Source organism: Megascapheus bottae, chromosome 14 (genome assembly GCF_031878675.1).
Source record: "Megascapheus bottae isolate mThoBot1 chromosome 14, mThoBot2.hap1, whole genome shotgun sequence".
In the NCBI taxonomy this organism is placed as follows: Eukaryota; Metazoa; Chordata; class Mammalia; order Rodentia; family Geomyidae; genus Megascapheus; species Megascapheus bottae.
The window spans coordinates 14,084,027-14,318,077 of record NC_143522.1 but is presented as its reverse complement, the minus strand read 5'-3'; the positions used below and the strand labels follow the sequence as shown (position 1 = coordinate 14,318,077).

Sequence of the window (234,051 nt, the reverse complement as noted above, 5' to 3'; positions counted from 1 at the left end):
AGGTATCAATCTCTTCTAGAGATTATCCAGAGTAAAGTGTGTCCAGAGCATTCACCTGGAGATGCTCCGAGAACCACACTTCCAACTGCTGTCATCGACAGGTAAGTTTATTCATCAGAGTCTCAATGGCAGTCTAAAATTAATCTAGAATAATAAAGGGTCAGAGAAGGCAGGAATCTCAGGTCATCAGATGAGCCAAGATTAGTCCTTGATTTTTTTGTCTAGAGCTCAGTATTAACAGGTGCCAGGTATGGTGGTATACAACTAATGCTAGCACTTAAGGTGGAAGCTTCCTGAATAGCTGGGATACAGCTACTGGCACCCAGCTTGCACACTGAGATAGGGTCTCACTTCTTGCAGGGTCTATGCTTGAATCATGATTTTCCCATTTTTCTGCTTCGGATGACAGGTGTGAGCGTCCTCTGTTGAGATGACATCCCCTAGGTTCTTCGGCCCAGGCTGCCCCGGAATTGTCCTCTGAATCTCTACGTCCCACCTAACTAGGATAACAGGTATGTACCATCATGCTCGGCTTCTGTGCTTTTATTAGTACTACTCTCCTTCTTAGGCTCAGATGGGTAAAAGTCATGTTAATGAGAACTGAATAGCCGTCCATACTGCAGAGGGAGCTGTTACTACTACATGGCAGGCACTCAGCCCAATACTCTGATTTTTACTAAGATGTTATACTAGGGCTCCTTTTACTTTTTGTCAGTCCTGTCCTTGGGCTTTCTCAAGGCTAGCACTCCACCACTCGAGCCACAGCACTACTTCTGACTTTTTCTATGTATGTGGTACCGAGGAGTAGAACCTGGGTCTTTGTGCATGCTAGGCAAGCACTCTACCATTAGGCCAAACTCCTGCTCAGTGCTCCTTTTCAAACCACAGATGCGATTGGGACTCTAGATCCACAAATAGATATTTTGCCTTACCTATAAAATTTCAGCTAAGTTATGTGAAGGTAAGTCTGCGGCCTGTCTGCTGTATAATAACAGGCAAACATGTGGGGCTACAGGAAGCAGTGACAGGGCACTGATACTGGGTACAGGGCAGGCTTATATGCTCAGGTAGTCACTTCCTGTTATGTGGATCTGAACCCCGTAAGAATGTGCCCCCAGCACTTGGCACAGTCAGACATCAGCAAATCTTACTTAACTGTACCAGGCATTTAAAAGGAACAAGGACAGCAACTTCCTTTTTGGGTGGACGGCAAGGAAATGCAGTAAATTTTCTCCTAACAGAGGACTGGCTACCTAATATGCTAGAAACTGCAGCTGCTTCTAATGCTGATGAACCCAGTGTTTAGACTTGAGCACAGGAACAATGCCTGTGGTCCTTGTTCCAAATCCCAATTCTACTCACTACCAGTTAGATCTGGGTTGTTTTAAGAAATCAAAGGCGTACCTACCAATGGAAAATATGTAAGGTATACGTAAAGTAAGAAGCTCAAGGATTTAATTTTTGTGAAGTTAACACATCTCCTACTTCACACGGTTTTCCAAGGATTCAGTATGCTAACGTGAAGAAACTGCTTTGTGTAGTGGTAGCAGCAACTGCTCTCAACAGAAGCTGCCACAGTCAGCAGCCTTCAGGTTCCTATACTTCAGCCCAGGGCCCGGTGGTCACCACTCTGCAAGAGGCTAAGATATGGTGAGTAGACAGCCGAGGCTGCCACCTCCCTTAGCAGGGGGCAGGCACACGTGACACCACGGCGTCTCCTGGAACACCAGGCTGCCTCGTCCTGGTGAAAGGCAGCAGGTTCAAGTCTACAATATGAGGAGACTCACCAGAGTTCTGAAGATGAGAAGCAAGTTCTCTTTGGGCCTGGTACCTACACTTCCAAAAATGTACCTGGAGACTATAAACTCCTAATTTGAAAAATTTAAAGCCTTTAAAAGGAGTTCAATCAACAGTTTGTAGAAATGTATGTTTTTGAAATTTGTGTTTATGTAGCATATGTACACATAAAAGAGAATCACCCTCTGATCCCACCCAGCAGAAAACATGCACAAACCCAAGGTATATGTGGAGGGGAGGGGCCCCAGCCCCAAGTTAGCCGTTGGGATGGTGCAATCCTGTGAGCCACAGCCCTGGTCAGGAACAGGCTGGACAGAGGTACTGAGCAGGCTGGAGCCCCCGTTGCTGGCCCTAAAACAAGCGTGCGCCATAGCCAAAGGTCTGTTTGATGCCCTCAAAGTAGTACCGCTGCCAGCCCTGCCGCGTCCGTTCCTCCTCAGGGGCAGGGATGCCCCGGCCTTCCATACACAGCTCAGTCTCGCCATTCTTGTCAGTGAAGGTCAGGGTGATGGTGGCAAAGTGCCCTGTGAGAGAGGAGAGGTGGTTTTCAGACCCAGCATTTCTATGAGGGTTTAAACTACTAAGTAGAAAATAGCAACAAATATGCTACTCACCATCCGGCCAAGTCTTAAACCTCCACTTCATCGCGATATGCTTCTCAGGTACCTAAAGTAAGTATAGACTGTGATATTCCTGATATTATCTAGGGTTAACCACCTGTATGATGCCTATCATTTGTGCAATCATAAAACTTGAACGAGAATTCAAATTAAGACATTCTTTTTGAAGAGAAAACATTGTTTTATTAACTGAAGAGAATTAACGGAAGTCAAATTTTATAGAGCTGAGAAGTCACTATTCTGATAAGACAGCAGGTACTCACCAGGTCAGTAAATTCCCCAGACACGTTCCCATCTACCATGTGGAACTTCCCGCCTTTGTCTGCTTCTAACATTGCAGGAGCATGAGTAAAGGCCTGAACCAGCTATAGCGGGGAAAAAGGCAGAGAGATGTACAGCTTTTAAGGGGACCCACAGCCAGATGCCAGTTGAATCCTACACGCTTTCACTTTCATTTCCAAAGATTCCTCTTTGCCAATGAGCAGGTCCTGGTCTCCCCTCTGTTCTGCTCCACTAGACCAGGCTTTCTGAATCCATGGTGCCATTACTTTGGATCCATTCCCTTTTCTAACAAGAATCCAGATTCCACTTACATGACTCCAAAGGAGAGGGAGAAAATTCCCTTCACCGAGTCATTTGTATTAGTCCTAGTGACTGGTATTGCCCTGCAAGCTGGAATGGCAGAGGCATGGGTCCACAGACAAGCTCATACTCACCTCCTGTGTGGTAAACACTCGATAGAGCTCTTCTGGTGACGTCAGGAAGGTTTCTCTAAGGGTGATCTTACAAGTAGGGATTTTGACACCAACAGGTTTGGCTTGGGATTTTGAAGGAGCAGGCTTAATCTGTGACATGACAATAAAATGTATCAATTTAAATTCAAAACGAAAACTCAACCAATATAACAGCTTTAGGGATAGATTATTTATGATAAGTCTGAGCCTCTTAGCTCCAGTTAACTACCAAAAGGCCTGAAGTAAAGCTGTGGTTCAAGTGGTAGAGCCAAAAAGCTCAAGGACAGTGCCCAGATCCTGAGTTCATGCACCACGACTGGCACAAAACCAAAACAAGGAGCAGGCAGCTCTGGCCTTGAGATTAGGAGAGAGGACAAGAACTGATGCAGAATGAGGAGGAGCAGTCTCACTTCCTTATGCAGACAGCCACCCTTACCTCCCTGTCCCATGCAAAAAGCTTTACCTTGCGTTCCTCAGTTTTCAGGGCTGGCTGCCCCACTGGGTCTACCGTCTCTCCATTCATTGTGGGCAAGATCATGCCCTGGGTGAACTCTGAAAAGACAAAAACACCAGCTCTGGGAGCTGTTTCTTAGCAGCTGACACAGGAAGTTTAGTAAAGTCAGCCACCCTAACCCAGAATGAGAAACAATCAGAAAAGTATTTTTACATCTTTACCTTTAGAATACACTAGACAGCTACATGAGTACGCTAAAAGCATCGTATGTTCGCTAAGTATTACAACTTGTCAAATGTTTATAAGGTATACTTTTGAAGCTAGCCAGTAAATGGAGCAGCACTTCAGTGACTTCAAAAGAGGGTACTTGGGCTGGGAATGGGGCTTGGTGGTAGAGTGTACTTTCTTTGCATGCATGAAACCCTGGGTTCAAGTCCTCAGTATCACATAAACAGAAAAAGAAGTGGCACTGTGGTTTAAGTGGCAGTCCTAGCCCTGAGCTAAAGCTCAGGACACTGCCCAAGCCCTGAGTTCAAGCCCTAGGACCGGGAGGGTGTGTGTGGGGGGAGAGTGGGTAGTAGGTACTCTACTGGGCAACTGTGGATGCATGTCCAGTCCCTTTCCTGACTTTGCCCTACCCCTAGAAAATAGCTACAACTAGATACAGCACTGGAGTACAGCACTGTAGTACTAGTTTCCACTTAAAAGCCATCCGTTCCCTAGAATGGTCGCTGTGTATAATACACCACTACAATCAGAACAAAATGCAGAACTGGAACTCCAGGGAGCTGAGTGTACCTCCACATCCCCAGTAAAAGAACATCAAAGATGGTGCAAGGGTATATTCAAGTAGTCTTTAGATTAGTGCTAGTCAACAGAAGCATCAAATATCACTTATAAGTTCCTAGTAGTCACATTAAAAAGTTAAATGTAGCAGATAAAAATGTTACTAATAGGGGCCGGAAGTTTGGCCTAGTGGTAGAGTGCTTGCCTAGCATGCACGAAGACCTGGGTTCAAGTCCTTGGCACCACATACATAGAAAAAAGCCGGAAGTGGCGCTGAGGCTTAAGTGGTAGAGCTCTAGCCTTGAGACTTGGACTCAAGGACAGTGCTCAGGCCCTGAGCTCAAGCCCAGGACTGGCAAAAAAAAAAAGAAAAAAAGTTACTAATACTTAATCTGATATATCTGAACCATTACATTAAAAGTTTTAAAAGATTAACTGAAGCCAGGCACCAGTGGCTCAGGTCTGTAATGCTTTCTACTCAGGAAGTGGAGACCTGAGATCTGAGAATCACAGTTCAAAGCCAACCTGGGCAGAAAGTCTGTGAGATTCTTATCTCCAATTAACCATTAACAGCCAGAAGTGGAGCTGTGCTCAAGTGGTAGAGTGTTTGCCTTGAGCACAAAAGCGCAGGGAAGCGCCCAGGCACTGAGTTCAAGCCCCAGGACTTGCAAAAAAGAAAAAAGATATAACTAAGTTGTTTTACACTGCTTCTTGGGGCTCCCAAGTCTTCCAAATCCATTATGCACATTTCAAGAGTTACTACTTAACTAGCAATGTGGCTCTAAATCTTTCCCTTATTCATAAACCAGCTTAGAGCAACTCTGAGATGAAATAAATCCTTTCCCCTCAAATATTTATCCATCTGCTAAAGAAACAGTCTAGCCCCTCAGGCAGCATCTGGCAGATGGAAGGCTGCCTCCGGAGGTACATCATCACTCAAGGGATACCTGTTTTGAGGGTGCTGATGTAAATTCCCATAGCTTCTCTTAGAAGTTTCACCCCTTCTTCTTTCATTAAGGCCACGAGATTTGTGTCAGGCTCATCTTTGGCAAGGCTCACACTAATCTGAGTGAGAGATCAGAGGTAGGCAGTAAATAACTCAAGGACTCATCATGGAATGCGGCTCCAAGCAATCAGTTAACGGCTAATGCTTCCAAAGGCAAGGTGTAGAGATGGTGTATTGATCCAATCTTGTTATTGTTCCTTCTCAAATCCTCTTCTGGGGCAAAGGTGGCTTATGTTTGAAGCTAAAGCAAAGAAACTGAGTACATGTAAGTTACTCTGAAGTTTCCAATGGTACCCTATAGCTAGAAGTTAATCTGCAGACTTGGTTCTGAATGCCTAAACCAGGTCTGGGCTATTAATTTTAGAAAATATGTCATTTTCATCATCTGAGACAAAGAGGATAGGGAGGGCTCAGATGAAGAGTTAGGACTCACAAACCTCAACTTCATCCACGCTGTTTTCATCAGACAAATTAGGAATCTCCACATGTCCCTTGTATTGTACTCCTGACTTAGAGGTACCTGTCAAAAGCAATGAAATGTTGTTAGCCTCTTTTGCAGCAGAAGGTCTCTGGTTCAAAGGACCTACCAACCAGAGCACTATACCACAGGCTTCTTTTGGCCCTCCTTATTCTGAACTGACATCTAGTTTGACAGAATGCCACATGCCAGATATAATTCAACAACCCTCCCGATCTTTCCTCACTCCTTTGCTCAAAAAGAGCAACTAAAAGCTCCGACTGTGGAACTGACTAAACATACCTCAAAACATCTGTGGTTAATTGGAGATTAGAGTCTCACACTTTCTTGCCCAGCTTGGCTTTCAACTGTGATCCTCATATTTCCACCTCCTGCGTAGCTGGGATTACAGACCTGAGCCACTGGTGCCTGGTCATTAGCAGATGCTTTGAGCTGTTTAACTCACTCCTACACAGCTAAATTCACTACGCCTTATGGGGGTATAGGCTGTTTCTTCTGACAAAGATGACCTCCTTGCAAAGTTAAGCTGCAACCCTGATGTCTACTATCACAAGAAAATTTCAGGCCTTTATCACGGCAAAACACCATTATCTAATGTGTTTCTAACCATTCAATATGAATATGGGAAATTTTTGGCACTGTATCCCTAATGCCATTTTCCCTACGAACCATAGTTTTCATTGAATGTTTTCTTTTCTTTTTCTTTTTTTTGCATAGTTTGGCTGGCACTTTTTAGTAACACATTTGTTGGATTATGAGAACTCTCATTTCAAAATTAATCACATTTGCCTTCACCTCTCTAGGCTTCAGTTTCTCAATATATAATAAGAAGACTGGGCAAGATAAAGTTTATCCCAGGCTACAATGCTTTAGGTATACTTCAGCACAAGGCTAATATGCTACAACTTAAGCCACAGCACCAGTTCTGGTTTTCTGGTGGTTAATTGGAGATAAGTCTCATGGACTTTTGTGGCCGGGTTTGCTTTGAACCGTGACCCTCAGATCTCAGCCTCCTGAGTAGCCAGGATTACAGGCATTAGCCACCAGCACCTGGCTCATGTTCTTATTGATATTACATAGTACTAACCAAGCACATATTTAATCATGTTTTACCCCCCACACAGACAGTAACTATTTTACACTCCAGAAGCTTTCTGCCTGGTTAACTACAGCACCTAAATTGTGAGAACATTGTAGGGGCATGTATGGTTCCAATTGTTTCCTAACATCATCACAGATGGGCCATTACATTAAGGATGTATAGGAGAGTCCCAATTTTGTCACACCAGATTCACTTGTACAGTGGTCTAATCTGTTAAGAGTCACAGTTTAGATTCACGTTTTCTAACAAAGTTAGAACATGATTACAACTGTAAACTAAGGACATATCATCTTATGTACCTTGCTGCCAAGGTCAAAAGACACAGTGCCTAGTCAGTTTGTTGGTGGGAACTTATGAGACCCAGAAAGAAAATCCATTTAGTGCTGCATCGTGGCAGAGAAATTTTAGCATCTAATGCTGCTTTCCTCCCATTCTCCCTCCAACAACTCATTACTCCTCAAAAACAAAACAAAACAAAAAAACAAAAAACCTGTTTTCTCTAGCTCTTTAACAGGCCAAAAGAAATTGAGTTAGCCTCTTCCCTGACAGCCCAGCAAGTGCGTACCTGTCCAGTTTAGTTTGACATTCCATTCATAAAAGAAGATAAGTTTTCCTTTTCGATTATTAATAGATGCTTCTCCATCAAGCTTATTCACTTCTGTCACCTCACACTTGCCCTCCTCATTCTGCACCCGAACAGCCAGAAACAGAGTTTTCAGCTTTTCTGTGGACCAGTTTGAAGCATCCCTCTCTGTCCTGAAAAAGAAGCTATAGATCAGCAAAGAAAGGACACATTCTGCTGCCTGTAAGAAGACGAGTTTAAAGAAGGCTGGACAGACAGTTGAAAAAGAACACAAAACTTCACTCCCGGATGTCCGCAAACACCACTGTTAGATAAGGGACTGCATTACTGCCAACAAAGGCAAAGCGATACAGAATAGTACAAATGGGAAAAGTTATGCGGCACATTATGATACTTGACGTTTGAAAAGGGCACCCCCATTTGGCCAAATGTGCAACTGCACACACTGCAGAGGAGAGCACAGATGTGCAGAGAACTGCATTTGGCTCAAAGGACCAGCCAGGTCCTCATTCATTAGCACAAATGCTCTCAGCCTCTAAGATTCTGATCGCTTTAAAGGTCCCTACGCATTCTATGTCCTCCGGGGTACCAAAAAACAAGTCCACACTTCAAAACTAACCACAGTAAAAAAAAAAAAACAAGGCCAACCACTGTGAGAGAGGAGGTGGAAAAGATCACTCTGCCTTCCCACTTATTAACTACTAAATAACAATAAAGGACTGCAACCAAGTTGCACTACGAACAGAAGTTCAGTGGAGTTTAAAATAAGTAAGCACTGCTTATGGAAGATTCCATGAAGGAGGGCGAGCGCTGAAGGACAGCGTAATTATAAAATACAGAAACCTACGACGGCCCGGCTACCTGGAGCCCCAAACACAAACCCACTGAATAGTTCTGGGTGTGAGGCTGCAGCGTCTTGAGCAGCCCGGCGCTTGGCTGATCCTTTTCCAGCCTTCTCCAGGGCACCTGTGCCTTAGGGCTGACTTTTCATTTTTTCTTTACTGTAAACCACAAAGCAGAGATCATGGGACCTGGGGCTAGAGACTTCACCAGCAGGTTCCCGACGCAGTGGAAAGGCCGGCCTTTGGGTCTCGCCGACTCCTCCGGCCACGTGTAGGAAGCACCTTCCTGCTCCGGGCTGGATGCAGCAACTGGGGCGTTCTGTTGTCTTATCTGAAGCTGCTCCCCGGGACGAAGCCTGCCCCGCCGACCCCTCTCGACCCCCCCCCCCTCCCCGCCACACGAAGAAGCCACCCTTGCCCTAATCGCAGGCCAGGCCTGCCTGGGCCCCGGCTCGGTCTGCGCCAAGGTGCCGGAGTCCCCAAGCCCAAGCCTGCCTGGTGCCGGCGCTCCTGCGGCCTTGCCTTGCGGGCCCTCACCAGTGCCAGTTGTTGACGTTAGTGGCGTCCGCCCGCTCCTCCACGATCCAGCGTGGGTCGCCCTCACCCCACTTGGCCATCGGCTCTCCTAGCGCGCCGCCACCAGCTCCCAAGCAGCCGCAGTCACAGCCTCAGGACCGCTCGGTCCCAGCCGCCCGGCAGCGCCTGGAAACTACTAGAAGCGGCCGCAGCACCTCCTGGCTTGCTTTTCCCTCCACCCCCACCCCCTCCCCGCCTCAACTTCCGGCTCCTCCCCACTCCTACCGGCTACTTCCGTTCCAGCTCGCCTCAACTGTACGTTCCGCCTGTTCCCCAGTCCTCATAAATACCCTCAAGGTTATCTCCAAAGGGGCCCCAAACCCAACCCCTCACACTACCATTCCTTACCTGTAGGTACGCAAAGGACATGGTCTCTTTGTTTCCTTGGGCTCGAAATCGGCCTTGCTGAGCCTTCTGGGAGTTGTAGTTCTGTTACGTGACCCTCTGTGTAACCACGGAAGGTCGCGCTGAAACTAAAGGAAATGATCTCGCACGGAGCGCTAGGGTTTCTGGGGGATGTAGTCAAGAAGTCTCGCGGTTCTATCGCGACAGCCCTTGGCGGCCGAGAGAAAAGAACTACAAGTCCCATGATGCTATGCGAACGCTCTCTTTACTAGGACTCTCTCCTCTGCCCCAGAGAGTGTCCTCTTCCTCCTCTTCCCTATGCAGCCTAGACTGATTAGAAAGGCTGGTTGGGCGGCGGAGACTGGCGCTGTCCTGAGAGGGAGGGCTCGGTGTGGAAGAGGTGAGGGTGTCCCAGGCCCTCGGGCCGCGCATCTGGCTCGAGTCATCTCTCCTTCATCCCAATCCTCTTCCTCTTCGCGGAGACGTCCCTCTGCCTCTTGTCTCCGGCCCGACTCTCTTTTCGGGGCCCGCCTTGCGAGCCCGGCTTACGCTCGGAGTGAGCCCCAAGATTTTAGTTCAGAACCAGCAAAACCCAGGGATCCGCCGGGCTCTGGTGAGTGCGGTCGATCCGTGGCTTCCTGAGCGCTGGCCCGCGGTTACCCTCGGTTTTCACCCGCATTGTCTGGCCTCGGTTCACAAAGCCTACTTTGAAACGGAGTCTGACGTTTTCAGAAGCTGGTTTCTAGAGTCCCCTGAAGGAGGTGGCGTGAGTGTGTGTGTGGTTTTCCTTATCCTCCTCCTGGGCCTTGCTCTTCTTGTCGCCTCTGTCACCCTTTCCTGGGGCTCTCCGGATACAGGTTAGGCCCCTGAAATATATTTAACATCATGTCGGTCGAAGCACCTTTCTTCGGCACTATTAAAATTGTACCTCCGGTTTTGTAACTTTTTGGAGCTATTAATCCATTGTCACTTTCCTTGCTGAGTAAATCTAGCTTCTCACATGAACTGCCATTGTATGGCTGAAGAAAACCTTCCAAAAATTCTCCAGGGCGGTATTGAATTTCTTGGACATGTCCTGTTATCTCTGTATACTTACCATAGATCTGCCCTGATTCTTCCCGGAATGAAAAAATAGATGGAACATGTAAGACAGTGGGAATAGTCCAGGAACCAGAAAACCTTGATTATAATTTGGAAAAGAGGTGATCAAAGTTTCTGTGATGTTTAATCCTTTTCATGCCTCCCTTTCCTCATCAGTAAGATGGAAAAAGGTAGCAATACTACCTACCATACAGGATTATTCTGAGAACTAAATACATGACAAAAATGCTTTATGAAATAATGAAGCTGTACACGTGCCAGAGACATTTATATATTCTGTACACACTTTAATGTGTGGCCACTTGCAGAATTTAAAGAAATCTTTAGGAAGCTTTTTCCAACATAACATGATGATTAATTAGTGAAAGTTAATTATAGGCATTAGCTTTCTGTCAGGCGTGAAGCACTGTAAATACATGTGCAGTTTATCCTTATAAAAATCTTTGGTTTAGTCTGAAGTGACTGCTTAATGTTCCTATTACAGAGATGATGACAAACAGATGTTGCTAAGTAAACCAATACTAAAAGGAGCTACCAGTATTTGCTTTCTGGTGGGCACTTTAGGTTTTCTGAGTATTTGTTCTTCACCGTAATTTTATATATCTTATAATCTATGATACCACTTTCTACAAGGCTTAGAAGACACTTAATCTGTTTTTCTTGGAGTTAGAAAAGCCAACATTTGAAGTCAAGGCTGTTTAGCTGCAGTGCCTATACGTGTACCACCACAAGTAATGATTTTATTATGTCTATTAAGCTTTTCTACAGGGGTCTGAATCCTAAAATTAAATGTAGAATGGAATCTTTAAACCACTGCTGGGCTCAGTAGCAGTTAGTGACGGCTGCATGGAAAGAGATCCATTAGCAGAAAGTTTCCACCATACCTTTGCCATCTTTATATCTATCCCTCAATTGAAAGCAGAAAGGTAGAGTTGTTAATTGTCATCAAAAGCCTCAACAGAGCTCCCATGAATGTTTCTAACGCTTGTATTTAGAAAGGTGCTGTTGGAATATAAGAAAAAGACATGATCATTTAAAATTAGGCACTGTGCCCTGTGGAGTTACTTTTGGTGTTACGAAAATTGTAGCATTTAGCTAGGCCAGGTAGCTCATGCCTGTAATCCTAGCTACTCAGGAGGCTAAGATCTGAGGGTCAAGGTTCAAAGCCAGCCCAGGCACTGAAGTTGAGGAGATTCTTACCTCCAATTAACCACTAGAAAACAGGAAGTGGCACTGTGGCTCTAGGGGTAGGGGAATGGCCTTGAACTGAAGAGCTCAGGGACAGAGTTCAAGCCCCATGACTGAAAAAAAAATTGTAGTATTTATTCTTGGCCTATCAGGAGTCAGAAACTCTTTGTGTACCATGGAGTACTTAGAAATTACAACATTATAACATTATTTGTGGGTCATACAAAATTATCAATACAGGCTTATTATATAGTAATATATAATTATATAATTATCAGACAGGCTTAGCTGAGAAGCATCAAAAAGCATACATGTCTGTCTTGTCATGTACCAAATGATTTTGTGGTCCCATATAGTGTTCCTTAACCCTGGAACCATAGTTTTCACTCAGATCCAGTTGACATTGGTAGTTTAGTTTGTAAGGGAAAGTTTTTCCAAAGTGAAATCAAATTTAGAGAAGTTATAAAAGGGACTAGTGGCGTGTTGACTCTGTATTTTCTTCTCATGCTCATGCTATCATTTCCCTTTTTTTTTTTTTCTAATGGGGTCCAATATTAGGTTTGAACTCAGGATCTTATACTGTCTCATCTAGTATTCCTACGAATTGAACCACACATCCAGCCCAACTTTTTGGTAATTATTTTGGAGATGGAGTTTTTTGTTTTGTTTTGTTTTTGAGCTCAGGGCCTGAGCACTGTCCTTGGACTTTCTCAAAGCTAGAGCCCTACCACTTCAACCTCAGCACCACTTCTGGCTTTTTTCTATGTATGTGGTACTGAGGAATTGAAACCGGGTCTTTGTGCAGGCTAGGCAAGCACTTTACCACTAGGCCAAACTCCCGGCCCCTGGAGTTTTGAAGACTTTTCTTTCAGGTTCGCTTTGAATTGCCATCCTCCAAGTCTAAGCTACCTGAGTAGATAGGATTACAAGTTCTTGTCACTGATGTCTGGTTCTTTTTCCAAGTTTCGACCAAGTTGTTGATAAAATAATTATGACTTGAAAATACAGGCAAGATAATTCTGCTTCATTTAATTGCTTTTCTTTCAGGCATTTTAAAAAGCATACGCAAGCTAGGTATAAATGGTGCACACTTGTAATGCTTGCTACTCAGGAGGCCAAGATCTGAGAATCAAAGCCATCCCAGGCAGACAAATCTACAAAGGTTTTATCTCTAATTAACTACCTCCTCCTCCGCAAAAAAAAAAAAAAAAAAAAAAAAAAAGACCAGGAAATGTTGCTCACGTGGTAGAGCCTTGAGTGAAAAAGCTAAGGGACAGTGATCAGTACCTGAGTTCAAGCCCCAATATTGGCATACAAAAACTCCAAAAAGGGAATACGAGAATGAGCTACTTATCAGTTTTGTTCACTGTTGTATTCCCAGATTCTAGAATAGTTCTTTAGAAATGTTGAATACATGCATGCAATTACTCCACGGTTTTTTTGTGTGCTCTGACTGATCTTCGTGGTATTTTTGTTTTTGTTTTTTTTTTGTTTGGTTGGTTTTTTGCCAGTCCTGGGGCTTGAACTCAGGGCCAGGGCACTGTCTTTGGAAATTTTTTGCTCAAGGCTAATGCTCTGCCACTTGAGCCACAGTGCCACTTCTGGGTTTTCCCATGTATGTGGTACTGAGGAATCGAACCCAGTGCTTTGTGCATGCTAGTTGAGTACTCTACCACTAGGCTACACTCCCCGCCCTTAAGTTTGTGAATTCTTTCCTGACACACACTAATATCCATGTTTTGAATACTCTGGCTCTGTTGTAGGTCCTTCAGGAAAAGGACTGTCTCATGCACTTTATTTATTTTATTTATTTTTCTGATTCAGAGGCTTGAACTCAGGGCCTGGGTACTGTCTCTAATTTTTTGTGTGCTCAAGGCTAGTGTTCTACCTCTTAAGGCACAGCTCCACTGCTGGCTTTGTTGTGGTTCATTGGAGATAAGAGTCTCATGGATTTTCTTGCTTGGGCTGGTTTCAAACTGTGACCCTCAGATTTTGGCCTCCTGAGTAGATAGGATAGGCATGTGCACCAGTATGTGGTAATGTACTTTTAATATCCCTTAAACAACTCAAAGAGTGTCTTGAATAAAATAGAGGTTCTAGTAATTAATGACTATTTCTGTGTAACTAACAGGTCAAAAGTATGAGCTCATCAGTTGAAAAACCTAAGGATCTTTTATATTCCATGTTTAATATTTGTTTTACCAGATTCTTTCTTCATACCTATTTTCTGGGATCAGTTAGTGGTAAAAATTCTAAAGCTTTTGGTGCTCTTTAGGGAGAGACCTAGAAAGGGACATATAATTCTCTCTTTCTTTCACTACAGATGAATCGGACAAAAGGTGATGAGGAGGAATACTGGAACAGCTCTAAGTTCAAGGCTTTCACTTTTGATGATGAAGATGATGAACTCTCACAGGTAGGTTTCTACAGACAGCCGCTGATGGTCTTATCCTCTAGGATACTACTCTAAAATTAGTTCCCTTTATATCCCACTTAACCTAACTCTATTAAGCTCAGAAGTGTGTGTGTGAGTCAGGTTTTCATTAAAAGCTTTGGTTTAACTTTCTACTGCAATAATGGAAAGCCTGAGAAAACCAAGGGGTACAGGGAAGAGGTTTATTTTGCTCACAGCCTCCAAGGCTCCAGACCACTGTTAGTTGGCTCTCTTGCTTTGGACCTGTGAGAAGCATATCATAGTGTGAGCATATGGAAAAGCAAAACTGCCTACTTGATGGCCAGGAAACAAAAGAGGAATGGGAGGATTCTACAGTCCTCTTTTTAAGGGCACTCCCCACAGTGACTTAAGGACCTCTCAATAAGTCCTATTATTCAGATTTTACCACCTCCCAATATTGCTACCCATTACAAAGCCTTTAATATATCAGTCTTTGCGGGTCCATGTATAATCTAAACTGAAACAACATTCATGGAGAACAGCCTTCAAAAAACTAGAGAGATTGTAAAAAAGCAATTCTTTGCTCATCATGTTTCAGTGTTTGTTTTTTCCCCCCTAGGACCCCAAATCCTTAATTCATTTATATTCATTTATTTGTTGTTTTTATTGTTGAGGTCTTTTTTTTTTTTTGCCAGTCCTGGGCCTTGAACTCAAGGCCTGAGCACTGTCCTTAGGCTTTCTCAAGGCTAGAGCTCTACCACTTGAGCCACAGTACCACTACCACTTGAGCCACAGCACCACTTCTGGCTTTTTTCCATGTACGCGGTACAGAGAAGTCAAACCTGGGTCTTCATGCATGCTAGGCAAGCACTCTACCACTAGGCCAAACTCCCAGCCCCTGAGATGAGGCCTTGTTATACTTTCCAAGCTGGTCTTAAATTCGTGGGCCCAAGCAGTTCGTCTGCCTGAGTCTCCTTGAGCAAATGCTACTCTATCTATTTTTGAAAGGTGATCCAGACCGAAGATTTATTTTTGTTTGTGTTTATTTGACAAAAGAGGAAATGGCCATTTTTGGATAGGTAAATACATTTACTAAAAAGTTTGCATAGCAAGTCATTGCCAGGACTATGAAAAGTAGTTTTTGATTCCTCTACCTCCATTGCCATTGTAGTATTGGCTAAAACGCGGTTTCTCGGCAAGATATCAGGTAAGCTAGCCTTTTGATAATAAGGGTGACGTTATTGACTGTTCACGACCCGGTTGCTCAGCATTGATTATCAAAGAGAGAGATAGGAAGGAATGATTGCCTTCTGTCCCTGTGCAGTTGAAGGAATCCAAGCGAGCAGTGAATAGCCTTCGAGACTTTGTGGACGATGATGATGATGATGACCTGGAACGAGTCAGCTGGAGTGGGGAGCCAGTGGGAAGTAAGTAGAGAGGTCCTGGAAGTTATTCACACTCAAGGTTCTCATCACTAACACACAGTCCACTGGTTTGTCTTCTTAGTGCTAAAAAGAGATGAGACTCTTACTAGATAAGCACACATTGGAAAGATGAACCCCAAGAGATATTTGGGTACTTGAAGTGACTCTAATATGTATTCATATTTGAGAACTGGTAAGTACTCATAACTACTTAGCAAAACTTGCTTGGACACCAAGTCTTATTGCCTGAGCCATTATATAATAAGACTTCATAAGGGGCCGGGAGTTTGGCCTTGTGGTTAAAGTGCTTGCCTAGCATGCATGAAGACCCGGGTTCGATTCCTTGGTACCACATACATAGAAAAAGCCGGAAGTGGTGCTGAGGCTCAAGTGGTAGAGCTCTAGCCTTGAGAAAATCCAAGGACAGGGCTCAGGGCCTGAGCTCAAGCCCTAGGACTGGCAAAAAAAAAAAAAAAAAATAAGACTTCATAGTAAACCTTTACAGTCAGACTTTACACACATATATAGACAGACAGACAGACAGACAGACACGCACACACACATACACATGCATGCATATGTTTAAAATTATTTGGAGCTATTTGGGTTTGAATTTAGGGTTTTACAGTTGAGCTACCTTCCTTAGTCCTTTTTTTTTTTTGCTTTAGTTAGTTTTCAGATAAAGTCTCGTGCTTTTGGCTGTGACTCTTTTCTCCTATATGACCTACTGTATAACTAGGATCACAAATGTGTATTACCGCACTCAACTTTAGTTTGTCTCACTGTCTTTTTGGCTGAGCTTTCTCAAATCATAATCCTTCTGATGTCTGCTTCCTAAGTAAGATGAGATTATAGGCATAACATCATACCAGGCAAGAAATATTTGTTTGTTTAGAGCTGGTACAATGACTTGAACTCAGGGCCTAGGAGTGTCCCTTGGCTGTTTGGCTCAAGACTAGTGTTTTCCCATTTGAGCCACAGTTCTGTTTCCGTATTTTTGGTGGTTAATTGGGGATAAGAGTCTCATGGACTTTCCCACCCTAGCCTCCTGACCAGCTAAGATTACAGGCATGAATCACCAGTGCCCAACTATGAAATGTTTAAAATTAAAATGAATAAATAGGAGATACCCTATAATATGATTAAAAATCATAAATATTACAAGGTGTATATTGACAAATTTTCCTTGTATACTGTTACAGTCATCTCAGTTCTTAGTCCCTGCCCTCTCCTGCAAAAGCCTTCACTGTTGCTTACTATTTGTATAACCATCTGATTAATTTACATTTAGAGATTTTTTTTTTTTTTTGCCAGTCCTGGGGCTGAAACTCAGGGCCAGAGCATTGTCCTTGGGCTTTCTCAAGGCTAGCGCACTACAACTTGAGCCTCAGCATCACTTCCAACTTTTTCTATGTATGTGCTACTGAGGAATCAAACCCGGGTCTTTGTGCATGCTAGGCAAGCTATCTACCACTAGGCCAAACTCCAGGCCTGTGTCTAACCTTTTGATATTTCTGTTTCTATCAGTAATCTTGTATTCTGACCATGAGAAAAATGAAAGACCAATTCTCCTGTGTTGAATTATAGGCATTAGCATTTGTCAGTATTGAATAGTTATTACCAAATTACAGGGCTCATGCCAGTTTGTATTTTCTGCCAGCAATATAGAAAGGTTCCTGTTTCCCACCGCCTTTCCACTACTGTATATGATCAAGTTTTATTATTTTTGCTGATCTTATGGAGATCAATAATACTTTCTTTTCTTTTTTTTTGCCAGTCCTGGGCTTGAGCTCAGGGCCTGGGTACTGTCCTTGGACTTTCTCAAGGCTAGAGAGCTCTACTACTTAAACTTCAGCACCACTTCCTGCTTTTTTTTCTATGTATGTTGTTCTGAGGAATCGAACCCAGGTCTTTGTGAATGCTAGGCAAGGATTCTACCACTAGGCCAAACACTTGACCCCTCAATAATATTTTCAATATATGAAACTGTTGCTTAGAACATCTAGGCAGGTGCTGGTGGCACCTACCTATAATCCTAGCTACTCAGGCAGCTGAGCTCTAAGGATCACAGTTCAAAGCCAGCTCATACAGTATAGTCTATAAGACTCTAATCTCTAATTAACCACCAAAAAGCTGGAACATGGAGCTGTGGTTTAAATGATAGAGTGCTAGCCTTGACCTAAAAAACGTGGTTAATTGGAGATAAGAATCTCCTAGAGGGGCTGGGAGTTTGGCTTAATGGTAAGAATACTTGCCTAGCATGCACGAAGACCTAGGTTTGATTCCTCAGTACCACATAGCCAGAAGTGGTGCTGTGGCCTTAAGAAAAACCCAAGAACAGTCCTCAATCCTTGAGTCTATGCCCAGGATTGGCTTAAAAATAAATAAATAAATAAATAAAAGAGTCTCCCAGACTTTAGTGCCTAGGCTGGCTTTGAGCCGTGATCCTCAGATCTCAGCCTCCTCAATAATTAGAATTATAGGCATGAGCCACCACGCCTGGCCATATTTCCTTTTTTATGATGCATTTATTCATGTCCTTTGTCCTGTTGGATTGTTGATAAATCTGTTTGATTTTGACTTTTCTCTTGTTTCATGAAAAGCTTTGAGTTCATTAAATGTTAGATGTCTGTTGTATGACTTACTGATTTAGTTCTTAATGGTCCTACAGGTATCTCATGGTCCATCAAAGAGACTGCTGGCAATAGTGGGTCACCTCACGATGGGCGTGAACAGATAAAGGGCCGAAACAGCTTCTCCTATGCACAACTACCCAAACCAACTTCTACATACTCCTTGAGTAGCTTCTTTAAAGGTAAAAAGTGTTGGTTAAAGGAACAGCAAGGTCTTCTTTTGTTTTGAAAAAATGCTCAGCCTATAATTTTCATTTACTTGGAAGGAAAAAGATTATTGAAAGATAATGAATTATCATTGGTGTTGGCGGCTAGTAAAGGGAAAGTGAGAGAAATTCATAAGCTTTGGAATAGATCTTTCGGACATGATGAATAAAGTTGGCGTTATCTCTGTGACAGGCATTATCCTTGAAGAAGTTTGTCTAGATCAAAATTCCTTCTTAACTCTTATGCGGTGCTTCTGGGAACTCCTGTGTATTCCTGGTGGGAATGCAAAATTTTGAGGTCATGAAGGCAATTTCTCTAATTAAACATAAACCTACCATATGACCCAGTGGTTTCATTTTTACATATGCACCAAAAAGAACTGAGAGCCAAGACTTCAACGGTATTTGTATACTATTTATAGCAGCATCAGTCACAATAGCCAAAGATGGAAATGGCCCATTTTGTCCACTCAGGAATGAATAGAAGAGCAAAATGGGGGAATATATATGCAGTTCAGTTACAAAAGATGTGAAATTCTGATACATGCTTTGATATAGAACCTTGAGATAATTAGTATAAACAGAATCATTGAGGACACGGTGTCCTTAACCCAGTTTGATGGCTTTGACTTGTGCTATCTTGACTTCTTCTCTCATTATTTATTGTTAGGTAGAACTAGACCTGGAAGTTTCCAATCTCTTTCTGATGGTAAGTATTGTTCCTTTTCTCTTGATTGTTGTAGGGGATGTGATAGAGTCTGGAGAATTTCAAGACATGTTACTAGATGATTAGATGAATTTTTTTCTGGTCTAGCATTAGAGGGAAAAGTTGTTTGTTTGTTTTTTTTTAACAGTGCTGGGGATTGAACTCAGGGTCTTGAGCTTGCTAGGGGCAGGCTATCTACTACTTGGGCCATGCTTCCAGTCCATTTTTGCATAGCTATTTTCAAGATAGAGTCTCCCTTTATAGTTGGGCCATCCTGGGCTGTGACCCTACTATTTGTGCTTTCCTGCATATGCTGCAGTGTTCAGCCCCTGTGTTTCCCCCATAGCTGGGATAATGGGCACACCCCCTCATGGTCTGCCATTGGTTGTGATGTCGTCTTGTGAACTTTTCTGCACTGGCCAGCCTGAACTACCATGCCCATCTCTAAAGAAATTTTTGATGGTAGAGTAGAAACCATGTCAGGTGCTGGTGGCTCATGCCTGCAATCCTAGCTACTCAGGAGGCTGAGATCTGAGGATTGTGGTTCAAAGCCAGCCTGAGTCAGAAAGTCTGTGAGACTCCAATAAAACTACTCAGAAAAAGGTAGAAGCTGCGCTATGGCTCAAGTGGCAAAGTGCTAGCTTTGCGCAAAAAAGCTCAAGGACAGCACCCAGGCCTTGAGTTCAAGCTGTAAGACCAGCACAAACAACAACAACAAAACACTGTGAGAATGAGGCAATAGAGGAAAATGACAAGAAACAGTACTTTACGGTGTCTTTCTGAACCAGTTGTCTTGTTTTTTTAATGTTTGTTTGTTTTGTTTTTTCCCAGCTCTGTCAGATACACCTGCAAAAAGTTATGCTCCAGAGCTGGGACGGCCCAAGGGGGAGTATAGGGTGAGTTATATCTTAATACTGGGATGATGCTTTACACAGTAGAAAGGACTTTGACATATACTACGTTCATTTCTGCAGCTCTTCAAGCAGCCTTAAAGTCATGTGTCATTTAACTCCAGGGACACACTATGAGAAATGCATTGTTTAAGTGATTTTATTGTTGTACAACTATTATAGGGTATAGTTTACGAGATAGTCAAGCCTGTCAGCTGATTTATCTCAGCATGACCCATCTCTTCCTGGTTGTGTTACCCTGCTGTAGTTCCTTCAGAAACTAAAAACAAAACCATTGCAGTTCTTCATTTATTCTCAGTTCCCTCTCAAAAATATTTCTGAAATTGTGCTGGTGCATATAATTCTGAGTTTGATGTGTTGCTGATATTACAGGATTACAGTAATGACTGGAGCCCTAGTGATACAGTACGACGCCTTAGGAAGGGCAAGGTAAGTTCATTGGAGAGCAGATTTTTGTGGATTTCCGTCAGCCGTATCACCTATTCCCACTGGGTGGATTTCTTGCCCATTTGCTAAATGAAATAGAAACATTCATTAAGGTTGAAAATTAGGGCTGGGAATGTGGCTTAGTGGTAGAGTGCTTATCTAGCATTCATGAAGTCCTGGGTTCAATTTCTAAGTACCATAAAAATAGAAAAAGCCAGAAATGGTGCTGTGGCACAGTGGTAGAGTGCTAACCTTGAACAAAAGAAGTTCAGGGATAGTGTCCAGGCTCTGAGTTCAAGCCCCAGGATTGGCAAAAAAAGAAAAGGAAAAAAGGAAAGAAAAGAAAATTAACTGGGTTAGGGACCTGGAATTTGGCGTAGTGGTAGAGTGCTCGCCTAGCATGCACAAAGCCCTGGGCTTGATTCCTCAGTACCACATACACAGAAAAAGCCAGAAGTGGTGCTGTGGCTCAAGTGGTAGATCACTGGCCTTGAGAAAGTCCAAGGATAGTTCCCTTAGTTCAATCCTGAGTCCAGGATTGGCAAAAATAAATAAATAACTGGGTTAAATGTTACTTTAAGAGGTGCAAAATAATGGTGGGAAAAGAGTGAAAATACACTTAAGAGAGTCAGCCAGATGGCAGTAGCTTGTGCCTGTAATCCTAGCTATCCTCAGGTGGCTGAGATCTGAGCATCACAGTTCAAAGACCATCTGGGCAAGAGAATCTGTGAGACTCCATTTAACCACCAGAAAACCAGAGGTGGCGCTGTGGCTCAAAGTGGTGAGCACTAGCTTTTGGGCACAATAGCCCAGGGACAGTGCTTAGGCCCACAGTTCAAACCCCATGATGGACCAAAAAAACTTTTTTTATTTGCTTTATTGTTATTATAAAGGTGATGTACAGAGGAATTACATTTTTTTATTGTAATTAATAGAGGGGTTACAGTTATATTCACCAGATAGAGGGAGTATTACTTTACACACATTGATACCTCTTCTCATGTTTTTATCCCCATTTCCCTCCCCCCAAGGCATTACACTTACAGGTAAAGTAATGAGAACATTTCATACAGTGACTTTTCCCTTTCTTTCCTTTCTCCTTGTACAGCTTTATGTTTATTCAATTCTTTTTTTCTTTTCTTTTTTTTTTTTTTTTTTTGTGGGTCATGGGGCTTGAACTTGGCCTGGGTGCTGTCCCTGAGCTCTTCAGCTCAAGGCTGCCACCCTACCCCTGGGCCTGGGTGCTGTCCCTGAGCTCTTCAGTCCAAGGCTACTACCCTACCTTTGAGTCAAGCCCCATTTCCTTTTTCTAGAGGTTAATTGGAGATAAGAGTCTCAGATCCTTTTGTGCCTGGGCTGGCTTTGAACCTTGATCCTCAGATTTCAGCCTCCTGAGTAGCTAGGATTACAGGGGTCAGCCATTTGGCTTATGTTTATTAAATTCTAAGGAAGACAAAATTATAGTGGCTAAAAGCAGATAAGGATGGAAGGAGGCCATTAGTATAGATGGACAAAGGGACTACTTTCAGGTGATGAAAACATTCTGGATATTTACTGTGGTAGTGATTACATCAATGTATATGCTTTACAAAACTGATTGAACAATAAATGTAGTTTATTATACTTTAAAAGAAAAGCAGGAGCGGGGGGAGGGGGGAGGGAAATGGGGACCATGACATGAGAAAGGGTATCAATATTTGTGAAGTAATATACCTTCTATCTGTTGAATATAATGTAACCCTTCTATTAATTACAATAAAAATATATGAAAACAAACAAAAAAAAAAGAAAAGTAGGGCAGGGAGTGTAGCCTACTGGTAGAGTGCTTGCCTAGCATGCACGAGGACCTGGCTTCGAGTCCTTGGTACCACATACACAGAAAAAGCCAGAAGTGGTGCTGTGGCTCAAGTGGTAGAGGACTAGCCTTGAGGAATGCCCAAGGACAGTGCTTAGGCCCTGAGTCCAAGCCCTAGGAATGGCACAAAAAAGAAAAAGAAAGGAAAAGAAAGGCAGGCAGGCAGGCAACAGGGATCTCTATTGGTTGTTGTCTAGACTTCAGGACACAAGCATTTTGTAAGGCTTTAGATTGAACTAGACCAGGTGTGGGACTTGCTGTCCACACAGTACTGAGGAGGATCGCCGTGTGAACAAAAAGAGGTATTCCCTGGGGGCATTTTTTTTCACTATTGCTCAGTTCAGTGATAAAAGAGTGTAGAAAATTCTCTTCTTTACTCCTGTGCCTTTATTCTGCCAGGTCTGCTCGCTGGAAAGATTCCGCTCCTTACAGGACAAGCTACAACTCCTAGAAGAGGCAGTTAGCATGCATGATGGAAATGTTATTACCGCAGTAAGTTGTGGGGTTTGGTTGTCATTTATCTATTGTTTTCATTGGTTTCTAAAAATCCAATTAAGGCTGGGCACGGTGGCTCACACCTGTAATCCTAGTTATGCAGGAAGCTGAGATCAGAGGATCACAGTTCAAAGCCAGCCTGGGCACCGAGAGAGTCCTGTCTCCAGTTAACCACTAGAAAACCTGAAGTGGCGCTGTGGCTGTAGGGGTAGGGGTAGGGAAGTAGTCTTGAGCTGAAGAACTCAGGGACAATGCTTAGGCCCAGAGCCCAATTAAAATTGACCTTGAGCATTTTGTGTTCAATGTCAAGTAAAGACAAGGGCTTTCCTCTCAAGGTATAGGACTGACAGCATTCCATGCTACAGGGATCAGATAATGGGGCATAAATTTTATGTGGAGCTTTATAACCAGAAAACAGAGGTTTTCTGTTCTACATTATTAAAAATATAATCTGAGGTGGGAGAAATATGAGAACACTCCCTCTGCGAGTTATCTCCCAATCAGTAGGGTCAGGGACATGTGAACTTCAAGACACAGTTCTGTCCCAGATGTTTGTCATCTTTTGCTTCTTCTGCTGAGTGATCTGTCACCTTTTGCTCCTTCTGCTGAGTGATCTGTCACGTACCTGCATGATTCCAAATGAGTTCCTGGACTCAGTAAACATCAGCTGAGCAGGGCAGGGTTTTCTGTTTGGAAAACTACATCTTGGTTCTCTTTTCCTCTAGGTTCTGATCTTCTTGAAGAGGACACTGAGCAAAGGTGAGCATGATTTTAAGAAAATCTTCATTCAGTGAGGTCCCTGTCACATTTGAAGGGAGAATGGCATGTGGCTTCCATATCAGAAGTCACCATTATTAAGTCTGGCCCAGAGATAGCTGGAATAGTGGCACTTCAGAGCATACATCATACCTCTGAGTGCATCCTTCAGGGTGATACCCTGTTATCCACTATAGTAACTGCCTCTGTTTATTGGGCCAACAGATGGCTGTGTTTGTTTGTAGAAATGAGGATCTATGTTAAGTATCTGTTGTGTTGGTCAGAACTGAAAAGCCATTTCAATGGCTGAGTTGCTGTGGATTAGAAAAGATGATAGTAGTAGGTTGAGACAGAAGGAAATCATTCTTAGCTTCTGTTGGGCTTTGAGCAGATAATGTTTGAGTAGGAAGGCCAATTTCATACTTGAATAATAAGCTTTACTCTTTTCTCCATTTACCTCTTCTCACCTGCCAGAGATCCTCTTCCGAGAGCTGGAGGTGAGACAAGTTGCCCTAAGACACTTCATTCACTTCCTTAAGGAAATAGGTGATCAAAAGCTGCTTCTAGACCTTTTCAGGTAAGAACTGATCCTTTTTTCTGTAAAGCTTGTTAAGGATTCTTCAAAGTACTCTGAGAGATACAGAGAAATAGAAGATACTGTCCTTTTTCTGAAACTACAGTCTTTACTAAGGTAATAGTACTAGAGGGTAGTTAAGAACCAGGTTCTAGACTCAAACACATCTAGATTAATTGAGTGTTACCACTTTGTTGACCTAACAATGACCTTGTTCAAACTTCTTGATGCCTTAGTTTTCTCATCTGTAAAATGAGTGATTGTGAAGACTGAAAGTTTCAGATTAGTATGACAACCAGCACTTAGCATAATGCCTACTCTGGCATGTTAATCTGGCTTTTTTTCCCCCCAGGACTTGAACTCAGGGCCTGGGCACTGTCCCTGAGCTTCTCTGGCTCAAGGCTAATACTCTACCACTTGGGCCACAGATCAACTTGCAGATTTTTCCGTTTATGTGGTACTGAGGAATTGAACTCAGGGCTTCATGAATGCTAGGCAAGCATTCTACCACTGTTCTTGAGGTTTTTTTTGTTCAAGACTAGTGTTCTACCACTTGAGCCACAGGTCACTTTCGGCATTTTTGGTATTTTATTGGGTACTTAAACACTTACCATAACCATTGGGGAAGATCAAATATATTGTATGCTATACACAAAAAGAATAAGCATCAATACAGAATAACTATTTTCTAGGATTGTTTTGACTAAGCAGAGTGGTTTTAGCTTATATATATATATTTTTTGCTGGTGCTGGGGCATGAACTCAGGTCCTAGGCACTATCCCTGAGCATCTTTGTGCTCAAGGCTAGTGCTCTACCACTTGAGCCACAGCTCTACTTCTGATTTTCTGGTGGGTAATTATAGATAAGTTTCATGGACTTTGCTGCCTGGGCTGGCTTATTTAATAAATAATCAAGTTTTACTGTGGTTTGGAGTAGGTTTTGTTGAAGCTCTTAGTGCATGGTGTTGCTTCCTTGTCCATTTTTGTTCAGCTAGTAAGAACAAATGCATGAATAATCAGGTGTTTCAAAAGCATTGCTGGTGGTAGTTTAAGAGTAGGGCTTATGGATGGAAGGAAAAAAGTTTGAACTGTGTTTCTCCTAGAGCTGCATTTTATTTAGTGAGGTAAAATGTCACACATTAATACATGAAAATGTTCTGCTCCCTCTTTTTCTTCCCAGGTTCCTAGATAGAACAGAAGAGCTGGCGGTAAGTGTGGCCTTTGTTTCAGTTGGGGTTGTGTTAAACAGACATCTAAACCCAGCTTCCATGATATCAGACAAGTCAATACAAATGCTATATTGTTTTTTTTAATTAATTAATTAATTTTACCAGTCCTAGGGCTTAACCTCAGGGTCTAAGTGCTGTCCTTGGGATTTCTCAAGACTAGAGCTCTACCTCTTGAGCCACAGTAACATTTCTGGCTTTTTCCTATGTATGTGGTACCAAGGATCAAACCCTAGTCTTTGTGCTTGCTAGGCAGGCACTCACCACTAGACCAAACTCCTGGCCTCTGTTTTATTTATTTTTTACATGCCCATTTGGCTGGGTATATGTGTAAGTTTTATTTATTTACTTATTTTTGTTCGTCACGGGGCTTGAACTCTGGGCCTGGGCGCTGTCCCTTAGCTCTTCATTTCAAGGCTACCACCCTACCTCTGAGTTCTTTAGTTCAAAGCTACCACCTTAACCCTTGAGCCACAGCATTACTGTTTTCTAGTGGGTAATTGGAGGTAAGAGACTTTAGTGCCCATGCTGGCTTTGAACTGAGATCCTTAGATAGCCTCCTGAGTAGCTAGGATTACAGGCATGAGCCACCACTTAGGGCCTGGGCACTGTCCTTGGACATTTTTTGCTCAAGGCTAGGACTCTGCCACTTGAGCCACAGTGCCACTTCTGGCCTTTTCTGTGTATGTAGTTCAAGGGAATCAAACCCAGGGCTTCATGCATACCAGGAAAGCATGCTACCACTAGGCCATGGTCCTGGTCCCGAAACTGAATGAAAATTAGCTTGATCAATTTGTGTTTCAGTTTTTAAGAATTGTTTCAAAAAGCTGGTGCTGGGGCCAGGAGTTTGGCCTAGTGGTTAAAATGCTTGCCTAGCATGCATGAAGACCCGGGTTCGATTCCTTGGTACCACATACATAGAAAAAAGCCAGAAGTGGTGCTGAGGCTCAAGTGGTAGAGCTCTAGCCTTGAGAAAGTCCAAGGACAGTGCTCAGGCCCTTAGCTCAAACCCAGGACTGGCAAAAAAAAAAAAAAAAAGAAGCTGGTGCTGGTGGCTCAAGCCTGTAATCCTAGCTACTCAGTAGGCTGAGATCTGAGGATCATGGTTCAAAGCTAGGCTGGGCATGAAAGTCTGTGAGACTCTTATCTCCAGTTAATCACCAGAAAAGCAGATGTGGCCTGTGGCTCAAAGTGATAGAACACTAGCTTTGAGCTGAAGAGCTCAGGGTCAGCACTTAGGGCCCAGAGTTCAAGCCCAGGACTGAAAAAAAAAATTGTCTTCAAATCTGGGTTTGAACAAACTTTGGGGTTTTGGCTAAAAACACCAACCAAAATGTTGAAAGCTAAGAGAGTAAGTAAGAACTTAGACCTAGGTTAAGGAGAAAGATAAATTAAGCCTGTGGTATACTCAGTAAACAGTTGGTTAAGACCTCAGTAGCCAAATATGAAAGTAGATTTTTGACAAATTTTTGTCTTAGACCCAATTGGAATAGAAGAATAAATCTGAAATTTTACCAAAAACTTAATTGCATTATTAAAACTTTAGTGAACCATTTTTAATTCTTAATTTTTTAGTTGGTCATGGGGCTTGAACTCTGGGCGTGGACTCTGTCCCTGAGCTCTTCACCTCCAGGCTAGCACTCAACAGCAGTTCAGCACCACTTCCCATTTTCTGGTGGTTAGTTGGAGATAAGGGTCTCACAGACTTTTCTGCCTGGCTAGCTAATAACCACGATCCTCAGATCTCAGCCTCTTGATAGCTAGAATTATAGTATGAGCCACTGGCACCCGGCCCATTTTTTTAATTTATTTATTTTTTGCCAGTCCTGGTGCTTGAACTCTGGGCCTGAGCACTGTCCTTGGGCTTTCTCTAGGCTAGAGCTCTACCATGTGAGCCACGGCACCACTTCCAGCTTTTTCTATGCATGTGGTACAGAGGAATCAAACTGGTCTTTGTGCGTGCTAGGCAAGTACTCTACCACTAGACCAAACTCCGGCCCCCATTTTTAATTTCTTTATTATTATTTTATCTTTTAGTAGTTGTACAAGGCATTTTAATTCAACTTGTCAATTTCCGAATATGGTGCATCTTGATCGGTATCACCCTTCCATTTCCCTGTCATCTATCCTATCCCCTCAAATTATCCGGTTCCATGGTAGTGAATTACATTACAGTGCAGGGAGAATTTGAGTATTGCTGGTCCTTTAGCACTGTACCACGTTTGTGATAGTACATTTAATAGTTTTTTTTTAGCCTTTACAGAGTCGAATATGATACAGGAAAATGTATTTTTGGAACATTTTTTTGAGGGGTGGTGATAGTATTGACTGCAAGGCCTGGTGCATGCATGTCAGGTGTTCTATCACTTGAGCCACACCTCTGTCTCATTGCTTGTGTTCTATGCTTCATAAAACTTATAGTCCGTAAGTTCAAAATCATAAGGAATTTTTTCATAGAGCATTCTTTCTTGAAAAGTTTGTTGTTTTGAAGTTTGATTCGTGAGAATAAATGTGTTTTGGGTAACTTGTTTTTTATCCAAAAATGTATTTTCTTATATTCGTTATGTTTGAAGATGACTTTTGCATTTGGTATATAAATTTAGAGTTTTCCAGCTATGTACACTTTAGAAATAGCAGAGCTGATCATATATCCTCCTAGAATATGAAGATTTCCCAAGTAGGGTTTCTTCAATGGCTTGGGCCAAAATGAGATTCATTAAAGAATTAATCATAGATCTTTTTATTTTCCATATTGAGAATCAAACCCAGGGTCTCTCACCTCACCTCTCACATGTCAGGCAAGCATTATGCTACCAAGCTAATATCTCCAGCCCTAACTATAGATCTTAATGGCTACTTTCTTTAATATTAGAAATTATTATATACCAAATTATTTGATAAAATTTGTATTATATGTTATTTCTGTTATTCTAAAGCTACTTGATTTTCTTAATAGTCACATCAATGTGTTTATTTCTGTTTATCTAGTTTGAATTTTTTTCTTTTTTTTTTGCCAGTCCTAGGGCTTGAACTCAGGGCCTGGGTACTGTCCCTAGACACCCTTAGACACTTTTTGCTTAAGCCTAGTGCTCTGCCACCTGAGCCATAGCACCACTTCTGGCTTTTTTTGTGTATTTGGTACTAAGGAATCGAACTCAGGGCTTCATGCATGCTAAGCGAGCACTCTACCACTAGGCCACACTTCCAGCTTGGCTATCAGTGATTTTAAATCACACTTTGCCCTGTTTCTGTCTCAATACACACATAACCAAGTACTCTCAGAAGGAATCATAGAATGAGGAGTCTGGTTGTTTAACTAAAATAAATATGTAATTCACTTTTTTTTGCCAGTCCTGGGCTTGAGCTCAGGGCCTGTGCGTACTATCTTTGGATTTTCTCAAGGCTAGAGCTCTACCACTTGAGCCTCAGAATCACTTCCGGCTTTTTTTTCTATGTATGTGGTACCAAGGAATTGAAGCCAGGTCTTCGTTCATGCTAGGCAAGCACTCTACCACTAGGCCAAACTCCCAGCCCATATAATTCACTTTTTCATGTGTTTCTCTTTCTCTATGTCTCTTATTTGTGGTACTAGAGATTGAACCATGATAGTTTAAGGGTCTACTACAAAGTTATATCTTTAGCTTCCTCATTCTCCTAGGGAGACAAGGTAGCTTACTAAAACTCTTCTTTTAAAACAAATTTTTATAGTTATCCCACTATCAAGAGCATTTGAACATCCAGGACCCTGAGAAACGAAAAGAATTTCTGAAGACCTGCGTTGGGTATGTATAGGAGAAAATTGATTTTAAGTGTAAATACCTTATGCAGAGAGAATGAAGAAAATAAGAGGGTGAAATGGTTAGAGAAGGAAGGGAAAGGCTGACAGTGAATCAGACAGGTATCACTGAAGATTGTTTCATTGATGACTTACAAATACTGGTTCCCAACAAAGTTTTCAGTTATTGGTGGAAAACAAAAATAAATGTAGCATAGAGAGTAGAAAGCATTTTCCTGAGAGCCAGATTTATTTAAATAAAAAGGCAGCCAAGTGCTGGTGGCTTCTACCTGTAATCCTAGCTACTCAGGAAGGTGAAATCTGAGGATCTAGGTTCAAAGCCAGCCCAGGCTCAAAGAATCTCATCAAAGTCCGGTGAGATTTTTTTTTTTTTTGCCAGTCCTAGGCTTGAGCTCAGGGAATGAGCACTGTCCTTGGGATTTCTCAAGGCTAGAGCTCTACCACTTGAGCCTCAGCACCACTTCCGGCTTTTTTTTTTTTTCTATGTATGTGGTACCGAGGAATCAAACTTGAGTCTTCGTGCATGCTAGGCAAGCACTTTAACCACTAGGCCAAACTCTTGCCCCAAGATTCTTATCTCTACTTAACCACCAAAACCCAGAAGTGACATCGTGGCTCAAGTAATAGAGTGACAGCCTTGAGCTGAAGAGCTCAGAGCCAGCACCCAGGCCCAGTGTTCAAACTGCATGACAGATGGGGGAAAAAAAAAAAGGCTAACAAATGTAAGTGTTAATCAGTGACATTAACCACAAAACTTCTCAGATGTAGATGATGGATGGTTGATTGAGTTTGCTTGCTAGCTCTGTGACTCCTTTAGCAACAATCAACTATAGGTTACTGTGAATGTGAGTTCAGATCAGACCTGTGAAAAACTGTGAGCCCCTGTGGTTACAATGATGATTTGGTTTAGTTGGGTTTGTTTTCCTTTTTGCATAGAGAAAGAGGTACTAACCTTGTGGCCCTCTACCAGTTTGCCATTTTCAGCAGAAGATATTGCACACATACAGGATCATTACACCCTCCTGGAACGTCAGATTATTATTGAGGTTAGACTCTTCATCTTTTAAGTTTTCTACTTCACTGTCCATGCTCAATTCCGGTGAGCTTCTAGGGGACTTCTTTACTCTGTATATTATGTTATAGTCTCTAAAGTCCTTCATTTCCCCTGTACACTACAGCCCACTGCCTCACTTGTTCCTTTTCTTCTTACCTGCTATTAACCTAGAAATACTTCTTCATCCCGAATTTCTCTTGCATCACCACTTCTGGATTCTCTCTTTTTGTTTTTTTTTTTTTTTTTTTTTTTTTTTTTGCCAGTCCTGGGGCTTGAACTCAGGGCCTGAGCACTGTCCTTGGGCTTTCTCAAGCCTAGCACTCTACCACTTGAGTCACAGCACCACTTCTGGCTTTTTCTGTGTACCAAGGAATTGAACACAGGGCTTCGTTCATGCTAGGCGAACACTCTACCACCAGGCCATGTTCTAGGCCTGAGATCTCTTAATCTATCTTAGATCTATAATCATTTTATGTTTTGTTGTTGTTTTGTGTGTATGCATACGTGTGTGTGCGTGTGTGTGGGGGTGGGGAGGGTTGGTTGCTTGGTACTGTACATCTCAACCCTCCTACCCCTAGGGTATCCCAGGCAATTTCTTTCTGTTTTTTTGCTTCATCTCTAGAGTGGGAAAAACTACTCCTACTCCTATATTATTAAAAGTCTCTCCTTCCTTTGCTCCTGATACTTATTTTTAAAACTTCGCTTAATCCACCACAGGCAAATGATCGACATTTAGAGGCAGCAGGGCAGACTGAGATCTTCCGAAAGCATCCTCGAAAAGCTTCCATCCTCAATATGCCACTAGTGACAACACTTTTCTACTCCTGCTTCTATCACTACACGGAGGCTGAGGTATAAGAAGAATACAAAAGAAAGACCCACAAGAAGAACATAGTTCCAGTCCAGTATCTTTTATTTATTATCTTAATTTTTATTATTTAGGAAATTGTACAAAGGAGCTGCCATTTAACAAAGCAGTTTATGGATACAGTATATCATTCTCAATATTCCGTACCCACCTCCCTTCCTTCACTCTTCTTAGATTTGTGGGATATACATCCTTGTCATCATTTCCCTCCTCTTCATTCATCTACTCCTTCCCTCTTGACTCAGTCCAAAGTCTTGATGTACTCTGTTAACAATGAGTGTGTAGCATCTTCAGAAATCTACCTGGAAGCTGGGCCTGTAATTATAGCTACTCTGGAGGCTGAGATCTGAGAATCATGGTTCAAAGCCAGACTGGGCACAAAATTCATGGGATTTTTATCTCCAATAAACTACTTTAAAAAATTAGCACTGTGGCTCAATTGGTAGAACACTAGCCTTGAGCACAAAGAGGCTCAAGGATAGTGCCCAAGCCCTGAATTCAAGCCCCCACACCAGCAAAAAGAAAAAAAGAAAGAAAGAAATCTTGGAAGCTTTCTTGGCCTCAGCAAGAGTGTGCTCAGAGGGAAACAGGATTATAAGAGTTTGCATGGCTGGTTTCAATGGGCTGGCATTGCAACAAAGTATATCATGTATATTTCTTCTGCTAGCTCTATAGTAGGTTCTGTAGCAGGTTTTGTTCAAAGATCCATAGTGTCTAGTGGCTTGCTGTGGGATCGAGTGGCATATCAGGTAGCTATGGATCCTTTTTTTTTTTTTAAGTTTGGATTCACTGATCACAAGTGGACATTTTCCCCTTATTTTTATTACCAGAAAATTGGGAAAATTATCTTATTTATTTATCTAATTCCTGATCAACTAGATTTTGTTGATATCTCTCTAGACTCATGGAATTTTTCTCGTAAACTAATTTCTCATTTAAAAATGGTTAGAATGCGATGTAGACAGTTCATGTTGTAGAAAAGAACATGGAAGATTGAGTGCCCTCACTGAAATTCCTTCTCTTGCATCCTAGGGGACATTCAGCAGTCCCATCAACCTGAAGAAGACATTTAAGGTAAATCTACATTGATCAGTATTTTGTAAAACTAGAATAACTACATGGAGAAGATGCTAACTTTGTGGGAAGTGAGATAAGACTTTAACTGAATATTATGTAGCAGGGGTGGGTACAGAAGTGAAGAGGTTCATGATGACCTCAGAAGTTATTTTTATTATTTTTTTAATTTAATTATTTTTTTGTCTGTCATGGGGCTTGAACTCTGGGCCTAGGCGCTGTCCCTGAACTCTTCAGCTCCAGGGTAGCCCTTTACCACTTGAGCCACATCCAGTTTTCTGGTGGTTAATTGGAGATAAGAGTCTCACACTTTCATGCCTGCGCTGTTTTTGAACCATGATCCTCAGATCACAACCTCCTGAGTAGCTAGGATAGGATTACAGGCATGAGCCACTACTGCCTGGCAAGTTTATTAATTTTTAAGGTGCAGAATTAACCAGACACCTCTGTGGAACATATCTACTTTCTCTTAGTTTTTTCTGCTGTTTTCTAGATCCCAGACAAGCAGTATGTGCTGACAGCTCTGGCTGCTCGTGCCAAGCTCCGAGCCTGGCATGATGTTGATACTCTCTTTACCACAAAGGTGGGTGCCCTGGAACTAATTTGTGTTGCTGAGCTTGGGAGAGAGAAGGGTCATTCTGTTATCTTCTAAATTCAACTTACTAACATTCTTTTCCTTCAACTTTTAAATTTCCCAAATTTTAACCCCAAAGAAAACTTGAAAGAAGATTATAGTAATGGCCTTTACCTACCTCACAAATTAACTAACATTTCTGCCATAATATTTAGCTTTCTATTTTTAGATATGCATGCATTTTTTTTCCTGAACAATTGGAATTAACAGAAAATCTGATGTTTTATAATCATTCATCTTTTTTTATCATTCATCTTCTTCTTAAGCACATTACTCTTAATATTATTGGTTCCGTATTATCATTTGTGTCTGCCAAATATGTATTACTAAAATACAGTTTATAGGGCTGGGAGTTTGGCCTAGTGGTAGAGTGCTTGCCTAGTATGCATGAAGACCCGGGTTCGATTCCTCGGTACCACATACATAGCAAAAAGCTGGAAGTGGTGCTGAGGCTCAAGTGGTAGAGTGCTAGCCTTGAGAAAGTCCAAGGACAGTGCTCAGGCCCTGAGCCCAAGCCCAGGACTGGCAAAAAAAAAAAAAAACAACAACAAAATACAGTTTATATTTAAATTTGTTCTTGATAATTGTTTTTGGTTTATTTTTGTTTTTCTGTGCTATTGGGATCCAGTCAAAGATCTTACATTGTATTTGGTTTACTGTTTTTAGATAATCATTAGATACATTTTTAGGTGTACAATGCTTTGATATATGTAGTGAAATAATTACAGACAAGCCAATAAATGTTCATTTCACATTGTTACCTGTTTTGTGTGTGTGTGTGTTAATAGCTCTCCAGTATACAATACAAAAATCATTGTAGTCCTCAAACTATACATTCAATCATTAGATGATCCTACCTAACTGAACTGTATAGTTCTTATCCTACATCTTTCTGCCCCTGGAGAGGTAGAATGGTGATTCTCTATTTCCATGTACTTCTCTTTTTTTTTGCGTGGGGACTGAACTCAGGGCCTAAGCACTGTTCTTGGGCTTTTTTCAAGGCTAGTACTCTACTACTTGAGCCACAGCAACACTTGTGCCTTTTCTATGTATGTGGTATTGAGTAATCGAACCCAGGTCTTTGTGCATACTAGGCAAGCACTCTACCACTAAGCCAAACTCCTGGCCCCTCCATGTACTTCTTTTTTCTTTACTTTTTTTTTTTTTTAAAGATCTCACATAAAAGTAAGCTTATGTATTATTTTTCTTTCTGTCTAGTTTATTTCACTTAGCAGAGTCCTTCCTCTGGGTGCATCCATGCTATCACAAAGAGCTCGATACTATTCCATTGTGTAAAACACTGGTTTCTTTATCCATTTATCCAGTGATAGACAATTAGGTTTTTCAGATGCAGATTTTTTTTCCAGTAGTGGGCCTTGAACTCAGGGCCTGAGCACTGTCCTTGGGCTTTCTCAAGGCTAGAGCTCTACTACTTGTGCCAGAGAACCACTCCCAGCTTTTTCTTCTATGTATGTGGTACCAAGGAATTGAACCTGGGTCTTCATGCGTGCTAGGCAAGCACTCTACTACTAGGCCAAACTCCTGCCCCTCAGATGCAAATCTTTAATGAGGTCGTGGTTTTATTTCATTTGGCCCATACCCCAAAGAGAGATTATTGGATCACATGGTAGTTCCATTTTTAAACCTGTGCTTTAGGAATTTTCATATTGTTTCCCATAATATCTACACAATTCTATATTCCCATTATTGTACAGTGGTCCCCTTTTCTCCACACACTTGCCAATTCGTTATTGCTTCTCTTTAACAGTAGCCATCCTAATAAATGTGAGATGATAACTCACGGTGATGATTTGTGTTTCCTGATGACTAGTGATGGTAATCATTCTTAAGTTGTTGATGCTATAATTCAAGAATTTACAAATGAATATGTATACATATGTAGCAACATAGATATTAGGATTTTTCAACGTCAAGAAATTCCTACTACAAATATTGCTTATTGTTTTGGAGGGGTAAAGAACAGTGCTAGAGATTGAAACCAGGGCTTCAAACTTTCCACCCTTCAGCTATGCGCCTGGCCTTTTATTCTGGGGACAGGATCTTATTGTTACTTCTACCTGGCTGACCTTAAACTCAAAATCTTCTTGTCTCCACCTCCTCAGTAGCGAGGATTACATGTGTCCACCAGCGTTAAATCATTTGTTCTGTTTGTTGTTATTTCTTTGTTTATTCCTGCATTTATGTCTGTAGAATCAAGAAGTTGTTTTATGTTCATAACTCTCTTCTATAGTCTAAAATCCTTTAACTTTTCTGAAAAAAAAAATTGCCTCTTACCATTTCTTTGTGTGTGTGTGTATGTTGGTCATAGGGCTTGAACTTGGCAAGGCCACAGTCCTTGAGCTCTTCAGCTCTAGGCTACTGCCCTACCCCCTCTTCCCGCTTTCTTGAGGTTAATTGGAGATAAAAGTCTCAGGTCCTTTTATGCCCGGACTGGCTTTGAACCTGATCCTCCGATCTCAGCCTCCTGAGTAGTTAGGATTACAGGCATGAACTACCACGCTGGACGGCTTCTTACAGTTTCTTGCTCTGCTTACCACCATGCTTTTCTGCATAAGCACAGGGAAATAAGCTCAGAGTATGTTGACAGTGTTTAACTATTTATTGCTGCTCTGTCTTTTTGCAGAACTGGCTTGGTTACACCAAAAAGAGGGCACCCATTGGCTTCCATCGAGTTGTGGAAATTTTACACAAGAACAGTGCTCCTGTTCAGGTATGATTCTGAGAGTTAGGTACCTGAAACCCTTAGGAGACCTTTTAGCTTCTTTTTGTTCAGTGATATAGACTTGACCTGTTCTTGTTTTTCCTAATGACAGTACAATGGTCATGCTGGACCTTGAGACAGGAGTGACCAGGATGGAATACTCTCTTTCCTTTAGAAGTAATTCCAGAATGTCATCTCTGAGGAGTCATATGGAGATTGATGTATTATTTCAAGTGATTCACAAAGGGAGGGTTTGGGGGCCAGAGCATAGCCTCGTAATAGAGTGCTTGCCTAGCATGCATGAAGCCCTGGGTTCGATTCCTCGGTACCACATACTCACAAAAAGCCAGAAGGGGCCCTGTGGCTCAAGTGGCAGCACACTAGCCTTGAGCAAAAAGTGTCCAAGGACAGTACCCAGGCCCTGAGTTCAAGCCCCAGAAAAAAAAAAGTGGGGGGGAAGTTTGGAGGTTTGGCTCAGTTGGTAGAGTCCCAGCCAGTGAGTGAAAGTGTCAGGTCCCAAGTTCAAATTGCAATCTTGGGCAATAAAGAGAGAGCTTTCTGGTCAAGAACATCCAGTCACAGTGAGCATGTGTTGGTCCTGGCCTAGAGCATTTCCTTTCTGTCACATGTATCTATTCTCCCCCTTTTTTTCCCACTGCAAAAAAATTACTTCTATGCTTGATGATGGGAGTTACAGACATGGGATATTGAACTCTTCTGCTTTATTTAGGACTTTTTTCTACCTGAAATGCGCTGTGCTTTTATGGGCCCAGAAATCACCTATCAAAATGACTTCTTTCTACAGATATTGCAGGAGTATGTCAATCTGGTGGAAGATGTGGACACAAAATTGAATTTAGCCACTAAGTTCAAGTGCCATGATGTTGTTATTGATGTGAGTCCTCAAGAAATGGAAAACCTGGGTTAGGTCCTTGGTAGAAAGTGGGGGATTATAATGTTCATCCTAGATCCTGAGATGGTTTCATTGGTTTTAACTGACAAACAAAATAGACAAAAGCCTGATTGGAGACAAGCCTATGTTATTTTTCTAGTCCTATGTCTCATTTCTCTGGGCGATTTTAAGTTGTTAACATTTGGAGAAATCAGAATGAAATCAAGTTATATAGGAGGGCTTCTCTCTAACAGGACTTCTTAAACCTATTGTAGACTCTTGGCCTTTCCTTAAGCCTTTGATTAAGAAGGTTTAAATAATAAAGAATGCCTCATAGAGAAAACTGAGTGAGTTCGATTTTTTTTTTTTTTGGGGTGTACAGACCTGCAAAGACCTGAAGGACCGTCAGCAGTTGGTTGCATACAGAAGCAAGGTAGACAAAGGATCTGCAGAGGAGGAGAAAATTGATGCCATTCTCAGCAGCTCGGTGAGCACTACATTTGCCCCTACCATGGTCCTAGGAGACAGTTAACAAAGTGGCATCAAATATATATTTTGAAGGGGCTGGGAGTTTGGCCAAGTGGTAGACTGCTTGCCTAGCATGCACGAAGACCCGGGTTTGATTCCTCGGTACCACATACACAGAAAAAAGCCGGAAGTGGTGCTGAGGCTCAAGTGGTAGAGCTCTAACCTTGAGAAAGTTCAAGGACAGTACTCAGACCATAAGCTGAAGCCCAGGATTGGCAAAAAAAAAAAAAATATATATATATATACACATATTTATATATATATGTAAATGTTGTGAAGACCTGGGTGGTATACAGTTAACTGAGCCATTTGGAGGAAAGGCTCAAATCAAATGCAAAATGCCAAATGTACTGCTTTGAACACCAGAAATTATTCAAATCAACTGTGATGCTTTGATCATTGTTAAGCCAAGCAGATAGTAAAAACTACTGGATCTTGGGGCTGGGATTTTGTTGCTTCTCTCTGGGGCAGCAACTCAGGAACGGGGAGGGACACACAGGGCCAGCCTGTAGTCCCCCGGGAGCCGAGCGAGATGGTAAGTATCGATGACCCAGAAAAAAGCCGAAAGTGGTGCTGAGGCTCAAGTGGTAGAGCTTTAACCTTGAGAAAATCCAAGGACAGTGCTCAGGCCCTGAGCTCAAGCCCATGACTGGCAAAAACAAACAAACAAATCTACTGGATCTATAAAACAAATAGTACAGATTTAGAATATTTATACTTCATTGCCTTATCTTCAGGAGATGGATGTGACTTGCTGTTGGAAATAAGTAGATGGCAAAAGCAAAATAAATGGCCTAAATCAGGCATTCTGTAAAATATAGAGTAGGTATTTTATCCATCTCAAAGTAAATCAACTCCCCCATATAATAAAAATAAATAAATAATCAGGCTAGTCATAGTGACACATGCCTATAAAAATAGTGGGAAGATTTGGAGAATCATAGTTCAAGGCCAGCATGGAGAAAAACTTAATAGGGACCCTAACTCAATCAGCAAACAAGCCAGGGTATATGTCCCTGGCATCCATCTCAGCTGTGTGAGAGGATTAAGTAAGAAGAGAGTAGTCCAAGGCTAGCCCCAAGCAAAAGTTTAAGACCCTACCCAAGAAAGCAAAAGACCAAAAAAAAGTCTGGTGTAACCCTTCTATTAATTACAATAAAAAATATATGGGGAAAAAAAAGGGTGGTGTATCCAGGAACTGGTTGGCTCATGCCTATAATCCTAGCTATTTAGGAAGCTGAGATCTGAGAATCACAGCTGGGCAGGAAAGTCAGTGAGACTCTTATCTCCAATTAACCACAAGAAAACTAGAAGTGGAACTGTGGCTGAAAGTGGCAGGGTGCTATCCTTGAGCTAAAAAAGCACCTAGGATCTGAGTCCAATACACAAGACAGACAGAAAAAAAAATGTCTGTGTGGGGGTCAAGTAGTAGGGCCTCTGCCTAGCAAGACTGACACCTTGAATTAAAACCCCAATACTGCCAAGAAATAAAAAGGAAAAGGAGGGCCGGGAGTTTGGCCTAGTAGTAGAGTGCTTGCCTAGCATGCATAAAGACCGGGTTCAATTCCTCAGTACCACATACATAGAAAAAAGCTGGAAGTGGTGCTGTGGCTCAAGTGGTAGAGCACTAGCCTTGAGGAAAACCCAAGGACAATGCTTAGGCCCTGAGCTCAAGCCTAGGACTGGCAAAAAAAAAAAAAAAAAGGAAAGGAAGGAAGAAACATAGGAGGGAGGGAGGGAGGCCGGGGGGGGGGGGGAGCGGGGAAAGAAATTGTTAGTCCTTCCCCAGTTTGATCTTTTATTTTCCTTTTTATCATATTAGTAGCTATGAGCCTTGATTTATTGCTTTGCTGCTACCTCTGCAAGGAAAGTGAAAACTCACACCTTCACTGTTTGTTCTTCCCATAGCAAATTCGATGGAAGAATTAACTGACCTTGGCTTCACTGAACCGGCTTCAGTTCTTCCTGTCCAGCCTGTGAAAGTACAAGGAACTCTTCTCTGAGAGACTACAACATTATACCTACTTGGGCTCTTCATCAACAGGCAGTATTTGCTTCTCCTGAGACAGAAACCAGCACCTGGGCACAGGTAGCTTCAGACTGATCTCTCCAAGGACATCATATGAGAGCCAGTTCCAACACTTTGACCCATGATAAAAAAAACTTTCCACCAGGTGCTCTTGTGAAGGTGGGAGGCAATAGTGGTTAAGGTCTTTGTTGGTCTGAGAAAAGTGACTGCTCTAGAAAGGATGTCTCATAGACTTTAGAGGTACAAAAGGGGTCACAGGGTGGCCACTCCATTCCTCTCAGCTAATTATGATCCAGGACTTGGTGTTGGACATTGGCAGTTATGCCAGGAAGTCAGAACAGAACCAAAACAACCATCTTCTGACGGCCTCAGGAAGGCATGCTCAGCTCTGCTGGAGATAGATCCAAACCAGACTGCCGAGAGCCCTGTGCGTGATGAGGGGCACTGCCCAGATATTGTGTTTCCTCAGCCAACATCTGTCAACTGTTCCAGTCAATTTTGTTCAAAAAGTTAAGAGTACCCCTTTTCACCTGCACACTGAGATGAGCTGTTTGGGTAATGAGATAGCCCCCCTATCTTTCCCTCTACTCCTATCCCCAGACCCATAATCTTCTATAGAGCTCAGGTTCAGCAGTGCTGGAGTGCTCTTCATTTAGGCAAAAACCTCATTTACCTTAAGCATTCAGAAGTTTCTCCTGAACTAAAATTGGTGGCACTTCCATTAGGATGTTTACATACCTGACTGAAAAAGATATTCTGTATTGCCATTCTGCCCCGTATCCCCATCTAGCCTATCTTCTGTAACTGCACAGAGTTTTTCTGACATGCCTACACTCCTAATAAAGCTGTTCTATCCTTGGTGCCTTCTCTTCCCCACTTGGTTGTATTGTGCAGAATGGTGCAGCAGTTGCTCAGTATCGTCTTCATCTGTGACTGCTTCCATTGGCCTGTCAGCTGAGATCAGGAAAATTGCAGTTTGAAGCTATCCCAAGCAGAAAGGTTCACAGGACTCTTTTCCACCTATAACTAGATGCATGCACCTGACATCCCAAGCCACAAAGGAGGCTGAGATTGGGAGGATTACAATCCCAGACAACCCAGACAGAAAGCTTAAAGCAGCCAGAACCCTGATGACATATATGCCACATATGTGGTAAACAACACCCTGTCTCAAAGTTGCTCCTAAAACAGCAACTTTCTTCAGGCCTGCTAAACAATTTCACTCTGCAACATTACATTCCTTTGCCATTTGTCTAATGGAATCATGAAATGAGGGCAGATGTCTATTTGTAAAATTTAACATTGATTTTTTTCCCTTTTTGTATATATATTCAGACATAATTATGATAGTCTTCAAAACATATAGAAAATACAGTAGAGTGACAAGCCTCTAAACTAAATAATTATCCAGTGAAAAAAGGACTTGAGGTATTGCTCAGTAGTACCTGGCTTAAGTGGCAAGAGGACCTGCTTAGCAAACATGAGGCCTTGAATTCACACATACAAAACCACACATACAAAAAAGGTTGATTGTTGACTTCTTTTTTTTGTTGGTCATGGGGCTTGAACTCTGGGCCTGGGTGCTGTTTCTGAGCTCTTCAACCCAAGGCTAGTGCTCTACCGTTTGAGCCACAACACCACCAACATAAGAGTCTCACTGCCTTTCATGCCTGGACTGGCTTTGAACCATGGTCCTCACATCTCAGCCTCCTGAGTAGCTAGGATTACAGGTGTGAGCCACCAGCACCCTGCTGATAGTTGACTTCTTGACCACCAAATGAAGGGATTGGGAAAAATTAAGTAGTGCTAGGGACTAGGGGTAGAGTTCATTGTAGTAGAGTATTTGCTAAAGCTCTGTATTCAATTCTTAGCACTATATACATAAACACAGAAAAAACAACCAGCTTTTGATGGTACTAGCATTTGAACTCAGTCTCACGATTGCTAGGCAGGTCCTCTTGCCACTTAAGCCATACTACCAGCAAAAATACAATTTTTATTTGCCAGGCATGATGGCACCCACCTAGCATTCTACCCATTGGGAAGACTGAACCAGAAGGATCTTAAGTCCACCCTGGTCAATTTAGTGAGACATCAAAAAATAAAACAGGGCTGAGGATTATCTCAGTGGTAGTGTACTTGCCCAGTATGCACCAAGTCCTGGTTAATTATTAGTACCATTCACACACAAAAGAAAAAAGAATTAAAACTGTATGATAGTCTAGATAGCAGAACAAGTATAAGTCTAGCATCCTTCTGTTGGGAAGATACTGGTTTGTTAGAGTATAATAGTGAACAGAACTTATATCCTCATATTCAAGTCATAAAAATTGTAGGCGGGGCTGGCCCCTTTAAGACTCCAAGACTGAAGTGATCTGGTAGCTAATGAGTCATAATGACAACAGTTGAGTAATTGTTAGAAATGTAGTTCTTACTCGCCTGGACCAGATATACTAAGGAGCACAGACCCTCAGTTTGGTTGGTGACATTATAGAGGGGTTTATATACCTTAAAATCTAGATGTTCCTGCTGTAGATAAGGGACTAGTGATGTTTATTTTGGAATCTTCTGACTTGTGGGGAGAACAGGAAGGGGACAATTTTACTGAAATGTTTAATGTATTCAGGGGATTATTTTATTGAAATGAGGCTTTATGTATCCAGCCTATTTCTAAATTTTAGAGAATGGAAGGGAGAAGATGCTGGCCCAATAACATCTTTGAAACTGTAGTTAGTATAAATTCAACTGCTGAAAACAGTGCCTAGGGCTGGGAAGTTGGCCTGGTGGTAGAGTGCTTGCCTAGCATGCATGAAGACCCAGCTGGGTTCCATTCCTCACTCCCACATACATAGAAAAATGCTGGAAATGGTGCTGAGACTCAAATGGTAGAGCCCTAGCCTTGTGAAATTCCAAAGACAGTGCTCAGTCCCTGAGCTCAAGCCCAGGACTGGTACACACACACAAAAAAGAAAACAATGCCTATAGTCTATATGGAGACATTACTTTGGATCTGTGCTCAGGTTTTTCATGAATCCAGGATTCCTGGGCAGTCAGTGGTGTGAACCTGAGATGCAACAGACATGAACTTGAAAATCTGGAAGCAGAGTGGTAGTGAAGCCCACCAGTATGTGGGCTGGGCACACACTGCATCGTACATAAGCCCTTCTGCATAGACGATTGTTCTTGGAAGGAAAGGAGCCAAACTGATCGGTGTCTGTCACTGCAGGAGATGCTGGTTTGGAAATGGATATACTAGAGGACCTTGAAACCCTAAAGTTTGAGCATGGGATTCCAGAGGAAGATCGTTTCTGGCTGTATTTGCAGAGCCGTTCTCGGGGACTAACAATTAAGGCCTGTGCTCATGCAGTCTTCCTCTGCAAAGTGTTACGTCATTTGAGGTAAGCTAGGCTTTCAAGTTCAGGGAGACAGGCAAGAATCTCATTGCTGAGGCCCTAAGTGACAGACTTTTTATAGTGGAGATTTGCCAGGAGAATTGTCTTCCTATCTTTCCAACCCACAGTGAATGCTCCTGGACAAAAAGACCAGCAAAATACATAGATTAGTAATGATTTTAAGTAGATAGACTGATAAAAGAATTGTTTGATTAGTTATTGATACACTAGGACCACTAGATTGTCTAATGACCATCCATCCTTTGTCTATTGGGTCAGTTTCTACCAGACATTGATGGCCTGTAATCAAAGCTACTCAGGAGTCTTGATGTCTGACATCATGGTTCAAAGCCAGCCCAGTCAGGAGAGTCTATGAGATTCTATTCTTCATTTAAACACTAAAAACCCAGAAGTGGAAGTGTGGTTCAAGTGGTAGAGAACCAGCCTTAGGCAAAAAAGCTTAAGGCGCCAGGCATGGTGTCTTATGCTTGTAATCCTAGCTACTTAGGAGGCTGAGATCTAAGGATGGAGGTTGCAAGCCAGCCCAGGCACTGAAGTCTATAATTAACCATTAGAAAACCAGAGGTGGTGCTGTGGCTCAAGAGGTAGGGCAGTAGCCTTTAGCTGAAGAGCTCAGGGACAACACCTAGGCCCAAGGGTAGGGCAGTAACCTTGAGCTGAAGAGCTGAGGGACAGTGCCCAGGCCCAGAGTTCAAGCCCCACAACCAACCAAAAAAAAAACAAACCCCAAAACAAAAAAGCTTAAGGACAGCACCCATGCCCTGAGTTTAAGCCCCAGGATTGGCACACAAAAAAATTAGTTTTCTTCTCTTCCATATCACTTACACAAACACAAACATGCATACATGTACATGCACACAGAATCAGTTTCTTTTAGGCTAACCTAACAGTGGTCTGCTCCATCAGAATAAAATTCATCTGGAACATTAATCCAGGGACTAGGAATACTTATTTACAGATAGGTTCTTGGTCTAACCCTGGTATCTTCTGTTATACTACGATATAGTTTCAACACTTAAATCAGTGTGTATGATCTATATACCTTGAATTAAGCTTATGGATTTGTATCCTGGAATATATCATATCCTCATTCAGTTTACTTTTCCCTGAAATTAGATTAATTCTTAGATTGTGGGACAGGGGGGCCGGGAGTTTGGCCTAGCATGCATGAAGACCTGGATTCGATTCTTCATTGCTACATATACATAAAAAAAGCCAGAAATGGTGCTGTGGCTCAAGTGGTAGAGCTCTAGCCTTGAGAAAGCTCAAGGACAGAACTCAGACCCTGAGTTCAAGCCCCATGACTTGGGAAAAAAAAAAAAAAGATTGTGGGACCAGAAATGGATCATATTTATAGATATACCTATACCCAAGAAGGCAGTCTACTCAATAGTTTGCTGATTTATTTACTGATTATGGTGCATAAATATTTGTAGTAGCCAAAGCAACCAATGAGAAAGAAACCCTCATGAAACTTCTAGGAGGCATTTTATATTTAGAAGGATTAAGCACTAAAGAAAGTGTTTTCTTTATTTTTTCTTTCTAGTCTGGGCTTGAACTCTGGGCATTGTCCCTTCTTTTTGCTTAAGAATAGCACTCTACCATGGGGCCAGGAACTTGGCCTAGTGGTTAAAGTGCTTGCCTAGCAAGCACGAAGACCCAGGTTCGATTCCTTGGTACCACATATATAGAAAAAGCTGGATGTGGTGCTGAGGCTCAAGTGGTAGAGTTCTAGCCTTGAGAAACTCCAAGGATAGTGCTCAGGCCCTGAGCTCAAGCCCAGGACTGGCAAAAAAAAAAAAAAAAAAGAATAGCACTCTACCACTTGAGCCACAGTACCACTTCTAGCCTTTTCTGTTTATGTTAGTATATACTGAGGATTTGAAGTAGGGCTTCATGCATGTTAGGCAAGTGCTTTACCACTAAGACACATCCCAGCCCGAACTAGCTTGGGGAGGAAAGCCTGTGGGATACTTACCTGCAGTTACCACCAAAAGAGCCACCAAAAGCTGTGGCTCAAGTGGTAGAGCACTATCCTTTAGCAACAATGCTTAGGGACAGCTCTCAGACCCAGAGTTCAAGCTAAAGCAGGTATATACACAAGCACAAATTGAAAAAATGCTAGATAACAGTGAAAATATGCAAAATGTAAATATCTGGTGATAGATTCATATGTAAAACAACAGTGGAGAATGAATAATTTTAAATTATATTTTAAAAGATAAATAACTATAAAACTATCAATAGGCATGAAATACAGAAATATGTAATATATGACATCAGTAATAAAAAGGGGTGGAGATGTAAAGGAATCGAGTTTTTCTGTAAAGCTATAAATAAGTAAAATTTAAAATAGGTAACTATAAGCCAGGCACCGGTGGCTAATGCCTATAATTCTAGCTACTTAGGAAGCTGAGATGTGAGGATCAAGGTTCCAAGCCAGCCTGGGCATGAAAGTCCAAGAGACTTATATCCAATTAACCAGCAGAAAATTGGAAGTGGCACTATGGCTCAAACAGGTAAATCTCTAACCTTCAGCTGAAGAGCTCAGGGACAGCACCCAAGCTCCATGACTGACCCAAAAAAACAAATCAATCAAAAAAGTAACTAAAGCCATAAGATTTTTTTAGTATTCACTATGATAGCCACAAAGAAAATGATTATAGAGAAAAATACTAGTAAAAATATAAAGGGAGGCTGGGAGTTTGGTCTAGTGATAGAATGCTTGTCTGGTATGCACCAAGACCCAGGTTTGATTCCTTGGTACTACTCAGATAGAAAAAAGCCAGAAGTGGTGCTGTGGCTCAACTGGTAGAGCTCTAGCCTTGAGAAAACCCAAGGACAATGCTCAGGCCCTGAGCCCAAGCCTAGGACTGGCAAAAAAAATTATATATATATATATATATATATATATATATATATGGAGGCCAGGTAATGGTAGAGTGTTTGTCTAGCATGCATGAAGCCCTGGATTCAATTCCTTAGTACCACATACACAGGAAAAGCCAGAAATGAAGCTGTTGGCTCAAGTGGTAGAGTGCTAGCCTTGAGAAAGCTCAAGGACAATTCCTGAAGTCCAGGACTGGCAAAAACAAATTTGTGTGTGTGTGTGTGTGTGTGTGTGTGTGTGTGTGTGTGTCACTACTTAGGAGGCTGAGATCTGAGGAGTAGAGTTCAAAGCTAGCCTTGGCAGGAAAGTGTATAAGACTCATTTCCAGTTAATCACCAGAAAGCTGGGGGTGGCACTATGGCTCAAAGTTGTAGAGCACTATCCTTGAGCAAAAAAGCTCAGGGTCAGTGCTCCATCTATATCTATATCTATATCTATATATAGAGAGATAGCTCTTTTGCTATCTATATATGGATAAATAGATACACAGATACATAGATACATAAATCAAACTTCACTAAACAACACCAACACATGAAGATAGCAAGAAAACAAAAGAAATATAACCACAAGACATACAGAAAGCAATAAACAAATTGGCAACAGTAACTCCTTCCTGATTAATAATTACTTTGTTAAAAATCATTTATTTGGCTGGGTACCAGTTACTCACACTTGTAATCCTAGCTACTCAAGATGCTGAGAGCTTAGGATCATGGTTCAAGGCCAGTCCCAGCAGAAAAGTCCAATAAGACTCTTACCTCCGATAAACTGCCAGCAAACCTGAAGAGGTGTGTTGGCTGAAATGGTAGAGCACTAGCCATGAGCACATAGAGGCTCAGGGATAATGCTTAGGCCCTGACTTCAAGCCTCACAACTAACAAAAAAATTATTTGGTGCGAGTGCTTGGGGCTTGAACTCAGGGCCTCACACACTTTTTTTTTTTTTTTTGCCAGTCCTGGGGCTTGAACTCAGTGCCTGAGCACTGTCCTTGGGCTTTCTTAAGACCTACCACTTGAGCCACAGCACCACTTCTAGCTTTTTCTGTATATGTGGTATTGAGGAATTGAACCCAAGTCTTCAAGTATTCTAGGCAAGCACTCTTACCATTAGGCCAAATTCCCAGTCCCTCACATACTTTCTTAGTTTTTTTCACTTAAAGATGGTACAGCCTCCTAAGTAGCAGGATTATAGGCATGAGCCAAGAGTGTTGGCTAATCATTATATAAAATGCAGATGGGTTGGGCACCCGCTGGCTCACATCTGTTTTCTTGGCTACTCAGGAGGCTGGATCTGAGGATCATAGTTCAAGGCCAGCATGGGCAGAAGAGTCTATGAGACCTTATCCCCAATTAAACTATTTAGAAAAATCCAGAAGTGGCACTGTGGCTCAAGTGGTAGAATACTAGCCCTGAGTACAAAGAAGCTCAGGTATAGTGCCCAGGCTCTGCCAGGACCAGAAAAACAATACAAAATGCAAATAATTAAACTCAATCAAAACACAGAACAGATGACTGGAATAAAAAAAATCCAATTATAGGGGCTGGGAGTTTGGCCTAGTGGTAGAATGCTTGCCTAGCATGCATGAAGGCCTGGGTTCGATTCTTTGGTACCACATACATAGAAAAAAAAACCGGAAGTGGTGCTGAGGCTCAAGTGGTAGAGCTCTAGCCTTGAGAAAGTCCAAGGACAGTGATTAGGCCCTGAGTTCAAGCCCAGAACTGGCAAACAAAAAATTAATTATATAATGTCTACTAGAGATTCAATAAAGCTAAGGACAGGATTTTAAAAAGGATAGAAAAAAGTTGGGCGCCATGGCCTGTAATCTTAGCTACTCAGGAGGCTGAGATCTGAGGCTCAAGGTTCAAAGCCAGTCCGGGCACAAAACGACCTGAGACTCTTATCTCCAATTAACCTCTAGAAAATGGGAAGTGGGGCTTGGCTCAAGGGTATGGTGGTAGCTATGAGCTGAAGAGCTCAGGGACACACATTTGAAATTCCTTCTCTCTTTTTTTTTTGTTAGTCCTGGGACTTGAACTCAGATACTGAGCACTGTCCTTGGGCTTTTCTCAAGGCTAGTGCCCTGCCACTTGAGCCACAGCACCACTTCTGTTTTTTTCTATGTATATGGTACCAAGGAATCAAACCCGGGTCTTTGTGCATGCTAGGCAAGCCCTCTACCACTAGGCCAAACTCCCAGCACTGGAAATGACTTATCTCTTAAATAGCATTAAGGTGCTGCGAGGCTTTCTTTTGTAAAACTGCCTAGAATCTGTCAAAAGGAGCTACAGTTTGTTCCCACACTTATTTTGGGGTCTGTTCGTTCTCCAGAGTATTGTTAACTTTGACACAGTATCCTGAAGTTGCCGGAGCATCTGGTCAGGATTCGGCTAACAGTGAACAGTTCAAGGTGGGAATCATTGGAGGAGGCCGCCTTGGGAAGCAGCTGGCTTGTTCACTGTTGCAGCTTGTCCCCCTCCCTCCAGAGAACCTTCGGATATCCACCCGGAGACCAGACACCCTGGGTGAGGAGGGAGTCTTTTAGTTATTCACAAAGCCATTTTGAAATATTTCAGAGAAGAATCCTTGTGTGCAGAGTTTTCAGATTGCTTGCTCTGAGGGGAAGCTAGAAAGATGGACTTTAAGCTTATGCTTTAATAGCTTTTTGTTCCCTTTAAAGGTTTTCCTACCCATTGCTTTATAGAAGCCTTCTATACAGATTTTAAATTTAACCAGACCAGTTAGAATCTGGTGTGTGATAAGCTACTTGCAAATATTTGCATTGGAATGTATCTATATGTATATATTTAAAATAGTGACTGAATTTCGAAAAACTGTTTTGTGTTGATTCCACTTACTAACCTATTGGATAAAAATAAGAACAACAATAGTATCTAGAGAGGCAGACTGAGAAGGGGATGAAATATAACTTTATAAGAGAAAGAAAGGAAGCCGGGTACTGGTGGCTCTCGCCTGTAATTCTATCTGCTCAGGAGGATGAGATTTGAGGATCATGTTCAAAGCCAGCCCAGGCACAATTTAACCACCAGGGACAGTGCCCAGGCCCAGAGTTCAAGCCCCACAAGAAACCCCCCCCCCAAAAAAAAAGAGAAAGGAAGGAGATGTTTTATATATGGGTTTTGTGGATATATGCATTTGTTAAAACTATTGAAATTATATTATTTCTCATCCCTGAAATTATATTATTTCTCATTCCCATGTGGCACTGGTACATGCATGGAAAAGAATAGTTATTGTAGAAAATCACTCTGGGTGCTTGCCTAGCATGCATGAAATCCTGGGTTTAATTCCTCAGTACCACCTACGCAGAAAAAGCTAGAAGTGGTGCTGTGGCTTGAGTGGAAGAATGCTAGCCTTGAGAAAGCTCAAGGATAGTGCCTTAGCCCTGAGTTCAAGCCCCAGGACCAGCAAAAAAAGAAAAGAAAAAAAAAGAAAAAAGAAAATCACTCTGGAAGAGTGTACTGACAACCTACAGTCTTCATAGCACAGTTATCAATTTCTTCCTATTTCTCTCCCATCAATCATGGATGCTATATCAATTTGTTTGTATTCTAGATATTGTTTTTATGTCTTTATTATTTTTTGTTTGTTTGTTTTTTTGTTTTTTGGTAGGTCTTGAGGATTGAACTCTGAGCCTGGGTGCTGTCCCTGAGCTCTTCATCTCAAGGCTACTGCCTACCCCTGGAGCCACAGCCCAATTTCCTTTTTCTAGTGATTAATTGGAGATAAGAGTCTCGCTGTTTTTCAGTGCTCAGGCTGGCTTTCAACCATGATCTTCAGATATCAGCCCTCTGAGTAGCTAGGATTACAGGTGTGAGCCACAGCGCCTGGCTGTATTCTGCTAGCCTCCATTTCCTCATGACTATGGGAATGTTATAATAGTTTTGTCTTAGAAGGTCCATGTAAGGATTACTTCAGATAATACACACACACACACACACACACACACACACACACACACACACACGTAACATACAATGACACATGATTAGCCTTTGGCCTCTTAGAGAATACTTTCCTCCTTAAAAACATTGAAGCATTGGGGACTGAGAGTTTGGCCTAGTGGTAGAGTGATTGCCTACATTCATGAAGAGCGGGGTTCAATTCCTTGGTACCATTTACAGAGAAAAGAAAACAAGCTGGAAGTGGTGCTGTGGCCCTGAGTTCATAAACCAGGACTGGCAAAAAAAAAATCCATTCTTGGTCTGAAAGTAAGATAAAGATGACACTATGTTGCAATGGTAATGGAAGTGGGCGTGTCATTGTGGCATAGTCATAGAAGGCACAGAGGAAAATCTTTGGATTTATGTAGAAACAAACTTCGGTTGCTTCCTGAGATAATGTAATGATCATCTTCTCTCCAAGCTGAGGCTCATGTTCAACTTCTTTATACTCTCTCTTTCTGTCTTCTTTAATGCTTCCCAGAAGCTCTCCAGAAACGGGGGATCCAGTGCTTTTATCATAACGCTCACCTGGCAGGCTGGGCCCATGTGGTATTCCTCTGTTGTTTGCCAGTTCAGCTGCCTAATATCTGCTTAGAAATTCAAGCAAGTATTAACAAGAGCTGCATCGTGCACAGCTTTGCATCTGCTGTCCCACTTCCCAGGTATCTCGGGGGATGGGAACAAGCCAGGCAGAATCGCTGTCTCCTCTACTTTCTGCTTTTCACCTTCACCATACTCCTACTTCACGGGGGTTGATCTATCCTCAGAAAGAGAGTGAATAGGGGGTGTTGATCTATAAAAGGACTCAGCCAACTTTTCTAATTATATCTCTCCCAATTTCTCACAAAGCAGTTGTGTGGTATTTTCTTGGCTCTACAAATGTTTAGAACTATCGTCATATGTTGTTATCTACTACCTGAAGCTAAATATTATTAATTGTGCATCAAGGAAAATAGAAACCACAGTCAATGGCATGAAACATTACTGAAAATAGTAATGGGTTAGAGAATTGCTGCACAGCAAAATTATTTTTTGTACCTCGTGTCTAACCTAGTGCCTGGTACATGATAACTCTTCATGTAAGCACTTGTTAGGTAGATGGATGAACAAATCAAACTCATTAGTGCCCTCGGTGTGGACCTAGACCCATAGTATCTAAGCAGGGATGTGTGCCACAGTCTGTTGCTGGGCTTGGATATGAATGCAGTGGATTACATAGTTACTTATTCCATTCCTAGCACTGCTACTCCCTGTCTTGTTGGCTTCCAGATTGAAACTACTACTGAACAACCACAGCAGTATCATGCGGCCTGTGTATAACTTTTCTGAGGATAATGACAATATCTGGGGGGTCAATGAGGATGTCCCAACTACTCTCCAAAATCCTCTGATTCTTCAAGCTACCTCTCCCTTCACTTCCAAAGGTAATGCATTGTTCTGGCATTCTTCTGAACACTTCCTTCCCCTTGGCCTATATTCATATTGAATTTGTGTATGTGTATGTTTGAAAGCAGTAGTTAATTCATTTTGGTAGTGAAAGTGTTTGGCAACCCTTATTAGCAAAATTGATTATTTGGATTCTTATGAGTGAATTGGAAACAACTAGATGAAACTGCCTATTTAAAACAGGAGAATACAATGCCTGGGACTAAAATGTCTTTTTGCTTTTCTAACCTTTTTTTCTTTTTTGTCAGTTCTGAGGCCTGAACTCAGGGCCTGAGCACTGTCTTTGGGCTTTCTGAAGGCTAGCGCTCTACCACTTTAGCCACACTGCCACTTTCAGCTTTTTCTTTGTATGTGGTACCAAGGAATCAAATCCAGAGCTTTGTGTATGCAAGGCAAACACTCTACTAGGCCACACTCCAGGCCCTCTGTTCTGATCTTGCAACATCTCCCAGTCCTTCCTCCTTATTGGCAGGCACCATTTTGGGGATTTTTTTGAAGGGGGGTGGGGGAAAAGTTTTGTTCTTATAAAGGAATTGTTCTCTCACTTGAATCATGCTCCCAGACCTTTTTACTTTATGTTTCCAATATGATCTCATGTTTTTGCTTGGAGCCAGCCTCCAACTTCCAACCTCATACCACTGCCTCCCACATATCTAAGATTACAGATATATATCACCACACCCCGCTTATTATTTTTGTTTTTCAGAAAGGGATTTTTTTTTTTGCTCAGGCTGGCCTAAAACCACAATTTTATTTTTACTTCTGACATAGCTGGAATCACAGGCATGTTCTATTCTGGATATATGTTTTTGCCTTTAGCAATATCTACATTTGTTCCTTTAGTATAATCAATATATGTTACAAAGTGCAGATGATGTTTTTAGCTTCTGAGGGAAGAGCGTTTGCTTATTTTGAGGGCCACATTATTAACCTGCATTGGAGAATGGTGGTTTCCAGTTACTGTCTGGGGTTTCTCCTAGATTCCTGCAATGCATGTTTAGTAATGTTATGTTCCCTCTCTTTTATATGTAGGGGGAATAACCCTCAATATAAAATGGTTGGAAGGAATATTCTATGCAAGCCTAAATGTCTGCACTGCAAGAAATGTTTGCTACCCAAAAGCACTAGAGATTCTGAACAAACTATTTTCCATTGGGCACCCTGAAGACCCAGAGAAAGAGAAAACATCTCACCTAAAGTTTCACCTGAAACATTTTGTCAACCAAATCTATGTCAAGAACTTGTTTCATAGAAGGTATGAGATCAGATAGCTGGCTATTATCATTTCTCCCATACTATTGTCTTAGCAGATGCTTTTTCCTCCTTTTATCCTTTCATGTACCATGTTCATTGTCTGTCTGTCTGTCTGTCGCTTGCTCTTTCCAGTAGGTGTTGAATGCAGGGCTTCTTGCTTGCTAGGCAGGCATTCTAACACTTGAATATGTCTCCAGCCTCCTCTCTGTTTCTTTGTGTCTCTCCTCACACATTTCCTTTTTTTTTTCCCCTTAAGACAATTGCTCACTATGTATTCCAGACTGGCCTTAAACTTCTTGTGATCCTCCTATCTCTCCAGTCTCAGCGGTCCTGAGTGCTGTGAGATTATAAACATGCACCATACATCATCATATTTAGCTCATGTTCTATTTGAAAACTGATAAATGCATTTCTATAAAAATCCAACTAGCTGGTACCAGGGGCTGTCTGCCCACATCTGTAATCATAGATACTTAGGAAGCTGAAATCTGAGGATCTCAGTTTGAAGTCTGTGAGACTCTTTATCTCTCATAGACTACTCAGAAAAGTCTGGAAGTGGAGATGTGGCTCAATGGTAGAACATTAGCTCTGAGCAAAAACCTCAAAAACGACTCCTAGGCCCCGAGACCTGCACACACACACAAATCCATCCAGTGGAAAAGCTTTTTTTGCCTTCTAAATCCCATTTCATAGATTTTATCTTTAACAGTTTTTATATGTGTCATTTTATCTAGTTACTTACAAATCTAGTCATTATCATGTTCATATCCAAGAGTGCCTGCCTAGCATATATGAAGCCCTGGGTTCAATTCCTCATTACCACATACACAGAGAAAGCCAGAAGTGGTGCTGTGGCTCAAGAGGTAGAGTGCTAGCCTTGCGAAAGGCAAAGGACAGTGCCCAGGCCCTGAGTTCAAGCCCAGAACTGGCAGAAAAGAAAAAGATTACTTGGATGATGTGTTTAATAGCCAAATCAGATATTTTGAGCAGACATAAAAAATTAACAGAAATCTTTCCTCACCCCAGGCCTTTCCCCTGGTTCGATCTGACTACTGTACAACTCAAGGACACTCCTTTAAGCCAGCATCTCTCAGCTAGTCCTGATCTCCAGGACCACCTTCACTATATATACTGCAATGTATTCGGCATCTCTGTAGCCAAACAAAAGCCACAGGACACCACGGACTCTCCCCAACAAGACACCTCGAGATCGTGATCATCTTCTTAGATTGGCTGGGCAGGACTTATGTAGTAACTAACAGGGTGAAGTCAGGTAACTATAGTGTGTTTGAAAACTTGATTAATGGCTCTTGGAAGTATAGAATAAAGAGGTCCTAAACATCAACATACTTGGGTGTGTCCAGCTTGCAGAAATAACCAGACAACTCAATATATTGCTTCCCCAGAGCAGCCATGTCAACAAATTATTTCGCTTCTCATCTCTTTCTCTCTTATAAAAGCTATTTAAAAGCTATATTGAATAATTGATAACACCACTGTTAAATAATTATACTTTCATCTCCTTTTCCATAGTAGTATGTACTTAAAACGTGACACTATGGAACCAGGAGTTTGGCCTAGTGGTAGTGTGCTTGCCTAGCATGCACAAAGACCTGGGTTTGATTCCTTGGTACCACAAACATAGAAAAAAAAAAAAAGCTGGAACTGGTGCTGTGGCTCAAGTAATAGAGCTCTAGGCTAAAAAAAAAACAAAACCAAAAACAAACCGTGGACAGTGCTCAGGCCCTGGGTTCAAGCCCCAGGGCTGGCAAAACAAAACAAAACAAAAAACCGTGACACTACTTGATTTTCCTACCATTTTTGGGTAGAAAAGTAATTGTTACTAGACAATCTCAATTGAATGATTTCATTCCTACTTTAGTTTTATTCAACTGTTCTTATGCTATCTTTTTTTTTTGCCAGTCCTGGCTTGAGCTCAGGGCCTGATCACTGTCGGACTCTCTCAAGGCTAGAGCTCTACCACTTGAGCCTCAGCACCACTTCCAGCTTTTTTCTATGCATGTGGTACCGAGGAATCGAACCCGGGTCTTCGTGCATGCTAGGCAAGCACTCTACCACTAGGCCAAACTCCCGGCCCCACTATCATCTTCTTTAAAGCTCTTTTTCATCTTTCCCCTATTTTGATAGTTTTGCATTTTGAGCCCATGGCCTTGCAGCTTGCTTGTGATCAATTTTGAACAATTCCTCTAGCCATTTTGCTTTTTCAGGATGTCATACATTTTGTCTGGAGCCCTCAGATTGATCTTCCTACCTCTACTTTCCAGTAGCTGGCACCATAGGTACATGCCAAACCTTTCTTCCCCTCCCCTTACTCCACCAGACTGCTGGTTGAGATGGGCTGGCCTAGCCTCAAACTGCAACCCTCCCCGTTTTTCCTCCTTAGTAGTTCTTCCCATGTAGCTGGAGCTAAGCTCCATGTGATGACACATGATTTTTTTTTTTCCCCAGTCCTGGACTTGAACTAAGGGCCTGGACACTGTCCGTGGGCTTTCCCAAGGCTAGTGCTCTATCACTTGAACCACAACACCACTTCCTGCCTTCTCTGTGTATGTGGTACTGAGAAATGGAACCTAAGGCTTCACGAATGTGAGGCAAGCACTCTACTACTAGGCCACACTACTGTCCTGGTACATACTTTTTGTTGTTGTTGTTGGTTGGGCTTGAACTCTGGGCCTCTAGGCACTGTCTCTGAGGTCTTCACCTCAAGGCTACCACGCTACCCCTGGGCCTGGGCATTGTTCCCCTGAGCTCTTCAGCTCAAGACTATCACCCTACCCCGTGAGCCACAGTGCCATTTCTGGTTTTCTAGTGGTTAATTGGAGATAAGAGTTTCATGGGCTTTAGTGCCCAGGCTAGGTTTGAACCATGATCCTCAGATCTCAGCCTCCTGAGTAGCTAGGATTATAGTGAGTTGCTGCACCTGGCTCTGGTACATACTTTTAATTCCAGTACTCATGACCACGAGTTCATGTCTAGTATGGGCTATACAATAAAGCCTTGTCACAAAACTTACACACATACACACTACCATTCAGGTGCCAGTGGCTCACAGCTATAATCCTATATAATCCTAGCTACTGAGGAAGCTGAGATTTGAGGATTGCAATTCAAAGCCAGTCTGAGCAAGAAAGTTAGGGAGACTTTTATCTTCAACTAACTACCCAAAAAGCCAAAAGTAGAGCTGTGGCTCAAGTGGTAGAGCACCAGCCTTGAATGGAAAAGGCTTAGAGACAGTGCCCAGTCCCTGAGTTCAAGCCCTAGAACTTTCTTTCTCCTCCTCTCTCTCCCCATCTCTCTTTCCTCACACACACCCCCCAAACAAAACAACCAGGTACTTAAATGGCTAATTTTTTTGGTAAAATATAGATCTTTTTTTTTTTTTTTTGCCAATCTTGGGCTTGAGCTCAGGGCCTGAGCACTGTCCTTGGACTTTCTCAAGGCTAGAGCTCTACCACTTGAGCTTCAGCACCACTTCTGTTTTTTTTTTTTTTTTTTCTATGTATGTGGTGCCGAGGAATCGAACTCGGGTATTCGTGCATGCTAGGCAAGCACTCTACCACTAGGCCAAACTCCCAGCCCCTATAGATCTTATTTCTATAATGCAAATATCTACTTCCTTTGTGTGTTGTAAATACCCCTGAAACTATGGGACTTGAACTCAGAGTCTCAAGATCAGTTGGCTTGCTCACAGCTGGTATTCCACTATTTGAATCACACTTAAAATCCAACATTTTGCTGGTTATTTTGGAGATGGAGTCTTACAGACTTTTCTGCCCAGGCTGGGTCTGAATCCTAAGACTCCAGGTCTCAGCCTCCTTAGTAGCTAGATTACAAGTGGGAGCCACTATTACCTGTGTTCTTAAGTGTTTTTGAGGAGACCAAACTTGGAATCACCATGGTTTTATTATTTTGCATAATCATGAGTTAAGCAAAATCAATAGTATGGTGCTAGAATGGTTTCTGGTAAAAATGTGTCCAATTTGGGAAAATACATCATCGTCAAATATTAATATATGGCGTACATGTTCATTTGTTCCTTCTCATAGCAGCAGCAACAACAAAAACAACAGTAAGATACTTTACTTTTACTGTGCATTCAGGTATAGGGAACAGACAAGGTAACCATTGGCCTGCAGGTTAGTAATATAGTGTGATTTTTTTTTTTAAAGATTAAGAAGTGGGTCCAGGACAGAAAGAGCAGAAAATGTGAAGATATAGGGGAGCTGGAACCATTCAAACAAGTATTGAGAAACACAGTCATGAATATACTGTAGCCTGAATTCCACTTTGAATGTTTTCTTTGTTGGCTAAAGAAGAAAAAAATTTTCCCCTCCTTTGTCATGAAACCTTTCCTTTGGACAACAGAACTGTAAATCCTTTGCTCTTAAAAAAAGAAGAAAGCCAACTAAGTTTCTTGCCATTTTATACCCCTATAGACAGTCCTTGGGGGCTTGTCATTAATCATCATTTAGAATTAACACTAAGGTGGACGGTAGGTACCGTTTCTCCCTATCTGTAGGAGGGTAGCCCAGGGTCCTAGCTAGAGGTAACTTCCTGTTTGTCATCTAGATAGGAGAACTTTTGTTTTCCCTAGCAGAACTTTTGTTTTCCCTTTAGATTGTTAGTTAACTTCTATGTAATGAATTTTTCTATGGCTATTTTAAAGAATGAGATTTGCCTTTATAATCTCTTTAGTATCAGAACAGTGACATGGATCACAATGAATGCTCCTCCAATAACGTCTTTTCTGCATTTGTGGAAAGGATTATCAGGTTGGTAGATCTTATTCTACTTATTTATTTAAAGAAGACCTCATTATGTAGCCCAGGCTGGCCTGGCACTCACAATCTTCTTGTCTGAGCCTTTTGAGTGCTGAGACTTCTACATGTGTACTACAACACCCTGATGAGAACTGATGTCTTATTATATTTCCCCAATGTGTCCCTACTACTAAGTAGTTTAATAGGAATGAAAGACCAATATTGCTCTCTTAAACAAAGTGGGTACTATGGAACACAAAAGGAAGATGCTGTGAATCAGGAAAGAACTGGGTGTAAAGCCAACAGTTCTAACTCTGATCATCAATGAGAAGGGGGGAAGAAAACAGAAAAGATCACACTTCTTTCCTCAAGTCACTCAGTTTGATCATTCAAGCTAAGCAAGATGGCTTTCCTCAGTGGTTCATGAAAGGAAAAGAAAAACAAAACCCAGAAAAGATCACATTTCTTCCCCCAAGTAACTCAGTTTGATCTTTCACGCTAAGTGAGATGACTTTCCTCCGTGGCTCACTTCAGTAATGCCTTTTTCTCTTCAGGGGCAGTCGTTTGTGGATCGCAGTCCTGTAATCCTGCTGTTTTGACAAATTCAGATAAGGTCAAGGACTCAGACGTTACCCCACTATGACTTTTTCGTTCTAAAAATAAGCCAATATTATCTCTGTAGGGAAGTCGGATGCTACGGCTGAACAATGGCTCTTCAATTTTCAGTAGCTCTCGTACGTGATGAGAAATAATCTGAAATGCAAGGGTAATTTGTTTTTGTTTTTTTTTTTAGTAAAACTAACTTGAAAATATAACTAAATCTAAGCTTTATTTTGTTGCCTCTGCCTTTAGTCCGCGGTATTTCTATTAAGTCAGGTTGATTGTGACTTAAATTACTTCAATGGGAAAATCAAACATTGAAGCTTCCTAAGCTGGCCTTACCAAAACTAAGTTCTTTGAAAAGAAATGTCACATGAGTACTATACTTTCTAAAGCACTATTTAAATATGTATTTAAATGTCCCTTGCATCAGGTGGGCACAGGTGGATTACTTTATTTATTTATTTATTTTGACTCTTGGCCTAGGTGCTGCCCCTGAGCAATTCAGCTCAAGGCTACCACCCTACCCTGTGAGCCACAGCCCCACTTCCCATTTTCTAGTAGTTAAGTGGAGATAAAAGTGTCAAGTTCTTTAGTGCCTAGGCTGGCTTTGAACCACGATCCTAAGATCTCAGCCTCCTTAGTAACTAGGATTACAGGCGTGAGTCACCGTGCCCAGCCTAATTTCTTTCTTTTTAATGAACAATATGCTACTAATTATAAAAACAAGGTAATATGTTCACTTGGGCAAAGTGGCCTATACCTGTATTCCCAGCTAATCAGGAGGCTGGAGGCAAGGAAGATCCCTTTAACTCAGGAGATGGAGGCCATCCTGGGAAAAATAGTGAGACACTACCTCTGAAATAAAAATGGATAACCTGTTTTTGTTTTTGTTTTTTTTTTATTATCTTTTTTTTATTGTAATTAGTAAAAGGGTTACATGATATTTGCCAGATAGAAGGTGCATTAATTCACATACATTGATACCCTTTCACATGTTGGATAACCTGTTTATATTAGGACCTATGAACATTTCTGGAAAAGATCAATAACTTATCTAAAAAGAGGTTCAGTTTCAATTTGCAACTGAGATATTTCTTAAAACATCAGAAACACTAAAAAGCAGATATTAAAGTTTCCACTGTTTTGTTAATATTTGTACTTATGTATTCTTTTTTGGGGGTTCTGACAGTATTGGAGTTTAAACTTAGGGCCTCATGCTTGCTAGCCAGGTATGCTACCACTTGAGCCACATACCCAGCCCTTGTTACATTGGTTATTTTCCAAGATAGAATCTCATTTTATGCCATGACCAGTTTAGACTGTAATCCTCCTATTTGTGTTGCTGGGATGACAGATACATATCACTTTGCTTAGCCATTAATTAATTATAAACTTCTATGTCAGGCTGGCCTCAAACTAAGATTTCCCTGATTTCCACCTCCCAAGCAAGCTAGGCTTACAGCCTTGGGCCACCACCCCGGGTATGTTCAGTCTCTAAACATAATTTGTATTCATTGAGCAACTTGTTTTCCTACAGTCAGCTCTGACTATTTTTAAATTCTAGATTTAATCATAGTAGTTACTCAACACTGGTTTTTGAATTCATATTCTGCATCTGGGTAAGAATGGAGTCCGTGAAATTATTGTGACAACACAGCCAAATGGGTATGTGAAATGGATTTTTTTTAACAACTAAAACTACTAGTAATAAAAGACTTAAGCGCATGCTACAGGGAATTCTAAGTCTTGTAATACAATACTTCTGAAATTTTGCTTGAAATCTGTGTTGTTTTGACTCTAAAGACCATTTGAGAGTAAAAGTCTACACACGTACCTGTCATTCTCAGTGAGAATATTAGTTGGTCTGTAACTATGAGTTTCCAAAATGAAATCCAAATTATGATGGATGCCTCTTAAGAGTTTTCCCCACACTGATGCTACTACATTGACCTCCTTAAATTAGTGTAAAAGATGTATATCAAACAAAAGGAATTTCACATTTAGATTTGATTCCATCTTTAAGACATCTTAATATATATATATGAAGATATCACCAAATTAAGGAAAGATCTTAAACAATTTTGATCTGAAGCATTTTGGATAATATTCAATCCATAACCAAAAAACTATGGGTTGAGAGTAGTGTACACTTTAGCACAATATTATAATGCAGACACTAATAAAAGTGTTATAAAGTGTTGAGCACCATGGCTCATGTCTGTGATCCTATCTACTCAGGAAGATGAAATCTGAGAAGCCTGGTTTGAAGCCAGCTGAAGGCAGGAAAGGCTGTGAGACTCTTATCTCCAATTAACCACCAAAAAGCTAGAAGTAGAAGTGTGGCTCAAGTGGTGGAGTGCCAGCATTTATGCAATCAGTGAGAATGCTAAGTGGAGATTGTGCAGTTCTGAGTTCAGGATCCAGTACTGTATAGTCTAACTATCCTTCCTCTGGTGTTTTGTTTTGTTTTTTTCTTTTATGGCAGTACTGGCGTGAACTCAGGGCCTCCTGTTTGCTAGGCAGTTACTGTTTCACTTCAGTCCTGCCTCCAGTGTTTTTCCTTTTTTTCTCCTCAGTCCCTTTTTGCATTGGTAATTTTGTGCTCAGCCAGCTTAGATGGTGATCCTCTAATTATGTTTCTCATATTGCAAAGGTGTGCCCCACTACACCCAGTCACTGTGCTTCCCCCTGTAGCTGGTATAACAAATGTGTGCTACTGGTTGCTACTGGTTGAGATGGAGTCTTAGGAACTGCTTTTTGCTAAGCTGGCCTCAAACTGTGATCCCCCAGTCTCTAACTCCCAAGTAGCTAGAATCATAGGAGCCACCATGCCCCACTTTCAGTGATTTTTTTGGTGTGGGGGGAGGATAAGGGTATCCCAGAGCTTGAACTCAAGGCCTGTATGCTGTCCCTGAGTTTTTTGTTCAAGGCCAGCACTCTACTACTTGAGCCATAGTTCTACTTCTGGCATTTTGGTGGTAAATTGGACCTGTGGCAGGAAGATGCATGGACTTCCCTGCCTGGGTTGGTTTTGAACCATGATCTTTAGATCTCAGGCTCCTGAGTAGCTAGGCTTATTGGCCTGAGTCACTGGTGCCCAGCTCAGTAATTCTTTAAGCATGTCTGAGATTTACCACTGGATCATGAGGGTCCCTATGGACTATATATTGATCTAAAACTACCAAGTTCTTTAGTTTCTATGAGCCAACAAACAATTGACTTTATTTTTGTGTAATACTTAAAAGCAACTTACTAGTAACTTATCTGAGTTAGTAAGGATTATGAGAAATTTGCAATTGTAAGGATTGGTAGAGTTTTTTTTTTGTTTTTTGTTTTTTTGTTTTTGGTGGGTCATGGGGCTTGAATTAGGCCTGGGCGCTGTCCCTGAGCTCTTCAGCTCAGGGTTACCACTCTACCCTTGAGCCAAGCCCCATTTCCCATTTTCTAGAGGTTAATGGAGATAAGAGTCTCAGGTCCTTTTGTGCCCAGGCTGGCTTTGCACCTTGATCCTCAGATCTCAGCCTCCAGAGTAGTAGGTAGGATTACAGGTGTCAGCCACCATGCCCAGCTCAGAGCACTTTTCTACATAACCTCAAACTGTGATATCTATAGTTCTCAAGATTACAGTATTACTATATATCATTTTGTCTTGTGTTGGGGTCTCATAGACTTTTTAGCCCGGCTGGCTTCAAACCACAATTTTTCTGATGTCCTCCTCCCAAGTAACCAAGACTACAGGCTTGGGCTTCAGGGTTCCTGGCTATCACAAAGATCTTTTGTGATGTAATGGTAGTAGATATTTTGAGAACTTCCTTCCTTCCTCCCTTCCTTCCATTTGTTTTGTGTTACTGAGGATTAAACCTAGGGCCTCATATATGCTGAACAAACTAAGCCCCTGGCTATACCTCTGGCTCTTTTTTTTTTTGTTTTGGGTTGGTCATAGGGCTTGAACTCTGGGCCTGAGCACTGTCCCTGAGTGCTGTACCACTTTGAGCCACAGTGCCACTCCTGGTTTTTCTGGTGGTTAATTGTAGATAAGAGTCTCATGGGGCTGGCAGTTTGGCCTAGTGGTAGAGTGCTTGCCTAGCATGCATGAAGACCCGGGTTCAATTCCTTGGTACCACATACATAGAAAAAGCCAGAAACAGTGCCGTGGCTCACTAGCAGAGTGCTAGCCTTGAGGAAAAAGCCCAAAGACAGTGCTCTGGCAAAAAAAAAAAAAAGTCTCATGGACTTTCATGCCCAGGAGGCTGGCTTTGAACTGCAATACTCAGATCTCAGCCTCCTGAGTAGCTAGGATTACAGGTGTGAGCCACCGGCTCCAAACCTCTTTTCCTTTTGTTTTGAGATATGATCTTTCTGAGTTGTCCAGACTAGCTTCAAACTAAACTTGTGATCCTTCTGCTTCAACCGTCTGTGTAGCTGGGATTATAGGTATGTAACACCACACTAGACATAGAGAATTACTTTCTAAATAATTATTGGAAACAACTGTTGTGTTATTTTGTCACTTTAGAATAAGATTGACTTACTTGTTGAGTGGGGTAGCACATGCCTGTGAATTCAGTCTCTCAGAAGGTAAAAATAGAAGATCACCCTTTGAGCCAGACCAGGTAAAAAGTTTGCAAGGTTCTATCAATAAGCCAAAAATGGTGGCATGATCCTGCTGTTATTGCTATGCGGGAGGCATAGGTAAAAGGATCTTGTCCCAGGGAAACCCTGTGTGAAAACTACAGCTCAAAGGACTGGTGCTATCAAGTGGTAGAGTAACAGCCTAGCAAGCACAAGGTCAGGGTGTTAAAGAGGAAAGATTACAAATGAGATTATCCATGATACAATTTGTAAATTGTAAAGTGCTACAAATGGAGGGATCTATTAAAGGAAATTGATCATGGACTTTGTGCTACAGAGATAAGCCACAAAAAGTTTAATGTGTCCAGCTGGTGTGGTGGCTCATGCCTATAATCCTAGCTATGCAAGAGACTGAGATCTGAGGATCGTGGTTCAAAGCCAGCCTGGGCACTAAAGAACTTGAGACTCATATCTCCAATTTATCACTAGTAAATGAGAAGTGGGACTGTGGCTCAAGGAAGGGGTAGGGTGGTAACCTTGAGCTGAAGAGCTCAGGGACAGCACCCAGGCCCAGAGTCCAAGCCCCAAGGCCAACAACCACAAAAAAAGTTTAATGTGTCTTAAGACTGGTACATGAACACACACAAATTTTTATTAGTACTACAGGGGAAGAGGAACTAAGTGGAAACAGAAAGGGAGGTATCGCCAGACAGGTTTGTTAAGACTAAGTTATCTTGGCAGGCTGGAGGTAAAAAGATTCATACAGAAGGATGGTAGGGGGGAGAATGGTGACCAGAAAAAACTTGCAGAAGGCCTTGAATCCTTAAGTAATGATCTGGGACTGAATTGTAAGCTGAGGGAATACAAAGATGGTTTGGGGGGCTGGGCTCTCTAGCTCATGTCTGTAAACAGAGATCAAGAGGATCATAGTTCCAGGCCAGCCTGGGTAAAATGTTAAGCGATATCCCATCTCAACCGATAAGCTGAGTGTGGTGGTACATGCCTGTGGTCACAGCTACGAGAGAGGCTATAGTTAGTGACTTCTCTCCCTAGGCTAGGCTAGCCTCAAACAAAAATGCAAGACTTTATCTAAAAAGCAATCAGAAAGTAAAAAGGGTATAGATGTGGCTCAAATGACAAAAGTCCTTGCATAGCAAGCACCAGGCCCTGAGTTCTAACCCTTATACTATCAAAGAAAGTTTCTGAATAGTCATTGGCAAATGAGAGCCTAAAAGCAGAGCCCATGAATCTAAAATGCCCATAGAGAGAGGCTAAAGCAGGAAGCTACTGCAGTATTCTAGGCAATAAAGGTGTGATAAGTGGAAATGGAGTAAACTTGGGAGCATAAGTGCCATAGGAGTAATGATACGTATTGCTCTACGTGTAGGACTCACAGAAGAGGGAAGAAGCAACCATCGTGAGCATGGGGGATTGAGGTAAGATGACAACAGAAACAGGAACGGAAGTGGAAGAGGTTGTGCCAAGACAGTGGTAGCACTGTTAGGTAGCATGGTTACAGAACTCTATATTGAAACTCCGTACAACTCACCTGCATGTCTTCAAAATCGCTTATCCCTATTTGAGGGAGATTTGAGCAGTTTACGTGGATGAGTTTTCGGCCACTGATGAAGTTTGTGGTAAAACACTCCTGTCCAAACAATAAAAATACCACCTTAAAATGTGCTGCAATTGGAAGGGGAAGGAGAAAATGGGAAAGGGATGGAGGAGAGAAAGGAGCAAGGATAGTAATCATTTATCTCTAGATGTATACTGAGAAAATTTTATTTTGTATTATAACACATTTCCTATCTAAGCTCTTGATTAAATTTCATACTTAAGGTGTTCTTTTTCTTCCAACAATTAAATATATATATATTTATATATATATATATATATATATATATATATTTTTTTTTTTTTTTTGGCCAGTCCTGGGCTTGAGCTCAGGGCCTGAGCACTGTCCTTGGATCTTCTCAAGGCTAGAGCTCTACCACTTGAGCCTCAGCCCCACTTCTGGCTTTTTTTCTATGTATGTGGTACCAAGGAATTGAACCCCGGTCTTCATGCATGCTAGGCAAGCACTTTAACCACTAGCTCAAACTCCTGGCCTTCAATTATATTTTGTAAGTACAAATAGTGCTGGGTGCCAGTGGCTCATGCCTGTAATCCTATCTTCAGGAGGCTGAGATCTGAGGATCACGGTTCAAAGCCAGCCCTGGCACTAAAATCTGTGAGACTTTTATCTCCAATTAACCACTAGAAAAACTGGATGTGTCTCTATGGCTCCAGGGGTAGGACAATTACCTTGAGCTGAGTCGCTCAGGGACAGTGCCCAGGCCCAGAGTTCAAGCCCCACGACTGACCAAAAACAAGTATAAATAGTTTAAGATCATAGGTTATTTTGTGGTCACCTAAAGTCATAGTTGGCATCAGTAAATTAAGTTTATAGCTGGACAGTGGTGGCTCACCCCTGCAATTGCAGCTACTCAGGAAGATGAGATCTGAGGATCACAGTTTAAAATTAGTTCAGGCAGGAAAGTCCATGACACTCTTATCTTCATTGTATCTTCAATTAGCCACCAGAAAACTGGAAGTAAAGCTGTGGCTCAAAGTAGTAGTTTTTTTGTTTTTGTTTTTTGTGGTTCAAGGGGCTTGAACTCAGCCTGGGTGCTGTCCCTGAGCTCTATAGCTCAAGGGTATGACCCTACCCTGGAGCCAAGCCCCACTTCCCATTTTCTAGAGGTTAATTGGAGATAAGAGTCTCAGGTCCTGGGCTGGGAGTTTGGTCTAGTGGTTGAGTGCTTGCCTAGCACGAATGAAGAGCTGGATTTGATCCCTCGGTTCTACATACATAGAAAAAAGCTGGAAGTGGTGCTGAGGCTCGAGTGGTAGAGTGCTAGCCTTGAGAAAGTCCAAGGACAGTACTCAGGCCCTGAGCTCAAGCCCAGGGCTGGCAAAAAAAGAAAAAAAAAGGTCTCAGGTACATTCATGCCTGGGCTAGTTTTGAGCCTTGATCCTCAGATCTCAGCCTCCTGAGTAACAGGGATTACAGGAGTGAGCTACTGTGCCAGGCTGTCAAAGTAGTAGATTCTTGAGCAAAAGAGCTCAGGGACAGTGCCCAGTCACTGAGTTCACATCCTATCACACACACACACACACACACACACACACACACACACACACACACACACACACACAATACAAGTTAAGCAATACTACCCAGGCCCTGAGTTTAAGCCCCAGTTCTAGCACAGAAGACAACAAAACAAAAAGTTTATACTTTTATTTTTGGCAGGGGGGCAGTTGTGAAGCTTGAACTCAGGACCTGCGCACTGTCTCTGAGCCTCTCTGTGCGCAAGGCTAACTAGCACTGTACTATTTGAGCCACAGTACTGCTTTTGGCTTTTTCTGTTTATATGATACTGAGGAATTGAACGTAGGGCTTGATGCATGCTCGGCAAGAACTCTACCACTCAGCTACATTATCAGCCCCCCTATTTTTTTTTTTTTTTTTTTTTGCCATTTGTGGGAACTGAATTTAAGGCTTGAACACTGTCCTCGGGCTTTCCTCAAGGCTAGCGCTCTGCCACTTGGGCCACACCACCACTTCTGGCTTTTCTATGTATGTGGTACTGAGGAATTGAACTCCAGTCTTCCTGCATGCTAGGCAAGCACTCTACCACTAGGTCAAACTCTTGGCCCCAGGAGCCCCCTTATTTTGATAAAACAAATGTGGGTTAAGTGGCTAAACTTACATATTTAAGACAAACACTTTGAGATAGCTAGAAGAAGTTCCAGCTAAGGAATACGTAACTAAAGCAACCTGACAAAAGTACCAAAACATCTACCTTATACAAAGTATATTATGAATGTATTTTTTTCAGTCCTGGTGCTTGAACTCAGGGCCTGGGTGCTGTTCCTAAGCCCCTTTCTACTCAAGGCGAGATATTTCTACCACTATGATAGCACCACTTTTGGTTTTCTGGTTTGGAGATAAGTGTCTTATGAACTTTCTTACCTAGACTAGCTTTGAACCATTATCCTCAGATGTCAGCCTCCTGAGTAGCTAGAGTTAGCCACTGATACCTGGCTTGAAAGGGTTTATAAAAACGCCTCAGTCTGGCCGGGAGGATAGCCTAGTGGTAGAGTGCTCACCTCACATGCACGAAGCCCTGGGTTTGATTCCTCAGTACCACATACTCAGAAAAGCCAGAAGTGGCACTGTGGCTCAAGTGGCAGAGCACTAGCCTTGAGCAAAAAGTGTCCAAGGACAAGGCCAGGCCCTGAGTTCATGCCCCAGGACTGGCAAAAAAAAAAAAAAAAAAAAAAAAAAAAAGCCTTGGTCTTTATTCATAGATTGTAGAGAAATGGAACCACTATGATGATTAGGAAAACAAATATGACCTTCCCTTTCCCTTTCCCAACACAGGAATATATATCAGTTACAGACTGGTTGTGGTATAGTGATAATATATCTGCTTATCATGTGTAAAACCCTGGGCTCCATTTTCAGATACCCTACACACACACACACACACACACACACACACACACTTCCAGATACCCTACACACACACACACACACACACACACACACACACACACACACACTGACTTAAAAGTCCAGGACTTTCCTATATACTCTGAGTGAAGAGGAGGTAAGAACTTAGGTCAAGATAGAAAGGGATCATGTAATTAAAAATGTTATTTTTGGCTGGGCACGAGACTCAAGCCTGTAATCCTAGCTACTAAGGAGGCTGAGATCTGAAGATCAAGGTTCAAAGTCAGCCCAGGCACAAAAGGACCTGAGACTCTTATCTCCAATTAACCTCTAGAAAATGGAATTGGGGCTTGGCTCAAGGGTAGGATGGTAACGTTGAGCTGAAGAGCTCAGGGACAGTGCCCAGGCCGAGTTCAAGCCCCATCACACACACACACACACACACACCCACCCACACACACACATACACAATTATTTTTGTATACCTTGTACTGAGGGAAGCCCAGATAGCTAATCCAATCTGCAACTGTCTCTGGGCTCCATGCCAGATAATCAAAGTCTTTTATTTGCTGGAACTGGTAATGTTTACTAATCAGGTCCTCCTTTTCTTGAGGTGGATTACTTTCTGAACTAGAGGATGATTCATTATCCTGAGACTCTGAGTGATACAACTCTAAGTATTCTGTATTGATTAAAGAAAGTAATTTTTGGAGTTCTGGCGATGAGTCTGAATCATCCATACTCACTGATCCAACTTCACTATCTTTAGAAGAGCTGAATGCTTGGTTCTTTTTAGTTATGTCGGTTCCTTTTCTGGACAACTTTCTCATTTGATACTCATCCCTGTCTACAGAACTATCAGATTTGATTTGTTTTAAACTGATATCCTTGGGAAATTCTGTATGTTTCTCCCTTGTTTTGGTTTCACCTGATAACTTGAGATTTTTGTCTACTTGTGTTTCCCCTTGAACTTCTGGTTCACCCATATGTGGTGGAACTTGATCTGTTTCATCAGTTGATTTTCTTGAATCCTCTTTTGGGAACTTTGATTTAGTTTGTTCTGGCCGCTCTTGGCCTTTCTGTTCGGTGGATTCTTTTAGGGTTTCCTCTAATTTAGACTTCTCTGGTGTTGCCTGTCCTGTCTGTTCACTTAATTTTTTCTGCTTCTCTTTTTGATCTGTTTGTTTGGTGTCCTCTAATGACTTTCTTTGCCTCTGAATTTGAGCATCTGGTTCCATCTCTTGTGGCATTTCGACACTAGCCTCTTCTGGTGGCTCTGTAATTTTTTCCTTATGTGACTTTTTCCTTTTTGTCTTTGGAACTTTTGATGGTTCCAGACTTGATTTTCTTGATTGTTCACCAGAAAGCTCTGGTTTGATCTCTTCCAGTGACTCTGGAACTTTCTCTTCAGTCAAGTCTCCTGGTTTGGGATTGGGAACCTTCGACTTAGTCTCTTCTAGAAACTCTAGACCTGCTTCTTCTGCTTCTTCTGTAGATTTTCTTGGTCTCTGATGTGGTTTAGTCTGCTCATAGATCTCTATACTTTTCTTTTCAGTTGAGTCTTTACGTGTTTCTTCTCTAATTTCCTTTTCAGTTATCCTTGGTGGCTCTATTTTCTCTTCGACTGATTTTCTTAGTTTCTCATTTGGAAAATCTGGTGTGATCTGTTCTGATATAGGCTTTAGGCCTATATCTTCATATAGTTTCTCTGGAACCTTTTGTTTCATCTCCTCTGGTGATTCTAATTGTGACTCTAGGCCTATATCTTCATATTGTTTCTCTGGAACCTCTCGCTTCAACTCCTTTGGTGATTGTAATGGTGAGTCACCGACAGTAGCTTCCGGAGTGTTCATGTTTATGGGGGACTCTGTGAATTCATACTCCGGGATCTCTAGGTCAACCTCGGCTAGTGGATCTATGTAGGTCTCCTCATACATTTCATTCTCATATGTGTCATTCTCATACCTTTGACTCTCAGACTGTTCACGGTAACGCTGTGTGGGTATCTCTGACTTCGGCACTTGGGGGCTCCCTGATTTAGCTGGGCTGGGTAGATGATCTTCTCTCTCCCCCCGAGTTTCTCCTTCGGACGCCCGGGTTGGCCGTACATCCTTCCAGCTGGCCGACTCTTGCTCTTGCCCGTCCTCCTCCTCCTCCTCCTCCTCCTGGGGTGACTCTGGCTCTAGTCCCATCCCTGAGGGTTGCTCAGAGCCTGCCCCTTCCACGGCGTCAACCTTGACAATCTCGTACTCGGTACTGAGCCTCGGACGTTTAAATCTGTCAAAAAGCGGGTACTCATCTTTGTCCACGTTGAAATCATAATCCTGGGGGACTACGGACATCGTGCTGGTCAGGAGACGGACGCGCTCCGGCCGCCTAGCAACCGCGACTTCCGACTGCGTCGGCGGGGATGCCGCGGCTTCCGGCGGAGGCTCCCGGACTCGGCCCCAGTGGAGGCTGGCTCTTCCAAGCCGGGACTTCAGGAGAAAAACTAGCGGCCGACCGCACCGTCAGCCCCGCGCTAGCCGGGCTGACCCTGGGGCCTCACGCTCTCCCCGCGGCGGCTTCGCCGTTGCTGCGGGAATCGGGCTCGGCTCCATGCGGTTGGGTTTGGCTGGGTTCGGCCGGGCTCGGCTGTGTTCGGCGGGGCTCGGTGAAGCTCGGCCGAGGCTCTCGTGAGCTCGGCTCGGCTCGCCTCGGCTCGGCCTCGTTCGGCGGCGTTCGGTCCGCCGCCGTCGCGTTCCCTCTGCCTTCGGCTATTTCCGGAGGCATTCGTAGCAGGCGGCGGCGGCGAGGCTCTGGACGCCGGCTGCAGATGTCGGATCCGCAGACGGCTGAGGGGCCGGGCTTCTGGAACCCCGCAGTCCGCCGAGGGTCGGTGGGAGACGTCGGGGACCGCCTGCGAGTGAAGGGGAGCCAGACGGTCGCCTCAGGTAGGCCCGGCTCCGGCGCTGGAGGGGGGGGGCGGGCGCCGCCCGGCTCCGGGCCCCCCGCACCGCTGCGCGAGCTCCGCCGCCGCTGTTTGGCCCGGGTCCCCGCGGCCGAGCCGACCCGCCTCGGCCGCCCCTCGGCGAGCGGAGCTCTGCCGCCTGTGGAGTGCGGCCCCGGCCCGGTCCCCGCCGCCGCCGCCGCGCGGGCCCCGCGGGCCCCCGAGCGCCTCGTTTCCCCCATTCCGAAACGTGTCGGTTCCCGTGTCGCTTCCTTTTCTGAGTTGAGCCGCAATGGTTGGGGGCCGGGTCTCTCCGCGCTCCTCGCCGACTCGTCGTCTCCAGTCGGGGTTCACCTCCCACCCGCATGCGTCCACCCCACCTACCGCTGCAGACCCGGACACCCCTCCGCCCGCCTCGCGACTCCCCTGCTTGTGGTTCCCCGTGGACCCCCGGCCTCGGCCCCTTCCCGGCCGGCCCTGCAGCCCCGCCTGGGACTGAGGGTGGGAGAGCCGAGGAGCCCAGGCAGGACGGCGGTCTTAGAGATGAGCCTTCCCAGCCTGGGCAGAGACAGGAAATAGATGGCTGCACGACAGTGTCTCCATTCCCACCCACACAAGTTTGCTTGTGTCTGCGTGGGTTTCTGGAGTCCCAAGACGAAAGGGACTGACTGCCAGCCCACCGTTTCTTCCGGAGCGTCTCCGGGGAGGCTCCCGGGACCGGGACTGGTTTCACTAAGGCCTTAAGCAGATGATTTTCCAGGTGTGACATTAGATCAGACGCGCCAAGGACAGTGGCTGGGGTCCTACTGAGGAGCCAGAGTGAATCCTCCACTGTAGAGACCCCCAGCAAGTCCCTTCACCCTCGTGTCTGAGTCTCCTCTGAGATGTGGGTACTAATAGCACCTGCCTGGTAGGGGTAGTGGGACTGTGTGTCTAAGGCATTTGATGTGAAGCATATAGCACCACTATCCTAAACCGTTATGAGAGTAAAGTTTGTTTTCGCTCAACTCAACTAGTGCTGCCAGAGAAGGTGTCCCTTATCCCTGCCTGTGTGGTGGCTTTCCTAGTTGTATCCCAAATATCTCTTAGGATGTTTACTTGTGCGTGTGTTTCTCACACACATGCATACACACATCTACCTGTGAATCTTTCCCATGACTTTATGTTACTTTAAACATCTAACACTTTTTTTTTTTTACTAATTTTGAGCTTTTCATGCTTATTGTACAATTAAAAATTATGGCATTAGAATTTTTTTTAAATTTTTTTTTGCCAGTCATGGGTCTTGAACTCCGAGCACTGTCCTTGGACACTTTTTGCTCAAGGGTAGCGCTCTGCCACTTGAGCCTCAGCACCACTTCCAGCCTTTTCTATATATGTGTTATCGAGGAGTCGAACCCAGGCTTTGTACATGCAAGGCGAGCACTCAACCACTAAACTACACTCCCTGCCCGGCATTAGAAATTTTAATCAGAATGCTGCTCAGTGATGAGTATTTACCTAGCATGACTGAGGCCTTGGGTTTGATTCCCAGCATCAGAAGCAACAACAAAATAAAACAAGAGAAAAAAGGAAAGAAGCAATACTAAGCTAGTCATAATTTCTAAAAAATTAAGGAAGTGAGTACCTGTCTACTGTGGGTATTACTGCTTATAAATTAAGTATATGCTACCTCATCTTTAGTTCCTTATGTGTTTATGACAAACAAAAGCATTTAAATAAAATATAAATGTGATAAAATATCAAATCTATTATATTTATATTTTTGGAATACTCTTAAGGCCTTTCTAGTTAAAATGTTTGTTAGACTGGAATAGGCTCAGTGTAGCATGCATGTGGACCGGGGTTCAAGTCTTAGCATTATACACACACAAAACAAAAAGAAAAACTGATTACTATTTATGTAGGAATTTGATATTACATTGCAGGTAAGCTCCTGTTCTTGAAATGGTAAGTTTACATGTATTGACTACTCACTGTGTCAGAATGTAGAAAAAGAATTACTTGTATTATCTGATTCAATCCTGCCAACCATTTCTTTCCCATTCAAAAATTTTTTTTGTTATTATAACGATAATGTACAGAGGGGTTACAGTTACATAAGTCAGATAAAGAGTACATTGGTTTTGGACTTGCTGTCTCCCATTTTACAAAAGAACAAAGTATACCCTGGAAAAGGTAACTTGACAAGTTAGCTCTAGAGTTTTCTTGTCTGTATGAAATTGTCACCTTATTTTGATGAAATAACTGTCTTTTTAATTGTCTGTGTACTCCAGGACAAGTTATAGTCTTTATTCTCAAAGTGCTTTCAGTTTCCACAGCAAAACAAAAACATTTTAGAATGGTTTGTAATTAAGTGTTGTTGTTTTTTAAAATTATAGTTCATGCACTTAACCTCTTAAGCCTCTTGAAGGTGGAAATGGAATCTGTCTTGTCTTTTTCTCCTGCAATCCTTGATGTTGTGCCTTCAAGGTTTTGTAAATATTGGCTGAATTAGATGATCAAAGAGAGTATCAATACAAAATTCTGAATGTGTATCCAGTGAATGTGGGAAATTAGGGCTGAGATAACCAAGCTCTTAACAGGAAGCACATCTGTCAATGTCTGGAAGCAGATTTGGTTGTCATAGCCAGGGGCAGCTCTTATTGACCTCTAGTAAGTATAGGCCAGCAATGTTGCTAAGCAGCGTTCTGTAGTTATTAGATCATCCCTGCAATGAAGGTCTGCTTCTGCTTCCTAATATCAGATAGTGTTGCTTTTGAGAAAAACTCTTGGTGGAAATTAAGCTGGATTTTTAAGGCAGTATGGAAATACTGCAAAAGGATTTTTTTTTTTTTTTGCCACTCCTGGCTTAAACTCAGGGCCTGAGCATTGATTGTCCTTGGGCTTTCTCAAGGCTAGAGCTCTACCATTTGAACCACAGCACCACTTCCGGCTATATATATATATGTATATGTGTGTGTGTGTGTGTGTGTGTGTATATATATATATATATATATGGTACCGAGGAATAGAAACCTGGTCTTCCTGTATGCTAGGCAAGCACTCTACTACTAGGCCAAACTCCTGGCCAAGTTTTTTAGTTTTATTTAATTAATTAATTCATTTAATTTATTTACTTTTTCTAGTCCTGGGCTTGAACTCTGGGCCTGCTCACTGTCCTTGGGCTTTCTCAAGGATAGCACTGGGCCACTTGAGCCTTCTGGCTTTTTTCTGGAACCCAGGGATTGGTGCATACTAGGCAGGCACTTTACTCCTCGGCCATACTCCTGGTCCCAGGTAATAATCTTTTTTTTTTTTTTTTTCTTTCCCCCCAGTCCTGGGGCTTGCTCTCAAGTCCTGGGTGCTGTCATATAACTCTGTTGTTTAAGTCTGGTATTCTACCACTCAGCACTCAAGCTGGCCCCCAGTTCCATTTTGGCTTTGGAATCAAGATCCTTCAGTTTCTGCTTCTCTGCCTCCCAAGTAACTAGGATATTACAGGCTTGAGCTACCATGCTCTGCTCTAATTTATTTTTTTTAATAGTTTCTTATTTGGGACACCTGGGTTCTTTAGTTCCCTAGAGAAATCTTTTATATCATGAAATTCCCTGAGGCATGTGTGTGTGTGTGTGTGTGTGTGTGTGTGTGTATATATATATATATATATATATATATATATATATATATCATCACTTAAGTGCAGAGGATTCTTTTTTTTTTTTTTTTTAAGATTTTTGAGGTTTGGGGAAAAGGAAGGGCAAAGTCTATTATGACCTAATGTTAGGAAGAATTTAGCTATCATTTAGATGTTGGGACTGGGGCAAGTAAACTTGCTTATATTATTATTTTATTTATTTTTTTATATTTTTTTGCCAGTCATGGGGCTTGAATTTAGGGCCTTGGGGTTTTTCTTCAAGGCTAGCACTCTGCCATTTGAGCCACAGCACCATTTCTGGCTTTTTCTGTGTATGTAGTACTGAGGAATTGAACCCAGGTCTTTGTGCATGCTAGGCAAGCACTCTACCAGTAGGCTAAACTCCTGGCCCATTATTATTATTACTACTACTACTTCTACTACTACTTTTTTTTTGTGGGTCATGGGGCTTGAACTCTGGTGGCTTGAGCCACAGTCCCACTTCCCGTTTTCTAATGATTAATTGGGGCTGACTTTGAACCACAGTCCTCAGATCTCAGCCTCTTAAGTATCTAGAATTACAGACATGAGCCACTGTGCCTGGCTATATTTCTTTTTCTTGTTGATTGTGGAACTTGAACTCGGGGCCTGGGCACTGTGTGGTTTGAATTTAGGGCTTCGCACTTGCTAGACAGGCATCATATTGCCAGAGCCCCAGTCTGTCCGGGTTTTTAGTCCTGGGTCTCTCCTGACCCGCAGAAAGGATAAAGAGAACACACCCCAACCAAGATGAGCTGAGAAAGGAGAGGGCCGACTGACCTCCGGCACCCAGCCCTCCCTCACCAAAGAACAATCAGACACGTCTGGGAGACCAGTCAAGGCAGGAACACGTTTATTGAGGAAGTACATTCAGCTAATATAGGGTGCAAGAGCCTATTAGCATGAAGGTGGGCAGGGCGGGGGGAGGTCCACATGTTTACTCTCACTATAGGTCTCAGCAGAGAGTGATAAAGCAATAACCCAATGGTAATCGAGTTTCAGCAGAAAGTGATTCACAATAACGACGATATAGTTCAAAGTTAGGCATGGCGTTCATACATGGCAGCTCATTTCTTTGTGTGGTTATCTTACTCAGTGATGCAGATTCATGGGCCAGCCTGACCCTGCACTTGGCTCCCAACAACAATCAATCCATTTTTTGTTGTTCTGTTAAAATTTTATTTCAAAACATGAAAATTCTATCTGACTGAGGCTATTATTTTAATTATACTTTGTACAGCACATTTACGTAATGTTAAGATAGTTGGTTAGTTGTGTCCTCATTCAGTCCAGACAGTACAAGGTGTGTGATGGGAATGTTGGCTGGGGGTCATGTCCACTCTGCAGGACAGAGTTGTATCCCTTTAAGCTCCTTAATCTGTAACTGTGTTGCATGGTTTTTGGTTTCTCTGTACTGGAATAAAAATATGAGGCTAATTTTGGCTTGAAAGCCTGCTTGATGAAGGAGAAGTCTTATGAGATATGTGCTAAACAAACCCTGACCTGATACTCAGATGTTTGGGGAAAAAAACCCTGCTTTGTGCTTCTTGTAAAGAAAATGCAAAATACACACTAAGCTCAAATCTGTAGCATGATCAGACTGTCTGAAACCATGCTGGTAATAGAAAAAGAAAACCACATTTTAAAAATAGTCAGATAGGGCCAGGAGTTTGGTAAAGTGCTTGTCTGATATGCACAAAGACCTGGGTTCAGTTCCTCTGTACTACAGACAGAAAAAGCTGGAAGTGGTGTTATGGTTCAAATGGTAGAGCTCCAGCCTTGAGAAATCCCAAGGACAGTGCTCAGGCCCTGAGTTCAAACACCAGGACTGGCAAAAAACAAAAAAATAGTCAGATATAGGGCCAGTTTTCTGGTAGTTAATTGGAGATAAGAGTCTCACAAAGTGCCCAGATTGGCTTTGAGCTGCGGTCCTCAGATCTCAGCCTCCTGAGTAGCTAGAATTACAGGCATGAGCCACTGCACCTGACTTAAAACAATTTTTTTTTTTTTTTGGTCATAGGGCTTGAACTCTGCCTGGGAGCTGTCCTGAGCTCTTCAGCTCAAGGCTATACCCTATCCTTGTGCCAAGCCCCACTTCCCGTTTTCTACAGGTTAATTGAAGAGTCCTAGGTCCTTTTGTGCTCAGGCTGGCTTTGAACCTTGATAGACTTAAAACAATTTTTTAAAAATATTTTTAAGGGGCTGGAAATGTGGTTTAGTAGAACAGTGCTTGCATAGCATGCATGAAGCCCTGGTTTCAATTCCTCAGTATCACATAAACAGAAAAAGTCAGAAATGGTGCTGTGGCTCAGGTGGTAGAGTGCTAGCCTTTGGTGAAAGAAGCTCAGGGACAGTGCACAGAGCCTGACTGAGTTTAAGCCCTGGGAATAGCAATAAAAAAAAAATACAGTTAAGGGCTGGGGAGCATGGCCTAGTGGTAGAGTGCTTGCCTAACATGCATGAAGCCCTGGGTTCGATTCCTCCATACCATATCCACAGAGAAAGCCAAAAGTAGTGCTGTGGCTCAAGTGGTAGAGTGCTAGCTTTGAGAAAGCCTAAGGACAGTGCCTAGCCTCCGAGTTTAAGCCCCAAGACTGGGGAAAAAAAAAGAGTTAAATTCAAAAAAAAATTGTTAAATGTAAATTATTTTAAGTAAGTTAATTTTTCTGCTTCTTCATTAGAAATCATGTATTATAAATTGGTATTCTTTATTTTTAAACAGTTTTAAACATTAAATTATACCATTATTATTAGTAGTAGTATTTGCTGCTCATGGGCTTGAACTCAGTGCCTAGTCAGTGTCCCTGAGCTCACAGTGCCATTTCCAGTTTTCTGGTAGTTAATAGGAGATAAGTGTCCCATGAACTTTACTGCTTGGGCTGGATTTGAACCATAATCCTCAGTAGCCAGGATTACAGGCATGAGTCACCAGCACCCAGCTGTATATTTTTACTATACAGAAAATTTAAATTTAGAAAGCTTTTTTATTTTTATTTTTTGTGCCAGTTTTGGGCCTTGAACTTAGGGCCTGGGCACTGTCCCTGAACTTTAGCTAATACCTTATGTTCAAGGCTAGTGCTCCACCACTTTGAGGTACAGCTCCATTTTCTGGCCTTTAGTAATTAACTAGAGATTAAAGAATTTCCTGGACTTTGCTGCCTGGGCTGGCTGTAGAACACAGTCTTCAGATCTCATAGACTTCAGAGCAACTAAATTTATGGGCATGAGCCAGCCACAAGTGCTGTGGTAGTTTCTTTTTAAAAATCTTTACCCAGTCTGTTGTTTTGTTCCTTTCACCATGGTCAGACAACTATATGGAACTTTAATGTACATTTTTTTTTTTTAACAGAAAGCTTTTGTTTTGTTTTTGTCAGCCATGGGGCTTTGAATTCTCAGCTTGAGGAGAAAGCTTTTTTTTTTTGTTTTTGAGTGCCCATATTTATTTTGCCAGTGGCATAACTCAACTAGGAGCTATTATTATTCAAACTATTTAACCGATAACACTACATACATTTTAGCTTTTTTTTTTTAATTTTAATTTTAATTTATTTTTTGCCAGTCCTGGGCTTTGGCTTAGGCCCTGAGCACTGTCCTTGGGTTTTCTCAAGGCTAGAGCTCTACCACTTGAGCCATAGCACCACTTCTGGCCATTTTTTCTATGTATGTGGTACCGAGGTATTGAACCTGGGTCTTTGTGCATGATAGGCAAGCACTCTACCACTAGGCCAAACTCCCAGCATGAGAAAGCTTTTTTTTTTTTTTTTTTTTTGCCAGTCCTGGGCTTGAGCTCAGGGCCTGAGCACTGTCCTTGGACTTTCTCAAGGCTAGAGCTTCACCACTTGAGCTTCACCACTTCCGGCTTTTTTCTACGTATGTGGTACTGAGGAATTCAACCAAGGTCTTTGTGCATGGCAGGCAAGCACTTTTACCACTAGGCAATCTCCCGGCCAGAAGGAAGCTTTTTTTCAAGTGACAGATGTATGTGCATATATATATATATGTTTATTTAAAATTATTTTCAAAAGTTGTGCAAGCAGAATTGAATTTAAAAGAGTATTAGGGCTTAAATTCAGGTCCTGGGTCTGCCTGGCCCTGTCCATTAGCTGTTTCCCTCAAGGCTGGCACTCTACCAACTTGAACCACAGTTCCACTTCCACCTTTCTGCTGGTTAGTTATCCGAGATAAGAGTCTCACAAACTCTCTTATTCTGGCTGGATAGGCTTATAAGCATGAGCCACTGTTACCTGGGTAAATTATTATTTGTGAGTTTTCGTTTTTCCTTTTCTGTTCATAATTTTCAAGACTTTGGGCATGGCAGTAATTTCAGTATTATCTTGGTTACTATTTTTAAAATTTGATGTTAAGATTTTTTCATTCTAAATATTCATGATAATTAAAGTCTGATAAGTATCCAACTAACATGCATATATGTAATTGTAATATAGATATTAATATGTATATGTGATATTAATATGCATCAATATGCATATTAATGTGTTTCGCATGTGCCATCTAGATTTAGAAGGCCTGTCCTGTTCTAAGTTGTGCCTAGGAATTGGCTTATATTTGACTGATATATTAAAAGCTATTAAAAATTGGCCTTTCCTTTTTTTTAGAGCAGATTATATTCCACAAAGTAATTTCCAGAAACCTAAAGAGATGTATTGATGTATTTATAGTTGTTTTTTCTCTAAAACAAAATTTCATTATCCACACTTTATACTTCTGGAAGTAAAATTGTGTATTTCTAGCCTGAAGCCGTGGCTCATGCCTGTAATCTTAGCTACTTAGGAGGCTGAGATCTGAGGATTGCAGTTCAAAGTTAGCCCGGACAATAGTCCATGAGACTCTTATCTCCAATTAAAGCACCAGAAAATCAGAAGTGGCTCTGTGGCTCAAGGGATAGGGTAGTAGCCTTGAGCTGAAGAGCTCAGGACAGCGCCCAGGTTCAGAGTTCAAACCCAATGACGGACCAAATAAAAGAAAAGAAATATAAGTGAAATATAAACAAAATGAGCATGACCATTTCATGAGAGTAGCCAGGTAAAAATATTAATATGGCCAGGTGCCAGTGGCTTATGACTAGGCTGAGAGCTGAAGGTTGCTGTTCTCAGCTAGCCCAGGCAGGAAAGTCTGTGAGAGTCTTATGTCTTATTAAGCACCAAAAAGCTGAAAGTGGAACTGTGGCTCAAGTGGTAGAGCATTATCTACCAAACATTAATATTTACATATCTGTTGCTTAGCCATTCTATCCTGTTTATACTCATTGTAGTCACTGTCACCAAGAAATATGAAAAATATTCATAGAAGCACAATTCATAATAGTCCAAACCCCAAAATAACTCAGATGTCAACAACAGATTGATAAATTATGGTGTTTTGTGGAACAATGAAAATGTCTGTGCTTATGACAACATTGATGAATCTTTCAAACTTAAAATAGTCTGAAATAAGCCAGATCACAGAGAAAAACATTGCGTTACTGCATATTTCTGAGTCCAGAGAACAGGCAGAATCATGCAATACTGTTTGGAAGTGCATATTAGATGTTCTCTCTAAAAACAAAAGCAAGAGAATGATTCACACAGGATAGCGGCTACCTTAAGGAGAAAAAGATCAGAAATGATAGTGAAGTCCTGTCTGTGGGGTTGCCTTGGCAGACTGGATTACAGGATTATTAACTTACATGGCCTGCTGGTCAGATATCCTTGTAAGGCTAAGCAGCCAGAAGAGTTTGGTCAGGGCTATGACTGCTGCTAGAATTCAGTCTTTCCTTTGTGCTACTCTGGTTTGCGATTCCAGGTGGGCACATATATACATTTTTTTGTATGAAGGTGTTGTCATTCAACAATGAATATAGTACATCTTGATCAATCTTAGCCATTTCAATATTCTCCCATCCCCCCTTATCTCCTTTCTTAATTTTGTAGGATATACACGGAGGTGTGTGTGTGTGTGTGTGTGTGTGTGTGTGTGTGTGTGTGTGTGTGTGTTTACTGCATTCTCCCCTCCTGCTTTCTCAACTTTTCTACTCCTTCTTCTACTTGGCCCCATCCTCCATTTCAAGTACCTAGGATATTTTAGATCAGTTGGCTGTTGCCTGACTTTCTTGTACTGAACAAGATCTTCCATTTTGACATGCACATGTACTATTTATAATGTCAGTCACCTGTGGGGAGGAAAAGGTTGAGTATTTGAAAGTCAAAAGATTGAAAGATAACTCCTACAGCTGTGGTTCTCAAAGACCAAGCTTTCTGTACTGTCTTTGGGGACTATAAATGAATGTATGCACCAATTAATCCTTAAAGGGGTTGAGAAGAGTCTAGAGACTGCATGCCATTAACTTGGTACAGATTCTCTGCAAAATCCCAGAATATTTTGCAGATGGCTGGTCACTCGGTAAAGAAAATAAGGTTGCTAGGAGATAGCATGGGAGCGTCAACAGCAAATTTGACTGCTTATTTTTTTTTTCACTTGTGTCATCTCTCGTCTGTCTCAACCATCATTAAGATCCCTTATCTCATATAATGTGTTCTCTTTTGGTTATTTTTGCATGAATATTTACTGGCTTCTGCAGAGGCCTTCTTTAGCTGATCTGCCAAAGTCCACTCTGTTCATCCTTGGGGGAAGAAAGGCCTTCGCATGGTCTTCCCTGCTAGATTGAGAATTTCATGAGACTAGAACTGTAAGTGTACGGTGCATTGTCACCAGTCTGTAGATGGACAAGACGCTAGTTAAAATTCAGTAATCACTGAGTAAAATTAATGAAATCTGTGTCTCTTAGTTCCCCTATCTCGTTCTTGCTGTAGTTTGGAGCCATACAAAACTGCCATGGTGTTACTTTATGTGTGACAGCATAATTGTCATGTTACAGGAACCTCTTTTGAGACCTTTCTTCCCCTTAGTTAAATCTCTGTTTATGTGCTATCTAATGGATAGTTATATTCATAGTGATACCATGCATGTGTAAAAATGGTTTGTTTTTGAACTTATCTTCTGCACTAGACTGAGGTTTTTGTTGTTTTGTGGGTCATGGGACTTGAACTCAGGGCCAGGCACTGTCTCTGAGCTTTTGTGGTCAAGGCTATTGTTCTGCCACTCTGAGCTCTACAGTTCCACTTGTGGTTTTTTTGATGGTTGGTTAGAGATAAGAATTTCATGAACTTTCCTGGCTGGGCTGGCTTTGAACCAGAAGCCCAGATCTAAGCCTCTTGAATAGCTAGGATTACAGGAGTGAGCCACCAGTGCCTAGCTTAGACTGAATTCTTTTAAGACACAAGTTACGTTTGACTCTGTCAAACATACTGACACATATTGTGGCCTCTCAAAAAGTTTGTTGAATTGAGGAAGATTCATTAATTCTAATTTCCCTTTTTGATGTGATTCTTCTTTATGTAGTATCTTTTGATTTTGGAAAGACATTTAGCAGATAATTGAAGGACAGATTCAATGTGTGTGTGTGTGTATGTGTGTGTGTGTGCCTGTGTGTGCCTGTGTGTGCCTGTGTGCGCACATGTGCAGTCAATAGTGGGCGTTGAACTCATGGTCTTGCATTTACTTGAATTGCTTGTTTGGGTTAGTGCAAGCCATAGTTGATTCACACCTCTAGCTTGTTTTTTTTGTTTTTTTTTGTTTTTTTTAAATTTTGGAGGTGAATCTGGTAGACTTTTCTGCCCAGGTTGGCTTTGAACCTTGATCCTTCGAATTTCAGCATCCTAAGTAGCTAAGATTACAGGTATGAGCCATTGGCAGTGGTCTGTTTGAAATGGAAGAATATCATTGTCATGTGAGGAAAGTAGGTTAAATGTGTGTGTTTTGGAACATACTTTTAACAAAAAGTGACTGATTTTAGGTGCATAAAAGTGTTTTGGAGCAAGAAGTTTGGCCTAGTGGTAGAGTGCTTGCCTAGCAGGCACGAAGACCCAGGTTGGATTCCTCGGTACCTTGAGAAAGCCCCAAGGACAAAGCTCAGGACCTGAGTTCAAGCCCCAAGACTGACAAAAAATAAATAAATAAGTGTTTTAATCATATGAATTATTAGAAGATTAGGAAGTTAAAATGGTAATGTCTTATGACCTGCCGGTGATATTGGCAAAAATTATAAGAAAATGGTTATAGCTGGGCACTAGTGGCTCACACCTATTATCCTAACAACTTAAGAAGCTTAGATTTTTTTTGTTTTTTTTTTGCCAGTCTTGGGATTGGAACTCAGTGCCTGGGTGCCTGGGTTCTATCCTTGAGCTTTCTCAAGACTAGTGTTCTACCACTTGCACCCACAGCACCACTTCTGGATTTTTCTGTGTATGTGGTACCACAGAATCGAACCCTGCTAGGCAAGCACTCCACCACTAGGCCATGCCTCCTGGCCCCAGGAAGCTGAGATCTGAGGATCAAGGTTCAGAGCCAGCCATGGCAGTAAAGTCTAAGATACTCTTATTTCCAATTGGCCAGAAGAAAAGCAGAATTGGAGCTGTGGCTTAGAGTGGTAGAGCGCTACTAGCCTTGTGCAAAAGAGCTCAGAGACAATGCCCAGGCCCTAAGTTGAAGACCATAACCACACCCAAAAAAGAAAAATGGATTGTACCTAGTGTTATAGTGTTATTAGGAAGTTGGGAAATTTCCTAGCAAGAGTGAAATTTGGAGAGAAAATGGGCAATATATAATAGGAGTCTTGATGGTTAGACCCCTTAACAAGGAATTTCAGCACACACGCACACACATTTTAAAGTGCACAAATGAATTAAAAACTAAATAAAAACCAAAATGAAGATATCAGACTGGGCATAGTGTCACGCATGAAGTCTCAGATATGTTGGAGGCTAAGAGGGGAAGATTACTTGAGCCTAGGAGACCAGTCGGGGTAACTTGGTAAAAACCTGTTTCACAGAAAAATAAAATTAAGATATCATTCCTCATATACCATGTTCTCTGTTTCCTAAAATTTTGAAAATTCCACTCTGATGTAGAAGTTGTAGGAAACAAGCATTATTTATTTCTGCTGAAAATATGAAATGATATATGATCCCCGTGAAAAAGAGTTTGGTCTAGAAATTCGAGTCCCAGCAATACATCCCAAAGAGATCCTAGTAATAGTGTGCAGTATCATCAAGGCATTGTAGCAAAACATATAATATTAGTAGAATGGGAAGAACCTTGATGTCCACCCTTAGAGACATGAGTGTAGTAGTGTCCATCCACACAGTCGGGTAGTTTAGTATAAAAACTGACAGGCCATAATATTAGATATTTGGGATCTTTCTTACCTTATGCATTTGTTTTTATTTTGCCAGTCTTATGGCTTGAACTCTAGGCTTGGATGCTATCCCTGAACTTTTCTTTTTTTTGTTTTTCTTTTTCTTAAGGCCAGTTGAGCCACAGTTCCACTTCTGGCTTTTTGGTGATTACTTGAAGATAAGAGGGAGAGGGACCATTATGCACGGGTTGGCATCAAACAATGATGCTAAGATCTCAGCCTCCTGAATAGCTAGGATTATAGGTGTTTACCATCAGGGCTCAGCTTTTTTTTTTTTTTTTTTTTTTTTGCTAGCTGCAAACTCAAGATTTTCCTGCTTCAGACTCCTGAATGTTGGAATTATAGACATTGCCATTATAGAGCAGCCAAGATCTTCTGTTTATTCATTTTTCAATTAAAACCTAGTGCCAAGAACTATTGTGTTCTTAGTAAGAGATTGCTGTTAGTGGTCTTCACATGAACTTAGTCTGAATACATGAACTCAAACTCAACAGTCTGTCTTATGCTCCTTACTTTGGGTGGAATAAACTAAGTGGACCAAGAAAAGGAAGCCACCATGGTTAGGGGTCAGAGGCCCGGTGATATATAGAGGTTAGCATGGTCAGAGGCCAGTATAGAGACCAGCATGGTCAGAGGCTATGTAATGTGGATATGAGCATGGTCAGAGGCTGTGTGATATGGAGGCCAGCATGGTCAGAGGCCAGTGTAGAGACTAGCATGGCCAGAAGCTGTGTGATTTGGCAACATGGTCAGAGGCTACGTGTATGGAGGCTACCATGCTCAAAGTTCATGTGATGAGGAGATGATAGCTTGGAGAAAAGGAACTTGTGGGAAATGTAATGACCAACTGTAAATATTTGAGAGAATATTGTGGGAAGGAGTGATCAAAGGGCAGAATTTATTAGGAAGTAGGTTCCACTTAGAATCATCCCTCAGTGAAATGAGGCTCTTGGCAGACTGGCAGCAATAGAAATAGTGGACCCTTAGAAAGTGGGGTAGCATGAATTATAAGGGTGTATCTACCTAGAAGACTATGACTTGGCCAAAAGAAAAAACATATATAAGAGCTAGCTAGAGATTAGCTTATAAACCAAAAATATTTGCTTATGTTTTTTCACTTTCATGTTGGTACCAAACTCTGACACTGTGTTTGATGTTGACTTTGTTACTGTGTGTTTTGTACTGGGAAGTAAACTTTAGGCTTCAGTTTTTTAAGTAGAAAGGGTTAAGCTATAGGCAGTGTAAGGGCACTGAGCTAGGGTGCTGAGGACCCAGAGAAGGGCTAATGCAGTAACCTCAAAGCCAAATAGCAGCTGATGGGGAGAGCGCAGCCACCTAGCATGCATGAAGCCCTAGGTTCGATTCCTGGGTGCCACATACATAGAAAAGACCGGAAGTGGTGCTGTAGTTCAAATGGTAAAGCGCTAGCTTTGAGAAAGCCCAAGGACAGTGCCCAGGCCCTGGGTTTGAGCCCCAGGACTGGCAAAAAAAAAAAAAAAAAGATAATTCTGATTATGTTCTTGTTCATATAATGACTTCTTGTTCCCTGGATTTTCTAGCAAATGAAGATCTGCACAACACCAAGGTCACTGCTTCACTAGCTTCTGCCTCTGATCCAGCACCCTACACCTTACCCTACAGGTAGGGACAAGCAGCTGCTTTGAATAAAAGGCTCTACAAATTTTGTCTTTTAACAGTAAAGGAACTAGTAAAAGAAATAGGCAGCAACCTTAAAGGACAAGACATTGAAGTAACTAATCAGCCCTGAGATGTGTTTTGGGGCAATACCAGATATATTTCAAGTTCTACATTTTTCATGTATTCTTCAGAGAAAATAAAATAGTCACAAGTAGACTAATACAGTAGTATCCTGATTTATCTTCTCCTGAAGTCAGGTTTAAGTGTGAAAATATGTGATATGGCCCACATGTGGACTTGCAAGAGAATATATTTGTTTTTTTTTTCTCCTCATAAAATGTGTATATATACACAGTTACATATACTCTTCACACCCACACACAGTTGGAGGTAGTTTTTTATTTCATGATTTTCTCAAACCACTATGATGACTTTCTTAATTTGTCCTTTTCAATTTTTCTTTTTTATCCATCGTATCCTTCTACCTTCATTGATACCAGAGTGTTTAGCTTAAAGATGAGTCCTAGAATGAGAGGAAACCCTGAATTATTAATGGAGTGATTGAAGTAGGCTATGTTTTAGAGAATGTTGTAAGCCAGTTGATCAGCTTCTGGTACAGTATTGTCAGGTATAACCTGTGATCTCAATGCTCTATTCAAAATTGGTGGCTGGGGCAGAAAGAAATGTCGAGGAGTTTTTTTTTTTTCTTTTTAATCTCTTGTTTTCTTTGAGAAATTCTGTTGGAAGTCTGTCCTTCCTGCTCCGGGTCAGCACAGAACAGAGAACTCAACGTGGAAGCTTTTCCTTTATGTGACTTATCACTGGCATCAGATGTTTTGCATATTTCCCTTCCCTAAATGTCCTTCACTGGTTCCCCAGAGCATACAGTGTTAATGTGAATAGTAAATTTATGTGGCTATTGCATGTTCAGTTTAAATGTTTTTATGAGCAGAACCATATTTTTTTGTTCAAAGTAGCATTCACAAAGGCAAAGAGGAGATGCAAGTTTTAGATGCCATACAGAGTGAGGTTAACTAATTGGGATTAGCCACGATAGTCCCAGCTTCCCCAATATTACAAATAATATACTATGACCCAAAGTTATTAATCCAATAAATAATTTTTGGGTATCTAGTATTTGTTTATTCAGTAGGTATTTATTAGGCACATACTGTATTACACCTGGTACATTCTGTGTACCAGTGAAGTCACAAATGAATAAAGCAGTTTGTCATTGCTATCATGGAGTGTGTGCATAATGTGAGTTATACACTTAACTGTTATACATAATGAGTTAGTTGCCACCACTTGTGAGCTGTGCTCTTATATACCACCAGGAAAGGAAAAAATTCTCCAGATGGAATGTAACAGAGTACTCACACATGGAGCTAGGATGTTGAAAGTCTGTACCTTCAGTGAAAAGATTCCTGCATAAAGAGTGCAAAGAAACATGAATGTGTCAAATTTGGTTCTGTGCAAGGGGAAGAAATCTTGCTGTCTAATCCAGGATATGAACCACAAGTTGATAGTCATTACTTCATTGTATAAACTCTATTGCCAGAGTGGTTTAAACAAAACTCTTAAATTGACCGTAATTTCAAATTATCTTAGATTGGTAGCATTCCTGAGCACTGGCAGAAGCACATGTAAGTCTTCTGTGCAAGGCTTTGGTGTCAGCCCAGGCCACTACAGTTTTAAGACATCATCAGTATTTAAAAAAAATTAAAGCCCGGGTGTGGGGGGATGTGGGGGGCTGGGAGTTTGGCCTAGTGGTAGAGCTCTTGCTTAGTATGCATGAAGTCCTGAGTTTGATTCCTTAGTACCACATAAACAGAAAAAGCTGGAAGTGGCACTGTGGCTCAAGTGAGAATACTAGCCTTGAGCAAAAAAGAAGCTAGGGACAGTGCTTGGGCCCTGAGCCCAAGCCCCAGGACTGGCCAAAAAAAAAAAAAGAAAAAAAAAGAAAGAAAAGAAAAACTTCCTAAGCAAAGACAATGTAATGAGATAAGAGACATTATAATTTTCCTTAGTGTTAGGCTTAATGAAAATTAGATTTTCATCTCTGCTTGCTTGCTTGCTTGCTTGCTTGCTTGCTTGCTTGCTTTATTTATTTATTTATTTATTTATTTATTTTTACCACTCATGGGCTTGAGCTCAGGGCCTGAGCACTGTCCTTGGACTTTCTCAAGGCTAGAGCTCTACCACTTGAGCCTCAGTACCACTTCCGGCTTTTTTCTATGTATGTGGTACCGAGGAATCGAACCTGGGTATTCGTGCATGCTAGGCAAGCACTCTACCACTAGGCCAAACTCCCGGCCCCTCTGCTTTATTTTTTTATTTTGTTGTATCATATGTAATATAATCTCTGAAAAATTTCATTGCATATCTTTAAGAAATGAGAATCAAATATGGCAAATAAAATTTTAGTGTTAATGAAAACATTTTGAGGGTTTGGAGGCATAGCTCAGTTGGTAGATTGCTAGCTAGTGAATAGAAGCATCAAGTACTAAATTTAGTCCTGCTCTCAGATTCCAAAATAACAACAAAAAATAGCAGTTGGGTGCCAGTGGCTCACGCCTATAATCTTAACCTTCTTGGGAGGCTGAGATCTGAGGGTCTTGATTGAAGGCTAGCCAGAGCAAAAAAGTCCCTTTGAGACTCCAATAAATCACTCAAAAACTGGTAGTAGAGCTGTAGCACAAAGTGGTAGAGTGCTAGCCTTGATCAAAAAAGCTCTGACAAGAAATAAGAAAACAAAAACCATAATGCCTTTTAAGGTCAACAGATTTCCTAAAGGCTGGTAGAATAGTCCCCTAGTACTGATTTTTAACTTATTTTCTAATCTTTTGAAGTTAGAGGAAATGGGAACATAAGTTATTCTTTTCCTGTTCAAACTCAACTAAATCACATCGTTGTATGTTTAAGCTGTTGGGATAGCTGATTAATGTGCTTAACAGGAAATTAAATTATCATATGTCAGAAACATTATACAGTATAAATGTGTTCATTTTTTGTGAAATAAAATAAGTAAAAGAAATAATACAAAGAAGACAAGACCTAGAGTTCATCTCAAATAACTGAGTTCATAGAGGGTTCATAGAACTTGGACCCTGGCATTGTCACTATGTCCTTATATGGTTACTGCTTCCTGTGAGCTAGTTCAATCCTGGGGATTGGTTAGCTAAAGTCATACAGACCTAAATGCAAGAGAAGGCAGAATGTACAGGTAGGGTTGAGGTGTTCTTTTAATACTGTTTTATTTCAGTTTCTTGAGAATGACTGTAACTTTTCAAAGCGCCTTTGAATTGACAGATTCTCCTTCTCTAGGAGGCCACAGATGGTATCTCCAGTGAGCAAGCATGTCACTGAAGACCTGCAGAAAGCTGCTCGTACCTTGGAGGCACAGGCTTTAAAAGTGGAACAGGAGTTGCTGCCTAAAGACCGGGCTCGAATCCTCAATGAAGTAAGGAGTATATTTTGACCCTCATAAAAAGAACAGGACAAGGGCTCACATGGTAAAGTACTTGCCTAGTAAGGAGAAGCCCTGAGTTCAATAAAAAACAGAAGGCTTTGTGGCAACAGAATTTAGGCACATAATGGATGACAGTGGCTCTCAGGGCTCTCTTTTTTCTCTTTAGAGTAAGGGAAATGGTAGGAGTGTTCACCTTTTATCTAAAGTACTCTTACTGTGAAACATCTTACATCATTGGACTGTATTTTAACTTCCCTTTTCTTTTAGTTGGTTTGCTCATTTTTTTTTTCTTTTTGTCAGTTTTGGGGCTTGAACTCTGGGCCTAGGCATTGTCTTTGAGATTTTGAGCTCAAGGCTAGTGCTCTACCACTTGAACTACAGCATCATTTCTGATTTTCTGGTGGTTATTTGGAGATAAGAATCTCATGGTCATTTGTGCCCAGCTGGCTTGAACCCATGATTCTCAGGGACAGCACCCAGGTCCTAAGTTCAGGTCCCAGGACTGACACATATGCCAAGAAAAAAATTGTTTTTAAACATTCTCTGGTGACATTAAAACATAGAATTTATAAGCAGCTTGTACTTGGAAGTCATAATGTAGAATCTTATATTAAACCAGGGCAGAGTAAGCAGTCTACATCAGGAAAGAGGTTTGTTAGACTCGGCCATTCTCACATGTCATCTAACCAGAGTTCTCTTGTGCAGATGGCCAGATACCATGTTCCACAAAGATCTGGAGACATCATTATGATCCAGTCTGATCATACAGGAGCAATAGATGTTCTCTCAGCTGATTTGGAATCTGCAGATCTTCTGGGTGATCACAGGAAAGGTGAGACTTTTTTTTTTTTTGCCAGTCCTGAGGCTTGAATTCAGGGCCTGAGCACTATCCTTGGACTTTCCCAAGCGTAGCGCACTACCACTTGAGTCACAGCACCACTTCTGGCTTTTTTTATGTATGGAGTACTGAGGAATCAAACCCAGGGCTTTGTGCATACTAGGCAAGCACTCTACCACTAGGCCACACTCCTGGCCAGATGAGACATTTTGAAGTGTTAAAAAAGGTGGGTTGTTATTTGTTGCTGTTATTTGTTTCCAGTGAATACTTAAAGGAACATAGATAATAAGAAATAAAAATGAGATGAGGGGGAAAAAAAATGAGAGAAGCCAGAAGAAAGTATGTCTTTGACTATGTCAGTCTTTCTAAGCAAAATGCCATCTATGGGAACATTTCTTCCTAGTTTTTCAGTAGTAAGTTATCTATCATTTCAGTCTGCCCACCTCTGATGGCTCCTCCGTGCATCTGGACCCTTGCCAAGGTGAAGGAATTCAAAAGCAAGCTGGGCAAAGAGAAGAACAACCGTCTGGTGGTGAAGCGTGGGGAGGTAGTGACCATCCGGGTACCTACTCACCCACAGGGGAAGCGTGTCTGCTGGGAATTTGCAACTGATGACTATGACATTGGCTTTGGAGTTTATTTTGACTGGACCCCTGTCACTAGCACTGATATAACTGTGCAAGTCAGTGATTCCAGTGAGGATGAAGATGAAGAAGATGACGAAGAAGAAGAAATTGAAGGTAAATTTAATTTTAACATACTTAGGATTTTCTTTTCTGGCTCAATCTAATTGTTAGTGATCTCTTCCTGGGTTGTACCAGAATGTATGTGAAGAATTCAGCTGGTTAGAGTCAGCTCCTCCGAGAGGGTTGATAATTAATGCCTTAATTGAAAGTGTCCTTTCCTTTAAATCAGCACTTAGTTGTTTAACAGAATCTATGGAATAGGCTTGGCACAGGAGCAGAGTGAGGGTGAGCTGGGGCTTTCCAGATCATATCAAGACCTGAGATTATTCTGTATTTCTGTTTTAGGATGTTTATTCTTGGCCTGAAATGGAACGTGGTGATCATAATTTACTAATTTTACCCATTCTCCTTCCCTCTTCTTTACTTCCTGCACAGAGCAGTCTTGCATGTAGTCTCTAGCAAAGCACTTGTGGTTTGTGCCTATAATCTTAGCTGCTCAGGAGTCTGAGATCTGAGGATAGCAGTGGTTCAAAGCCAGCCAGGGCAAGAAAGTCCATGAGACTCTTATCTCCAATTGGCCACAAAAAGCCAGAAGTAAAGCTCAAATAGTAGCATGCTAGCCGTAAGCACAAAGATTTAGGGACAGTGCCCAGACCCTGAGTTCAAGCTCTAGGACTTGCAGGGGAAAAAACAAAACAAAAAAAACTCTCTTTGCTTTGTTCCTGTAGTTATTTGTGATGTCTGTGCAGGACGGCTTCAATTCATTTTGGAGTTCATCTAAGAGTAAACTCCAAGCCTTTATGATCTTAGAATCGTTCTTTTCATTTCTTAAACCTTAGGTCTTGTTTGCTGCTTTCTGGCCCAAGTGAAAGTATTAGGATCCCTCTGTATGTTTATCTGCATTTCCTACTGTTAGCTAATCCTTTTATCTCTGCATGAAAAGATATGTATATCTTCCCCTCTAAATATCTTCTCTACCTTGGAACTATCCAGGCTTTTCTGGAGCTTTTATAGGCTCAGCCACTGTTTCTCATTATTGGCATTTTTTTTTTTTTTTTTTTTTTGGTCATTGGTCATGCATGGGGCTTGAACTCAGGGCCTACTCCTTGTCCCTGAGCTTTTTTGCTCAAAGCTAGCGTTCTGTCACTTTGAGCCATAGCACCACTTCCAGTTTTCTGGTGGCTATTTAGAGATTTAAGAGTCTCACGTATTTTCCTGATCAGGCTGGCTTTGAACTTCGATCCCCAGATCTCAGCCTCTTGAGTACCTAGGCTTACAGGTGTAAGCTACTGATGCTCAGCAGGACACCCTTTTTAAAAAAATTATTTTTATTATTATAAAAGTGATGTACAGGCCGGGAGTTTGGCCTAGTGGTTAAAATGCTTGCCTAGCATGCATGAAGACCCGGGTTCGATTCCTCGGTACCACATATATAGAAAAAAGCCGGAAGTGGTGCTGAGGCTCAAGTGGTAGAGCTCTAACCTTGAGAAAGTCCAAGGACAGTGCTCAGGCCCTGAGCTCAAGCCCAGGACTGGCCACAAAAAAGAAAAAAAAAGAAAAAGAAAAAAAAAAGTGATGTACAATAGAGTTATAGGTAAAGAATACATTTCTTTTTGGAGAATGTCACCCCTTCCCTTGCACCCCCTTTTATTAAATAGAGGTGGTAATATTAACTTTAGCACTCCTGGACTCTTGGGGGTACTGAATGTTAGTATCACTCCTTAGTCACTGTGATGACCAAAAAATTGGGCAGCTGTTTCTAAATGCTCATTGAAAGGCATAGTGCATTGTGTGAAAGCTGGGCTTTTGGGGTTATCTGGGCTTTCATATTCATTTAGGTTGTATGCAGTCTCTGGCACTGGTATCCAAACACTGCCCTTTTGCTCCTGCAGAACCTGTCCCAGTGGGAGATGTGGAGAGAGGCTCCAGGAGCTCCTTGAGGGGTCGCTACGGGGAAGTCATGCCTGTGTATCGGCGGGACAGCCACCGAGACGTGCAGGCTGGCAGCCATGACTACCCTGGGGAGGGTATCTACTTGCTCAAGTTTGACAACTCATACTCTCTACTCCGCAACAAGACTCTCTACTTCCACGTGTACTACACTAGCTGAAGGACACTGGCCAGAGGGAGGCTGTATCTGCAGGTGGAAGCAGGCTGCCAGCTGGTGCCTATTGTTGTGGATAGGCAAGAGGAGAGAGTTCCATGTGAGGCTTCTGAGCCTCTCATCCTGCCTGGTATGCCTGAGTGATGAGTCTGCATAGCTTTCTTCCCTTCTGGCTTCTGCAGGTGGTGGTATAGTGCCCTCTGTTATGTGGTCCCTGACTCGCGCTCTTGTTGCTTCAGACTCCAGCGAAATCCCTCTCTGAAGGCATGTCAGGCAAAAGCTTAAAAGAAGGTAGAGATTGTCTTGTAGAAACAAGTTTGTATTGGTACAAAGTTTGTCATTCAGATTGCTGCTTGCTCCTTTCCAGAGCCTGTAATGCTAATGCATTTAGTGGCACCCAGACTCTTACTTTTGAGATGCCAGTAGAGGGAAAAGCACATTGTCTGTGAAAGAGCCCAATACTTGGATGGAGAAATCTCTGTCCAGCCTCTTTCTTACCACTGCCATATTCCTGCCTGCTGGGTGTTCTTGGTCTTTAGCACGGCTGGGAGACCTCACTGCCTTGGAGGGATATTCTCATTCTTGGTGGTTAGAATCCTCTTTTCTCTTTCCCAAGTCTGTGGTCAAGAATTTTCATGTAATTTAAAGTGGTGATGACTATAGCCTACGACCTTTGAGAAGAAAAGCATCCATCACTTCCTGTTTCCAGAGCTAGTTTTCCTTACCATGGTGCAGGCAGTTGAAGAACTGGTGGAAATTAGGTACTCCCAATCCCCTTTGAAAGTCAAGTGTTCCTCCTCCTCCTCCTCCTCCTCCTCCTCCTCCTCCTCCTCCTCCTCCTCCTCCTCCTCCTCCTCCTCCTCCTCTTCTTCTTCTTCTTCTTCTTCTTCTTCTTCTTCTTCTTCTTCTTGTAGAATCAAAGATGGAAGAATATTTTCTGGGAGAGGTTACAGAGAAAAAAAAACCAACACCCTACATTCCCCTACTACTTGTTTTGTTTACAGTAGAAGTATTATTTAGAAATTTTACTTGGGGACCAAATGCAGTAGGGCCTCATTTGTATTTCTGAAGTTTCTGGTGTTCGAAGCCCCTCTTAGGAAAGATAGTAATGAAATTTCACTGTTGCTGCTGTTTGTAAGTGTTCTTTACCTGGCCAAAGCTTGCATTTCCCTGCTGACAGCCTTTTTCTCTGTCCCCTGGAGGCCCAGGGGGCCACAGATTGCAGGTGGTGCTGGGGCCAGAGGCTGCCAGGGCCTCAGGCGGAAAGGGAGATGGGGCCTTAGCAGCCATCTGTGCCTCCTCCTTACTTCTTGTGCTGTGTCTATTACTCTCTTTGCATATTGAATGGACTTATTTATTACTTTATTTATGTGGTTTGTTTAGTGCATTTCATTTTGCATTTGAAACAATTTTCATCTGTTTCTCAGAAGGCTTCCCATCTGCTCTAGGCCCACAGAAGCCACCTCTTCCATGAACTTCAAGAGGTTGATGTTGGAGGACTCAGGAACTAACCATGTTCATACCTACAAGTTGGCCCTGTTTTGGGCAGAGTGCCCCTTCAGAGATGGATGACTCCAACCTAGTCCATGTTTAGGTACCGTGTAGCACTCCGCATGAGGAATTTTATATGGCGCGGGACCTTCCTGTTCTCTGAGTACTACCCAGTTACTATTTGACATCAAAGTTCTTGCCTCCACAGCCACCTCTTCATGATGATGTGGATGAATGTCTCAAACCTAGCCTCTCCTTCCTCCCTCTCTGCAGGGAGTTCACTGAGTTTCCTACTTACATGACCCTTCTTAGTGACAATGTGTCAGCCCAAATAGGACAAAGTTGTCTGCTGTGCAGCCTCCCAGTCTCTTGAGTGGCATGTGTCCTCCATTGTTTTATCATTGTAAATGTGTTTTGTAGAGGGTACTCTGGCCGAAATTTAGGTACTTGATAAGAAATTATTCTAGTGACTTGACTACTTGAGCATTGAAAAGCAAACCTTCAATGCTTTATTCTGTCAGACAGCTGAGTGACCACTCCTTTGTCAATGAAGTTGGATCATGCCTTAGCTAAGTGTCACTTTTGTTTAATAATTTTCTACTGAGCTATTTTCCAGTCAGCAGAAGACTTGCTTGTTTTCCTATTTGTTATTGCATTCCGACTGCTTCTCTAAATGGAGTTGTCAGTCCATACAAAGCAAGCTCCCAGGGGATAACATATGACTCACCTTTTGTTTCTTCAATGAGCTTCTCCTCACTTACTGTCTTGAAATCTTAGTTGTGTAGCATCAAGGAAGCCTGAGGGACTTGTCAGTCTGTTACTATCTGGTCACTCTATAAGTCCTGGCTGTGGAATATTTCATTTACTTTTTTCCCCTTCTTTAGTGGGGCATCTTTGTTCCATTAGATAAATTTACAATGTAGCTAAAAAGAAAATCCTGTCTTCACTATGATGGGTTCACTACTCTCACATGAACTGGCTGAAATAATTGAACTTAAAGGACAAAATACTATTTGCTGTTAGTCCCTCTTTGTTCAAGTTTATAGAACCAAACAATGAAATGAAAATAATTTCCCTCATCCTCGCCCTATTCTCTGGAGCACAAATAAATGTTAACCATCACTTGAAAGTTGTTCTTGGTATAGCTGTTCACTAGTTACTAAATTTCTTCAATTCTTTTTGTTTTGGTAATTTTTTTTGAGTGATGAGGGCTTTTAGATAAGGCATATTTAAAGTGTAAAGTCTTGTGTGTGGGTGGAGCTTGTCTTGTCTGTGTCTTGGAGCTTGAACCCTGGGCCTGGATGTTGTCCCTGAGCTCTTCAGCTCAAGGATACTGCCCTATCCCTTGAGCCACAGTGCCACTTCCAGTTTTCTAATGGTTAATTGGAGGTAAGAGTCTTACAGTCTTTAGGACATGGGTTGGCTTTGAACTGAGATCCTCAGATCTCAGCCTCCTGAGTAGGTAGGCATGAGCCACCAAGCTTGGCTAAAAGTTTTCTAATGTTTGATTACAAAAACATTTTAGGAAATAGGAAAAAATGCACGTGTGCACCCCCCCCCAATATAGATTCTAAAGTTATAATTGGTTTGTTGAAGGTAATTCTAGCCTTCTGTTCTTTTTGACAAGTACCCAGTAGAGAATGTTCCTTTGCAAAACAACTGTTCTCCTATGTGAAGTACTCTTTTTTTTTTTTTTTTAAAGCAGACCCATTCACTCAACATTAGTTTCCTAGGAGATGGCCTTCACACAAAATGGTCCTTGGTCTTCATCTCTGGAGACCATGCTGTATTCTCCACTTCTGTCTTTGATCTCTGCCATTATCTTCTCTAACTGCATGCCAAGTGTGAGAGTTCATTGTGAAGCTTCTCTGGAAAGACTTTAATCTGTAACTTTATGACATGTTCTCTGGACTCTTAATTCAGACTCAATCCTCAGAATAACATGTGCTTTACCATAGAATTAGATAGCAACTTAAAATTAGTTTCTTATTTTTCCCTAAGGAATTGATTCATGCACTTTAAAACTATTTTTAACCTAAGAGATAGGAGGGGCTAAATCTGCTTTCTTTGAAGTGGTGAAACTATGGGAATCCTTCATGAACAGGGCCAAGAATGAATGAATGTTTCTGGCAAAAGCAAGTTGTAAAGGTTACTGAAGTTTATACTATATATATTTCCAGTCTTTTTTGAGAGGATTAGGTGGAAGTCAAGCCCCAAAGTCTGTGTGTTCATATGTAATTTACAGACTACTTCTGAAAAATGTTCTATTTAACCTAGAGTCTTTAGTTAAAAGTATGGAGATGAGTGACCCTACTATTTACCTCAAAGATTTGTTTGTGAAGAAGGAAGGACCTGAGTTAGCTTTGTTTGCTACTTCAGAACTGCTTTTTAAATTGATGGCAAGATGGAGAACAAAGGAGGGAAAGGAAAGCCATGGGATAGATCTTGGAATTTTGCTCCCCCCCTGCCTTCATTTACTGCTTTAGTGTGCATTTTGTTCATTGAGATTGTTCTTTAAGCCAGAGCCTTACCATTTCTCCTTGTGCTTATTGGACAGTTCTCAGGGCCACTTCTGACCTTTTCCAAGCAGTATCAACTAAGTTTAATCTTGATCTATGGATTGGTTTAATCTGTTCTTTGAACTTTGTAATGTCATGAAAAAACCTGATTGGAAAGAGGCCATTTGTAATACTAAAGCCATAGTTGTCTTTCACTGTGGTCAAGAAGGGGATGAAACAGGCTTACTTTGACCAGCAACATGGAATTGCCTAAAAGAGTGAATCACAGACCACACAGCATGTTTGGCTAACATAAGTGTCCTGTTTAGGCCAACTGTGTCCAGCATCTTTAATCTGCAAGAGATCAGCATATATCCACAGATTTTATTTTTTATTTATTTTTGCCAGTCCTGGGCTTGAGCTCAGGGCCTGAGTACTGTCCTTGGACTTTCTCAAGGCTAGAGCTCTACCACTTGAGCCTCAGCACCACTTCCGGCTTTTTTCTATGTATGTGGTACCGAGGAATCGAACCCGGGTCTTCGTGCATGCTAGGCAAGCACTCTACCACTAGGCCAAACTCCCAGTCCCTATCCACAGATTTTTTTTTTCTCTCCCTATTACAGCTTCCATTTACAGTTCTTTTGGGGGCTAAAAAATCCACATGACCTTTTGAACTATGTTGTTTTCATATGGCCCAAATTGTAGGATGCAAGAAACCCAATTCTGCTAGAAGAGGGTTGAGTACAGATTTTGGCCAGTTGCAAGGAGTTGGGAAGTTAGTCTCTGTCTATAGGTAAGTGATTTCACATTGTTGTTGCTGTAAGGGGCGGCTTGTTAAAGGAGGTATGCTGTTTGAGAGACAAGCCATTGTATTCATTGTATGTTTGTGCTCAGGGAGCCATCACTCTTTACCTCTTTGGAAAGCAAATAGTAAATATTGAAAACCATTCACAAGCTGGATATATATGTCCTTTCCCAGTGGTCCCAGTACCATTTGTTCTAGAGACCTGTTTTGGAAGGAGACGTTCAGGTAAAAATAGCTTAGGCTTGTGTGTGTGTGGCAGTGGTCACTGGTGGCTCTTTGCATTCTTGCCCAGCACCTATACTCATTCCTGTATGACATCCCACTTATCTATGAGGTTTGGGTTTATAATACAAACTCCTGCTGAGGTGTAAGATTTCCTGTCTGAACAAAGGAGGCTACACAGTCTCTTCTGTTTGAATCCCTTGTCTTGAAGCTAAGCAAATAATTAGTGGCCTAACGTCCAATATAGTCCAGATAGTATGCTCATTGACCAGTAGTCATTCCTCATAGACTAAGTTCAGAGGCAAGAAACTGGCTTTGAAGTTTTTGTAGTCCTGATCCCTAGTTTGAACTCATGATCTATTTGGTTTGTATTGTTTGTAACTTAATATTTTTTTCTAGGCCCCAGGAATGTAGATCACAGAAAAGGTCACTAACTCTTCTTCATTATAAGACTGAATGAAAAGTTGCCCTAGAAAACTAGAGACGAAATTGTATAGTTTTCTGTCCTTTTACGCAGGTAGTTTGGGATTATCTGTGGGTAAAATAAAATATATATTAAATGACTTTCAGGGACCAAGTGTATGCATTTGCTGAAATTCTTATATGGGATCATGAAAAATTCTAAAGTTTGGGGTTGGAATATTACTATGGTATTACTGAATGGCCTTTAATATCAATTCATTGTTATTTTAATAGACTCTTCTTAAACTCCTTATCACTCAGGGTTGAAATGTCTAGTATGTCATCTTGTTGTTACTGTTCTTAGGTTCAGTCCAGGAATTATTTGGAAAGCATTCTCTTAATTCCTTCTCTTATGTCCTAAACTGTACATCTTACTAAGAAGTTTCATACAATTTGTCTACCTTTCTAAGATTAGTATCCCATAATTGAATTAGCTTTCATGTAATGAATCAGTTGTTTTCTATTTAGCTATTTTATAGAACAAGTATGAATCCTGTGACCCACGACTCTGGTTTACTCATTTTCCCTTAATAATGGGAGGAATGGTTTTTAAATTCCTAGAAGAAATGCTGGAACGCTTTGTAATAATAATTTTGAAAAGGCATTTATAATTGATTTGTAAGCAAGGTAATGGCTTGTAGAAAAGCAGAATCAGTAAAGATAATGGGAACACAAAGAGATCTTTAGATTTCCTAAATCATTTTCTGCCATTTAGCTTTTATTTCTGAAAGGCCTGTTTGAAGCCACATACTCAGATCTCTGAATTGATTGAAAAATTCTTGGTAAATATGTAAGCAACTAGCAACATGAAGACATTATTTCTTTACTGTTCTAGGTATCACACTGATACCAACATTATTAAAGGAGTCTGGAAGGGAGACTATATGAGTTTTGTCTTTTTTTTAATTACAAGTCCTAAGAGCATTTATTATAGTCAACTTGCTTTAAGATATCACCCTTCATTAAAAAACTGTCAACACCTGATTTCCACGTTAAGAACTTTGTACCAAGTTGTTAACTTTGTATGTCCTGCTGAGTGATTTTTCTTTAAGATACCATATTTTCTTACCCTGTGGTACTGAATGTGTTGCTGTGATACACTGATAATCCTGAGCTATGATTCTTTGAGTAGCTCAGTTCTTGTGTTTTTAATATTATGTAACAGTTTTGTGATGCTTTTGTGCATTGTCTTCTGGGTTTTGAAATGTCATAAATAAACTTTTTCACTGTGCACCTGAAACATGTGAGTTATATATTAATGAACCTGATTTGTGCTTTAAACCTGTCTCCCATCTTCTCCTTTCATTTTAAGAAGAAAGGTATTCTGTGAATACATTTTGTTATAGCCTATATAGATTATAAATTTAAATTCATAGCAGAGTATTATGATGTAGGGGCTGGGTTTGAAATTAAAGCAAGTGTAGGTAAGTTTTTTTTTTCTACCAATGGCATGTAGATCTTTATAACTTCATCCACAGGCCTTATAAAATGAACCAGTGCAGGAGGGTGAATATAAGAAGTATATGTGTCTGTGATACACTAAATGATCTTACAAACTCAAGGGCCAGATAGTCCCCACCCTGGTTCATGGTGATGATTACTAAGTGGAACACTGTTTTAAGATTAATAAATAGAACTCAAATATGTGGGTTGTTTTGTTTTGTTTTTGGCCAGGTCCTTGGGCTTTCTCAAGGCCAGAGCTCTACCACTTGAGCTACAACATCACTTCCGGTTTTTTTCCATGCATGTGGTACCAAGGAATTAAAACAGGGTCTTCATGCATGCTAGGCAAGCTCTCTACCACTAGGCCAAACTTCTGGTCCCCCCCTTTTTTTAAAAAAAAAAAAACTCATTGCCTCTTCATATTTTCTAGGTCCCTTATAGGAGAAGAAATTGCATCTGAGCATAGAAGAGTGCCATTTAAATATAGTCTTCAGTGATATTTGGGATTCTAAGATGAGCCTGTAGATCATTCTCTGTTTTCCTTTGTAATGTATTTTAGAGGCTAATGTACAAAGATTAGGATCTCAAATAACTGTGAGATAAATGGACATAATCTGCTGACAATAAAAAAGCCAAGGTGAATTGCATAAGAATCCTTCATGAATCATGCTTGAGTATCTTAGAAATAATGTCAGTTAATATATAATAGGATGAAGATCTTTCTTAATTTTCAGGATAGGGTGGTAGCTTTGAGCTGAAGAGCTCAAGGACAGTGCTCAGACCCAGAGTTCAAGTCCCATGACTGACCCCCCAAAAAAGATCTTTCATTCATATTTGTCATATCACTGACTATGCCATAATTCAAGATTATTTAAGGCAACTTGATAATTACAGTTACTAGCATTCTTGATGTTCTTCAAAACTATCCAGTTCTGGTTTAAACCCAGCATTTAATCTGAATATTCTCCCAAAATGGGATGTTATCTATGACCTTGGAATCAAGAACTAAGTGACTTACGTTTACAGGTTGGGAGAAAGTACTTAACACATATATTCATCTGTTTATCTAAGTTACCTCTTAATGTACTTGTAAAATTTCCTTGGAAAGGAGACCCTGTGTGTTGGGTATTTCCAGGGTGAGATTTAGTATTTGACCGGGTGGACTCAGACGGCCTCCCCATTGTGGATGGGTATCATTCAGTCTGCTGAGGCCTCAGGAAGGTGGTAGAAGGAAAAAGTCACTCTTTGATTTCTTATCTTACTGCTTCACACATCTTGTCTCCTCTGGCCTTAGACTTGGATTTCTACCAATGACACCCCTAGATGTTAGGCCTTTGGACTGGGACTGAATTCTCCTACCAGTTTCCCCAAGTTTCCAGATTGTCAGTGGTAGAATATGGAACTTCTTGGCTTCCATAACCATGTGAGGAAGTTCCATATGATAACTCACACACCCTCTGCCATATATCTTTCTGGTTTCCTGTCACAACTATCACGGACTCCAGGGATCTCTGCTGGTTTCACACTGATCCAAGAGGGAGAGCCACAGCATTTGTTCCTTACTGTTCTCACACTGGACACATATCAGAAAACTATAGTTTTATAATTCCTATAGAACCTGGACAATGAGACAACTACATAAAATGAGTGTGCGTTAAATAAGGGGTGGTATTTCCTACACTATTTGGTATTGGAATCTGCAACACATACTCTATTTCTTTACCCATAAATTGTGGCCTCCAGTTTTAGAATGCCTAAAAGAGCCCTCTGTTTAAGGTTAATATCTTTCTTTTTTTTTTTTTTTTTTTTAGGGGAGGGGCGGTTGGGGCCTGGGCACTGTCCCTGAGCTCCTTTTCTCAAAGCTAGTGCTTTGAGCCACAGTTCCACTAATATGGATAACTGGGGATAAGAGTTGTATGGGGTCTTTTCTGCCCAGGTTTGCTTGAACCATGACTTGCAGATCTCAGCCTCCTGAGTAGCTAGGATTACAGGCATGAGCCACCAGAACCTGGTTGGTTTGTTCATTATTTAAGGTAAAGATTCTATAAATGTGATGTTGCCATCATAGGTATGTAATGTAGGAATTGCTTTGATTATAATTAGCATAGGTGGGGGGAGGGAAATGGGGAGAAAAATATAAGAAGGGATATCTGTGTGAGAAGTAATGCACCTACTATCTGGCGAATGTAACTGTAACCTCTATGTATTACCTTGATAAGAAAAAAATAATTAGCATAGATATTACAACAATTGGCAGGAGACCTGAATTGAAATATGTAACTCTTTGAGGTCATTTCTGAACAGACAAGCAGATTAAGAAAGTTATACAGATTTGGGCTGAGCGCAGTGGCTCACGCCTGTAAACCTAGCTACTTAGGAGGTTGAGATCTGAGGATCAAGGTTCAAAGCCAGCCCGGGCACAAAAGGACCTGAGAATCTCATCTCCAATTAACCTCTAGAAAACGGGAAGTGGGGCTTGGCTCAAGGGTAGGGTGGAAGCCTTGGGCGGAAGAGCTCAGGGACAGCACCCAGGCCAGTTCAAGCCCCATGACATCCCCCAACACACAAAAAGTGATACAGATTTCGATGGTAGAATTAGAGCTGATCAGTTAATCTTTGGGGATTATAGAGCAATGGGGCCATGTGTGGCATATTTCAGTAGTGCCTGTACAGATCATGGCTTATGGAAATCACACAAACTCCTGTACGTTGGTGGACTGAATGGAGGGAAAGGTAATTTATGGCTAGTGGGAGGTTGACAGCCATTGGATGATTTTTTTTCTAGGAACAACCCCAGTTCACCTCACTATATCTAGTACTCTGAAACCACTCAGGGAAGAGGAAGTGATTTCACAGGTTCTTATGTATTTGTTTGGATTTTTACCTGCTTCTCTCAGGTCCTGTACTTTGTTTCTAGGGAACAGCTGGAAACCCTTTTCCATCAGTTGGGTTCATAAAGGCACCTTTTCCTTTTCCTTTTTTTTTTTCTTTTTTTTTTGCCAGACCTGAGGCTTAAATTCAGGGACTTGGTGCTGTCCCTTAGCTTCTTTTGCTCAAGGCTAGCACTACCATTTGAGCCACAAAGCTTCTTTTGGCTTTTTCTGCTGATGTGGTACTGAGAATCAAACACAGGCCTTCATGCATGCTAGGCAAGCACTCTACCACTAAGTCACATTCCCAGCCCTCAAGATACCTTCTTAATCTCATCAGTCCTCATGAAATACAGCCCAGTCCTGAGCCTGGGCTGCTTCTCCCCTCTGTTTTCACCATCTCTTGAGGCCCAAGATGGGTAGCTGGTGTGGGAATCATACGCACATGTGAGATGTGTGAGCCTCTTCCTTTCCTGAGTCCACTATCCCTTTAAAAATCCACAGGAGGGCCGAGAGTTTGGCCTAGTGGTTAAAGTGCTTGCCTAGCATGCATGAAGACCCGGGTTCGATTCCTCGGTACCACACACATAGAAAAAAAGCCGGAAGTGGTGCTGAGGCTCAAGTGGTAGAGCTCTAGCCTTGAGAAAGTCCAAGGACAGTGCTCAGGCCCTGAGCCCAAGCCCCGGACTGGCAAAAAAAAAAAAAAAAAAAAAAAAAAAAAAATCCTCAGGAGTTCTAATCACCTTTCATTTCAGATGTCCAAATCCAAAGCTGATGACTCCTAGTTCCAGGAAAGATTAGTCTTTTACCAAGTAAAAGTTCCCTCTACAGAGACCAAGTGAACTTTATCTGTATCTGGAGTAATTTCAGAAAAGGGTTCATATGGAAGCAAGGAGGATAAGAGATACTACTGAATCTCACTCATTATTATGGTATCTCATCTGCTCTCAGCTTCTTTCTGCCTTGGGGAAAAAAAAGTAGCCCATTTGGATCATTCTAAAGCTTGGAACCTAAGGTCAGTATAGGAGAAGAGAGAACACTAAGGAATCTAGGAAGGGAGCAGGAACCAAATGCCCTGGGCTTGGGCTGGAGAAAAGTGGCTTCTGTTTGATGTACTCAGACCGTATGAGAAAGAAATGAAATCTCAATGTGGCTCATAAACATCACTTTATTTCATGCCCAGCAGCTACCCCAGTCTCCCCATGTCTCTGAAATGGGATGGTCCTGACTCAAGCACCGCCAAGCATGGAGGTTTGAATCCCTTTTCCTCTCCCCTCTCCAGAGCAGTACATGATAAACATTCTGATTATTTATGACTAGATTTAGCCAAAATGTCCATCCTTGGGCCTGACTGAGAAAATGCTGCCCCTGAAGATAAGTGCCTGGGTTGAGTGGGCCAACTTGCTTCTTCAGTGCTACAGTGGAAAACTTAGCAGTAGTACTAATCCTAGTCCTGAAATCTCATCTAGTCAGTGGATGCCTTCTTTCCTGCTTGTTTTCTTCCTTCTGATTTTCTCAGGCAGGCTTCAGGGTCATTTCTGTGCCTTATCCAGTTGCCAGGCCTGCCACCAGGTGGACAAGTTGGGACTTTCTCTACTGAGTCCTGCCATGAGGATTTGAGCTATGAATTTCAGCTAGGGAGGTGGAGGCCGGGGGGGGGGGGGGGGAGGGGTCATCTTCTGAAACATTGCTAAGTAGTCACAAGCTGGAGGGAGGTCTGACTTCCAGCTTCAGACCAAATTCTAGTGTGAACATTTTCTGCAGTCAGGTTCAGTAAGAAGAGAGCAAGTCCCTTAAGATACCTTGGTCAATTTGCCATCCAGTAGTGTTTTTACATCATTGTCACAGATTCCTGTGACTTAACAACCAACTTTTCTGCCCACCCTCCTGACGTGCAACTGATGAGAGGACTGAGGGAGAATTAAGTTCAGAAAGAATGCAGACTCAGAGTTACACTTCAAGTTTCCTGTCTCTCCAGGCCTGTTCAGCCCACCCCGTATCTGTCATGAGCCACTCATTTTCCCTTTGTCAATGGGGCAGAGGTTGGGAGCTAGGCCCTTAGTTCAGCAGGTGTGTCCGGCTGCCGTGAGGGGTGAGACACTTGGAAGGCCTCCAAGGCCAGCAGCGTCTTGTTGATGTGATTGATGGTAGGGTAGGGAGTGAGGTCCACCTTGAACCTATGTCAGAGAAAGACCTTGTAAGCCAAGATTTCAGGGAAAGAAAGACTGCCCTGTAGGTAGTAAGGGTAGCAGTGAGGTAGAGACTAGACAGTGTCTATGGGCTGGCTAGGGAAGGATAAGGAAGGAACCTCATTCACACATAGCCTTCTGGGAATGAGTAGATCTGGCAGGATCATTTGGTGTGTGACCTATTTCTCCTTTCTTAACTGTTATGTGTGAAGCTCAGTGCCAAGCATGATAAAATCATAAATTTCTTAAAGGAGGGAACCTGTTATGAACTTCAATAGCCTTACTTTGAGGCGATACCCCCATGGGATGGTGTGAACTTATACAGTATTATAGGACCAATGGAAGGCACAGATACACCACATCTGGCAGTCAAGTTATCTCCTTTCAGGAGCAAAGAATGTCTATCAGGATCACCTGGCCTGTAAGGAGCATGGTTAGAGCATTTCATTGCTTTCTTCCACCCTCTGTAGTCCAGGCCAGGGTGCTACTTGGCCAACTGAGGAAGGGTTTGCCTGAGATGCTACCTCAGTGGCTACCATGGGAGAACTGACTGTGGGGGAACCAGAGAGAATAGTGGCAGGGTAAACTCTTACCTTTCAGCATTGGCCACCTGGGGCACTAAGCACAGATCAGCCATGGACACCTGAAAGTGGGTTGGGTGAGTTTATGTCAGGGTGAGCACCCCAGACTCATTGGCCAGGTTAGGTGTGTCCACTTAAACCAGGCTTTTCATGTGCTCTGGCTCCTATTACCACTCCTCTCAGCTTGCCTGCCCCCTCCCATCTCTCTCTCTGTCTCTCTGTCTCTGTCTCCTCTTTCTTCTCTCTCTCCCTCCCGCCTTCCTTCTTTCCCTCCTTCCTTCTTTCCCTCCCTCCCTTCCAGAGCTACAGAGTGTCTCCTAGGCTATGCTCTAGTTGGCCTTGACAATCAACTGTGTGGGTCAGAGATGGTGTGAGCATCTTGCTGGATGTCCGTATCCTTGTTAAAGCTACTATCACCAGGTATACTTAGGTTTCCCAACAAGGAGGCCCCCAGGAACCAGAACTACCACAGGTCTAAGGCTTGTCCAGGCAAAGCCATCTAATCCTCAATCTCAGAATTGGGTGAGATGGAAAACATCTTGTAGTTTAACCCCTCAGCTTAAAACACCTTACTATCTCAGAGGTGCAGTCTTGCAACTTGGATACCCTGTGCTTCCTCTTCAGGAAGCTTGGGAGGAATGGGCTGTGTAGCTCCCTGCCTAGCACAGAAATCTAAAGACCCATGCTACCCTGTGTCTCCTCAGTAAGTTCTATATTCTGCCTGCCCAGAGGAGGAGGAGGGAATGGCTGAGTATGAGTGAGAAAAAATGGCTGCCCAAGATCATCATGAGGGAAGAGACCACGGTGGGCAAGATGAGGGCCACTTACTTCATCTCCTACACAGTACTTCCCCGCTGTGCTCTGCAGAACCTCCTCCAGAGCTGTGGGGAGGCCACAAGAAATCATTTCACTCTGGGCACAGGAAGGGGACACCACCTTTCTGGGACTTGGCTTCCATAGGTACAAAATGGGCAGTTATCTGGGTGACAGGTTATGGCATGGGTGCTGGCAAGAGAGTGGAAGCCAGGCCTGAAGAGAGTACTTTGGGACAAGCTCATGTTTCTTCTGGGGTCTCAAGCCCAGCCACCATTCCCTCCACAAGCATGAGTAGACAAGAGTGTATCAGACCTCTATCCGGCCAAGATGGCAGATGTCACAGTGAGGGACAGGCCCTTTGCTAGTCTTGATTTCTTGTATGGAGTAGACAGTGAAGCAGAAGCATGTCCCTCATCCAGCTCTATAGAGCTGTGGGCCTTCAGGCTGGGGTTCCCAGAAGTGCTATAGACTGTACTTTGATTTTACCTGGTTTTGCTTTTCTCCATGCCGCTGTCAAGACCAAAGCATCCTGAGAGGTTGCAGATGCCTGCCTATTGCTGTCTGTGCAAAGGTGATTGCTGTAAGAGCTCAACAAGTGGAGACTCACCATTAAAGCCAGAAGTGATGACCTTCTGGGCCCAGTGTTGTGCGTTATCTCCCATCTGCTTCAGTACAGACAGGTTCTGTGCAGTCCAAAACAAACAAACAAAAAAATCTATGATTGCTTTGGCGACCACTGGAGTTAGACCTAAGCTCAGGCAGCCTCTCAGGGAAGCTCAGTCTGGGTCTTCCTATGGTTTTCCAGCCTTTCTTCCTAACATGGCTCTGAAGTTGCCAGGAGGTAGATATCTGGCAGTCACCCACCAGGTGCTATTGTTTGTCTGAAAGCCAGTGATTCTGGTAATCATGTGTACGAGTTAGAGCACAGGAAGCTGCCATGGCTGAGAGATGTAGCTACAAGCTGAGGCCTATTCACCCCGCACCCAATGCTTGTCCCTTACTTGGGTCCTTGTGAGCAGAGAATGAGATACAGGATTAGAGAGGGATGAGAAAGGACCGATTTCTACAGATTTTCACAAAAACAAAAGATAAGGTGTTGGGGGCCGAGTGCTGAGACCTGTAGTAGGGGTAAACAAGTGGACCTCTTTATCCTGCCCACCTGTTGTGCTGATAGGCTCCCACACCCAATATAAGGAGGGGAGTTTTAGAGGAGAGAGCTCTTCTTGTCTTGATGAAGCTGCGTGGCGTCTCTGTTCATGCTCTGGGGTAAGAAGGCTGGGTGCGGGAGGACATTGGGCCCCTTCCTCTTGAGGCTTGGCCTGGTCGGGTGTGTTTTTTCCCCATCCCCCTACTAGTAGAGGGGGACAGGGGACGAAGGACCCCGACAATAAGGGGCTGGGAACGTGGCTTAGTGGTGGAATGCTTGCCTAGCATGCATGAAGCCCTGGGTTTGACTCCTCAGCACCACATACACAGAAAAAGCCAGAAATGGTGCTGTGGCTCTAGTGGTAGAGTGCTAGCCTTGAGGAAAAGCTCAGGGATGCTGCCCAAGCCCTGACCTCAAGCCCCTGGACTTGCACACACAAAAAAAAGATGAGATGGAAATGAAAATGTGTACATGGGGGTCCTGGGCTTGATCCACCTAGCTGTGTCACTTGGTAAATTCACTCTACCTTTCAGAGGTAGAATAGATGAATTGTGTTAATTATTGTTTTTTTTGTTTTACTAGTGAAAAGCTTAAAATATTTATCATATAGACATACTTCAGATTGTTGCTTTTAGTTCCAGACCATGGCAATAAAGCAAATCATGTGAAATTTTTGGTTTCAGTGTTTATAAAAGACTTGTTCGTACTGTGTTACTAAGTATGCAGTAGCATAAGTCTAAGAAAATGTCCTGTTTTTCAATTGTGTGTGGTATCAAGGATGCTAACCTGTTAGGCAGGTGTTCTACTATTTGAGTCACGTACCCCAGACCTTTTGCTTTAGTTTGTTTTTCAGAGGGTCTATTGCTTTTCCCAGGCTGACCTTGGACCTCTTACCCAACAGTCCTAAGTAGCTGGGATTGCAGATATGTGCCACCATACAAGGCATATGTTAAGAAATAATCAAAACTAACAGTGTTGGGCATGGTGACCCAAGTCTGTAATTGTAGCTACTTGAGAAACAGAGATGGGTTGAGGTGGGTATCGGGGGAATCAAAGCCTATCCACGCAAAAACATCACAAGGATCTTGGATCATGAGGGTCATGATCCAGGACAGCCTCGTAGGAAGTGCTAGATTCTAGACCCTACTTGAAAAAAAAAAAAAGGGCTGGGAGCGTAGCCTAGTGATAGTTTTCGCCTCACATGCATGAAACCCTGGGTTCAATTTCTTGGTATCACATATACAGAAAAGGCCGGAAGTGGCGCTGTTAACACTAGCCTTGAGAAGAAAGTGTCCAAGGACAGTGCTCAGGCCCTGAGTTCAAGCCCCAGGACTGGCAGAGACAGACAGAGAGACAGACAGACACTAGAGGAATAGCTTGAGTGGTCAAGTGCCAAGTACAAGGCCCTGAACTGATAATCTAGTATTGCCAACACACACACACATCATCCATTGGGAATATTGCTCAATGAAGGATTTCCCCAAATCTTCATTTTGAAAATGCAGTGTCCAGGAAATTAAGTACAGTGAAGTACAGTGAAAGTATGCCTGCCTGTGATGGAACAGAATAGTAAATTGCTGCAGGCTTGGCTCTGAGCCTGCTTGGCCCCTCCCTACCTAGAACTCTCTAGATCTGTCCTTGGACACATGTGGTCTTCTCAGAATGCAGTCAGAAACCAACTGCTCCCACTGAGTCTACCCCTCTCTGGGTACCTCACAATTTGAACTGGAGATGAATGTGAGAGGGATGCAAGTGTCTCACCTGCAAGGGCTGGATGCCACTACTGATGAGATCAGAAATCATGCGTGCACTTGCCCTCTTTTTTGGGTCCTGTGGCAGGAGATGTGGAGTGGGCCGAGTCTCCTCCAGGTAATCAATGATGGCCAGCTGTCCAGAGGGGAGAGTGAAGCAAAGAGACTTCATGGGATCTCTGGACTTGGGGGGTGAGGGGACAGGCTCAGTGAACAACTCTTGCTCCTTCTTCTCTTCTTCCTCCAATGGTACCACATCACCTTTTTTTTTTTGGCCAGTCCTGGGTCTTGAACTCAGGGGCCTGGCACTATCCTTGGGCTTTTTCCTCAAGGCTAGCGCACTGCCACTGGAGCCACAGCACCACTTATGGCTTTTCTATGTATGTGGTACTGAGGAATCAAACTTGGCTGTTTGTGCATGCTAGGCAAGCACTCTACCACTAGGACAAACTCCCGGCCCCCATCACCTCCTTCTTACCCTCCTCAGCTTAAGCCCTGTAAGCCTTTCTGAACCTTGTTCTGTAGAACTTGGCTCCCTATAAACTCCCCCAAACAACGTATCTCTCTCCCTCTGAAAAATATGCATTGAGACCCTTCTACATGTGTTGGTACTTTGTTTACACAGGTAAGAATATCAGGTTCTCTCATTCACAGCCCTGCTGCCACCAGGGGTCTCCCTGGAGCCCTGTACTCACTGACTGGCCAATGATGATCCCATCGATCTTCAGAGCTGGCACCTGCTTCATAGGATTGAGTGCCTGAAATTCCTCAGAAAACTATGGAGACAAGGCCCTGGTCAATTGGGTAGCTATATAGAGCAGAATAAGGCAAGCCTATGCTTACGCCCGACACCCATCCATAACTCCTTTCCCTGGAGAAAGCACACCTCTCAGGAGAATCCTTGGGAGATCTGTGCAGTATTCCAGATCCCATCACCCACTGAGCTGTCTTCATCCCCAGATGAAGTGACAGTCACTTTCCCCTTCATGTCACACTGTAGTCTCCAAGACAACTCCTACCCTAGCCAGCTATCAAGAGGACCCAGTAGGGGGCAAGTACTCAATTGTTAACCACCCTCATGTAAGGCAGGGATTGGAGTGCCCAGGTTATAGCTGAGCCTAGAACTTGAGCCTTCCCATAGCTCCTATTTGCTGGACACCTTACCATTTGTCAAACAAGGGACAGACAGAAGCATCCTCTCTCAGCCAAAGGGAAGTTGTGACATAGTTTACTTCTTGGGAATAACTCCTTACCTAGCTCCTCACTGAGATCCAGTTCTCACATCTTGGTCCTTACCTGTTGTCCCCCATCCTTTATGAGGTCGATGGGTACCGTTTCATAGTTGATGCCTTTCAAGGCCAGGGCTAGAAGAGACCAAAGATAAAAGTCAGGAAATAGCTATAACCTAAACTCACAGAGCAACCTGCCTGGGGACGTAAGGTTGCTAAGGGGGTGGTTTTTCTATACTTCCAGGTGGTCAAGGCTGGGCTTGATACTGTCTCCTCTCTAGAGATGGTGACTGCAGTAGTCAGGTTTCCTCCCTTCTATGGCAAGGTAAGGATAAAAAGCATGGGATGGGTCCAGTGGAGCCCTCGGGTGTGTGTGCACATGTACACTTGGGTGTTGAATCATGGTGATGGTGAGTCTCTGCCAAGGGCAAAGAAACAGGTGAGTAGGATAGGTTGTGTCACAGTAGGAGGAGAACCTCATACTGACCACCTCCATCATTCTGAGTGAATGTGATTGGGGCCCAAAGAGAGAGCTCCTACTGCAGTGGCTTCTGGCTTAGCCCGAGCAGAGGATCTGAAGTCTAGAGAGCCGGTGGGTTTCCTTTGTTTGGTTTCTCTCTCTCTGTCTTTTTTGGTGCCAATACTAGGGTTTGAACTCAGGGCCTTAGGCACTGTCTTGAACTTATTTTGCTCAAAGCAAATACACTGTCACATGAGACACAGATATACTTTCAGCTTTTTGGTAGTTAATTGGAGATTAGTTTTCTTGCCAAGCCTGGCTTTGAACCATGATCTTAAGGTCTCAGCTTCTTGAGTAACTAGGATTACAGGCAGGGGCCTGGCAAAGGGGGTATGTTCTTGGAGAGGCAGGTTTCCCCTGCACTCAGTGCTCTTTCTTACTGATTCTGCAAATCCCAGTCATATAGCTGTGGGATGGTAGCTTCCTATTTAGGTTTAAGGTCTGGAAGCAGGCAACATTGGGTTCAAATTTCATAACATTCATTTGCAAATTGTGAAATCTTGGATGGGTAAACCAATGAGTCTCTGTGCCTTGAAGTTAAAAGTACAGATTGGCTGAGGCTGCAGCTCAGTGGAAGAGCAAGACCTTAGTATGTAGGAGGTCCTGGATTCCATTCCCAGCACCAAATCCAGTCAAACCAAACCAAACACAATGACACAGAGGGTGGCACCACACTACACCATTCAAATTTCAACTCTGCCTCTTAGTAGCTGCAGGATGGTAGATAAGGTTATTTAACTTTCCTTTGCCTGTCAACCTGTTGTACAGTGGAACAGTCCCTCCCTCCAGGGCCATTGAGGTTGCAAGGCAATCAACCACATACACAAAAACACTGGGTACCGCTGTCTCTCAGGACTTGCTTCTATGACTGACTGTTGTTTGAAGTCATGTTAATGGAGAGAGGGGAAGGTCAAACAAGGTCTACATTAGAAGGACCTACTTTTACTTCTCCTAAAGCTCTGTAGTCTTCACAGACTGGTTCCTTTTAATTTGCCAGATAAGAAATGAAGGAGGCCAGCTGTTTCCTAACTGGTTACTAGGGACCTTTGGAGTTTGACCCTGCCTTAGGCATGATTGCTAAGGAGCTTTGGAGAGCAATGTGAGGCAGCCTTGAGAGGAAAAATAACCCCTTCTGCCTCACAGTTCTCTTGCTGGACTTCCTAGGTAGAGTTGCTATTCAGGTATGGGCGCTCCGGAAGTCCAGAGATGCTGGTTGTTAAGAATGAAGTCCTATCTGACAGAGAACTCTTTCTGCCCCAGGCTAGCTTCCACCTAATGGTTCTCCATTCTATCCCATCCATCCCAGAAGCTCAGTTCTTACCAATTCGAACTCTCCATGAGCAGGAGCTTCGGAAATAGGAGTAGAGGACGGGCTGCGGAGAGAGAAGACGGGTGCATACATGAACTCAGCTTCAGTAGGTGTCCAGCTTCAGGAGCCTGGGAAAAAATAAGGACCAGCCACCCAGGCTAGGGGCTCTGATTGTGCTAGACCTCCTTCCTCAGGCCTCCATCAGAGTAAAATGGTTCAGAGACCCTGGGAGTCATAGAATCCCTCAGCTCCTGATTGTGCTGGTGTGAGTATTTAAAGTCCAAGTGGCACCCGAGGAAGGCAGTAGCCTGGAAGTGCCTGCCTTACCTTGTCAGAAGCAGACATGGTACTGTGTGAGTGACCTTTAGCCTCCCAAGCACAGTTTTCTTTCATCTGGCTGTGGGGTAAGGGGAGGAACCCTGAGGGGCAGAACCCATGAGCCAATGGGGAAGCTGGACTACACAGAACTTTGGCTCTTGTTGAAGAGGGCATGTCTCCAACTTAGGGAGATATGATATGCTCCTGATGTAGACAGGTTTGGTAGCAGCCTGTGCAAACATCATATCTGGCTTTGAGGGAACAGTTTGGTAGTAGACTAGGAGTTGTTATACCTGGGGTCTTGAACTGATATAGCAGCCTGCTTGTGTACCTGGGATACATCTCTGATTTCCATAGCCTGCCCTAAATGATGGCAGAAAGACTAGAGATTCTAAGACCTCTTCCCCACTCCATTTGTCACAACAAACATGTCACCTTGTAAACAGCTACCATCAACCAGCATACCATGTGATATAAACCTGTACTTTGCACCAATGAACATTTAAACCCATACATACAATAAATCATATTGGAGACGCCAGACAGATTTCCTAAACACCCCAGATAGAACCCTCTTATGTGAGGCATAAGAGAAGAAATCTCATGGGCCGGGAGTTTGGCCTAGTGGTTAAAGTGCTTGCCTAGCATGCATGAAGACCCGGGTTCGATTCCTTGGTACCACATACACAGAAAAAAGCCGGAAGTGGTGCTGAGGCTCAAGTGGTAGAGCTCTAGCCTTGAGAAAATCCAAGGACAGTGCTCAGGCCCTGAGTTTAAGCCCAGGACTGGCAAAAAAAAAAAAAAAAAAAAGAGAAGAAATCTCAAGACTGAGATATAGCAGTCATCAGTCATAGCCTTGTATAGGAAAACTGCCAGAGTGAAAGACTTTTCTCTCTGAACTCCAGCTAAAGAGCAATTTATTCTCCCCATGGCACAGTTCACTAAGTTGACACCTGAAATGGCCTGTCACCCAGACTTGCATTTGATAACTCAGTACCCTGAACAACTCTGCCTGCAGTTGGTCAAACATTTTTTTAAGCTGGGCATGGTAGCTCATGCCTGTACTCCTAGCTACTCAGGAAGCTGACGATCTTGGTTCAGAGCCAGCCAGGGCACACAAGTCCGTGAGACTCTTATCTCCAATTAACCACCAGAAAATTGGAAGTGGTGCTATGGCGTAAGGGGTAGGGCAGTTGCCTTGAGCTGCAGAGCTCAGGGACAGTGTCCAGGCCCAGAATTCAAGTCCGACCAAAACAAAAAGAAACGCTTTTAATTTTTGTTGTTAGTGGTGGGGCTTGAACTCTGGGCCTGAACACTGTCCTGAGCTTTTCAGCTCAAAGCTGGTACTATACCCTTGAGCTACAGTGCCATTTGTGGTTTTCTGGCTGTTAATTGAAGGTTAGTCCCCTGAGTAGCTAGGATTACAGGTGTGAGCCACCAGTGCCCAGCTTGGGTCAAACTTTTTATATGGTTCCATATAGAGAGTTTTTGTGTCTATAGCAGTGGTCTCTCCGTACTCCAAGCAGAGTTCTGAGGTGTACAGTCTCATTAATCCTTTCTTAGCATTCTTTTACCTTATACAATGAGTGAGCCAATGGCTTACAGCTATCAAATGAACGAGTACTTGAATTAAAGCTAATAAAATTATGTAACGTGTCGGTCATGGGACTTGAACTCTGGGCCTGGGCTCTGTCCCTGAGCTCTTCAGCTCAAGGCTACCACCTTACCCCTGAGCCACAGCACCACTTCTTGTTTTTTTAGTGGTTAATTGGAGATAAGAGTCTCATGTTCAGCTGGCTCTGAATTCGAGCCTCAGATCTCAGCCTCCAGAGTAGCTAGGATTGCAGGTGTGAGCCACTGCGCCTGGCAGCGAATAGCTTTCACAGAATAACCCCATCAGAAGTCAAGGAGTGTCAATATTTAAAAATATGGTTGTATTTTTACAGATGCCTGGCATCGATGGCTTACACTATAATCCTAGATATTCAGGAGCCTGAGAGCTGAGGATAGAGGTTCCAAACAAGGTCAGGAAAGAAAGACTCTGAAAGTCTTATCTCTAGTGAATTACTAAAACAAAACAAAAACACAAACAAAAAACCCCACAGAAGTAGAGCTCTGGCTCAAGTGTTAGGAGTGCTTGCTTTGAGCAAAAAAGTTTAGGGGCAGCATCCAGGCCCTGAGTTCAAGCCCCACGACCTGCACCAAAAAAAAAAAAAAAAAAAAAAAAAAAAAGAATCTGGAAGCAGTGCACTCAAGTTCCTAAGTAACAGCAAATGGGTATCCTTATCTATTATGTCATGGTCTTTTTTTGTCTGCCATGGTTCACAACAAGCCTACTTTCCTTACTTTTGTTACTTTTAGAAGGCAAGTGAATGACTTCTCTAAAGTTTAAGAAACTCAGTTTCTTTTTTTTTTTTAAACAAGGGTCAGAAGTTTTTATATATATTTTTACAGCACTTCCCTTTGAGCTTTTTTTTAATTTTATTTTTTATAGTTGCAATAATGTATAGAGTGGTTACATTCACCAGGTAAGAAACTCAGTTTCTTTGGGTAACTAGAAGTTGAAAGCAAGACCCAGGAAGGAGTTACCAGTCATTAGCATTTATGAATCCTTGCCTAGATTCTGGATTTATTACCTGACAATCACCAGCCGTTTATAACTTGACAAGACATGTGATAATCAGAACAGCTAAGTGACTAACAGGCCAGTAGTGTGTCTAGCACGGCTATGCTGGACAAAGGCATGATTTGCTGTGTCTTTTAAGATTCCATCCTACTTAGGCTTGTGTTGTTCATTTCTGGAACTTTCCATCTAATTTAATTTTTTTTCAATTTGTGTGTGTGTGTGCATGTGTGCACATGTGCTTGTGCACACAAGGCTAGCATTTGAGCCACTCTGAGCTTTTTTGGTGACTAATTGGAAGTAAGAATCTCAGGGACTCTCCTGCCTGGGCTGGCTTTGAACCAGGATCTTCAGATCTCAGCCCCCTGGATAGCTAGGATTACTGGCTTACATGGGAGCCTGGCTTCCATGTAGTATTTTTTTTCATATATTTTTATTGTAATTAATAGAAGGGTTACATTATATTCACCAGATAGAAGGTGCATTAATTCACATACATGGATCAATATCCATGTAGTATTTTCGAGTCATAGTTACAGGTGGAACCAAGCATGGAAAGAGACATCACATATGAATCTCCTGTTACTTATACTTAGTGCCTTTTTGTACTATCAGAGCTAAATTTTAGGATTAAACAGTATCCAGTTCATTTAATTCCAAGGTTCATTCTGATTAATCTGATTAATGTTTTATTTTGCCATGATGATGATGGGATCGAGCCCAGGTTTCCTGCATCCTAAATAAGCACTTTACTCCCACACTGCCACACTTGATCTCTAGCCGATTTTAAAACCACCCATTACAACATGCCATGACTTCTGAAATCCCATTTGGAAGTGATGCAATGTGCCATCTGGGGATGCCACCTTCCTTAGCAGCCGTGACAGTGCCTCTCAAACTTTTTACTGTGCATCAAACTACTGAGCAGCTTATTAAACATATTCTCAACCCCATGCGATGGTTCTAGGGAAAAGTGTCACTGCATCCTAACGCCTCTTCAAATACACACAAGCTAGACCTCAGGCCTGGGCAGGCGGCGAACCTATGCGGCCGCGCATTGCATGCCGGGAATCTGTGGACTCGTGGAAGCAGAGGGCGGGGCGGGAAGGGTGGGCGCCGGGGAGAAGGAAGCAGCGCACTCCCAGCTCAGCCCTCCCCAAGCTGCTCTTCGCGTTCCTATACAGCCAACTCTCTTCCCAGACGCTTAGTACAGACCTTCCCGGCTTGCATCTTGCACGTCGGGTCACCCCTCTTCCAGCTACGAAACTTAGCACCCGCGACTGAGGCCTACAGAGACGCCTGAGAACCAAGTCTCTCGGAGTGGGTGGGCTTTGCTTCTGTTTCCGGATGGCTCCGCCCCGCCCCCGGGAGCTGCTGGGAGTTGTAGTTCCTCGAGGAGTTCTGGTCTTCCGGTTCGCGGATATTCGGGTCCTCCCTTTATGCTGGGCGCCTCTGGCCGCCTTCTAGCGGCTTCGGTGGCCACCACGCTTCCCGCCCCGCCCCACGGGCAGCAGAGGGAACTACATCTCCCAGGGAACCCCGGAGCGCCCTCCGGTGACCACTTAGCGGGGCGGCTGACCAGAGCCAGCGTGCCTGCGGGCTGGAGGGCGGTCCTGAGGCAGGGGAGGACTCCTCGGGCCATGGCGGGAGGCCTGGTCGGCTGCGAGCTGCGGCCTCGCCGAGGCCGCTGCGGGCCTCAGGCTTCCAGGGCTTCAAGTTGGGACGTAGCCGCCGAGGCTGCAGCGCGAAGCCTCAAACAGCCTGCTCAGAGCTCGCGGCGCCTGGAGGCAGCCGGCCGGCGGGCCCTGCTGGCTCTGGTGACGCTGCTGTCCTTCGCCACTCGCTTCCACCATCTGGACCAGCCGCCGCACGTCTGGTGAGTGACGAGGTACCCGGCGGGTACCATGGCAACCGGGAGGAAGGACGCCTCCCTCTGATTGGCCTGAGGGCCCGGAGAGGGCGGGATTCACCGGAGGGGGCGGGTTGTCTTGGAGGGGAAACTGAGGTTTGGGGTGGTTGATCGTCCGGGGAGGTCCTCTCAGTGGAATGGCTTTCTTGGCCGAGCGATGGAGCTTCTAGGATCCGAAGCAGTTGGTCATATTGTCTTCCAGGTCATGCTCACTGCCTGACCTGGCTGCCCAGTTGTGGCTCTGAAAGGTGCTTTGAATCTTCTAAAGAGAATTGGAACTTCTTGGCTCAGAATTTCCTAAGACTTGAGATCCTCATCCTCATCCTCAGGCATCATCAGATTGGATATATTTTCATCCGACAGAGCAGGGGCAGTTTGGGTGTCTAGGGGGTGATGACAAAGGTTTCTGAAAGCAGAAACACTTCTTTCTTGTGAGAAGATTATTTTCTTGAAGATGTTCCCATTGTTTTGGTATGACACAAACGCTGTGTTGAGGCCTGATCAAATGTCATTAGCTAAGCTATGTTACTTGGTAACTCTAGTACCATTTGGAAAGGAGGGTTTCATACAATTCTTAAAATGGTTCCTTTTCCTGTCGAACCAATAAGGGACACCATGTTTTCTCAGTATCACTGGGGAGAAAGTTGGTGTACAGGGTATCAGAAATAGAACTTATTAGCCAGGCACTAGTGGCTCCAACCCATAATTTTAGCTACTCAGAAGGCTGAGATCTGAGGATAGCAATGAAAAACTGCGAGGTCAAGAAAGTTTTTTTTGGTGTGGAACTTGAACTCTGGGCCTGGGCGTTGTCCCTGGGCTCTTCAGCTCAAGGCTACTGCCCTGTTCTTTGAGCCACAAGGCCACTTCTGGTTTTCTGGTGATAATTGGAGGTAAGAGTCTCGTGGACTTTTTAGTGCCTAGGCTGGCTTTGAACTGAGATCCTCAGATTTCACTCTCCTGAGGACCTAGGATTACAGGTGTGGGCCACCATGCCCTGTAGTTCCTGAGACTTTTATCTCCAATTACCACCAAAAGTTGGACATAGAGGTGTTGCTCAAGTTTTAGGGCTTCTGCAACACACACACACACACACACACACACACACACACACACACACACACCGCTTACTGATCAAAGCGCAACCAAGAACATTAACTGTCAGTGTTTCCCTACTTAAAACTTAATAAGTTAAGCTGGGCATGGTGGCTCATGCCTGTAATCCTATCTACTCGGGAGGCTGAGATATGAGGATCGCAGTTCCAAGTAACTTACCCCAAAGTTGGAATATCTTGTCAGAGAATTCTGAGGTCTTTGTAGGTCAGACACTCAATTTCAATAAGTAGTAGTTGAGTCTGGAGTGTGGCCTAGTGATAGAGTACTTGCCTAGCATGTACCAAGACCCAGATTTCATTCCTTGGTACCACATACATAGAACAAGCTGGAAGTGGTGCTGTAGAGCTCTAGCCTTACAAAAGCCCAAGGACAGTGCTCAGGCCCTGAGTTCAAGCCCCAGTACTGGCAAAAAAAAAAAGTAGTAGGTTAATTAATAGCTGCTGCTAAGAAAGAAAAGAAAATATGTTCCTAGGGGCTGGGAGTTTGGCCTAGTGTAGAGTGCCTGCCTAGCATGCACGAACACCCAGGTTCGATTCCTTAGTACCACATACATAGAAAAAGCCAGAAATGGTGCGGTGGCTCAGGGTAGAAGACTAGCCTTGAGGAAAGTCCAAGGACAGTGCTCAGGTCTTGAACTCAAGCCCATGACTGGCAAAAAAAAAAAAAAAAAAAAAATGTACTTAGTACAATTGTCCAGCAGATGGCATTGCCCACCCAGTGACTATGAGTGTTCCAACAACCATTAAGTATCTTCAAAGCTCTGATTTCCCATTCTCTTTAGGGATTTGTTTCTTCTAGACTCCTAGAAGGGGACAGGATCACTTCTCTACATCATTTTCCTAGAATGAGATACTCTTTTTTTGACACTTAGGGGATCAGTACAAGTTATACATACATTCAGCAGTGGATATCACAAACAATAGTATATTAAAATGACTCAAAGAGCCCTAGCCACAAGATCCTTTTAACTTCCTTCCCTATCAGGAACTTGGCTCAGATTCTGTCAGTTGAATTGGAAGGCACAATTTCCCCCTTCAATTAATGTCTGATACACCTATGTCTGGTACCGCCTAGATCTAAGTTGTTTCCCAGTTGGAGATTTCTACTCCAATGCTGGAAGCAGGCTCCCCCGGTAGGCTCAGTGCCACTTCTCCCCTTTAAGGTCTTTCCCTATGTCTGATGAGTCCCCTGCTTTAGAGACCCTTTTCAAGTTTTGTACACACTACTAATGGCTTTTCCTGCAGTCTCTTATGCATCTACAAATGCTCTCCCATGGGACTAGGTAGGAAGCAGACATGGACCCCATCCAACTGAGCCCTTGAGTTGGAGTGTTTTTCCTCTCCTTAGGGTCCCCAGTGTATTAGGAGGGGTGTGCAGCCTTTAGTCTCCTTGGGGACACAGACCTTAGCCCCACCTTTAGTTTCTGTACTTTTTTTTTTTTTTAAGCAGCTGAGCTTACTGTAGAGTTTGGGATCCAGGCTTGAACAGCATACCCAAGAATCTCGCAGTATTTTCTTTGGTTAGTTGTTGTCTCAACCTTGTAGCCCAGGTTGACCTCTAGCTCATATTGTAGCCCAGGCTGGCCTACTTGTGCTCTTGCCTATGCCTCTGCCTCCTGAGTGCTGGAATTACAGAGGTCTTTTCTATTATTTATTTCTGAGGTTTAAACTCAAGGCTTCATGCTTGTGGGCATATCCTATAACCCTTGAGCCATACCCCAAAACTTTTTTGCTTTAATTGGTTTTTGAATAGGATCTTGGATTTTTGTCCACCACCCTGGACCATAATCCTTCCTATTTCTGCCTCTCACATAAGTACGATGACAGGCACATGCCATTGCACCCAGATAATAGATTGAAGGTCTCTCACTAACTTTATCCCTAGGTTGGCCTAAAAACTACAATCCTCCTGATTTCCTTCCAAGAAACTAGGATTATAGATGTGGTCCACCATTCCTGGCTGAGTGTTCTCATTTTTATTGAAGTTCTGTATTGAATAGCAGGGTCCTCATTGTTGCATGATTGATTGATTGATTATTGATTTTTGGAGATTCTTGATTCAGCAGCCACCTTTGACCAAGCTGCTATACTTCCTGTTCCTATGCCATGATCACATTCCTTCTTCCTTTTTTTCCAGGCAGCATGCAGGCAGCTGTTTGAATAATACTTCTTTCTATTCAGCTTCTTTGTGTGTGAGCACGTGTGAGTGTGCACCTGAGTTCATGTACCAATACTGGAACTTGAATTCAACACTGTATGCTCCAGGCTTTTTCATTCAAGGATGATTTGCTACCACTTGAGCTACAAGCACCTCTATTTCTGTGGGGTTTTTTTCTGGTTAATTGGAGGTAAGAGTCTCCACAATTTGTTTACCAGGGCTAGTTTTGAACCTTAAGCCTTGAATCTCAGCCTCCTGAGAGACTGGGATTACAGGAATGAGTCATCAGCCTGATGTCTATCCATCCAGTCAGTGGGAACTTTGATTACTCCCACTGCCTGCCACTTGGGTAAGAATGTTCACTACTAGGCTCCATGGAGTTATCTTACATCTCTAACCCAGCTTGTGAGTGCTCTCACCATTTCTCTTTCAGAAGCTTTGTGTCATCATTCTGTACTTTGTCCTCAAATTAAGAAGTCTATAATTTTTTTAGTCAGTTTGCAATCTAAGAAGTTAACTTGTTAGTATTTCATCTAGGCCAACAAAAGACAAAATCCTCAATGAAAGACCAAAGACTTTATTTCTCTTGGCACAGCAGAGAGAATGAACAGCAGCATGTCCTCACTGGTGCCCCAGAGTCCCATGCAGTGCCGTGGATATGGATATATACTTTGGATTATATCACAGCTGAGGAATATTAAACTTGGGGAACTCTATTGTTTTATAGCAAGCAGTAAGTAGTAAAGTAACATTTTACAATGTGTTTGAAAGGTAATGTATTAGATCTGCCTACAAAATAAATGAGCATAGGTTTAAGATATATTAATTTAGAAAGAAAACCCTTGATTTTATATACTAGTTATTTTAACACCATCAGTCAGATGGTAGTCAGGAGGCTGATGAACCTAAGGCTTAAAAATTCTCTTTGAAAAGTTTCCAGTGATGTAGTGATGTACATTCTAATTGCAAACATGGACTCAGAAGTTAGCAGGCTCAAAGCTGGGCTCATGCCTGTGATCCTAGCTACTCAGGAGGCTGAGATCTGAGGATCATGATTGGAAGCCAGCCTGGGCAGAAAAGTCACTGTGAGACTCTTATTCCCAGCTAACCGTCTGAAAACTAGTAGTGGTGCTATGGCTCAAGTGATTGAGTGCAAGACTTGAGCACACAAAGGCTCAGGGGCAGTGCCCAGGCCAAGTTCAAGCTCCATAACCGCCCCCCCTGCCAAAAAAAAAGGAGGAGGGGGAGGAAGAAACAGACACAGACTCAGAAGAAAATTCTTATTTCAAACCTTTTCATATCACAAGAAAATTCTGTCCTTCCAAAACACATAGAAATACAAGGTATAGAATCTGTATATACTTCAGTTTATGGTAACCAGTTGGTAAATTTTCATAATCTTTTCCATCTATCTGAGGGTTAATAACCAGCTTATGGTCTTACTTCCTCAAACTACTTGAACCAAAAGTTGTTTCTATTTTTCGTTCCAGGCTTTCTCATTAATTGCTTATAACTTATAGCTTTTTATTTTCAATTATAATTTTGACTATGATATATTGTCGTTTTTTTTTTCCCTTTAGTTGGGATGAGACTCACTTTGGAAAAATGGGAAGTTACTATATCAACCGCACCTTCTTCTTTGATGTACACCCGCCTCTGGGAAAGGTGAGCAGCTTTCTAATCTAGGAAGATGGATCCTAAGGGCTGGAGCCAAGTCTTGGTTTTGGACTCAATTCTTTTTTTTTTTTTTTTGCCAGTCCTTGGCTAGGGCTTGAACTCACGGCCTGAGCACTGTTCTTAGCCTTCCTCAGGGCTAGAGCTCTACCACTTGAGCCTCAGCACCACTTCCGGCTTTTCCTATGTATGTGGTACTGAGGAATTGAACCTGGGTCTTGGTACATGCTAGGCAAGCACTCTACCACTAGGCCAAACTCCTGGCCCTGGACTTAATTCTTGAACTTAAGAATTCCTTAACACAACTCAGACATTTTAGACCTACTACCTTTATAGAAATCCTTGGTATGTTTAAGGGTCTTCTGAGCTGAAATGTAGAGAGAGGGTCTATTGACTGATAAAAGGATAAATGTTACACCATGCAATGGTATATTACTCGGCCATAGAAGAATGGAGTTCGGATATATGCTACCACATGGGGGAATATTCATAATAGTACCCTAAATGTTAGAAGGCAAACATAAAAGGTTACACGTTGTATGACTGAAATTATCCAGAATTGGAAATTTCATTGCCTGGGTCTGAGGTGGAGAGGGAAGATTAGGGAGGGACTGCAGATAGGTTTTTGGTTGTTTTTTTTTTTTTTAACCAGTCCTGGGCATGGACTCAGGGCCTGAGCACTGTCCTTGGGTTTTGTCAAGGCTAGAGCACTACAGGAATCGAACCCGGGTCTTCATGCATGCTAGGCAAGCACTCTACCACTTGGCCAGACTCCCGACCAATAGGTTTCTTCTTTAATGGTGAGTTTTATGTTTTGCAAGCTTAATCTCAATTTTTAGAAATAAAACAGAGAAGAGGGACTGTATTGCATAAAGCAGACATAGTATGGAGGAATTGAGAGTCCACACAGGTACTGAGCTGCTTTCTCATTCTCACTTCATTCAGCTCCCACACCGCCCTTGAGTTCATAATTAGGAATTCTATCAATTGGAATTCATTCTACTCTTAAAAGACCAGCATCTTTGCAAAGACAGTGGATTCATTCAAGCCTTTCTTCCTAACTGGAGGCACAATGACCTGTCCAAAGGGACAGGAATTTGCCTGTAATGGTGTGGGAAGTGAACCTGGAGCCTGTGGGAAGGGGAGACAGACTTAGTGTTCTGTGTCAGGTTACAAGGAAGCACAGGACCTCGGCAGGGACAAGGAGAAAGTTCCTGCATATAGGAGGAGTAGAAAGAAAGGTAGGACAACTATCTTGTTTTGAGATTGGTTCTGAACCTAGGAAAGAGTAGACAAGTTCATACCTCTTTTCATACAATAAAGACAAGAACGATTATGCATTGGCTCATGTAAACCTCAGACCAAACTAATAAGTATATGCTATTGTACATGTAAAATATTTTGTACATATAAAATACGTTGTTGATGGGGAAACTTGTATTTTCCTCTTCCCTCTGTTGAAATGCCTCTGTCTTTGCATTACTCTTTCTCCTTTTCTTTTCCTTCCCCATATTCCTGGTGTGTCGCTACTTTGTCACTTGTCACTCTTTATGTCATTTATTTGGAACTTGGTTCTCTGTTGAGCAGGCTCATCTCCCAGCAATCAGCATCTGCCTCGGACCTCTCCTAAGGTCAAGCTTTATTTCTGAACAAGTGAAAGAAGGCTTAGAGAGCACTCACTGACTCTGCTCTTCGAGTTGTAGTTTTCTTCCCTCTCTGAAGTGTCTGCACTATTCCTAAGAACTTAACCATGACACAGAGAGGGTTTGTTTTAAGCAATGAATGTTACAGACAAAGGTTCTTTACTTGGCAGCAACTGGAGGGATAGTTGTCAAGGGAAACCAAAGTCTGTGGGTACAGCTGAAGGGAATCTTCTCCCAAAGGTCTGTCATCTTTCTGTTTGTTCTTATCTCTACAGATGCTGATAGGTCTTGCTGGCTACCTGAGTGGATATGATGGCACCTTTTTGTTCCAGAAGCCTGGTGACAAATACGAGCATCACCGCTACATGGGAATGAGAGGAGTAAGACATCCTGATGTGTATGGATGTACTATATCCCAGGCCATATTCTGTGAGAAGTTGGAATGGTGTAGCAGTGTAGATAAACTTCAGGGCAGTAGAGAGGAGGGCATGAACAGAAGCTCTCAGAGCAGTTTGTATTCACCAGCTCCTTTCCTCGAGGATCTGAAAGTATTTTAGATATATGACGATGATTTGGGGCAATCATCCTATGTTTTGCGTAATTATACCAAGTCCCATTTTTACGTCATCTTTACTATTATTACATATCAAGCCATAGTAAACAAGGAGTACCTCTTACTCTCCAAGTTCATGTCCTTGAGTGATTCTGTATTTTCCTAATGGTTCTTGAATACCACATAACAAGCATAATTGAATATAGGCCTGTTCACTGTAGAATTGCTGTGGAAATGGAGAAGGCTGCATACAACAGTCCCATTCATTCCCTTTCACACTAGGGCACATTGCTTTCTGTTTAACCCAAATGTGAGAATTCCTGTAAGTGTATCTGTTGACTGTTGATGGGCAAGGGAACAGGGAGGGAAGAAGACAGGTAATTAAAATTTTTAAATGAAAAAAGCCAAAAACAACAACAACAACCCAAATTAAAGAAAGGAACCAGGGGAAATATTAGAGAACAGTAGAATTCTCTAAAATTATTAAAGCTAATCTCAAAGGAGTCACAGATTTTTTTCCTAGAAAGTTTCTTTTAAATTTGTTCTATTTTTTTCTTAAAAATATTATAAAGGTGAGGTACAGAGGGATTACAATTACATAAGTCAGGTAATGAGAGCATTTCTTTTTTGAACATTTCATCCCTTTCCTCATTTTCTTCCTGACACTCCATCCCCCCGAGTTGTATAGTTCATTTGCAAATATGTCTAGTGAGTGTTACTGCTGAATTCGTTCATACTTCATCCCACCATTTCTCTGCTCCCCTTTCTTCCCTGTTTCTGTGTTTCCTTTTCCCCTCCTCAAATCAGACAAACTTATATACAAGACAAATGTGTACTCACAGTTTTATGGTTTGTTGAGTACTTTCTGTGTGGTAGCAAATCTTTAGCCTGTATCATCTTCTGAGTAAACCTATGAAGTAGTACTTAACTGATTTGTTTACCCTGGTACATGGATGGAGAAGCTGAGGCAGATATGACTGTCACAATCATAACTGCCAGTGGTGAGGTGGTCCTGCCACTTTCTTGGCTAAATTTCACTGATTGCATGTCAATATACATGTGTATCATAGCTCTTTGGGAACATACATATTACTTGGTTTGATTCTTCACATTTCTTCAGGGTTCTCTACCTTAACTATTGGTTTACCAGGTCAAGTAATAGCTTGCTTTAACAGCTTCATTTTTTTTTTCTATGTTGGTTGTAGAGCTCGAACTCAGGGCCTGGGCCCTGGCCCTGAGCCTCTTTGTGCTCAAGACTAGTGCTTTACCACTTAAGCCACAGCACCACTTCCGTATGTGGTGCTGAGGAATTGAACCTAGGTCTTTGTGCATGGTAGGCAAGCACTTAACCACTAGGCTGAACTCCAGCCCATCCGCTACTGGTTTTTAAGTGGTTAATTTGAGGTAAGAATCTCATAGGGATTTTTCTGCCGAAGCTGGTTTTGAACTTCAGTCCTCAGATGTCAGCCTCCTGAGTAGCTAGGATTACAGGCGTGATCCACCAGCACCTGACTTTAACAGATTCTTTGTTACTTCCCACATAGTTCTGTGCATTCCTTGGCTCCTGGCTGATTCCCTTTGCCTACCTCACAGTCTTGGATCTGTCTAAGTCCCTCCCAGCAGCACTGCTCACTGCCGCCCTTCTCACCTTTGGTAAGTTGTGTGGAAAAATATACATTCATGCCAATTTAATTTTAAGATTAGGTGAAATGGATAGCCAGTCACTATTTATTAGTAATTCATACATGCATAAATATTTCTGTATAACAAGCCTTTGTATTATTAGAAGCAAGAGTTGGCCTGAGTAATCCTAAGGAGTAGACTCAAGTTACTCACACTTGAGTTTGGAATGGATAATAAGATAAGTTTGTGTGTAAGTTTAAAGGAAGCCAGTTTTCATTTTTAAAATTAAAGTTGATATTAATATTAGTTTGCATTCTCAAAACTAGTTAAAACTGAATGCAAAGACAGATGCTCCAGGCATAGCTGTATAGTTTTAAGAGTAATATGAACTTAAATATCTTCAGTGGACTCTGACTTGGATAAGTGAGAGTTAGTTGATTGTATTATTTGCTAGCCTTGTTCTGAAAGTGAATTCATGACCTTGTGTAGCTTAATATTTAAAGATGCCCAGACTCATTTAGATGTGCACAATTAGTTTGTTTTCACAAATATGTTGCTTTGTTTTAGTGGCTGGATTGCTTGAGTATAAGATATCCCTGGAGCGGCTGGTGGCTTATTCCTTGTATTTTTAATTTCTATTACTCATTTGGTCATTTCTTCAGTTTTCACCCAGCATCTGTTTCATAGATGGGAATCCTGACGTGCAAGACATCATTTGTAATGTATAAAACAGAGGAGTGATACATGTTTTGTTTTAGTTTGTTTTGATTTTTAATAGTATTAGGGTTTGAACTTGGGGCCTCAAGCTTCCTAGGTCTATGGTTCTCTTTCTAGCTTCTGTGGTTCCAACACCTCCAGCCTTTTTTCACTTTATTTTTTTGGATAGAATCTTACATTTCTATCCATAGCATGCCTTACAATATAGTTCTGTTTATGCTTCCCATGTAGCTGAGTTTACAGGCAAATGTCTCCATGCTTGGCTTATTTATTGAGCTGGACCTAACTAACTTTTTTTTGTTGTTTTGGTTGATTGTGGGGCTTGAACTTTGGACCAGGGCTCTGTCCCTAAGGTCTTCAGCTCAAGGCTACTTCCCTACTCCTTAAGCCACAGTGCCACTTCTGGTTTTCTAGTGGTTAATTGGAAATAAGAGTCTCACAGTCTTTAGTGCCAGGGTTGGCTTTGAACCATGATCCTCAGATCTCAGCCTCCTGAGTAGCTAGGATTACAGGTGTGAGCCACCGCCCCTGACTTTCTAAGTAACTTTTTGACCAGGCTGGCCTTTAGCCATCCTGATCTCTGTCTGTTAAGTAACAGGGGGTTACTATCAGCACCTGCTTAAGTTCCTACCCCATATTGGGCTACTTTTCATGGTCTCAGAGAGTATACTGATTAGACACTGCTCTCATGGAACTTGCCCTGTACAGGGGCAGACAACATCAAGAAGTCTATATTGTAGAATCTTAAGCAGTAAGTGTGCTATGGAAAACAAAGTACAAAGAGTAAGGTGAGCAGTCAACTCTGTGGGAAGAAGCTTTGATCAGAGGCTGAGTGAAAAGATTGAGCTATACAGAGTCTTTCACTATACAGTTTTTCTTCTTTCTTTGCTTCTCTCCTTCCTTCCCTCCCTTCCTCCCTCCTTCCCCCTTCTTCCCTTCCCCCTTTTTGTTTTGTGTTCTGGTACAAAGGCTTAAACTTAGGGCCTTGCACTTTTACTTTGCTCATGGCTGGGTACTCTACTACTTGAGTTATGCCTTTAGTTCTGGATTTTTTGCAGATTATTTGGAGATAAGCGTCTCTAGAATTTGTCTGCCCCCACTGGCTCCAAATGGCAATTCTTAGATCTCAGCCACCAGTACCTGGCTACTTATTCAGTGATCCTTGGAAAAAGTATTGAGACAGAGGGAGCAGCCTGTGTTGTAGTTCTGGTACAAAGTCTAGCAAGGCCAAGGAACAAATGTAGAAGGCTTGTATTGCAAAGCTGGCATGAGGCCGAGAAATGGGAGTTGAGGTTAGATAAATAGGAAAACCATGCAAGTCTTTGCAGCCATCAGAGAATTTGTTAATCTGAATAAGATAGGAAGAAACTGAAGATTTATGTAGAAACATAATATAAAAAGATTCTGGTTTAAAAAAAGATCCTTCTTGGGGCCGGGAGTTTGGCCTAGTGGCAGAGTACTTGCCTAGCATGCACAAAGACCCAGGTTCGATTTCTCGGTATCACATATACATAGAGAAAGCCAGAAATGGTGCTGTGGCTCAAGTGGTAGAGCAGCTTCAACCTTGAGAAAGCCCAAGGACGGTGCTCAGGCCCTGAGTTCAAACCCCAGGACTGGCCAAAAAAAAAAAAAAAAAAGTGTCCTTTATGGCCAGGAGTATGACCTAGTGGTAGAGTGCTTGCCTAGCATGCATGAAGCCCTGGGTTCAATTCTTCAGTAGCACATACACAGAAAAAGCAAGAAATGGTGCTGTGGCTCAAGTGGTAGAGTGCTAGCCTTGAGAAAGTCCAAAGACAGTGTCTAGGCCCTGAGTTCAAACCTCAGGACTGGAAAAAAAAATCACTAAAAAAAATCCTTCTTGAGCCTATGTGAAGAATTGGTCCCCCAGTAGGGACTTCATATAAAATGATCAGATGCTGGGCCCGGAGTTTGGCCTAGTGGTAGAGTGCCTGCCTAGCATTCACGAAGACCCAGGTTCAATTCCTCGGTACCACATACATAGAAAAAGCCAGAAGTGTTGTGGTAGCTCAGGGTAGAACACCAGCCTTGAGGAAAGCCCAAGGACAGTGCTCAGGCCCTGAGCTCAAGCCCAGGACTGGCAAAAAAAAAAAAAAAATATCAGATGCTATCACAGCTATATGTAATATGTGGTCACCTAAGTGTAATTTGTGATCTGTTTTTCTGATGTTGGAAATGAGATGGGGTCAGGGTTGCTCTGCTTAAAGGGCATCACACTCTTTGTAGGTGAAGGCAGAGGAACAGTGCCAAATACTGCTTCTTATCATTGGCAGTGATGCTGTGTCTCTCAATGACCTGGTGATGACAGAGGCTATGCAATGTAGCAAGGAGACTGTCCTACTGCTAAAGGTTTGGTTTTTAGGTTTCTTCTCCTCACTCTGCACATTGACCAGTGAGTTCATGTTTTTCAGACACAGGATGCCTCACTCTATCCCAGTACATCCTCCTTGACCCCATCCTGATGTTCTTCATCATGGCTGCCATGCTGAGCATGGTCAAGTACAACTCCTATGCGGACAGGTCAGAACACCTCGTTTGGGTGGGAAGGGCCAGAATCTTGGGCAGCCCCAGAAGTTTTCTAAGGGCCAGGGTGGGCTGGGGTGGGACGTAGAGGACTTGTCTTGAGGCTGAGTTTAAGACAAGCGTACTTTTCATTTGTTTGTAGACTTAAGATTTTCTGTTTTTGATAGGAACAAATAGATTTTAAGTATTTCCTAGAAGGTGATTTTAGTTCTGCTTTATATAAGACTGGAAAAATTGTCTTATTAAAGATGATTATTATTATCATGTTTACAATGGTTTAGGAGCTTGTGCTTTTTTCTCACTCATAACTTCTAAGCTTCCCCCTCAGCTCCAGTGCTGGTTAGGGACATTGGGCCAATTTTTCCTTCACACTCTGCACATTGGAGAGATGGCAGATGCTGCCTCAGAACTGTTTGTCTCCCAGCCTCGAGGGTTATATCATGTTCTGATGTAATGATGGATGATCCATACCTGTTGAGAGGTTCCTTCTAGGCCCCTGGACAGTTGTAAACCTGATCTAGAAGGTTTGGTCTTCCAGAAGTTTTTTTCTTTTTTTCTCTGCTGTCTCTGAGACACAAAGAATACCTTCCTCATTGTATTCATTTTTCTCAAACCAAAAGAGCTGATTCCTCCCAGGCTTTCCCAGTGGAGCACATGGTACCACTGATGGCCAAGCTCATTAAGCCGCAGTTTGCTAATCAAACCTGAGCCAGTGACTGCCAGTCCACTCTGGTTGTGGATTATCTTCTGCTTCTACCACAGCCATTTCCACCTACCATATATGATGTGACAGGTACTATGTTAGTGACTATGAAGGTCCAAAGGTGTGTGGGTATTGTTTTAAGAAAACACTCATTCTGGTGAAAGAGAGATGAAGATCATCAGAAAATTGGCTGCTATCACCACAGCAAAAATGATTAACAGTATTTACCATGGAGTTATCCTGGGGTAGAACTGTGCTCCATTGCTTCATAGCTGTATCTCTTAACCTCTCTGTACCTCAATTTCCAAATGGGTGAAAAGAGAATAATAGACTTCATGGGACTGTAAAGGTTTGTGGGGGATGGGATAGTGCCTGACACATAGTAAGCACTCAGTAAATTCTGGCTTTGGCAGGTCCAGAAGTGAACTCAATCAGCATTCTTCTCTAGTTTTCCTTTATTTCTACTTGATTGATCACTAGTGAAGAATGAGCCTTTTTTGCTCTACGCCTTGTACTTAGGAGTACCATGAGATCTCTCCCTGGAAAAGTATCTTCCTCTCGTAGTGGCATACTCGTTTACCTGTAAGTTGCAGGGTTCTCAGGCCACATACTCCTTAGAGCTGTATGTGGTCCCCTGAGGTTAGGACCACTGAGGCTCAGGGCACAGCAAATCCTCTGCATTAGAGGACTCTGCCCTTCCCACTGCTGCTCTTGCTTTCCAAGTTTGGTTCTAGCTGCCAAACTGAACTCTGTGTCTTGTTGGTTTCCAGGCCTTTCTCTGCCCCCTGGTGGTTCTGGCTCAGCCTGACTGGCATCAGTCTTGCTGGTGCTTTAGGGGTCAAGTTTGTTGGCCTCTTTATCATCCTGCACGTGGGGCTGAACACCATTTCAGACCTTTGGCACCTGTTTGGAGACCTCAGTCTTTCACTGGTGAGAACCCAAGTTCTGGAAAAGTGTCTCTGCTTCCTAGTGTTGCTTAACAGCAACCACTGACCTTTCTCTTCCTCTGCACAGGGGTCCTGGCTGGGCACCTTTGGAATTCTTTGGTGGTGGTGGTGGTGGTGTGTGTGTGTGTGTGTGTGTGTGTGTGTGATTTCTTATAAATGTTTCATAAACTGTCCAGTTAGGTTCATGCCACATATGTGGCGGACATTGTGTGAGACCTTAGCCAAAATGGATATAAGATGACTTTCAGAATTCAGATTTCCTTTTTTTTCACCCAGGGTCTCAATAAGTGCTGTTAGGTTTTTATAATAATCTGTTATTTACTTTGGGCTGCTTTGGTGCCAGGTATTGTATAAAATGCTTTACTTCATTATATCATGTACCCCTTATAATAATTCTGTGAGGCGGTGGTATTGCCAAGATGTTACAGATGAGAAAACTGAGGCATAGAGAATAACTTTTCCAAGGCCTTGTAGGAACTTCAGGTAGTGAGAGGAAGACCAGTAACTTACACTAGGCTAGCCTGCCTCCAGGTCTCCTCTACTTTGCTCTGGCACCTCTGCATCATCTCCAAAGTAAATTTCTAACACACTGATTCATTAAAAAATATTATATGGAAGTCCTACACTTAGTGTGAAGTACCTATAAAAATGAATAAATAATATCCCTGCTCTCTGGAGTCCATAAAGAGAGAAGGAAGAATGGAGTCTAGCATATGGAGCAACTGACCATGTGATGGAAGGGCTGGCACAGTATGGGGAATGATGGGCCTGGGTGGGCTGGACCTAGCTGCCCTTTGTAGACAGCAGGACACTAGGACATGGCCTACCTGAGGAGTTGGAGAGGTATTAAGGGAGAAGGGGGGACGGACAGTGTTGGAATCCTCTTGGTATTGGGAGTTCATAGTGACTGGCATGGAGAGAGTACTTATGAGCAGCCGCTGCATCTTCTCCATAGAACCATGACAGTCTCCTGTCCTAGTGCAGGGCCTAGAGGGACAGCAGATGGCTAGTCCGTGTTGTCTCCCTATAGTGCTTTGGTGGTGGTGGGAGAAAAAGGTTATAGAAAGAATAGAGTTCCCATGTATTTGTTTTTCCTATTGGCCTTTAAAAATGTATGTGTATGTCCATACACATAAACGTTTAAATTTTACATAAGATATCATAGAAGGTATAAGGAATAGTGGAATCTTCTACACCTACTGTCTGCTGGCCTGTGTTTGCAGGTGACTGTGGGAAAACACTTGACCGCTCGTATCCTGTGTCTCATAGTGCTGCCCCTGGTGCTCTATGTGGCCATTTTTGCTGTTCATATCACGGTGCTGAATAAAAGGTACAGTCAGAGACTTCCTAACCTCTCCTTTCTGATCATCCTAATCCCAGAGGATGGCCGTGTGATTTCCTGGGTCTAGGGTTAAGATGCAAGGGGGAACTTTTACCTGTTTCCCTCTCTGTGTTCTATAGTTTTGGGTGTCTCAAGGACTTAGAAAGGCCTGAAGGAAGAGAAGAAATGCCTGCTAAGAATTGCCCTTCTCTCTAATCAGAGTTTCTTGTCCCTAACAAGATGGGAACTATAAGAATGTACAATAGTAGGGGCCAGGAGTTTGGCCCAGTAGTAGAATGCTTGCCTAGCATGCACCAAGACCCAGGTTCAATTCCTTGGTACCACATACATAGAAAAAGCTGAAAGTGGTGCTGTGACTCAGGAGGTAAAGCACTAGCCTTGAGAAAACCCAAGGATAGAGCTCAGGCCCTGAGTTCAAGCCCCATGACTGGCAAAAAAAAAAAAAAGAGAGAATGTACAATAGGAGCCAGGTGCTGGTGGCTCATGCCTGTAATCTAATTCTAGCTACTCAGGAGGCTGATATCTAAGGATTGAAGTTCAAAGCTAGCCCAGGCATGAAAATCTGTGAGACTCATCTCCAGTTAAACCACCAGAAAACCAGAAGTGGTGCTGTTGCTCAAAAGTAAGGCAGTAACCTTGAGCTGAAGAGCCTAGGGACAGTGCCCAGGCCCAGAGTTCAAGTCCCATGACTGACAAAAAACAAAACAAAAAAAACCCCCAAGAATGTAAAACAGGACCAAGGGTAATGATAATCATCACAGCAGCAGCAGCTCTTAATGAGAGGTTACTAAGTGCCAAGGACTGGGTTTAGCACTTTATATACAAGACATTATTTAATCATAATCATTTGTGAATTTCTTTTGGTTTTAAAATTTCTTTTAGTTTGTAAACAGGGAACGAAGGCTAAACAAAGTTAGGAACATTGCCCAGATTGCCCAGCTAGGAAGTAGTTGAGTTGGGTCTGGAGCCAGTTTTTCTACCTCTATCACTCAAGCCTATCTTGTGATACCACGCTCTAATTTTGGTTCTTTTCAATAAACTGAGGCCTCCTGGGAAATGTCAGCTTTTGCTCCATTAACTTGATTCTCTTCTGTTCCTTCTTTATCCACAGTGGTCCTGGTGATGGTTTCTTCAGTTCTGCCTTCCAGGCCCGGCTTTCAGGGAACAACCTTCACAATGCTTCCATTCCTGAATGTGAGTATTCTGGGCCTTTCCATAGATCCAAGGGCAGAGGATTTTCCTGGGAGTTGAACTGGAAGAGGCAAGTCTGATACTTGAGTTATTTTAGTGGATAGATGGGAGAATAGGAGGAAGATAAGAAATGTGTTAAGAGTACTAAGGGTCAGTCATGACAGTACACAGCAGCAAGCCCTGTGACCTAAAGAATAGTTTCTATGTGGCTGTCAAAGCCAGTTCTGTGGGAGATCTGTTGAGAGAGAGCCTGGTGGCAGAGCAAGGCTCTTTAGCTTTCACCAGTGTTCTGAGACTCATCCATATGCTTATTCACAATAATTCGTGAGTGTTCACTCTCCAGATATAGTCTAATATAAAGAATCTCTACACAGGGTGACATAGTACATAAAAGGGAACGCAGAGTGCTGGGAATTAAAGGGTACTGGGTGGTTGGGAAGAGGTGGTCAGAAGTACATGGGATAGTTTGCCTGGGAGTTATGCCCTGTAAGGCCAGGTAGATTTCAGTAGGCAGAGATGGGGGTGAGATCATATCTGGCAGAAAGGATAGCATGATAAAAGCTGAGGGAAGAGCAGAACTCAAGACACTCATTATGTGTAGAAGGGTAGCAGAGTCTAGGTCTGTAAAGGTAGTGTGGGCATTGATGAAGTATAGAGGCATCAGAGGTGGAGCTCTGGGCAGGCAGGCAGGTAGGCAGGCAGGCCAGGGAGGTTGTGTAGTAGGAAGATAGCACCACTGGAAGGATGGCTGCAGAGACAGGATTGGAGGTAGGGAAAATAGTACAAAGTCAATTTTAATAGATAGTCTGCTACCAGTTTATATCTTAGGTAATGTTCCAGACAATGTCAAAATGCTTCTTCCATCTCTGTTCTGTTGGATACTTGTATAGACTTTCATTGGAAGAAAAGCCTGTCTTTCTAATCTTTGATAACCAGTGACAACACCAGCATCTTCTGAAGTCCTCAGGAGAAAGTGGGGAGGGTTCAAGTGAGACTGAGTGGGAGCACCCTCTTCTTGATTTGGTCCCATAGTTGGAGAAGGCTACTTTATCTCCTGCTGCTTTAAGCAGCCTTGACCAGTGGCATCTGAGAGGGTTGCTAGGCCTGTGGTTCAGAAGGCTCTTGTAGGCAGCGGGGTAGCCTCTAGTGCTGTGCTCATTTTTTCATTATGTCTCCCTCTAGATCTGGCCTATGGCTCTGTAGTCACTGTTAAGAACCTCCGGATGGCCATCGGCTACCTGCACTCCCACAGGCATCTCTACCCTGAGGGCATCGGTGCCCGCCAGCAGCAGGTCAGTGAGCCTTTCTGCCCTTGCACTGTGCAGGGAGGAGGGCCTGTGAGGCAATGCCAACCACACCAACACTGAAGCAGTATTTAAAGATGTGATGAGAGCAGCCAGTAGCAGACATCAATGAGGAAGGAGGAGGCATGGAGTAAAGTGCTGAGGGAGAGGGGCTTCAGGGAAATGGGTTAGGTGTGCTGCAGAGAGGCAGAGGGGCCTATAACTAACAATGACAGCAGGAATCTCAGACACAGTGTCATAGGAGCCAATAGTGAGGAAGGGGAGACTGTGGGGCAGGCTGTTACTCTGACACATTTCTTTTTTTTCTTTTCTTTTTTTTTTTTGCCAGTCCTCAATCCTGAACTCAGGGCCTGGGCACTGTCCTTGAACACTTTTGCTTAAGGTTAGTACTCTGTCACTTGAGCTACAAGACCAATTCTGGCCTTTTCTGTGTATGTGGTACCAGGAATCGAACTTAGGGCTTCGTGCCAAAAATGAACTGGCTGCTGGTAGCTTATACCTACTAAGGAATCCAAAACCTGAAGTATTGCATTGCAAAACCAGCCTGGTTAAAACAAAACAAAACAAAACTGTGAGACTCCATCTCCAGTTACCAAAAAAAAAAATGGAGGCATGGTTCAGGTGGCAGAGCCTCAGCTCTGAGCAAGATAGCCAAGTGAGAGAACAAGGCTCTTGAATTTAGGTCCCCATTTCTGACACACACACACACACACACACGTAATGCCTTCACTTTGCCAAAAGATTTTCTTATTTTTTAGGAACTAAAAAGTGAGCCAGGTTATTAGGTTTTAATATCAGTTCCTCAAGCTTGATTTTCCACTTATCTTTGGCCCAGTGGAGCTTAGTCTTGGCTACACTGTAGAATCAACTGGAGAACTTTTCAAAAATTCTAAACTTGGGGTCAGGAGTGTAGCCTAGTGGTAGAGTACTCGCCTAGCATGCACGAAGCCCTGGGTTTGATCCTTCGGTTCCACATACACAGAAAAAGCCAGAAGTGGCACTATGGCTCATGTGGCAGAGTGCTAGCCTGCGAAAGCTCAAAGACAGTGCCCAGGTCCCGTTCAAGCTACAGGACTGGCAAAAACAACAAAAAAATCAAACTTAAGGTTCCAGAGCATGGCCTAGTGGTAGAGTGCCCATCTAGCATGAACTAAACCCTGGGTTCCTTGGTACCACATACACAGAAAAAGCCAGAAGTGGCACTGTGGCTCAAGTGGCAGAGTGCTAGCCTTGAGCAAAATGTGTCCAAGAGGAAGTGGAGCTGTGGCTCATGGGGAAGAGTGCATGTAGCCTTGAGCTGAAGAGATCAGGGTCATGCCCAAACCCAGAGTTCGTCCTACGACTGACCAAAAAAAAAAAAAAAGTCCAAGGATGGTGCCAAGGCCCTGAGCTCAAGCCCCAAGACTGGCAATAAAAAAAAAATTCTTACACTTGGGCTCCACTGCAGAGATCCTGGTTAATTGATATAGAGTGGAGCCTAGGCAGTGTGTATTTCTGTTTTAAGCTCTCTAGTTCATCTAATGTACAGTCAGGGAAGAAACCACATGTGGTCATTCTGTGGTGAATCTTGCTGAAGGTATGATGTAGAAGGTAATGAAGTTACAGAGTCAGTGGCCAAGAGTATCTACCCTGTGCAAACAGAGAAGAACAAGTTCTGAAGACTCTGCTAAGCAGATGTTATACACATGGAGCCCATGTGCAGGTGTGAGGCTGATGGTGGTGGTGGTAATGTGGAGATACATAAGGCCATATAGAGGCTAAATGAAAGGATCTCTAGGATATGGAAACAAGAGGTTTATCTTGTGTGATTGTTGTTCTTAATGTACTATGTTATTTCTCTTCTCTGTTGTTGCCCTTTGGTTAATCTTATATTGTTACAGTATCTGACTTTGTTACCTGGCATATTGTATATACATTTATTTGTTTATTTGAAATAGGAAAGGGAAGGGAGGAAAACGAGATGATTGGGAGGGGGTGAGGGGAGGGAAAGGGGGACAAAAACATGAGAAGGAGTATCAGTATGGGAGAAGTAATGTATCTACTATCTGGCGAATATAACTGTAACCTCTCTATACATTACAATAAAAAAGTATGTGATACTTGAGGCCTTTTAGTTTTATTTTAGCCACATTATAGAAAATATAGTAGCATGGATTTTTCAGTTAGAAAGTTTGAGGCCTGGCCTTAATTACTTTTAAAAATGCATTAAATCTACTGTGCTGGAGACTTAGATAAAAGATCATGGTTCCTCCTTTTAGATGGCTGGAAACTAATGAAAAACTCCAGAAAGGTACAAATCAAAAAGAACCTCTAAATCCAGAAGATAGGAAAACATCTTTGTCAGTACTGCTGCTTCTGAATGTTTTTGATAAATGTGGCCCCTTAGACTGGTGCCTAGAGATTCTAAAAGAGGCTTGTATTATGGTTATGGTTGACCAGCTGTACTGATAGTCATGGTATTCTCCTCTTCTCTCTGCCTCCCCCTAGGTCACCACCTATTTGCACAAGGACTACAATAACATGTGGATTATCAAGAAGCATAATACAAACTCAGGTAATAAGACCAGGTAAAGTGGTGCTTCTTGCCTTCTTGTTTACTTTCAGTTCTCCTTAGTATTTTTCATGCTTCCCAAAGAATACTGCTAAGGTGGATTTTCTGAGCATCTTTGACATTTTATTCATCTTCCAGTGTCCCAAGCATGGTTTTGGGTACAGGGGATAAGCAGGGGAAAAAGCACATAAGCTCTTAGGTTTAGCATTGTTACTAAAGTGAGAGAGCAGGGCCCTGGCACAGGCTTCATACAGGAAGTGAGCATTCCATGCAGGCTGGTACATAGTACTAACCCTGAGGTACTGTGGCCGTTCCCTAGAAGAGAAACCAAGCCAATGGTCTTGATATGATAGCACATCCCTGGGCTAGCTCAGTCAGTTGGGATCTGAGGGTCTTCCAGCCCTGTAATTGGGCCTATCTGATGCTTGGGATATCACTCAAAGCCTTCTAACTTTCCCCTTAAACGATCTGGGTAAAGTAGCTCTGAAATGTACCTGTGTGGTCCTCTAGGCTGTAGGACTAGAGTGAGAGCTATATAGGAATCTTTTTTTTTTTTTTTTTGGGTCAGGCAGCTAGCTACCTGAGGGCTGTGCCTTCTGTTGTAGCTGAGAGCAAAGACATCTTGCTCTCACATTCTGAGCTATCACCACTGCTGATGTCCTCAGCCACAGCATCTCTGTGACTCCTCAGCAAGTACTACCTGCTTTGCCTGGCTCCAGCCAGCTGCTCACCTAAGTCCACATTCCTTTTCCTTCCCTGCCTCCCTTTGTCATTTTTAGGCTATAAACAATACAATAATGTAATTATACAAAATGTAATATAATTTAGGATGCCATTGGGCAGAGTCTGTTTTTATACCCTTGTAATATTGCCATTGATATTGTGATCCAGCAAGACATATGAAAGTGGCCCATCACAATGAGGAGTTAAGAAAAAGGACACTTTTACTTCTAAGTCATCTGGACTTGAACCCAATCTTTGAAAATCCCCAGTCTTCTAAGTTAAGATGGTCATATTTCACATAAATAACTGAGGATTTTCTAGGAACATCTTAAAATATTTATGCTTTTCATGGCTATAAATACTCTCACCCCCCCCACACACACATGAAACAAACCTTCATTCTCTATTTACTTATTTCAGTTGTTATCTTGCTAATTAATCTTTGAAGACCTTCAAGGCAGCATAGCAATGGGCTTCTGTGCAGTTGAGTTCACTGTCTTGAATCAGTGATATGCACTGGCAAATTGAGCTTTCCTGACCTAATCTATTTCTAGAGTGTTGATGTCTCACTGTTTGGGACAGAAGTTTGCAAAGGTACACTTCGCTTAGCTCATTTTCCATATCCCTTATAGATTCTGACCATTGTGATCTTCAGTGGCAGAACAGTAGTCCTTGCCTTCCATCATTTCGTTTCCCTCTTTACTTAGCAAGTCTATTGCCAGAGAAAATATTTCATTTTGAGGAAAGTTGGGCAAATGGCGATTTTCAAAGAATTAATTTTTGGAAGACTATATTATAATGACAAAAAGGGGAATCTCATCATCATTTAGCTTCTCAGCCTAAGTTCTAGTGAGGGCCTCAGGGCCTTCAGATACAAGTCATATTGCCCAGGCCAGTATGTGTAGTGTAGCTCAGCCTCATCTCCTGTTCTTAGTCCCTCCCGTTCCCTAACTGAATGAAACCATCAGCCATTGCTAAGTGAGTTGTGTTCTTCAGACCTCTTTATTCCTTGATCACCTGACAAAATTCTCCCTTCAAGAATCTGTGCTCCTCTGTGATAACTGAGAGTCTTTGCTTTTTCAATCCATAATCCTCTGTTAGTGCCCCCGGCACATGCCAAATAGTAGGCTTTGAGTTGACCTGTGATGTACAGCCAGGAGAGTGAATGGCTTGGAACCCATGCATTTTTCTTACCCACAGATCCACTAGACCCTTCTCTCCCAGTGGAGTTTGTGAGACATGGAGACATCATTCGACTAGAACACAAAGAGTAAGTGAACTTGCTGGTTGGGTAATACGTGGCATGGGACCCCCAGGGCAGAGAGTTCCTTTAAGAAGTAAGATTTGCAGAAGTCAGGTGTGGCTAAGGCTGCAGTAGTAGAGCAAGGTGACAGTGGTAAGATAAGTGCTTCATGGTTCAAAGGTGATAAGGTAACAGGCAAACCTTGGCCTCTTGACTTGTGCTTTGAGGAGCTTTGAGCTTTGAGGGACCCTTTTAGTTTCCCTCTTCCTAGAAGAAAAAGATAAATTTAAGTTGCTTCAATTTGCTTGTTAAGTGCCTGCTTTTAGAAAATGTAAGTGACTATTTTTGAGAGTATGTCATACTAGTTTATTTCAACAGCATTCTCACCAAAATTACTGAAAATGCTTGGATGATATAAAAACCTCTTAAAAGTATAAAACTGCTAACACGATATTTTAAGGGTTACTAAGAGTTGGATACAGTGGCTCATACCTGTAATTGTAGGTACATGGGAGACTGAAATCAAGTAGATGCAGTTCAAGATTAGACCAGGCAAAAAGTTCTCAGATCCCACCTCAACAGAAAAAGCTGAGCATGGTGGGGCACACGTGTCATCCCAGCTACAGCAGAAAGTATAAGGAGGAGGATTAGAGTCCAGTAGAGCACCAGCTGTGATAGAAGCTAAGGGGGGAAAAAAGCCAGGAGCCTATGGCTCAATCCTATAGTCCTAGCTACTCAGAATGTGAGGATTGAGCTGGGTGCCGGTGGCTCACACCTGTAATCCGAGCTACTCAGGAGGCTGAGCTCTGAAGATCATGGTTGAAAGCCAGCCTGAGACGGAGAGTGTGAGACTCTCTTCTCCAATTAACCTGCAGAAAACTGAAAGTGGCGCTATGGCTCAAAGTGGTAGAGTGCTAGCCTTGAGCAAAAGAGCTCAAGGACAGCAGCCAGGCCCTGAGTTCAAGCCCCACGACTTACCACCCTCCCCGCCACCCTGCCTCTACCTCCCCCCACTAAAAAAGAGTATTATAGTTTGAAGCCAACCTAGGCAGGAAAGACTGTGAGATTTTTATCTCCAATTAACCACCTAAATAAATAGGTGCTATCCTTGAGCAAAGAAGCTCAGAGACAGTGCCCCAGGTCTTGAGTTCAAGCCCCAGGACTGGCACCAAAAAAAAATTGCAAATCTCTGAAAATTTAATAGTAAATGCTTCTGATTTAAGTAAGAACTGTAAAAAGTTATATAAATCAAATCTAAATAACCTTGTACTCTTATCTGTAATTTCCCATTTTTAGAAAAAAATGGGAATGGGAATAGAAAGAATAAATAGGAACGAGTAGGCTTGCTTGTCTTAGGCATAAATATATTAAAAGTGTTAAGTAAGGAACCCTACCAAACGGCTGGTGGGATTGTAAACTAGTTCAGCCACTCTGGAAAGCAGTGTGGAGGTTTCTTAAAGAACTGAAAATAGACCTTCCCTATGATCCCACCATACCACTCTTGGTCATCTATCCTGAACATCATAACCCAGGATATGATAAGGACACCTGCTCAGCTATGCTCATCTCTGCACTAGTCACAATAGCCAAGTGATGGAAACAACCCAGATACCCTACTGCAGATGAATGGATACAAAAAATGTGGTGCGTATATATATATATATATATATATATACATACACACACACACACACAATGGAATTCTACATAGCCAACAGACAAGATAAAATAATAGCATTCACAAGGAAGTGGATGAATCTAGAGCGAATCATGTTGAAAGAGATAAGTCAAGACTAAAGGTATCCTTAATATGTGGCTATTAGATCCAAACATTACAATGACTCATTATTTGCAGACCCAATGCTATGGACATGCTATTAGAAATATAAACACAACTACATAGACATAAAATTTTATGACTCTATAGACATAATGTTTTATTACATAGATTAATATGTATCTATGACATACAGACCCTCAGCCTAATTTTAATTATGTTCTAAAATCTAAGTGCCAGTGATTATATATAGAGATTGCCTTCTTGAATACTTGTTTGTTAATCACGTCATTTGAAATATGATATAAAAATCAATGTTAATAAAGTCTTTAAAAAAAATAAACCAACACAGGAGGCTGGGAGTTTGGCCTAGTGGTAGAGTGCTTGCCTAGCATGCATGAAGACCCGGGTTCAATTCCTCAGTACCACATACATAGGAAAAAAAAAAAAGCCAGAAGTGGTGCTGTGGCTCAAGTGGTAGAACACTAGCCTTGAGAAAGCCCAAGGACAGTGCTCAGGCCCTGAGCCCAAGCCCAGGCAAAATAAATAAATAAACCAAACACACAAATAAAGTGTTAAGTAAAGTCAGAACCCGGGGAGATAAAAGTTACATGTTTTCTCTCATATGTGGAAAATTCATTTATAAATATATAAGTAAATACTTTGTGAGGTATACAAGTATGCACATCTCATTCAAATAATGACTCTCTTTCTTCCAACTTATAGGACTTCTCGGAACTTGCACAGTCACCATCATGAGGCCCCCCTGACCCGGAAGCACTATCAGGTCACTGGCTATGGCATAGTAAGTGAGCCAGCTGGGATGTGAGCATAGTGATAAGGTTATAGGGCTTGGCTCATGACCACATAGTAGGACACATCCACCCCAGAAAACAGGATTTTTTTTTTTGCCAGTCCTGGGGCTTGAACTCAGGGCCTGAGCACTGTGCTTGGGTTTTTTCTCAAGGCTAGAGCTCTACCACTTGAGCCATAGTACCACTTCCGGCTTGAACCCAGGTCTTCGTGGTAGGCAAGCACTCTACCACTAGGCCGGACTCCTGGCCAAAACAGGAATGTTTCTAAGGATTGAGGCTATACATGGACTTTCTTAATATTTAGGAACTTTTTAAGCTATGTTTGCTGTAAGAAAAGCAGTCTTATCTCCATCTTCCTTCTCAAATCATAACCATGTAATTCACAAATTCTAATACCTAAAAAGTTAAATATGAATACTATTTAGATTTCTTAAAATCATATCAGATAAGTCAAGCATAGTGGTGACCTGCTGTAATATCAGCTACTTAGAAAGGGGAGGCAGGGGGATCATGAGTTCCAAAGCCAGCCCTGAGAACTTGGACCCTATCTCAAAAGACAATGTTTTAATGAAAAATAAAAAAATGGACAAGGAGGTCACTGAGAGCATAGAAACTAATACCCAGAATTCAAACCCTCACACTGAAAGAAACGAAAAAACACATTGGGCATAGAAGGCAAAGGTCAACAATTTGGCCCTGGATGAGTTTATTTTTTTCTAGATTTCAAACTCTCATAAGGCTTTAATTAATTAATTAATTAAATTAATTTTTTGTGGGTCATGGGACTTGAACTCTGGGACTGGGTGCTGTCCCTGAGCCCTTTAGCTCAAGGCTACCATCCTACCCTTGAGCCATAGCCCTGCTTCTTCTTTTCTAGAGATTAACCAGAGATAAGAGTCTCATTGTTGGGGCGGGAGTCTCATTGTTGGGGTGGGAGTTTGGCTTAGTGGTAGAGTGCTTGACTAGCATGCACGAAGACCCGGGTTCAATTCATTGGGACCACATACATAGAAAAAAGCCAGAAATGATACTGAGGCTCAAGTGGTAGAGCTCTAGCCTTGAGAAAGCCCAAGGACAGTGCTCAGGCCCTGAGCTTAAGCCTAGGACTGGCAAAAAAAAAAAAAAAAAAATAGTCTCACTGTCTTTAGTGCCTGGTCTGGCTTTTAACCTTGATCCTCAGATCTAAGCCTCCTGAGTAGCTAGGATTACAGGGGTGAGCTGTTGAGCCCAGCTCCATGGACTTTATTTTTAAGGATCTCTTTCTTGTAATAGAAGGGCATTATAAATATCAGTTTTGTTTTTCAACTTCAGGGAAATGTACTTAATAGAGTACAGTTCTGTAAGGGCTTATGGTGTGGGAATAATTAAAGGCAATATGACTCTCAGCTCAATTCCCTTGCTGCTTCAATGAAATCTGCCATCTTCTTTCTACTTGCTTATTCTACATTGCACAAGAGACAAAGCTCTGAAGATTATTTTCTTGTAGACCACAAGTGCCTTAATTTATACTATTTCTGCCTTAAGTTTGAGGGTCCAGATGGCCAAGATAATGGATGTAAATGCCCAGATCTGTTCTGTTGGCTCAGGGTAAAAAAAAAAATCTAGAACTTCAACTCTAGTCTTATGAAGTGAAGAACTGGACTTCTGGTTCTAAGAGTTAGGGAGTTAGGAAGTGCTGGGGCAATGTCAGTCACTTGAAAAACTAGGATTATTTCTATGCCTTCTTATTTCCTCTCTCATATTAATCATGGAGATCAATCTGGCCTTTGTGATATAGTAGCGTCTGAAAGGGTAGCTATCTCCAGTTGTGACTGTTCCCTAAAGACATGTATCCTTTTCTTGATTTATATGGCAGAATGGCACAGGAGACTCAAATGATTTCTGGCGGATTGAGGTCGTAAACAGAAAATTTGGGAACCGGATCAAAGTGTTGAGAAGTCGAATTCGCCTTATCCACTTAGGCACAGGTTGTGTCCTGGGATCCTCAGGAAAAATTCTTCCCAAATGGTAAGTCTGGACTTCTGATGTCCCAACTGAGCTTGTGCTTTTCTTGCCTTGCTACAAGGAGTGTACTAGAACTTTCCATTTCCCAGTGATCAATGTTCACTCCATATTTGCTTTTTCTTAGTGGTAGATGGCAAGAGAAAAGGAATCAAATATATCATGCAGCACAGATCCCCAGGGAAGCTTTATTATTTTATGTGTTTTGATAGTTGATATTTGTACATCTTCCTTGTGGTAAAAAACTCCCTGGGTCAATAGCTATAAGACAGAAACAATATAAACTAGGCTCCCCCTATGATACCAATGCTAGATGAAAGTATAAGGTTAAAAAAAAAATAGTCGGGCTGGGAGTTTGGCCTAGTGGTAGAGTGCTTGCCTAGCATGCATGAAGACCCGGGTTTGATTCCTCGGTACCACATACATAGAAAAAAGCCAGAAATGGTGCTGCGGCTCAACTTGTAGAGCTCTAGCCTTGAGAAAGTCCAAGGACAGTGCTCAGGCCCTGAGCTCAAGCCCAGGACTGGCAAAAAAAAAAAAAAAAAAAATAGTGGCCTAACTACTCAGGAGGCTGAGCTCTGAGGATCAAGGTGCAGAGCCAGCCTGGGCACAAAAGGACCTGAGACTCATCTCCAATTAACCTCCAGAAAACGGGAAGTGGGGCTTAGGTCAAAGGTAGGATGGTAGCCTTGAGCTGAAGAGCACAGGGACACCGCCCAGGCCCAGAAGTAGGGCTGTATCCTTGAGCTGAAGAGCTCAGGGACAACACCCACAAAAAAAAAAAAAAGTGGCCACTGGCTTGAAAACAGAGGGAAGGGGGACAGATTGGGGGACAGTGCTAATCGTAGAGGAGCTCCAGGTCTCCTGAGAGACATCTGTGATTACTTTTCACAGGGGCTGGGAGCAGTTGGAAGTTACTTGCACTCCATACCTTAAGGAAACCCTCAGCTCCATCTGGAATGTGGAGGATCATATCAATCCCAAACGTGAGTGAGCTAGAAACTCTTACTATAGAAAAGCAAATCTTCATAGACTGTTGCCACTGCATCTTAGTGCCTTTGGGAGCGTCATGTGTACCTACACTGCTAGCTCCTTCTTCTTTACCTCTCTTTCCTGCTGAAATTCCTCACCTAGAGTAATTAATGACCCCTGCAGGTCATCTATCTATCTCTCCTCCTCTTGCTCGTCTGTCCCTGTCCCTGTCCATGGGCACTTCACACCTGCAGGCTTGGCACAGGACGTCCTTGCCCTCTAGGTCTGTGCAGAACATCTTTCTCCCCATGTCTAGCCAGCCCATTCCCAGCAGACCCCAGCTGTAGCTTGATCAGATCCCCGTCTCTGGTTCCAGCCCCATCTGATCTTCTTCATTGTCAACTTCAGCTCAGTCTGTCTTTGTCTTCACAGTCTTTTTTTTTTTTTTTATTTAACATTTTTTTATTGTAATTAGTAAAAGGGTTACATGATATTTGCCAGATAGAAGGTGCATTAATTCACATACATTGATACCCTTTCACATGTCTTGGTACCCGTATCCCTCTTCACAGTCTTTTCTTAACACCCCCTTTACTCATATGCTTGATTTCTCTTCCTTTATGCTTTTTCTTTTTCTTTTTTTTCTTTTTTTTTTTTTTTGCCAGTCTTGGACTTGAGCTCAGGGCCTGAGCATTGTCCTTGGACTTTCTCAAGGCTAGTGTTCTACCACTTGAGCCTCAGCACCACTTCCGGCTTTTTTTTCCCCTATGTAGGTGGTACGGAGGAATCGAACCTGGGTCTTCGTGCATGCTAGGCAAGCACTCTACCACTAGGCCAAACTCCCGGCCCTCATTCTTCTTAACACCTGATTTAGCCAAAATTACCCAACAGATCAACTTCATATTCAGTGTGCTGGGAAACACAAGAATCCATCTGTGGATAAGTTGTTGAATGAATGAGACAGATTCAATACCTGCCTTCAGACATTTTATACTTAACAGGCAGGCAGCCTCTGAGCCAGTGCCACTGTGAAGTTTGATGGCATTGAAAGCCATGAGAGCATTAGGGGAAGGTCTCAGCATCTGTTTCCTAGTAGTTGTCAGAGCACTTACTGAGTGCTTAATATTGTCTGAGTTTAAAAACAAGCTGTTGGCAGCTTGTCAGGAATGCTACACTTGGACTCTGGTGGGAGTGTAGATACTATGGACAGACAGAGGACAAAATGTGTAACAAAGCCTCTCTTCTCTTATATGTCTTGTTTTCCTTAGTACCAAACATCAGCCTCGATGTGTTGCAGCCCAGTTTTCCTGAGATCTTGCTGGAGTCACACATGATCATGATCCTGGTACTGTAGCTCCTTCTCCTTGCTTAGTACCCCTCTCTCTCTCTCTCTCCCTCCCCCCCCTTTCCTGTCAAAGTTACTTATAGAAGCCCTTAACAAGTAAAATAGATTTTTTCCTTCTATTTTTGTTTTCTGAGCTGCAACTATGACACTTCTTAATTTTTTAATTGTTATTGTAGAGTTAATACACACAGGGATAACAGTTACATGAATTAGGTAATGAGTAATGAATACAATTCCTTTTTTTGGGGGGTGGGGTCAGTTGTGGGGCTTGAACTCTGAGACTGGGTGTTGTCCCTGAGCTCTTCAGCTCAAGGCTAGTGGTCTTCCACTTGAGCCACAGTTCCACTTCTGGTTTTCTGGCAGTTAATTAGAGATAAGAGTCTCGGCAGTTTTTCTTTTTATTTTTTTGTGCCTGGGCTGGCTTTGAACCTCGATCCTTAGATCTCAGCCTCCTGAGTAGCTAGGATTCCAGGAGTGAGCCACTGGTGCCTGGCAAGTACAATTCCTTCTAAATCATGTCTCCCCTTCTGTCACTCTCTGCCAGATTTTTCTTCTTGTCCTCACCCACAACATAGCAATTCATTTTCTACTTGGTTTTCAGTGAGCTCCACTGCTGCATTTGTGTATCCTTGTTCTACCTTTTATTTGCCCTCCCATCATCTCTCAAATACAGGCTCACACCTGTAATCCTAGCTACTCAGGAGTCTGAGATATGAGGTTTGAGGTTCAAAGCCAGCCCAGGCACTAAAGTCTGTGAGACTCTTATCTCTAATTAAGCAGAAAAACTGAAGTGGCGCTGTGGCTCCAGGGGTAGGGCAGTAGCCTTGGGCCAAAGAGCTCAGGGACAACGCTAAGGCCCAGAAGTAGGGTGGTAGTTTTGAGTTATAGAGCTCAGGAACAGCTCCCAGGTGGAGTTCTAGCCCCACTACTGACCAAAAAAAGAAAACAAAAACAAGCAATAGTAACCAAAAGGGGCCGGGAGTTTGGCCTAGTGGTAGAGTGCTTGCCTAGCATGCATGAAGACCCGGGTTCAATCCTGGATACCACATACATAGAAAAAAAAGCCGGAAGTGGTGCTGAGGCTCAAAGAAATAAATCTAAAAATATAGAATAATAAAAATAAAAATAAAGAATAATATCTAGAAACAATCTATAGCAGGAAGAACAGTGCTAGAAGAATATCAATACCAAACTTCAAGCTTTATTACAAAGTCATAGTAATAAAAACCTATTGGTACTGGTACAAGAATAGGCCTGAAGACCAATGAAACAGAATAGAAGACCCAGAAATAAGCTTACAAACATATAGCTGCCTAATATTTGATAAGGGAGCCAGAAACACAGGTTAAAAGGAGGACAGCCTCTTCAACAAATGGTGCTGGCAAAACTGGCTACCTACATGCAGAAAACTGAAGCTAGATATTCACACTGTACCAGAATCAACACTAAATGAATCAAAGACCACAATGTAAAAATACTGTGAAAATATTATAGGAAAGGGTAGGGGAAACAAAGATCTAGAATCACAACAAATCCACAACAGACTAGAAAAATGGGATTGTATCAAACTGAAGAGCTTCATACCTAGCAAGATAAAGTCCACAGAATGGGAGAAAATCTTCACTACCTATATATTATACTTCAGACAAAGGCCTCATATTAATATGTACTTAGAGCTCAAAAAGTGAAACCACCCCACAATAAGCCCTTGCTTAGCTTCTCTAACAGCCACACTTTGGAGCCTAAGTCAATAGCATGGCGTTGGTCTGCTGCCACCTTGTGGAGGACTTTAGACTCTATCTACCCTGGTTTGTCTTAGGCATTCTTTCTTTTCACAGTATGAGTGTGGTGGTGACTTGATGATGATGATTCCAGTGAATACTTCTGTGGCTTTTATGTGCTAGGCACTATACTAAGCACTGTGCATATTAACTGATTTAATATTTATTACAGTTATAGGTGAGAGAACTGAGGCACACAGGAAGATAGGGGACCTGTCAAGGTTGCACACCTTTTTGTAAAAGGTGAATCCAAGGGGCCAGGGACTAGCAGAAGAAAGGAAGAGGATGAGAGTTCATGGATTAATATACTTGAAGTACATTATCTACGTGTGTGAAGATGTCATAATGACACTTTTTGGGGGGGGGTGGTCATAGGGCTTGAACTGTCCCTGAGCTCTTCAGCTCAAGGCTACCATCCTACCCTTGAGCCACGCCCCACTTCCTGTTTTCTGGAGGTTAATTGGAGAATCTCAGTTCCTTTTGTGCCCAGGCTGGCTTTGAACCTTGATCCTCAGATCTCAGCCTCCTGAGTAGCTAGGATTACAGGTGTGAGCCACCCTGCCTGCCCCCTTGCCTTTTTTTTTTTTTTAAGAGATGGACCTAACTTTCAAAGCTGGGCTAACAGGTTTCCAAAGTCAGTGTAGTTTCCTTGATCACCTGTGCCTCTAAGTGATTTTCAGTCTGTTCAAGTGGCAGAACCCATGAAGATAATGGTAATTATCTTCAGTGATAATTTATTACATCCTGTGAAGGTACGATCAGCCAGGATATATAGCTAATTTGATTTTTATTTATAAACAGCAAAGATAAAAGCCCTCCTATGAGCCCAACCACATGCCTGGACGGATAGGTACTTCTCAGAGGGATAGCTGGTTCAGATTTAAACTTTTCCAAAACCTATTGCCTATTGTTTTTGCCTATTGTTAGCAACAATAGCAGTCATAGTATAGGTTTAATGTGAGAGGAATCTTTAAATCTAGGTTATTATGTCTACCAGCTTAAATTGCCCCTGTAAGTGGGAGAGAATTTGCTGATATCTGTTGAGAAGCCCCTTGGTGCTGGCTATGGAAAACTTGAGTCCTGCAGGAATGATCTTCACTGATTTTTCTCAGGCTAGATTGGTGACTGGCAACTATTCATACGGGTGTAGGGAGGTGTAGAGCTGTTATTTTTTTCCTGTGAGCCATTGTCAAGTGGACTTACCTGAAAGTGATTATGTAACTGGTACTCAGAAATATAGTTGACATACTGCACTAGATTAAACTTCTAAAATTCTGATTTTGTCAGTTTTGTGCATTGGGAGGTGATGAGTTGACATTAAGTGATCTCTGGGTCACTTCCTCTCTGACTCTCTGCTTGTAGCTGTCACTGTGGCTTGATGACATAGCTCTTTTGAATATCAGCCTGTCAGTCACAGTATCAGTCTGGGTCTGAGTAGAATTTTAAAACTGTGTGAGTCTTTAGAGTTTTGGTTGTTCTTTCATTATCTTGAAGCATCATTATCTACAGGGAAGAAGAAAAAGAATGTGTGGGAGCTATGTTATGTGTCTGCGGATATAGAGTCAGGAAGGAGACCGAGATCAAAATAGTGAGTCTGGAACTGCTATGATCTGTGTGTGTATGCACACATATGTGCACATGCAAGCACACTTATGCAAACATGCCCACACATGAGGGCCAGTTGACACCTGAGTGGAGAAGGCTATCAAGTTTGATGTGGTGAAGAGGATTACCTTGACTTGTCACAGTTTGGGTTGGAGTCCCTCAGTTTGTGACTGGACTGGGCTGCTTTGAAGACATGGATTTCCCTAAACATTTGCTCTAGGAATCTACAAAACTTTCTTCCTTGTTCCAAGGCCCCTTGGATATCCAGCTGATCCCTTGATTCAGATTCCCTCATGGAGGAAGTTTCTCCTGGAGGGAGAAACAGGCACCAAATGGAGGCTTGCAAATTGTTCCCAGCCCCTCAACAAATTAAACTAGTAGGACACATTAAACCACATCTTGTATCTTTCTTGGTTAAGACAGTGATTCTTACTTGAGGGCAGTTTTGTCTTCCAGGTGGGTATTTGGAAATGTCTGAAGAAAATTTTGTGTGGTGTAATTGAGGGGTAGAGCATCCAGAGAGTAGATGTCAGGATGCTAAACATTCTGTGATCCACTGGGCAGTCTTAATCAAAAATTCATACCTGTTCCAAATGTCAGTTGAGAAACTTTCCTGACTATGCACCTTGCTCCTCTTCCCTGGCTCCAGACTCTACACCTTCATGTTTAGCAAAGACTTGGTTTTGCCATGGTAAAAAAAATGACTGCCCTGCTTCCTGGGCTGCTGGATTAGAGGAGCTGAGTTCAGGTCCTTCAGGCTAACATGTACAGTAGTACTGCTTTCTCTCCCATAGATGAAATATATTGTTTGAGGTATAAAAAGCATAGGCATTTAAGATATTTTAAAATTGCCTTTCATTTTTTCTTTCTTTTATGGTCATTCACTGATTTTGCTGCCAAGTTTAAATTGCATCTTTTAGTATTCTCAAGAAGGGAGCACTGTGTGTTAGAATAAACTACTTTGAAAATTTGTTTAAAAAAAAAAAGCATAGGTGGGCCGGGAGTTTGGCCTAGTGGTAGAGTGCTTGCCTAGCATGCATGAAGACCCGGGTTCAATTCCTCAGCACCACATACATAGAAAAAAGCCGGAAGTGGTGCTGAGGCTCAAGTGGTAGAGCTCTAGCCTTGAGAAAGTCCAAGGACAGTGCTCAGGCCCTGAGCTCAAGCCCAGGACTGGCGCAAAAAAAAAAAAAAAAAGCATAGACATCTTTACACTATATGGACAAATATATAAATATGACTATGATGTTAAATATATAAAAAATGAAGGATGTTTAGAAAGCAGTGCCTAAAAAACAAGCAGTAATGTAAAACACGGAGAAAACTTTAGGCTAAAGTACCTGTTTCCAAGTTCAGGCCCTTGTCAGTCTCTGCTTTTCTGTTTAAACTCTTAGTTGAATGAATAAGCTCTGATTTATACCCTACCTTCCTTGACATTCTGTCTTCGACTTGACAGATGTCATGTATTTTGCACCCAATGGAAAGAGATCCCTTCTGTTTTCAGTTCCATTTCTCATATAGAGGGGTGACAATGGACTGCCGCTGATAGAACTGTGGGGCTTATTTGGGAGAATTAGGACAATTATCGTAGGCGGGTAGACTAATGGCTGAAAGTGAGCATCTGATTCTTTCCTGCCAGGGGAGAAGGAAGAGGGAATGCAGGTTGGTGGGGGGGGGGGATCCTCTTGACAATTTGCTGGCTATCAGTCTCTGATTTCACTACCTTTCCTTTGTCACCTTCCTACAGGGGAACAGTGGCCTTAAACCCAAGGACAATGAGTTCACATCTAAACCCTGGCACTGGCCTATCAACTATCAGGTAGTGTCTGAGGCTAGAGTTCTCCCAGAAAGTGGAGCCAAGTAAGGGACTGTTAAACCTGGGTTGTTCTGGGGTTCCAAGGGGAAGCCTTATCTAGGTGGCTGGATATAGAGTTGGGTTTTCTGCCCTGATTCTCACCCCACTTTCCCAGAGAGCTCATGTAGAATTTGTGTTCTGGACCTCCTGTCCAGACTGCTTGACTGAGGAAGGTGTCTGGTCTTTCCCTCTGTGGAGTGAGGCTGGTGGGAATGAGCTGAGCCCTGGATCAACTGGGCATTCTCTGCTCCACAGGGCCTGCGCTTCTCAGGGGCTAATGACACAGACTTCCGAGTCTATCTACTTGGCAACCCGGTGAGTGTCTTATGGGTCCCCTCCTGCCTGACCCAGTGCATGCCTGTGGAGAGCTGTTACCATGTTCTCATCCCCTGCTGTCCTTCCCGTACAGGTGGTCTGGTGGCTGAATCTGGTGAGCATTGCCCTTTACCTCGTCTTGGGGAGCACAGCTGCCATTGCCATGCAAAGAGGGGTGCAGCTGCCCACAGAGCTGGAAGGTTAGGGCCCCTGTGTTTTCTCTGCCCTGCCTACAGTTGGTAAGGGCTTATGGATAGGGGAGGGTCTGCCTCCTGTGCGAGGACCCCATGTTAACCCACTGCACTTTATTCCTTCTTGGTTTGAAGGCCAGCTCATAATCACTCAGTACCCAGTGATGTGTGCAATATATTTCCCCTCCCAGCATCCCTGCCAGGCTAGTATTACTCAGGTACAGTGGGAGTCAGGAGGTATCCCAGGACATGTAGTTCATAAGTGTTGGCGCTGAGTCTCAGATACATGCATTTAACTTGAGAGCCTTTGCTTCCCCGTGCTAGAGCCAGAGCCACCCTTTCCCATGGCCCTGTTCTCCAGTAGGCAGAGACAGTGTTCCCTGCTAGTGCTACCCCTGTCTATTTAGCTGTGACATAGATCATAGCACTAGAGACATCTCTACAGCTGTGTTTGCCCTGAAGCTTCCTATCCCAACAGCACAGGCCCAGGTCCCCTTCTTTGTGCAATCTGACCCCTGAGAAGGTTTGTGGTGGTGGAGATGCCAGCAGAGAGGAGAAAGTGCAAGTGTCTGGATCTGTGTGCCTCCTGCCCAGCAGTGTCATGCCCCCGCTGGCATGTGGCATCCTTGTCATGATGTCAAGGTTTGCTAGGTTGGGTACTGAGCAGGCCTCTCAAGACTACTTACTTTTATAGTTACCATGGTGCCATGTGGGGTGGTCACATGAGGGAAGGAAGTGAGGTAAAGTCACCTCTTCAGAGTCACACAGCAAGGAAGAAGCAGAGCTGGGCTGGAACCCAGGCTGTCCAGCCTTCTTACTGGGCTGTGCTGCTTTGGGGTCCAGGACAAATCCAGGTGTTGCTGCGAGGAGGTGGTCAGATGCTGCTTGGCTGGATGCTCCATTACTTCCCGTTCTTTCTGATGGGCCGGATCCTCTACTTCCACCATTACTTCCCAGCCATGCTCTTCTCCACCATGTTGACAGGTCAGCATTGCTTGCCCATACTGGGGACACAAATTGGGAGGCAGGGCAGGAGAGGAGGGAACGGCCACTATGAGTAGCAGTGCTGCTTCCTGCAGGATTCCTAGAAGTTCTCTGACAAACTGGCTGTTTTCCCTCATCTCCCTAGGTATCCTGTGGGACAGCCTTCTGCGATTCTGTGCCTGGGGTTTGGCATCCTCTCCCCTGGCCAGGGGTGTCCACCCCATGGGAGTGCTGAGCCTGCTCCTGGTCACTGCCTACAGGTGCGCTGCCCCTAGCAGTCCTCCGTCAGGTGCTCATTGGCACTTTGGCCCTGAGTTTAATTAGGGTCCCTTGGGAGTATTGAAGCTGCTCTGTGGTTGGCTCAGCCCTAGTGGGTCACAATTGCAAAGCCACTCAGATGACCTTAATGTGTAGTCAGGGTAGAACTCCTCCTGCCAATGGTTCCCAACTTTAATACCCCTGTTAGTCCTGGGGCTCCTTGCTGAAATAGCAACGGAGAGGGAGGGAAGTGTGGGAGTGCAGGGGAGAGGGGGAAGGGATCCCAGAATTTCTGGAGGGAGACTATTATTAAGAAAGCTCCCCTTTTCCCTCCTTCTGGCAAGTTTTACAGGTCCTGCACTGAAAGCCCCTAATTGTGACTCTGTGAGATCCTTGTGACCTGTGAGCACACACTTGCCAAAGAAGGTTAAACTATTAACCAGTACCCCCAGGACCACACCCCTAGATGGTCCTTCTCTGAGTCCTGAGGGGAAGAATGTGTACTGAGCTCCTGGACCAGAGCGTGCCCACTGGCAGACTGAATCAGATGGGCAGATGGACTGAGTTGTGTTGATGGAGCCTGTATAATGTGCCCAGCAGGAGGGACATTAGTCAGTGGTCCTCTGTGCCACCTGACATATACCAGTTACCTCCCTCTGATTCCTTCCCTCAGCTTCTACCTCTTCCACCCTCTGGCTTATGGGATGGTTGGTCCCCTAGCCCAGAATCCTGAAAGTCCAATGGCAGGACTAAAGTGGCTGGAATCGTGGGACTTTTGAGGCTACTGCAGAGGACTGAGGCCTGGTTCCAGGAACTCTCTGAAGAGAGCCAGCTGCAGAGTCAAGTCTTGGACTCTGTCAGCTTCAGGTTGCTGTCTGAGGAGCCCAAAGCATCTTGGATCAAGCTCTGGGTGCAAACCCAGATTTCACTCAACACTAACAAGCTGCAGCTCTGTCTCCAGTACCTGCAATGGACTGTGTCTCTTGGACCTAATTCTCTAAATGTGTATTGTGAAGAAGGATGAGTGTGGGAGGGAATGTGTGTCCAATTCTCTGTGGAATACACACTAGCTGGGCAGCTGAGAGGCATAAATTCTGAGAAGTCGTCAAGGGCTGCTGTAAGATTTCCTGGTATTTTTTCACATTAGATGTGGCTTGGTTTGTAAGGTCTGTGAGAAATCCTCTGACTTCCAAGAGGGTCTCTTGGGCTGAGAATGCTGGCTCTTGTCTGTGCTGAGGCCCAGCTTGGGACTGTCCAAGCTTCATCACCCTTCCTCCCATAAACAATCAAGTCCTTGGGGAGCCTGCCCCCCATGACTTTCCTAGATAACATCTGTGGGCACAGGCCAGCTGGACTTCTGGCCCTTGATGCACCAGGCTCCGGGTACTCTGCACCAGCCTGTGGTTGGCTCTGCCTTAGCCCTGAGTTGCTACTCCTCTAGCACACTGAGGTTGGTGGGAGAACCATGTTCTGTCCATGGGTACTCTGTATTCCCAGTCCTGTGCACCAGAGACCATTTTGCTGTCCAGACCTTCTAGCAGCATTCTCCTGCTGGCTGGGAAAGCAGTTGGGGCACTTTCTCAGCAGCTGAGATAGAGAGGAGTCTGAGTGGGGATCCTTATGTGAACTGAGATTCCTGAGATGCCCAGATACCTGGTACTCAGCCTGGTAGGGCCAGTGTTCCCTCCTCTGTTGGATGTTTCACATCATAGGATTTCCTCTTTCTCTCTGTCCTTATTTCTCCCCAAAGACCCTGGGCACCTAGAAACACATGACAGCTTCTACAGTCTACCACTTTGAGCTCAGAGCTCAAAGCTTCTTCCACTTCTTCCCACAGAGGGATTAAGAAAACTTTGGAGGTCAGAAGCAAACCAACCAAGGGCCAGCCCTTTAGCGTGCCTGCCTCCTCTCAGTTCAGGACAAAATGTTTATTTGATCTCAGAAGACTTTGATGCTTCACGGTTTAATAATGACTACACCACTCTCCATCTTCCCTCCACTGTAGCTCCCAACAACTCTGACAGGGTCACAGCTCTTTAAAGCATCTTCAGGAAATGGTTGCCATGGAGACTGGTAATTGGTCTCAGGGACAGGCTGTGCTACCTACAGAGTAGTGAGGAGGGAAGCTTCTGGGCTGTGCTTGGCCGCTCAGACCAAGCATCATTAATGTTAATAGAGGAAATGCAGCCATGTCAAAAGCAAGGCAGGGTAGTTAATTAGATCTGAGGCCCACTGACCTCCCTTTCCCAGGGCTGTAGCCCTTTTGACTTCCCCAGCAGGAAGCTTAGCCTGTGCCCTGAGTCTGGGCTGTCTGCTTAATTGCATTTCTGGCAAGGATGGAGAGACTCTGTCCTGACACTCCCTCCCTTTCTCCCTTCTGCAGGCAGAGCTAGTTTCTGCTGTGCCCAAGTGAGGTACCATCTGGGTGGGCTTTTCTGCAGGTAGGATGCAGAGATCTGCCTGGCTTTTAGCAAAGGTGGTCCATCATGACAAGCCTGTGTCTTATTAGTTCCCAAGAGGCACTTGTTGGAAGGGTGGAGCTGTGTACGAGCCCAGGGGCATCACAGAAGTGAGGATGAGGAAGGGGTGAGCTCAGCTAGCTCCCTGTCTACCCCTCTCCCAATATGACCACCACCTTGGGGACAAAAAAAAATCCCTTCTTTCTTTCCCTGTTTTGCTGGGATGGAGGAGGGAGACTCTCCACCCACAGCTCAGGGTCTGTTTGGAAGGCGCTGGAAATAATAGCCATGTTGAAGAGGAAGGGGGAGTGCGGGCTGCAGCCCTTGGGATTCGGTAGAAATGTGACATCTCAAACTGCTGGTAGAGAAAAAAAAACAACATTTGTCAGATAGCCCAACCTCCAGCCAGTGTCTTGAGCCACATTTTTTTTTTCAGTTGAATTATTCAGAGGCCATTTACTTTTGTAATAAATAGCTCTTATTTTTAATGCCATGCTGTTCTTGTACTTAATTGCATCTGACTTGCCCTCTGGCCTCCTTTAAGAAGAGGAGAATTTTGGAGGGCAAGAGTCATCCATGCCTGAGCGTCTTGTGTCTGAGGCCTTTTCTAATTCCAACTGCAGCTCTGATTGGCAGGCAAACCTGATGCCCAGAGGCCTGTGGGCCTCCCCCTGTACATGCTTCAGTAATGTTGGAAGACAGTTCAATCCACCTACACTTCCTCTAAAGTAAGTAGGAAACTGGAGCTTATAGACTACTTTTCTTAGTTTAATGTGCCCAGAGAGCATAGAAAAGCTGCAAGGAAACCATTTTTGTCCACTCCTCAAACTGAGTGGCTTTTTTTTCTTTTGGTGATGGTCCTGGGGCTTAAACTTAGGGTCTGGACTAGTTTCTACTACTTAGGGCGCCTCTGCTGCCTCCGCTGCCTCCCCCTCCTCCTCCTCCTCCCCCTTTTTCTCTGGCCCCCTCCTCCTCCCCCTTCTCTTCCCTCTTTTTCTCCCCCTTCTCTCCCCCCTCCTCCTCTCCTTCCCCTCCTCCTCCTTTTCACAGTTTTTTGAAGATGAGACACACTGACTTTCCTGCCTGGGCTGGCTGCACACTACAATCCTCAGCTTCCTAAGTAGGACTACAGGCATGAGACACTGGCAGTATCCAGCAAGCAGTTTGCCGTTCTGCTTATCAGAGAACCTCATCCTGCCATGGCCCTGTCATCCGGAAGGCCTAAGGAGACCTAGGATCTAAGAAAAGTGGGCCTGACTTGAGGGTCGGCCTGAAGGGAGGAGGGAAAAGAGCCTTGCCGTACCACAAAGTGTCTGGATTGCCCATCTGCACCCTCAGGACCAAGTGTAGTTGGGGGCAGGCTGGGAAAAGGTAAGTCGTGATCCTTAGGAGATGGAAAATGCCAAGGACAGAAAGGTTAGACAGACCAGGTGCTGAGTTTTGGGTGTTCACTCATTTGACATCTAGTCTTCATCATGGTCAAGGATTCAACCAGAGAAGTCAAGAATTGTTTGTGTCCATTTTTCCCAAGAGAGATGAAGTTAGTTGCTTAAATCATAATAAGGAAATAGAAGCAAGACTCAGGGTTACAGTAGGGCTTTCTGGCTTCTCCAACTTACTCCTGGACTGGAGGCCCCTCCCTGGAGCACCCTGGCTGCCCCGGACACAGGAAGGTATCAGCTCAGAAGTGTTCTGGATCAGTGTGTCTTTCCTGCTTCCCCAGCTCTGTCAGGGACCCATTGTTCCTGGTTCTCCCAAGTACACCCAGGCCAGTGGGAATGGTAGTGGTATGGGTGATGTGTGTCTGTGTGTGTCTGTGTCTGTGCATGTGCACACTAGTACCAGAACTTAAACTCAGCCTTAATCTCTCATTCAGCCTTCTTGCCATACCTCTACTCTGGCATTTTGCTGATTAATTGGAGATGGAGTCTCTTCATCTGGACTACGAACACTGACTGTTCTTGATCATAGCCCATTAAGATGATGGAAGCAGTAGAAAAGATAGAGCAGATGTCAAACCCTGGCCCCACCACTTAAGTGACCTTGGGCCAGTTGCTTCATCACCTTTGTCTCTATTTCTTCAATAAGATGAAGGTGTCAAAGAGATTTTTTTCGTTTGGGGGCTTTTGTTGTTGTTGTTCTGGCCCTGGAGCCTGGTCTCAGGGGCGGGATATTATCTGAGCTTTTTTATTCAAGGCTAGTGCTCTACCACTTGAGCCACACATGCACTTTCAGCTTTTTGCTGGCTGATTAGAGATAAGAGTCTCATGGATTTTCTTGCCCAGGCTGGCTTCAAACCATAGTCCTCATATCTCGGCTTCCTGAGTAGCTAGGCTTACAAGTATGAGCCTCTGGCACTCTGCTAAGCCTCACTTGATAGAGCTCTTGTGGGATGAGAGCTACGGGCCCATGTCTGGACATAAATGCTCATTGCTAGCTCTTTACTGTCATCAATACTTGACAACACTGAGTAGCCATTGGACTCTCCTAGGTTTTAATAGATGTCCCACAGAAAAGAGTGATTCTGTGATAGTGCCAATCCCTCAAAGGTGAGTTCAGATCTTCCGTCACTCCTGGCTTCTGCACCATGCCAGATCCGTAGTCCTTTTCTTATGGGGAGCAGAGATTAGCAAGCACCTTGACCTCTCCTGCTAACTCCACTTACTAGCTAAGACTACTACTATCATGAACTCATTAGTCTACAGCCTCTGACCAAAAGAGAATGGTAAAAAGGGTCCTGAATATGGGCTGTTGCCAGGAAGTGCAAGCAAGCTGGACAAATGGAGGCTGTAGACCAGCTAGGTGCTGTTCAGTCTATGCAGAGCACTGTTCTTGTTTGGAGACCACTGGGACTCTAGGATAGTCTTTGTCAGGTTTCTTCAATGTCTTTTACACTCCAGTCCAAGGAAGATTTGGGAAAATACAGAATAGAGCGCTTTCCATACTCCATTCAGGGGAAAGGGAGCAGATAGATGGTGATAGATAGGTTTTATGGGGTTTGCTGGTGCAAGACTGAAGCTCTTCAATTCTGGTTCAGAATGAGGAGGAGACATTCTAGGAGGCAAGCATTTTTTATCTAGCACAGGGCTAGCTATGAGCCAGCCAATGGCTTGAAGATAATCACTTTGTATCCATGAAATCAAAGGATGCCCTCTAGAAATCTTGCCACCCCAAACTGGAAATAAGAGTCTCACAGGGCCTTTTCTTGCCTGGACTAGCTTCCAACTGTAATCCTCAGATCTCAGCCTACAGAATAGCTAGGAATACAAACATGAGCCACCAGTACCTGGCAAAAACAATTTTTCTTTTGTTGGTCATGGGGCTTGAACTCTGGGCCTAGGTGCTGTCTCTGAGCTGTTTAGCTCAAGGCTACTGCCCTACCCTGTGAGCCACAGCACCACTTCCAGCTTTCTAGTGGTTAGTTGGAGATGAGTCTCATAGTCTTTAGTGCCTGGGCTGGCGTTGAACCTCAGATCTCAGCTTCCTAAATAGCTAGGATTATAGGTGTGAGCCACTATGCCGGGTTTAAAAACAAATTGTTTTAAGTTATGATTTTTTTAAAACTTCATGTGCATTTGGTATCTGCCTGTGTCTTCTTGTAAGGCAACCATCCAGACCACATGGAAGTAGGACAAGAGAATTACAAGGAAGTTTATTAGTGGGAGCCATCCTGCCCACAGGAGAGGGAGAGACGTACTGTCAGGATTTATCCAGGTAGATCCTTTTAACACAGGAAGTCGTGATAGGAAGTACTCTGCTAGGTGGGCCAAGGGTGGGAGTACCCACCTATCCAGGGGAGTTCTAGGTCAGGGTGGAGTTCAGGTGGGAGGGGGCCTCCCGCTGATGGCAGCTGGGGTCTACAAGCTGCCTTGGGAAATGCAGTGGGAAGAGCTAAGGATCTGAGGTGAGGAGAACACTTAACACCCCTCTTCACACCCCCTCCCCGAAGTTCACCTGGCCAAGCAGGGCAGAGATTCCAACTAGGACTCAGGTTCACAAACCAGGTCTCATGAAAATCTAGGTCTGACAAGACATGGCTGTGGTCTGCCCCAGAGCAGAGTTGGTGCCCCTGTCAGACTCAGAGATTAGACAGCTCACGGCTGCTGTCCAGTCATGCCTGTCTGGGGCAAGCTCAAGAGCCCACCTAGCCCGGTCTGAGCATGGCTTGTGGTGCATACAGCATCTGCATAAGGTGATTAGATTCAACCCTAAATCCTCCTTGCTTTTGAGCCTCAGCACTGAGTGCTGGAGTTAAATGTTATGTTTTTCTCAAGGCAAGCCCCGGCCTTGAACTCATGACCCTTCTGCCTTGGCTGCCCAAGTTCTAGGTTTTGGATTTCGCAGGTGTGTACCATGGTGCCCAGCGAGCATGTGGTAATGTTACTAAGTTTCTGGGTGAGAAACTGAGGCCCAGAGAGGGTGCGTAATTTCTGTCAAGCTCTGAAAGCCGCCAGGCTGTGCGGCCAGGAGGTTACCCAGGGAGCGCACGCCTCGCTGGGCCAGAGGGGGCGGGGGCGCGGCAGCTTTAAAGGGAGGCTGCAGGAGCTCGGAGGTGCTGAGCGCAGCAACTGGAGTAGAGTCCCCTGAAGGGCCTGCGGGACTGGGCTTGCATCCCCTTGGCTCTGGGCCCCGCCCGGCCAAGGCCCTGGGGGCCATAGTGGCTGCGGAGGGGTCCGCGCCGCTGCAGGTGTCCGCTCCGAGATGGCGCAGCGCGTGCGGTGATGGCGTCTGCGCCCCCAGGGTCTCAGCCCTGCACCCCGCGTCCTGGGGAGAGCATGGATCGCCCAGAGCCCGAGCTGATCCGGCAGAGCTGGCGGATGGTGAGCCGCAGTCCGCTGGAGCATGGCACCGTTCTGTTCGCCAGGTGAGCACTGCCCGAGCTCCGGGGGGCCGGGGGGGATGCAGGGGGAGGGGCGCCTCGCGGGGAGTGGGCTCCGGGAAGCTGGATCGGCCGGAGGGGAGAAAACTGACCCCATTGCAGGGGCCAGGGTGGGGGCGGCTGCCAGGTGTGCGCCAGAGAAGTGGGGCGCGCGACGACGTGTGGCTCAGCCCCTCTGTTCTCTGTGCTGCTGCTGCTGCTGCTGCTGCTGCTGCTGCTGCTGCTGCTGCTGCAGGCGCATACATGCACCCAGATATGCATGCTGGTGTGGGGGGGATGATAGGGGTCTGCCACACCTGCCCCTCTTCCTGGGGTCCCCACTGCTGTGAGTGTGAGTACCCCGAAGGCAGGAGGGGCAGCGTGAGCAGGCGCCTTCCCCGCCCGCGTGTGGCAACCCTTCCAAAGGCAGGCGCAGGTTAGGACCAGAAAACCACCCGGAATGGGTGGCGTGCGGTGTGAAGAGGGGAGAAGAGGTGTGTAACCCCTCCGTTGTCACCAACCCTGAAGCCCTGTCTTTCCCACGGCTGTTAGGGAATCTAGGCTCTTAGGTCAGACCCAAACTTCTGACCAGGCTTTTGCAAAACCTCCCCAAGACCTCTTGCACTACATCTTCAGGAAGACAGCCACAGAGTTAGAAAACATGAGCCCTCCCAAGGCTGGCTGCCGGCTTCCCACTGTGCTTTCTAGGGTGCCCTGAACTCAGGTTTGCTCTGGCATCTTGGTGGCTCCCCTGCTTTCAAGTGCTGTGACCTGAGAGTTGCTTAGCCTCTCTGCAGGCTGCTTCTTCCTCTGTAAAATTAGAGTAAAAATTGTATCCATTGCTTTAAGTTGTGAAGGATATATACTTTACAAAGTTAGGCACGTGTGAAGTTTTCAGGTGTGTGTGTGTGTGTGTGTGTGTGTGTGTGTGTGTGTGTGTGTGTACTAGTGATTGAACCCAGGGCCTCCTGCTTGGTTGATAAGTGCTTTACCCCTTGAACTATGTCCTGTAGCCCTTTTTGTTGTTTCTATGTTGCTTTTGAGACAGGATATCCCAATCTCAAACTTGAGATTTTCCTACCTCCTCTTCTGAGTAGCTAGGATTACAGGTAGAGTCCCCAAGCCTGGCTAGCAGTTTGCTCTTGATGTCATCATTGGGCTGAGTCTCCTGGGAAGTTCTGGCCTAAAGCACACTCCCTCAACTCAAATTACACCCCTCCACTATTTAGAGAGAGGTTACTGTGTGCCAGGGGCTGTAAGACTCCTGGAGATGCACTGGCTTCTCTAAGCTTTCAGAACCTGGGGAAAAGGAGGGGTCCTGGCATGGTTGGTACTGCCACCTGAGGGGTGCTGCTGGCTTACTGCTGACCAGCTGGGGCTGCTGGGATCACTGCTCACTTAGGGGCTAACACCCTTTGCCCCCTAACCTGTAGGCTGTTCTCCCTGGAGCCCGGCCTGCTGCCTCTCTTCCAGTATGATGGGCACCAGTTCTCTAGCCCTGAGGACTGTCTCTCTTCTCCAGAGTTCCTAGACCACATCAGGAAGGTAAGGGAGGGGCTCCTGCTTCTTTCCCTCTGGGCTGGACCCAACCTGACACAATGGTCTGCCTTCCCTGACACACTGTCTTCAGCCACTGGCCACAGCTTTAGTCACTGCTCTCAGCCTTTCCCCCTGGTCTCTCAGCCATGGTGCCTCATGCTTAGTAGGCAAACACCCTACCATTTGACTACATTTTAGCCCCAAACTGAGATTTTTTTAGAGGCTGATTGTCCTCGCAGGGCCTCAGTTGCCCCTTGCCCTAGGCTAACAATATTGTCTTAATGACATCTGAGAGACTTTGAGATTCTCAAAGAGAGGCACTCATGAGTTTAACAGCATTCGTTTGGCGCCTACTGTATGCTAACGTAGGCTACTACCCTTGCTCTTTGAATACAGGGTGCTAAAGGCCTCCCTGGCCTTGGATTCTGGGTGCTGGCTGTAATCTGATGGGATTGTTTTGGGCCCTGGTGTGAGTCCTGTTTTACCCCGGCAGGTGATGCTGGTGATTGACGCTGCGGTAACCAATGTAGAGGACCTATCTTCCCTGGAAGAATACCTAGCCAGCTTGGGCAGGAAGCACCGGGCAGTGGGGGTGAAACTGAGCTCCTTTTCGGTAGGTGATAGGACTCTTACCTTCGGAGGACCAATCCTGGGCCAACACTCCCTCCCAATCCCATCACACCCCCCGCCTCTCCATTCCCTCAGATGCCAGCACTAGGGACCTTGTGTATGTGTCAACAATGTGACAGTGGCACTGGCTTGGCTTCTCTGAACTCCTGAGTTCTCGTCACAGACATCGCCTCTCTCAGAACCACAAAATCCACTGGTCTACTCAGCTTTCTTTTGCTGAGTGTCAAACCAATCCCTAAAGCCATCTGGCTTGAAGCAACAATTTCTGCTTGCCCACAGCTGGGCTCTGCAAGGCAGTGCTTGCGTTTCCCATGGGATGGTAGGAATGACCCCTTTGTTGCAGTCCACCAGGAGCTCTTCTCCTTGGGCAGGGCACCCAAGGAGGCTGTGCATCTTTGCCTCTCTCTCCTGTGCAAGCTGAGCACTATGTGGAGGGTTGCTGAGTTTCAGGACAAACCCCAGTGTGCAGATGCATGTAAAGCCTCTGCCAGTATCACTTTCTCAGTGTCCCACGAGCTGGCTTACTGGGGACCAGTGCTGTGCCAGACTCTGTTGTGCAGGTGGTAGGAAGCCCTGTGAGGAACGTGCCCACGTGGTCTTGCTTGCCTCTCTATCCAGTACAGTGCCTTGTTTTAAGAAATTAGAATGTTAGCCAGTCACGGTGGCTCATGCCTGTAATCCTAGCTACTCAGGAGGCTAAGATCTGAGGATCACAGTTCAAAGCTAGCCCAGGCACTAAAGTCCGTGAGACTCTTATCTCCAGTTAACCACTAGAAAACCGGAAGTGGCGTTGTGACTCCAGGGATAGGGCGGTAGCCTTGAGCTGAAGATCTCAGGGACAGCGCCCAGGCCCAGAGTCTAAGCCCCACAACCAACAAAAAGAAAAAAATTAGAATGTTATTTTTGGAACATTATAATTATTGAAGGCCTATTGTATGCAGATGCTAATAACCTTTTGAATCTTTCAAGAAGCTCAGAAATTGGAACTTTTACTTTTCGTTACTTGCTTAAGGCTGTCAAGCTCCCAAGTGGTGACTCGGATCTGAAATCAGGTCTATCTGGCTTCAGAGTCCAGGCTCTTAACTGCATGTGCTGGTCTTGCAAAGGAGGGAACCAAGGAAAAGGAAAAATGGATTGGATTTGAGGTAGGAGCTTCCATCCAACTTGGGTGGTCACAAGCTTAGGAGATGGTGAAATGCTTTATTCATTCAGACGTAGGGTGAAGGGTGGGTACAGTGTGATAGCCAAGGAGTAAGATGGGATCCCTATGCAGGAAAGAAGGCTGGCCCAGCATGCTTGGCCTTGATGGTCTCACCTGAACTGTGGAGCAATGCCTCTGAGATGATGGTACCTCTTGTCTTTGCAGACAGTGGGCGAATCCCTGCTCTACATGCTGGAGAGGTGTCTGGGCCCTGCTTTCACACCAGCCATGCGTGCTGCCTGGAACCAGCTTTATGGGGCCGTGGTACAGGCCATGAGTCGTGGCTGGGATGGCCAGTAAAAAGTGACTCTTGCTTGGTGGTCCCCAGCTGTTTACGTATCTCTCTTGGTCTGTGTCTGTTGTAGCCCAGGCCTCTATGTGTCTTGGTCTTGTCCCTTGGCTATACTAGAGAGGTGATAAAGAGGGCTCCATCTACAGAAGTAGTGGCCTTTCCTTCTGGAAAGAAATCTGGGCTTCCTCATCCTGGTGGTCTCTTCCCTGCCAGTGTGATCACTTTTCTGGCACCCCTTCTGGCCCCATGAGGCAGAGCAGAGCTTTGGTGGTGAGATGGCCTGGGGCTGAGATGGGGAGACTTGGAGACCATAGGCTCTGGCCCAGTAGGAAGGAGTAAGGTGGCCAGGCTTCAGGCCCCTTGCCTTTTGCCTGCTCAGGTGCTGTGATGCTTTCCACAAATGAAGAGAAAGCAGCTTTCAGGAGCCTGGGAGGGAAGGATGCTTTGTGGCTGTCATGCCGTATTTCTGGGTCTCTGTTACCCAGGCACCCCAGCCAAGTAATTTGGCAGAACTATCGCTTTGTCCTCGTTTAGCATTTTTGATAGGAGCAGCAGCAAGGCTCTTGAAGAGCCCAGCTCGCCAGCCAGGGTAGGGACAGGCAGAGGAGGAAGGAGAGCCACTCCACCCGTGAGAGCTAGGTCCGACTCTTCCTCACTGACCCAACTCCAAGAAAGCTAATTCTCCACCTGTGTCCTCTCACCCCTTTACTCACCAACTCTGCTTGGCAGCGGGCTGACCTGTGTAGTTATGTTTCACACCTGCTGTGTCCAGTGCTGGGGGAGCAGCAGGAAGTTCTCTGCCCTCCCCGAAGCCATCTGTACTTTCCTCTCCCTCTTTGCTGTGGTTCTCTGAACCCATGAGGAATAAAGTCTTTCTCTTCAGCCCTCCTGGACTGGTCTCTTCTTGGGCCTTAACCTGGGGCTCAGAGCAGGGAGGAAGGGCAGGACCATAGGGCCATAGAGGAGGTGGAGGGGAAACAGAGGTTTGGAGAAGTGGAGAGGAAGGTGATGGTGGAGTCTGGGGTGGAGATGGGGGAGGAGTCTGGGGTGATGATGGTGGAGATTGGTGAGGAGTCTGGGTGGTGATGGTGGAGATGGGGAGGAGTCAGGGGCTCTGAGTAGCAGGCTATGAAAAGCAGATTTTCTCTCTGCACACAGCTAAACCAGCCTCCCTCACAGCTAGGAGACACAGGACAGTTGTAACCAGTGAGCCATGGGAGGGGGGATGGGAGGGGTTAGCTCCTCTCTTTCCTGTTCCTTCTTGCTCTGTCATCTATCCATCGGTCTGGCACAGACTTCACAGTGACCTTCACCAAGGGTCCATGTGCTGACAGAACATGGCAGCACCACAGGGTGAAAGCAACTCTGCCCTGAGTTGCCAGCTACCTGAAGAAAGCCAACTGCTTAGAACTGTATATGAGAGAGACATTAGCGTTTCTTGCATTTTGGTCAGCACACAGCTTGCTAATTACAAGGAGGCTGCCTGTTGATCGAGGGCTTGGGAGTCCATTGGCTGGTGGCTAGACAGCCTAGGTAAGGCAAATAGCTCAAGTAGTATTTGCCTTGCATCCATGAGGCTCTGGGTTCAATCCCTATTACCACACACATATAAATACAACTACTAAACAGTACACTTAAAAATGATTAAGTATAGGGGCCGGGAGTTTGGCCTAGTGGTAGAGGGCTTGCCTAGCATGCACGAAGACACAGGTTCGATACACATACATAAAAAAAAAGCTGGAAGTGATGCTGTGGCTCAAGTGGTAGAGCCCTAGCCTTGAGAAAAGTCCAAGGACCAGTGCTCAGGCCCTGAGTTCAAGCCCCACAACTGGCAAAAAAAAAATGGTTAGGTATAGAACTCAAAGGGGAAAATGGTTTTAAAAAAAAAAGTGCAGTGGTGGAGTTCACTGGGCACAGATACACTGGTGGGTGGAGACAGGAGGGAGGGACTGGGAGAGTGAGGGGACAGAAGACACTGCAAAAGGACACACACTTATTACCTGGTTCTTGTAATCCCTCTGTACCCCACCTTTATAATAACAAAGTAAATAAAATTCATTAAAAAATGAAAGCTAGGCACAGGGCAGTGACCGACCCTGTGTTTATCCACTCCCCCTGGATGAGGTGGCAGCTAGGGTTATCTAGCTGGCTGGAGGAAGGCTGGACCCATTGCTCAACCGAGAGGCAGGGAATTGTTTTCTACTCCTTGGCAGTATAACAGCCTCTACAAAGACCAGTTCTTGTCCTGAGTGAGTTTGACCTGGATGCCACCCTCTCCCTTCCCCCAGCCTTCCGTGACCTCCTTGTCACCCAGGCACAGATCTGAGTCCATCTGCCTAAGGGTCCAGTTGCTTAAGGCAAAGCTGCACTATGGCTTCATAGACAGCTCAAGGACCAGAATGTTTTCACAACTGTACAGATGCAACCACGAGCTGTCTCTCCAGCAGATGATACATTGGGATCAGGGCTGGAGAAAGCCTTTGGGGGCCAAGGGGATTCCAGAAGGTGCAGCTTTATCCCAGAGATAAAAGCCATGCAGTGAGCTATGTGTCACCCCAGACTGCTGACACTGGGTGGAAGAAGCCCTGCTGGGCTGGTCCGGAGGTAGAGGCATGGGCCAGCAGAGGTTGGGAGGACTTGTTTATTCAAGGCACAGTCATAGCATTGATAACAAGAAGGTTCAACATTCTGGCACATTCCTTTAGTGGTGGTGAGCCATTAGTCCACACCCCCTCCAGCACTCCCACAGGACGCAGTGCTGCTGATAGGCACTTTGCTTCCAGAGGCAGCTGGGGGATGGCAGGCAGGGGTGAGTTTGCTCAAAAACTCATGGGAAGAGCCCTCTAGAAGTCTCCAGGCCATTCGAGTCCGCCAGGAAGGGGATGGGTGGATGTGGTGTGGGGTAAGGTGGGATAGTGGTAGGCAGATGTCAGTGGGCTGAGCGAAGATGGGAAGGGCATGAGCAGAGAGGGCCCACATGTGGATCACTGTCCCTCTCACCGATGGCTCTTGAAGGCTGAGGTCCAGCCAGGTGGGCAGGGCCATGTTGGTGACCCTAAGTCTTTGGGAAGAGCCGAGAAGTAAAGCCTGCCATTTTCCCAACATTCTCACCAAAACCAGGTTACACTTGACCCAAATTCAAGGTGGAAGTGCTGTCTGTGAGGGGTGAGGGTGACAGGGCAGCAGCCGAGATCCACAGGCCACAGGGAGTGCCCAGAGGAGGAGAGGGCCCAGGCCAGCCCTGCTTACAATCCACACTAGCAGATCTGCTCGGGCTTGGAACTGGTCCTTCCCCACTGTGGGTGGAACTTCCTGACCCCTGGGCTGAAATTCCAGGTGAACGGGCCCACTGAGCCAAGTCCTGGGGCGTGATGCCACCTGCTTCTGTTCTTGAATGAAGGTGCGAGCAGAGGCAGGGGCCTGGGTTACCTTCATTCAGGGTGGTCACATGCCTGGGACACGCTGCAGACACCCAAGTGTCTCAGGTGAGCCTGGGCCCACCTGTAGTAGGTAAGCAGGACAGAGGGGCTGCCCCTCTGGAGAAGGGGGCTCAAGAGTCTCAGGAGCTCCCAGACTCCAGGCAGTGTGGCTCCTGTGGTTCCAGGGCATCTCCACAGCTCTGCCTGTGCTCATGGTGGAAGGCAGAAGCTGGTATGACTCCCAGCCATGGTCGAAGTGCTACAAGTTACCAGTGTTGTGCAGGACCCAGCTTCTCCAGCCTCCTCCAGGCACAGGCAGGCCTGGGACCACCTTTGCCTACCCACAGCAGGTCTGGGTGACATCCATGGGGGAGGCATCATGTGGTGTCGGAGCCAGGGCCACATGAGAGGTCACATTAGTGGTCCTCAGTGCAGGGGGATAGGGCAGCCTGGGAGAGTGAGGGGCCTACTTGGGGGGGGGTAAGGGATGGCCAATGCCCCCCTTCTGAAACCTGGGTTTGTGACCATCTTGGGCATCTGGGCTCCAGCACTCAGATGGGTGGGAAGCAGGAGACATTATTAGTGGTCAGCTTTCTGGGCTTTGAGGGAAAATCTCATTTATCCCTAAGGATAGGGGAGGTGTGTGTGGCTTTCCATTTTGGACTGTTTAGGGAAGAGGAACCCCACCCTCACCCCTCTATGAATTCTGCCTCTTCCCCCACTGGACAGCAAGAATCAGCCATGGTTTCCTTCACCACAAAGCATGCAGGTCTCTTTAATGAGCCCAAGTGACTGCTACCCACATGAGGGTAAAGAGGACTTTGTTCTGCTGCTCCTGGGGACATTTGATGAAGGGCAGAACAGGAAGGGGCTCAGTCACCTCTTTCCAGGTCTGTGGTCTCAGCTACCCTTCACTCAGAGTAGGGTGCAGAGACTTCACAGAGCCCCCTGTACGGAAACCCTGGCTCACACAGTCACCTGTATCTTGTCTACGTGGCTCAACTCATGTACCTTTACTTCCTCAGACTGTAAGCAGAGGCCTAGGGCCCAGAGCAGCAGAAACATCTTAATGCCCAATGGAGCCAGGACATCCGTGCCCCTAGAGCCTTTGATGGGCCTCTTTCCACCTCTTCCTTATGCACATCTTCATCACGACCCACCGAAGTCCCCAAGCATTCAGTGCCTGTGTCCTGGGCTTCAGCCACCTCTCCCAGAAATGGTGATGGTCTCCTCCATCCCCTTCTGGGTTCACTAGGCACTGCCCAGCCCTTCCCATTCTCACTGGTCGGTAGGTCTGTGGTCACCACAGGGCCATGGTGACAGCAGATGTTTCAAGTCTGCAGTGGGACGGGTGGGGGAGGCCCAGGCCGCCCTCCTGCCTCCCCCATGCCACGGTCTCCCGGGCCACAGCCTGGAGTCCTGATCAATGGTACTGGCTCTGGCCCTCTAGCTCCAGCCCTTCCTGAAACTGGGCCGTGTCCAGCTCCCTCGCAAAGCCCCTCAAACCACTCTCTTCTTGTCCCTCTTCCGGCTGGCTGTTCATGGTGCCATAAGTGTGCCTGGCTGGGGAGGAAGCTGGAGTCAGGTTCAACTCTGGCTCTTGCAGCACAGTGGCCATGTACAGCTGCTCAGGATAAAGGGGAGAAGGGGCAAGGTCACATTTGGAACAAGGCCTAGGGCACTTCCTCTTCCCCCTCCATCTCCCTTCCCTCCCCACCCGTCCCTCCTGTTCTTAAGGCCGAGAGATAGGGTCTCACTGCCTACAAGCTCCTGTGACAAGTCTAGTGGCAGGTCTCCTCACTTGAGTCCATTCCTAATCCCTCAGAACATGTTTTATCTATTCATAATTTCCAGTCAGGCTGAATCCAAGGGGAGATCTGGAGAGCCTTTCATTCCAAAATGAGTGCACCTTTTGTGTATGTGCTTGTCCTGGGGCTAGAACTCTGCTTTTGTGCTCAAGGCTAGTGCTCTTCCACTTGAACCACAGCTCCACTTTCAGATTTTTTTTTGCTAGTCATGGGGCTTGAACTCAGGGCCTAAGCACTGTCCTTGGACTTTTCTTAAGGCTAGAGCTCTACCACTTGAGCCACAACAACACTTCCAGCTTTTTCCTATGTATGTGGTACCGAGGAATTGAACCCAGGTCTTCATGTATGCTAGGCAAGAACTCTACCACTAGGCCAAACTCCCAGTCCCACTTTCAGATTTTCAGTGGGTAAGAGTCTCATGGGCTTTCTTGCCTAGGTTGGCTTTGAACTGTGATCTTCAGATCTCAGTCTCCTGAGTAGCTAAGATTTCAGGTATGAGCCACCAGTGCCCAGCTGGTAAGTCCTTTGTAACAGTCCTGAGGACACTCATATTAGAAGGGTCCCAGTAAGAGAGACTTTGCTATTTTGAGTCTTGTTCTCTCCTTCCCTCTTCAGACACAGTTGGTTCTTTGGTGTAGGGTCTTGTATCTGTGCATGCGAACGTGCCTGTCCATCTGCTATTGTTTAGCTCTGCATTTGTTAAAGCACTTCTTCCGTACTTTTATTTATTTTATTTTTTGGTGGTAGTGGAGTTTGAACTCCTGGTTTTGTGCTTGCTCAGCAGGCGCTCCATTCCTGGAGCCATGTCCCTAGCCCTGTTTTCCTTTGTTTCCAGGAAGGGTCCCATGTTTTTGACAAAGCTGGCCTTAGACCTTGATCTCTCTGTGAGCCTCCTCACCAAGTAGCTGAGATGAGAAGTACATGCCACCATGCCTAGCTGTTTGATTGAGATGAGGTGCTCACTAACTCTTTTGGCCAGGCCAGAGTTGAACCTGATCCTCTCAATCCCACCTCCTCAATAGCTAAGATTATGGATCGTGAGTCTCTGTGCTTAGCTCTGTTATGCATTTTTACCCACCTGTGCTCACCACTACAGAAAGCTCCCTCACATCCTCCAGGTTTTATCTTAGAGTTGGCCCAGGGAGGTTCCTCTTTGTCAAATGTGTCTTACTACATCTCCACCTCAGCAATCCTTCCTCCCATCACTGGAATCAAAGGCACATTCCCTCCTTGGGGAACCCTTTTCCTGTCCAGTGCTCCTTCGAGACACCAGGCGCCTGGGTGCAGTCCATCTGGTACCTAGCTTGGCACTCAAACTTGTGGCAGGGATGTGAGTACCAGTCCATCCACAGATGCCATATATATGAGCATGGCAACCCATATCCAGCCTGCCGGGAGCTGTCTGTGGATCCAGCCTGGGCTTTCCACAGGCTCGTGGGCTCTTTCACATGGGACTACCCCTGCCTTACCATTTGGTGTATCTGCTAATAGCTCTCTGCAGCTCTGCACAGCTCTGTGGAGGCACTCTCGGGTCTGAGGCTGAGCCCCAGCGGCTTCCTGTGTCTACAGGACTGAGGTCTCTGACTCCGAGGTCCCAGGGACAGAGGTTATTCTCTCTGAATGCCTCCTCTGCCTTCTACTGAATGTTGAGTAAATGTTGGTTCTCTTCTCTCTCTTCTTCAGCCAGGGCCATGGCAGCATTTGGACCTGGGCCAAGTCCTACTGTGTCAGAGGAGGGAGCCCAGGGGACCTGGCTCTTGCCCCATACCCCGGGCTATAGGTGGGCACTAAGGGCTGGGGCCTCCCAGCATCCCTGGAGTGGGCCAATCCCCACAGGCACTACCCTCCTGACGGGGGTGGGGGGTGAGGATGGAGACTCACCAGGGAGGTTGGTGTGGAGGACGTGCTGCTTGGCTCCATGTCAAACACAGTCTCTGTCTCCTCTGCCTGTGGCTACATCAGGGAAAGAGAAGGTGGGTTACAGGATGGGGGTGGGGGGAGGCTGCTCCCTGTCTCCTCCTTCCCTCATCCAGAGGGGTCTGAACCCCTTACTTGGGCACTCAACCCTCTATGTTTCCAGACCATCAGCAGAGCTGGCACAGCAGAGACCCACAGAGCCAGGGGAGGGCTGGGATACTAGGAGCTCCTTCCAGAATACTCAGTTCCCAAGGATTAGCATGGAAGAGGTATGAAAAGTTAGAGCTGGGGGTCGAAGATGAGCTTGCTTGAGCCCTGTCATCTTTCATTCTAGGATGTCCTTTTGTTGTATCTGGAAGGAGCCTCAAACCAATCTGGTCTAGGATTCCTCCTCTCAAGTGACGTTTGGACGCCCAGTTCCAGTGACACTGTCTCTGGAGGAGAGTGGGGAAGGGTATCATTCTGACTTTTCACCATCCTGGCATTCGGCAGGTGATGGACAGAGGAGACAGACAGAGGGGGCAGTGTGGCTAGAGATCCAGATAGAGAGACTCCTTCTCCCTACGCATCAACTTGCTTTTCTCTGTGTACATTCACTTTTTTAAAAAGGAAGGAAATAATTCACCGTTGACAAGAGAAAACCAGAAAGTTAACTAGAAAAAGAAATACAAAATCATAGAGTCAAAAGTTATGTTTTAGTCCACTGTAAATCACCACCATGTTGGAAGACCATGTTGGGTGAGGCTCTGAGAACGTGCTGGGATCTCTTCTCCAGGAGAGCCAATGATTAAATTCCTTGACCAGAGGGCCAAAGGCATCATGGAACAACATGGAAAGCTACCGGGATTCTGGAAAGTAGAAAGATAACTGTCTATCCAGCTCCGTAGGACAACGCTGTCCACTCCGTGGCTGGAGTGGACTTACGTGCCTGCTGTTTGAAGGTGGTATCTGAAGGCAGAAAGAGAGAGGATGCTGTCTTGCAACGGGGGTCAGCTTGAGCTTGTTCAAGGCACACACACACTGTGCACACTTGCACACAATCTGTGAGAAGTTCAGGCCCTCTGAGTGCCTACACCGGAAGAGTTTGTGTCTCAAGGACCAGCAGGACCAGTGGAGAAAAGATAAGCTGGAAACTTACCTCATAATCATGGCCTATCCGAAGTCTTCCCAGAAAAGTGCCCAAAACAGCAATTACCATAGAAATCATAAGCGTGGACAAGGAAAAGAAGGTGATGCTATGGACGGAACCTGCCAAGGAGAAGAACAGGCAGTGGGCATCTGTTTAAGCACCCACCACTGAGGGTGGAAGTCAGGTAGCAAAGATGATTGACAGATGCACAGGGGCCATCTCAGCACCCCCTTGGGGACTCTCAGTCTAGGCTGCTGGAGAGACCCTTACCCACTCTCCTTTGAGATCTGCGGTTAAAGGACCTGCCATAATAACATCCCTTTATTCTATTTGGCCAGTTTGGAAGTTGGCACCTTGGTTGCCTCAGTGCTCATGAAACATGTCTTCCTTGGCCTGTCAATTCTCTATGGGACCATGGTTCCTGGGAATTCATTTCTTCCCTTGACCCCACTTTCCCTGTAAGCCCAAACAAATGAGGCTCTGTTCTACCCAGCACATAATATATGGGGGAAAACTCTAGATCCAAGACTGAAGAGGGTCAGGGTTTTGTAAATACTACCCCTCTCCCCAGAGCTCGTGCCAAGGAGGAGTCAGGGAGGAAAAGATACCTGGCTCCGAATGAGACTGTGGGTAAGTAGTGTTGGACTTTCTATTTTTCTATTTTGATAGAAACATTGTCGTTCATGTGGCGGGGGCTCTACTGCTTGAAACATGCCTCCAGCACTAAATGTGACTTCTTTTATCCTTATTAAAGGTCATTATGGGCTAAAATTGCTAGGTAGCAGAGAGGGGCAGGCAAGCTAAGAAATTGGCAGTGACGACAATTCTATACAAGTGACAGGGCTGACTGCTTACAGCTGCCATGACGACGGGGCATAAGTGTAACAGGGAACTGAGTGTTCCTCTCCTTCACCACGATCTCCACTGGTTTAGAATGAAGGAGGGTGTGTGTGTGTGTGTGTGTGTGTGTGTGTGTGTGTGTGTGTGTGTGTGTACTGCGGCTTGAACTCATGGCCTGGGTGCTGTCCCTTAGCTTTCCCACTTAAGGCTGATGCTCTACCACGTGAGCCACATCTCTTGAACCTCTCTTTTGCCTCCAAGCTCTGCCATGACTAATGCATGCTCTCTGCATCCAGACACGTGCTCCCAGCAGCAATGTCTTGCTCAATCCCCCTGAATGTTTCTCTTCTAGCAGAGTTGGTACTGAGAGATTCAGAGCTGTGGGGCCAGCATGGTACCCACCGAGTCGCAGGATGGAGAAGAAGAGCATCCAGAAAAGACTCAGGAGTGGTGCAAAAATGGCCTGGTAGACTGCAGCCATGTGGATCTGCTCGTTCAGTTTGGTGGGGGCATAGGAGTAGTACATGTTATAGCGGTCTGTCACGTGCTTCATGCACAGGTAGAGCAGCCCTGCAGGGACACAAGTGGGAGACACATTCCGTGGCAACTTCGGCAGGTGAGACCTATGCGGTCCCCTGAGACCACACAGATACCAGAAGTCACATTCAAGGCTTCCAACATAGCGAGAACCAAATGTAGACTAGGGGAGATTTGCAGTATTGACTTCTAGGGCTAACAGCTTCTTCCTAAAACCTGCTCTGCAAATTTGGTGAGTTCATTCATTCATACGTTCATTTAACAAAACATCTTGGTAGCAGCTATCCAGCTTCCGTGTCTTTGCTTTACCCCAGACACTTCCCCACCACAGGCTTTCCCAGCTCTCCTGGTACTGCAGGGGCTGGTGATGGGGTGGGGGTGGGGGCTGGGCTCAATTCATTCTCCCAGTCTGAAGATGGACAGCCTTGAGCAGGCCTGGGAAATGACTTACCAAAAGGAACAACGATTGGACAAGTGATGCTGTACGCCATCACCACGCTGAAGACAGTCAACATCCATGCGTATTCCCGCCCATACTGGAAGTCTACAGCCTGGTCCTGGGGCAGAAGGCAGGGCTCAGCCTGAGGTCTCCTAGGCTTTGCTTCTATGGGTTCTCCTAGGAGCAGCTGGACAGCCACTCTGGAAGCTGCCTCTTTCCCTTCCCATCCTGGGGTCTAAGAGGCATCTCCTGGGATCCCTCCATGCTTCTTCTCTGGTCCCCTCCTCCCAGGAAAGGCTAGAGGCTATGTTTGGGTGAGAATTGGCTCTCACCTTTCTGATATGGACTCTTTCTGGCTCCGATCTGGAAAAGAAGAGGCGGGTGCTGTACAGGAAGAGTGAGCCCAGGCGAAGCAGGTCCATGCCTGTGCCAATCAAGGCTGCTGTGATCACATAGTTGACGAAGAAGGCACCGTTGTCTGGCAGGAACACGCACCTGGCCAGAAGGATGAGTGGAAGGCAGCGGCAAGTCAGAGGAAAGGGGAAGAGGAGAGAGAAGAGAAACGGCAGAAGGGTACATGCAGAGGGAGAGAAAATGTCATCATCGTGCACACATAGCGACGTTCCAGTCATTGATGAGCCACATAGGACAATGTCTTGTAAGACTGAATCCCCTGCTGAGGCTGTGGTGGTCTTAAGTTTAAGTATATGCTACAGTGGCTGTAAAACAATGCACAACCTGCAGCTACAGTTGAGGCCCTTTGGAGCAGAGATGTGCATAGACTTCATGAAACGATGGCTTACGCCTGTATTCTTAGCTCATCAGAAAGCTGAGAGGTGAGGCTTTTCAAAGCCAACCTGGATTTTCCATAAGACTCATCTCCAACAACCACTGAAAAGCCAGAAGTGGAGGTATAAGCACTAGCCTTAAGTGAAAAACGTAAAGTGCTCAGGCTCTGAGTTCACGCCCCGGTACCAGCAAAAATAAGAAAAAATTGGGAGGTAACTTCTTCCTCCCGACAAAGAGTTCCACAGTGTCACTGGATTGCCAAAGGGGCCTATAACACAGGATATTAGATGCAGGAGAAGGCACACCCCCAACAGTGGCTGACATGCAGACCCCCCTCCAGCCCCCTGCAGGGGCCCTGATATATACACATATATGGAGTACTCACTGGAACCTGATGGATGCCTGTTCTAGATAGTAGATGTCAAAGAGCCAGCGGAAAAAAACATCCAAACTGGAAGAACAAGAAGGCTGACCTTCAGTTTAGGAATCAATGCATTAAGGCCTATAGTTCAGTTGCTCTTCGTCTGGTTTCCTTCCTCTGTCCTCCCTTAACAAACCGCAAAGAATCTTGCTTGACTATAGCTTGTCAGTTCACACTGTGCTCTTCCTTCTTCAAAATGGCCCTTACATTGACTCTATTCTGCCCCTTTGGGCTGCCAGTCAACTAGTGGGCAGGCCTGATATTCTCAGCTAGGATAGAGCTCAGGGCTAACATGTGTTATTTGTGTTGTTATTTGGCTCACACTATGCACAAGTGAGTCGGATTGCCATTTGAAGAATGTGTTTGAGCTACAGGATCTGAGAGAGGAGGTTTCAAGTCAAGACTGAGCGGGGCCGAGGCAGCAGTAGGCTTACCTGGTCAGTCCCATGGAGGGCAGAATGACCACCATGAACACCAGAAAGACGTAGCATTTGTGCACTATGATGACATTTTGACTGGATCTAGGAGGAAATAAGGAGAGATGTCAGTCAGTTGAGAGGGTGGGGGCGGGGAGGAGGAGAGGAGAGAGAACTCAATAGTTCATACCAGTGGCACTGTTTGGGCTAGGAAATTGTAACCGTGTGTCTGGGGTACTGAGAGAAGCAGGAAAAAAACAGTAGGGTCAGCTAGTGAAGTCTGCCTTGGGCACAGGAGGGGGATAGATGGTATACTCATGATGTATATTTGACAGCTCTGCATCATGGATACCTTAGTAGTGATATTCAGAATCCTTGAAGAATTTCAATCACCAGAATCAATATAAACCTTATTCTTGGCCAGAAGACAGGCCAGCAAAGTTTTCTATTAGGACAGACCTCAAAATGGTAGGAATCTGGATTGTAGGGATTAATAATTTCTGAAACCTTGGCAGCCTTTAGGCCAAAGCAGTGCCACTTACCGAGAGTATGGCAAATACTTTGTACCTAATTTAGTTACAAACATAGGAGTATTAATAGGAAGGACTATCAAATGGAAATCCTCCTGATTGTTGAAAATGCAGGCACCGTGGGTTTCAAAGCTGTCAACAGTCAGATCAACTTTTGGCCCCTTCACTGTGGCCTTAGCTGCTGTAAGTCTTCATCCTGTGTCTTCTACCTCAAATTCCTGGCACTGGCATACTGCCAGAAATTTGGTAGTAAGGGGCAGGGGGTTGGGGGAACAGCCCTAGAAGGGCTTGGTTTGGGGTTCCCTCCCTATAGGAGGTGGTCATTAATCAGTATCCCCAAGTCCAGAGCCCCAGAAACAATCCAGCACCTCTTTCCAAAAAGAAATACTTGTTGGTTTTAGGTATCAAAACAATCCCATAGCAATTTGTGGTCCCAAGGCCAGAAGGGAACCACAAGAGCCAGGATGGTTGGGGCTAGAGAAAGGGAGAAGGCTGAGGAAGTCAGCAGGGAGAAGACCCCCCCCCCGCCCCTCACCCTGGCTTACCTGGTCCAGTGGGCCTCAAGGAAGGCAGAGAAGTAGACGATTAGAGGCATTATCACGGTAAAGGCCCAGAGCATCAGGGAGGGGAAGAATTGGGTCACAATCGGGCTCTATAGAAGGAGAGCAGGGAAGACAAGAGAGACGTCAGAAGCTACTTCCTCTTGCCCCGGGGCCCCCTTCCCTTCCCCTCCCCTCTCAGTTTCCAGCTCAATTTTAGAACAAAGCCTGCTTGCTCTCCATCCAGAGTGGGCCTCCCTCTCCCAGGCACCTTACTGCCTGAGAGTCTACTAAGCTGAGGAGAGGCAAAGGCAGGCACCCAAGATAAGAGGAATCCCCGAGTTTCTATGCTGAGGTCACTGGAGGGGCCAAGCTGAGATTTTCTTAGTGGCTTCACCCTCCTGCCGGCGCCAGCTGTTGTGACTCCACTCATGGCTTGTGGTCCAGGGAGATGATGTGGCCACAATGGTGTGTGGGGAGGAGGAGGAGGGTGAGGGAGCAAGATACATAGCTACTATGTGGCCTGGGGCCTATTGTATAGTTGATGAGAGACTAAAGATCTGGAATGGCACACGTGCGTGCGTGCATGTGTGTTGAGAACAAGCAAGGGAGTAAATGGAAGGGAGAAGCTTCTAGTTCATTAGAGCAGACTGGGGAGCTGTGGCAGTGAGTACATCCTCTCTGCGTCGTGAGAAGATGTCTTCTAACCTCAGGGAAGGCTCTTGTAGGTGATTGGAGGAGAGGGAGGAGGAAACATACCTGAAGTCCCACTTCCAAGCAAGCACTGTGTTGGGATTTCACCTCCCTCCTCTTACCCTCAACCCTACCAGGTACTTCCAGCCCACAGAGAATTCTGTGAGCAGAGCTGTTCATATCCACCTTTATACCCACCTCCAACTGGCCTGGAGGAGCAGAGCCCTCTAAACCCACACTGACTGAACCACCCATTCTGCTAAACTCCCCCCAAGACCTGTCTGCATCTCCTCCTTTCTCCTATCCAGCCCAGCAAGCTCTGCCCAGCCACTGGCACCACTCCATCTCTACCAGAATGGTGTCATATGGGTCCTGTCACCCATTCTGCTTGGCCCCCATCCCCTCCTCGCCTGACTTTTTCTTTTGGTCTCCCTGGGCCCCCCCAGGCTTGGCCTGAGCACAGAAGAAGCACCTGCAGCTTCTCGATGGGACGGGTGACATTGTACATGTCGATGGTGTTGATGATGATGGCGGGCGTGGTGAGGAAGAAGAAGAGGAAGAAGAGGAAGGTGTTGATTGCGATAAAGCGGGCCCACCAATGGAAACGGCGGATGGACAGGTGTTTCCTGGGAAGGGACCAAAGAGGGGGACACATTGAGTATGCTGAGTCTCAGTCCTTAGAGAGATCCTTTACTCTTTCCAACTGTGGACCCAGGCTGTCTTGGTCCAGTGTGAACCTTTGAGCCAAAACTGGGCCCTGGGACTTCCTCTTGTGATACTATTTGTAAAGGCTCTGAAATTCTCTCATAAGTGAGGGGGGAAGAACGGCAGAAAACGATTCCCCGGAGATTGGGTGGCTCTCACACTGAGGGAGCAGGTGGGTTTGGGGGCAGGTGGATGCTCTGGCCCAGCCCAGCAAGGGCTGTATTCAGACACCCTGGGTTGGCCCCCGGGGTGTCTCTGTTGGACAGTCAAATGGAGAGAGGAAGTATCCCTGTTGCCATCTTTTATCTCAGAAGAACTAGGAGCAGAGGGGAGGGACAGAAGAGGCTTACCAAATAATGTCTTTGGGGTGTGGGGCTTGGGCGACCCTCCAGGAGTAGGACTTGACAGTGGTGGTCACTGAGGACTGCTGGGGCCGCAGACCACAATGGATGTACTTGTAATCATCCTGAACACTGCAGAGGGGAGACAAGGGGAGGAGACAGAGGTCTGGGGGTGGGAGAACAGTTAGGGGAGTTGCATGCTAGGATCCCAGGGTGATCCCACCGCTGGGGACTCTCCATTCATGGGGACTTTGGAAGCCTTGTGTCTCCCGAAACTATAGAGAACCCTAAGGCCCAGGATCTGGAGGAAAGGGATGTTCAGGAAGAGAGCAGAACCATGGTGTCCTCAACCCCTGCCTTCTTTGGTAACAATGGCAGCTTTCTCAGAGGCTGGTAAGAAGATGCCAGCTTTTGCCTCATCTTAATACCAGTCGCTTCCGATGCTAGAATTCTTCCTATGTGCCTGGCTCTGTGTTCACTGATGATTGATAGAGATTCAACTAAACAGATTTCCTAACTTGAAGTGCCTCCAGATACAACTGAAGAATGGAGGGTACTGGCAATGAAGCCCATCTTTGACCTCTGTGCACTGAAATTAGACCTTAGCTCTTTCCTGCTTGGTAGTGATACTTTAACAAATGAACACATCATATCGTCTGTTCTATGTAGATGTACTGCTTTTTCTGGGAAGTGGACAGGGCAGAGCAGATTTTAAGTTGGACAGAAAAGAAGTCAGAGAGGGAAAGCAACTTAGAAAGTTGCACACTATTGTTTGCTTTACTTTCTGTAGGGTTGAGGTGGTTAAGGACAAAGTGCCATGTAGCATCAGGTTGAGACCAGAGGAAGAATATCCCGTGATCCTTCGGAGATTGATTCTGATGCTCTTATGTATTCAGCCCAGTTGGTAGGATTTGTCTGGAACATTCTAGAGTGGACCTAATTTATATTTTATTGAGGTGAGACTGCCAAAGGTGGGGCCTGAGAGATAGGAGTTATAGGCATAGGGCTCCACATCAGAAGGGGAGAAAGGGCAAGTAGACCTTGGCTCTCTTGGCTTTGCCCTGTAGGATGACTGCAACAATGTCTATGGAATGAGGGTTAGTACCCTTGGCAAGATCTAGAAGAGAACTGGGAGGTCCACTGTGGCACTGAGGCAAAGACATTTGGAGTGAGGAACCCAGGGCCTGGGCATCCCTGGAGACAGGCTAGGTCTTGGCAGCTAGGGAAGTAGAGAGCCATGCTCTAGGCGGCCACAAGGCGGCTGCCACAGGAAGTCAGAATTTGGCAGGTGGAAGTTCTCTCTCGTTCTCTCTCTCTCTCTCTCTCTCTCTCTCTCTCTCTCTCTCTCTCTCTCTCTCTCTCTCTCTCTCTCTCTCTCTCCCTCTCCCTCTCCCTCTCCCTCTCCCTCTCCATCTCCATCTCCATCTCCATCTCCCTGCCCCCCATCCCCCTTTTACCCCTTCCTCTCTCCTCTCCTTCAGGTTAGAACGGGGAGGAAGATGGAGCTAGAGAAGGGGAGGCCCATCCTGCACTCACCGCTTCGCCATGTTGGAGTCCTGGAAGGTGACAAAGATCAGGTCCAGACGCTTCAGGCGAACGCGGTTGAGCTCGGCATTGAACTCATCTGTTAGCTGCTCCTCCAGCTCACTGTAATATTGCTCTGCATCTACCTGGGGCGAGAGGAGGCCCTCAGAACAGGGGAGACTGGAACCCTAGGAAGAGCTTGCTGGACCCCAGTGCCCTGTCATGGCACCAGTGTGCCAGCTCTCAAACTGCAAAAGGCTGACTCTGAAGTTTACCTTGTCAAATTCTGATCTAGGGATACTGAGGCACAGAGAAGGCAGGATGGACTATCCAGAAGACTTGAATGAACTCCAGAAAGTCAACAGAATGTATAGCATTGTCAAGAGAGGAGAACAAATGTTCTTCTGATCTGGTGGGAATCCATCCCAGTATATATTATAGTAGGAGTAAGTGCTGAGACCTTTTTTAGCCACAGGGGACAGGGATAAAGTAGAGCTTGTTGCCTTTGTTCCTGCTCTATCATTTTGGAAGCCTTTGGTCCATCTGTCCAAGGACTGGGAGAGAGACAAGAGTAAGTCTCTCTGGATTACTGGCGGAGGAGCCAAGAAAGGTGATTCACTGCTATAAACCTAGCTACTCAGAAGGCTAAGATCTGAGGATCTCAGTCTGAAGCCAGCTCAGCCAGGAAAGTCTGTGAAAATCTTATTAATGCCAGTTAACTAGCAAGAAGCTAGAAGTGGAGATGTGATTAGGTCCTGAGTTTAAATGCTAGTACCAATATCCCCCCCCCCAACACACACATAAATAAACAACAACAACAACAACAAAGAGAGGTTTTAGCATCTCTACAGGGTCACAGAACATGGTAGAGAGGAAGCAAGGAGGAGGGGGCTGGAGGTCTGGGCAGACCTGAATGGGGCCTGGGTCCAAGGATACAGGTAAGGAGCCAGCCTGGAGCCCTAGAGCCCTAGCCCTTCCTGGCCATCGCAACACCCCTGCTCTTTACCTCATGGAAGCAGGTCCAGCACTTGCAGAAGCAGAGCCGGGAGCAGGGGTGGATCCTGATCATTATCTTCCCGCTCTTCTTGGCCTTGGCAGTGTAGTAGAGCCGGCCCCGCATGGCATGGCGCCTGTCAGCAGTGGGCATGGGGGTGGAGGGGAGGATCTTCTGGTCAGGAGCCAGCAGAGCCCCATCCTCCCCCTCCCCCTCCCCCTCGACACGGCCTCACCTCTGATCGTCTAGGTCGATGAGGGTCCTGACGTCATAGCAGAAGTGGACTCTGGTGACGATGCACCCTGGGTAGGCCTCACTGCAGCCACAAACATGGATGCTGAGCTGGCTTGGGGGCTTGGGAGCGGGTTCTGCTCCCACCTCTGCCTGGTGTGACAGTCCACAGGGCTGAGCAGCTCTGCTGCCCGGGGCTCCCAACCCTTGGGATAGGAGTAGCCTTTCTTCCAAAGGATGAACTACCTTCAGAGTTTAAGCCTGACTCCTCTCATCCTTTCTAGATGGCTCAGAGCAAGGCCTGGGGCAGGCCACAACCACAGGTGGGGGGTTGAGGGAGGCTGGGAGAGGGCGGCTGCCGAGAGGGAATGGGCTCAGAAGATAGTATTCTTGGCCAGGAGCTCAGAGCTACTGAAGGTCTCTCAAAATACGATGTCTGCCAGCTTTTGGTCTCAGAAAGCCAAGACCTGAGGATCATGGTTCAGATCCAGCCCAGGTAGGGAAGTCAGTATGACTCTCATCTCTAAGTAAACACCAGAAAACCAGAAGTGGCCCTGTGGCTCAGAGTTGTAAAGCCATGAGTAAAAAATGTTCAGTGACAGAGCCCAGGCACTGAGTTCAAGATCCACCCCCACCCCAAATGCTGTGTCTCACACTGGTCATCAGTGGCTCACTCCTGCAATCCTACAGACTCAGAAGGCTGAGCTCTGGGGACCACAGTTCAAAGGCAACCCAGGCGGGAAGTCTATGAGGCTCATTTCTAATTCACCAGCAAAAAACCCCAAACAACCCGGAACTGCACGTGTGGCTCAAATGGCAGAGCATGCCAGCCTGGAGTGAAAAAGCTAAGGGTCAGCGCCCAGGTCCTGAGTGCAAGCCCAAGTATGGGCCCATGCACGTGCATTCACACACACACACACACACACACACACACACACACACACACACACTGCTGTGTCTCAAAAACAGCTGTGGGACAGGGGTTCTTTGGACTTAGTAGCAGGAACCATGAGAAAAGGGAAAACTAGCACTATGGAGGGGGTGGGGGTGGCTTTCCCATTAGGAGCTGAGCCCAGGGGGAGCCACCAACAGGGCCGCCCCTAACCCCACCAAGCCACAACACCCTCCCACTCCACTTACTGGAAATGCTTGCTGATTATCTCTGGGTCTTGAATATCCGTGGGCACATAGGTGATCATTAGCGTTCTGGTGACCTACGTGGAGAGGGCAAACCAAGAGAGAACTCTGTGCTTGACAGGAGCTCCGAAGATTCCAGGAGCCCCTGGGGGGCAGTCCTCCGCTCATGCTGGGCTGCCTGAAGGCCAGGGCCACCCTGGAGAATAAACCAATTATCCAATTCCTGCAGCCCTGAGGTCAGCAGATGGTGCCTCTCTTATTGTCTGTGCCCTGGCTAGGCCCCCTGCCACTGATGTTGAGGTCAAGGCAGAAGGTCACAGTCCAGGCCGGGTGGAGGACCTCGGCCCCACGATTGGGAAGAGTAGCTCATGCCTGCTTGCCGCCTAGGTAGTCTCACAGTGCTTCCTCCTGTCAGAGGATCTTGAACATAGATGGACTATGGGAATTGGGGGTGAGTTTATAGTTGGATCTAGACTGTCCTCCAAGAGCCTACAATTAAAAGCTCAGAGCTTTGGGAAAGTGTGGAAATATTGAGAGGTGGGGCTTAGCAGACCTTAGGTCACTGGGGGTGTGCTGTCCAAGAGGACTTGGCCCTTTCTCTTCCCCTCTCTCCCTCCTTCTACCCCCATTCCTGCTACCCAGATGCCAAGACATGAGCAGGATCCCATTACAACCTCACCATACATCTAAGGCAAAAGGGCCTTAGACTCCAAAACCATAACAAACCTTTCCTCTCTTCAGGTTGATTAGTTCAGGTATTGTGTTGCCATGATGAAAGCTGACTAACACAGCAAATTCTGGAGAAAACGTATCGATGCCCCCCACCCCACCCTACCCTAAGATTTCTATTTTATTCATTGGGTGGGAAATGCCTTTCTGAGCCATCAAGATGGCAGTCTTGTAACTTGTGCTGCATGAAATAGATGTCTTGATGGCAGTAAGAAAAGCTGAAGCAGCTGCTTTTGGATTGGGCAGGGATGCTCGAATCTCCATGTCCGCTAGGATGAAACACTTGAGGTAACTTTACCTTGAGCGTGCTTAGGCATGTTTAGGCATACTTAGGGTAGAGGGGCTCACAGAGCAGACCCTACTGCTCTGAGCCCACGGCTGAGGACAAAGTCAAGGATGCTCTGCTTCACAGCTGCATTATCCACAGAGCATTCACGGCTTGAGGCTCCACTGTTGCTCCAGGCACTGGTGTGGCAATATGGCTCCACCAGTGCCCACTTACAGCCTTCACCACTGAAGAACAATAACCTCAATGTGCCTCAAACACCAAGTCTTTCTCCCCTGGCCTTGGTGGCATTTGTAGGTCTAAAGGCAAAGGGCTCCAGTGGTTCCCACCTGTAAGTGCTACTAGCTATGTGGGAGGCTGAGATTGGGAGAATCATAGTTCCCGGCCAGGCTGGGGCAGAAAAGTCTGCAAGATTCCATGTCAATGGAAGAAGTGGGGCGTGATGGAACTACAGATTTCTGAACACTGACCACAGAATAAGCCTGGTCGTGAAGATGTTAAGGTTGCTTGGTTTCGTGGCCGCACATGACTGTGACCCTAGCTACATCAGGGAGAGGAAAAATAAGATTGTGATCCAAGTGCATGCCTGAACAGAAAGTGACTTACAATGTAAAAATAGCCATTGCAAAAGGAGAAAAAAAGGCAAGTGGTATGGCTCAACAGCAGAATACCTGCCTAGAAAATGTAAGGCCCTGAGTTCAGATCTCAGTAGCCAAACAAACAAAACACAAATAAGGGGTTTAAAGTCCCCAAACACAGCCTATGTGGGCAGGAAGTCCAGGGGAAAAAAAATCCTACTGCTCTCCTGGGCAGGAAAATTCTAGAGCTCATGTTCCACACCAGCTCCTGGTGTTCTCTAATGGAGTTAAACTCCAGCTGCTCCTTGATACTCCCCTCTGCTGGTTGCTTCTCTTCCCCACGCCATGTCCCTGCTTCCCCACTGGTCTTTCCTATGATCAGCTTCCAAATATGTGATGCCACTGAACTTCTGCCTCAGAACCTGCCTGGGAGATGGCATGGAGGTCATGGAAATGGAGACAGTGGGTTACATGTGTGACCTCCCAGCCTGCCAAGACAGAGCCAGGACACCCTGGCATGAGCAGCTGGTCCAAACCCTGCTCATCCTTTGGTTTGTGCCCCTGGAGAAGGACCAGGAGGCCTAGGATCAGGCACGGGAGCTGACTGGGCTGGAGCAGGTTCCCAGCCAGTACGAGATGTTTCCAGAGCTGAGTGCTAGGGCACTGCCAGGGGAGAGGTGTGTGGGGCTGTGGGGGTGGGTAAGCAGGGGATTCACCCATTGTGCAGAGGAGTACCTCTGCCTAAGGTGGGACCACTCCACACAGTAGGTCAAGTTTCCCAGCCTTGGGAAAGCCCATCTGGGGGAGGGCGGAGCTTCCTTCACTCACCTTTAGATTCTTCCTGGGCACAAACCCCAAGCAGTGGTGTGCCATGAGGATGAAGTTGGCGAGGAAGTATAAGAAAGCGAAGAGGCTGTGTAGCCACAGAAGGGTACTCCTGCGGGGAAACAGTGGGGACCGTGGGGACCGCATGCCTGGCGGTCCATGGCCCAGTGTCCCCACCGCCATGCGCCCAACCTTCTGCCCTCGTCAATCCTCACACCCTCTTCTAGAGTTCCTCCACACCCCGAGTCCCACCTTTACCATGGCCCTAGAGTCCCTTCTCATCACAGAGCCCTGCCTCCCCTCCCACCATAAGTGTCCTCTCATCCCGTACTTGGGGAGTCCCAGCTCTCAGGGCCCCCTGAAAGGGGGAGGCAGTGGAGGTCAGGGGCATCGCTCCAGCATTTCCCTGCACCAGGACCAGGGGGTTCCTGAAGCGTACTTTCCCCTAGACTCCCACAGCCTTGCAGGGCACTTCCATGATTCCTACCTCACCCACAAGGAGATGAGGGCCATAGCGGGACAGTATGGATTCATGCACATGGAAGGCCCTTATGCTGTTCTGCGGTACTGGGTTTTGAACTTAGGACCTCATGTTTGCCAGGTTGGCACTCTACTTCTTAAGCCACATCTCTCTCCCCTTTTTTTATTTTTGCCAGTCCTGGGCTTGAACTCAGGGCTTGAGCACTGTCCTTGGGCTTTCTCAAGGCTAGAGCTCTACCACTTGAGCTTCAGCACCACTTCTGGCTTTTTCTATATATGTGGTACCTAGGAATAGAACCCGGGTTTTTGTGCATGCTAGGCAAGCACTCTACCACTAGGCCAAACTCCTGGTCCCACCTCTCTCTCCCTTTCTGCTGCATTTTTTTTCCTTTTTTTGAGATGGAGTCTTAAAAGACTTTTCTGCTGGGGCTAGCCTCAAACCATGATCCTTTTACACTCAGCCTCCCGACTGGCTAGGATCATTAAGGTGTGAGCAACTAGCTTTCAGCTTAGAATCTGCTTCTTAGGAAGATGTAAGCATCTACATCTGGGAACTCATCTGGGGAAGGTGCTGGTAGCTCTGTGAGGGTTGACTTGGAAGGAGTTAGTCAAAAGGGGAAGAGACAGGATGCCATGACTCAAGTCTGCTGCTCCAAGAGTCTTAGTGATCCTAGAAATAGAGTTGCCTGGAATTCAGGTAAACCTTCCCAAAGGCATGGAACAGAACAGCCACCTTGGACTCAGTACTCAGTGCAGGTTGATGTAGGCACCAACAAGAAATAAACCCCTGGGTTCCTGAACTGTGTGGGGAAGGACATCACAGATCAGACAGCATGCGTTGACCCAGATCTAGGGCCAGTAAATGCCAGCTTTCTTGAACCCTCCATTGTGACGATCAGAGGGGGAAGACTGACAGGTTCATGATTCACTTAATTTTATGAGGGCTGACTTGAACCCATGCGTGGGCAGGGATTGAATATCTTCAGTCTCTCCTTGGTAGAGGACCTCTGCTTCTTTGGAGAGATTGAGCTAGAAATAATAAGCGAAAGGGAGTAGCCAGTTGGGGTAGTTCCATCATGACTGATAGGGACATGAAGGACCTGGGTTTCCAGGGAAACCAGTCCTTGCATCACACACTGGCATCCATGCTCCCCACCGATGCCCCCGCCAGTAGAATGGGAGGTAAGATGATCAGGTACCTACTCTGTGGAGACATTGACAATGGTGGTCCGAGCAAAGTGGCTATTCCAATCTGAAAGAGAAAAAAGAAAAAAAAAAGTCCCAACTTTGAGGGTTCACCAGAATTCAAGTTTCCTAAAAGAATGCCCAAGTTCTAAAGATGCTGTCTTAGCCAGGCGTTGGTGGCTCATGCCTTTAATCCTAGCTACTCAGGAGGTTGAGATCTGAGGATCAAGGTTCAAAGCCAGCCTGGGCACTGAAGTCTGTGAGACTCTTATCTCCAACTAATCACCAGAAAACCAGAAGGGGCACTGTGGTTGAAGTGGTAGAGCCGCTAGCCTTGAGCCGAAGAGCTCAGGGACAGCACCAAGCCCAGAGTTCAAGTCCTATGACTTGAACCACCACTACCACCACCAACAAAAAAGATGCTTGTCTTTAGCCTGACCCTCCTTCTTGCTCCCCAGAGCCTGTCCCCAATTCCCAACAAAAACCATCCTCCCATTCTTAGGAGAGGAGCGCAAAGGCACAATGCCTGTATACATCTGATTATACAAATAATACTTAATGAAATGAACTCCAGGAAATGGAAACAATTTTTTCCTTTGTTGCTGTCTTCCCTTCCTTTCCCTTCCCTTCCCTTCTTCCCTTTCCGTGTACATCTGTCTTCGGGAAGGTAAGTGGGGGGGGCACAGAAATGGAGGGACAAAGGGTGAACAAATGCAGCAGTGATACTCACTAAACACTGTGTGAAAAATGAACTACACATGTGGGTGGAGGTGGGAGGGGAAAACGGAGAGAGCGAGGGAAGGAGTGACATTGCTCCAGAAGAAATATACTCAGTACAGTACTTGCTTTATGTAAGTGTAACCCCTCTGTACATCACCTTTATAATAACAATTTTTAAAAGATGAAGGAAAAGAAAACATCCTCCCAGCTCGTGCTGACGGGGGCTCTTGGCTGTAAAGTGACTTGTGTTTACGAGGCAGCCCCAGGGCATGGCTGATTCCGAACAGGGACCTGGTAAAGCTTGTGGAAGGAATGGGCTTTCCAGCCAGAAGGATAAGATGAACTCTGGTAACAATTACAAAAACTCAAAATTCTAGAAAATGGAACTCTGCCTCATCTGAATGGAGTAAGAATATTAATGTGCAGATTCAAGCTATGGTTTATGAAACATGTCTAAAGCTCCTGCACTCTGCTCTCAGGACGAGAATCTGGAAAGGGAGAAGTCATGAGTTCTCTGCAGGGGCCCAGACACTCAGTGCTCCACTGAGTTCATGAGGTCCCCTTCTGGCAGGGGACAGGATCAAGGGAGAGCTGATGTCCCCCTGGAACTTCAGGTGCTACGGAACTACCCAGGTGTGCAGCCTCCCTGCAGCGCCGCCGTCCTCTGCTCCTTTGAGGGAACTACACCGCTAGTCTCTGGGCATCTACTGGACACCAGGTACCTGACATTATCTCCCAGTGCCTAAGAGGGTTGGCAAATCTGATCTGCCTATGGTGAGGATAAATCATGTGTAAGCTTGGATGGAAGTGTTTTCTGGGGAACAGATATGGGCAAAAGTTGAAGAGTAATGATTCTGGTATCTCTGAAGCCAGGCCCTCACTCACACTGCTACTTAGCCTGTATCACTGAGTGTCCTAGAGACAAACCCTGCGTTCATAGCGCTGTCTCCACCAGGGTGGGTATAGAAGAAGTCAGGTTCATGGGCCCCTGTAACAGGCCACATAATCTTGCAAAGGCCTCCACAAACACCTGGCCAGGGACTATGTGGGCACAGGAGTAAACCATTCCAGACTGAATGGGTGCTATGTCTCTGCGATACACTATGTCCTAGGATAAGGCGTGATGGTATCCATTCAGATTTCTAACCCCTTTCCCCCATAAATATCCCTAGCTCTGTTCAGTCTACCAGGCTGCCTCTGAGGTGTGGTGGCCAAGGCCCAGAGCCTACTGAGTGCCGCTTACCCAGTACAGTTCCAGTGTAGTTGATGGGCAAAATGACGCCCAGGGAGGGGATGCAGAGGATGAGTACAAAGAGGATGAGGTGATACTGGAACATGATGTAGATGCGTGCGTCGTCCCCACACTTGCTAATCAAATCCTGGTCCCTGGAGGAGACACAAACAAGGACATTCCTTAGGAGCAGGTGTGGCCATGGCTCCCATAGGCTGGAGAGGGAGAAAGATGACTTCCCTACCTCCATGGTAATTCTGTGGGAAGTATTACCCTTCTCCAGGCATCAAGTGTGCTTGGCGTGCACCTCCGTGAACTCGCAGGTATACTAAGGAAAGAGGCTATGGTCCAGGTGCCAAGTGGGGGAACTCTATCTATGGGCACCAGCCATCCTTCCATTCCCTCTGCACACAATTCTGAGTTTGCCAGGTTGCAGGCACTTGCCAAAGCTCTAAGCTGACATATACTCTGCTTAAAAAGCAGTTCAATTGGATTCTTTAAAATATAAGGGATTTTTTTTTGCCAGTCCTAGGGCTTGAACTCAGGGCCTGAGCACTGTCTTTGGGCTGTCTCAAGGCTAGAGCCCTACCATTTGAGCCATAGCTCCACTTTCGGGCTCTGTACCTGAACTCTTTTGCTCAAGGCTAGCATGCTATTACCTTGAGCCATAGCTTCTCTTCCTAACGTAATTCTTGAAACCCATAATGAGATCACACACCATATGGCCAGGCTGGCCAAAGTGTGAAAGCTGGACCATGCCAAAGGTCAGTGAGGGAGGGTGTGGAATGCTGGGAGCTCTATGTGGGTGGGCTTCGCTCAGCCATGTTGGAGAACAGTTGGCCTTGCCTACTGAAATGGAATGTACACATACGACATGACCCAGGGATTTCACTGCTCGGTTACTACCCAACAGAAATGCACATGTGTCCTCAGAGACATGTTAGAATCTCCTAGATCATTATCTGTAACATCCATGCCTGGAAACATCTTAGATATTTATCGGAGAAAGGTAGGATGAACTCAAGAATTGTCTACATATATGCATATGTAACTGCATAAATGGATTGTGATATATATATTATATGCATATGTAATTATATAGTTAGATATTATAGTGTTAAAAATGAGTATTCCTAGCTGAATCTCATATATATGTAATGTTGAATGAAAAGCACACCAGGTACAAACAATATATATGATATGATTCCATATACAAACTTCAAAGATAGACACTACTGAACCATTGAGTTAGGGAGGCTAAAAGTCAGAGCTCAGGCTATCTGTGGGAGACAAGGAAGGAGGAAGGCACTGGAAGAGTGAGAAGGGAGCTTCTGGTGGCAGACGTCTAATTCTAGACCTGGAGGGTGGGAGCAAAGATTCTGCCTGGTGAGAACTGAGCTGTGCATGTTTTGTGTACGTGTGTGTGTGTGTGTGTGTGTGTGTGTGTGTGATACTTCAATTTAAAAATGTAAAAGCAACAAAGAGCTATAGAGAAACTTTGGAAAATGAGAGGATGATGTCTATTACACTCTTGGTAAGATGGATAGAACAACTGTGTGTGTGTGTGTGTGTGTGTGTGTGTGTGTGTGTAATTTTATGTTGTTTTGTTGGTTTTAAGGGTGACTGCTATGGCTTCAATGTGTTTTATCCCCTGCAAAACTCATAAAGGAGGGGCCGGGAGTTTGGCCTAGTGGTTAAAGTGCTTGCCTAGCATGCACGAAGACCCGGGTTCGATTCCTCGGTGCCACATACATAGAAAAAAGCCAGAAGTGGTGCTGAGGCTCAAGTGGTAGAGCTCTAACCTTGAGAAAGTCCAAGGGCAGTGCTCAGGCCCTGAGCTGAAGCCCAGGACTGGCAAAAAAAAAAAAAAAAAAAAAAAAAAACCTCATAAAGGAATGGGCTCCAGTCTGGTGGGTATAAAAAGGTGGAAACTTTATCTGAGTGGTTTGTAGAGGCTGGGCCTTTGCGAAGTGATGAGGATTAGAAAGGGTATCAAAGTGGATCCTTGTGATCCAGTCTTGGTGGCTTTCTGAGAGGTACTCAGGACACACATCTGTGTGCAGGTGTGTGTTCACACACACACACACATACACATGTACTCACACTTCCCGACTTGTGCCAAGTGGTGTGCTGCATATCTTTAGGCCTCTACTGGCAAAAAGACCATCACCAGATGTAGAACTGCAAGTCAAAACCTCTTTCCTTAAAACTCACCCAGTCTATGGCACTGTGCTGTTGGCAACAGAAAGCGAACTAAGGCTATGCTGCGTTGACGACCCAGAACTTTCAGAACTGTGAGATAAATAGACTCCTTCTCTTCTAAAATTACAATCTCAGTCATGTCATTACAGTTAAAAAAACAATGCTTATAACAAGGAAACTTCCTGGGAACTGTTGACAAGGGTTGCATCACTCCCTTAGTGATGGTGCATTTGTGCTAGCTCGTGAACATTTAGCAAATCGACAGAGCAAAACCAGAGAGGGAGCCAAGAAGTAAACATGTTTCCTTCTCACTTGGCCACATGTGGCTAAGTCAAGAGATCAGTCTTGACTTACACACAACGGCTTCATTCCCTAGGGATTGACTAGCGACAGGAAATATCAGAGGTCCCAGGGGATTCCCTAGCAGAAGTCAATGGTCCTAGGCCCAGCTGGATTCCCAACACCTTGTCGGGGTTCTTTGTGCCCTCTAAGGTCCCGGGCCCTTCAGTAGATCTGAAATGCCGTGGTGACTCCTGAGGGCAAAGTAGAAGTCTCCCAGTGAAGTCCCTGATGGGTAAATCATAGGGGTAGGAGTGGAAAGCCTCCTCAGGCCACTGGGGAGGGGTTTGAAGGACAAACTGGACAGAACTGACTTGGGGGAGAACATAGAGGAGGAGTCCAGGATCATGCCCATTTCTGAGCATGTGCAGAACAGAGCAGTGTGTGCATGTATGTAGGTGTGCATGCATCTGTGTAGGAGATGTAGGTACGCGTGCATCTTAGTGTATGTAGATGAGCATGCACTGCTGTGTGTGTGTGTGTGTGCATGTACATGCATTGAGGGTGTAGAGTCCTGGGAAATGTCAGCTCAACTGAAGCCTCTGGTGGTGCTGGCAGTCAGGAGAGAACAGGTGTCCTGGAGTTGGGTCTGGCACTGAAATCCAAAAGGGGAGGTGGGCAAGGCTGCCCCTCTGTAATCTGGGGGTGGAGAGGGGAAGTCTACCCTTCTGCTGCTCCAAGGGTTTGCTCCCTGTTGAGAAGTATGATGAATGATGTGCACTGAAACCAAGGGAGGGCAAAAGAAAGAATGTCTTTCCCTGGTTTGATACTCATGGGAGTCAGCGATTCAACTCTTAAGTGTCTTTCTTCCCTGAAGACAGAGGGCGCAGTCCAGGCTCCATTCATCACTTATAACAGGGAAAGGGCTCTCTGCCTGTACTGGGCACAGATCTCAGGTCTGTCATCCTGGGGGGAGGGGCTCCTCATCTCTCCAGAGACTCCCTGTCTCCATCCTCCCACCACAAAGTGACAGAGTGCAGGCACTTACTTCATGGTCACACTGTTGAAAAGCCAAGAACAGAAGCCCTGGGGAGAAGGAGAAAAATCATGAGTGACTCAATTCAGCTCAGCCTACCTCTCTCTGGAGGCCCTACAGAGCAGCACTGTCATGTGTCTGGGCACCTATGGCAGTGCCCAGGAAAGGCCTTCTTCCTGTCATAGAGCCATCTGGAGTTGGGGTGACTAGTGAGGGAGATCTCTCCCCAGAAATGAGTGAACAACCCTGCTGTCCCAATTCAGGAAATGAGGCTCCGTGAGTTGGGCTTGGGCCTGGAGGGACAGGAGAGACCTTGGGTAGAGACTTTACCTCTGACCCTCACAGCTTTCTTCTGGGAGCATGCTCCCAGGTGTGTGTGGTCCAGGGCTCTGTCCACCAGTGGTCAGTGGACTCGTGGAAACTGGATCCGAAGAGGTCAGTTAAAATTCTTTTGGGGGGATTCCTATGTATGTTGCCTCTTGAGTTCTCCCGCTTCAGTAAACACCATGAAGCTTGTGGTGGGTTCTTGTGTGTGTGTGTGTGTGTGTGTGTGTGTGTGTGTGTGTGTGTGTGTGTGTGTGTGTCAGTCCTGGGTAGCTGAGATCACATGCTATGAGTGGCCAAGCCCGCCTAAGATGGGATTTCCTTAACTTTGTGCCCCAGCTGACTCTGAACAATCATCCTGATCTCTGCCTCTCAGGTAGGTGGGGATTACAGGCATGAGCCACTGTATCTAGCTTGAAATAATCTGTGTTTGAAAACAAGGCCATTAGGGGCTGGGAGTTTGGCCTAGTGGTTAAAGTGCTTGCCTAGCATGCACGAAGACCCGGTTCGATTCCTTGGTACCACATACATAGAAAAAAGCTAGAAGTGGTGCTGAGGCTCAAGTGGTAGAGCTCTAGCCTTGAGAAAGTCCAAGGACAGTGCTCAGGCCCTGAGCTCAAGCCCAGGACTGGCAAAAAAAAAAAAAAAAAAAAAAAAAAGAAAAGAAAACAAGGCCATTAGATAGGAGGGACTGGAGGCATCCATATAGGAATAACAATTGGAATTTGAGTGTGGATGCCTTTGCTGGGACAGAGAGAGGGAGGGAGGGAGGGTTAGGGAAGGTGGGAGTACCCTGGGTATGAAGGCTGAAAAGGTTCAAGGAAGAAGATGACCTCAGAAAGTGAGATATTACTGAGCCAAATGGATGCTTCTGCTAGAGATGCAAGGATGGGTGTCTCCCTTTGAGAGTACCCACATCTGGTAGAGTGTGCCTCTGCCTTTCAGTGCGACTGTTTTGTGTCTAGGTCCTTCCTTGCTTGCTTACTTACTCACTAAAGTTCTGCCAAGTTTTTTTACCATAAAAAAAAGCAGATGGAAAAAAGCAGATGGGGGCCTGGGAGCGTGGCCTAGGGGCAGAGTGCTTCCTTAACATACACGAAGTCTTGGGTTCAGTTTCTCCATAGCACACACACAGAAGTGGTGCTGGGGCTCAAGTGGTGGAGTGCTAGCCTTGAGAAAGCCCAAGGACAGTGCCCAAGCCCTGAGTTCAAGTCCCAGAAATGTCAAGAAAAAAAAAAAGGAATCATAGTCTATAGGTCAGATGCTCTGACAGATTAGGTACCATAGGATGGAGGAAATCCACCAGAGGACTGCTGATGGCCTTGGGGCTGGTGGGGTGATAGAGTGGATGCCACACTTGAGGAGGCTGGGCAGTGGGTGGTGAGGAGGTGAGGAACTGGGGATGAAGCCATCTGATGGCTGTGCCCAGGGCCAGTGGATACAGGCTGTGTTTGGTCAGGCTTGATGAGGCACCGGAAGTTCTTATCCTCACTTCCCCCTTACTGCGCTCAGGTCCTCATCTGCCCAATACCGTCCTTGACCTCCACCTACCATGCAGCACTCTCCTATCCCTGTCCTCATTCCCTTACGTGACAGATGCTCCTTTTTTCCCTATACGTGTGTGTCTGGTTGTCTCCCTGGGCTGGAAGAAAGTGCGATGGGACAACTAGGTCCATTCCTGGTCCCAAACCAGTGGTGGCACACAGTTGTTCTCAGCTGCTGGATGAAGAAATGGCGGCCCAGCATTCCTCAAGACAGGGAAGGAAGCAGAACATGGGTTTGCCTGGGGGCGGGGGGGGGGGCAGGCTGGGAGAATCCTGGAAATGGAGGGAGTCCTCAGCTCAGGCAGGGGGTGGGGAGAAGAGGGGGGAGGGTAGGTCTGGGAACTGTGGGAAGCATTAGAGATCTGAAAAGAAGGTTCATTTTGAAAATCTAAGAGAGTATTTATTGGCAGAAGGTAGGATGGTTTGTATCTCCATCGGGGGAGTGGTGGGGCTGAGGAATTTGCTCAAAGTATCTGAGGGAAGAGGGAAAGTCTGGCTGACGGGTCCCTCCCTGCCCCTCTCTGTACCCCTGAGTTGGGATCCCTCAGCACCTGGCCCATCCCAGGACTCACCTTGTCCCTGCGCTCCATCTCCAAGGAGATCTCCGAGGGAGACGACTTCTCGCTCTGCTCCCCATAGATCAGCGAGGTCAGGCTGCCAGCCAGGAAGGGAAGCAGGGAGATAGAAAAGGAGAGAGAGGCCTCAAAGGTCTACCCTGCTTCCTCTCTCTTCCCAGGGCCAAGGGCCGCAGGTACACCTTGGTTCCTTTGCTGGACATGCAGCTCTGGATAAAGACAGCACTGCCCCTGCTGCTAGGTGCACAACACACCGGGACAGTCTAGCCGAGACCAGAGGAAAAGCAGGTGGCATTGTGCCCAGTGATGGCTGCCCTCCAATTCTCCTTTCTGCAGGGAGGGCAGAGCAGGGGCAGGGAACCGGCTGACAGGACACCTGCTATAGCTGGGCCACTGGGCCGAGCCTCCCGAGAGAGCAAGGGGCTCACCCTGCCTCCCTTACCTGTCATTGTGGATCAGCAAAGCCAGGCGTCCGTAGTCCCACGCGGCTTTCCGGAGGAAGGAGTAAACTAAAACAATGAGCTGCAGGGCCAGGGAAAGGAAAACTGGTCAGAGATGTTGATCATGTCTTTCGTTGGGCTGGCCTCCTGCATTCCCCTAGGGGAGACTTTGTGAAGTCTCTGGGGTGCTCTCTTAGGGAGATCCCTACCCCCACCCCACTCAGCAGTGGATGCGCGCCCAGGACTTACCAGCCACAAGAGGGTGTTGAGGAACAGCACGGTGGGGATCCCCCCAAAGGGCTGCCCCTGGAGGACGGTGCTGCGAGACTGGAAGCACTCATCCAGGGATATGTTGCCAAACTTTCCCGCCATGTTCAGTTCCTCTGGCAAGGACATCCTGGAAGGTTCCTGGAGAGATGTGGGGCCAGCCCCAACTCTGCAAAACACAGAAGGCTGCTGGGAGGTTAGGAGATGAGCATGGAGTGTAAGGCCAAGGCTGGGCCTGGCCTAATCAGATGCAGGGGCCAGGGTCAAGCTTGGGGAACGTGTCATCAAGACCAAGGGCCAGTGGTATACACATGCAATGGAATTTCACCCATTCATTGGAAAGAAGAATGGAAAAACTCATGCCAAGTAAAGTAAGCCAGGCTAAGACACATGAAGGGCACATGTTTTCTTTTGCATATGGAAGTCAGATCTCAATTATAAACATATACATAAACATAAAAAGGCCTACGTGCACAGGGGCACAAATTGACTCAAATGTGGTGTATGCAGGGGAAAACTCAAGTGGTATAACTTTTAGAAGAATTAATGTACAGCTTAACGAAATGAATACCAGGAGGCAGAAACATGTTTTGTAAGGAGGGAGGGCAGGCAAATTCAGAGTGTGGGTGAGTGTAGTCATAATATTTAAATGCATATATATGGAAATTAAAGCCAGATAAGTTGAAGGGATGCGTGCGTTTGGGGCAGATGGGGGAGAATGATGAAAGGTGATGATGAAGAAGCATTGTGCTCTTGGCTGCTGGCGGCTCACACCTGTGAAATCCTGGCTACTCAGAAGACAGTTCTGAAGATCTCAATCTGAATCCATCCTGGACAGACAAATCTATGAGGTTCTTATCTCCAATTAGCCGGCAAAAAGCCAGAACTGTGGTTCAAGTGGTAGAGAGCCAGTCTTAAATAAAAAAAAGGCCAAGTAAGAGCTCAAGTTTCTGAATTCAAGCCCCGGTATTCACACACACGCATGCACACACGTATGCACACACACACAGACGCAAAGATGCACTATACATATAAACTGATATATTGAATTGAAATTCCTCTGTGGAACTACTTATAGGAAAGTTAAAAAAAAATTTTATTGCCAGTCCTGGAGCTCAAACTCTGGGCTTGGGTGCTGTCCCTGAGCTTCTTTTTGTTCAAAGCCAACTCTACCACCTGTGATTAACTGGAGTAAGAGTCTTAGGGACTTTCCTGACCCAGCTGGCTTTGAGCCACGATCCTCAGATCTCAGCCTCCTGAGTAGACAGAGTTAGTTCATGATGACACCGGCAGAGATTCTCTGAGATAACAGAGGTTGCAAACCCTGGACTATGAGACAGAATAGCTCACGTTGCATTCCCTGGATGAGGTTCATACTTGTATTACTTGATCGTTAAAAGAAAGGTAGCAAAATGCATTTTCACCAGAAGTCTTCCTATTGCTCTCCTGTTCTTATATAAAAACCAAGGAGCGTCTCCCAGAATAGAAAAGTTCATGCTGGAAGAGGAAACCGCTTTGTTTGTGGGATGCCTATGCAGAAGACAGGGCTCGTGACTGACACCATCTAAATTCTACCATTCTCTGGGAAGCAAATACTCCTAAGGATTCAGGGGCCTGGTACAGGGCCTGCAGTGGGGAGGCTAGCACCATCGCCCAGGGACCTACGCCCACTCAATACAGGTGGGGATCCTGATGAAGCTCCAATGCAGAGCCAAGGCTCTGGGCATGAGTATCAGGAGAGCAGATTTACCTGGAGGCCATTGGTAACAGCCTGTGCTAATCTGCCAAGTCAGTGAGTACATTAAAGAGCTTCAGTTTTGGTTCCTTGCCTCTCCTCTAGAGACTCCTCCCTCCCATTCAAGAGAAGTTTTTGGAGAGCAACTGTTTTGTGCCAGGCTCATGCTGCTGAAGTCCCGTAGGGCTCCTGCGGGAATGGGCATGGAGGAGGGATGAGGTTAGAGTTGTGAGAGGGAGTGCCCAGCGAAGGTCTCTGTGAGATGGGGACATGGGAGGGAGGACCTACAGAAAGTGTGGGGAGCCTGCTCCAGCATAAACCAAGGCCCTGGGTGCGAACTGGCCTGGACAGCCCTGTGGCTGGACAAGGAAAGGGGAAGAAAAGGGAGAAGTTTGAACCAAGGAGTGGCATGCAATGCCCTAAGGTGTTTTTCAGGTCCTTTTGATGGAGACTAGAGACAGTGAGGAGGGCCAGACAAGTCAGGATGCAGGTAGGAATAACTGGTAGTACCAGACAGGCCAAGAAGCAGTAGGGAGGGTCTGCTCACCCACTGAACGGAGTTGAGGAGGAGTCTAAGGCTTTCAGCTTGAGTGACTGGAAGAGCTGCTGTCCTTGGATGGGAAGATAGAAAGATGGAGGGCAGTGGTCAGGGTAGAAGTCCTGAGGAAAGGCACCACTGAGCAAGCTAAGGAGATACAGACATGGAATCCAGAACCCATGGCCTGTCTCCCCAAGACAAAGGACAAGATCACTGAAGAGGGAGGCATGGACAAGGAAGAGGAGGGAGAGGGGTTTAAAATGGGGGCAGTGACCTGAGAGTAAGTGCATGGCTACAACAAGGAGGGCAGCAGAAGCACTGCAAAAAAGAGTGGATACGGAGTTCCAGGGCACCAGCTATGGGTTCATGAGCTTGGGATATTTGAAGGGTGGGGAGAAGAAAGGAGAGAAGGCACAGAGTTTGGAAAGATGAGAAGGCGGTGTATGTGTGGGGAGGGTTGGGGTCCCTTGGGTCACCCACAAAAACGGGAATAGAGGGCATAATGAGAAGGCCAACATTTCTCATAATCCTACCCTCCAGATTCCTGTCTAATAAGAACCTTTGTAAATCGCCATACTTTCTGCCCCTCTCTCATTTACCGTAGGTTGCCTAGGGTCTGGTGTCTGTACCCCCGGCCACTGATGTCCAGCCAAAGGTAACACAGCAGCCACAGTGGCATTTCCAGAATGGGTGGAGCAGGTATCCCAGCCTTGCAGATTCCCGGACAAAGCCAACAGAAAGCTGATGGCCACTAGGGGGAGCCTGTGTCAAGGCAGTTGCTTGATGGAGGCCGTGGGGAGGCAAACCCTTAGGTCCTGAAGGCCCAAGGCACTTTTTTCCTACCTGAATCAGCTATAGAAAGAAAGTCCAAGACAGGTCTGGAAATACCACTGAGCCGCTGGGTTTCTTCCTGTGAAAGACCAAATCATAGACTTAAAGACTCTCAAAACCTGTTCCTCTTAAGCATAGATGCATAGTTTGAGATTTGTCTTGCAATTTTTTTCCAGTCTGTTGCTGTCTTTTTCTTTTCTTTTTTTCTTGCTTTTTTTTGGGGGGGGGGGGTCGGTTGTGGGGCTTGAACTCTGGGCTTGGGTGCTGTCCCTCTGAGCTCTTCAGCTCAAGGCTACTGCCCTGACTACCTCTAGAGCCACAGTACCACTTCCACTTTTCTAGTGATTGATTGGAGATAAGAGTCTCAGTCTTTAGTGCTCAGGCTGGCTTTGAACCACAATCCTCAGATCTCACGCAGCCTCCTGAGTAGCTAGGATTTCAGATGTGAGCCACCACGCCCGGTTTGTCTTTTCATTTTCTTGATGGATCTTGTTAAGTGCATTTGTGTGTGTGTGTGTGTGTGTGTGTGTGTGTGTGTGTGTGTGAGAGAGAGAGAGAGAGAGAGAGAGAGAGAGAGAGAGAGAGAGAGAGAGAGAGAGAGAGAGAGAGAGAGAGAGGGAGGGAGGGAGGGAGGGAGGGAGAGAGGGAGAGAGGGAGAGAGGGAGAGAGGGAGAGAGGGAGAGAGAACGCATGCAGATGCTTGAAACCAGGGCCTAGGCTCTGTCCCTCAGCTTTAGGGCACAGCTCTGCTTCTGGCTTTTTTTTTCCTGATTAATTGAAAGTAAGAGTCTCAAATTTGTCAGCTTAATTTGGCTTTGAATCACAATTCTCAGATCTCAGCCTCCTAGAGGCATAAGCTACTGACTCCTGGATAAAAAGTTGACCTCCAAGCTGAGCTGTAGTGGAGGTGTTAGCACTGGGAAGTGGGAAGGGTGGGTACTGAAAACTATATTGGCAAAGACCTGAAGGGAGACTGAATACAGTGTTTTGGGGAAGGGAAAATAAGTGTCTGGAAGGTAGGATGGATGGTTTGTTCATCTATCAGTCCATCCATCCATCCAACAGGGTAGACTTAATCCACCCAGCACCTAATCTTGGCAGATACTATGTAGACTGTGGGGATGTTGGGAGACAATTGCTATGTGCCAAGATTACATTCTCCCTGGAAGGACTTACTACAATGACCCAGCCCCTAAATTTGGGCGACAGGCTGGTTAGTGAGGAAGAAAAAGAGAGAAGAGAGCCCTCACCCTCTCTCCTACCTTCCCCACCCTCCTCCGCTCTCTCAGGCAGCAGGCAGAGCCAGTAACAGGGGAAGCTGTTGCCATGGAAACCCAGAGAAGCACTCAGCCTTTCTCCACACCCTGTCAGGTCCAATTTGGTTATACCTTCTTCATCTTCTTGGTCACCGTGTGAGACAGTACTACTGTTATCCCCATTTTCCAGATACAGTCTCTGTGAAAGAGCTAGCTCTTGTATGTGATTAAGGGAAGCAGAAGGCCCAGGGGCTGGCTTTCTGGAGATACAGAAAGAATGAAGCCTGGTACCCACAGAAGCTAGAGGAACACGTGGCAGAAGCATCAGCCTGGCCTGCTGGGTGTCAGGGATTGTGTCTCCTCAGGCAACCATTTCCCAGCAAAGACAAAGAGGCGGGTTGGGGCTGGGGGACGAATAAGCTGCCTGAAGCCAGATGGCCTGGAGTAAATCCCAGATCCAGCCTGTGTCACTGGGAATGGTGACTTTACCACTGAGTTTCTGAGCCTATCCTAGGAAATGGGGGTGATCAAAGCATGGCCTCATGAGTTGTGAAGGTGACAATAATCCACAGAAATCCTTTGCATAGTGTCAGCCATGCTATCCCCAGGGTCATCGGTGTATGAGATGGAAGTGTGCAGTTTGGATTTCCAGGCTTCTTCCCGCCCCCTCTGTTCTGGGCCAGGAAAGAGGAGACATGGGCAGGGTGGGAGGTCCACACCCCCTCACACTGGAGCCGGACAGGGCCATGGCCTCCGGCCTTTCTGTGAGCAAAAAGTAAGTCCAATCTTGCCTTTGGGCCAAAGGGCAGGGGAGGGGTGATGGTAGGACTGCTGGAACATTTTCTCTTAGTGGAGGACATGCTGTCTTCCTGTTGCCCATCTCCACCCCATCTAGGATTCTTCCCATGCCCAAATCTGAACAATCCATAATTTCTGGCCAGGATAAAAGGTTTTGAAAAGAGTTAGCTTTCTCTGAGGTATCCTCTGCCTGTTTCCTTCCAGGTTTCCTGACCTGGCCTCAGCTTAACCACAGCTGTCCTGGGCCAGCCAGACCATACACTGTATGCTTCCAGAAGAGCTAGACATCTGAAGGCCAAATCTCAGGAATGACCCCAGAGTTAGGATTTTCCAAGAGGCCCTGGAGAGGGGCCCGTTTTATAAACAGCTACCATTTATCGAAGCCCTTACTCTGATCTGAAAATATTTTCCATTCAAGCATTAGCTCATGTAGTCACAGGGCACAAGAAGCATCCTTAGATGAAACATAAAAGTCAAGGTCGAGCAAGGATAGACAAGGTGACTAAAGCCATTGTGCTAGTGAGTGGCAGGTCTGGCCTTCAAACCCTAGTGTTTCATTGCCCTCTGCAGGGCTGGCAGTACTGGGCAAGGGCAGAGGATGGCCTTGTTGTAGCTCTAGTCTCAGCCCTTCACTGTAATGCAATGGAAGCACGGGGGTGTGAGCTAAACTTACAGTCACCAGGCTGCATTTCCCAGCAATGCCCAGTCACCCTCCCAGCTCGTGATCTGCATCTGTGGTTTAGGTGAGGCCATGTCCCAGGGGCAGATCCTGCAGGCAGAGAGCCCTTTCCCCAGAAGGCACAAAGCCATGCTGCTCCTGCCCCTTCCATCTGGTCTTCCCTTCACGTCAATAATGCATTTCCTTTTTGTTATCAGGATTCTCTCATGGTTCAGGACTCAGCAAAGAAACCAGAGGGGGTAGCACTGTTGAAAAATAAAAGCATTCACTACCTGACTTTTGTGACTTTAACCTCTCTGAACATCACCTTTACAATATATTTTTTTTTAAGTAGTGAAACCAGTAAATAAAAAAGAAACTCGTTTCTGGACACATATAGCTCCCTCCCAGCTTCAGAAGGCAGCTCAATGGCTTAGGTTCCTTCTCACCACTGGGGGGCCTGAAGAAGGGAGGGGAGGTAGGGGGTGTCACTGGTTTGTGGCCTTGCACATCTGCCCCATCATCTGGCTGTGAAGTTTCCTCTGAGGATCAGAGAGCCTCTCCTTGCTCTGAGCTCCCCTCCATCTCCCCAGAACCTTCACAACCATGATGGTTTGCTCAACTTTATTACAAGACATTGTTTAAGTCTGGGAAAGAGTGGATATGCCTGGAGAATGGTGTTTCTGGCTCCTTGTTCAGTGCTCTCACTACCCTTCCTCCTGGGGTAGAGGGTTGAGTCAGCTCGGAGGCATCTAATAGATAAAGATCCTCGTACCCCAACCCCTACATAAGCAATGAGAATCTCATCTGGCCACATGCTCACACATATAGTCCCAGCTGCCTGGAAGAAAGACATAAGAGGATTGTGGTTTAAGGCCAGATGGAGAAAAAAAAATAGGAAGATTATATCTTAAACAAACAAACACAAAAAACAAGCTACAATGTGGTATGTGTCCAGTGCACAGGAAACAGAAGTGGGAAGATTGTAGTCCAAGGCCAGTGCCAGGCAAAAGTGAGAGGCCCTAGCTGACAAAATGACTGAAAAACACAAAGAGCTGGGAGCATGGTTCAAGTGATAGAGCATCTGCCTGAGTTCAATCTCCAATGCTGAAAAAAGAAAATCTCCAGTTATTTTGTGTGGTCAACATGAAGACTCACCAATTAAGCATCCCAGAGCTATTTGCATCTACATAAAGAGTTCTTTAAGACCTAACGTTTCCTGACACCTCCTAGTTAAGGCAAGAGGGTGGAAGATTTGGGGATAAAGGATGCTAACTCGGTGACTCTTGTATCCTGTTGCAGTAACAAGCTCTCAAGACTGGTCCTTTTGTTCTCCCATTTTCTGTCTTCCTCAGGTCCCTGCTGGTTCTGAAGCGATGGGGCATTGGTCCAGGGGATTTGCCCCAGTGCTGCTGTGGAAGCTGGGTAATCAGCCTGTGCTGGCTCTCAGCACCACGGACAGCACCAGCCAGATCAACAGGTTTCTGCTGCTCTTTCTGACACAGTCACAACTCATTGGCATTCCTACCAAGAGAAGAATGAGAAAAGCAACTGGCATGTACTGGGTGGGTTCTGTGTGCCAAGCCTCTAATTTGTCATCATCTAGGTAACACATTTACTGAGTAATTGGAAAAGGTGGATGACCCTCGGTATCCATTCGCAGCTCCTCCCAGTGCACTTTCCTGTACTGCAGAACCTGGAAAGCTAAAGACTACATTTCCAGTTGGGCATCCATGGCTCATGCCTGAAATTCTAGCTACTCAGGAGGGTGAGATCTGAGGACTATGGTTTAAAGCCAGCCCACATAGGAAAGTCTATGCGTTTTTGTTTTGTTTTGTTTTGTTCGTTGTGGGGCTTGAACTCTGGGCCTGGGAACTGTCCCTGAGCTCTTCAGCTCAAGGCTACTGTCTTACCTCTGGGCCTATGTGTTGTCTTTGAGCTCTTAAACTCAAGGCTACCACCTTATCTCCGGAGCCACAGCACCACTTTCGGTTTTCTAGTGTGTAATTGGAGATAAGAGTCTCACGAACTTTAGGACTTTAGTGCCCGGGCTGGCTTTGAACCGTGATCCTCAGAGTTCAGCCTCCTGAGTAGCTAGGATTACAGGTGTGAGCCACCATGCCCAGCTAAGTCTGTGAGATTCTTATCTCCAATTAATCTGCAAAAAGTCAGAAATGAAGCTGTGGCTCATTGGAAGAGTGCCACCCTTGACAGAAAATGCTCAGAAAATAGCACGGAAGCCCTGAGTTCAAGCCCCAGTACTAGCACAAAAAAGCAAAACAAGACCAAAAAAATCCCTACATTTCTAACATTCCCTGGCAGCTGGGGCTCTGTATACAATCAAATGCCATCAGTGAGATATGCTGGGATAGACTGAAGATAGAAGGGAAGAGAAACCTAGCTTCCTTGTGCTTGGGCTGAGTTCTTCTGGCCAGCTCTGGTGAGGATAGGAGGAAGATCTCTGCAGCGGATTCCATGCCAGGCTCTGGCCCTGGTTCCCAGAGGGGCATGAGACATAATTCTGGCAAAAACTGAGGAACCTGACCCCTGGGTTGTGTGGTTGCAGGGGACTGAATGGGTACTTGGTGGCTCTGGGAACCACACTCTTGACTATGGATAAGGAATTGGTTTGTCTGATTTAAGGACCTAGATTTGAGCCATCCAGTGATTTTGAAAACATGAGATTCCCTGTCCTTGCTGAGTGCCAGCAGCTCATGCCTGTAACCTTAGCTACTCTAGAGACAAAGAACTGAGGATAATGATTCAAAGCCAGCTTGGACAGGAAAGTTCATGAGATTCTTGTTTCCAATTAACCATTAAAAAAAAGCCAGAAGTGAAGCTATGGCTCAAGTGGTAGTGTGCTAGTCTAGAACACAAAAGCATAGGGACAGTGCTCAGGGTCCTGAGTTCAAGCTCCAGGAAAAGCAATATAACTCACTAAATAACTACGTAAATCTGTTCTTGTTTAAAATCCTATGAGTAGTTTGTGTGTCCTGTACGAAGATCAAGTAGATTCTGTTATTACCTAGCTCAGGCATGAGGAAGTCAGGGTACAGAAGGACTATAAGACTTGGCAGGTCAGAGATCTGGTGGGAGTGGGGTGAGTCCTAGAGGGCCTCATGGTGCCCCGAATCACACTGCCCTATCAAGGCAGAGAACAGAGACCACAGCCATGATGAACCCCCTAGGCTGAAGATTGACACCAAGAGAGGAGGAAAAGTCAGCCAGGGATGCTATATCACAGTCCAGGCTTGGAGCTCCATTGCAGAGGGAACAGGAGGAAAGGAGAGGGCCTGGCATCTGTACCCCACCACACATGGGTCAGCGTCTTCTTCTGGCCATCTCACTGAGATGGTGATGTGTTCTCATGAGCAATCTACCAGTGGGAGACTCAAGACCCAGAAATCCATGTCCCCATTTTATAGGGAGAGAAACTGAGGCTCAAAGAGGCGAGGCAAGGCAACTGGCCTAAAATCCACACAGCTAGAGAGAGACCAAAGCAGGACTGGAATCAAAGTGTCTGGCTCCACCACGGCATGTGACAGCACAAGTGGAGATGGCAGATCTGTCCAATCTAGAACTGTATTTTGGGGGTTTAGGAAAATGAGCTCCAGGTCTGAACTACACCTCCAGAGAAGGAAAGACACAGGTGGCAGCAGTAGAAAGAAGCTTAAATAAAATGATGCCATGCTGTTTCAATGGTCCTGAAGATGTTTTTCAGAGTTTGAAAAGTTAATATGCACATGCATTCCTGGACACCTAATGTCCTGTGGGGAAGGAGGAAGCAATGTCCTGGAAAGAGAAAGGAGTGTCCAGTGTATAGGGTGTGTGTGTGGGGGGGGACCCTGCTGTAAGTCTAACCTCTAGCCCTCTTCAAGGTGCAAAGCCCAAGAATGCGCTCTCCTCCTGGGTTAGGAAGTGTGTTTGGACTCTTCACCTCACCTGACCATAGTTCTGGGCAGGGCAGGGATGTCAGTCTGCTGTCCCCAGTTTACAATTGAGGTCACTGAGGCCCACAGCAGGGGAGTCACCTCTCCAGGGGTGGGGGTCTGAAACAAGGCCTGAGTTTGTTGAAGTCTCTCTCTCTCCCTTTTGAGATTGCTCATGAGACTTGTATCCCCAGTCAACAAGCAAAAAGTCAGCAATGGCTTCACTTGAGGGAGGCCCTCATGTTCCCAGAAGCCTTCCTGTCTTCCCTCCCTGCTCCCTCTAGGCAGCTTCAGCTCCAGAAAGTGGCAGCCTCTTGCCCTCAAAGGCTTGGCTTTCTCTGGTCCCTCCAGTGCCCCCTTTCAAGGAAGCCGCTTGATCCTCCTCCCTAAGAAAGTTCCAGTAAGTCTCTGCTCTACTCTGCTTCTTCCAGAAAGCTTCCTGGAGTACCCCAGGTCTTGTCATTCCCATTATCCTCTCAGTCCTACAGCTCTCACTCTTTCATGAGTTCTCTCCCCAGGAGTGCCATGTTTCTCTCTTGCCCGTGCTCATTCTAGAAGGGGAGTGGAGAGGCCTTGATCAGAGTCACACAGTGTTGGTGAAGGACTGCAGTAGCACAGGGCTCACAGCCAAAGGCGCTGCACACCAGTTCCTGGACAGGACTGTGAACAAGTCAGCTGTAAGAGCATTTTGTCGCTCTTCCGAAGCTAGCCAGCAAGTGCTTCTGTCTAATGCTCTAGCTTCATCTTGCTCAACTCTCCTCCTTCTCATCTCCAGCCCCTCAATTTTTTTCCTTCAGTTCCTAGAACTGAAATTTTCTTCCCTCTTGCCACAGGGCCTTTGCATTCTCCAGTCTCTCTGCCTTTCATTCCGTTCCTAGTTAATCTCAGCCCATTTTTGCATCCTTAAGAGAAACTCCAGGCCAGGTCAGCTCACCATCCTTGGCCTCTTGGGAGGCAGTCATTCTCACAGTGCCATGTATGCTTGGGTCCCTAGAGCTTGATTCCACAGGTCCAATTCCTACCTCTGCTATTTACCTGTCTTTGGGTGGGTTTCATTCATTCATTCATTCATTCATTCATTATTTTTATTTTTTGCCAGGTGTGAGGCTTGAACTCAGGGCCTGGCACTGTCCTTGAACGCTTTTTTTCCTCAAGGTTAGTGTTCTGCCACCTGAGCCACAGAGCTGCTTCTGGCTTTTTCTGTGTATATGGTACCAAGGAATCGAACCCAGGGCTTCATGGATGCTAGGTGAGCACTCTACCACTAGGCTATGCTCCCAGCCCCTTGGTTGGGTTTCTTACTCTCCCTATGCCTCAGTTTCTGGAGGTATAAAATGGGGACATTAATAGCATCTGCCCTGTTGGGTAGATACAGGTATTAAGGGAGTTAATTCACAGGGAACATTTGCACAGTGACTTTTCTAATAAGCGTTCTTTTCTAGGTTAGGATTGGTGCTTTTTCTAGTCACTAACTAACCTAGCCCATGGCCAGCTTCCCCAGGGAACAGTGAGCTCACTGACCACAGGCCCATGTCGCATGTCTCAGTTTTCTATGTTGTCTACAGAGGAAGTACATTACAAGTATATGCTGAAGGCAGGAGACTGGAGGTGGGTTTGGTGGGACTCACTGGTCCTTCATCATCTCAAAGTCAGAGTGCCTGGGTTGGAGTCAATCTCACAAGTGTCTTTTCTCCCCAGCCAGGCAAAGGGAGCTTCCAGCTAGCACTGCCTTGGGTGTATCCAGTCTCTTGAGGCTGGACAGCCCCTGTCTACCTCTGCCCCCTGGGGATGGCGGGAAGCCTGTTTATGGAGTGCACTGTGATGTCTCAGACAGAGGCATCCATTGTGTGGTGAAGCAAATGCATTTTGCCACAGCTGGGTGAAGCTGCAGCCTCCAGCTCGACCCTGAGTTATTGCTGTAATTCTTGTTTCCATGGCAACAAGTCTTGGACTAAACCTTTAGCTAGCCATTGGGTAACTGCTCACTCCTCATCAGCTCCTGTGGAAGATGGGATGGGGGTTTCTCTCCCTAGCCTCTACTCAACTGATTCTTCAATAATCTTTCCCAGAGAAGGAAGATGGGGAAGAGAGCCAGGGAGGGGCGGGAACCACAGAGATAGAGGAAGTCTCATTCCAGAACCAGCGTCATCTGCAAGTAAGGAGATGCCCACAGCAGGGCAACCAGGCAGGTGGTACATCTCTGCCAGAACAGACTCCAGCCACAGCCAGGACAGATTCTAAACACCAAGTGCTATAGCGAGAAGCCTATCCCTAACCCCATTCAGACTCAACCAGCTGTTTACAGTTCATCAATGTCCAGATACAGCCTTACCAGAACTCCCAATCTATGTCTGGCAGGGGTAGGGGCTGGGGAGACAGAGATTAGCAACATGCCACTGGGCTGTCAGTGAGCTCATGGTCAGTTGTACCCAAACCCCATGAGAACTCCATCAAGTGAGTGGGAAAAGGGGCCAGGGGAAAAAGCAAAATGCAGACCTATACCTATGCCTGAGCCTTGATTTTCTTTGGAAGGATTCTCAACAAGCTGCTGGTGGTGAAAACTTTCTAGAAGGGAAAGTTGATGGCCACAAAAGTGAGAAAAACTGTATGAAATAAACTCTCATACAGCCTGTGCTCTGTTACTGTGTGAATAGTGTACACATGCAAAATCACTCTCCGAAAACCAAACAAAACCAAAGTGAGAAGCAGCAGGTAATGGGGGCTGTAATAAAGGCGTGATGGATGACTTTGTGTAGAAGGGAGGGCTGGGGGAGCGCTGTGCATCTCTCTGTGTGCCTGTCTGCTGCTGTATGTGCTTGTGGCATGAGCTTCTTCTGAGCTGACTAGTGTCCTTCCAAATTTCATGTCTCTCTGGCATGAGACCATGGAACGTGACCTCATTTGAGCATAGGATATTTGCAGATGTAATTAGTTAAAATGAGGCCATAGAAGTCTGGGGTGTGGCTATAAGGCCAGGTGAAGTAGAGACAGAGGTTGGGGTGATATATTAAAGGAAGTGACCCTAAACATTCCTGGAGCCCTGCGGAGCCAGGAGAGAGAACAGTGAGCCGGGCCTGCCAACATTTCCATTTCAGACTTTCTTCTCTCCTATTTCCAGTTGCTGGGTTTGTGGTCCTTTATTACAGCTTCCCAGGAAGCTACTAACCATGCATCCATACAGTAGGGTTTATGGTTTGTTTTGTGGATATGTTGGTGTGTGTTTTGGAGGTGTGCTTGGAAATATGACTATACCTTGAGTTTGAAGTTCTTTGGTATGTATTAGGATGCATTTATATCTTTATATAGTAATAGCTGTTTGTATATTTGTGTCTGATTTTGTGTTTTTCTTTTTGTTTTTGTTTTTTTTTCGTCTGATACCTGACATGTTTTACTCATTGGCTAGTGCTCTACCAACTAAGCCATGCCTTTAGCCTGTTTGTGCATTTCATTTTGTGAATGTGAATGTGTGTGTGTATGAGGGGGGGAGAGGAAGGGAGAAAGTGAGGGAGGGAGGGAGGGAGGGAGTGCGCATGAGTAAGCATACCTATGTGAGGGCAGCCAGTGCTCAGTGGCCTCCCTCAGTCCCCAGCACTCAAGAAGTCTTCCTCAGGGCCCCCACTGCAGGGTGGCCTCCAGCAGGCAGTGTGGCTGTGGGATGGAGGAAGCTCAGGGCCAGGCTGTAGCAGTGTCCTCTCTGGTTCTGGTCCAGCGGAGAAAGGGGGAAGGGTGTCTGTAAGAGAATGTCCTCATTGCAGCCAGGCTGTCAGACAATGGTCTAGAGTTCAGGAATGCAGACATACCCAGGATCCAGTGGGGGGCTTTTGAAATCTTTCAGCAGGGTGCAGCCCCCCACTCTCTTCCCTCCCTCCCTTCTGCCTCTCTCTCCTTTGCAGCTGGTTTAAAGGAGAAGGGATTAGTGATATTCAGAATAGTGGAGTAGCACACCTTAGGTCAGGCTGCAGCTTTACAGAGAGGATGAAGATGGACCGGACTCGATCACTCCAGGACTCTACTCCTGCTGTCAGCGACCAGCCCAGCCCCTGAGCCTGCATTCATGGAGTCTTGAGTTTGGGCCTGAGCATCTAGCAGACACACAGCCTCCTACTGGGGCACAATGGGCCATAAGTTCGTTGGATGTTGGGCACACAAAGGAACAGCACCTGCATTGGCTCTGCGATGTCCAGAAAGGCTGCCTGGAGGAGGTACCAAACCCAAGCAGGTCTTTAAAGATAGACAGCTTAGCTCCCATGAACAGAGGAACAGAAGGCCTCCTAGCTACCAGGCACTCTGCTCAAACTCTGCACAATCAGGCATTTTAACTCTTCAGTAACCAGATATGGAAGCCACTGGGGCAGAGTGAGATCTGAGCAGGGGCTGGTACAGTCACATGCCCAGCCTAAGGGCAAATGGTTCTCCAACCAGGTGGAAGGCAGGACATGATATTTTGGGGAGACCAACACAAAAAGAGAGGAAAGGAGGCAAGACACGTCATGGTCCAGATTGCACCCAAGCTTCCACTGAATGGAAACAAATCACCTCTCAGACATGAGAAAGATGCTGAGCCAGGTGCTGGTGGCTCACACCTGCAATCCTAGCTACTCAGGAGGCTGAGATCTGAGGATCATGGTTCAAAGCCAGCCCAGGCAGGAAAGAGCCTATGAGATTCTTATCTCTAATGAACTACTCAAAAGTTAGAAGTGGAGCTGTGATTTATGTGGTGGAACACTAGTCTCGAGCAGAAAAGTTCAGAGACAGCACTCAGGCCCTGAGTTCAAGCCCCAGACCTGGTACACATATGCACATACATACACACACATGTACGTACAAAGAGAGAGGCCGGGCCGAAGCCATTCTGGGCTCTGGTCCCATCTGTCTAACTAGGGTAGCCACACGCTGACTGCCCCAGGGGCTCTGAGAGAGCAGCTGTTCCAGTAGTGGTGGCTGGCAGCCAGATGGCAGAGGCTGTGGGTCTGACTCTCATGGCCTCACAGGAGTCCTGGGGGCCCAGAGAACCCAGAGGCGAGGGAACCTCAGAATCTCATGCTGCTGAGGTAGGACCTCTCTATTTACAGACTTGTTCACCACGAAGGTCAGCTCCATAGGGAGGCTGAGCAGCTGGGAGGGAGGGAGTAGATGAGGGCTATGGCTGATACAACCTCCCAGACTTGAGGTGGCCCCCACACCCTAACCCTGACCATCTCTTTGGGGTTTAGGATAGTGCTGGCCTACTCAACTAGAGCACCAGGACAGAGGCAGCCTCCTTCTGACCTAGCTCTTGTCCCTTGGGTAGGGTTGAGAGTCAGGAAAGCTACCTTAATACTGAGAATAGAAATGGAAAAAGTGACCTCTAGCTGCAGAAGAGGAATTCTAGTCAGATTCAAGGAAGCATTGGCCTGGATTGCTGAAGAAAGTGGTGGCTATTTTGGGAGAAGAGAGACTGATCTTCTTTGGGTTAATCAATCTACCTACTTAGAAAAATCTAATGTAGGAATCTCTTTTTCCCTCTATGCTCATCCCCCCATGCCCCTTCTTTCTAGCTGGTCTCCCCTTCTGCCTTTGTCATCTTTTTGTTCCAGTCTAACACCTGCTGGCCATAAAAGCTCAGGCCACTTCCAGCCAGGTGGACAGAACAGGCCAGTAAACCAGTGCCTGAACCTGAGAGAGTAAGAGCTACGAACAGGAAAGGCTGTGCCTTTCTTGGGTGTTGGGACTCACAGCACACAGCCCAGGGGCAGGCAGGGCTTCTGAGAGTGGCATTTGCAGGGCAGGTGGGATTCTGCATTAACAAAAACCAGTGGAGGAGGAGGAGCAATCTAGGTAAAGAGAACAAGACAGTGGAACAGAGGCAGAGTGGAATATCCCAGAAATGACAGACAGACTGGCTGGGCTGCAGAGGTACAGTGAGAAGGGTCTGGCAAGTTAACCAGCAAGTTGGGAACAGATCATGAGGCCCTGAGCCAGGCTACATGATTTGCACTATCTGGCAGGCAGTGAGGAGCTATGGCAGGGTTTGGAAAAAAGGCATGGCACTGGTCTGGGCTGGAGCTACAGGGCTTCTAGATCTTTCTCTGATCCTAGGGTTTTATGAAATTCACCTGGCCTTGATTCCAAGTCTGCCAGGGATTTCCCAAGGGGAGTAATTAGTGATTCAAATATTATACTTTTGATAACTCTATTTAATAATAATAGCTCTCGTGGCTTCCTGAATTCTCCTCCATTTTTCTTCAGTTGCAGCCTTATGGTCTGTATCCAGGGTTTACAATACTTGTGATCTATCCTGTCTCACCTTGAACCCAAACAAACTCTTATTACTTGTTGCAGGGGTGGGGGTGGGGATAAGGAGTAGGGGAAGACACTGCCCCACAGGAAGCAGCCGGGCCTCCTTGTTGCCTCTCTGGCACCTCATTCTGGCTTCCCAGGCTTGGCAGCTCTTGGACCTCCCAGTGGAAAAATGTTGGAGAAACGCAGACAGAACTGTGTGACTTCCCCTCCTGTGCCTCTCACCCTGCCAGGAATCTGGGAAGATTTGGATTGCTCTTCCTTCCCTTCTGAGCCAGAACCCCCACCACTGCTTTCTGTCATCTTGGAATGGAGGCCAAGATGAGCAAACTGCACCCAGGGGGAAGCAAGAGGCCTTGGGGATACAGAACTGGAAGAGCAGACCTGACTCTGATCAGAGCAGTATTATAATAAGGCACTGAGTCTCATGCCAGCAGGCCCTGTGCAGACAAACGAGGCCTCACACTCGCCCATGAAGTGGAAAACCAGATGGAGAAACAGACTCAGAGAGGTTCACACAGTCTCCCTACCCGACAGTTTTCAATGAAGATCCACTCAACTCTACCCAGTGCCCCCTTCTTCCAGGCCCTCTCTGGGCTGCTGGGATGGCGTTGTGCGCACACTGCGTCCAGGGTGCTGACCACTCCTTGGCCGCCCTTCAGAGGTATGGGTGCAGAAACTCTGGCCACCTCTGAGCATGGAATGAGGACAATGGTTTCACGTCTCCCACCTGCTTGACCTCAGCAGAGAACTGCTCTGCTCTGGGCAGTACTAGCTGTCCTCTCCTCACTCTTATGTAGGCAGAGCTGGAATCTAGACTAGGGCCCATTGTGTTTACAATCCCAATGGCCGAGGCAGAGGTTTCCAGTGAACCCAGCATCCTGTCTGCTCACAGCCAGGCTGTGGTCAGGGAGGTAGAGGAACTTGGATCAAACTTTCCGCCGTGGGTCTGCAGGTGGCCACTCTTCCTGGCCACTCTCCTGTGCCTTAGGAACTCAGTTGTCAATTGAGAGAAGAGTAAACTGATTCCTTGTTATAGGCATGACAAAAAAAAAATACAGATCAAGTTTCTGCCTTAAAAGACACAGACCCTTAGGGCATAGTCATTAAGCCAGCCATGGGGTATCATGGATGATTGTAAAGCAGAGGAGCAATATGACTTGCGGGAAGTTAGGCAAAGTGGGAGTCCGTTCATTTTTACACAGAGATGGTAACAGCTGAGGGATGAGCCACTAAGCTGGACCTATATCGCTGCTTGTGACCATCTAGATAAGAGGAAGTGGATCTGGCACAGGGACAATAGCAGGGGCCAACAGTAGAGTACTTCCTGGGACCAAGACTGCTCACCCTAAGGTTTCCTTCTAGAAAGGACCAGGGGACATGTCTTCTTAAAATGAAGAGAGAAAAATCAGAGCACCTTGTGCACACATGTACACACACACACACACACACACACACACACACACACACACACGCTGTATCTAGGATTACCTTTATGAATAATTGCAACAATTGCAATGTTGGCCAACAGCCCATGAGGACAGCTTCTTTTAGATATTCAGAGAGAAATCATACCACAAGCTAGAACTTCCTCTGAGAAGTATCCTGCATATCTAATCCTTTCTGAAAGATTTCATTAACATACTGCTTTATTTAAATAGGGGAAGAAAAGCTCACTTGGCCTATGAGTTGCTTGAGGTGGCCCAGGGAGGTGGAAAGCAAGAGAGCTGGTAGCAAAGGCTTGGATAGGGCTGTGAAACAAGGAGGCAGCTGAACCTGGGAAGGGCCATCTGAAGCCAAAGGCTTCCTGTGCTCTCTGACAAGATTATACCTGATGCCTCAAAGACATTCCACACAACATTTGGAACTATACTTCTGATGTAAGTACTGCCTGAGAAATAAAGAGGGATTGTGGTTGGATTATGTCACTCAGATCTTTCCAGCTCTGGCAGTTTTTGAAGATACCATCTGTCCTAATCCTTTCCTGAAGAAAATCACAGGCATTGTGGAACTCTCATTAGAGCAGTGAGCATGGAGTCCTGGACTCGCCATACAGCCAGGGCAGCTGGACAAGAACCACACAGGAGACCCTGCTGGGAACCCAATGGGAGCTGCAGCAAAGGGGTAGATGGCATGCTAACCAAAGCCCCAGGATTTCTCATCCTTTTGAAGGCCTCAGGAGCAGAGTCACCTGGGGTGATGTCCCTGCTGAAGCCCTTGCTCTCTCTCCCGAAAGGCTGTAGGCTGAGAAGAGATTAGAAAGGACTGTGGAGGCACAGGCCATAGGGCAGGCAGAGGGCCTTGTTTGCCAGGCAGAGGGATAAGCTAGTGCTAGGTTTGGGGTGACAGGTGGGATGATGACAGAAACCTACCTGGAGCAGCAGGTGAGGGTGGAAGCTCAGGCTGGTGAGCTGTTCTGAGGTCTTCCCACTTTCGTTGGGTCTCTGGGCAAAGGTGATTCCAAGAGACTTAACAGTACGTCACTGACTCCTGGCCACAAGAGTGGTTCCTGCAAGTCTCTGTAGAACAGGGACAATGGGACAGTCTCAGGGCAGGCAGGCACGGATCCCAGTCCTCCCTGGCCTTTGAATAATTCCTCCCCAAACCCATGCAGGCCAGGCTTCTCCACGCCCAGCATTTTGTCAGCACTTTGCCATAAAGCCTATGATAGGGAGCTCTGATAGGGAGGTAGAAATACCTGGGTCCAAGACTCTATATCAAAAAATTACCTGGCATCTGTAAAGGTAACCCCACAGTAAATCACCTCTAAAACAACAATAATGTAAATTAGAAAAAAAAAAGAAGGCATAAAGGGATGGATGGGGATATAGTTCAAGTAGTAGAGTGCTTTCCTAGCAAGTACAAGACTACGAGTTAAAATCCAAGTACCACCAAGAAAAGCTTTTTTTTTTTTTTAAAAAAAAAGCAAACTAGTTTGCGCTACTTAGCAGTAAGGAAGATGCCCCTTTCTCTCTACCTTCTATGAGATCATGAGTTATCAAATTCTTAAACTTGGCCAAAATTAGAGCTGAAAAGTGGTAACTTGTCTTGGTTTGTAATTCTTTGTCAGTAAGGACAAATATATATTTCATGGTTTTTGATCCATTGGCTTTTGCATTTTTTTCTGTGAACAGTCTGTCCTTTCTAATTCTTATTTCTGATTTTTTTAAAAAGCTTTTGCTAAATTAATGCAATTAATAATTTTGTCACAGATATATTACCACTGTCTCTCTTTGACATTATTTATGGCATCTTTTGCTTATAAAATTTTCACATCTTCCTGTAATCAAAAGTATTTTTCTCTCTAATGACTTCTGGGTATTTGGAATTTTCCAGCTGGGTACTGGTGGTTCATGCCTATAAACCTAATTACTGAGGAGGCTAAACTTTGGAGGATGGGGGCTTGAAGCCAGTCAAAACAGCAAATTCCATTAGATTCCTTCTCCAAAAAAGCTAGCAAAAATGGTAGGATACCAGCTGAAGAAGTAAGCCAAATAAGGCAAGGTCCTGAGTTCAAATACTGGTTCAAGTGAAACAAAACTTTACCACAGAACATTTTTGCTGACATTTCTCACTAGTATTTTTAGGGTTTTTCCATCTAGAATTTACATTGGTGCAAGGATTGTGGTAGATCTTAGATTTATTGTTTTCCTCAAGAGCTTAGCTAGACAAGGGCTCTACTGTGTTTTTTTGAGTAGTCTATTTCCCATGCTCCTTCTCAGAGTCTAAATTTCAGCTGAATTGTGTAGTATGATGCATCTAGAAGGAGAGCATGAGCTCGGAGTTAAGTACATGGCTCAACTTCTAGCCCTGCTGGATCTAGAATCAGTGACCTAACTTTCCCGTGCCTCGGTTTCCTTAGCTAGAAATGGGGATGTTTATAGCACCATTTACACAGGCTAGGGCAAGGATTAAATGAGTGATTAAGGGCATAGAAAAGAATCCATAAGAGGCTCATCTAAGCTGGGTGCTGGTGGGCTCATGCCTGTAATCCTAGCTCCTCAGGAGGCTGAGATCTGAGGACTGCAGTTCAAAGCCAGCCCAGGCATGGAAGTCCCATGAGATTCTTATCTCCAAAAACCACCAGAAAACCAGAAGTGGTGCTGTGGCTCAAGTGGTAGAATGCTAGCCTTGAGCTGAAGAGCTCAGGGACAGTCCTCGGACCCAGAATTCAAGTCCCACAACAGACAAAAAAAAAAAAAAGAGGTTCATTTAAGATGTAGACACAACTGGCAAGATATGCAGGCAAATGGTGGCTGTTATGATTTAACCATGTCCCCTTAGAGATGAAACCTTAGCTTCCATGTTGAAAAATCAGTTCCTGTGCAACAATGTTGTGAGGTGGGCTGTTTGAGAATTAATTAGATCACAAGGGCTCTGTCCTCACAGACTAATGTCAATACCATGGGAGTAGGTTAGTGACTTCAAGAATGTTAGGAAGTGAATCCCACCTCCTTTCCTCTCTCCTCCTGGCACTCTGTCACCATGAGAAGTCTTCACTCAATCACGGACTTCTTGGCCTCCTGAACTAGGAGCTAAAGACATATTTGTTTACTATAAATCATTTGTCTTAGGTATTGCCATAGTAACACAAAATGGACTAAGACAGTAATCACATATGGCCAGAGGTGATTGTATTACTAACAGAAACTGCCACCAGAGATGAAAGACATTCTGTAATGATGTGTGAGTATATATCTATATCTATAGATATATATGAAGAAGACACAGAAACTCTAAATATATATGCACCAAACAGCAGAGCACGCATGAGGCACACCTGAACAGAACAGAAGGAGCACCTTTCAACACTTGAATAATGATTAGAACAACCAGACAAATCAACAAGGAGATAGGACCTGACCCCCCACACCTGACCCAGGAGGCTTATGCAGAGCACTCAGCTGTAGACATACTCTTCCCAACATTCTCCAGCACAGATCACTATACAATTCAGGTACAACATCTGTGCCCAAGGACATGTGTGTGTTGGTGATCTTCTCTACCCTCAACTCCCTTCCACCCTCCTTCCCTCCATCCCTGCCTCTGTTCCCCGCCCTGCCCCTCTTGCCAATACCAGGTTTTAACTCAGAGCCTCAAGCTCTCAGTCTGGCTTACTTGCTCACAACTGGCACTCTACCACTTGAGCTACTCCTCTAGTCTAGCTTTTGCTGGTTATGTTGGAGATGAAGTCTTATGGATCTCTCTACCTGGACTGGCTTTGAACCATGATCCTCTGGATCTCAGCTTCCTAAAAAGCTAGGATTACAGGGTGAGCCACCAGGACCTGGCTAGTGGTTACACTCAAATCACTGCAGAAGTCTGTGAACCCATTCCACTGTTTAACAAGTATCTCTCACTATGTGTCAGGCTTCACTGCAAGAAGTGAAGGAGTTGAAGTTAACAGCAATGATTTAAGAGCTGCTTCTATCGCATCTGGTTAGAGTTATTGTTATTTTTAGTACTTGTACTGATATCAGAAACTCTTCTATTGTATTTTTAAAAAGGCTGAAGTTAAGGGGTAGAAATGCCATATATTATATTTTATTATCGGGGTGAAATATAGAGAGGTTACAGTTACATTTGTCAGGTAGTGGGTACATTACTTCTTGAACATCGATACCTCTTCGCATATTTATATCCCAATTTCCCTCCCCCACCTCCTCCTAATCTTGATTTAGCAATGCCATATATTTTTTATTTCTCTGTATCTTATTTTGTCTCTACTATGCTTTTCAGTTGACAATCTTACCTTTTTTATTTTCTCCAAGTGGTAATTTTTTTTTTTTTTTTTGCCAGTCCTGGGCTTAAGCTCAGGGCCTGGGCACTGTCCTTGGATTTTCTCAAGGCTAGAACTCTACCACTTGAGCCACAGTACTACTTCTGGCTTTTTTTCTATGTATGTGGTACCAAGGAATTGAACCCCAGTCTTTGTGCATGCTAGGCAAGCACTCTACCACTAGGCCAAACTCCTGGCCTCTGTTTTTGTTTTTACCACTCATGGGGCTTGAACTCAGGGCCTGAACACTGCACTTGGGCTTTCTCAAGGCTAGAATTCTACCACTTGGGCCACAGTAGCACTTCCAGCATTTTCTACGTATGTAGTACCGAGGAATGAACCTGAGTCTTTGTGCATGTTAGGCAAGCACTCTTCCACTAGGCCAAACTCCCGGCCCTAGCAAATCTTATTCTTATCAAACTTCTATGAAGATTTTCTTTCTCTTGTCCTGGACATGCTTAACCTTATACAATACCACTGATGAATACTTCCACCCTCTTTTTTTTTTTTTTTGCCAGTCCTGGGCTTGAGCTCAGGGCCTGAGCACTGTCCTTGGACTTTCTCAAGGCTAGAGCTCTACCACTTGAGCCTCAGCACCACTTCCGGCTTTTTTCTATGTATGTGGTACCGAGGAATCGAACCCGGGTCTTCATGCATGCTAGGCAAGCACTTTAACCACTAGGCCAAACTCCCAGCCCCTACCCTCTCTTTTATAAGTTATACTTTCAAAATTTTTGTTGGCTTTTACCCAAAAGCAATGAATTCATTCTTTCCTCACATGTGTGTCTGCCCACACATAAATATGTGCATGCACACAAAAATCATATTAAGCAAAACCTACTTATTTCTATTAAATAAGAGCTACAGACAAGGATATCTATCAGTTTTATCAAGGGCTTATTCATATGATGCTTTATCTCAGTATTACTTTTTCAACTATGTTAACAGCTTTTTAAAAATTTAATCCATATTTGTGGACCAAACACTTGCTTGTGGTGTATTCTTATTATTAAATTTATGAATTTTGCATAAAGTTTCACACATGAATATTCATTACTTATGAATTTGCACCAACATTTATAAATGGAGTTTATAGGGTAACTTTCTGTTTAGTATCTTCATCGAGATTTAGTTTCATAGAATGCCCTGGAATTTTCCCTGCTCTGTGATTTGGGTCTGGTTAATGGGGTTTAAACAACGTTGGATGTAAAAAGTACCCTGTGTATGGGGTGTGGAAATCCTAGTGGAAGGAATAGGACAAATGGGAAGGGTGTAGGAGGGTGACTGTGGTCGCAATAACTTTGTCTATGTGTGTGAAGGTGGAACAGTGCAGCCTGTGGAGGTCGGTTGGGGAAGAGGGGGAGTGAAGAGGAGGGGAATGAGGACGCGGTTAGTCAGTTCAAGGTACAATGTACGCACACAGGATGAAGCAACACCAAGCCTCTGTACAACTAACTAATGAGCATAAGAATATGTACAATATGTGTAAAATAACAAATAGCACTGGAATCAGCTGTTCCCTGAAGCCTTGATAATTAAAACTGGTTTGTTTTAGGAGAATCTTATGAAAACTGTTCTCCCACCTTTATTGATCTATTTGGGTTTTCTATGTCTTCTGAGATCCGAAGACATAGATTTATATTTTTCCCAAAAAACTATCCCTGCATCTAGCTTCTGAACAAATTTGTATATGGCTGAACCCAGAATTCTCCAATAATTCTATGTGTTTAATATTGGTGGTTATTTGTCCATTTCAACACTGAAATGCCCCCTTATTAGATTAGCCAGACTTTGAAAACCAGATCCTTATTTATTACACACAAATCCCAGAAATAGAGGTGCTGAAGTCACACACAGGGATGAGAAAGTGGCCAGAAAAAGGCAGCCTGACAAATGCAAGGCAACACATGCTTCAGAAGAACAGAGCCTGTTCACACCCTATGGCCTGGAACACCCTGCCACACAACGAAGTACATACAGGTCTTCAGCTTTCCCAGCCTTTGCCACAGTGCTCCCGGCACCTTGCACACCACTGTAGACTTTAACTACCATTCTCAGGAGGTCGTCAAGGGCGGCTTCTTTATCTACCCACACCATTCCTCCTGAGTCACTGGAGGGCATGTGTGCAACAGCCCTCAGTGAGCACTTGGTGCCGGAAGGGATGAGCTCACTGTCTAGCAATAGAGCCAGACTCAGTGTGCTACGTGTAATAAAGTCTTTACAGATCTCTGCTGGCGGAGATCCAAAGAGGGCTTCATAGAAAAGGTGGCGTTCGGGGTTAAGGGGCTGGTCATGTGGTTTGAACTCTGGGCCTGGGCACTATCCCTGAACTCTTCAGCTCAAGGCTAGTGCTCTACCACTTGAGCCACAGCGCCACTTCTGATTTTCTGGTGATTAGTTGGAAATAAGAGTCTCACAAACTTTTGTGCCTAGGCTGGCTTTGCACCGTGCTCCTCAGGTCTCAGCCTCCTGACTAGCCTCCAGGTGTGAGCTACTGGCACCCAACTCCCCCACCCTCTTTCTCTAGAAAAGAAATATATAGGATTGCTTGCCTAGATTTCTTTCTCAAACTAATCAGAAGGCTGTGGAACAGGGGCTCCTGATCTTCCACTCTGCAGCTGTGACCCAGGCAAGGAGCTCACATTCACATTGTGCATGGCTTCCTGTCCATTCGGGCCACTGCATACAGGGCGCTGAGGAGTTAATGTATGGCTGAGCAGGAGCAGGGCCTGGGTCTCCTTTCTCTGCTTCTGTGTGCACGGGGCAGGAATTCTATGCTTCCATGATAGGTGCTGTCATTCAGCAGACCCAGCTCTGGGAACCCTGCCCAGAGTGGAGAGAAAGAGGGGAAACTCTTGACCTTCACTTCCCAGTCCTTTTGGTCTTCAGCAACTTCAGCAAAACCACGGGCAGCATAAGAGGTGAACTCAGGATGTATCTGTGGTGCTGGGCAGGACAGCTCCCAACATGGCCTCTTGGGGTCAGACCATTGCATCTTGCTTCAGTTCCCACTTCTGTGTGAGAGAGGTTGTGACTCACACCACCTCTGGGAGCCTCTGTCACGTGGGCCACTCTCCCTGCTCTACCTCTTCCCTGGGACCCAAATTGAAAACTAATGACAATAACCCCAGATCTTCACGCAGCTGAAATCTGAGGATCACAGTTCAAAACCAGCCAAGGCAGAAAAGACCAAGAAAGACTATTTCTAATCACTCATCACAAAGCCAGAAATGGAGCTGTGGCTCAAGTGGCAGAGCACTAGCCCTGGGTGATAAAGCCAAACTAGAGCAAGAGGCTCTGAGTTCAAGTCTCGGTACTGACACAAATAAAAAGTAAGGACAAGGGATAGCATCAGGATCTCAGACCAAGCCTCTCAGCCTGTTCTGGTGCCTGAACCTAGTCTACAAATCTGGGTACACTTGGCCCCAGCCTAGAAGGGGGGCCTGAATAGCAACAGCATATTCCTTGTACTAAAGGACATGTCCTCTCTGTGCACCACCCACGTGATCATCTGGTTTCCTAGTCCTGAGACCACCCTCCTTTGCTGGGTCCTTCGAACCTGAGGCTGCCTTTGAAGAGAGCAGCTATCTTCATTCTGCCCATGCCTGCAGCCATTTTTATGGTTGGTCAGCCAGTGTTACATTGTGTGGTGCTACCAAAACAGAACCAGCTATCCCAGAGACCCCTGCAATCTAGCAAGTCAGAGGTGAAGGGATAAACAAATGGAAACTTGGTCACCAAGAACCAGCAGGTCATCTTCCATCCATCTTGCCAGTGGCCCTTGGTGGGAGGGATTGTTGTACCATGTCGCAAATGTAAGACTCACCTTGCAGAAGTGAGCAGGTAATAAAGCCAGTAGGAATACAGCCCACCCCTCCCACCCCCAAGTGATAGATCTGCATTGAAAAGGTCCTCTCTACTCCGGGCCCAGCAAGCATAGTTGATCTCCCACAAGGCCCTGGAGGAGCACCCGGCTGCCCACGGACACATTGCTAGTCTATGGCCAAATCATTGCCATGCTGATACCCCCAGGAGAAGATGAAGCCTCATATCATAAAACAAACCATCTTCCTGGCAGACTGGAGAGCCACAGGATTACGTTACTCCCCTGACCCTCCACACACCTTGGTTGTTGCTGTTGTTGTTGTTGTTCTTTTTTGGCCAGGACTCAGGCCAGTGTTATAATTTTGAGAGGATGGCTACAGTGAGGTGGCTTTTTTTTTTTTTTTTTTTGTCTCCAGGACCAGTTCCTTTGTTGAGGCCAAATCAGGGATGAGAGGGGAACTGCTTGGCCAACTCCTGGAAGTTGACCTGGCCTTTCTGTCACTGGTATCCTTAGAGGACAGTAGAGGCCTTGACTTGGCAGGAACAAAGGCCTACAGGCTATGACATAATGCATCTACCCAGGCCTGACCCTGGCCCAGCCCTTCCAGACTTCCTGAGGTGCTGAGGCCAGACAGCAAGGCGGGGAAGGAGGTGCAGAGGGAAGCAGAGGTGACAGCTCAGGATACCTGGATGTGAGACCTGGTTTTCTGAGTGAGTCTGGGCTTGTTCTGAGAACATCACTCATGAATAAAAGGGAGCAGACAATGATGATGGGTCCTCCCCCACCATGGCCTCTCCGCACATTTTAGTCCAATGCTGGTAAGGAGCATGACAACTTAGGTACATATACTGCTCTAGAGTCAGAGGACTTGACGTTCTGACCTGAGGATGTTTTCCCAAGAGCCACTTTGGCCCAGAGCAGTCCAGACTAATCTAGAACAAGGACACATCAGACTTGCTGAGCTGTCCATGTGTTCATCTCAGGGGAACCAGGTACCCCAGCTTGGTTCCCCCTATGATCCTGTCCTACAGGGAGTTGCACCAAAGTCACGGGCAAGGAAGCACAACCCCAAGTGCACTACTCATGCTGATGAGTGTGAGAACCACTGTTCTCCCAGGGGCAAGGGAGGTGCAGTTCCAGAGCCCACCTCAGCATACAGGGCACTAAAAGCTGCCCATTGCGCTTAGCATTGAGCAATTCCCCTAAGTACTTTCATTACAGCTTTTCCCAGCCCCGGCCTGTCCATACCCTGGACATTGTACAAAGAGCTCCCAAGCACTTTCTGTTCATTATATCTATGGTCTTTCCTGCAGCTGTCTTTCAGGAAAGGCTAGAGTTAGAGGGTCCATGAGATGGGAGAATCAGAGGAGGGGCATAGGGCTGGTAGAAAAGCCCATTGTACCACTAGATGCAGATAATTTCATGGGTGGAAATCCTATGGATATGGGTGGGAAACGTATTGTGAAGGCAGCTGAGGAGACTGGAAAGGAAGCACTCACGGGCCAGGATACAACTGGAAGTAGGCTGGGAGGGCCAGTCTGCCTTCCCAGCCTGGAAGCAATTCCAGATGAGTTAGAGGAAAACCCACCATTCTCTATTGAGGCAGGACACAGATGGCTTCCATGTAGGCCAGAGCCTCTGGGAATAACACTTCCTCTTTGTAATAAACACCTGACACATTTCCAGGGCCCTCCCATCAATCTGGAGATGTCTCTATGCCCAGCTTGTCAGGTAGGGAAACTGAGAGCAGAATCCCCAACAATAAGAGCTTCCGGTCCAGAACTGGCCCTCTGCTCTCCGAGTCTGGTTGTTCTTCCACAATTCAGGGGCAGAGCAGAGGCTCTCTGGGACATAATACCATTAACTTCCTGGGACCAGGGGACACAGGGACTCTTCCTGGAGAGAACCCAGGAGAGGAGTTGGACACAAGCAATTCTTCCAGCATGGTGGACCTTCTCTTCTCTGCCTGTACTGTCACCCACTTGTAGCTGGCTCTCATCTTGTTTTCTAGGGAACTAATTCCTTCCCATAGCTCACCGCCCTAGAAATTCTTGGTGACCATGAAGCAGCACTAGGTGTGCTGTGGTGACAGGGAACCAGGTCCCTCTTCAAGTCCTTTCCCTCAAGTAACTAGAAAGCATACTTCAAAGGAACAAATGAAAGGGTCACGCCCCTAACCTATCAGGAATAAGTTCACTTATAGGATGAGGAAGAAGAGGGGGCATCACGAAGCCTTTCCAGACCAGAGTAGGGGAAGGAGTCAAGAAGCATGTGGAGTCTGAAGCCTGAAGGAGGCTGCTGAAGCCTCTGTGCCTCAGTTTCTCCATCTGTACCAGGAACATAGCTGGCTCTAGGACCAAAACACTAATTCTCTCATTTTTCCTTTGTTTCCCCCTCCAGAAAATGAAGGAGAAGGTAAACTGAGGGAAAGTCAGAGAAGTGAACTTTGATCCAGTGGGGTCCACTTCTTTCCTGGGACAACAGAGAGGCGGAGAGAACAAGGATAAGATGGATACTGGGAATACTAACAGAAGGCAGAGCTCCACAAGGCAGAGCTCCAGACCTCTTCTAGGAGAGAATCACAGTTACAATAGGAATAAGTCCTCTCCTTGTCTCTTCCTGGGGGAACATTTCCTGGGCCACATCAAAGCTTCGCCTAAAACCAACAAGACTAATTCCACAAGACTTGCCCGGGGCTCTGGCCAGGTGAGCTCCCTGCTGCGTTCGCAGCCCCACAACTGGGGGCCACGGCAGAAGTTCTACGTCAGGAAAGGAGCACTGGGGTGAGAGTCCAGGCCAGACTGAACCAGTGGTTTCGAAAGCAAGCATGGCCCCTGCCCCTCTAGGGCAGGTCATACCTGGAAAGGCGGGTGGGGCAGGGGTGCTAAGTGACCTTGCTCAAGTCACAGCACCCCCTGGGTCTCAGCTTCTCCAGAGCTGAGCCTTTATCCAAATCCAAAGTTTCCATCTAGGCCATGATGAGGATGGGCCTATGAGCCTTCTTGACTTCTTTGTAGGAGAAAACTGGCCACCTCTTCCCCTGGGGGGGTTGGGGAGGAGGCCACCCAGCGTAGAATGGGACCCCTCACCCAAAAGCAGCACAGCGCGAGGCGAGGCCAGCATCCCGGGGCGGGCGGAGCGGACGGCCTCCCCCACCCCTGGCCGGTGAGTGGGTGGCGGCGAGCCCTGGGGAATCCCTGCGTGGGGGGGGGTGGAGGGGGGGGAGACTGAACTCCTACCTAATGGAGGGGGGGCAGGGGACTCCGGGGAAAGCCTGTGCCCACTTCCACCCAGCCAGGACGCGTCTGCCCAGTCCGGGCCTTCCCGGGTGGGCGGCCAGTCTGCCACGCCTGGGTCCATGCTGGGGTCAGCCGGCGTGGCGAGGCTCTGTGGCGCAGTCTCCCCCACCCCCCCCCCCACCGGGCCCGAGGTCCCCCCCCCCAACCCCGGCTCCAGGACCCGGATTCTCGCCCCTGCTCCAGGCGCGCACCGCCCGCCCGCGTGCTCACCACGTCTGCGCCCTCAGCGCCACGGCCCAGCCCCGGGCGTAGGTACTCGGTAGCTCGCGGGGTTCAGGGACCGGAACACACTCCCTACCTGGGAGGAGACTGCCAGCCGGTCCTCCCTCCTCCTCCTCCTCCTCCTCCTCCTTCTGCTCCTCCTCGCCGGCTCCCGGTGAAGCCAGCCCCACCTGCAAGGGACTGTCAGCAAATTCCCCTCGGCCTCAGCGCGCCCGCCGCCGCCGCCGCCGCATCCCGGCTCCTCCCCGCGCGAGCCAACCTCGGCCCCGCCCTAAGCCGCTCGGCCCGGGCCGGGGAGCCCGTGGCTTCCACACACCACCGGCCAGTTACCACCGCAGACGCACTGGGCGGCCGGTCCCTGGCTGCCGCTCCACCCTCCTCCTCCTCCTCCTCCTCCGGAGCGCGCGGCCTCCCGAGCCTCCCGGCAGCTGCCCGGCCCACCTCTCTCCTCCCCCATGCCCGCCAGGCTCTGCCCACCTCCAGGCCACCTCCTGGCACGGCTGGTATTCGGTTCCTGCCCTTTCTTTCCCCCAAATCTATATATTGGCCACAGCCCAAGAGGACCAAAGAGAGTGGGCTGGGACATTTGCAGTTTTGCTGGGGGGGGGGGGGCGCACACTCCTTAAGTGGATATTAAGTTTCGGCTACCCTTGCTAGACACCATGGGTTTTTAACCCCGGGGCAGAGATCAGTTGTTTGCACCCTAAAGATTAGTGCACAAAGGAAGAAAATGCAGGCCCAGGATGAATCAGGATTCATGGACACTTCGTGAGCACTTGCAGTACAATAGCTAATAAGATAGGAGCTACACGTTACCACCACAAATGCACAAGGCTGCCAGAGCCACTAATGAGTGATCTGTAATGGTGACCCCCAGATTCCAGTGTTATTGTCAGAGCTGTTTAAAAAAAAAAAAAAAAGCCAGGCATGGTGGCTCACACCTCTAATCCTAGCTACTCAGGAGGCTGAGATCTGAGGATCAAGGTGCAAAGCCAGCCCTGGCACAAGAGGACCTGAGACTCTCATCTCCAATTAACCTCTAGAAAAGGAGAAGTGGGGCTTGGCTCAAGGGTAGGGCGGTAGCCTTGAGCTGAAGAGCTCAGGGACAGCACCCAGGCCGAGTTCAAGCTCCATGAACTGCCCCCCCCACACACACAAAAAACAGCCATAGAGGAAACAGAGAGCACAGGGCAATTAACACTAGAGGAGGGGGCCAAAGATAGAGGAAGCCATGTACCTACCTTCAACCCCTCATGGCCCTCTCTCTGGTTCTTCTGCCAGGAGATCCATAAAAACACAAAGATAAGCCACTACACAGATTCTGTCAAAGGCTATCCGTTGAAGCTTTTGCTCACTCACCCAGTCATTCGTGTATTTATTCATTGGAGGTACAGGACAACTTCAATGCACTTGCCTTATAGGCCATTGAGGTCTGACTTCCAGCCCTGGCTCGGCTGTTGCCTTGCTGGCAGTCCTGGAGTAGTGTTTAGGAACCCTAGCTGCTTCGATTTGAGTCTAACTGAACCACTAGAGAGAGAGAGAGAGAGAGAGAGAGAGAGAGGGAGGGAGGGAGGGAGGGAGGGAGGGAGGGAGGGAGGGAGAGAGAGAGCACCTGACAACCTTTCTGAGCATTATTGTTTGTACATGTAAAGTTGAATAAATAATAAACTACGGTTATTAAGTAGTCATGAAGATTAAATAAGATATTGTATCCAAAGTAAGTGCACATTAAGCACTTTGTGCTGGTGGCTCTTGCCTGTAATCCTATCTACTCAGGAGACTGAGATCTGAGGATTGCAGTTTAAAGCTAGCCCAGGTAGGGCCAGGAGTTTGGCCTAGTGTTTAAAGTGCTTGCCTAGCATGCATAAAGACCCGGGTTCGATTCCTCGGTACCACATATATAGAAAAAAGCCGGAAGTGGTGCTGAGGCTCAAGTGGTAGAGCTCTAGCCTTGAGAAAGTCCAAGGACAGTGCTCAGGCCCTGAGCTCAAGCCCAGGACTGGCAAAAAAAAAAAAAAAAGCTAGCCCAGGTAGAAAAGGTCCATGGGATTTTCTCCAATTGACCATCAGAAAGCCAGAAGTGGCAGTAGGGCGTAAATGGTAGGGCATCAGTCTTGAGTGGAAAAATCTAAGGGACAGTATTCAGACTCTGAGCTCAAGCCTCAGTACTGGCACCAAAAATAACAAATTACAAAAAGTAATTATGAGCTGGGCGTGGTGGCTCACGCTGTAATCCTAGCTACTCAGGAGGCTGAGATCTGAGGATCAAGGTGCAAAGCCAGCCTGGGCACAAAAGGACCTGAGACTCACCTCTAATTAACCTCTAGAAAATGGGAAGTGGGGCTTGGCTCAAGGGTAGGGCTATAGCCTTGAGCTCAAGAGCTCAGGGACAGTGTCCAGGCGGAGTTCAAGCCCCATGACCCACAAAAAAAAAAAAAGTAATTGTGCATGAGGTTGAAGTTGGCTGTTGTTGACAAGGTTATGTTGGGAGAAAGTAGAACCCAGACAAGAGCAGATTCTCCTCCCTTCTCTATCACAGATAGAACCTGCTACTGAGCCCATTCCTAGTCCCTGCCACTGTTGAGGAGACCCCCACGAGGTGTCACTGACATGCTGTGATGGAGGAGGTGCAGAGAAAGAGGAAAAGGGGCCTGTGGTCATTCCGGGTGGGCTGTACAGTGATGGAAGAGATAACCCCAATGTCCCAGTGTCAGACTTGTGAAGGTTTGTGGCAGGGGCACTGGCATTTGTTTCCGGTGCCTGTGGCACTGCTGTGGGGTGGGTGTGCTCATGGCCTGGATTGTCATCTCTGGAGGACTAGGTCTGTTCCTGACTTCGTGTATGTGAAGGGAGAGGAAGCTTCAGTATCTAGACCCTCAATCCTCTGAAATGACCCTTCCCTAAAGCGTCGAAGCAGACACATGGAGTCACTGCTATTTATTCCTCCCTAACATGTTTACAATTCCTTTTTCTTTTTCCTTAGAGCTTGAACTCTGGGCCTGGGAGCTGTCCCTAAACTTTTATGCTCAAAGCTGGCACTCTGTACATATCACCCGATTTATGTAGAGGTAACCCCACTGTATATTACCACTAGAACAATAATTTAAAAAAAAAAAAGCTATCAGTTCAGCCACAGCACCACTTCTGGCTATTTAGTGAAGATAAGTGTCTCATGGAATTCCTTCTCCACACTGGCTTTGAACTACAGTGCTCAGATCTTAGCCTCCTGAGAAGTTGGATTATAGGCATAGGCCAAGTATCCATCTAGGCTTTCTTTCTGCCACTTGAGCCACATTCTCCAGCCAAGACGGCAAGTTATCTTAAGGTCAATTGTGTCCTTTTTATTTCAGTAAATACTTTTCACTGGCTATAGGGATGAAGTCCACATTGCCTTCCATGACAATGCTGACGAAGTCTGCTGGGTGACTTGCAAGACCTATCTGTGAACTTGCCAACCCTCCTAGTCCAGCCTAACCCAGCCTAGCCCAGCCTAGCCCAGCCTAGCCCAGCCTAGCCCAGCCTAGCCCAGCCTAGTCCAGAGAAGAACTGCAAGGCCCAGCTGCAGAGCCAGGGTTACTAATCCATTGGTGGCCCTGACATCTGGCCTCTGATGTTTAGATAGCATCTCACCAGAAATACCTGGGCTCGCAAAGACGCTCATGTATAAGGATACTCTTAGCAGAAATGTTGGCACCTGCCCAACCAAGTCCAACCATGTACCATGTACAAGACTGTAGGTGGCCTTACCACAGAGCCCAGATGATATATTTAGGACCCTTGAAATGAGAAGAGAGGGTCAAATGGCCCAGGAGTTGGCTAGGTACGTGTCCTTGCTGTCTGTTTCTATCATAGTGCCATTCTGCTGATTTTAGGTCCAGAAGAGGGGAAACAACACACTACTGTCCCCATGTCCCTGGGCCTGGTGCTAGGGGAGAATTGCTAGGCGGGGCTGGAGGTAGCAGGATTCAGGCTCTGTTGGAGGATCCAGAATATAAACTTACAGCAGAACTAAGACCATTTGCATGTTCAGTGACAATCTAGATGCTCTTCGATATTCCTTGTCTAAGCCAAATGAAGGATAAGAAATCCATCTGGGGAGCTCAGGATTCTATCACAAACTCTAACCTGTATCTCCAAGAGGAAGGAAGGGAATTGGATTTCCTGTGCAGGAGGTAGGAGGAGGTGTACTGGGATGGAAAACCATGTTTTTAGAGTCTTCTTTATAACCAGACAGAGCGGTATGGAGCTGTAAAGAGATCTCTGGCACACAGCCCTGCCCACAGTCCACACTCCCCACAGGGGAATGGACGCCTCTGCAATCACGTGACACTCTCACAGCAGAGAATCCAGGCCTGCCTTTTCCAGCAGCAACTCTAGCCACCCTGTCCTCTCCAACCCTGATTGGTCCCCACTTACCAAAGCCCCAGCAGGTCAATGTCTTAGCCAGCAGTCTGGCGAGCCTGTACTTCTCTCTGGAGGAAGGAGATTAGTGTTGTCCACCACCACCAGCTCCTACCAAAGATCAATACTGAGACGTTCTAGTGGGTGAGGGCAGAGGCAGGTGTTGATGACATCACAAAGGAGGCCTAGCGTCATTCTGGAATACTGGAGGTACTTGAGAAGACATTGGTTCCACTCACAACTTGCGCAACCTGAACATTTTCTGACAGCTCTGGGGGTTTGGAGTCTGCACAGCCTTATCTCAAGTCTGCACTCCCACTTCAGTCTTAGGGCTTGAACTCAGGCCAGGTGCTATCCCTTAGCTCTTTCGTTCTAGAATAATGCTCTACCCCTTTGAGCCACAGTGCCACTTCTGATTTTCTGGTAGCTAATTGGAGATAAGGGTCTCACAAGGACTTCTCAGCCTCGGATGGCTTTGAACCATGATCCTCAGGTTTCAGACACCTGAATAGCTAAGATTACAGGTGTGAGCTACTGGCACCCAGCTTCAATTCTGTCTTGACTTTGGATGAGCAGTAGGGGTAGGCCATTGAAGAATTTGTAAAACTGGACACAGTGACATATATCTATAATCCAGGATTTGGGAGACTGAGGAAGGAAAATTGAGAGTTTGAAGCTGAGCCTGGGCTACACAATGAGATACTGTTTCAAAAAAAAATTATGGGTGACTGGAAGTGTGGCTCAAGCAGTAGAATGCCTACCTACCAATATGATGACGCAAGCTCAAACTCTAATCCTGCCCCCCCCCGAAAAGTGTGTGTGAGCATGTGCATGCATGTATGTGCACACATGTATATGCATACCAGTATTGGGACTTCAACTCAGGACCTGAGCAACTGTCACTTAGCTTTTTTTGGTTTTGTTTTTACCAGTCTTGGGGCTTGCACTTGGGGCTGGATTCTGTCCTTGAGCTCTCTAAAAGCTATTGTTCTACCACTTAGCCACAGCACTATTTCTGGCTTTTTTTGTGTATGTGGTACTGAGAAATTGAACCCAGGGCTTCGTGCATGCTAGATGAGCAATCTACTGCTAGATCATGCTCCCGGCCCCCGTCACTTAGCTTTTACACTGAAGCTGGTACCATATAGCTTCACTTTGGGCCTTTTTGGTAAAGACAAGAGCTTCATGGAGTTTCCTGCTTAGGCTGACTTTGAATCATGATCCTTGGATCTCAGTGTCTTGAGTATCTAAGTTTACAGATGGGAGAAACCACTGGTGGGCTTGAACTACTGATGGGTTCTTATATTAATATTTCATCTAAAGAAACCCTCTCCCACAAGTTAATCCTAATGGAACAAAATTATGTCTTTCCTCTGGGACAGAAAAGATTCTGACTCTACTCAACAGGCCAAGTTCTGGTAATCAGCTTTGTGGTACTGTTTCGGGAGTTGATTTCAATTTTCAGTAATAACCTTTTTGTTTTATAGTCTTTATTAGCTTTGTGATATAAAATCAATGTAGAGAAAAGTATATACAAAACACAAATAAACATGCTTATGAATAATTGAAAAGCAAATACTTTATAACCAACACCCAAGACAAAAACTAGATTTTCCTCGGGATTTTCCCTGTGTGGTTTTCCAGTCACACCCCTTCTCTCCTGGCCCTTAGTCTTAAAACATAGTCCTATCCTGACCTACATGGAAATCCTGTCCTGATCGATCTATCAAATCTGTTGACAAAACACCTGACACAACACCTTTTTTTGCCAGTCCTGGGGCCTGAATTCAGGGCCTGAACACAGTCCTTGGGTTTTCTCAAGGCTAGAGCTCTACCACTTGAGCCACAGCACCACTTCCATCTTTTTTCTGTATTTGTGGTACCGAGGAATTAAACCCAGGTCTTAGTGCATGCTAGGCAAGCACTCTACCACTAGGTCAAACTCGGCCCACAAACACCCTTTTCAGGGGGTTCAACCCAGCATGTCAGGAAGGGTGGTACAGTTCAACATTATGGCAATATATATATATATATATACATATCACCCTGGACACACTCCTAGGGACCTATATCCTCTGATTAGACTCCATCTATTTTTTACCACCTCCCCATAATGCTAGATAATGGTGAATCCACCAAGGAATTGACTCATTGAGTAGGTCAGAAGCCTAGTGATCTAAGCATTGCTGGAAAGGCCATCAGAGACATGTCTACAGCTGTGTATCCCTCATGCTTTTTCTTGCTTTGTACTTGCCAATTGATAATCAGTTGGCTTGGTTTGGTCTTTTATTTTTTATTTATTTATTTATTTTTTTGCCAGTCCTGGGCTTGAGCTCAGGGCCTGAGCACTGTCCTTGGACTTTCTCAAGGCTAGAGCTCTACCACTTAAGCCTCAGCACCACTTCCGGCTTTTTTCTATATGTGGTACCTAGGAATCGAACCCGGGTCTTCATACATGCTAGGCAAGCACTTTAACCACTAGGCCAAACTCCCAGCCCTGGTTTGGTCTTTTAAAGGAATCAGAACACACACGCACATCATGTTGGGCTTATTTACTTTTTTATTTTTTAATTTTGGCTTGAACTCTGGGCTTGGGTGCAGTCTCTGAGCTCCTTTTGCTAAAGGCTAGCTTTCTAACACTTGAGCTATAGCACTGCTTTCTGTTTTTTTTTTTTTTTCTGTGATAAACTGGAGTTAAGAATCTTACAAGCCGAGCACGGTGGCTAACACCTGTAATCTTAGCTACTCAGGGGGCTGAGATCTGAGGATCACGGTTCAAAGCCAGACTATCACTAAAGTCTGTAAAACTCTTATCTCCAATTAGCCACTAGAAAACCAGAAGTGGCACTGTGGTTCCAGGGGTAGGCGGTAGCCTTGAGCTGAAGAGCTCAAGGACAGTGTCCAAGCCCAGAGTTCAAACCCCATAACTGATCCAAAAAAAAAAAATTGCCTCACAGACTTTCCTGCCTAGGCTGGCTTTTGAGGCAAGGTCTCACTTTGTAGATCTGACTCACCACGTAGCTTCAAATACCACATACTCCTGCATCAGCCTTCCGAATGCTGGGATTACATTGTGCTCCAGTGACCTGCCTCATAGGGTTTCTTATCCCACTTAACTGGGAACTGTCCTTGGATTGCAGTGGCTGTGACCAACTACTGGTTGAGGTGGAGTTTTTTAACTTTTTTTTTTTTTTTTACCTAGGTTGGCCTCAAACCACCATCTTTCAATCTCTGCCTCACATCTTTTTGGCCTTAATATAAATGATCTTATATGGGCTTGGAGTTTGGCCTAGTGGTAATGTGCTTGTCTAGCATGCATGAAGACCAGGGTTTGATTCCTCAGTACCACATACTCAGAAAAAGCTGAAAGTGGTACTGTGGTTCAAGTGATAGAGGTCTATCCTTGAGAGAATCCAAGGACAGTGCTTAGACCCTGAGTTCAAGTCCTAGAACTGGCAAATTAAAAAAAAAAAAAGATCCTGGGGCTGGGAGTTTGGCCTAGTGGTAGAGTGCTTGCCTAGCATGCAGGAAGACCCAGGTTCAATTCCTCAGTACCACATACATAGAAAAAGCCAGAAGTGGTGCTGAGGCTCAAGTAGTAGAGCTCTCGCCTTGAGAAAGTCCAAGGACAGTGCTCAGGCCCTGAGCTCAAGCCCAGGACTGGCAAAAAAAAAAAAAAAAAAAAAAAAAAAGATCCTGTATTGGAGTTTTCCATATCAATGTTTACATATTTCTGTTTATTTTCTTAACGTAATCTTTTAATACACTGATGATTTACCAGGATGAAATATGTTTATTATTAAAATTTCTGAAGTTATAAAACTCCTTTTGCTGAGGCAATTGGGACCAGTAACAGGCTGATTAATTGAAAAAAGATGGGAAAGAAAAGAATCATTAGAGAGAAATTTTGTGAGGCAGATAATGCCAAGGCTATTTAAACTGTTCCAGAAAGTAGAAAGAGGAATGAATGTTCACAATATTTTGCATGAAGCTCACATGGCATTAACAATATAGGACAATAATTTAATATACCAAAACTCTGGCTTGCAATTTTTTTCTCCACCATGGCTACCACCAGATTAAGTTGGAGCTGTGGGTAAGGTGAATGGTTTGCAGGTGGTTTTGTGAACCTCCTTCTGTGCCCCTCCTCTGAGACACTAGCCACAGGAGAAATGCTGGGAAAGCTTGTTCCTGCTCCCTTCCTCTCCTCTGGGACATTTTGGTCAGTAAGCTTGAGTTCACTCATCAGTCACCAGACAGGTGAGCTGTTAAAAGCTTCTCAATGTTATTCGCCCATCTAGAAATATATGTTCCTTCCCATTTTGCAAAAAGCTCTGATATGATCCTGGAAATCTACAGGATACGTGCCCCTCTTTGCAGAAAAAATAAAATGGGAGGAAACAAGAAAGTATGGATCATCTGGGAGAAAAATGGCAAAGAAACTGTCTCTGAAGAAGCCCAGAGATAAGACTTACTTTACAAAGGCTTTAGATCTACTAGTTCAAATATGTTCAAAGAGTTCAATGGAAAAAAATAAATTAAAAAAAAAAGATTCAAGGAAAGAATGAACAAGAGACCAAAGGAAGCTGCGAGAATGATGTCTTACAAACAAGAGAATCTCAACAAACAGAAAGCAGGAAAGGGGTAAGTAGAAATTCTTAAGAACTGAGTGGGAAGAAGAAGGAATTAATGAACCTGAAGATGGGTCAGTGGAGATTACTCACTGAGGAGCAGAGTGCAAGAACGTGTGGTGGATCAGTAAACACTGATGGAAAATGATTTAAACTGAAAACACTCACCTTCCCCCCCCCCATAGTCATATCCGAGAACTGTCCTTGCTCTGACAATAGCGAGTCATCTCCCCTCCTCTTCCTCTGAACAAACATACCCAAAAGTCTTGGAAGAGAGCCAGAGACCAACATCATGTCTGGTGCTGTTGCCCCAGACCTGCAGATGCGGACTTGTTCTGCCTGACTTCACTTTCTCTGCCTCATATCAAATGATCCTAGTTGTTAGAGAAGCAGGCCGTTTCCTCTTCAGCTGGGCTGAAGGAGACATGGTTGCTCTTCCCAGGTTTTGCTCCCAAATAAAACCTGGTAGACTATTGAGTTTCCTTTCTGTTCTGTCTTTTCTTACATGCATAGCAACACACACACACACACACACACACACACACACACACACACACACACACACACACACACACACACACACACACACACACACACACACACACACACACACACACACACACACACACACACACACACACACCTGATAGGCTTAGCTGCCAAATTGTTTTTGTTTTTGTAAAAATGCTTAACCTGCTCAACCACCTGTGAGTGATTATGACCGCCTGAGTGTGGTGTTTACTTTTAAAAGCTCAGCCCCGCTGAAGGCTGGGACAACTCTATCAGCCTGAAGGTAGAGAGTAATTGCTGTGCTGCTATTAAACTGACTCGGTTCACTGAGTGCTGGTAACTCTATTGTTGTGGGGGGGGGGTTGGGGCCCCCAAGTGGCTGGGATGTAGATAGATGGATAGATAGCTAGATAGATAGATAGATAGAGTCCTGAAGGAAGATAGAGTAGAAAGGATGCCTTAAGAGATAACTGGCCAGCACTTCACAAATTTCATTATAAAAATTAATCAATGGCTGGGTGCCAGTGGCTCAAACCTATAATCATGTTAAGGAGGCTGAGATCTGAAGACAGTGATTCAAAGCCAGCCAGAACAGGAAACTCTTCGAGACTCTTATCTTAAGAAATCACCAAAAAAATACTAAATGGAGCTGTGACTCAAGTGGCGGAGCCTTAGCCTTGAACAAAAGAATCTCTGTCATAGCATCTGGGCCTTGAGTTCATATCCCAGGACTAACATCCATCCATCCATCCATACATCCATCCATCCATACAGACATGCATACATGCGATTAATCTGCGAATTCAAGGAAGTTCAGTTGGGATGATCACAAAGATCCACAGTGAGACTCATTGTAATCAAATAGTTCAAAGACAAATACAGACCAAATCTTAAAGGTTACAGAAGCAAATGCTGAACCACTCTATTTCCCAGGGTTTAGAGAATTAAGAGCTATAAAATGTCTGGAAACATTCCAGCAGCTGCTGTGGTTAAGTTTTCACCTTTTTTGTTGGCTCTTATTTGCCTACTGTCCATGTTGGCATGAAGTTTAGCTTCTTTTTCTTTTCTTTCTTTTTTGAATGGTTAACTCCAGCTGATGAGTGAAGAGCAGTCCTAACACACTAGAAGCAATTTCTTACATCTTGAGCCCTGTTTCACTCAACCTTCCTTGGTAGTGGACTTCAGAGCCAACTCTTTGTCCTTAGGGGCCCTCCCTGGGACCCTAGACCTCTGCAGAGCAGACCATTCTATCAGATTTATACCATGGGTGCTTTATTGAGACCAGGAGTCAGGATTGGTCATATAGCTCAGTGACAAAGTTATTGCCCACCATGTATAAGGCCCAAAGAGGGCCAGCAGAAATAATTTAAGATTTATTTGGCAATGTTTTATTTAAGTAACCAGAGCATTTTACTATATTTTTGTGTCTTTGGTTTCAAATTATATATATATACATATGTGTATATATGCATATATATGTGTGTATAAGCATACACATACACATAGGCCTGGATCTGTTCTTGTTAGGATATCTGAAATGGAACACAGAAGAATTGAAATAAGATATCTGGGGTCGGAAAACCATTAGGTCTCTGGGTGTTCCTGAAACTGTCTCCTGTCCCTCAAAGATACTGCCTTGGTGCTTTTGGTTTGTGTGTATGTTGGGGGGGGGGTGGTTTGTTTATTTTTGCCTCTTTTCTCTTTCCTGAAATAGCCAAAGGGCCTTTTATGATGGAGTGAGCGGGGACAGAGGCTGTAGACCACCACAGGCTATGTGTTAGGAATAGTGCCTCTAAGCAGGCACTCCCGGCTTTGGAGTGTATGAGTCTAGGCATTGTTACCAGCCTATCTTGGTATGTAGGAAAATGTAGTAGCTACATTTCAATGAGATGAATTCTTTCCCTCATCTCCTATTTCTCCTTGGGTTGAACAATGCTGGATATTCTCAGCTCTGTGCCCCGGGTCCTTCCATATCAGACATCCTGCCTCCCTCCAGTGCTGCACAGTATGATAGGCTGAAGCCCCAACCACAGGAGCCTCCAAGTCCTCATTGCGGTGAGTGGTCTCTGACCATGAGCTTGTGTTTTAACAGCCAGGACATGGTGTTGCATACCCTGAGCCAGGGCGTGTCCAAAACCCAACAGCAGCATTCACAAGAATGGCTAAGATGACGTGTTAACACATTAACTCCCTGCAAGGAAGATGTTACTATGAGAGTTCTCAGTTTATCATCCAAACATTACAATTATCCTCTCCGATGCTGTATAAATGAAGAAACTGAGGCTCAGTTCCCTGACCGAAGTGACTCCAGTAGGAAGCAACAGAATTCTCTCCCTAGGTAAAAGAA

The 234,051-nt window shown here is 45.1% G+C and overlaps 9 protein-coding genes across 33 annotated transcripts; 5 read left to right on the top strand and 4 right to left on the bottom strand.

The window, feature by feature from the left end:
- Positions 1 to 1,925: 1,925 nt before the first annotated feature.
- On the bottom strand, positions 1,926 to 9,403 carry Ahsa1 (activator of HSP90 ATPase activity 1). Of its 2 annotated transcripts, none has more exons than XM_090344600.1 (9): positions 9,327 to 9,403; positions 7,543 to 7,733; positions 5,835 to 5,917; positions 5,339 to 5,456; positions 3,615 to 3,703; positions 3,134 to 3,262; positions 2,681 to 2,782; positions 2,412 to 2,463; positions 1,926 to 2,321 (listed from the first exon to the last, which is right to left on the bottom strand). In XM_090344600.1, the coding sequence occupies exons 4-9, from the start codon at positions 5,403 to 5,405 to the stop codon at positions 2,149 to 2,151; spliced, it is 612 nt and encodes a 203-aa protein (XP_090200726.1). In that variant the 5' UTR covers positions 5,406 to 5,456; positions 5,835 to 5,917; positions 7,543 to 7,733; positions 9,327 to 9,403; the 3' UTR covers positions 1,926 to 2,148. The 2 variants fall into 2 exon arrangements, with proteins under 2 accessions (XP_090200726.1, XP_090200725.1); XM_090344599.1 differs by lacking the exon at positions 9,327 to 9,403 and adding an exon at positions 8,940 to 9,162.
- On the top strand, positions 9,215 to 38,783 carry Vipas39 (VPS33B interacting protein, apical-basolateral polarity regulator, spe-39 homolog). 7 transcript variants are annotated; one of them, XM_090344593.1, is made up of 21 exons: positions 9,215 to 9,233; positions 10,909 to 10,975; positions 13,936 to 14,028; positions 15,332 to 15,434; positions 18,103 to 18,246; positions 18,941 to 18,979; positions 19,808 to 19,872; positions 20,260 to 20,316; positions 22,568 to 22,660; positions 23,389 to 23,422; positions 23,894 to 23,996; positions 25,174 to 25,201; positions 28,928 to 29,001; positions 29,986 to 30,061; positions 30,787 to 30,921; positions 31,970 to 32,011; positions 32,505 to 32,594; positions 35,290 to 35,376; positions 36,173 to 36,262; positions 36,642 to 36,746; positions 38,696 to 38,783. In XM_090344593.1, the coding sequence occupies exons 2-21, from the start codon at positions 10,925 to 10,927 to the stop codon at positions 38,714 to 38,716; spliced, it is 1,530 nt and encodes a 509-aa protein (XP_090200719.1). In that variant the 5' UTR covers positions 9,215 to 9,233; positions 10,909 to 10,924; the 3' UTR covers positions 38,717 to 38,783. The 7 variants fall into 7 exon arrangements, with proteins under 7 accessions (XP_090200719.1, XP_090200723.1, XP_090200720.1 ...); XM_090344594.1 differs by lacking the exon at positions 9,215 to 9,233 and adding an exon at positions 9,314 to 9,332; XM_090344590.1 differs by lacking the exon at positions 9,215 to 9,233 and adding an exon at positions 9,580 to 9,723.
- Positions 38,784 to 38,789: 6 nt separating this feature from the next.
- On the top strand, positions 38,790 to 53,129 carry Noxred1 (NADP dependent oxidoreductase domain containing 1). Its single transcript, XM_090344598.1, has 7 exons — positions 38,790 to 38,876; positions 42,043 to 42,214; positions 47,451 to 47,644; positions 49,566 to 49,746; positions 50,354 to 50,508; positions 51,563 to 51,785; positions 52,811 to 53,129. The coding sequence occupies exons 2-7, from the start codon at positions 42,060 to 42,062 to the stop codon at positions 52,998 to 53,000; spliced, it is 1,098 nt and encodes a 365-aa protein (XP_090200724.1). The 5' UTR covers positions 38,790 to 38,876; positions 42,043 to 42,059; the 3' UTR covers positions 53,001 to 53,129.
- Positions 53,130 to 55,948: 2,819 nt separating this feature from the next.
- Samd15 (sterile alpha motif domain containing 15) lies at positions 55,949 to 68,912 on the bottom strand. The gene is made up of 3 exons (XM_090344589.1): positions 66,727 to 68,912; positions 63,290 to 63,388; positions 55,949 to 57,318 (listed from the first exon to the last, which is right to left on the bottom strand). Exons 1-3 carry the CDS (start codon positions 68,581 to 68,583, stop codon positions 57,091 to 57,093), a joined length of 2,184 nt encoding a protein of 727 aa, XP_090200715.1. The 5' UTR covers positions 68,584 to 68,912; the 3' UTR covers positions 55,949 to 57,090.
- Positions 61,384 to 91,630, top strand: Tmed8 (transmembrane p24 trafficking protein family member 8). 4 transcript variants are annotated; one of them, XM_090344604.1, is made up of 7 exons: positions 61,384 to 61,602; positions 63,128 to 63,176; positions 83,638 to 83,719; positions 87,044 to 87,179; positions 87,894 to 88,020; positions 88,461 to 88,766; positions 90,605 to 91,630. In XM_090344604.1, exons 4-7 carry the CDS (start codon positions 87,054 to 87,056, stop codon positions 90,820 to 90,822), a joined length of 777 nt encoding a protein of 258 aa, XP_090200730.1. In that variant the 5' UTR covers positions 61,384 to 61,602; positions 63,128 to 63,176; positions 83,638 to 83,719; positions 87,044 to 87,053; the 3' UTR covers positions 90,823 to 91,630. The 4 variants fall into 4 exon arrangements, with proteins under 4 accessions (XP_090200730.1, XP_090200729.1, XP_090200728.1 ...); XM_090344603.1 differs by lacking the exons at positions 61,384 to 61,602; positions 63,128 to 63,176 and adding an exon at positions 69,028 to 69,174 and having other exon boundaries at positions 88,461 to 88,507; positions 88,607 to 88,766; XM_090344602.1 differs by lacking the exons at positions 61,384 to 61,602; positions 63,128 to 63,176 and adding an exon at positions 69,028 to 69,174.
- A 10,125-nt stretch (positions 91,631 to 101,755) lies between these two features.
- Positions 101,756 to 114,411, bottom strand: Gstz1 (glutathione S-transferase zeta 1). Of its 2 annotated transcripts, none has more exons than XM_090344607.1 (9): positions 114,306 to 114,411; positions 110,162 to 110,213; positions 108,388 to 108,455; positions 107,787 to 107,867; positions 107,102 to 107,227; positions 104,801 to 104,876; positions 104,206 to 104,258; positions 103,390 to 103,439; positions 101,756 to 102,784 (listed from the first exon to the last, which is right to left on the bottom strand). In XM_090344607.1, exons 1-9 carry the CDS (start codon positions 114,318 to 114,320, stop codon positions 102,658 to 102,660), a joined length of 648 nt encoding a protein of 215 aa, XP_090200733.1. In that variant the 5' UTR covers positions 114,321 to 114,411; the 3' UTR covers positions 101,756 to 102,657. The 2 variants fall into 2 exon arrangements, with proteins under 2 accessions (XP_090200733.1, XP_090200732.1); XM_090344606.1 differs by lacking the exon at positions 114,306 to 114,411 and adding an exon at positions 110,477 to 110,518.
- Positions 114,412 to 114,449: 38 nt separating this feature from the next.
- Pomt2 (protein O-mannosyltransferase 2) lies at positions 114,450 to 152,044 on the top strand. Of its 5 annotated transcripts, none has more exons than XM_090344585.1 (21): positions 114,450 to 114,966; positions 119,850 to 119,934; positions 121,862 to 121,966; positions 123,684 to 123,792; positions 126,909 to 127,017; positions 128,494 to 128,653; positions 129,894 to 130,000; positions 131,124 to 131,206; positions 132,386 to 132,495; positions 134,995 to 135,061; positions 136,982 to 137,051; positions 139,528 to 139,606; positions 141,472 to 141,623; positions 142,512 to 142,603; positions 143,858 to 143,934; positions 149,068 to 149,139; positions 149,431 to 149,490; positions 149,585 to 149,690; positions 150,525 to 150,665; positions 150,811 to 150,925; positions 151,597 to 152,044. In XM_090344585.1, the coding sequence occupies exons 1-21, from the start codon at positions 114,530 to 114,532 to the stop codon at positions 151,700 to 151,702; spliced, it is 2,442 nt and encodes an 813-aa protein (XP_090200711.1). In that variant the 5' UTR covers positions 114,450 to 114,529; the 3' UTR covers positions 151,703 to 152,044. The 5 variants fall into 5 exon arrangements, 4 of the variants coding, with proteins under 4 accessions (XP_090200711.1, XP_090200713.1, XP_090200712.1 ...); XM_090344587.1 differs by lacking the exon at positions 151,597 to 152,044 and adding an exon at positions 151,276 to 151,585; XM_090344586.1 differs by lacking the exon at positions 151,597 to 152,044 and adding an exon at positions 151,268 to 151,585.
- A 425-nt stretch (positions 152,045 to 152,469) lies between these two features.
- On the top strand, positions 152,470 to 162,773 carry Ngb (neuroglobin). Of its 3 annotated transcripts, none has more exons than XM_090344584.1 (5): positions 152,470 to 154,110; positions 158,123 to 158,246; positions 159,674 to 159,785; positions 160,273 to 160,392; positions 161,776 to 162,773. In XM_090344584.1, the coding sequence occupies exons 2-5, from the start codon at positions 158,158 to 158,160 to the stop codon at positions 161,908 to 161,910; spliced, it is 456 nt and encodes a 151-aa protein (XP_090200710.1). In that variant the 5' UTR covers positions 152,470 to 154,110; positions 158,123 to 158,157; the 3' UTR covers positions 161,911 to 162,773. The 3 variants fall into 3 exon arrangements, with proteins under 3 accessions (XP_090200710.1, XP_090200709.1, XP_090200707.1); XM_090344583.1 differs by lacking the exon at positions 152,470 to 154,110 and adding an exon at positions 154,533 to 154,753; XM_090344581.1 differs by lacking the exon at positions 152,470 to 154,110 and having other exon boundaries at positions 158,104 to 158,246.
- Positions 162,774 to 165,666: 2,893 nt separating this feature from the next.
- Positions 165,667 to 211,550, bottom strand: Tmem63c (transmembrane protein 63C). Of its 8 annotated transcripts, none has more exons than XM_090344573.1 (25): positions 211,409 to 211,550; positions 206,302 to 206,487; positions 196,129 to 196,195; positions 192,995 to 193,198; positions 192,748 to 192,827; positions 192,303 to 192,384; positions 189,875 to 189,912; positions 186,358 to 186,500; positions 184,413 to 184,461; positions 182,733 to 182,841; positions 180,315 to 180,388; positions 179,179 to 179,259; positions 178,956 to 179,079; positions 177,962 to 178,095; positions 176,435 to 176,557; positions 175,852 to 176,005; positions 174,693 to 174,799; positions 173,636 to 173,722; positions 173,166 to 173,231; positions 172,324 to 172,486; positions 172,004 to 172,109; positions 171,418 to 171,585; positions 170,185 to 170,294; positions 169,011 to 169,082; positions 165,667 to 166,945 (listed from the first exon to the last, which is right to left on the bottom strand). In XM_090344573.1, the coding sequence occupies exons 4-25, from the start codon at positions 193,139 to 193,141 to the stop codon at positions 166,745 to 166,747; spliced, it is 2,418 nt and encodes an 805-aa protein (XP_090200699.1). In that variant the 5' UTR covers positions 193,142 to 193,198; positions 196,129 to 196,195; positions 206,302 to 206,487; positions 211,409 to 211,550; the 3' UTR covers positions 165,667 to 166,744. The 8 variants fall into 8 exon arrangements, with proteins under 8 accessions (XP_090200699.1, XP_090200700.1, XP_090200701.1 ...); XM_090344574.1 differs by having other exon boundaries at positions 192,995 to 193,181; XM_090344580.1 differs by lacking the exon at positions 165,667 to 166,945 and adding an exon at positions 167,009 to 168,836.
- Positions 211,551 to 234,051: the final 22,501 nt, after the last annotated feature.

What these genes read in the sequence shown, in the direction of transcription:
- Ahsa1 (XM_090344599.1), bottom strand. Translation starts at nt 9,019, where the DNA reads ATGGCCAAGTGGGGTGAGGGCGACCCACGCTGGATCGTGGAGGAGCGG. An exon ending in TGTCAAACTAAACTGGACAG is followed by an intron (nt 5,918 to 7,542) that starts GTACGCACTTGC and finishes TGCTTTTGACAG; the next exon opens with GTACCTCTAAGTCAGGAGTA. An exon ending in CATCAGCACCCTCAAAACAG is followed by an intron (nt 3,704 to 5,338) that starts GTATCCCTTGAG and finishes TTGTCTTTTCAG; the next exon opens with AGTTCACCCAGGGCATGATC.
- Vipas39 (XM_090344593.1), top strand. Translation starts at nt 10,925, where the DNA reads ATGTTGCTAAGTAAACCAATACTAAAAGGAGCTACCAGTATTTGCTTT. An exon ending in CTACCAGTATTTGCTTTCTG is followed by an intron (nt 10,976 to 13,935) that starts GTGGGCACTTTA and finishes CTTTCACTACAG; the next exon opens with ATGAATCGGACAAAAGGTGA. An exon ending in AACGTCAGATTATTATTGAG is followed by an intron (nt 30,062 to 30,786) that starts GTTAGACTCTTC and finishes AATCCACCACAG; the next exon opens with GCAAATGATCGACATTTAGA.
- Noxred1 (XM_090344598.1), top strand. Translation starts at nt 42,060, where the DNA reads ATGGATATACTAGAGGACCTTGAAACCCTAAAGTTTGAGCATGGGATT. An exon ending in AAAGTGTTACGTCATTTGAG is followed by an intron (nt 42,215 to 47,450) that starts GTAAGCTAGGCT and finishes TTCGTTCTCCAG; the next exon opens with AGTATTGTTAACTTTGACAC. An exon ending in CTCTCCCTTCACTTCCAAAG is followed by an intron (nt 50,509 to 51,562) that starts GTAATGCATTGT and finishes TTTTATATGTAG; the next exon opens with GGGGAATAACCCTCAATATA.
- Samd15 (XM_090344589.1), bottom strand. Translation starts at nt 68,583, where the DNA reads ATGTCCGTAGTCCCCCAGGATTATGATTTCAACGTGGACAAAGATGAG. An exon ending in TGGGCTTCCCTCAGTACAAG is followed by an intron (nt 63,389 to 66,726) that starts GTATACAAAAAT and finishes TTGTTTGGACAG; the next exon opens with GAGTGTTTTACCACAAACTT. An exon ending in GCGATTTTGAAGACATGCAG is followed by an intron (nt 57,319 to 63,289) that starts GTGAGTTGTACG and finishes CTTGCATTTCAG; the next exon opens with ATTATTTCTCATCACGTACG.
- Tmed8 (XM_090344602.1), top strand. Translation starts at nt 69,057, where the DNA reads ATGTCGGATCCGCAGACGGCTGAGGGGCCGGGCTTCTGGAACCCCGCA. An exon ending in CCCTACACCTTACCCTACAG is followed by an intron (nt 83,720 to 87,043) that starts GTAGGGACAAGC and finishes CTCCTTCTCTAG; the next exon opens with GAGGCCACAGATGGTATCTC. An exon ending in GGGCTCGAATCCTCAATGAA is followed by an intron (nt 87,180 to 87,893) that starts GTAAGGAGTATA and finishes TCTCTTGTGCAG; the next exon opens with ATGGCCAGATACCATGTTCC.
- Gstz1 (XM_090344606.1), bottom strand. An exon ending in AGTACTGTGTAGGAGATGAA is followed by an intron (nt 103,440 to 104,205) that starts GTAAGTGGCCCT and finishes ACCCACTTTCAG; the next exon opens with GTGTCCATGGCTGATCTGTG. An exon ending in CAGGTGGCCAATGCTGAAAG is followed by an intron (nt 102,785 to 103,389) that starts GTAAGAGTTTAC and finishes TCTCTGACATAG; the next exon opens with GTTCAAGGTGGACCTCACTC.
- Pomt2 (XM_090344585.1), top strand. Translation starts at nt 114,530, where the DNA reads ATGCTGGGCGCCTCTGGCCGCCTTCTAGCGGCTTCGGTGGCCACCACG. An exon ending in GGATCATATCAATCCCAAAC is followed by an intron (nt 142,604 to 143,857) that starts GTGAGTGAGCTA and finishes TGTTTTCCTTAG; the next exon opens with TACCAAACATCAGCCTCGAT. An exon ending in TCTATCTACTTGGCAACCCG is followed by an intron (nt 149,491 to 149,584) that starts GTGAGTGTCTTA and finishes CTTCCCGTACAG; the next exon opens with GTGGTCTGGTGGCTGAATCT.
- Ngb (XM_090344581.1), top strand. Translation starts at nt 158,104, where the DNA reads ATGGCGTCTGCGCCCCCAGGGTCTCAGCCCTGCACCCCGCGTCCTGGG. An exon ending in TCCTAGACCACATCAGGAAG is followed by an intron (nt 159,786 to 160,272) that starts GTAAGGGAGGGG and finishes TTACCCCGGCAG; the next exon opens with GTGATGCTGGTGATTGACGC. An exon ending in TGAAACTGAGCTCCTTTTCG is followed by an intron (nt 160,393 to 161,775) that starts GTAGGTGATAGG and finishes TTGTCTTTGCAG; the next exon opens with ACAGTGGGCGAATCCCTGCT.
- Tmem63c (XM_090344573.1), bottom strand. Translation starts at nt 193,141, where the DNA reads ATGTCCTTGCCAGAGGAACTGAACATGGCGGGAAAGTTTGGCAACATA. An exon ending in ATAATCAGCAAGCATTTCCA is followed by an intron (nt 179,260 to 180,314) that starts GTAAGTGGAGTG and finishes TTGTGGCTGCAG; the next exon opens with TGAGGCCTACCCAGGGTGCA. An exon ending in CACCCCAAAGACATTATTTG is followed by an intron (nt 176,006 to 176,434) that starts GTAAGCCTCTTC and finishes GTCCCTTCCCAG; the next exon opens with GAAACACCTGTCCATCCGCC.